Source organism: Chiloscyllium plagiosum, unplaced genomic scaffold (genome assembly GCF_037043375.1).
Source record: "Chiloscyllium plagiosum isolate Xiang-an unplaced genomic scaffold, Cpla_swu_hap1 HiC_scaffold_15, whole genome shotgun sequence".
In the NCBI taxonomy this organism is placed as follows: domain Eukaryota; kingdom Metazoa; phylum Chordata; class Chondrichthyes; order Orectolobiformes; family Hemiscylliidae; genus Chiloscyllium; species Chiloscyllium plagiosum.
The window spans coordinates 33105167-33369156 of NW_028270153.1; the positions used below are offsets into that span (position 1 = coordinate 33105167).

The window sequence follows — 263990 nt, forward strand, 5'->3', positions numbered from 1 at the left end:
CATCAGTTATGGGAGCTGATAGGTTCCCCTACGGCACCATATGATGTCAATGTCACACCTGCAGCATGTGCCAGCAGCTTACACAGCAGGCACATAGATAGTTGTGTTTCAAACTCTGGGGCGATTTTTGTTGCATTTCAACACTGTAGGGCTATTCATGGCTGGCAGCATTTGACCTGGTGAATGACTAAGATTTAAATATGATGCTGGTGGTGCAAATCCTGGACGATCCTGGCAGTAGTGAATACTTCCACAGTTGGTGAGCGCATGTAGGAGCATGGTACAGAAGACAGCAGCACAAAATTGCATGAAATAATTCACTAGAGTAGAAAGAGAGATACCCTCCATGGAACTCCTTGAAATTGACACCTTTACATTTTTTGATTAATTTCAAACCCATTATCATCATAAAAACAGGGTCCCAAAACTCTGTAATTGTGTAATTGCTTATTTTTCTTCTAGAGAGGATCTATGCTGGGCAGTAATGTGTATAAGACAATACAAGCAAATAAAACCTCACAACTGAAAGGTTATATTTACTTGTATTGCCTTATACATAACTGAAAGAAAGCCACATTTTAAAAAAAAATCAATGATGCCATATGACAATTATTATTCTTAAATTTTCTTCCTAAATAACAAATAGCGTCTTTAATCCTGGTCGTACGCCAAGTTATTATGGTTTGTGGAACTAAAAGTAGATTGTGAACAATGCCAGTGTCAGATAGCCAAATAACTACCAAATCTTGCTTCATATTTGTTTTGAAATAGCAACAGTTTCACTGCAATTGATATAAAACGTTTGATTGAATTAAATGTTCCTAAATTATGAAATATGCAATATGGAAAAATACCAACTGCTAAAGCTCATTCTTTGGAAACCAGGATTTATGCAATATTTTTAGATTAATATCTGGTGATTTCAGAATTCCAGCACATTAATGATTGACTAGCTGATCAGACCTGAAAGTGGAGTATTATCCCAATGAGTACTGATATGAAAGCTATATTGGATAAGCAATGACTCTAGCAGCGCAAGTTATTCATTAGTTTGGTTTTCAAACTCTTGCATGTTGAAAGCTATTATCATTTTTGTCAGCCACCAGTTCACCGAGTTAACTTGAGATCACTTTCCCAGCAGTCTTCTAGTTCTGGCCTGCAGTATTTTCAATTCTCCACCAGCCATGGCTGTGCTTTCAACTTCCTGGGTCTTATGATCTGGAATTTCCTTTCTAATGCCCTGACTGCTTTTAAGATTCTCTTTAAAATGTGTTTCTTTGACAATGCATTTGGTTACCTATGCTAATGTGGCCTTATGTCATTTTGTACCATTTTGTTTGACAATGTTCCTGCAAAGTGCCTTGAGGCATTTTACTACATTAAAGGTATGATCTAAATATATGTTTCTGGTTGTCTGGAGACACAACTCCAGTTTCCTCCTTAAAGCAATAGAAGGAATCTGCTAAGTTTCATATAGAGAAAAAGTGGATTTCCTTAGTCTGCAAAAAATTGTTCAAAATTCTAATTTTGATTGACAATTAAGGTTGTTTTGCTATTATGCGTCAGGCAGTATGGTCTGGGTGCAGTTTCTCAGTGCTGGACTTGATATAGTTTGTTGCAGTTGGGGCAGCACCGTGGCTCAGTGGTTAGCACTGCTGCCTCACAGCACCAGGGACCCAGGTTCAATTCCCGCTTCAGATGACTGTGTGGAGTTTGCACATTCTCCCCATATTTGCGTGGGTTTCCTTCGGGTGCTCTGGTTTCCTCCCACAATCCAAAGATGTGCAGGTTAGGTGAACTGGCCATGCTAAATTGCCCATAGTCAGGGATAAATATAGGGTAGGGGAATGGGTCTGGGTGCGTTACTCTTCAGGCAGTTGGTATGGACTTGTTGGGCTGAAGAGCCTGTTTTTCCAGACTGTAGAGAATCGAATCTAATCTAAAGATTCTTATTAGCTACAGTGATCTGGCCAGCTACTAAAAGCATTCACACAGTTCCAGTCATCAGGAAATACATGTAAGTATGTATGTAGATCACCAAATAAGCCCCAAGACTTAAGTATCAGCCTATGAAAGTGGACCATCATTCAGGGATGAGCTGATCATTAGCATAATGAGTTGCTAGACGAGTGAATTAAGTGACAAGACATAGAACAGACAGCTTCTGCTGTCCCTCACCTTCCTGTCTACCTGCTAGCTCCTTTGTTGTCCTTCTCCTTCTGTGGGACTGTGTCTCTGTAACTTGTTTCCAGTTCCAATCTTCTCAGTTATCTGCAATTGCAGGAACACAAGTCACAAAGCCAGAATTTGCGATAGATCATGGATTTATTTGTACAAAACATTTGCAGCCATTCTGAAGAATCCCTGATTTTAAAAGCAGATTTTTCTCTTTGCAGCCCACATTTTTTAAGGACTCAAACACAAAAAACACACAGTTTCTCACACTTAATGATCATCATTTCAAGTCATATAAAAAGAAAACTGATTCATTAATGTTCTTCATTAAATATTTGCCACTTCTTCTACAATACCTCAATACACATTGTGTGCCAAGCAAGTGACACATTATTGAATAATTGCCATTAAATTCATTAATTGGTCTGGCTCAGATGTAACTCTAGATCCATGACTGTCCTCTGAAATGGTCAGCAAGACACCTTGTTGTAGTGAACTGCTACAAAAAATAGCAACAAAAATAAAGGAAGTCATTTAGCATTATCCTAGGCATAGAACTGAACAACAAAGGCACACCCAGTAAAACCTGTAAAGCCCTTCTAGCTAACATGGTCCAAAATTGGTATTGGCTTCCCATAGGTTAGTCAAGCCTGGTACAGTTATACTCCCAGGCTCATATCTTTTAGCCAACATCACTGGTCAGCATTGCTGCATATGTCATTTTCCATGACGTTTCATAGTATTTGGTCATTATAAACAAGACAACCAGCTACAGTCCCCCTCATCCTTTCTCCCACGCACAGTATGCCCTATCAGTGCTACACGATATCACTATGTTAAATATTAAGTCTTTAGGAATAGACGGAGACCACATTACTGTACAAGCAAACATACAGAATGTTGGATAAGCTCAGTAGGTGTGGCAGCATCTCTGGAGAGAAAGTTAATGTTTCAAGTTCAATATGGCTTCTTCAGAACATTGCTCCTCAAGCCTGATTCATCACTCAATGCAATCACTTTTTCCCTCACCTTCCTGTCTACCTGCCAGCTCTTTTGATTTCCTGAGAGATCAAATCTCTGAATATATTCAAGGTTGGAATAGATAAGTGTTGAAGTATTCACGACCATTTGGGGAAAGAAATCCTAAGATTCACAACTCTTTGAAGAAATCTCTCCTCACCTCAATCCTAAACGATCAACTCCTTATTCAGAGGGTTTAGCCATCGCAACTTTCATTTTAAGAATGCACCAATAAAAGTCATGGAACACGACCATTGCTAAGGCACAGACTTCGCCATTTTCTACAACAAATGAATTATATTGGAACAACATTGTTGAGTTGGTACTTTCAGGCAAAAGGTTAAAAGGTTTTACATTGGTGCAATGCTTTTCATTACCACAGGATGTCTCAAAGTGCTTTACAGCCAATGAAGTACTTTTGAATATCGTCATTATTGCAATGCAATTTAATGCACAGCAAGGTCCCACAAACAGCAATGTGATAATGACCAGATAATCTGGAAATATCAGAGATAATTCTTTGCCATGTGATTTTTTACAGAGAGACAAAAAAACTGCAGAAGCTGGAATCCAAAGTCAACAAACAGGAGGCTGGAAGAACACAGCAAGCCAAGCAGTATAAGAGGTGGAGAAGTCAATGTTTTGGGTATAACCCATCTTTACAACTCTTCAGTCCTGTGGAAGGGTTATACCAGAAGTGTTAACTTCTCCACCTCCTGATGCTGCCTGGCTTTCTGTGTTCTTCCAGCCTCTTGTTTGTCAACATGAGATCTTTTACATCCACCAAAGTAGGCAGATGGCACCTTGCTTTAATATCTTATCATAAAGACAGCACCCCTGAGGGTGCAGCATCCCCTCAGTACTGTGCTGGAGTAGCAGCAGAACTGGCCCTCTGGTCAGAGGAATCAGGGCAACTGCCCAGGACCCTGCACTTTGGGGGAGTCTGCACCAAGATTATAGGTATCTGGGAGGAACAGGAAGCTGGACTGACAGATGAGAGTGATACTGTGCAGTCTTTCCTTTCATTTCCAGTTTGGTTAGAAGGAAGTATGGCTTCTTTAATGTAAAGATGCTTCAAGTGATTCTAAGCCTATAATTCCATGAGGATGGCAATATGATTGTCAAATCACTCAGCAGTCTGGAATGTCTTTTGCTGTAAACACAAAATTCTTGGCATTGATCACGACTGGTGAGTTTAGTTTTTAAAAGAAATGACCAGAAGAAATAAAAGGGGGGCAAGCAACTGATACTAGTGAATGGTAATCACAGCAAAGTGAAACTTGCAAACTCTGAGACTTGTGTTTAGAGAATCACGGGGGATGGAGTGGGACATAGTGTGGTCAGCCCCATTCCCTACAAATCCTTTCCCACACCACCACTCCCCACCAAATAAAAGCCTTGACTTTGTTTTTAATGAATCCGTTTGGATATGATATGACACACCTCCATGCTATCACATCCAGAGGGGAGAGTCGCCCCCCAGACCTTCAAGCCCAGAGATAGGGATGCTACCACTACACCATAAAAACTTGATCAGGTAGTGATTGTGTAGGTACTGCAGTGGGACTTAACTCTTTAACCTCGCGATTTAGCGGTGAAGCACAGCTGAGTGGAAGCTGCGATGGGGCGTAGACAGGAGCTCTGCTGTTAAACAGTGATGTGGGATTAGCTGCCACTTGTTGGGAGCTGGGAAGATTTGATAACGGGGTCAGAGTGTTGTCCTTCTGCTGTGCCAACGGATTAACCCAGTGAATGGGCACAGGGATACTAACAGTTTTGCCAACATCTACAACTCACCTTCTTTATTCCATCCGGTCTTCAGGCTCATAAAATAAGCAGAGCTCAATCCTGCCCACACCAGAATTCCAAATATTTCATTTGAAATTTGGTGTTAGCATCAGCTTTCGGCTGCTCCACATGGCCTTGCAAGCTCCCAACCGGTAAAATATTTTCGACGTTTTTTGCCCCGAACAAGGTACGGACACAGCCCAAGGCGTGGTTTAAATGTCTTCTTTTAAAACACACTCTGATTACATCAATGTAGGCAACGAGGAAGTGAGCTGGAAAAAGGTCTGAAGTTTACATTTTCGAGAATGTAACAAGTGGAACATCACCAATCGTCCCTGGAGGTGGGGAGGAGGGGAGAGCAGTGAGAGAGTTTGGACAGCGATAACTTCCATGGCCGAAACCTTGCAAAGGATCTGCCCCTGTTTAAATTCCGTGTGGAATGTAATCTTCGCCTCGAGGGCGACGAGCTCTGAGGATGACGGAGGGAAACATTTGCCGGAGCCTGGAGATTCTCCTGTGTCTGAGCCGGAGGAGAGCTGGAGCAGCGTTTACACGGCGCTGTACGACTTTGGCGCCAGGACAAGTGAGGAACTGTCCTTTCAAGCTGGGGATGAGCTTGAAATCCTGGAGGGGGATGACCGTTCATCGGGAGCTTGGTTGTTTGCAAGAAAAAGAACTCGTTCCAAAGGCCGTAACTGCACGGGATATATTCCTTTTAATTATGTTGCTAAGAAAGAAAGTGTGGCCACTGAGCCGTAAGTGATTTCAAATAGTTGTCGCTGCATGTACCTGTGTAAAGCTATCTATTGTGGGTTGTATTACCCACACTGATAGTGCTGGTTGCTGTTCAATTCAGAATTTTCTAATTGCTGAAATTGTTTGAGAGGGGCTGTTTAATTAGGGGTTATGATCTCCAAGTTGTAGGTGAGATTGACAGTGTGACGAACGGAGAGGCGGAAAGCTGGAGATTGCAGCTGTCAGTGTAGTGGTCGGACTCCGAGAAGCGCCAGATAGAATTTAATTGGGAGAAGCGAGGATTTGGAAAGGAAAACTAAGGTATGGAATTACACAACAACTGGGCACTGAAGTGTAGATGAACATCGGGACCACTGTATCCACAAATCACTGCATAGAGTAGGCGAAGATGTGGTGTGGTGGGAATCTCCCCATTTGCCTGGAGAATTGCAGCTCCAAGAATACGCGAGGAGGTAGACTCCAAAAAGCAGCTCAATTAACTGTATCTCATCCACTACATTAATCATTCATTATCTCCGTCACTGACGCACACTAGTAGCAGGGTGTACCATATGTAGGATGTATTGCAACAAATTACCAAGACTCCAATGACCGTACTTGCTAAACCTGTAACCTCCACGCTTAGAAGGGCTAAGGCAACAGAAACATGGTACCACCTGCAAGTTCCCCTCCACAACATTCTACCTGGGAACTATATGGTCATTCCTGTCACTGGATCCTATTCCTGGAACTCTCTTCCTAACAGCACTGTGGGTGTACCTGTGCAACAGTTTATGAAGGTGGCTTACCACAATTGGCTCCAAGGCAATTAGAAATGGTAAACAAGTGCTGGCCTCGTCAGCCACATGAAAAAAATTAAAAAGGTGATTGAAATGAATGCAAGGTACTTTCACTCACTCGCTGAGGCCAAGAGTATAATAGCAGACAGGTTATGCTAGGTCTGTCTAAAACATTAGCTAGGCCATCACTAGATGAATAGTAGACTTTGATCACAGCCTTGCATTACGGAGAGTCCAGAGAAGAATTATAATTTTAGCTGTGAGGAAAGACTGAAGAGACTAGGGTTGCATTCTTTGGAACAAAACAGCAGAGGGCTGATTTAATTGACATGTTTACTATGAGTGATTAGGAAGTGACCATTCCTCTTAGCAGAGATGTCAGTAACCATGGACACAGATTTAAAATAATTGATAGAATCAGAAGGGATGTACCATACCTTACTGGCTCTGGACTAAGTACCGAAGGTGGGATTTGGCTAGATAATTCTCCTTCTGATGATACAGACATGATGGACTGAATGGCTTTCTGAGGAACATAAGAAATAGGAGTAGGAATTGGATCTAGTGGCTCATTTTCAGTGCCATAAATATCTATGGTTTTGAAATTTCGTCACATCATGCAGTTTATTATTTCTTTGTCTATAGACAAATGTGACCACTGGTGATGGTACAAGCAAAAGACAAGTGTGTACTGTGCAGTTTCACTGTCCATTATTTTGATAAGTATGTTGGATCTATTTTAAAAGTAATATTATAAAACAAAACAGAATAGGAAGGAGGCATAAAATAAGCAGAGCTCAATCCTGCCAACAACAGGATTCTAAATATTTCATTTGAAATTTGGTGTTAGCTTCAGCTTTCGATCACTACACATGACCTTGGAAGTTCAAATTGGTACTGGCAGTTTGGCCAAAGAGGAAAATAATAGTCAACACAAAATAAACTTTCCAAACAAAATTTACAAATCAAAAGCATTCCATATTGTTTGCAAACACCAAAACCTGTGCATTCTGTAGTGCCTGCCTGTTGTGTGCTTTTGCCTGTCTAAGTTGCCCTACCCAGAGCTATCCCAGCAGTAATGCTGCTAAATTTCAATGGAGGCCTTGGAGGACAACCTTGAACAGCTCTGGGTTCCAAAAACCCAAGCTTCAGATTTCACCATCTCAGTATGGATGGTAGCAGTTTGGATCTGGCTGGCTGCTAGACCACAGCAAGGTCATACAGGTGTGGAAAAATCTGTCCTTTCCCCCAGGACAATCCCTTAGTAATCTGTATAATCTGTTGAAATCCAGATTGTTGAACTGTTGTGTGACTCTGAATGCATCTTTGAGCATTTGTATTTGCTCAGTGATGATGGCTGCCATTGTAGCTTTTGTGCTTACTTGTTGAACATGCCTGAGAGCAGTCTATATTCAAGGTTTGCGTAAATATTTGTAGCTTGGGTGCCTGTTGCCGTAGTGCGATATGTTCACCAAACTGGAAAGTTGATATGCAGACATTTAGCCCCCTGTCAAGGTGATATCTTCAGTGCTTTGGAGCCTCCTGTGAAGCGCTGCTATACTGTGTCTTCTGGAATTTATTTGGTTCCGTTCCTGTTGCTTCCAGTTGCTGGTTCCGGTTGTTCATTGCAGTGGTCGGTATATTGAGTCGAGGTCAACGTGGATGAGTGCTGTCTGTACTTGCATGATTGTGTGCTGATCTTGATTAATAAGAGTCTGAGCTTTATTTGAGCACATAGAAATTCATTGTCTGCTGTTTGTGTTGCAGTGGAAGTTGACACATCATTCATCGAATGTTATGTCATCATTAGGTACACAAACATTCTAATAGATTTGGTCAGTATCGTACTTGAGAGAATGAGCTCCAAGCTCAGAAAAAAGCTTGTGCAGCATTGATTCTAGACTACTTCATCCTTTCCAGCTTTTCCTAGCTTCCTGTCCTTTCCGTATGAACTGTACTCTTCAACCTTTAGGTCCCATTTCTTGACATCTTTTAGCCATGTCTCTCCAATACTTACCAATCTGTTTGCACACTATTTTCATCTGTTTTGTTTAAAAAAATGTGTATTCCGTTGCAGAGTCTTTAATTTTATCCTAATATTGTTTTTTGTAGCTTCTAGTCTTCTCTTTGTTTGTTCTTAGATTGGCACTCTATCCCTTCCTGTTTTGGTCTGTTTATCATATCACATATTAATACCTTTTTCTTATATATTAGGCAAAAATGAAACTATGCGTGTTATGTATGAGTCATAGAGTCATCTAGCATAGAAACGAACCCTTTGGTCTAACTCATCCAAGCTAACCAAGTTCCCAAACGAAAATAGTCTCACTTGCCTGTGTTTGTACCTATAAACCTTTCCTATTCATCTCCCTCCCCAATGTCTTTTAAATGTCTCATCTTCACAGATGCCCACTCTCACACTGTCTCACCTTCACTGTTGTAAAATGAACCTGCAGTGACAATGAATCCATCCTCTTAAACTAGTGCAGGCTACCTTTAACTGCTGCCAGCTTCTCTTAGTTTTGGATCTTCTGATGTGCACAGCAATTCAACAGCTGGTTCCACACTGCAATCATGTAAAAAAAGTTGGTGTGCTGTCTGCATCAGAAACAATATGTGCAGGTTAATCCCTCATTGCAATTCCTGTAGCTGTTTTCAGGGGTTGTCAACTTTCACCCCGTACATTTTCAACATGAACCACTGGAAAACAAAAGACTTGAGAACATCTGTTTATTTATCTTGTTGCAGTAAAGGAAATAATTTCTGGGCATTGCAAAGACTTTGTGGCTAATTAATACCTTTGAAAGCTAGCCACTGTTATCATGAATACCTCATAGGGTCCTTATTGTCAAAGCTAAGTCACTAAGGCTACCAATTCTGGGAGAAAGTGAGGACTGCAGATGCTGGAGACCAGAGTTGAAACATGTGGTGCTGGAAAAACACAGCAGGCCAGGCGGCATCCGAAGAGCAGGGGAATCGACGTTTCGGGCATAAGCCCTTCTTCAGGAATGAGGCTGGTGTGCCAGGCGGGTTGAGATAAAAGGTAGGGGGGAGGGAATTTGGGGGACGGGCGCTGGGAATACGAAAGGTGGAAGGAGGTGAGGGTGAGGGTGATAGGCCGGAGAGGGGGGTGCGGCGGAGAGGTTGGGAAGAAGATTGCAGGTCAAGAGAGCGGTGCTGAATCCGGGGGTTGGGACTGAGATAAAATGGGAGGAGGGGAAATGAGGAAGCTGGAGAAATCTACATTCATCCTGTGTGATTGGAGGGTTCCTAGGCGGAAGATGAGGCACTCTTCCTCCAGGCGTCGTGTGGTCAGGGTCTGGCGATGGAGGAGGTCAAGGACCTGCATGTCCTTGGCTGAGTGGGAGGGGGAGTTAAAGTGTTCAGCCACGGGATGGTTGAGTTGATTGGTGCGGGTGTCCCAGAGGTATTCCCTGAAACGTTCCGCGAGTAGGCGGCCTGTCTCCCCAATATAGAGGAGGCCACATCGGGTGCAGCAGATACAGTAAATGATGTGTGTGGAGATGCAGGTGAATTTGCGACAGATATAGAAGGATCCATTGGGGCCTTGGAGGGAGGTGAGGGGGGAGGTGTGGGTGCAAGTTTTGCACTTCTTGCGTTTGCAGAGGAAGGTGCCGGGAATGGAGTTTCGGTTGGTGGGAGGTGTGGACCTGACGAGGGAGTCGCGGAGGGAGTGGTCTCTCCTGAAATCTGATAGGGGAGGGGAGGGAAATATATCCCTGGTGGTGGGGTCTGCTTGGAGGTGGCGGAAATGACGAAGGATGATACGATGTATCCGGAGGTTGGTGGGGTGGTAGATGAGGACCAGTGGGGTTCTGTCCTGGTGGCGATTGGAGAGGCGGGGTTCAAGGGTGGAGATGCGGGAAGTGGAGGAGATGCAGTGGAGAGCATCGACAACCACGTTGGAGGGGAAATTGCGGTCTTTGAAGAAGGAAACCATTTGGGTTGTTCGGTATTGGAATTGGTCCTCCTGGGTGCAGATGTGGCAGAGGCGAAGGAACTGGAAATATGGGATGGCGTTTTTACAGGGGGCAGGGTGGAGGAGGTGTAATCTAGGTAGCTGTGGGAGTCGGTCGGTTTGTAGTAAATGTCTGTGTTGAGTCGGTCGCCCGAAATAGAAATGGAGAGGTCTAGGAAGGGGAGGGAGGAGTCTGAGACGGTCCAGGTAAATTTGAGGTCGGTGTGGAAGCTGTTAGTAAAGTGGATGAACTGTTCAACCTTCTCATGGGAGCACGAGGTAGTGCCAATACAATCATCGATGTAGTAGAGGAAAAGGTGGGGGTTGGTGCCAGTGTAGCTGCGGAAGACGGATTGTTCCACATATCCGACAAAGTTTTTTCTTTGATGTTCGATATGGCTAGGAAAAAGCATTTGTTCAGTGTACCAATTCTGGACCTATTCTTAGAGGCCTCATCACAAGATCATTCACCTTCAATGGCACTGCCCCACTCCAACAGCCTGATTTCAGTATTTCTCTATCAAACAAAACTAATCAACGAACATCTTTAAATGGAGATTCTTTTGCCCTTGTGACTTTCCTCTTAGGTTACTCACAGCAATGTTTAGGAGATAAATCTTCAATTTCTGGGTACTGCAGAACAATCTTGGAGGGTGGCAAAGATTGAACTTGGGATTTTTCTGGTTTCATATGGATCAATTACTTACTTAGCTAGTCATTAGGCAACCAGTGAGATGAATGAAGTGGCACAAATGGATACAGATTATTTTGATTTTTAAGTAGATTTTAACAAGATGGAATTCAATCAATTATCACACAAAGTTAAGCCTTATGGGATTGGAGTAATATGTTCATGTGGATTGGGATGGATTCATAGATGGAAAACAGTGCGGAAATAAACAGGACAATTTCAGGCTGGCATACTGTAATTAGTTACGTATCATTAGCGATTTTGATGAAGCGGCTGAATGTAACACATTCAGGTTTACTGATGATACCAAAGTTAGATGGAAAGAAAGCGGTGAAAAAACTGCAAAGAGGCTGTGGAGGAATATGGTCAGGTTGGATGAGTGCAACAGCACCGAATACAATATGGAAAAGTACAAAGTTGTCCAATTTAGTTTCAAAAATAATAGCTTATTTTTTAAACATTGAATGAATACTGGAAAACTGGAAATGTTTGCATTCTGAGGGGCATGGGTGTCCCTTAGATATTAATTGTTGAAAAATAACAAACAGGTTCAACAAGCAATTTGAGGTAGAACAGCCATGATCCTGTTGAATGGAGCAAGCTTGAGAAGTCATATAAGCTACTTCTTATATTCTTAAGTAATTAATTATTAAGAGGTGGCATCAGATTGACAGGATATTTCCAATTACATAAATTAGCGTTCTTGTTTGTGTAATGTGCTTTCAGTCTTAGGATGTATACCCCATTAAGTCAGTCTGTGCAATATCATACAAATATCAGAAATTGGAACTTTTCATAGTTTGGATTTCACAAAAATAATTTAAAACGCTGCAGTCCTCAACCCAAATAAAATTGGAAATTCAAAGTTTTATCTCAGGAATGATAAACTACAAAGTCCCAATATTACAAAGAGCACAATGCAGGTGGTGTATGTAAGTTGATGGCTTGATTTTCACTGCACTCTATTTACCTCTTCCCTTGATAGTTGGTATGCTGGGAAACTAAGCCGGTCAGAAGCAAAAATGATTCTTCTCTCTAGCAAGACCATAACTGGGTCTTTTCTTATCCGTGAAAGTGAGAATCAAGAAAACGTATATGCATTATCTGGTAAGCAATTTATACAAATAGGCAGCATCTTCTTTGAACCCATTAGGTTTAACTATCATCTAATCTATTGTATTATATATTGAGAAAAATGTAGCTGCAGCTGCATGTGTTATTTTTAAGTTTTACTGTGGAGTAATGGTTTGAGTTTCATAACTGATCATTTGCAACATGACAAGTGAAACCGCACATCCAGTCAGTTTGTGGTTAAACCTGAACCAGATTTCCTGTACAGGAATACTCTACAATCAACAGCTTCATTTCCTCCCTCAATAGAATGAGAACGTTTTTCTTTATTTTTAAAAGTCTACTGCAGGCATTCAACCTATAGCTCTGGGCCACTGCTGCTGCCAAGTCCTATTCTAGCCCTCAAAGCCGAGGTGCTTCATTCCTATTTGTCTTATTTGCTGTTTATGTAAAGGGCTGTTGCCTAACTGGGCAGGAGGTCCTAAGGCAGATTACCAAAAACTATTCCTATAATCAACTAATATGTGCTTTAGCTACTAGACAGAAGATCCAAACTAGTTTCTGATGGTGAATTTGGCTAGCTATGTTGAGCAAAGCTTGCTCTAAACTGAGCAACCACCCAATCACAACACCCAAGGTTCCTCACATGCTGGTTGGTGTGCTTACCCACTGATTACCAGTTTCAGAAGTCAATACAAAGCACAGAACTCTGAGGTTCAATCACCATTACAAGCAACTAGATGAAACTTTGATATTGGATTGCCTGAGTTGCTTCCTCCAGCACCCCTTGCGAGGGAGCAAATGTTTGAGCAAATGTATGAAAATGAGCTCATAATCAAGCAGGGCAATATGATTCAGCACTGTTAAACATAATCTGAGTCAAAGGCAGACAAGGTTGAATTGATGAAAATGTTCAATATTTGAACAATGGTCTTGCTCTTTTTAATGTAAAACAACAGGACATCTGATCGTCCACGACCTAATGTTGAGGAAGCAGTTAGACAGGATAACAGCACTATAGAATTGATTATACTATTGATTTTTGTAAATCAAAGTTACAATGGCTGCTTTTGTCAGTTATAGCTTGAACATGAAAATCTAGGCTGACCCTCCAGTACAAGGCTGAGGAATTTCTGTACTTCTAGAGATGCTGTTTTTCCAGATGAGGCATCCGCTCCCACAAGGGCATCTGAAAGATCCTATAGCACTATTTCAAAGAAGGACAGGAAATTTCACCAATAGCCTGCCAAATATTTATTTCTCAATTAACATCACTAAAGAAGTGTTAACTGGTCTACTCCAGTTTCTCTTTCTATTGTTTAACAAATAGAAATAGAAATAAACCTATATTCTAGAGAAAGCCAGTGAGATTAGGAAGTGACAACAAATCCGTTAAAAACTCTCCTCTACGTGCCTCCAGTCATCTCAATGCATATGTTTTGCACCACTTCCTGACCAAGTCCTTCCAAGTTCCTACAAGTTGTTACAGATGCCTTCAAAGTCCCCAGTACCTTTGTGACTTCTGTGGAAGCCTAATATTCCTTCTAAACATTTTCAGTCTTTGCTTTATCTTCAACCTGTTGCCCATAATATTGCATCTCGTCTCTGCTACATCTGTGTAACATTCCACATTTCCATTCCTACTTGACTCAACTAAATCAAGTCATCTCCGGGAATGATTTCTCCTTCTAGATCTTCATTTTTAATGCAGCTAAAGGTCCATCATGAGAAGTCTTCTAATCCTGACCATTCTGCCCTCAGCAACAGCAGTAAGCATGGGATCAGTTCCATTTGAATATTGACGATATTCAACTTGACAAGTGCACTGACCATTCCATCATCCACCTGATTCTTTGGTGTTGTTATCCTATCTAATGCTTACTCAATGTTAAGTTAAGGATGACTAGAATGTCCTGTTGCTTAACATTACAAACAACAAAACCATTGTTGTTTAATTGCTAAAAATACTGAACGTTTTCATCAATTCAACCTCCCCTGCCTTTCACTCAGATTATACTTAACAATGCTCAGTCATATTGCCCTGTTTGGTTATGAGCTTATTTTCATTTATTTGCTAAGAAATCATCTGGTTTCCAATTATTACTCATCTCTATCCATCCATATTTTGGTCCCATTAAAATCTCTGCCAAAGGTGCCCCTAAAGTTCTCCTTATTGAGCTTCATTCTACATAAACTGTAACTAATACAAACCCTATCTAAGCATTCAGTCTGATTTTCACATCCATACTAACATTCATCAGCCGCTGTGCGCCAGAAGTTATTTCTAAATGCTTCCAAGGCCACAGTAAATCCAAACCCTATCTCTACTCCTTGCTTCTGCAATCTCTTCTAACCCTATATTCATTTTTCACCATTTCTGCAATCCAATTTGTGTCAAGATCTACAGATGCTCACTTAAAACTTCACCAATCTGTTTTCTAACACATATAAAATGGCCTTATTTGATTACCTTCCAAAAACTGTCACATGCCAGGTTCAATAGAAACTTTTTTGCTGGAAAAGCGCAGCAGGTCAGGCAGCATCCAAGGAGCAGGAGAATCGACGTTTCGGGCATAAGCCCTTCTTCAGGAATGAGGAAAGTGTGTCCAGCAGGCTAAGATAAAAGGTAGGGAGGAGGGACTTGGGGGAGGGGCGTTGGAAATGCGACAGGTGGAAGGAGGTCAAGGTGAGGGTGATAGGCCGGAGTGGGGAGGGGGGGGAAAAAGGGCAGGAAGAAGATTGCAGGTTAGGAAGGCGGTGCTGAGTTCGAGGGTTGGGACTGAGACAAGGTAGGGGATGGGGAAATGAGGAAACTGGAGAAATCTGAGTTCATCCCTTGTGGTTGGAGGGTTCCTAGGCGGAAGATGAGGCGCTCTTCCTCCAGCCGTCGTGTTGCTATGGTCTGGCGATGGAGGAGTCCAAGGACCTGCACGTCCTTGGTGGAGTGGGAGGGGGAGTTGAAGTGTTGAGCCACGGGGTGGTTGGGTTGGTTGGTCCGGGTGTCCCAGAGGTGTTCTCTGAAATGTTCCGCAAGTAGGCAGCCTGTCTCCCCAATATAGAGGAGGCCACAGCGGATGCAGCGGATGCAGTAAATTATGTGTATGGAGGTGCAGGTGAATTTGTGGTGGATATGGAAGGATCCCTTGGGGCCTTGAAGGGAAGTAGGGGGGGAGGTGTGGGTGCAAGTTTTGCATTTCTTGCAGTTGCAGGGGAAGGTGCCGGGAGTGGAGGTTGGGTTGGTGGGGGGTGTGGACCTGCCGAGGGAGTCACGGAGGGAGTGGTCTTTTTGAAACGCTGATAGGGGAGGGGAGTTCTATCTCGGATGACCGAATCAACACAGACATTTACTATAAACCGACCGACTCCCACAGCTACCTAGACTACACCTCCTCCAACCCTGCCCCCTTGTAAAAGTGCCATCCCATATTCCCAATTCCTTCGTCTCCGCCGCATCTGCTCCCAGGAGGACCAGTTCCACTACCGTACAACCCAGATGGCCTCCTTCTTCAATGACCGCAATTTCCCCCTAGACGTGATCGATGATGCCCTCCACCGCATCTCCTCCACTTCCTGCTCCTCCGCCCTTAAGCCCCGCCCCTCCAATCACCACCAGGACAGAACCCCACTGGTCCTCACCTACCACCCCACCAACCTCCATATACATCGTATCATCCGTCGTCATTTCCGCCACCTCCAAACGGACCCCACCACCAGGGATATATTTCCCTCCCCTCCCCTATCAACGTTCCGAAAAGACCACTCCCTCCGTGACTCCCTCGGCAGGTCCACACCCCCCACCAACTCAACCTCCACTCCCGTCACCTTCCCCTGCGACCGCAAGAAATGCAAAACTTGCGCCCACACCTCCCACCTTACTTCCCTCCAAGGCCCCAAGGGATCCTTCCATATCCGCCACAAATTCACTTGCATCTCCACACACATCATTTACTGCATCCGCTGAATCCGATGTGGCCTCCTCTATATTGGGGACTCAGGCCGCCTACTTCCGGAACGTTTCAGAGAACACCTCTGGGACACCCGGACCAACCAACCCAACCACCCCATGGCTCAACACTTCAACTCCCCCTCCCACTCCACCAAGGACATGCAGGTCCTTGGACTCCTCCATCGCCAGACCATAGCAACACGACAGCTGGAGGAAGAGCGCCTCATCTTCCGCCTGGGAACCCTCCAACCACAAGGATTGAACTCAGATTTCTCCAGCTTCCTCATTTGCCCTCCCCCCACCTTGTCTCAGTCCCAACCTTCGAACTCAGCACCGCCTTCCTAACCTGCAATCTTCTTCCTGCCCTCTCTGCCCCCACCCCCTCTCCGGCCTATCACCCTCACCTTGACCTCCTTCCACCTATCGCATTTCCAACGCCCCTCCCCCAAGTCCCTCCTCCCTACCTTTTATCTTAGCCTGCTGGACACACATTCCTCATTCCTGAAGAAGGGCTCATGCCCGAAACATCGATTCTCCTGCTCCTTGGATGCTGCCTGACCTGCTGCGCTTTTCCAGCAACACATTTTCCACTCTGATCTCCAGCATTTGCAGTCCTCACTTTCTCCTCAATAGAAACTTTGCAAATTTGTTTCACTTGTTGATTGAAATGCAAACAACTTTTCAACTTTGTTTCCTAACACTATTCTTTTGTTTTATCCACTGGTTCAGTTATTTTGTCTCAATCCATGGAGTAAGAAAAAGGGAGGGCTTATTTAGAATTTGTATCTAGAACTCTGCATGCCTGTAACCAAAGAAATGTTTTCATTTATTTTGGTTTTTGGAATTCTGATGAGTTACGTTAAACTACCTGAACAAGTTCTCATAATCCTCTTTGACTTACTATGTCATACAGCATTCCCATTTTATCCTTTCTTCCTCAGTACGAGATGGTGACATTATAAGACACTATCGAATCATGCAAAATAAAGCTGGGACGTTTTGCCTGAATACAAACAAGCAATTTTCCAGTCTTAAAGAACTTGTGGAATACTACAAATTAAGTTATCTTCGATCAAACCTCCTACTAACTACACCTTTTCAGAAAGTAAGTTAATTTTAAGTGAAACCTATCAAGATATATCTTCTTTAATCTTCAAGCTTTTTGTTTCAAGTCGGAGAACAGCATACGGCTTTAGTTGTAAGAAAAAAAGTGGGAAAATCACTTTGCTGTGGATAAAAGCAAGTTAACCTTTTCTTCATATAAAACATTTGAGCCACCTGATATTGTGGGTAAAAATTTCTGATTGCATCAGGAAATTGCACATGTGTTGCCCCTGATTTTGCTCTAGACAGACTGGGCTCCATCTCATTGCATCACACTCGATTCATTTCCATTTCACATTTTTCAAGTTCTATTTTGTTAGATCCATGCAATCCTACATATAAGCAAGCACAGCTAATATCCAGTGCACTGGATAAAAAGTAGGCCACTTCATTTCAGTTCTGAGAAGATTAGAAAGGAATACCTGTGCAAAATTTCTTGCATAATCCAAACCCTGGTTGTTGCTAAGATTGTTTTGTGAGTAAAACTTTCTTGTTGTGAAGTGCCAGCAAATTTTTAATATTCAATTTAGCAGACACTTCGGTTTAGTTTCTCAACTGAAAGAAATCACCTTCAAGAATGTAGAATTATTTTGTGATGCTGAATTAGTCACCAAAATAAGTCAACAGACTGGGAAGACACCTGAATCCACATCCTATTAACCTAAAGTTGAAGCTGTTATCACCAGATCTGAGATTCCAGTAAAATTGCAAATGAGCAGCATGAAGCTGAAAGTCAGTTTATTCTCCTTGCTCCTGGTATCTATGACGATGATGAGGGTAGTTGTCTGCAAAAAAACCATTGCATAGACTGTTAACACATTGATTAAATAAAGTATTTGTCATTATTTTGCAAATAAAAGTATTCCTTCATAAATGTTGAATTTCAATGTGCATTTTTTTCATGCCCAGCCATTGCTTCTGACCAATTTAAATGGACAGATTTTGCAATGAAATAGAGAGGGACCTAGAATGTTCATATATGTGCTCTTTCAGGAACTGTTGCAAGCAGAAATATATCCCAATTAGCTCATGAAAATGTTAACCAAATGATTGCTGAGGAATTAAATATCTATTTTTATTTTGACAATCAATACGTTTCAACACTTGAAGGAAACATTTACTCCAATCTTACATGTGCTTTATATTTGAAGAAACATCGACCAAATATAAGAGATTTGTCCTATTTGACTATGGATGACTGGGAGCGACCAAGGAAAGAATTCACACTCACAAAGAAATTGGGATCTGGACATTTTGGAGAAGTATATGCTGGATATTGGAATAAAACCATTCAAGTCGCTATCAAAATGGTCCATGTTGGTAAGAATGTCCCTGAAGCAAGTTTGAACATGAAATTGATTTGTTCAGTTAGGACAGGTGTCTTTAGGTTAGACTCCCTACAGTATGGAAATAGACTATTTGGCCCAACAAGTCCACACCAACCCTCCGAAGAGTAACCCATCAGACCCATTCCTCTACCCTATATTTAACCCTGTCTAATGCACCTAACACTATGGGCAATTTAGCATGACCAATTCACCTGACCTGCACATCTTTGGATTGTGGGAGGAAACCAACACAGACACCAGGGGAATATGCAAACTCCACACAGACAGTCACCCAAGGTGGGAATCAAACCCAGGTCCCTGGCGATGTGAGGCAGCAGTGCTAACCACTGAGCCACCCAAGAGTCTCTCTGAGGCCATCAGTTCATATCTTATAGTTTAGGCAACATTGCCTTATTTGTGCTAATGTAGGTATTTTTGTGTTACTCTTATTTGAATTTTGTAGACCTGGGTTTTGTTTCCTCATTAGTACATAGATCCTGATCATTACTATCGATTGGGCACTCCTAGCTGCCTTGGGAGAGTTGCTTAAAACTCTAATATCAATTGATTTGTACACTGGAATGATATTTAACAATGTTATTGGTTTTTAGCTAAGTTTATTCTTTGTCTTGAACAATTATACTGATTTTGAAGGCTGTGAGATCTTTCATTTTTCTGGCCTCCTGCGCTCTGTGTTACCTGAAAGATATTCGTCTAATATTTCAAATTAATTTAAAGTAAAATAGTCACTAAACGCTTGTCCATTGGATATTTTAATAAATTAAAATTTCATTGCTTCAAAAAGGAAAAACTCATATATCTATTTGCATGTTTTTGCTGAAAAAATGTATGATCTAATTTTATTAGTAAGTGCCAACAGATTACTTATGTATGATTAGACCTGCACAAACCATTCTTGCCCCTCCAAAAATGATTAACAATCACCAAAGGAAATATTTCGAAAAGCTGATTTAATTTGTCAATGCCTTGTTTAAATAATTAATGAGAAGCCCCAGCAGATATGATAAGAGACTCTTAATTGACCGTTTACATAACTTAATTAGGCTCCAAACAAGATGGCGTGTTTACCCAGCTTTCCCCTCACTGGCAAAGTGGCATGGCAGCACGATGATGTCAGATTGGTCTCCCATGCCCATCAAAGGTAAAATTCTCCCTGTGAGATCAGTTAGGACAGTTTTGGAACTTCTTCTCTGATCAATGAGCAAAGTGAATAATGCAGAGCATTTGTGCAACTGCCAATGAAATAAACCAGATGGAGAAGGTATTCTAGGAATGAGGCCATAGAAGCCACAATAACTACCTCTAGCACAGGAAACTGAGAACTCAGCTACAAGGATATGATAAGGAAGAAATTAGTAAAATTATCTTGGTTAACCTGAAATATTAGAATTCAGAAATAGCACTTGATCTTCAGTCATTAATTTGTAAATCACCATGAGTAACAGTTGTTATAGAGAAATCCAGGTACGCAAGGAACCATAGAGTAGAATCCCTACAGTTTGGAATAGGGCCATACAGCACTTCGAATCCACACCCCTAACCCTCTGAAGACCAATCCACCTGGACCCAGCCCTCTACCCTATCACTGTATCCTTGCATTTCCCATAACTAATCCACTTACTCTGTAAATCCCTGGACACTATGGGGCAATATAGCATGAAAAATGTGTTGCTGGAAAAGCGCAGCAGGTCAGGCAGCATCCAAGGAGCAGGAGAATCGACATTTCGGGCATAAGCTCTTCTTCAGGAATGAGGAAGGTGTGCCAAGCAGGCTAAGATAAAAGGTAGGGAGGAGGGACTTGGGGGAGGGGCATTGGGAATGCGATAGGTGGAAGGAGGTTAAGGTGAGGGTGATAGGCCGGAGAGGGGGTGGGGGCGGAGAGGTCAGGAAGAAGATTGCAGGTCAAGAAGGCGGTGCTGAGTCCGAGGGTTGGGACTGAGATAAGGTGGGGGAGGGGAAATGAGGAAGCTGGAGAAATCTACATTCATCCCTTGTGGTTGGAGGGTTCCTAGGCGGAAGATGAGGCACTCTTCCTCCAGGTGTCGTGTTGCCATGGTCTGGCGATGGAGGAGGCCAAGGACTGCATGTCCTTGGTGGAGTGGGAGGGGGAGTTAAAGTGTTCAGCCACGGGGCGGTTGGGTTGGTTGGTCCAGGTGTCCCAGAGGTGATCTCTGAAACGTTCCGCAAGTAGGTGGCCTGTCTCCCCAATGTACAGGTCCTTGGCCTCCTCCATCGCCAGACCATGGCAACACGACGCCTGGAGGAAGAGCGCCTCATCTTCCGCCTAGGAACCCTCCAACCACAAGGGATGAATGTAGATTTCTCCAGCTGCCTCATCTCCCCTCCCCCCCCTTATCGCAGTCCCAACCCTCGGACTCAGCACCACCTTCTTGACCTGCAATCTTCTTCCCGACCTCTCCGCCCCCACCCCCTCTCCGGCCTATCACCCTCACCTTAACCTCCTTCCACCTATCGCATTTCCACCGCCCCTCCCCAAGTCCCTCCTCCCTACCTTTTATCTTGGCCTGCTTGGCACACCTTCCTCATTCCTGAAGAAGGGCTTATGCCCAAAACGTCGATTCTCCTGCTCCTTGGATGCTGCCTGACCTGCTGCGCTTTTCCAGCAACACATTTTTCAGTTCTGATCTCCAGCATCTGCAGTCCTCACTTTCTCCTTGGCAATTTAGCATGGCCAATTCACCTAACCTGCATATCTTTGGACTGTGGGAGGAAACCAGAGCACCCAGAGGAAACTCACACAGTCACTCAAGGGTGGAATCGAACCCAGGTCCCTTATGCTGTGAGGCAGCAGTGCTAACCAATATGGCACGGTGCTGCCCAGAAATATCTCAGAGGTCACTTTTGGCTTTTGAACACCTACCACTGTTTTTCTATTCCATAGAGAGGCACGGTGGCTCAGTGGTGCCACACAGTGCCAGGGACCCAGGTTCAATTCCAGTCTTCAGCAACTGTCTGTGTGGAGTTTGCACGTTCTCCCATTGTCTGTGCGGGTTTTCCCCAATGCTCCAGTTTCTTCCCACAATCCAAAGACGTGCATGTTTGGTGAATTAACCATGCTAAATTGCCCATAGTGTTCATGGATATGTAGGTTAGGTGCATTAGCCAGGGGTAAATATAGGAGAATGGTTCTGGGTAGGTTACTCTTTGGAAGGTCAGTGGGACTTGTTGGGTCGAAGGGCCTATTTCCACACTGTAAGGATTCTATGAATGGTGAACCCGATTTTGTTCAGTTGTGGAATAATATTTGCATGTGTTCAATATGCTTACCTATTTCTCATTAAGTTTTATGTGTTACTTGTCGATTAGCTTCGCTAGAAGGTTTTTTTTTCAGTGGAGGTTAAAAATATACAGTGAGTTCACAAACAAGCTTCTACAAGAAATACTAAATAGTCATTTCATGGTCCTGAAACTATCCCTAACGCATAACTGCCAGTGTTATAAATCTTCTTTATCCAGCAAGTCTCCACACACTGAGTTCAAAGAACCTGCTATCTCTTGATGACACACAACTGTTGCTTTCTAGCTATTCCACAAATATTTACAGCAGATACTCACTAAATTATTTTAGCCACAGATGGTGTCTGAGTATAAGGTCGAGAGTCCATTTCTAATTTTTGCCTATAACCATTTCCATTGGACCCAGTAGCAATGGAAGTGAATTACTGAGGGCCAGTTTATTGTGTTTCTGTAACTAATATTTTCATTGTGAATGCCACTGATGTTGCCATGCACTCAATAAAGAAATTCAGAATAAACCAATGTGTAAATTTCAAAAAAGACTCAGTATCCAAGAGGGTTATTCTCGGCAACTTCAATCAGTGGCAAAACATTTACTAATCAGAGAGTTTGAATGTGGTGCAACATGATCAAGAATGCCATTTCTGATGGGAACAATTTAAATGTATTTCCACCTGACCTTTTTGACCTAAAAAAGCACTGTTTTAACTTAATCATCATATAGATCAGGAGGCAAATGTCCAATGTGCATCTTAATTGTTAATGTTTCCCAATGTAAAACTTAGGCCGCTGTTGGAATATTGCGTGCAATTCTGGTCTCCTTCCTATCGGAAAGATGTTGTGAAACTTGAAAGGGTTCAGAAAAGATTTACAAGGATATTGCCAGGGTTGGAGGATCTGAGCTGTAGGGAGAGGCTGAACAGGCTGGGGCTGTTTTCCCTGGAGCGTCAGAGGCTGAGGAGTGACCTTTTAGAGGTTTACAAAATTATGAGGGGCATGGATAGGATAAATAGACAAAGTCTTTTCCCTGGGGTCAGGGAGTCCAGAACTAGAGGGCATAGGTTTAGGGTGAGAGGGGAAAGATATAAAAGAGACCTAAGGGGCAACGTTTTCACGCAGAGGGTGGTATGTGTATGGAATGAGCTGCCAGGGGAAGTGGTGGAGGCTGGTACAATTGCAACATTTAAGAGGCATTTGGATGAATATATGAGTTGGAAGGGTTTGGAGGGATATGGGCCGGGTGCTGGCAGGTGGGACTAGATTGGGTTGGGGTATCTGGTCGGCATGGACGGGTTGGACCGGAGGGCCTGTTTCCATGCTGTACATCTCTATGACTCTATGTCTCTATGACCAATTCAGATCTGGAGGTAACTCAAGAGGACATTCAGCTATCTTCTCTCATTTCAATAGCAACTTAAATTTATTCCTCCGTTAATTCATATGCCCTGCTTCCATATTTTTTAATATGTTCTGGTGTTTGCTTCCACATTTACTTCTCAAGTTAAATTATGCCCGCCAGATCAATCAATATCATAGAAGATGGCATATACTTACATATCCCTTTGGGTATTTTGAATCCTGTCCAATCTCCACACTCCAGGCACTTCATTCTGACAAACTTTTTCATAATGGAATATACTGGTTAATTTGCATAACACTGACATTTTTTCACTTGCAAAATGTTACTTGCTATATCCTTAATAATACTTCAGTTATGAAGATGTGGGTGTACCTCTATGAGAGTTAAAAGCAGCAGAACTACCAGTCACAGCACCAAGTGTTCTCAATAAGGTAACAATGTAACACTCGGTCCAACAACTCGATTAGCTCATTGCCTGGAGACAGAAACAAATTCGAATTCGGCCAATCAGTTTAAATTATACCCAGAAAAATATCAAACTCCAATCCAGTTTGAATTGAGTATATTGACAATCCAATGCTCTGGCGTGTAGGACCAGGGGGATATCTAACAATTAAGAGGAGAACTGCTAAGTCCTAGAATGTAATAGACTGCTTGAAAAAATATCTTTTTTAAAAGTACCTTTTTGATCAGTAACCCATGGTGCAGGAATTTCTAACAAGGAGAATAGAAAACACAGGAAGATCCGAAGACAAGAACCTTCGGCTGCCTGGTTTTGAGATAAGAAGTGTTGTTTTGTAAATATTAATTTGGGGTTTTATCAGACTAGTATTATAGAAAGGAAGGTAAAAGATAGGTTAGAGAAAGAAATTGTAAATAGTGGTTAGTTAATTATTCTCTGTTATACTTTAAGAAATAAAGTTGTTTGTTCTACTTCACATGGTTCTTGGCCACTCAAATTTTTACAGATTACTGCACGGGATAAATCTTATCTGTGTGGTTAGTTTTAAATTAAGCAGGAGAGATTACCCTGAGTCGTACCACTTCATTGTCAGTGCAGCATTTCTGCATAATTTAGCAACTACAAATTTTCCGAATGCCTTTATAGTGTGCAAACATTTGTAGAATGTGTACAAATAAGGAGAGTGGGGGGCAGAATTGAGTATGATAGGCATTACACAAGAGAAAGTACTAGTAAAGCTAGAAGGTCTAAAAATTTATAAATCTCCTGGCCCCGATGGGCTACGTCATAGAGTTCTGAGAAAGGTGGCTGAGGAAATAGCTGAGGCATTGGTTGTGATGTTTAAAAAGTCACTGGAGTCAAGGAAAGTCCCAGATGATTGGAAAATTGCTGTTATAACCCCTTTGTTCAAGAAAGGATCAAGACAAAATATTGAAAATTATAGGCCGATTAGCTGAACCTCAGTTGTTGGTAAAATTCCAGAATCCATCGTTAAGGATGAAATTTCTAAATTCTTGGAAGGGCCGGGCCGGATTAGAACAAGTCAGCATGGATTTAGTAAGGGAAGGTTGCGCCTGACAAACCTGTTAGAATTCTTTGAAGAGGTAACAAGTGGGTTAGACCAGGGAAACCCAGTGAATGTTATCTATATAGACTTCCAAAAGGCCTTTGATAAGGTGCCTCATGGGAGGCTGCTGTGTAAGGTGAGGGCCCATGGTGCTCGAGGTGAGCTATTGGCATGGATTGGGTATTGGCTGTCTGACAGAAGGCAGAGAATTGGAATAAAAGGTTCTTTTTTGGAATGGCAGCCAGTGACAAGTGGTGTCCCACAGGGTTTAGTGTTGGGGCCGCAGCTGTTCACTTTATATATTAATGATCTGGATGAAGGGACTGGGGCATTCTGGCAAAGTTCACTGATGATACAAAGATGGGCAGACAGGCAGATAGTACTGAGAAGATGGGGAGGCTGCAGAAAGGTTTAGACAGTTCAGGAGACTGGTCCAGGAAATGGCTGATGAAATTCAACGTGCACAAATGCGGGGTCTTGCAATTTGGAAAAAAGAATACTGGCATGGACTATTTTCTAAACGGTGAGAAAATTCATAAAGCCAAAGTACAAAGGGATCTCAGAGTGCTAGTCCAGGATTCTCTCAAGGTTAACTTGCAGGTTGAGTCTGTGATTAAGAATGCAAATGTAGTGTTGTCATTTATCTCAGGAGGGTTGGAATATCAAAGCAGCGATATGCTTCTGAGACTTTATAAAGCTCTAGTTAGGCCCCATTTAGAATACTGTGTCCAATTTTGGGCCCCACACCTCAGAAAGGACATACTGGCACTGGAGTGTGTCCAGTGGAGATTCACAGATGATCCCTGGAATGGTAGGCCTGACGTACAATGAATGGCTGAGGATCCTGGGATTGTATTCATTACAGTTTAGAAGTTGGGGGGAGATCTAATAGAAACTTACAAGATAATGCATGGCTTAGAAGTTGTTTCCATTAGGCGAGGAAACCAGGACCCGTGGGCACCACCTTAAAATTAGAGGGGTCAATTTAGAATGGAAATTAGGAGACATTTCTTCAGTCAGAGAGTGGTGGGCCTGTAGAATTCATTGCCACAGAGCGCAGTGGAGGCTGGGACATTCAGTGTCTTCAAGACAGAGATTGAGAAATTCTTGATCTCGCAAGGAATTAAGGGCTATGGGGAAACTGCGGGTAAGTGGAGTTGAAATGCCCATCAGCCATGACTTAAATGGCACAGTGGACTCGATGGACTGAATGGCCTTACTTCCATTCCTATGTCTTATGGTCTTATGGTCTTATTTGACTTGAATGAACTTTAATACATGAATTAGTTCAAACTTTGTCAATATTAACATTACCTATTGCCTACAAAGATGCATGTAACCAACACAGAGTGTAATAACTTCTTGCAAAAATAACTTTGGAAAGGAAATCAATCAGTTCTGATCTCTCTCTTATAGGAAGGATGTTGTGAAACTTGAAAGGGTTCATAAAAGATTTACAAGGATGTTGCAGGATTAGAAGGTTTGAGCTACAGGGAGAGGCTGAATAGGTTGTGGCTGTTTTCCTTAGAGCATCGGAGGCTCCAAAGGTGACCTTGTAGAAGCTTATAAAATCATGAGGGCATGGATAGGTCTTTTCCCTGAGGTGGTGTAGTCCAGAACTAGAAGACATAGATTTAGGGTGAGAGGGGAAAGATATAAAAGGGATGTAATGGGCATTTTTTTCACACAGAGGGTGGTGCGTGTATGGAATGAACTGTCAGAGGAAGTGGTGGAGACTGATACAATTACAACATTTAAAAGACATCTGGATGGTACTGTATATGAATAGGAAGGGTTTAGAGGGATATGGTCCAAATGCTGGCAAATGGAACTAGATTAATTTATGACATCTGGTGGGCATGAACAAGATGGACTGAAGGGTCTGTTTCAATGCTGTAGATCTCAATGACTCTATAAATCATGAAATAACATTCCCTTATTAGAAAAACAGTGTTTGAATATCCAACATTAAGAGTATGTGATACATTCATGAATGCTGTATATTAATAACCTGACAGAATTAAACATGAGGCGACAAAGGAAACAATGCACTTCAGCTTTGCTCTTCTTATTGTAAATTGATATTTTGTTCAAATAGCAAAGTCAATGGAAAGTATTCAGCATTAGTTTAGACTAAACTCTATGTCTAGGTCACAGGTTAACCAGTTAGCACAATAAGGCTATCACATGTTTAATAATATCCCATTCTGTTGATGGGTTAGCACACTGGAGGCAGTCTTCCAAATTAGATAATGATGCTCCTTGCAACAGTTTTCCAGTTCCAGAAAAGATAGAGAAAGAACAAAAGAGTTGTTTCATGCTTTCCCAAGTTTTAGTTACCACACAGCAATAACAAGAGAGATTTCCCTCAATACCTTTTATAACACCATTATCATATTTACAAAGATTATATTAGAAATTAAAGACAGATGGTATCTTCCCTAGCAGTGCTTTCAGTCCATATTGTTCTAAATTTTACTTCTGCATTACACTAATGGAGGGTCTTTGTTTCCTTTCTCAAAAAGATGGTGTTACAGCTCTCATAGGCTAAAATAAAATCTATTTAAGCTTCTCAAAAGAAATCATTGCATTTAACTATTTGACCAAAAACTGGTGGAAAGTTTTATGAACATAACATACGACCAGTAAAAATGTAGTAAACAAAAATGCTAATGTGTCATCAAATCTATTTTTATATTTTCCTCCAGATGTAATGAATCAGAAAGACTTCCAGGCAGAGACGCAGGTTATGAAGAGGTTGCATCATCCATATATAATGTCTCTTTATGCAGTATGCACAACAACAGATCCTTATTACATTGTAACTGAGCTAATGAAAAATGGCAGTTTGCTAAACTATTTACGAAGTTGAGTAGACATCTTTGATATTATTACCTGTTCGGTATTTTGGATTTATTTTGAGTGTGCTGTTGAATGTTGAGCAATGAGAGTCCTTCTTCAAATTCAGCCATCGAGGTTGGAGCTGCAAATGAAATTGTGCTCTGGGAATTTTGAATTACAATTACAATCATGGTGCAGCTTTTTCATTTTTATGTTGGGATATTAAAATATTCTCTTGTCATTGGTCATTCTTTTGTTGAAGACCTTTTTTGATTTGATATTGATACCTCCAAAAGGGCTGAAGCAAACCAGACAACATTGTCATCAAGGAGAATGACACAAACTACTTGAAAGATGGCAACATACAACTTTCAAGATAACAATAAACACTTTTGCTGAAATGACCACTGCAGAAGTATAAAAGCACTATCACTAACGTAAAGAATGCTGTTAAAGGATACTATTATCAGGAGAACAAAGTTCTCAGAAAGCACCTTATTTACAAAGATCAACCCGTGAAATTTCAGATTATAGCTACAGCTTGGAAAATTAGGGATTTTTTTCACGTCTGACATGGTCTTTAAAATTCTGACAGCTTACAAGAAGATAAATTGTGGAAGGTTGTTTGTGTTGCTCATTACTTCATTACAAGAGACCATATTGAAGATTATTACTCAAAGGACAAAAAGGGAAGGCTTTAATTTTTGTAGTTCTGTGAGCCCTGAAGCAGTTTATACTATCTCTTGCCAACCAGAAAAGTGACATTGGGTAGAATTTCTGCCTCCTTAGTGCTGCAAGTATAATGCCGAGAAAGGTAGCAAAATTGAGTGCGAATAACAAAATCAAATTCTTGATGGTTGATAAAATTAATCTGATTTACCCCTCAGAGCTTAAATAACAAGTTCAGAATCTATCCCAAGAGTATTGACTACCTTTTTGTTCCCATCAAATGCACCCGACTTTGGTCTTGCTTCCAATATTCCTCTCCTCCACTGAGAAACATGATGGCTCAAAAGCTTGATGTATTGGTTAGAATGGTTACCTGATATCTGAAACCTGTTGAATTCTTGTCCCAGTCATCATTCAACTGCTTCATCAGGTAACCCTGCATGTTCCTGTGTGGTGACAATCCTTCTTAATCTTTCAACCACACAAACTGGCATCAGCAAACAGTTATCCTCGTTGAATCATCTTGACTGTTCTTGAAGCAAGTCAGACACCTTCAACACTTCACATTGGAGCTAATGGACACCTATGATTTGCATGCTTCTGCCATGTCACTTAGTATGCAGGGGCAAATATGCTTCTCCTGCACCAAAATAGGATGCCTTTGAGCTGATATAGATACATGCATCTTATGGCTCTTAGCTTGATTTCTGAGTGCTTGGAGGCTGTCAACTTCTGTCCACTTAACATTGCATGCTAACTTCAATACTATCTTACGGGCTGCCAACCTCTGTGTGAGTCACATTGCTTTCTTAGTGCACAGGTCTTTAGTCCTTACAGGTTGCCAGCTACAGTGCTTTTTCGTGTAGACAGAGGAGAGGAAAATGGGAAAATTCAGCACTCTGTAACAGAAGCAAAATGGGACACACTCTGAAAATCTGAAATAAAAACAAAAATTGTTGGAAACTTTCAGATTAGCATCTGTGGGTAGAGGAGTAGAGTTATTTTTTAGGTCTGATGAATGATCATTAATCTAAAACATTAACTTTGCTTTTCTATGTCCACAGATGCTATCTGACCTTCTAGCATTTTCTGTTTTTAACTTCAAAATTTGACTAAATGCTTTTGAGTGTCCACAAACCGTCTTATAGCAAAACAGCCACAAGGCTGCCTAATATAATTTGAAAGTGTGCCTGCAAAATCAAATAATTCATCTCCAGGTTCACCCCTAAACATTGTGCATTAAAATCTTAAAATTATTTCTCAACCTGTCTTTGAAATATTTTCACTTGCAGCATCATGTCTGCAGCTAATTTACTTCCAATTCCTATAAGGGCATTAGTAAGTATTTCAAACAGCAAGAATGCCTTTGGCCACCCAGCTAATCTTCTTGTTATCTACCTTTGATCCAATTTTGACTTTGATTGTTGGAACTCTTGAACTTTGCTTTTGTTAGATCTCCTCTGAGGGGTCATAATGTACTCCTTCCTTAACTCCGATACTTACTGAAAGTAATTCAGTCTCACTAAAACAACTTATACTCACAGTACTAATTGGGTAACTCATTCAAAGAGCCTGTATAGGCACAATCACTTGAATGACTTCTTTCTGTGCTGATATCATTCCATATTTATAAATTTAATTGCCATTTGTAGCTTTGATTTTACACAGTTGAGAAAGGTCAAATGGATGAAAGTTCTCTTGGGAGACTCTCAACTGATATATTTAATTTTGAATTATTTTAATTCCAAAGCCAACCAGTCTCTAAAATTTGGTAAATTATAACAGTGTCTGCTTTAATTACATTTTTCAATATTATGTATAAATGCTTAATGTGTGCAGAAATGTAGTACAAGGTCATTATTGTCACACACATCCATGAAATAATAAGAGATATGTTGCTTGAATAAGTAGCATATTCAGATGTAAACTTTACTGATGGAGAGAATTATACAAAATGTGAATCAATAAAGTTATATTTTTTGTCAAACTCAATTTTTATTTTCTCTTCAACCTTATTGCTGTTCATTTTAATGAACATTAGGCAAAGAAGGATCATATTTAAATATGGACCAACTACTTGACATGACTGTCCAAGTAGCAGAGGGAATGTCATATTTGGAATCCCAAAACTATATCCATCGAGATTTGGCTGCAAGGAATGTACTTGTTGGAGAAAACTGCATTTGCAAAATTGCTGACTTTGGATTAGCCCGTTTGGTAAAGGTAATACTATTTTCCTTTCGGATCTTTTGTGCATAATGCTAAATTTAATCATGTTAGAAAAAGGATATCTGACTTGTTGATCTCCTCTAGAGTTTAGACTATAATGAGCATGAGTAGACCATTAAAACAGAAATGGCTATAAAACTAATTACATTCAATTCAAAAGCATGCAACAGAGTTGATCTTTGATCTGTTTCACATCGTGAATTCTTAGTACCTTCTGGAATTTTCTGCTTCATCACAAGATGCTTAAGGATCAGCAAGATCAGTAATACCCTGCATCATACTATGTTCACCTAAATTTGTTTCTTAAGTGATTTCAAAGCTTAGGACCAGAAATTGATTCTAAGAATTATTCATTTTCATATGATAAATATCTACCTAATATTGGTATTAAAATTATCTTTTAAGATTTGTGAATGCTTGTCCCTTTGCATCATTCATGAAGATAATTTAAAGAAATATGACATTCCCTTAAATATTTAACATGCTTTCATAAAACCATCTTTCTTAATCCTCGCTTCTAAGGATTGAAAGCCAAAGTTTCTGCAGCCTTTGAAGTGTGAGATCCCCAGATATTATTACCTTGATTCTTCTGAGCACTTGTATAGCCCATTGCTTCTTTGCAGTCAGAACTGGACACAGTACCTGATGTGTCATTTGATCAGTGAATTGTAAAGTTTGATTCCATATAACACTTGTCCTGCTTGGACATGTTGATCATTGTTTCTATTAAGTCTCCTTGTTGACCAGTTCAAGTTAATAATCTGTCATTTGTATATTTCCATTAATAGCACACTCGTATCACCAATATTTTTCATGTACAATACTTCACAGTTTTCATCTTAAATTTTCATTTGTCAGTGTTCTGCTCGCTCAAATATTTTGTTGAAGTCATTCTATAAATATTTGGCTGTCTCTTTCAATTTCAGTACCCTTCCCAGCTTTGTGCAGCTTTTATCAACTTCCATTGAATTTTTAGATCCAAGTTATCAATGTAAATAAACATTAAGTAGTAACTGTATGCATCTTTATAAAGTTCATTTGGATGTCAGCTTTGTGGCATTTACCATGTTCTTGCATCCCATTTATACCAGGGACATGAATTTTGTCTTGGTTCTCCTATTTTGAAAGAGACAAAATTCATAATATTTTAGCTATCATTAAATATTTTATGCACTTCCTCAGTCTCAAGTCCAATTGATATGTTACTGATGATAGACTTTTTCTATTGTGGTACTAAAATAACAGGTTCTGAATCTGCGTTCATGGTTATAAGTTCAGTGTCTCTGCTCCTCTGTTAACACTGTGTGTGCCTGTGTGTGTGTGTGTGTGTGTGTCCGTCCATCCGTCCTTCCTTATGTGTCTTTTTGCTAGATTTGTAGAGATGCTTCTTGCTCTTTATTTCATTGTTCTTTGATAGTTGATGTAAGTGACATTTGTTCAGTCAAGGCTCTCTGTCTTTGTACATGTAACCATCCTTGTACTTGGCACTTATTGAAAAGTTGGTAGAAGTTGTTAACAAAATGGGAACAGCTTGGGAGCAGCGAGCTTCTTTGGATCAGAAAACAGACTCAACTGGAAGCTGTTGAATGCTACTGCCATCTAACAACTCCATATAATTATCAATTCAGAAATATCCGTGTCAATCAATCGTTCATTATTCATATAACTGGTTTAGAAACTAAATAGTCAGAAAATAAACTTTATAAGTGTCTTCAAAAGTGATTGATTGGCTATAAAGTGTTATGGTATATATTGAGAATGCATATTTGTTTGTTAACTTATTCTTTCTTTCACATTTCATTTTTTTTCTGGAGATCATGAACTTATATTATAAAACTAGAATTTGACATTGTTAGACTTTTTTGCACAGATTCAACAATTAGGCAAGTTTTAATTACTCATAATGTAGAAAAGTGGAATTGCAAATAACCTTACTTCCTTGATGTACACAACATGCACTGGCTACTAATGTTACAGATAATTAGATGCTAACTTTACTGTAAACAGCCATAAAATGATGGTAAAACATTAACAGAGGCAGAAAATACTTCAAAGCAAATTTTTTTGAATTGTTGTAATAGAAACTTTGGAGTGTGTTATTGATGACTTACTTGCTAATTTGAGCCAAAGAGCAGTGTTTCAGATGGGAAATCAGATCAGCAACTAAACATGGAAAATACAAGTTTTCAAAATTGTTTACTGGAATTTATTTCACTTAACAGACACTGAAATATTAACATTTAGAGTGTGATACTATATATTTGTTACAAGATTCCATGTCCCTTGAGCAATGTTTGCACTTAAATGATGCAACATCCATGTGTGAGAAGTTTTATATCACTGATTTAATGTTTAAATTATACTGCTTGGCATCAATGGAATCCAATTATAATAAAGTTATGTACTTTCAGTGGCTAGAATTCAATTATGGATTAGAGCTAGGCTGAATGGTCTGTTCTTGTTCATATGTAACATTCTACTGTTTTATTTAAATCTAGGAGGATGTATATGTGTCTCAATCAACTACAATTCCATATAAATGGACCGCCCCTGAAGCTGTAGAATTTGGTCATTTCTCTGTGAAATCTGATGTGTGGTCCTTTGGTGTTCTTCTTTATGAAACAGTCACTCGTGGTAAAACACCTTACCCAGGTAGGCTTTCAGTTTTGTTGTACAAAATCTGCACATCTGAAAATTATTAGGAAAATATACTTTTAATTTTAATCTATTTAATAATAATCACTTTGCTGCAGGTATGAACAACCAAGAAGTAGTGAGCATGGTTTCTAAAGATTACCGAATGCCTTGTCCTGAGGAATGTCCAAGAAAATTGTATGAAATAATGCTTCAGTGCTGGAACAGAAAAGCACAAAATCGCCCGTCATTCAAGGCATTAGTACAAATGTTGGTGTCCTTCAACAATTATGAAGGTAATATTTATTTTTCCACCAACATTAAACATTTCTGTTGAAATTAGAAATAAGAATATTCTTTAAAATATCATATTGTTGAATGACTGCCTTTGGATTGCCCATGAACTTTAAGTATTCTTAATTCCTAGCCCAAAATTAAGCTAATAAACTAATAAACTAATCCAGGGACAATAAACTGATGGGTTAAATTTTTATGGCATCACTGTCATTTTAGAAAATAACTGCTGTAATATTTTGTTGCTCTTATCAAAATTCACATGGTTCATATTTATAAAGCTATAGAAAATAAAACGATCTTTATTAAATCATTGTTACTAAGTAGTCACTGTGACATTTGGGAGAAATTAAAGAAGTTTGCTTCTTGAAGGAATTGTCTTATCAAAACATTTATGGAGAGGCACACTTTCCTCTTTGAGTAAAGTTAAACAAAACACATCATAAATGATCATTAGTTATAATTAAAATTTAATCAACTGGTATATAATATTCTTAAATTCCATAGTACAACTGAAGTACTAAATTTGGTTGCTTTTGATCAACTTTTGCATAAAGCTTTTTATTTTCATAAGGTAGAGACTGAAAATGTTAAGTATTCCAACCATAACAAAACACTTTATTTGTTTGCATCAAAGGCAACAGGCTACTCCTGATTCTAGCACCAGCCATAATTTTCATACTTCCACTGAGGTGGTTTTCCCAATGTAACTGGGAATAGCACTACGTAACTGCTTTTGAAATGGGTCTAAAATTTTGAAATTGGCTGGAATTAAGGGAGTGGGCATGGAGACAATTATAGCCTGTATCTTACCAACTTGGCATCAGCAAAGAAACCAGTAGAATGACCAGCCCCAGTGTGCTACTTTGCTGTTTCACCACAATGTACAGAATATGTCTATGTTGGTAAACATATTTACATGAGTGTAAGTCAATGTTCATACAGGAGTTTATGTGTAATTGTGTGCATTCCAAATGTGTTAACACAATTGTGTGTCCTCAATCTGACACATTTTCCTCCTTTGAGCATCTCACCTTCTTTTATCTCTCTTACTGCTCATTTAAAAGACTCATTCTCTCCGAACTACCCAAACCCCAAAATATTTTTTCACCAAACTACTTTCACTGTTTTCTTGCCTCAGCCTCTGAACCAAATGACTGCTCATCCTCACTAATTTCAACCCCCATCTCAATTCATTATCCTGTCTCTCTCCCTACACAGGAGACTAACATCTTGGTTGCTTGACTATATGTCCTTGAAACTGCTAATTGTACAGCTCTCCTCCTGACTCCCAGGTTAGCTGGTGTTGTTAATGGTTCTCTCTAGCCATAGTACTGTCCTACAGTTCCGTCAAATCTGCTTTCGTCACTCCACTCTCCATGAGTCATATTTTGACACCTGCATTCTTATAAATTACTACCCATCAACAACTTTCCTATTCAAAGTCCTTGAATTTGTTGTCAGCCCTCAAATCCATGCTCATCTTTTGCAGAGCTTTATGTTTGGGAACGTACAATGAGGTTTCTTCACTGTCACTGTACCTAAACAGCTCTCAGCTATGTGACTGTGACAGTTCTAAACCGTCCATCCCTGCTCATCCTCCTCGACTTGTTTTCAGCCTTTGTCACAGTCAGACACACCACGTTCCTCCAATACCGCTCCACTTTTGTCCAGCTGTGTGAAACAGTATTCACATGGCTCCATTCTTCTTTATTCAGTCATAGCCAAAGAATTGCATGCAGTACTTTCTCCTCCTGCTCCGACACATTGCATCATGTCTCTTAAGGATCTGTAAGTAAGAACAAGGACTGCAGATGCTGGAAACCAGTGTCTAGATTAGAATGGTGCTGGAAAAGCACAGCAGGTTAGGCAGCTCCGAGGAGCAGGAAACTCGATGCTTTGGGCAAAAGCCCTTCATCAGGAATAGAGGCACCCTGCCTCTTAAGGATCTGTCTCAGGCCTCTGCTATTTCTCATCAACATCCTGTCCCAAAGTAACACTATCACAAAGCACATTATTAGTTTTTGCATACATGCTGTCAACACCCCAACGCACCATATTCTCTTTCAACACCACCAGTGTTTGACAATCTGTACTAGATGAGCAGAAATTTGTTCCAACTAAGCCATGGGAGGTGAAAGCAGTTATCTTCAGTCCCTGTGACAAAGTGATTCCCTAACTGCCTTCTTCATTCCCCTCCTTAACAACTGCCTCTGAGAATGCACACAACTATGGTATTATATTTAACTTGACATGAGTTTTCAAATACAGATTTGCACCATCACCATTTGCACCACTTCACCAATATTACTCAACTCCATCACTGCCTCATACAATGTGCCGTACAATCCTTACAGTGCAGAAATAGGCCATGCAGCCCATTGAGTCTCACCGACCCTCTGAAGAGCACTCCCCAGAACCAGATCCTCACTATACCCGCTGACCCCACATTTTACCGTGGCAAATCCACCTAGCTGGCAAACCGCTGGACACTATGGGCGATTCATCATGACCAATCCACCCAACCTGCACACCTTTGGACTGTGGGAGGAAATTGGAGCATCCAGGGGAACCTACGCAGATACAGAGAGAATGTGCAATATCAACACAGCCACACAAAGCTGGAATGAAACCCAGATCCCTGGCGCTGTGAGGCAGTAATGCTAACCACTGAGCCACTGTGCAGCCCATGGTGAAACCCCACACTTGTGCCTTTATTACCAACAAACAATCACTATTCTAATCATCTCTATGCTAAATTGCATCAGGTCCAGTTTTCTCTCGCTGACTCACATTGACTCTCACACTGAGCAACTCATCAATTTTAAAAATTTCATCCCGATTTTCAAATACATGCATGCCATTGCCCTTTCTTATCTCCATTATCTCCTCTAGTCCTACACACTTCCAAAATATCTGCATGCCTCCAATTCTGGCCCCTTTGATCTTCTGTGGCATCACTGGCTGCAGCACTGCTGTATGTGCCACCAGCTGCCTCAGCTGTAAACTCTGTAATTTACTGCCTAAACACTTCCACCTCTCTGCCTCTCCTGTTTTAAAATGCTGTTTGAAATGCACCTGCTTTTATCAAGCTTTAGATCATCTACCCTACTAAATCCTTAGGTGATTCCATTTCAAATTTTATTTGGCAAAATTGCTATGCAGTGCCTTGGGTTATTTTGCTCTGTTAAAGGTGCTATATAAAACGGTTATAAAATATACTTTTGTTATCACAAATAATTTTGCAATGCTACAGACAACAAATTCCGAATGCACTACAATCAGGGATCTACATAAGAGTGGGAGCAATGTCCTAACCATCTGGTTCACAAGTAATGTTAAATACTGTGATGTCATTCTTAGTTCACCAATGGCTTTACTCGTGTGTTATTCAGAGTAGTTTTGCATTTTTCAAAAATCTCTCATGTTAAAATGTTCTATCTATTCAAATTGCATAACGTTTCATCAAAATCTTAGAATATAAACACCATGTCAAATCGTCAGCTTGGTCCAAAAGTATTTACAAAAAACGTTATGCATACATTGTTCTCTTAAAATATGTTGGTACCTTAAATGTTCTATCCAACAGCATTAATTTTATCTATATTTAAAACAAGATCAAATGTTATTTTTCTGTCTCTTTCCACAGATGCTGTTTGAACTGCTGAACATTTAGAGTATTTTCTGCCTGTATCTCAGATTTCCACTGGCAACAATATTCTACTTTTATTTTATTTTAATTTATACTTTTTTTTGTCCTCAAAACAAGTCAAGTGTGATATTCCAGTTATTGGATAAACAATTCTAATTCACATAGAAGCTGTTTCTAATACACGACAACTTCTTCAATCTGGAGAGCATGTGACCAAGGCATTTCTGAATTTTGGAATTTTCTGGATTGTAGAATAAATTAGAATGTCGAACAACAAGTGTGTGAACTGGATTCAAGTCTGAACCCAAAACATAAAACATACTAAAACTATGTTAAGACATAACGGTGCATGGTTTCAGATCCATATTTTGAACATATGGGCCGATGCTGCAACACACATAGATGTGGAATAATGTTGAGCATCATCAGCAGTTAAGCAACACATTCCATTATGAACATCATTTAAAGTTTGTAAATCACAATGTATTAATATATTTGAAAGCATTTAAATTTTACCTTAAGTTTTACCTAATGAATACACACAGAATAATCAATCCCCGTCTGCCAATTTTGATGTCAGTGCCTGTAAAACAGAGTCACCAGAATAGGATAATTGGCAATGCAGCAGGTGGAAGGGACAGTAGAAACACAGCCAGATTTGAAGCTGCCACTCAGCTACATGACCTACCACAGAAAGGAAGCAGGCCATTCAGCCCATCAAGACAACACTGACCCTCTGAAGAGCATCCCAGACCCACCCCCTTCCACAAACCTGCATTTCCCCATGGCTAATCCACCTAGCCTGCATAGTAGAGGCAATTTAGTCTGGCCAATACCCCTAACCTGCATATCTTTGTGGGCGGCACGGTGGCACAGTGGTTAGCACTGCTGCCTCGCAGCGCCAGAGACCCGGGTTCAATTCCCGCCTCAGGCGACTGACTGTGTGGAGTTTGCACGTTCTCCCCGTGTCTGCGTGGGTTTCCTCCGGGGGCTCCGGTTTCCTCCCACAGTCCAAAGATGTGCAAGTCAGGTGAATTGGCCATGCTAAATTGCCCGTAGTGTTAGGTAAAGGGGTAAATGTGGGGGTATGGGTGGGTTACGCTTCGGCGGGTCGGTGTGGACTTGTTGGGCCGAAGGGCCTGTTTCCACACTGTAAGTAATCTAATCTAATCTAATCTAATCTAATCTTTGGACTGTGGGAGGAAATTGGAGCACCCAGACTAAATCCACACATATACAGTCACCCAAGGATGGAATCAAACGCAGGTACCTGGTGCTGTGAGGCAGCAGTGCTAACTAAAATGCCACTCTGTCAGTTCTTTCCACACTCCAGACTCACCAGTAAATCAGAGACTGAGATACATTTACCTCCTGCCTCCTCACAAACATCCCAGGCCCACTAGACACTTGCTGCTTGAAGTATTTTGATTTAATATTTGATTTGATTTATTGTAGTCATATGTGCCTAAGTACAGTGAAGAGCTTTGTTTGTGAGCAGTACAGGCAGATCATAGTAAGGAAGGACATACAGACTGACCTGAACTTAAAGAGCATTTTGGGCTCATTGTCCGCACATTGCTGTTTGACAGCATTAACCCAGTGGGTCATGGGCTTGTGCAGTTCTGGGAGCAGAGGGTCTGTGAGTTGAAGGACTTGCAGAAAAAAGTTCCAGATAACTGGTGCTTCTATATTTCCTTGTCTCAGACTGGAGAAGTTACAATACTGTATATTGGTTATTAGTGCATTTCTTGCAGTCTGCACCCAGATAATTTACATCCATTCACTAATAATATTTACAATAACCCATTGACAGATGTACAAATGTGACTGACCAACTTTGGTGATTTTCTTTTAAGTTCTCCTGTGTTCTTCCTACCCGGTGAGAAATTCTCGCCCTTCGAGTGTCTACAATGTTAGTTGGTCCTACACTGTGCCATTAGCTGCTTTGACCCTAACTCTGGAATCTCCTCCTCAATCCCCCTTTAACTTTCCTTCCTCCTTTTAACCATGTTCCTTCGGACATACCCACCAAAGTTTTGATAATTCACCCTAATGTGGCTTGCTATCAGTTTTGCTTATAAATGAATGTCTCTCATGAGGAATGTGCCATGTAGTGATTTTACTCCTTCATGGATGAGTGTCAAGGCCAGCAGTTGGTGCCTATCCCTAATTGCACTTGAGAAGGTTCTGGTGAATCCTCTTCCATCTTAGTGATTTTCTAGGCCATTCCAGGGGCTGGTTCAAGGCCAACCATATTCCTGTTGGTGTGGAGTTACATGTAGAATATTAATTTACACCAGTTGCACTTGATTTGAACTGATATCACCAGAGAATTAATCTAGGGCTCTAGATTGCTAACAGTAATATGGTGCTGTCATTGCCTTGGGAATGATCTTCTCACACAGCATTAACTATATACGGCCAACCATGTCCTTTATGTTAACTTTTTAAAGTAAATAGAACATTGAGAATCTGTAAAATATTTATTCATTTTCAGCGTGATAATAGTTCTAGATATTGTATCCAAATGCTTTTCTTTAATGCAGTATAATTCACGTTTATTGTTGTATACCTCATAAAGTTTTATCTTCAGTATTTGGTAGAGGTATTGTACATAAAGCCACAGCTCAGTGAATGCCTTAATATTGTATAGTTTTTACTATTTTTGGGAATTCCCATAATAAAGTTATGTTTAAGTTCCACACAATGAGTGATCAAAATAGTTTGAAACATTGTGGTTGCTTATTTGATAGCTTAAATCGGAAATCAATCTTTTTTGAGAGATTATTTAATAAATGATTTTATCTTCTTTTTAAGGCTTATATGCAGCATCTTAATCATTGCCTTCTGAAAGTTAAATTAAATTAATTCAGTAATGATGCACAGAAGTTTGATTTCAGTGTTATAATTCCTGGCTCTCATTCCTCAAACTTCCTTTCAACACCTGCATAGCTTTGTCAAAGCTTTTTGTCTTGCACACATCAGAACATTTTATAAGATTACCAATTCAAGGGGTAAAAGCAACATTTATACACGCATGCCACAGGTGTGCCAATTGGTTGGCAGATGGACTTTAGTAGCAGCATTAACTATTCAACTAACCCACAACTGACCTCCCTCACCCCAATTACACTCATCTCCCCCACCCAAACCCCTTGTAATGTCACTGCTCTCCACCCGGCACCCAACATCCCCTACCACTGGACCAACACCCCACTATGCCTGGGATTTGATACATCCCATCCCTGGACCAGGCATCCCCTCCGCCAATCACCTATTCACTGCTCCCCCCACTTCCAAAGACCCTGATCTTCCTCCACTCTGCACTTTTCTGCTTACTGACCCCAACCCTCATTACACTGCTCACCGACCTGAGACCCCTCCTCACCCACCATCAGTCTCATCATCCCCTTCCTCACCTCCGCATCCAAACCTAACTTATCTGGTACCCTACCTCTACCCACTGGCACTTTACCTATATGGCGCTCAACCCTTTCCTACATGGTATAATATAAAATATATAAAATTGAGAATTGAGGGACTCCTGTGTGCTTTGCTTTACAGTCATATGGCTTTTTTCTGCTGCACCAGACTGTGCTTTATAACCTGCTCACTGAATCAATACTCAGTTCACTGAGTTGACTGCTCAGTGTCCATAAGCAAGGCAAGAGGTGGTGAGGTCTGTCTCCACTTCAACACCTCCTGGTGATGTTCAGACATGGTGACCCTGGTAAGTCACTGTTGCCGCGACCTAGAATATTTAGCAGTGAAATGCCATCCGTATTACCTGCCATGCAAGTTCACCTCCACTATCCTGACAGTGGTCTACATTCCAGCCCATATGGAAGTGAAGTGCACATTATATGATGAAGTATACAATGGTACAAACAGACTTGAGATGAAATACCCCAAAGCCTTGTTCATTGTAAACAGTGATTTCAACCTGGCCAATGTCAAGAATGTGCTTCCAAAATACCATCAATTCTCCTGTCTCACCAGAGATCTGCACATCCCTGACCATTGCTACACAACCATTAAAGATAACTACCATTCCATCCCCCACCCACATTTTGGAGAATCAGACCACAACACTGCTTTCCTCCTCCTGGCTTACAAGCAAATATCGAAGCATGAAGACCCAGGGCAGAATGTAGTGCAGGTTGGTCTGAGGAGACTGAAGAGCTTCTATGGAACTGCTCAAGAGTTGATAGATGAGTATGCCACTACCATTACTGACTTCATTAGTAAGTGTGTAAATGACTGCATACTGAAGAAGTTAATCTGACTGTTCCCCAATTAGAAACCATGGATGAACCAGAAGTTCCACTCCATGCTGAAGTCCAGGTTTGAGGTTTTCAAGTCAGACAGCCCTGACTTACTCAGGTATGACCCTCATAAGGCCATCAGGGACACCAAGAGGCGATACCAAAGTAAGCTTGAGAACAGACTAACCACATGGACACCTGTCATTTGTGACAAAACTTACATGACATAATGGGCTGTAAAGTGAAGTTGAACAGAATCATGGGAAACAGCACATCCTTACCTGATGAGCTCAATGCATTTTACACTCACTTTGAACAGAAGAGAAGTGAAACAATATCACCTGTCCACCTGCCTCAGATGTGCCTGTACCCTTGGTCACTGCCGTAGATGGTAGTTTGGCCTTCTTGAGAATGGGTTTACTGAAAGCAACTGACCCAAATAGAGTCCAAGCCATGCATTCTGACCCTATGTGGAGAGATTGGCGGGAGTATTTGCAGACATCTTTAACTGCTCCTTACTTCGATCTGAAGTCCTCACCTGCTTTAAGAAGACCAATATCATCATCCCAGTGTCAAAGAAAAATCATGCAGCATGCCTCAGTAACTACTGCCCGGATGTCAGACTCCTACTTATTGACTACAGCTCTGCCTTCAACACCATAATTCCAAACAAACTATTCTCCAACCTCCAGGAAATAGGTCTCTGCTCTCCCCACTGTAACTGGATTCACGACTTCCTGACCAACAGACCACAGTCAATAAGGATAGGTATAAACACCTCCTCCATAATAATCCTCAACACCAGTGTCCTGCAAGGCTCTGTGTACTCAGACCCCTACTGTACTCCTTTTTTACATATGACGGTGTGGCCAAATTCTGCACCAACTCTAGTTACAAGTTTGTTGGCAAAATTACTGTCGTAGTCGGATCTGAAACAGTGATGAGACAGAGTACAGAAAAGAGAGTGTTGTCTTTACATCCTGCCATTAAGCAATCTCTCCATCAGCATCAGCAAAACGAAGGAGTTGGTCACTGACTTCTGGAAGCAGAATGGAGGACACGCCCGTGTCTGTATCAATGGTACAGAGTTGGGGATAGTCGAGAACATGAAATTCCTGGGAGTGTCGATCGCCACTGACCTGGTCCACCCATGTTGACATAAGTCAAGAAAGAACAGCAATGTCTCGACTTCCTCAGGAGACTTAAGGTAATTCAGCCTGTCAGTAAAGGCTATTACCATTTTTTATAGATGCACCATAGAAAGCGTCCTAGCTTGGTATGGCACCAGCTCTTCCCAAAGCCAACAAAAACTACAGAGAGTTGAGAATACAGCCCAGTCCATCATGCAAACCAGCCTTCCATCCATTGGCTCCATCTATACTTCCTGCTGCCTCAGGGAAGCAACCAACATAATCAAAGACCCCTCCCACCCCAGTTATACTCTCTTCTACCCTCTTCCATGGGGTAGAAGATATAAAAAATTGTATACAAGCATGAACAAATTCAAGAACAGCTTCTTCCCCACTATTATCAAACTTTAATATTAATGTTGATCTTTCTCTGCACCTTCTCGGCAGATTTAACATTATATCGCTCACTCTGTTGTTACTCAGATGCACTTGTATAGTACGATCTGCCTGTAAAGAATGTACGACAACAGTTTTCACTATGCCTCAGTACACATTACAGTAATAAATCAAATTAAATATTGTGTTAAAATACTCGAGGGCTTATGAAGTTAGACACTAAGAAGCTGGTTCCCTTGTTGCAGAGTCTAACGTTAATGTCATAGCGACACAGAGATTTTGGACTGAAATGCAAATTCCTTTTGCCTTGAGGGTTGGTGAAATTTTAAAATAATGTCACCCATAGAGCTGACAGTGCTCAGTCATTGAGTACATCCAAAGCTGTGGTCAGTACATTTTTGGCCAGTAAGGACATCAACAGATGTACCGTGAGCGTGATGAAGGGGAGTTGATGTTGTGGAAGATCAGCTGTGGTCTTCCTGAATAGCTGCAGCAGGCTCAAGCTTCGGCTCAGCTGTGCTGAACTACACAAGGCTGCCGCCAGGTGGCATTCCTAAGTAGCGTCTATTTTGCCAGAAAATTGAGGTAAGTCTGGAATGGGGACGGGAAATTGGACACTGGGTCTTCATTTTCTCTCATTCGGCAAAACAATAAATGTACAGCTCCTCACACCATTCTTCAAATGTGGTGCTTTTAGCACTGAAAGATACCCTGAACAAAAGTAACAAAATGAGAAAAAAATTCTCAGCATTAATTGGAACAAAATAATAAGTTTACAAGTATATTTTATTGGCTAGGAATTGACAGCTTATAATACTCGCAAGTAAATACTTGCATATACTTATGCTCACTCTTGTAGCACACAGTAAGATAGTGAGGATTCATTATTTTATTGCATTGAAGGTATTTGATATGGTTAGAGATAACATCATGTACATTGAAATAAAGTGACAGATTACAGCAAATTCCATTTTGTGAAATATATTCTGAGATTTTATTGACATTTTGAGGGTTGAGCTTCACGTCTGTCTACACAAGCACTTCCTCATTTCATTGCCACCAGTTCTACTGGTAAACTTATCTAGGCAGCGCCACCAGCAACAAAGCAATGCAACCGTGGAGTGTCAAATGTACAAAGGAATTTTCCTTTATAAATACGAATACAGGGATTCACAGCAAAAAATTAAAAATAAACGAAAATGAATGATTTTAAAATGAAGACTTCTGTGCCACGACACTGAAGGTTACAATTGTTTTTCACTCCGTGTACAAGGTCATGGGAAATCAAACAGTGTATTCAGTTTTTAATTCCCAAATATCTTAAAAACAAGCAGTATCGGAGATGCACCAACTGGATGTAGGTAACTGCATTTGTTTTTGTACATTGTACTTGTCAGCCGTTTCAGTGCAACAGAACCGCGACAGCTTCACTTGATCACGATTTAAATACATTAACAAAGTCCTTGCCTGTCTAACTGAAGGTCTGCCTGACCTTACTGAGGTACTGCTGAAAATTAGCGTGTCCTACCATCCCGCCCCATTTTCAGGTAGAAAGACCAAGTCCCTCTCAGACCTTGATGAATTTTCCAAACTGCCCTTATCTTCACATTTGCACTCATGTAACCACGTTTTTTTTAAAAACAGAAGTCCTATTCTATTCATTTAAAACATACTCAGTGTTAAATGCCCCTCCCCCAAAAAAAAACAAAGATCATCTGAAGTTTATTTTTCAGCAAATAATTTTGAAAAAGGTTTTAACTAGAAACTGGTGGAGTAGGCTGGCCTCAAGGAGGCATGCTGAAAGGAGCCTGTAGGTTGTCACACAGGCCAGCAAACTGCGCTGGAGTCGTGTATAATGATTGCTAAGCAAAACTGGCAGTGATCCTGTGATTCATCCACTTGCTGTCCTCTCTCAAAAGGAAACATTCATACTTTCACCACTGCCAGTGCACTCGCTGTTGCCTGCCAGCTGCCCATACTGCAGTCATCATGCCAAGGTGATGCTGTCCAAAATTAGACATTCAAGGTCCAAAGCTGTACAAGGTCATCTTGCAAGCCAAAGATAGCAGTTTGTTTTTATAAGTTAGCAAATAATATGCAAAATAGGAGCAGGAATAGGCCTTCAAGCCTGTCCCTCATTTGTGGCTGATCTGCCCCATACTTCAACTCCTCTTTCATGCCTGCTCCTAGTCCTCAACTCCTCAATATTTCAAAAATAAACCTACCTCCTCTTTAAATACTTGCAATACCTTTCTCAGGTAGAGAATTCCAGGTACTTACTGTCCTCTGGGAGAAGAAATTCCTTTGCATCTCAGTTTCAAATGCATGTTTATTTATTCTGTAACTATGTTCCCAATTTGAGATTTCCCATTAGTGGAAACATCTTCTTGACATCTACCATGTCAAGCCCCTTCAGAATCCTGTATGTTTCTACTGCACATGTTAGGAGCACGAAACCACCCTAAATGACAGAAACTAAAAAAAGTGCAAATGATTCATTCTTATGTATATTATTGGAAGTGTTATTGGAATGCTTTTTTATCTCTCACCTTGCATTTGCTTCTTTTGCAAATCACTTTAAATCTGTCTTCCCACCTCCAGTGATCTGAGAACATTTACACCCACATCTCCCCAGTCCTGCATCCCGTTTAAGATTGTACTCCCTATTTTATATTGTCTTTAAATTTACTCTGACCAAAATACATCACCTCACACTCTTCGCATTAAACCCCATCTGACCTATCTGCCAGCTCCATCAACATTGATTGGCATTCTACACTGTCCTCATCACAGGTTACAATGCTTCCAAGTTCTGTGGCATCTGCAAACTTTCAAAGTGTCTCCTGCACACCAAGAACTAGATCATAATATATAAGGAAAAGTCACAACAAACCTGTCTCTAGTGCAAAAACATCTACTGACCATAGAATCCCTACAGTGTGGAAGCAGACCATTAAGCCTCTGAAGAGCATCCCACCCAGACACAGCCCCTACCCTATCCCTGTAACCTTGAATTTCCCATGGTTAACCCACCTAACCTGCACATCCTGGACCCTTTGGGTAATTCAGCTTGGCCAATCCACCTAACCTGCACATCTTTGGACTGTGGGAGGAAACTGGAGCACCTAGAGGAACCCCACGCAGACACAGAAAGAACGTGCAAACTCCACACAGTCACCTGAGGGCGGAACTTAGCCCAGTCCCTGGTGCTGTGAGGCAACAGTGCTCACCAATGAGCCACCGCGCCACCTCAGAGGACTTTTTCCCCTCTGTTTTCTGTCACTCAGTCAATCAGAAGTCTGTGTCAAATGCTTTCTGAAAGTCCACATATACTACAACAACAGTGTTACCCTCATCAAGCCTTTATGTTTACTGTTCAAAAAGCTCCAGCAAGTGAGCTAAACAGAATTTCTCCTTTAGAAATCCAATGCTGACTCTTTCTAATCAACCCACCATTTTTCATATGACTACTAACTAACATGAATAATTGTTTCTGGAAGCTTCCACATGACTGAAGTGGAGGTGCCAGTGTTGGACTGGAGTGGACAAAGTCAGAAATTACACAACACCAGGTTATAGTCTAACAGGTTTATTTGAAACCACAACCTTTCAAAGGGGCTACACTCCAAAATAAGACCATAAGACATAGGAATGAAAGCAAGGCTATTCGGCCCATTGTGTCCACTCTGCCATTTAAGTCATGGCTGATGGGCATTTCAATTCCACTTACCCGCACTCTCCCCGTAGCCCTTAATTCCTTGCGAGATCACGAATTTATCAATCTCTGCCTTGAAGACACCCAACGTCCTGGCCTCCACTGCACTCCGTGGCAATGAATTCCACAGGCCACCACTCTCTGGCTGAAGAAATGTCTCCTCATTTTCATTCTAAATTGACCCCCTCTAATTTTAAGGCTGCGCCCATGGGTCCTAGTATCCTCGCCTAACGGAAACAACTTCCTAGCGTCCACCCTTTCTAAGCCATGCATTATCTTGTAAGTTTCTATTAGATCTCCCCTCAACCTTCTAAGCTCTAATGAATACAATCCCAGAATCCTTAGCTAATCATCGTATGTTAGGCCTACCATTCCAGGGATCATCCGTGTGAATCTCCACTGGACACGCTCCAGTGCCAGTATGTCCTTCCTGAGGTCTGGGGCCCAAAATTGGACACAGTATTCTAAATGGGGCCTAACTAGAGCTTTATAAAGTCTCAGAAGCACAACGCTGCTTTTATATTCCAACCCCCTTTGCTTTCTTAATCACGAACTCAACCTGCAAATCAACCTTTAGAGAATCGTGGACTAACATTCCCAGATCCCTTTGTACTATGGATGTATGAATTTTTTCACTGTTTAAAAAATAGTCCATGCCTGTCTTCTTTTTTCCAGAGTGCAAGATCTCCCTCACACTTGCTCACGTTGAATTTCATCAGCCATTTCCTGGACCAGTCTCCTAAACTGTTTAAATTTTTCTGCAGCCTCTCCACCTCCTCAGAAGCACCTTCCTGTCCGCCTAATTTTGTAACATTGGCGAACTTCACCAGAATGCCCCCGTCCCTTCATCCAGATCATTAATATATAAAGTGAACAGCTGCGGCCCCAGCACTGAACCCTGCAGGATCCCGCCTGTCACCAGCTGCCATTCTGAAAAAGAAGCTTTTATCACAACTCTCTGCCTTCTGTCAGACAGCCAATCCCCAATCCATGCCAGTAGCTCACCTCAAACACCATTGGCCCTCACCTTACTCAGCAGTCTCCTGTGAGGCACCTTATCAAAGGTCTTTTGGAAGTCTATATAGATAACATCCACCAGGCTTCCCTGGTCTAACCTGCTTGTTACCTCTTTAAAGAAGTCTAACAGGTTTGTCAGACATGACCTTCCCTTACTAAATCCATGATGACTTATTCTAATCCAACCATGCACTTCCAAGAATTTAGAAATCTCATCCTTAACGATGGATTGTTGTGACGATTGAAATCTTGGGATTTCAAATAGACCTGTTGGACTGTAACCTGGTGTTGTGTGACTTTGTACACCATTGAAGTTAAATTGACTGGTCTGTAATGTCTGTGCTCATCCTTGCAGCCTTTCTTGAACAAGACTATAATGTTTGCACTTTTCCAGTGTTCTGTTACAAAAGTGTTGTATAGTGTTGCCACTGTCCAGCAGCATCATAAAACATAGAAAATAAACCAAAACATAGAATATAAAGACAGAAAAATAAAGAAACAAAGAAAAGAAAAAGAACTTTAAGAGCCAACAGTCTACCCACCCATTCTTGATTATCAATTTTGAAATCTTCTCATGACAGAGATTCCTCCTGCATCTCCTGCATCTACATGTGACAATAAATAAATCAAATCCAATCTATTTGAAGTTCATAAGCTGCCAAGACTGAGGTACCAGAATTCTGCAAAAGGGAGATGCAGGAGGAATCCCTGTCATGGTAAAGATTGATGGCAAAGATTGATGCAAAACATTTGTTTCACATCTCAGCCTTGCACCTGCCTCCAGATATAAATTCTCTTTTTAATCTTTAATCAATCATGCCCCTCCTTTTATACCCTTTTACTATTGATGTGTCTTTAGGAGATTTTGTGATTTGCTTTATTTTGGTGGCCAATCATTTTTCATAGTCCCTCTTTGTTTGTATAATATGCCTTCTCACTTCATCTCTTAACCTTCTATATTCCTCTAGGTTTTCAACTGTACTTTCTACCTCAGCCTGTCGCGTGCAGAATTTTTCTTCATTTTAATTTCTATCTCCTTAATCATCAGGGAGTTCTGGATTTGTTTGTCTGGATTTGTCAAAAATCAGAATGATGAACTTCGAGCATGGATCAGTACTGAGACTATAATGTTGTGGCCATAACAGAGACATGGGTTTCACAGGGCCAGGAACAGTTGCTAGATATTCCAGGGTTTAGAACGTTTAAAAAGAACAGGGAGGATGAAAAAAGAGGAGGCGTATATCATAGCTAATTAGAGAGTGCATCACAGCTACAAAAACAAAAGTTGTCGAGGAGGGTTCATCTACTGAGTCAGTATGGGTGGAATTTAGGAACAGCAAAGGAGCAGCCACCTCATTGAGGGTTTTCTACAGAACTCTCAGTAACAGTAGGGAGATTGAAGAACTGATAGACCGGCAGATTTTGGAGAAATGCAGATGTAGCAGGGTTGTTGTTATGGGTGACTTCAATTTTCCCAATATCGACTGGGATCTCCTTAGTGCAGATGGTTTGGATGAAGCTGTTCTTGTCAGGTGTGCTTAGGAGGGTTTTCTTACTCAGTATGTAGACAGGCCAACAAGGGGAGAGGCCATTTTGGATTTGGTGCTTGGCAATGAGTCAGGACAGGTGTCAGATCTCACGGTGGGAGAATACTTTGGTGACTATAGCTGCCTCACATTTACCATAGCCATGGAAAGGGAAAGGAGCAGTTACCATGGGAAGATATTAAATCGGGGAAAAGGAAACTATGACACTATCAGACAAGAGTTGGGAAGTACAGATTGGGAGCAATTGTTCCACAGAAGGGGCACAACAGACATGTGGAGACTGTTTAAGGAGCAGTTGTTGCGAGTGATGCATAAATTTGTTCCTCTGAAGTAGGCAAGAAGAGGTAAGATTAAGGAGCCTTGGATGACGAGGACAGAGGTGCTTCTCATCAAAAGGAAGTAGGCAGTTTACGTAAGGTGGAGGAAGCAAGGCTTTAGTGCAGCTTTAGAGGATTACAGGCTTGTTAGAAAGGAACTCAGAAATGGACTGAGGAATGCCAGGAGAAGGCATGAGAAAGACTTGGCGGGAAGGACTAGGGAGAACCCAAAGACATTTTACTTATACGTGAGGAATAAGAGAATTTTCAGGGAGAAGATAGGGCCGGTCAGGGATAATGCAGGGATCTTATGCGTGGAGTCTGAGCAGATAAGGGAAGCTATAAATAAGGTTTTGCTTCGGTTTTCACTAAGGAAAGGGACCTTGTTGTGAATGAGAACTTTGAGGAGCTGGGAAATAGGCTTGAAAAGATCAAGATTGATGAAGTTGATGTGCTGGAATTTCTGGCAAACATTAAGATTAATAAGTCCCCAAGGCCAGACCAAATTTATCCTAGCTTGCTCTAGGAAGCGAGAAAGGAGGTTGCTGAACTGCTGGCAAAGATCTTTGCTTCCTCACTCTCCACGGGAGTCGTACTGGAGGATTGGAGGGAAGTGAATGTTATTCCTCTTTTCAAGAAGGGGAATACGGACATTTCAGTCAGTCTTACGTCTGTGGTCAGCAAGGTTTGGAGAGAATTCTGAGGGATAGGATTTATGACTATTTGGAAATGCATTAAAGGCAGTCATCATGGCTTTGTGAGGGGCAGGTCATGCCTCACAAATAGACAATAAACAATAGACAATACACAATAGGTGCAGGAGTAGGCCATTCAGCCCTTCGAGCCAGCACCACCATTCATTACGATCATGGCTGATCATCTACAATCAGTATCCTGTTCCTGCCTTATCCCCATAACCCTTGATTCCACTATCTCTAAGAGCTCTATCCATCTCTTTCTTGAAAGTATCCAGAGACTTGGCCTCCACTACCTTCTGAGGCAGAGCATTCCATGTATCCACTATTCTCTGGTTGAAGAAGTTTCTCCTCAACTCTGTTCTAAATGGCCTACCCCATATTTTTAAACAGTGTCCTCTGGTTCTGGACTCACCCATCAGCAGAAACATGCTTCCTGCCTCCAGGGTGTCCAATCCATTAATAATTGTATATGTCTCAATCAGATCCCCCTCTCATCCTTCTAAACTCAAGTGTATACAAGCCCAGTCGCTCCAATCTTTCAACATATGATAGTCCCGCCATTCCGGGAATTAACCTCATGAACCTATGCTGCACTCCCTCAAAAGCCAGAATGTCCTTCCTCAAATTTGGAGACCAAATCTTATTGAGTCATTTGAGGAGGTGACAAGACAGGTTGATGAAGGTCAAGCAGTGGATGTGGTATGGGATAAAGGGAGATTTGGCTGTTTGGATTCAGAATTGGTTGGCTGACAGAAGGCAGAGAGTGGTTATAGATGGAAAGTATTCTACCTGGAGGTCAGTGGTGAGTGGTGTCCCACACAACTCTGTTCTTGGGCTTCTGCTCTTTGTAGTTTTTATAAATGACTTGGATGAGGAGGTTGAGGAGTGGGTTAGTAAATTTGCCGATGACACAAAGGTTGAAGGTACCGTTGATAGTATCGAGGGTTATTGCAGGCTTCAGCGCAACATGGACAGAATGCAGAGCTGGGCTGAGAAATGGCAAATGGAGTTCAACCTGGATAAATGCAAAGTGAAACATTTTAGCATGTTGAATATAGGATTAAAGACAGGATTCTTGGCAGAGTGAAGGAATGGCGGGGTCTTGGTATTCAACTGCACAGATCCCTCAAAGTTGCCACCCAAGTGGATAAGGTTGTTAAGAAAGCATATGGTGTTTTGGCTTTTATTAAGAGCCTAAAGGTTTTGCTGCAGCTCTCCAAGTCCCTGGTGAGACCACACTTGGAATATTTGTGTCCAGTTCTGGTGGCCCTATTACAGGAATGATACAAAGGCTTTGGAGAGGGTGCAAAGAAAGTTTACAGGATGCTGCCTGGACTGGAAGGCTTGTCTTATGAAGAGAGATTGAATAAGCTCAGACCTTTCTCTCTGGAGAGAAGGAGAAAGAGAGGTGACCTGATCGAGATACACAAGGTTATAAGAGGCACGGATGGAGTCGATAGCCAGAGACTTTTCCCCAGGGCAGGATTGACTGGTACAAGGGGTCATAGTTTTATAGTGTTAGGAAGAAGGTAGAAAGGAGACATCAGAGGTAGGTTCTTTATTCAGAGAGTTGTGAATGCATGGAATGTGTTACCAGTGCTGGTAGTAGAAGCAGAGTCATTAGGGACATTTAAGTGACTGCTGGACATGCACATGGACAGCAATGAATTGAGGGGTGCATAGGTTAGGTTATTTTCTTTTAGATTAGGAATAATCCTCGGCACAACATTGTGGGCTGAAGGGCTGGTTCTCTGCTGTACTTTTCTATGTTCTATGTTTGTCCTCAATTTTCCTTCTAATGGAATATAACTTGACACTACCAGAGCAATCTCCACTTTAAATGTAGCCCATTGTTCAGTCGTAGTTTATCTTGTCAACCTCTCGTTCCAGTCTATCCTGCTAGCTCTGTTCTTGCCCCATTGGAGTTCGCTCTCCAACAATTGATTTTTCTTAATTTGAATTAATGCATTGTCATTCTACACTATTATCCTGAACTTTACAATACAATGATCACTATCTCCTAAATGCTCCCTGTTGACACTTGAATCATTTCGCCCACATTTGTGACAATACTGTGGATTTAAGAAATGCATTTTGTTCTTTATTTTATAAATAAAGGTTGAGGCAGAGATGATGAGTAGTCTGTTCAAAGCCAGTTGAGTAAACAGCTTGTGGGGCCTTGGATTTTTTTTAAAACGTTGGAATAATAGAAGCAGCCTGAATGGATCGGGTCAACCTCCCACAGAAACAGGATTTTTTTCACTTTTTGCACTTGCTGGGATCTTGAACTGGATGTGGAAGCTCCTCTTCCTCTCTCTGTTTCAGCTAAAAGCTGGGATTCTCTTCATGAGAGACAATCTATTTTACCGAATTTGCCTTTAGCAAGGGCATATTTATGGGTTGTTACTATATTGGAACAGTTAATTAGTAGTAATTAATATTCGATTACTTAAGGTTCTATTCCAGCCTCAGGCGACTGTCTGTGTGGAGTTTGCACATTCTTCCCGTGTCTGCGTGGGTTTCCTCCGGGTGCTCCGCTTTCCTCCCACAGTCCAAAGATGTGCAGGCCAGGTGAATTGGCTGAGCTAAATTGCCCATAGTGTTATTAAGGGAAATGGGTCTGGGTGGGTTACTCTTTGCAGGGTCGGTGTGGACTTGTTGGGCCAAAGGGCCTGTTTCCACACTGTAGGGAATGTAATCTAATCTAATCTATTATTTTGTTAAGCATTTTGATTGAGCTACAGTTAAGCCAATTCTCTGCCTTAATTATTATTTTGTCTGTATCTTAACTGTGGTGTAAAAATAAAGTGCATTTTGCTTAACGGTGAGTTGTTTGACCAATCAAATCTCATCCCAAATATAATGCCTTACACTTGCCTTTAAAATAAGAAAAGATTAGGGAGTAGGCAAACTTAATATTTTATGAGGAGTTTGTTCTGGTCTATAACACCTTATTACCAGCAACAGTATATCCTTTACTGTTGAAAAGGACACAAACTGTAGTAGGAAGCTCTTCTACACATATCCAGGGACACACCCGTCACTGCTCCTTACACAGTGAGTATCCCAGTCTATATTTGAGTATTAAGTACCCATTATATATCGACTCTATAATGTTGGCATTTCTCCATCGTGTCCCTGCAGATTTGTCATTCCCATTAGTTGACAGCCTATAGGTAATATCCAACAATGCAATTATATCCTTTTTGTTTGTTAGCTCCAGGCAAAGTGTTTCTATCTTGAATCTCCAAAACATCCTCTTTCTCCAAGACTGCAGCACACTCCTTAACCAATAATGCCACCTCTCCTCCCTTCCTTCTTTTTTCATCTTTTCTGAACACCTAGTACCCAGGAAGTTTAATACCCAGTCCTACCCTTCCTTGAGCTAGGTCTCCATTATTGCCAATAACATCATAGTTCCACTAAACAATCTGTGCCTGTACTCCCCAATCTGATTTACTGTACTTTGTGTATTCACATAATTGCACATTAACTCTGACGAAGATCTTATCATTACTCTCTTACTCCTACTTCATCTATTGACGTTATGATCTTTAAATTAGTGCTAATTGCCTCTCCAAGTATTCCTCACATTTTGGTATTCCTCTCTAATAGGATCTGATTGTGCCCACTCTTGTCATACTCCCACATTTATTCCTTTCCTTCCACCAGGCCCTTAAGCTGTGGCATGACCACCTTTTTGAATATTCCATCAATGTGTCTCTCAGTGTTACAGAAATGCCACATTGGCTTCAGCTGCTGCTTATGCTCTGAAACTCCCAAGCTCACGATTCTGCAACTGTACTCACTTCCTGGACTTGTGGCCATTGAGGACACTGGGAGAGTCCACAACCTCTTCCTGATTTTACAGATCATACCTTCCACTCGATCAAACTGTGCTGCCATGTCTTAAACTGGAACTTATTTCATCTTACTTACTTTTTCACTTAGTTTTAAACTTACTTTCTTTATGTTAACTTTATTCCACTTCCCTTGTTCCATTTTGCTTACTGGTATCGCTTTATTGGCCCTGACTTTCACTATCCCTGCTCTTTCTCAATTAATCCCTTTTTCCAAAAATAATCCTTTTCAAAACATGAACCAATTAACCCAGCACTTCACTGCAATGGCAGTGCTTTTCCCCAGGAAGGTGCTCTCCTGAAGCTGCAATTACTAATCCAGCCCCCCTGACCTGCTGCTGTGTTGAAACTGAAATGCTGGCACCCATTCCTGGATCTCAGAGGTCAGACAGCTCAGTTTGCAATGCACTGCATGGGTTTAATTCCTAAACAGGCTGAGGCCACTCAAGGTCCTGTGTTCTCAACCTTATTCTTTGCCTGAGGCTTGGTGATGTTCAGGTTAAACTCACTACCAATTAGTTATCTCTCTCTAATATAGATCAGCCTGTGCTCCTTGGGGAACGATGGTAACTTCCCTGTACACTAAAGTTTTAGTATTCCCAATGTAAGGACAAATCCTCTTGCCCAGGTACAGATAGCTTGGCTGCAGTTGACAAAAACCAAGACTTACATACCATCAAGAGCAGGGATACTGCTGTTGTCTAAATAAAAGTAAGGAATAACATTGGCAACTTCCAAACAGCATAATCTTCCCTACCTATTATGCTGCCAGTGGATGGGATAATCTGGAGTCAAGTAGGATGAATCCTAGCTTCTAACAGTAGATTTCTTCTCCCTTCTCAGTTCCATTGGTGACCCACAGAGCTGGTGAATGTGTCTTGGAGTACTGCAGACTGGTCTGGATCAGGTAAGAGTGAGTAATTGATCAATGGGGACTTGCATTCCTCAAGCTTTATTTGTGCTGTGACAACCCATGTGATTTCAGGAACAAAAAGAAAAAAATCAGCTGGAGCTGGGATGAGGACTAAGAGGATGGTGGGTGTTCCCCATGACATATGCATGATGCTTAGCCAGGATAGTAGGAATTTCACTTTTTTTTTCAGTTTTAAGAGTGTTAATGAGGAAATCAATAATTGAGGCAGAGCCCATGATGAATAGATTTAACTGGATGTGAATAAAGTTAACTGGGCAATTTTTTTTCATAATTTGTATTTACATCTGGATGTTTATTTATTTTTTGCACAAGAAACAACTCAATGGTAATCTTAGGCTCATGAAAATATTTCTCTGTGCCAATAAGCTCTCTGTTCCCCATTATAGTCACTGTATAATGAGATGAGCAATTTCTGTGCAAATTGATGCTGCAGACCATTGATACCTAAGGCCTGGATTAAACCCACAGCAAATTAATTTTACGGAGGACTGTGCAAATAAGGGAATATAAGATAAAAGGAATTATATTATTTGGTAGAATTGAGGTAAATGTCTGGTTATAATCTCCCAAATTAGCAGCTGACCATGTGTAGTGATTGTAACGGAGTCAGCCAGGTCAAGTATGAGTTCCCTGATTGGAGCTGTGAACCAGGTTCAATCAGGGAGTCCTGGCTGACAGATATAATCAGGTATGTCAGGGATTCTGTTCACTCTAGGAGCCAGCTTTGAGCTAGCTGTGTCAATGTCATATACCATGCACTTGTAAATAAAGGGTGACTTGGTGACTGGATACTGGCCTTCATGGAGTTATTTCACAGGACTTCAGCCTAAAACAGGCATTCAATCCCCTATGTAATCCTAATCAAAGACCAGTAGCCTGTTTCAACAATATCCTCCAATGACAATCTTGAAAAGAAAAGGGCAGAGCATGCCTTCTATATGCTCCAGTACTCAATGGGGCGTTTACAGAAATCGATGGGGATTACCGAGGAAGTAATAAATTCTTTTATCATTTAGCTTAACGTGGAGCTAAGAAGATGAGAACAATTCCCTTTGGATTACAGCCATACTCTGAGCCACTACTGGCCTGTTCTTGTCATCTCCACTTTGCAATCCATGCTCTAACCTTACTTAAGGCTGGCTTAGAGTTAGAACCTTTAAGAAGATGCCATTTGGTGAATGATCTGATGGCTGCAGCATGCCATTATTCGGAACATAAGGCCTGAGGCCCAATTTGGATTCATTCTCTGGTTTCTGTTTTTGGGTATATGCTGTATAATTATTTATATTTATTACACATATTCACTGTTTCTCAAACAACATTTATGCTTGATGGTTTCCATGCTTTTCTTAGTATACTTTACTTTACATACATACAGTGCAAAATATGAATAAGAAGAGGGACTTACAGAGAATATAATAGAATATTTGAAAGGCCTGACCTTTAAGCACCAGAAAAACATTCACAGTATTTCAACTGCTGATGCTGTCATTAGAATTCATTCTTCCAGGCATCAAGCCAGTCAGGCAGCTGGGCTGCAAGGATAATGAGCAGTCTGTATCTGAAACAAACTATTGTCACCGTCACCGATCCAATCAACAAAGGAACAAAGTCGCCTTTTAAACTTCTACCTTATGTTAGCAGTCCACACTGCCTTGAGGAGTTATTTTTTTTGCTACATGAAGGCAAGAAGGAGGAGGCTCCTGTTAAATCATTGACGCATTGGGCTGACAGGTCTACACTTTACATTCTGTGACCTTCTTCAGCTGAAATTTTAATAATTCTCCATTGAAATAGTTTAAAAAGACCTTGCTATTATTACAACTATCCACTTTGCCAATGTGCATTGACTGTTCTGAGACTTTTAAATAGGAATCCTAAGAGTGTGGAAGCAGGCCATTTGGTCCATTAAGTCCACACTGTCCCTCAGAAAAGCATCCCACGCAGAACCACCCTATCCCCATAACCCTGCATTTCCCATGGCTAATCCAGCTAACCTGCACATCCCCGGATACTACAGGCAATTTTAGCACAGCCAATCCACCCTAACCTGCACATTGGGAACATTTAATCCCCACACATTTACCCATGGCTGGAATCAAACCTAATCTCTAGCACTGTGAGGCATCAATGCTAACCATTGAGTCACCATGCTGCATTTTAGCTGTCTTTAGTTTGAGACCACTATCTGTCCTTATAAACTTGAGAACTATTTTCTTTATGCTCTTCAGATATTTCTGCTTAATTCTAATTTGCATTTAAGCATGAGCCAAAGTGGCATTGTTTTAGCATGTGCCTTCTTTCAACGTGCATATGGCTTTCTTTAAATTAAGAATAGTTTTGAAATATTTCATGTTCCTTCTTTGCCACTCTTACCACAGCCTAGTTCCAATCATTGCAAACCTAATCCTCTAGAAATGTGGTACTTTAGTTAGTTTTTCATCTGCTTTGAATTGATTGATCAACTTAAATCTCATAATGTTGGAATCAATGCTGCCCAGATACTACCGGCATGGTGAGATCTGATACCAGCTTATTACTAGGGCTCTTGTGCTACACTGGTAGTGTCCCTATTATTGGCCCAGGTTCAAGTCATACCTGCTCCAAAGGTGTGTAATAACATCTTTGAATAGGGTGATTAGAAAATATCTACAGCTTATTACTAAGGTTCTTGTGGTGCAGTGGTAGCATCCCTATCTCTGGACCAGGGGCCTGGCATCAAGTCCCCGACTCCAGAGTTGTGTTATAACATCTCTGAGCAGGTTGGTTAGAAAACACCTATTTTAGGGTCATTAATTTAAAAAAACCAGGCCATGTACCTGATTGCCCCTGGTTTTCTTGTTAATAGCTGTATTTTTATATTAGATCTGTTATATCTACAAACTTTTCACTGTCTTTCCCCTCAACACTAGATGGATTGCCCATTGAATAACTAGCAAATTAAAATAGCCCATTTCAAAGTCACAATTAACCTGCTCCTATGTAGTCAGGTGACCTAGACACACGAGCATGTCTGTTTCACTGGGTTCTTCGAAGCTTTTCAGGATAGTTGATATTGCTGAACAATATCCATTACCAAATGAAAAATTGATCATGATCTAATAATTTATAGTCCAGGAGGGCTGCTTCTATTATTAGTGATGTTCTGTTTAGGATCACATTTGTTGTGGCATTTTGTCCTGCTGCCCAATTACACCCAGTTGACCCAGACATAAATTGTTCTCAGCTACTCTTGTAATTCCAAAATATATGATCACGATGGACACCTTGACCCTGGAGGACTGTAACAGGTGCCAGTGAAGAATTGAAAATGAGCCTGATTAGAAAATAAACCGATAGAAAAAGACAGAGGGCAACAGAAAAGGAAACAGATGAGACGGCAAAGTGCATTGGAGAATGAGCCAAGAAAGAGGATAGTGTGAACCCTCAGAAAGGGTCAGCTGACCCCATCAGTTCTTCCACATATTTCCACCCGACTCTGCCATTTAAGTCTTCATCTCCCAACATTACCCCTGAGAGAAAAGTGTCAACCAGAAATAACAAAAAAAAAATCAGAAAAAAGATTGAAAGATCAATCCAGTGAGATAGAAAGTGAACCAAACATCAGAGAACAGTCCAGAAGAAGAGGTGAGAGTAAGGCAGGAACACATACAAAAAACACACAAAAAAGATGTAGAAAGAATGGAAGAGAGATAAGGGAAGGAAATAAAAAGGACAGACAGGAGGGATGGAGCATATCAACATAGAGAGAAAAGACAAAGAGAGAGAATGAAAGAGAGAAACATAAATTTGAAGGATAAAGCAGAAGGAACATGAAAGCGGGAAATACAGAGGAACTGAAGAATGAAGATTCAAAGGTAATGAGATACAAAAGGACAAATAGAGCCACAGAAGGGAAGAGAAATGCAGACAGAGAGGAATGTGAAAGGGTTGTAGAGAAGTGAAGGTGAGGAAGATAAGAATACTGAAGTAAAGGATAAAAAACGTTTCTGTGGAAGTCAATTATGGGATTGGAGGAAGCATGATGGGGTGCAGAGGGAATTATAATCATGACAGGGAAACTCAACATGTAAGGGTTGGAAATGAAAGCTCATTGGAGAACATGGATTACGAGGGGAAAGGTGTCTAAAATGGGTTACCACCACTTTAGCTTTGACAGGAAGTCAGAGCATCATGATAGTTGGCATAGCTGAGCTGTAGGCCCAGGGCTCAGGGTGTGCTGCTGGAAAGGCGCAGCATGTCAGACAGCATCCAAGGAGCAGGAGAATCGACGTTTTGGGCATGAGCCCTTCTTCAGGAGAAGGGCTCATGCCCGAAACGTCAATTCTCCTGCTCCTTGGATGCTGCCTGACCTGCTGCACCTTTCCAGCAACACATTTTCAGCTCTGATCTCCAGCATCTGCAGACCTCACTTTTTCCAGGGCTCAGGGTAATGTTGGGAGATGAAGACTTAAATGGCAGAGTTGGGTGGAATTATGTGGAAGAACTGATGGGGTCAGACAGAAGTGCAAAGAAAAGAACATGAGGGTTTCACAGCAGTCATCTAGGTTCCGAGCTGAATTTGTGACTTTCTCTGCAAAGCGCAAACTGCGTTGCCTTCCAGCCTTATCAAAATCGCAAATTCACAATGGAAATGAAAGATGCTGTCATCACACCCAGAATGGGTGGAGTAAATAATTCTTTCTGTCTCAGGACACAGTCTGTGCCTGTGAGTGATGTGTGGTCCTTCAAGGGGTGAATGCATTAACCAGGCACTTCCACAATACAGGTTAAAGATATTTGTAATCATAGAATCCTGCATGTGAAACACATGCAGTCATCCACTAACTTGGCTACAAATCCTGGACACAAACAATCTTGACCATGTCATAAAAACTGAAAGAACTGTGGATGAATTCATAGGTCACGACAAACATATCATTGTCATCTTTGTGATGTATATATAATCACAGGTGACCTTAAAAATGTCATGTTATGGGCCACAATTGACAGACAATTCAAAGTCTCATAGGTTGCTCAAGGACATGGAGCTGATTTCCTCTCGTCTTGAACTGTTTGTATTTGCCAAGATACTCTTATAAGAAATTCTGCCTTTCTTGGATGATGTGACATGGAGTGGGGTCAGTTGGAGGATAGAATGAGATTTCATAATTCTACACTTGCTTCCAAGATCCTACAGTATTTACACAACATTGCTTCTGCTGCATACATCAGAATAAGGTCCTTATATCAAAGCTTCATGTAAAGGCATTCCATGCCTCCCCCCACCCCCACCCCAACACAGACACACACACACACACACATTGTTGGAGCTCCCCATGGCCCACTGTAAGGAAGATTATGCTGAACTGTCATTTGTTTGTGATGTACATGTTGGCTGTTCACATTGCTAAGGCCCTGTTCCATTTCTGATTTTCCCCATATTGGTGCATTGAACCATGATGAATGAATCAGCAGGGGTCAAAGTCCCTGCAACTGCAATGAAACAAAGATGGAGATAAATTGAGGAGGATCAGATGTGCCAGCAAGCCCTGGACCGACTGCAACCTCCAGCAGCTGCTAACCAGCTTCAATATGAAGAAGTCATAACAGAAGGTGCCCACAGGAAGTGGAGGAGATAAAAAGGCCCAGAGTCTATCATCCTCAATGCCATGTCCTCCAGATAAGCAAGCCACCTTGTCACCGCCCACTGAGCACTGATGATCCACGACACTGTCACAGAATCTTCAGAATCCCTACAGGATTCTAAGGATTCTATGACAATGTCTTGGAACATAGTTACAGAACTATGGCAACTGCTGGAGTGGAGCCTGTGACCTGAAGGGGTAGATGTTCTGTCCTGTCAGCCATCAAGGTGACAACTGTGCTTGACCATTTCTGCAACTGGCTGTCTCCAAGGATCCTCTAGGAACCTGTGTGGCATCTCACAGTCTACAAACTGTATCAGGCTGTTCCTGATGTAATTTGTCCAGATCATAGAGTTTCATCTTGTTTCTCTGTGACAAGGTCAGTGCTCTAGCCCGGGCAGTAGGTTTTGCCAACATAGCTGGCTTCTCCCAGCAGAGCACATGCTGCATTAACAATGCCAGATCATAACACACCCGAATTCATCAACAGAAAAAGATTTCATTCCATCAATGTACCTACAGTACATGGGTCAAGAAGTCAACTGACCACCACTTTCTCAAGGGCAACTAGGAATGGGCAATAAATGCCACCCTGTACCCTGGAAGCTATCATGATGCCTGTATCCTTGAATTCTCAGGTTCCTGTTTCATTTGTAGGGCCAGATGCCCTGCAGAGATGGTGACTGGAAGACAGGGGTTACCCTCTGTAACCATGCCTGATAACTCTGTTTCACAACACCCTGCGTAATAAAAATACAGCCCATTCTTCCATCAGAGTCCTCATAGAGTAGAGTATAGGCCTCCTGGAGAAGAGGTTCCTCGGCTTGTGTCGATCTGGGGAAGGCCTTATTGTACAGCACAAACAAAATGTACTGAATTGCTGTTTCATGCTATGTTTTGAACAACTTGAGCAGGAGGGGATATGATGGGTCCTGAAAAACTGAGATAGCAGCAGCAGCAGCCTCCAAGGAGAAAGATAAGAATAGTGAGTAGGAGGGTCATCACCTTCAGCATGACAGAGCAATGTATTATCAAGCTGAACTCAGACCAGACAATTGATACCTGCTTCGAATAGATCTGAGCTGGATGAAGTCATCATTCATTGACAGTAAATGTGTGGTTTGTTGAAAGTCAAGCAGTCCCCTGCTTAGTCTCCAAAAGAAAAAGCAATTTTTTTTTGTTCCTTCGCTTTTCCTGCTGTTTAATAAAAGTTAATTTTATCAACCGTTGTAAGACTTGACAACACGAGAGACTTCCACATTCAACAATGGCAAGATGTTATTGCTGTGCTGGGCAGTAGGGAAGGAGCAGCACTCCTGTTCAACATTTTAACATGGTGTGGCACTACTGTGTAGGCTTTGTCACTTCATGTAGCTATAGCCACGATGATAGTCAATCAGACAGATAATGATGTGAAATGACAAGATATTCATAAATGAGAACTTTTATTTCCAATAATGTATCACCCATGCCACCTATGTGCCCTCAGATATTTTTCATCTTTACTTCCTTCCCATTATTGTTGAAGGTTGTTTGTGGATGTCAGCAACTGACCTGATGTACAGCTGGACTTTAAACATTGTTCCAGCAGTGGATATTGCAAAAGGGCCTGGCAGTGTTATGTGCACTGAACGCACAATAGAATGAGTACGATGCTAAAGAAGCATGGCACATCAATAATGTGGACAATTACATGAGATAACTCTCTGGAGATCATGGAGAGAAACCAATGTTTGCTTCATTCTTGCATGAAACTCAAATTCAACTAGTACATTTTCTGGGAAGTTGCCACATTACTGCCCACAATTAGATCAAGATTACAATAGTAGCCTTGCTGTTACATGTGTAATCCAGGTTTCTACGACATTTCTGCAAAGTTAGTGAGAGGAAGGGAGCTCATTTGAGAAAATTCCCAACAATTAAGCAATTTTTTTTGTTAATATAGCAACCTTCTTTTTGTGTTGAAAATGAAAAAAAGAAATAAGATTTTTTTTGACTTTAAAAAGCTTAAACTGCGAGGGCAGTAAGTACAGCACACTTCTATTCTGTTTCCATTGTGTAAGCTGTTATTCTGTCTAAACCCAGTGAGCACACACAACAGGAATGTAACTTGACCATGTTTTAGTTTATAGAAGTTTATTTCTTAACTTGTTGAAGCAATACTGTCCCTACGCAATTTAAAAGTATATTGGCACATTTACAAGAGGTATTTATTTGTAAATTTCTTAATGCTCACTAAAAGTCAGCACATGGAATTGATTCATCAGAAAAAAGCTACACAATAAAGTTATGAGATTATTTGTCATGGACTATTTCAAAGAAAGGATTTTGGTAAATGACTCTGGAGGTGCATAAAGACTTGCTTATGTATAGAAGCACTGTACAAAAATAGTACAATATTTTTCTAAGCACTTGTCAGAAATATTTGTTTCATATGGCAGAAGCATTTGGAATTATGCTTGCCCTTTAAATCTTTTTGCGATGTTTGTTAGCTGCAATGTGAAAGTTAAGTTTTATATGTTATTATATGTTTATATATTATCATATATAATTATAATATTATATATTATACAATTATATGTTATAGTAAAATTCTGGAAACTTCACATTTAAAATATGTGAAAGCAATTAAACTTTGCTATCCAGTATACTGGTAACATATTTTATTGCATTGCAATTTTATATGAGAGGTATTTACAGAGTTAATTTAGTCATCATGCTGTCAGCCAACAATGATCCACTGTATCCATCCTACACATGACTTTCTGCTAGAACATGAATTACAGACATGCCAACACAAAGAGGAGATAGTTTATTCCAGAATAGTTCTGCTGCATATAGTGAATCAGAACATGTGACTGACAGCAAGGTACAGAGAATATAGAGGCAGGAATAAATAACTGTAGAAACTGTTCCTAACGTATAGGATTCCCCCACCAGAAAGGGATATGGAAGAAGACTGAGTGTAGGACATTAACCAGTACATCAGACAAGACACCATAACGCAAGGTGCAGTCATAGTCATAGAGTCATAGAGATGTACAGCATGGAAACAGACCCTTCGGTCCAACCTGTCCATGCCGACCAGATATCCCAACCAAATCTAGTCTCACCTGCCAGCACCCGGCCCATATCCCTCTGTCCTTCACTGTCACTTGATCAACATCCCTGAAATCATTCTCTAAGGCCATTATAAGCCTACCTACAGCATATAGTGTGCAAGAGCAATGTCTCAAGAGCAACTAAGGACAGGCAATAAATCCCCACAACCCACGAGTGGATAAAAAAATCCAGAAGGGTAGTGTGGGGTTGTAAGGGGAGAGCAGGATTTTGTGAGTAAAGTAATAACAGATTTGGTAATAAGGAGGATAATATGGACTGCAGTCTAGTTCAAGAGTGACCCAGTTACAAAGTTGGAAATATCCCAAAGTGATGAGAAAGGTATGTAGAAAGGGAGGGGGAAGAACCAGTTTTGGTGGTTCATGTCATAGAAACAACAGGAAGGAAGGCCAGCATTGGAAATATCAGGACAAAGGTACTAAACAAAGAAGCAGGTCCTCGGCAGTGATTACCAGCTGAACCGCGGGCTAATTGGCACAGGAAAAAAATAGAACAAGAAAGTGAACATCTGGCTGAAAGTGTGAAGTGGAGGAAGTCAGTGAGACACTAATATCAGAACTGAGACAAGAAGGAGCTCTACTGTTGGTACAGGTTCAAGGACAGGAACTAAGGATAAGCAAAGTGTAGTGTCAATGCAGATTGAGGATGCTCCCGGACACTGTCACAGAAATCCGCTAACTACTGGAGTGGGACCTGTAAACTGAATGTGGGTGGTCATCCTATTGTAGTGGATGTCAAGGTGACAGCAGCACTAAACTTTTATACAACTGTTTGCTTCCAAGGATGCACTGGAGATTTGTATAGTATCTCAGTCTTTGACCTAGAAATGTATCAAGGCTGTTGCTGACATAATCTATGACAAATCACACCAATTCATCTCATTTCCCTTTAACATGGTCAGTGCTGCTGCTCAGACTGCAGGATTTGCAGGATATTTTAAAAAGCAATTGTTCCTATCTTCAACAAACCAATCAATATGGATGGAAGATGAGATGTACAGTGAATATAGAGGTAGGTTTTATAAATTAAGATTCCCAACATAGAAAGATACTCACTTGGAATTGAAATTGAATGGTAGCACATCCATTAAATTAATAAATGTAGAATCAAGCAATTTGCAAAAGGCAAACACTTATTTCCAAGCCACATGCTGCCAGACCTGCTGAGTTTCTCCAACATTCTGTATCTGTTTAAGATATCCATCATCTGCAGTATTTTGCTTTAATTAGCTAACTTAGCACAGCGATGAGGAATTTGCAACAGCAACAGTATGTGATGGATGGCAGTTATAGGAAGGTGGAAAAGTCTCAGATACAGTTACACAGATGGGTTAACTCCAGGAAAGGTAAGAGAGGTAGGCACCTAGGGCAGGAGTCTTTTGTGGATATACCCATTTCAAACAGATATGCTGTTTTGGAAAATGTAGGGGGTAATGGATTCTCAGGGGAATGTAGCACGAACAGCAAAGTTTCTGGTATTGGGACTGGCTCTAATGCAACGAGGGGTACGTCGGCTTCCAAGAGATCAATTGTGTTAGGGGATTCTGTAGTCCGAGGTACAGACAGACGTTTCTGTGGCCAGCAGAGAAAAAGCAGAATGGTGTGTTGCTTCCCTGGTGCCAGGATCAAGGATGTCTCAGAGAGGGTGCAGAATGTTCTCACGGGGGAGGGGGGCCAGCAGAGATCATTGTCCACTTTGGAACCAACATTATAGGAAGGGAAAAGGTTGAGATTCTGAAGGGAGCTTGCAGAGAGTTAGGCAGAAATTTAAAAAGGAGGTCCTCAAGGGTAGTAATATCTGGATTACTCCCAGTGCTACAAGCTAGTGAGGGCAGGAATAGGGGAATAGAGCAGATAAATGCATGGTTGAGGAGCTGTCGTATGGGAGAAGGATTCACATTTTTGGATCATTGGAATCTCTTCTGGGGTAGAAGTGACCTGTACAAGAAGGACGGATTGCACCTAAATTGGAAGGGGACTAATACACTGGCAGGGAAATTTGCGAGAACTGCTCAGGAAGATTTAAACTAGTAAGGTGGGGGGATGAGACCTAGGGCGATAGTGAGGCTGGTTCAGTTGAGATCAGAAGTGAGTCAAACAGTCAGGGCAGGCAGGGACAAGGTAGGACTAATAAATTAAACTGCATTTATTTCAATGCAAGGGGCCTAACAGGGAAGGAAGCTGGAAATGTGTTGCTGGAAAAGCGCAGCAGGTCAGGCAGCATCCAGGGAACAGGAGAATCGACGTTTCGGGCATAAGCCCTTCTTCAGGAATGGGGAAAGTTTGTCCAGCGGGCTAAGATAAAAGGTAGGGAGGAGGGACTTGGGAGAGGGGCGTCGGAAATGTGATAGGTGGAAAGAGGTCAAGGTGAGGGTGATAGGTCAGACTGGGGTGGGGGCGGAGAGGTTAGGAAGGCGGTGCTGAATTTGATGGATTTGACTGAGACAGGGTGGGGGGAGGGGAAATGAGGAAACTGGTGAAATCCGAGTTCATCCCTTGTGGTTGGAGGGTTCCTAGCCGGAAGATGAGGCGTTCTTCCTCCAACCGTCGTTTTGTTGTGGTCTGACGATGGAGGAGTCCAAAGACCTGCATATCCTTGGTGGAGTGGGAGGGGGAATTGAAATGTTGAGCTACAGGGTGGTTGGGTTGGTTGGTCCGGGTGTCCCAGAGGTGTTCTCTGAAACGCTCCGCAAGTAGCCGGCCTGTCTCCCCAATATAGAGGAGGCCACATCGGGTGCAGAGGATGCAATAGATGATATGTGTGGAGGTGCAGGTGAATCTGTGGCGGATATGGAAGTTTCCTTTGGGGCCTTGGAGGGAGGTGAGGGGGGAGGTGTGGGCGCAAGTCTTGCACCTCCTGCGGTTGCAGGGGAAGGTGCCGGGAGTGGAGGTTGGGTTGGTGGGGGGTGTGGATCTGACGAGGGAGTCACGGAGGGAGTGGTCTTTACGGAATGCTGATAGGGGAGGGGAGGGAAATATATCCTTGGTGGTGGGGTCCGTTTGGAGGTAGCGGAAATGACAGCGGATGATGCGCTGTACATGGAAATTGGTGGGGTGGTAGGTGAGGACCAGTGGGGTTCTGTCCTGGTGGCAGTTGGAGGGGCGGGGTTCAAGGGCGGAGGAGCGGGAAGTGGAAGACATGCGGTGGAGGGCATCGTCGACCACGTCGGGGGGGAAATTGCGGTCCTTGAAGAAGGAGGCCATCTGGGTTGTGCGTTTTTGGAACTGGTCCTCCTGGGAGCAGATGCGGCGGAGTCGAAGGAATTGGGAGAATGGGATGGCGTTTTTACAGGGGGCAGGATGGGAGGAGGTGTAGTCCAGGTAGCTGTGGGAGTCGGTCGGTTTGTAGTAGATGTCCGTGTTGATTCGGTCGCCTGAGATGGAAATAGAAAGGTCGAGGAAGGGGAGGGAGGAATCTGAGACTGTCCAGGTGAATTTGAGGTCGGGGTGGAAGGTGTTGGTGAAGTGGATGAACTGTTCAACTTCCTCGTGGGAGCACGAGGCGGCGCCGATACAGTCATCGATGTAGCGGAGGAAAAGATGGGGGGTGGGGCCAGTGTAGTTGCGGAAGATGGATTGTTCCACATATCCTACGAAGAGGCAGGCATAGCTGGGGCCCATGCGGGTGCCCATGGCTACTCCTTTCGTTTGGAGGAAGTGGGAGGATTGGAAGGAGAAGTTGTTCAGGGTGAGGACCAGTTCAGTCAGCCTAACAGGGAAGGCAGATGAACTCAGGGCATGGTTAGGAACATTGGACTGGGATATCATAGCAATTACAGAAACTTGGCTCAGGGATGAGCAGGACTGGCAGCTTAATGTTCCAGGATACAAATGCTACAGAAAGGATAGAAAGGGAGGCAAGAGAAGAGGGGGAGTGGCATTTTTGTTAAGGGATAGCATTACAGCTGTGCTGAGGGAGGATATTCCTAGAAATACATCCAGGGAAGTTATTTGAGTGAAACTGAGAAATAAGAAAAGATGATCACCTTATTGGGATTGTATTATAGACCCCCTAATAGTGAGAGGGAAATTGAGAAACAACCTTGTAAGGATATAGAGTCGTAGAGTCATAGAGATGTACAGCATGGAAACAGACCCTTCAGTCCAACCTGTCCATGCCGACCAGATATCCCAACCCAATCTAGTCCCACCTACCAGCACCCGGCCCATATCCCTCCAAACCCTTCCTATTCATATACCCATCCAAATGTCGCTTAAATGTTACAATTGTACCAGCCTCCACCACAGCCTCTGGCAGCTGATTCCATACACGTACCACCCTCTGTGTGAAAAAGTTGCCCCTTAGGTCTCTTTTATATCTTTCCCCTCTCACCCTAAACTTAGGCCCTCTAGTTCTGGACTCCCCGGCCACAGGGAAAAGACTTTGTCTATTTATCCTATCCATGCCCCTCATAATTTTGTAAACCTCTATAAGGTCACCCCTCAGCCTCTGACGCTCCAGGCTGAACAGCCCCAGTCTGTTCAGCCTGTTCAGCCTCTCCCTATAGCTCAAATCCTCCAACCCTGGCAACATCCTTGTCAATCTTTTCTGAACCACTTCAAGTTTCACAACATCCTTCCGATCGGAAGGAGACCAGAACTGCACACAATATTCCAACAGTGGCCTAACCAGTGGCCTGTACAGCTGCAACATGACCTCACAACTCCTGTACACAATACTCTGACCAATAAAGGAAAGCATACCAAACGCCTTCTTCACTATCCTATCTACCTATGACTCCACTTTCAAGGAGCTATGAACCTGCACTCCAAGGTTTCTTTGTTCAGCAAAACTCCCTAGGACCTTACCATTAAGTGTATAAATCCTTCTAAAATTTGCTTTCCCAAAATGCAGCGCCGCCCATTTATCTGAATTAAACTCCATCTGCAATTCTCAGCCCATTGGCCCATCTGGCCCAGATCCTGTTGTAATCTGAGGGAACCCTCTTCGTTGTCCGCTACACCTCCAATTTTGGTGCCACCTGCAAACTTACTAACTATACCTCTTATGCTCGCATCCAAATCATTTAAGTAAATGACAAAAAGTAGAGGACCCAGCACCGATCCTTGTGACACTCCACTGGTCACAGGCCTCCAATCTGAAAAACAACCCTCCACCACCACCCTTTGTCTTCTACCTTTGAGCCAGTTCTGTATCCAAACGGCTAGTTCTCCCTGTATTCCATGAGATTTAACCTTGCTAATCAGTCTCCTTGCTAATTGTCGAACACCTTACTGAAGTCCATATAGACCACATCTACTGCTCTGCCCTCATCAATCTTCTTTGTTACTTCTTCAAAAAACTCAATCAAGTTTGTGAAACATGATTTCCCACGCACAAAGCCATGTTGACTATCCCTCTTCAGTCCTTGCGTAACCTGTAACTGGAGTGGCGTGGTGGTAGGGGGAATGGGTGTGGAGTCATGAACAGGGGTGATGTTCCTGCTCATGACTCCAGTTACAGGCTCCACCCCCACTGCCAGCTCCACACCCACACCAGGTCCTAGCTCCTAGCCCTGCCAGGTTTTCACCATCTCCCCAGACCTCCCCCTTACAGAGGACGAACGATCAGTCCTCAGCAAAGGCCTTACCTTTATTCCCCCTCAACCCATGCATCAATGAATTTAATACACGCCGTGACATCGAACACTTATTCCACCGCCTCCGCCCCCGAGCTTACTTTCACAATCAGGACTCCCGCCCACCTTCCGAGGACCCCTTTGCCCGCCTCCAACACACTCCATCCACCTGGACACCCCGTGCAGGCCTATTACCTGCCCTCAACCTCTTCATTTCCAACTGCCGCCAGGACATCAACCTGTCTACCCCCCTCCCCCACTCCAACCTCTCACCCTCACAGCGTGCAGTCCTCCACTCCCTCTCCTCCAATCCCAACCTCACCATCAAGCCAGCCGGATAAAAGGGGTGCAGTGGTAGTTTGGTGCACTGACCTCTACACCGCTGAAGCCAGACGCCAACTTGAAGACACCTCCTCCTTCCGTCCCCTCAACCATGACGCCACCCCCCAGCACCAAACCATTATCTCCCAGACCATACAGAATCTCATCACCACAGGAGATCTCCCACCCACAGCCTCCAACCTCATAGTCTGGGAATCCCACTTTCTCCCCACCCCCTCTCATTTATCTCTCCACCCTGGAGGCTTCCTGCCTCTATTCCTGATGAAGGGCTGTTGCCCGAAACTTCAATTTTTCTGCTCCTTGGATGCTGCCTGACCTGCTGTGTTTATCCAGCACCACTCTAATTCAGACTCGGATTTCCAGCATCTGCAGTCCTTGTTTTTACCCTGTCCTATGGATAAAGATAAAGAAAGTTTAGGGGAGATGATAGCCTGCTAATCCAGAGACCCAGGTAATGTTCAGCGGATCTGGGTTCAAAACCTGCCAAGGCAGATGGTGGAATTTAAATTCAATAAAAATCTGGAATTAAGATTCTAATGATAACCACGAAACACTGTCGATTGTCGAAAAAACCCATCCGGTTCACTAATGTCCTTCAGGGAAGGAAATTTGCCATTCTTACCTGGTCTGGCCTTCATGTGACTCCAGAGTAAAAGCAATGTGTGTGACTCTTAACCCCTCTGGGCAATTAGGGATGGGCAATAACTGCTGGCCTCTCCAGTGATGCCCTCATCTTGTGACTGAATTTTTTAAAATTCCCTGCTATTTTACAGGATGAGTGGTGCTCACATTAACCATGCATGATTCTGAAAAAGTTTAACCCAGAAGACACTGAGAGATTTGCCCAGATCGTCCTATTGAAGTAGCAGCGAACTTTGAGATTTTTGCTAAAGTTGCATATTAGAATCCAAAGGTAGTTGAAAATTTGCACATGCACAGTACTTATACATGACATTTAAACTTCCAATGGCCAGAGATAAGCTGCCTGAAACCCTGTGTACATGCCTTCAACATTGACACATTGTTGTAGGCTTGAACTCAATACCGTGACCTTGTATAGAACTTACGTAAGTATACTAACACCTTTGAACCCGGCACAAATCCAGGGCTGAAAGTGATTAATAGCAGAGGACTTATCAGCGAGACAACAAACTTACTTAAAGGTAAACTTTCTGAACAGTTCAGTCCCTAAGGCTCTACTGAAAGAACGTGAACATGCAATTTATTTCTCACAGTCAGCAACAGGCAACAACAGTTTGGTATATTAGGGAACTGAGGGAACTGCCAGGAAGTGCTGTAGAGGCAGAAGGTCAGCAAGATCAGTATTGAATGGCAGAGCTGGCTCGAGCAGCAACATGATCTAGTTCTGCTGTTATTTACTAATTTCTTATCTAGTTTATTGAGATTTCTGACAAGTTTTCAAAAGTCCTCATGCAGGGATTCTTGGGATTTTATGACAAATTTTCTGAAAGGATTAGAAAACTGGAGGTAACACTCTGCAACTAAAAAGCCAGTAATATACCACAGAGACTTCTTCTGCAATGCTAGATTTGTCAATACTATGGAACAGCTGTTGGGATTACTAAGCGGTAAGGTTGAATTTACTAATATAACCATTTTGTCAAATAAAAAATAAAAGACTATGGGCAGAATCTTCCCATTTGCAGCGTATTATCAAAGGAGATTCACAATGTCTGGTCCATTAAAATATGCAGTGACTTTTCTCATGCAGTTTGCTGCTCTTCAATTCGTTAGTTACATAACTAGGTTCTTCAGTCCCCTTCATGTGCACTTGTGTGGCCAGAAGTGTTCAGGACTTTCTCGCATTCACACTGCACAACCATATTTAAAACCCAGCTGCACACCACTTCAAACACTGCAAGACAAGAACCTGCCTTCACACTGTGATCCTACGCTGTTATACCTGAGGACCTAACTCGGAAATGCAAATTAGCTCCCTGCTTAATGGACTGATTCACTGAGTGGTGGAGAGGAGAGATGTCCTTTATTCCTGCAGTCAGCCAAAGGAGGCACAGCAGCAGTCAGAGCTAGTCAGTGGCCTAGTTTCATGCTGTGCTCCTGTGTAAATGGAATACTCAGCAGTATAGATGGAAGTCAATGATCTGTACTCCAGAAGAGTAAATGCCACCATTTTCACTCTGTTCCCTCACACTCCCAGAACCATCACTCACACTAACTCTGTAAGTGCACACAACACTCACTAAGGCTCATGATTGCATGCATCATGACCACTCAACAACTTTCACCTACCCCTTTCTCCAAAATTACTGACTCTTCCCACCCTCAATCAGTTGGGACACCTTACCACCTCTTCTGCTCCTGCATCAGAGTATGCACTGGCAAGGCTTTCACCTGCACCCTCCTCCAGCTCAGACACTTTCACATTGGTGGGTTCTGTCGGAAGATTAAACTCATGAGTACAATCTAGACAGCATGTTACTGACATGTTGTCTGCAACTGGTGAAGGAAGAGATGGCCCAGGTCACCGGCACACAGAGAACCGACAGACCAGGTACCTGTTCAGCTCCAGGCAGACGATGCTTCCATGCTCTCATCCATTAGTGACTTCATCAAAATCCATAGTTAGGCACAGGAACAGCAGGCAGGTTTGTTAGAACAACTGATAAACTCAAATGAATATGCAGAAAGCCACCAACATTATCAGAACCATGCCATCTCTGGTATGCACATATCCAGCTGTCTTCATGGACAAGACGTTGACTGCAATGGAGACATAAGCAGCATTCCTACTTTTTATACAAATTGCACAGGCCTCAGAGGACTGTTTCATCAGCAAATTCCAGAACTGGAAGATAATGCCATGATCAGCTTGCCAATGCCTATCACCATGCAAAAAACATTGGAGTGGATGTGTATCAAGCACAGAGGGCACCTCGGTCTGAACTGAACTGTAAACTCCCGACCTTCGATTGTGAACATGATGGAGGAAATGACTAAGTCTGGGCAAGAGATGTTTATATTTTTCCATTTCAATAATGCCCAATAACAAAGCTCCAAATCCAATTTCAACTTGGTGTGGGTGGTTTGTTTGTGGAATGAATTGCCTGAGGAAATGGTCGATGCAGGTACAGTTACAACATTTAAAAGGCATTTGGACAGGTAAATGAATAGGAAGGTTTAGAGGCATATGGGCCAAATGCAGGAAAATGGGATTGGTTTAGTTAGGAAAAATTGGTCAGCATGGGCGTGGACGAGTTGGACGAAAGGGTCTGTTTCCATCCTGTAAGACTCTGTGACTCAATTGTAAGGAGCAACTGAACTTGAAACTCTACGATGTGCGGGTGTCAGTGTTGGACTGATGTGGACATAGTCATAAGTCACAGACAATAGGTTATGTCATGTGTCGAAGGAGCAGCACTCGACTAAAGCTTGTGATTTTAAATAAACCTGTTGGACTATAACCAGCTATATATTCCACACACTGCTCCTTTGTCACTTAGCATCACATAGTCAGGGGGCTGTAGGGCATGGAAACAGACGCTTCGCTCTAACTCATCCATACCGACCAGATATCCTAAATTAATCAAGCCCCATTTGCCAGCACTTGGATCACATCCCTCTGAACCCTTCCTATTCATATACCCATCCAGATGCCTTTTAAATGTTGTAATTGTACCAGTCTCCACAACTTCCTCTGGCAGCTCATTCCATACAAGCACCATCCTGTGTGTTAAAACGTTACTCCTCAGATCCCTTTTAAATCTTTCCCCTCTCACTCTAAACCTATGCTGTCTAGTTCTGGACACTCATACCCCAGGGAAAACACCTTGTCTATTTACCCAATCCATGCCCCTCATGATTTTATAAACCTCTATAAGGTCACCCCTCAGCCTTCGATGCTCCAAAGAAAACAGCTCCAGTCTATTCAGCCTCTCCCCATAAGTCAAACCCTTCAAACCTGGCAATATCCTTGTAAATCTTTTCTGAACCCTTTCAAGTTTAACAACATACTTTCTACAGGACATAACCTATTGACTTCTGACTTTGAAAATCTACAACAGCATAGCCCCCTAACTCAAGGACGAGTTATCATGTGCATATGAATATGCCTTTTACAGACACTTATGATTATGTTATTTCGTTACTAAATGTATAAAATCGGGTTACGATTTGTGATTAAACCTGAACGTTTCCACACAATTATTTTCCCCCAGTATTCCAGAAATATCTCACCCACATGAAAAAAAGGTTGTTTTTGTTTTCCAATTTGCCGTTTCTTTATTACTTGCAAAATAACTTTTTTTCCTCCCTGAATGTTTTTGCTTACTTTTCAGTCTAAGAATGTCGCTGAGTTTGCATTAAATCCGTCTTTTGCGAGTGGGTTAAAATATAGAGCCTGCTTCGACCAGCCAATAGTGATTGGAAGCTGGCCCAGCAACAATCTACTGTTGCTTGTTGGACTGTTCCCTAAAGTGCTCAGCCTACCTCTGTCAACTCCACTTCATTCCCACATTCAGCAGCTTTAAAGAACAGAATGTGACGGCGCCATGCATGCGCACAACCAGCTGTTTACAAAATTACTGAATCTAGAACAAAGGTTAGTAAGCGCAAAGGGAAATTCTTGTCGGTCTGAAGGACACACTAGAATAACAAGCACATGAAAGTACTTATTTCACTACTATATTTTACTCTCAGCTGCCTTTAACTTTTATATCTTGCCTTGTGACTCTAACCCTCTGCATTTTCATTAAAATGACTATTCTCCACAGTCCTTCTTCCTAAACCTTTTCTTGCCCTGACTGCATTTCCTTCAATTTCGGTGTGGTCCTGCAGTGAAGGGTTACCACCGCTGTTGAATGGGAAGTGGAGGTTTCAGCTGTTGTGCAGTGAATTCTGTGGTTGTTGATTAGAGATGAGAAACGGGTTGAGCATGGAAAGAGTTGATCAATACGCAGAAAAGCAAAATTAAGCATTTCGATCCTCATTGGCAGTCATGCAGTATTATCAATCATACAACCACTTTGCAAAAATCCCACTAATTACCAGCTAAATAAAACAAAGTTCTTCAATTAGCATCCCATGTCACTAGATTCTCCAAGGAAATTTTCAGAGGTTTGACTGCTACCTTTAAGAAGGTGGGACGAGCTTTCACAGTGCTTCATAAAGCAGTGCACAAATGGAAACGTATTGTCATTTAGAAGCACATTAAAGGGGAGGCACACTAAAGGGAAGAGGAATAGAGAGGGGAACAAACAGAGAATTGTTTTTCTTGTTTCATTGAGCAAGTGATCCTTCAGTTTCCAGGACACCAGTTACTTGACAACTGAATTGTATTTTGGTAAACATAGTCACAATCTGACCAGCACATGACCACTGTCTGAAATCAACCTTTTATGATGTTTCCTTGCACAGAGACAGAAGACAAATAGCAGTGGTGGGTTTGATTATAATCACTAGATATACTTACCAGACTGCTATTTTAAAGCAACTCAATACTGCATGGCTCTAAAAAGAAACTTTGTGGCCAATTTGCCATATGTGATGAGTGACGAATGTATTGGACAGCACAACTGTGCGCATGATCTTTCCTGATTAGTATAGACTAATCAACCATGGCAGGCATCACATTCAAGTTTTGTCCTCTGTTGACCAAACTTTCCCACAAATGTAATTATATAACAATCAGGATAATGGTCACAATATCACGTTATGAACTTCCTAGAAAAAATAAATTTGCAAGTCCTTCACCATTGAGCCATTCATGTGAAGCACCCATGTTACCAAAGAAAAAGACTAAGAGAATTCAAGCAAATTCTACAGCCTCAGAGCTGTAGAACTGGGCCATTTAGGTATTCTAGCAAAATGCAAAAAGATTCTGTTTCCAGCATTTCCTGTATTTCCAATCATTGTGAGATAATCTTAGTTATAATTGGTAAACAATCAAAAGTTTTTATGTAACTGTATTAACAGAAGATTTTGAGCTATCCAAAAAATATGTTTGGTTCAGATACTTCAGATTTCCATACCCTGTATATAAAAAGCAGCAATGTAGTATTTCAGCTGTTACACAATCATGTGTATACATAGACATGTATGTCAGAATATGGATCCTTGACAACATTCAAATAAAAACATGTTACTATTGTGTTTTCTTTAAACCACTAATCAATGAATTTAAGCTGGCAAGAGGTAAGAATTTATAAAGAAGCTTGTAATGTTCTCAGAACTTTTTAAAAGACTTCTGAAGGAATAAAACTCTGTACCTTTGTCATGTGGGTAAAGACAGAAGCAATTTTGTGTACAGCAAGGTATAACCACAGCAACCAGTTAACTGGTTAATTCTGTGTTGTTTGAAGTGGCAATGTTTGGCAGGAGACTAGGACTGCATGTTCTCCCTTAAATATTGCCATGGAATCTTTAACATTTGTTTACTTGGGCTGCAGTTTAATGTCACGTTCAGAAGGTTTCAAATAATTGAGTACTATTACGAATTGACTTAACTCTTTGATGCCTGCATTTCACTCACATTCAGAATAAAGAGGCTGAGCATTGTGCTCGTGAGGTGCATGAGCACACATCAGATATCTTCATGTCAACCATTTGATTGACAATGCTGTGGTTGCTAGCTAAGTGGGTTGAGAAAGTGCAGATTTGGTGGGGGTGGGTTGAGAGAGAGAGAGAGAGAGAGAGAGAGGTCAGTCCCAGGATAGTAGGCTCTTTACAAAACTAATTTTCAACTTACCTTGGTATCTTCAGCTCTGTTGCCTATTGAATTGATGAGAACCTGCAGTGTATATTCCAACTCATTTCAGTTGAAAGTGGCAATATGGGCTCTTATTTACTTCAAAAGGTCTTTGATTCTCACCTTAAAAAGAGCCTATGGCCTGAAAAGGCACTTTGGACAGCATGTGGGAGATTCATCATACATTGGAGGCAACTTCATAGTTAACAAAGCATCAAGAATATTGATCATATTTTGAGGGTACTATCATCCTGCTAACACTACAGGGAGCATGCCAAAATCAACCTATTTGTGTTACACTGGCCTAGGAACTACAGGAGTATTTGGGAATGATTACAAAGACTTCATATTTAAACATTTTTGTGGACTTGGGTTTGAAAGATTGTGAATAACTGTTGTTCCTTTGCAAGAAGTCAATGAAATGGCATTGCAACTTTTTTTTTTTTTAAAAAGCAAGGCATGCTTTCCCAGAGGAAGAAAGGGCTGTTGAACTGACCAGTGACCTATAATTGGGCAAAGTGAGGACTGCAGATCAGGGTGGTGCCAGAAAAGCACAGGTCAGGCAGCATCCAGGGAGCAGGAAAATTGACATTTCAGGCAAAAGGGCTCTTGCTGGAAACTTCAATTTTCCTGCTCCTCGGATGCTGCCTGACCTACTATGCTTTTCCAGCACCACTCTAACCCAAGTGACCTATACTGGTCAGGCCAGTCTTGTATACTTCAAAATATGAAGAAACAGTATACTAATTTTAAAGTTTTTTTTTAATAAAAAGGATTTTTCCTCTTCTAGTAACTCACAAAAGTCAATATTGTTAAATGAGACATACTGGGACATTGTACCTGGATCCCTGGTCCAGGCTACTTTCATAGGAGAAAGATTTAAAGTGTTCATTATGCTTCCTGAACAACTGTGTATGCAAACATCCTAGCAACAAAACATCAGGTCATCAGCCAATTGAACATCTTAAAACCTTATCCTTTTTGGCTTCAAGGAGGAAGACTTATTGGCCAAAAACATCTTCTTTCCTCCAAAGTAAACCTTGAACTTGATTGATCTCCTGACCTCGACCTCCACCTCCACCGACTGACCCCTCCCTTCCATGTGCATTAACCAATTCTGCATTTTCAGTTCAATATGAAACAAATAGATAACAATGATATTTTATTTACTTGACAGCTGATTGACAGGTTTTTTGTTGCAAGCTCATGGAAAGCATATTAGTAACCATATCAGGAATCAGGTAATATAATTACATTTACATTGTAACTCATGGAGTATTGGGATAAGAGGAAGACCGTGAACTCCATCCATTTTAGTCACACTACTACAGATTTCTGGTTCGGATGTTTCTTTCCATGAGAAAGTGAGGACCGCAGATGCTGAAGCTCAAAGTCGAGTGTAGTGCTGGAAAAGTGCAGCAGATCAGGCAACATCTGAGGAGCAGGAGAATCGATGTTTCTGGCATAAGCCCTGACAAAGGGCTTATGCCAGAAACGATGCTACTGCTCCTCTGATGCTGCCTGACCTAATGTTTCTTTCCAGTCAGCACTGTCAACCAACCATTCTTAATCTCATCTTTGTTTACCAAAAAAAATCCCCTTGAAAAGCAGTTTGCATATTCCTTAACTACAGGTTGAAAACATTAGTCTTTGCAATATGACTTGCAATCATTAGACAAATTAGATGAAGGAATTTTCATACTTCATGAGATCTGAGTGATTTCATTATCCATAGGTAAAAATGTTATTTTCAGCTCAGATTATCATTGGTCTAAGCTATGTTAGCCACGTATCAAAACTAACTTCTGTGTGGCAGATAATCCCTGTAGCCATTTAAGTGGTTTAATTTTTAAAAAAAAAACAGATTTCAGGCTATGAAAGTTCCGTGTATCAAGTTGACCATGGAAGTGAAATATCAGTATTTTATATCATTGTAACACTGGCAGGGCATCATGCTCAAAGATGAAGAACAATCAAAAGCACAGCAGGCCTTAATACATCATGAATTGAAAGCCACATGATAAAAATTAAATCACCCATTCTGGAAACTATTTATGTAGTGGTACCCAATATATCCTGGAGGCTGCACAGCATACAATACACTTTAAAAGTTGTGCATCAGTAAAGAGAAGCTATGCACACAGGTCCCTTTAAGGTGAAAATATACACTGCTGCAAGTTAAGGTACGCAAGTTCTCATTTAAGGTAGATAACTAGCTATCTTGTACCACTCAACTTCAAGCTTCCCCAACAGCACTGGATAAGAAACCAAATATCCAAGGCTCTTTTGACTTCACCATTTGTGCTAAGTGATCAGGGATTATATTGTCTCAAGTTCACAACTGAGGGATGATGTTAGACATGTAGTATTGTCAGCATACACATTTTTGCATTAGCATACTTGTTCAACAACCAGATGTCACATGCATTTACATCATATTGTTTTAAAGATAAAGGAAATTAAATTTGGATAAATAATCCATACCATTGGTTAGCAATTGAGATTTTAAGAGTTGCTGAAATCAGAATACCTAATATGGAAACAGGCCATTCAGCCCAACAAGTTCACACCAACCCTCTGAAGAGCAACTCACCCAAACTCATCCCCACACCCTGTTACTTTACATTTACCCCTGACTAATGCACCTAACCTACACATCCCTGAACGTGACAGGGAATTTAATATAGCCAATTCACCTAACCTGCACATCTTTGTATTGTGGAAGGAAACCCACATAGGTAACCAGCAGGATGCGCGAACTCCACACAGATAGATAGTCACCAGAGGCTGGAATTGAACCCAGGTCCCTGGCACTCAGTGGCAGCAGTTGCTAACCTGAGCCACTTGCTACCTGAAAGTGTGGAGAAACCTACTGACCAGATAACAGCATGTCTATGATTTGGTAATATGACAAGCCAAAGACATCTAGCAAAAAGAAAAAAGTAAATGGAAAACTAGACAGATGGGCTGCTAAAGTTTTTTTATTATTAGATGTTCAATTAAACAAACAATCCTCAATAAAAATGGAAAAAATGAGGACTGGATTTTATTTAAAATATATAGTTAGAAACTCAAGCAGCCTTTATTTTTAAAAATTTAAGGTTTGGGAACGCCTGAAATTCCTAGCATCTTCTTCAAAAGTTGAAACCAGATTAAGATGAAGGTTTGCTGGGCTCACTGGCATGTCGTTTCCTCGCCATTTCTTGAGACAGTATACAGTTGATCTTGCCACTAGAAAGAAAAGAAAATTATTGCACTATTTGTCATTATATACCAACATCCTTTAAAAAAATGCTTACAAGTTGATCAGAGGACTTTAGTGTTTGTTATACAATGAGTTTATCTTGATTACTTGGAATTATCTTCCATTGACATTTTCCATTACATTGTACAGTGCTCACCCCTCAGAGGATTCAGAAAGAGTTGTCATTACTGGATGGTTCTGTGTTTTTCCAAAGAAAAAACTGATCCACCACTGGCCCGCTGTAGACTTTGGTAATCCTGCAAATACAAAATTAGCAAACGGTTGCTATAAAACTGTTTTTATAAAGTCATAGAGCATGGAAACAAACCCTTTGGTCCAACCTGTCCATGCTGAACAGATATTCCAACCCAATCTAGTCCCACCTACCAGCACCCAGCCCAGATCCCTCCAAACCCTTCCTCTTTATATACCCATCCAAATGCTGCTTAAAATGTTGCAATTGTACCAGCCTCCACCATTTCCTCTGGCAGCCCATTCCATACACTTACCACCCTCTAAAAAGGTGCCCCTTAGGTCTCTTTGATATATTTCCCTTCTCACCCTAAACCTGTGCCTTCTAGTTCTGGACTCCCCCACTCCAGGGAAGAGACAGTCTATTTATCCTTTCCATGCCCCTCACTTTTATAAGCCTCTAGAAGGTCACCCCTCAGCCTCAGACACTCCAGGGGAAAACAGTCCCAGCCTATTCAATCTCTCCCTTTAGCTCAATCCTCCAACCCTGACAACATCCTTGTAAATCTTTTTCTGAAACCTTTCAAATTTCACAACATTTTTCTGATAGAAAGGAGACCAGAATTGCATGCAATATTCCAACAGTGGCCTAACCAATGTCCTGTCCAGCCGCAACATGACCTCCCAACTCCTGTTGGACCTTACCATTTAGTGCATAAGTACTGCTAAGATTTGCTTTCCCAAAATGCAGCACCTTGCATTTATCAGAATTAAAGTCCATCTGCCACTTTACAGGCCATTGGCCCATCTGATCAAGATCCTGTTGTAACCTTCTTCACTGTCCATTACATCTCCAATTTTGGGGTCATCTGCAAACTTACTAACCATACCTCTTATGCTTACATCCAAATCATTTATGTAAATGACAAAAAGTAGAGGACACAGCACCGATCCTTGTGGCACTCCACTGGTCACAGGCCTCCAATCTGAAAAACAACCCACCACCATCACCACCAGTCTTCTACCCGTGAGCCAGTTCTGTATTCCATGAGATCTAACCTTACTAACCAGTATCCCATGGGGAACCTTGTCGAATGCCTTAACTGAAGTCCACATAGATCACATCTACTGCTCTGCCCTCAATCCTGTCACTTCTTGAAGAGAAAGAACGTGTCTTAAAATAATGTTTAATACTCAAAGCTTGTGTATAAAGATAAACAGTTTAATGACAAAAAAGTGTACAATGCAATTAAACAACTAAACAAGTTTCAAACTTAAGGTTTGCTTCGACAGGAACAATCTTGTGTTCACTATGCATTTTCTCAGTTGTCCAGAATTTCAGCTTGCTCTATGCAAGAAGCGGTAATAGGTTTAAAAATATTTTCTTTCTTGCCAGATGTTGCCAATCTGGCATTTTTCTAATACTATTTTTATTTAATTTGCTGAACAATGCCCCTGGTTCCAAATACTTAATTTCAATTTTTAAAATGGCCAAAATAATTACTAGTCAAAGATAATAATTCAAAATATGACAAAGGTAGCAATAAAAAAAATCAAATTACATAGTTTAATTGTTTCTTGATACATAAAGTCAACTTCAATGAAATCGGATTAACAGCACAAGAGATTAGTTAGTTGGGTAAAAGCAGTTTGGTAGCATAATTAAACTTAACTGTTGTTATATGGAGTTCAAAATATTTCCAAAGAGATTTGTTACAAACACAAGATGAGCTGCATTTCTAAAACATAAGTGGAAGTTCTTTTACCTGGATGGTGTGGAATCACTTCTCCCATGTGCTCTGAGCTACCACAGGAACTATTGCTGGAAGCAGAACCAAGGCGTCCTGAAATTAGAAGTTTCGACTTAAAGTTATTTATCATACATCAGTATTTCTACAAACTCTATTTAGAACATGGAAAACTTGAACAACAACATGTGCTCATCCCCTTCCCTGAATGCTGAAAGGCAGCATCAACCTGCTCTAAACAAAACATTTCTGATGAATGATCACTACAGCTATGCCAAGAAAAAAAAAACAAAGTATGGAACGGTACAGATTACTCTGGAAAAGCACAGGTCCCTCAGTATTTCCAGAGACCTCATCCTCTGCAAACAGAGGACACTCAAATTTAAGTAATGGCTTTGAAGTACAGCTTTCAATCTTAAATAAAGTTACTGTGCTTGTTTGTTAACAGAACTGTCCCTTGCTGATTATAATTAGCAAGCTAAAATTGGCTTGCAAAATTACTTATGAAATTATTAACCCATTTAGCATCCCAATTTGCAAAGGAACTGAAAGATTTAATCTAAGAAACACCATAATATTAAAAAACCACTAAACAAACAGTTTTCAAAACCTTGTGCTGTCTACCTCTGCAGAACAAAGAAAATTCTTTCAGGACCCCATCCCCAAAAGGGTTGATCAGTTATTTAAATAAAAAGGAATTGTAGAATATAGCATGATAAGTAAAAGATCAAAAATATATAAATCTTACTGTATCATTGGCCCCAATCAGAATTAAAATTTGATGGGCATCTCCATATACATGAAGCAAAAAATCTAATTATAAACTCAATCCTGCTGTATACCAAAATAAAAAAAGTCTTTCATTGTTTATAGATAAAATACTGCAAAAAGTATTCACAAATTTAGTAAGCATGCTAAGAGAAAAAAAATCATTACTGTGAATTTTACTGAAAGTTGTTACTCATCAGGTTTGCAGCTGTTTCTGTTGGAAAACACCCACAAAGAGCACATCAACCAATCAGCTATCTGTAACTCAATTGATCCTCCTACTGCAAACACCCCAAAAGGATTGTTATTCAGAATTACTTACTCCTGTAATAGTCATGGGTTGCTGTAAGAGAGCCAGTTGACGGAATGGATGCCATTGCAATCTTTCAAACTAGTATCTGATGGTTACCCTTGAAGTAGCAAAAGGAAATTAAAAACTATATTTAGATTTGCAGCATAGCAAAACATCACAACTGGTAGTTCAACAAGTTCTTGAAAATTACAGTGCAATTCTAGTACAGAGAAATGCCTGACCTTAATGACCACATACTAGCAAATAGGATAGGTCACCTTTATTAAAGAAAGCCTTTCACATCAAAAGGTAATCAAATTTTAAGAAAATCTCATCACAAAACCAGGCACAAGGTTTAAAGCCTTACATAAAGAGACAAAGTTTGAGAATAGCTTTGACAATATGTAGCACACAAAGACATGATCATATGAGAGCGTTTTAACAAAATACATTGGGAAGTTTGTAGATTAGGTTTGGATTTCATTCCAGTTCAATCAAAACAGTACACAGAATTTAGTTATGTTTAGACTATTTCTACCCCTCTCCGTTATATCTGAACTGTTGCCTTAAAAATAACAGACTTGCTCAAAAGCAAAACATCACAAGTGCTACAGACATGAAATTATTCTCAATTTATAGAATAGGAATTAAAAACCAAGGTTGAATGGTTTAAGAATTAATTGCTGCTGCTTTAGCATTTCTTTGACACATCTTACTGAATAAAAGCTGTAGTATACAGAGATATGAAAAATAAAAAAGGCAATTTATAATTTTAGTAGATACAAAATTATCTATGGTTTAGCTGCCAATTTGAAGCAGCTTTGCACAGCCCCAGTAACACCCTGCAAGTTATAAACAGATTCTTGGCCCAAATAGCATTCTATGAACCTGACAGACTGCCAAGCATCATTCAGGGGATTAAATTACTAAAGTGTCACCTATTTTAGGTAAGTCACTGCCAAATTAACAGCACTCATACGTTCAAAAATGACTGCCAAACTATCACAAATGAGTTGTCAACATCAAAAAAAAAGGACAGTCTAACAACTGTAGCTTTTTAAAGGAAAATGTAAAGTTGAAACAAAAAAAACCCAGAAATTCTGAAGGAATTAAATCCACGGGTGATTTTCCAGCAGTTTGTTTCAGATTTCCAGTATCCTCAGTATTGTTGTAATAATATGAGGTTGCAAACAACATTACTCAGAGGGGGGCACAAATGGGGAGAAACAGCTGAGTTAACATCATGACAGCCAGCTCCGCCACCCCCACCACCCCCCGGTGGGGAAAGAGTAACTCACTCAGTGAAAACAGTGCAATGGGAACCGCACCCTGTGGACACTCCAGCGGCTTAAAGGCCTCACGGGCTGAGGGGAGGGATACATACCGCGGCCACCAACAGCCCAGGCTCCGGCTGATGGTCGATGGAGAAGGGGGCAACAGGATTGAAGTCAGCGGCCCCAGGATGTCCTCTCCCCAACAACACAACATAATACAACACAACCACCCTCCTCCGCCCCTATCTATTACCTTCGACACCAAACAGGACTCCAAGTGTAATAACTGAAGAAAGCAAACGCTAGGCAACAGGGCCCATTTGAAATCGTAAACCGGCACGAAGCACTACCACCTCACGTACTCCACTCAAAAGTCAATGTTAGGGACCGCGGGCTCTACGCGCCTGATATAGAACCTCGGCCCGCAACGCCCCGCCCGAAAACCGTTGATCAACGTCAATCATCGGTGCCGTCCAATAGGCACACACTGCCCATAGTGGAGTCCTGCCTTGCGTCCAATCAGCGCCTGGAAAATCACCTTCGTGTCCACACAAAAACAATTGACAACATCGGCGCAATCAGCCTCCAGTATATAGACTGAAAACATATCATCAACTTCCCTGGTGGTCTAGTGGTTAGGATTCGGCGCTCTCACCGCCGCGGCCCGGGTTCGATTCCCGGTCAGGGAAAAAGTGTTTTATTTTATTTGAATGGGCGGTTACACCTTCGAATAGAGGATATTAAAGTTCATTTAAATTTGCTACCACTATTTTGAAGACATTTTAATGAAGATATTTCAATATAAACAAGAAAGGATAAAATTACTATAGATTACAGCATCTTAAAATTATTAAAACCATGCCAATCGGAATATGTGAAGCAAACATATTTTTCACAATCAGATTAACGGCCCGTATTAATACTTTCTAAATAATTTTAAAATGCAAAACATTGCAAGAAAAAAAAACATGCATTCCCTGACCGGGAATCGAACCCGGGCCGCGGCGGTGAGAGCGCCGAATCCTAACCACTAGACCACCAGGGAGCTCTGTCAAATATTGAGACAAACTCATCTTTGATTATTGCATAATTATGTAATAGACAAAGGATTGTTTCTTCTTTTGATGTGTGATATTTTCAAATATGATCAAATTTAATTAGAACAATGTAATCTTATATCCAACATTGAATGCTTGTCTCCTACTATGATCAATCGCTAACAAAAATAGGGATAAGAGCATGTAAGTTCCATATTGGGCAAAGTATGATATCGACAGCATTGACTGGAATACTGCTGAGGGGAAACAATATTACCTTCGTGCACTCGTCAGAACTATCACAAGAATACCAATTTTTAAACTATGACAACAATTCACCCTGCAGGAGAGAGAGTGCTGATTGGTCGGCAATTTGACTATGGCAGAGATGGAGGCCACCCTTCCCAACACAAGATTTTATCAATGGGAGTCTCTTTCAGCGATATTATAATCACTATCCTTCCTCAGTTTTAAGCTATAGAAAACAAAGTAACCATTGAAGACATTAACATTATTATCAACATTTTGAAATAAAACAATAAATTCTTGGTAGGTCTGGTTGCATCTCCAGAAAGAAATGGAGGCATCTTTTTGGTTTATGTTTTTTTAAAAAAAAATTCTGTTGTACCACATTTATTCAATTGCACAGTAAAAAAATCAATAACTTCACCAATATCAAAAAGCGAAGACAAATCAGAAGGACTGGAGAAGGTGAAACTTGATAATTGAAAATATATATGGGAAAATTAGTTACAATGCAAAAGGGAGAAAAAATAGAAATAAATGCTGATGGGACATTCTGAAGTTAACAGAATCATGGAATGGTTATAGAATAGAAAGAGCCCATTTAGCCTGTTCTGTCACCACCAATGCTCTTTTTGGGCAACTCAGTTCGTCTCACCCAAACCTCTGCCTTTTCCTGTAGCTATAATGTTTTTCTATTTTGGTTAATAACTAATTCCCTGTAAATCTACTTTCACCACCCATCAAATGCATGCATTCTGATGTTGTTTATATAAACGTTTTTTTTCATACAGCTTTTGGATCTTTTGCCAAAATCTTATCCTCTGATTCACAACCCTTCTGCTGTTGGGTATGGTTTCCTTTTGTCAGCTCTGTCTAGACATCTCATGATTTTGAACACCTCCAGCACATCTCCTTTCAGCGTTTTCTAGGGAGAAGGTTCATAGTTTTTCTAATCTTTCCATGCAACTAAAATAGCTCATTCCTCAATCATATCTTGTGCATCTTGACTGTAACTTCTCAAATGCTTAAATATGCTTTTTAAACCAGTGAGAGAAGTTTTGAATGCTACCATGGTGGACAAGTTGAGATCTAAGGAGGACAAACTTTAAAAGTTACAGCTATATTAGAGTTATTGCCACAAAAGGGCAACATCACAATCAGGAGGTCAAGATTCCTAATGATTTTGAATATCTTCATCTATACACAACACAAGGAGTCCTCAAATATCATTGCCCTGTTTAATATTGTTTTGCATTAATTTCAAGGTATTGGGACCTAAAGTCTTGTTCAGCATCTTGAAATTCATTTTAATATTTACTTTTGTTCCTGACCAATTGGCACCATTTTGGCAGGATTCTTACTTCTCTCACATTTGAGGCTGATTCTCAATTGTCTGACGTGCAGCCTCTCCATTAGGCACATTGCTTCCCAAGGACTGCACAGGGAATCCTCACCTACCAGACCCTGCTGGAGCTGCACCTCCAGCCATGCTACAGCCACTGCCAGTCAGATTCTACCCAAGAGGATGCCATATGAATGGACAGAACAAAGTCCCCCCTCAGCCAGGATGTGACCCTGGCCTGGCCTCCACCACCTTATCAGTTGGCAGGGTTCTGTATATGACTCTTTGACCTCCCCCCAATCAGAGGCAGCAACTGAAATAGAGGGATCCCAAATAGACTGTGGGCCAGAGCCACATAACAACACAGGTGAGCCGCTGAACAAAGCAGAGTGGACGTCACCCTCCATCTTCTACCATCCTCATCTGTGGCTGCCTGTGCCAGCTGTGATCTACGATTCAACCCAGGAATCTCTCAGTCCTGGTCTCCATCCCAGAGAGAGAGAGGAGGAAATGTCACTGAAGGCCAGCATGAGCAATGACCACCAGCCAGGAGGAAGGGAAGGTAGGGGAGAAAGTCTAAGGCCAGGTAAGAGAAGCAGCCTGATCAAGTAGTGACCCAAGCAGACCCTGTAGGCGGTGGCAAGAGCATTACTTCATCTTCAACTGGAATACTGCATCCAGTCTAGGTGCCATACTTATGGATGGTATGAAGACATTAGAGAAGGTGTGGAAAAAACTTTTGCTATTTTTCCTGGAAAAAAAGATGATGGCTAACTTGAAAGAGGTAATCAATATCATAAAGGGTCTAGACAGAGCAGATAGGAAGAAAGTGTTTCCATCAAGGATCAAAAATCAAAGTACACAAATTTCAGGATCAGACAAAAAAAAAGCAAAAGTGACATGAAGAAAACTTTTTTGTGCAGTGAGTGATTAAGATCAGGAATGCACTGCCTGAGAATGTGGTAGAAATAGGTATTCAAGAGAAAACTTGGTTTTCCATGATACTATTTTATGTCTCATAACTTTTGGTTCCCACTTTTGCCTTGCACTTTCATATTTTCTTGTCATTTAATCTCTCCGATCCTTTCTTTCATTTTTGTGCCCCCCCCCCCCCCACTTACCCTGCTTTAAAATATTTGCATCTATAAATGGTTCCATTTCTAACAAAGGATCACAAAGCTGAAACATTAAATGTTTTCTTTTCATGCAGATGCAGCCAGAGCAATACAATATTTGCAGCACATTTTGTTTTTACTTCAGATTACCAGCATTTGCAATATTTTGGTTCTGTATATAAATATAATTATTTTTTGAATTATTAACGGTTAACTTTTAAGGATACCTTGTCTTGCTGATGATTATACGTCTTGAAATAAAGTCTTCGACCTTGTGCTGTCTTTGAGAAACTTGATACTTGCACCATAAGTGTGTTAGTCAAAATTGATAGACCTGATTTAAAAACTCGTGATGTCATAAAGTGATACTGTTGCAGCATCAAAGTGTTAGATTGACAGCCAATAGCAGCCGAGTTCTTTCATGAAAATAGCCTAAAATTATTCCGTGTCTGGAAGTAAACTTTATAATACTACGTACCGAGAACCAGTTTGTACTTCTAAAATTATTTTCCTTTTATAGTAATTTTATCTTAAATTTCTGAAAAGTATAGGCCAGATGCAGTAGTGATGTCACTACACTACTTGAAAACATAATCAGTTATGCCAATTTAAAGTGCCAAAATATGTTTATGAGATTTGAGATTTTGTGTCAGTATCATCTGTTAATTCAACTTTTCCTGCTGTGGGGTGTAACTTTTCCAAACCACCTATCGCAATGACATTTTTTTTTGTTAAAGCACTCTGACAGATTTGCAGAAATAAGAGGAAAGTAACGCCTAAATTAATCATCTAATTTCATTTAATTGCTTCATAAACTGAGTACTGATGGTAATAATTATTCATTTCCAAAGCATTTCCAAAGATATTGAGCAATGATTAGCACCATTGCAGGATTTCTGCGAAGCATACACAAAATAGTCGATCATTTTTTTCTGGGAGAAAGTGAGGACTGCAGATGCTGGAGATCAGAGCTGAAAATGTGTTGCTGGAAAAGCGCAGCATCCAAGGAACAGGAGAATCGACGTTTCAGGCATAAGCCCTTCTTCAGGAATGAGGAAAGTGTGTCCAGCAGGCTAAGTTAAAAGGTAGGGAGGAGGGACTTGGGGGAGGGGCATTGGAATTGCAATAGGTGGAGGGAGGTCAAGGTGAGGGTGATAGGCCGGAGTGGGGTGGGGGCGGAGAGGTCAGGAAGAAGACTGCAGGTTAGGAAGGCAGTGCTGAGTTCGAGGGATTTGACTGAGACAAGGTGGGGGGAGGGGAAATGAGGAAACTGGAGAAATCTGAGTTCATCCCTTGTGGTTGGAGGGTTCCCAGGCAGAAGATGAGGCGCTCTTCCTCCAACCATCGTGTTGCCATGGTCTGGCGATGGAGGAGTCCAAGGACCTGCATGTCCTTGGTGGAGTGGGAGGGGGAGTTAAAATGTTGGGCTACGGGTTGGTTGGGTTGATTGGTCCGGGTGTCCCAGAGGTGTTCTCTGAAACGTTCCGCAAGTAGGCGGCCTGTCTCCCCAATATAGAGGAGGCCACATCGGGTGAAGCGGATGCAGTAAATGATGTGTGCAGAGGTGCGGTGAATTTGTGGCGGATATGGAAGGATCCCTTGGGGCCTTGGAGGGAAGTAAGGGGGGAGGTGTGGGCGCAAGTTTTGCATTTCTTGCGGTTGCAGGGGAAGATGCCGGGAGTGGAGGTTGGGTTGGTGGGGGGTGTGGACCTGACGAGGGAGTCACGGAGGGAGTGGTCTTTTCAGAACGCTGATAGGGGAGGGCAGGGAAATATATCCCTGGTGGTGGGGTCCGTTTGGAGGTGGCGGAAATGACGGCGGATGATATGTTGTACATGGAGGTTGGTGGGGTGGTCGGTGAGGACCAGTGGGGTTCTGTCCTGGTGGCGGTTGGCGGGGCGGGGCTCAAGGGCGGAGGAGCGGGAAGTGGAAGAGATGCGGTGGAGGGCATCGTCGACTACGTCTGGCAGGAAATTGTGGTCCTTGAAGAAGGAGACCATCTGGGTTGTACGGTTTTGGAACTGGTCCTCCTGGGAGCAGATGCGGCAGAGACGAAAGAATTGGGAATATGGGATGGCGTTTTTACAGGGGGCAGGGTGGGAGGAGGTGTAGTCTAGGTAGCTGTGGGAGTCGGTCGGTTTATAGTAGATGTCCGTGTCGATTCGGTCACCCGAGATAGAAATGGAAAGGTCTAGGAAGGGGAGGGAGGAGTCTGAGACGGTCCAGGTGAATTTGAGGTCGGGGTGGAAGGTGTTGGTAAAGTGGATGAACTGTTCAACCTCCTCGTGGGAGCACGAGGCAGCGCCGATACAGTCATCGATGTAGCGGAGGAAAAGGTGGGGGGTGGTGCCAGTGTAGCTGCGGAAGATGGACTGTTCCACATATCCTACGAAGAGGCAGGCATAGCTGGGGCCCATGTGGGTGCCCATGGCTACTCCTTTGGTTTGGATCATTTTTTTCTACCATGTTTGGTTATTCAGTTAGTTCCTTTAGAGTTGCTCATTGCTGATTCTTTGTCATATTTAGTTACAGGGAATCGGAGATGGTGCACATTAGATTTGCCTGTACTTTCACACTGTTTTCTATTGGTAATCTAATGGTGATCTATTGAAACAATGATAAGGAGTCTCACTTGATGGCAGCATTTGTCAGAGATAAAATAGCAATATTGCCCTAATTCTCTGACCCATGTTCCATAGTCAGGATGACAGAAAAAATCTACAATGCTGTCACTATTAGAAGACAATAGCAAATAAATGACAATTTCGCAAGACTCCATTGACAGTTTGAAACCTTGTACAAGTGACTGCAGATCTATGAGGAATATAACTCTAGGGTTTCATCACGTTTCATCACCAGTAAAGCCTTACAAGAATAACCTCTTACTCATCAAACTTGGAAGCATTTTCGGAGCAGAATTGTATTTAGATTGCTCGAGGCTTGAGGTTTAAAACATCAAGAATATTTCAATTGCAAAATTTTTCCCACAATTAGTGATTCAAGTATGACAGCTATATGCACGGTCTCTTCAAAATAACTTAATCTGCCTCTCAGACATGCACTTTCGATCTGATCTCCGATCTGCTAATAGCATTGCATGAAGATGGTTGCAATAAGGTTGGTACGAAACATTAACATTCTCATAGAATAGTTAGGCCAGATGGCTGATTTACGTCCGATACATGCTAACTAATGTTATGTTCTTCAACTTGCTAATTTAATAGGCAAATGTTTTATGGAGGAAGAAATGACTGAAAATAAATGTGAAATATTTATTCAATGTTAAATGGAACCCAGCAGGAGACTGAAAATTGCGTAATTGCTTGAGCATTAAATTATTATATATTTAAAAGGCATCTGGAAGGGTACATGAATAGGACGGGTTTGGAGGGATATTGGCCAGGTGCTGGCAGGTGTGACTAGATTGGATTGGGATATCTGGTCAGCATGGACGAGTTGGACCGAAGGGTCTGTTTCTATGCTGTACATCTCTATGACTCTATGCTAAAATAGTGTTCCCATTATAGTGTAATTATGTAGTCCAGTAATTTAAAGCAAATTGTGATATATAGAGAAATAATTGTGTCAATTAGAGATGTATTTTGCAATGGTGATCCTGATTTTCTGTGTGCATTTAAATGCACTGTTTCTTTCTTCATATAATGTTTTGTGTATTTCTGATGGAACATTGACATACCTGCACTCTTAAGCAGCTGAAACTGCAGCCTTCCTTCCCCTGCTATCTGCAATTATGTCTATTGCCCAGCCCTCCTTTTTTCCACCCTTTGTGATGCAGCAACAATCTCACCATGTGCGTTGTTACATCAGCAAGAGAGTGGAAAGGAGCAGAGACTGAAACAAAACTCAAGGCAAGTGGAAGGGAAATACCTGGACAGAGGAAAGAGAATTGAAGGTAAGAGTAGAATAAATAAGAGCCTGCTCCCCCATTCTATAAGATGATAGCTGATTTTGCACAGGCCTCAGCTCCTCTTTTGTGCCAGCTCCTTAGAGCTCTCACATTTACAACGTTTAAAAGAAATCTGGTTGGGTACATCAATAGGAAGGGTTTAGAGGGATATGGGGCAAGCGCTGACAAATGGGACTTGATTAATTTAGGTTTTCTGGTTGGCATGGATGAGTTGTTTATGCTGTACATCTCTATGACTCTATAACTCTATTACTCCCTGATATTTCAAAAATCTATTTACCTCCCCCTTAAATACTTCCAGTGATCTTGCCTCCACAATTCTCGGGGGCTGAGAATTCCTAACATTTGCTGAAGCAGGGAGAAAGGGAGAGAAACAGAAAGACAACGTACCTGATCTCATTCACATCCAGCAAGGCTCCATGCTGGTCAAATACCCTCTCATGGATTAAATCACTGGTGTCTTGCCCTATAACAGTCCTGCTTTATTTGGCTCATGACTGGCAAAAAAGATGGAATAGTTCTCAAAATTGAGGCAGAGCAAATAAAATACAAAAATTTAAAAGCAAAGTTCTTGAACATATGCCAGAAAAGTTTTTTTTTATTTGTGAACTGTCAGTTTGAGAACTTTAATCTAAAAATGTGTTTACTGGTGGCAAGGACGCACAATATAATTGCATAACAATGTACCATGGTTTGAGTGAGAATACATGAATTGAAAGATTTCAGATTTTAGTCTGAGAGTGAAGTTGATGCAGGTGTCAACTAGCAGCAAGCATTCAACATCAGTTCAATTTCTGCTTCATTATGCTTGTCCCCATGATTGGTTGTGATATGAAGTTGTTTTGAAATTTACAGAGCTCTATCAGCAAATATTTGATAATTTTACACATTTTCTCAGCCAGACAATACTGCATAATGTGTGGGAACTATCTAAGTTCTGTTGCATTCCATCTGGGAATATGTGATATTAATATTGACTACAAAACCTGATCCAGTCCACAGAACCTGTATATCTCATTATAATGAATATGAATTGCACTTTCTCCCACACCCAAAAATAATTAAATCATCTAACTTTAATATCGCTGGGATATTCATTATATCATATAAAAGGCACAAAGTTAACAAATATTGCTTTTGGACATCAATCAAATGCATTATGAAAGGCAACTTCATAAACTAGGAAATCAAAGCAAAGGCTTGAGGGAAGTTTTAATCCAGAGGACTGCCATCTAGAGGTAGTTAAAAACAGCCAAAAGGTGAGCTCCAAATTCTTGACTTTCACAATTAATCCAACATTTATTAAGCTGCTTGCACACCTCCGTGTGAGAGATGGGTTGTCTGATAATGTGTTCAGTTAGAGGGATATTTCAATGCAGTTTTTATCTTAACATAATATCCATGGATTTCTCTGAAACTTGTAGTGAAAGCAATGTGAGAACGCAGAGAAAATTCAGGGAGCTAATTAAGGCTTATGAAAATACTGCAACAAAATATGCCATACTCTTGTTTACTTTTTACTTTCTTGTGAGAAGGGGTTTATTCACAGTGTTTGCTGTTGACAATTTATATTCTCATTTCAAAGGTTTTCTGAATTACATAGGATGGGTGGCACCTCGATCCTTTGGGTTAGACTTCAGCAACAGCAGCACCAGTAGCTGTCATGGCATCAGCCCCAACAATAGGGCAGTAACAATGAGCTGCTGAGGGTCCTGCAGCTGCATAACAAAAAGTGGAGCAGCAGAGTGGAATGAAACTTATAGGAGTCACCACTTGCCACATACCCTTGACATGTTGAACAGCAATGATTCAGGAGGCTCAGATTATTGCCGCAGGTAATGGCAGAAGTCTGAAATAATTAGAGGAAGACCCATGGCATGCTGATCCTGATGGTCATACATTATCAGTAGCTGCCAACTTACAGCGTCCTGGATAGATCTGTGGCAAGAGGTATATCCATGTTAGTAGTCCATAAGTGCATAATACATGTTACAATCTTCATAAAACTGATATGTTTTTAAAAGAGATTTCAATTTCTAATGGTTAACTCAAAGGATCATACTACTAAATGTCACAGTTAAGATCTTCGCCATCCTCCCTCCTCTGGGGCTAAACACAATTCACTTCTGAGGTGCACTTTGCAGCATATTCATTGTATGAAAGGTCCATGGACTCTTGCTGCAAATATGAAGGTTCTGATTGAAAGAAAATACATAAATTAATACCGGCACATTGAACAGGTCACAATTTCTGAAGGTAGTTGTACTTCACTCACTGTTGAAATAAGGCCAGCATCATTGATTGTTCTGTGGCATGTTGACTGTGTTCTGAAGATGTGTCATTACTAAAATTTGAATTTCACCAACTGGGCACACATTTCAGATCTCTTTTAAAAAGGCAGTTGCGAGCTGAAAAAGAAAATTTCACTGAAACAGAGGAACACTGACAGGTGAACTGCTTTCTTGAACTGTTGCAAATTGACACATAATGTCGTTAGTGAGGGTGTTCCAGGATTTGACCCAGCGACAGATAATGAATGGTGATATACTTTCAAGTCAGGCTGGTAAGTGGCTTGGAGAGGAACTTGCAATGATGTTCTCATGTTCCCAATACAATCAAACAAGCCTATTCAACCCCTCTTCACCTGGTTTATAGCATCTATAAACCAAATCCAACTTGCAGATAGTGTGATTACAGATGAGTGGCATACTCATTAGTTGAATAAATAATGTCAGATCAGTTAATTGTCCAAAATTTGATGTTAGCAGTGAAGGAACAGCACTCACTCTTGACTTTGAGGAAAGCTGCTGACACGGTTTTGATGGGGTAAATCAGACTGAAGAGTTCTCAATGGCAAAGCAAGTAAATATAAATTACATTTAAATCATTACATATTATAAGATTGGGGCATAACATAGGATTAAGGAAGAAACTTAAATATCAGATCAAAAATGTTTTTTTTTAATTGCAGTTTTAAATGTTCCTCTGAGGAAATAAGACCCCGCATATTTAAAATTAGTTTTTTGGGTCTAGAGAGTTTTTTTAAAAATAATTGTGACAGAGTATATAAGTTAATACTCAGTTCCCTCTGACTGAACAAGTCTCACTCTTTAATTAGTTCTTGCAATAAGAATAGTGTACAGATAGTTTAAATTCACAACCATGAGGGACTTCTCTTCTGATTCAATGTATAAAGACCTACATCAGCATTCCCTGCAGAGAGCAGGATATTACTGACAGCTACTTCTAGTTCCTTTGATTAGCTGCATTCTTGTAGATGCCAGAAGTTGCTGTTACTTTTACCCATTACCTCGTCTTTTGATCGGGCCTCACATCGAACCCAACGCCCTGCCGACCATTCCATGCTCATAGGCGCACCACCTCTCCCCAGGGGGGTGTTCATACATGCACCTACCTGGGGGTGGCAACAATGGCAGTCAGGCTTGGGTTGAAGTGGGATGTGCAGAGTCAAGGGCAGTTGCTCTGCATGTGCTTGGGGGAGTTGTGGAGAGAGAGAGAGATACAGGCACATAGGTAGGAGGTCTTCCAACATTCTTTCTTACCGCACCACCTCGGCACGCTTGTGCCTGACCATTTTCCATGCTGCTCTTGTTGATTCAGGTCTAATGCTGGTTGGAGGAGGCAGAGGATGAACTCCAGAGCTGTCTGGAATCGGTTGATTGGGCCATGTTCAAACAGACCGCAGGGACCTTGGATAAGTACACCACCACCGTCACCAACTTTACCAGCAAGGGTGTGGAGGACTGCATACCGAGGAAGTCAATCCTGGTGTTCCCCAACAGGAAACCCTGGATGAATCAGGACATACATGCTAAAAACCAGGGTGAGGCCTTCACATCAGGAGAACAACTCAAATATAAAGAATTCAAGTATGACCTTTCCAGAGCAATTCAGACAGCCAAGTACCAATACTGATTCAAACTAGAGACCCAGACAGACGCCCGGCGACTGAATGATATCACAGGTTCTAAAAAGAGACTGTGCAAGATAGCAGACGATGACATATCCCTCCCAGGTCATCTCAATGCCTTCTATGCTCGCTTTGAGCAAAATTTTGGCAGAGAGTTAACACCTATTCCAATAAGTCCTGATGAACCCATCCCAACTGTCACTGCATCAGAGGTCAGATCAGTTTTCCTTCGTGTGAATCCACAGAAAGCGATGGGACCAGATGGAGTACCAGGCTGTGCACTCAGAGTATGTGCAGACCAATTGGCCGAGGTCTTCTCAGACAACTTCAACCTTCCCCTGCAGCAGGCCACTGACCCTGCCTGTTTCAAGAGGGCCAACATTATCCCTGTGCCTAAGAAGGCTCATGCAGCATGTCTCAATGACTACTGCCCTGTGGCTCTAACTTCGGTGGCCATGAAGTGCTTTGAAAGGCTGGTCATGGCATTAGTCAACTCCAACCTCCCCATTACTCTTGACCCACTCCAATTTTCTTATCAGATCAACAGATCCATGTCAGATGCCATATCACTTGCCCTTCACTCCTCCCTAGAACATTTTGACACCTACGTAAGAATCCTACTCATTGACTATAGTTCAGCCTTCAATACTATTATCCCCTTGAGACTGATTACTAAACTGAGCCCGATCTCGGACTAAGCCCCAATCTTTGCAACTGCATCCTCAGTTTCCTGACCTACTGGCCACAATCTGTGAAGATTGGGGACAATATTTCATCCTCACTAACACTCAACACTGGAGCTTCCCAGGGGTGCATACTCTGCCCCTTACTGTACTCACTGTATACCCATGACTGCGTTGCCAAATACCAGAATAATGCCATTTACAAGTTCACTGATGATAGTCGGTTGAATCTCAGATGGTGACGAAACAGACTAAGACGTGAGGTGGTAGACCTGGTAAAATGGTGCACTGAGAACAACCTAGCTCTCAATGCTGGCAAAACCAAGGAACTCATTATTGACTTTCGACAGGATGTCACATTAACAGCGCAGAGGTGGAATGAGTGGAGAGTGTCAAGCTCCTGGGAATGTTCATCACAATAAGCTTTTTTGGACTTTTCAAGTGAACGCACTGGTTACAAAAGCCCAACAGCATCTCTTCTTCCTCAGGCAGCTGAAGAAATTTGGCATTATGGCAAATACCCTTGCCAACTTTTATAAGTGCACCATCAAGAGCATTCTGTCTGGATTTATCACTAGCTGGTATGGCAACTGTAACATTCAAGATCAGAGACGGTTACAGAGAGTGGGGAACTCTGCCCGGACAATCACAAAGGACAACCTCCCATCTATAGAATCCATCTAACCAGGTCCACTGTCAAGCAAAGGCCGCCAGCATTCTCAAAGATCCATCCCACCCTAGCAATGTTTTTCTACAACCTCTACCATTGGGGAGAAGGTACAGAAGCCTGAACACACGTACCAGCCGGTTTTGTAACACTTTCTACCCTACTGTTCTTAGAATACTGAATGGACTCACAAACTCTTGACATTTGCCTGTACCTGTGTTTTTGTTTTTGCCGCTGTTTATCTATTATTTACTTATCTATGCTACTCGACTGTGATCTGCCTGCATTGCTCGCAAGACAAAGCTTTTCATTATGCCTTGGTACACGTAACAATAAACTCAATTCAATTCAATTCACAGCAAAATCAATGAGTGTTGACATCGTCAACAACATTACTTCTATAATTCCAGCAATAAGGTTTATGTGGATACAAACACCTTCTGAACATGCTAAGACAGAATTGTATATGTCAAAATGCCCTGACTGGAATCTAAAAATGTAAAAATACTTTAATGACAAAAAATATGAATTAAAATCAACAAGACATAATCATCAAAATCAACAAGACAATACCATCGACAATATTTTTACTTGGAAGAAAATGTTTTATAAGCATTTAAAGACAAATAGTCAAATTAAACATGATTTACATAGGCCACTTCCACAAATGTACCAAGCATTTATAAAATGTACCCTACAAGATGAATATGTGTATTTGTAAAAGAACACAAGGTTTACTCTTCTATAAGTGGAACTTTGATCCATTCATCAGTAGGTTATTCTTGAACAACCAGCTTTAAATTGTACATTTTGAACTGCAATTTCTAGACTGACATGGTTTTGTGGGTATTGTAAACATATATCTCAAGTGGTTATACTGATTTATCTTAAAGTCATTCAGAAATAATCCACAAAGACAACAACGGACCATTTTAAGCCTCCATTTACACAGAATTTGAACAATGTTCTCCTCATCAAAATAAGAAAGATCATCAAAAGTATCCACAGAACTAAACTCAAATTAACACTTATGGGATTGTGAGGGAATGTAGAATCTGAGGTCATCAGGTTTCAACATTTAGAGTTTCCAATCATAGCAATCATAGCAATTACGGAAACATGGCTCAGGGATGGGCAGGACTGGCAGCTTAACGTTCCAGGATACAAATGCTACAGGAAGGATAGAAAAGGAGGCAAGAGAGGAGGGGGAGTGGCATTTTTGATAAGGGATAGCAGTACAGCTGTGCTGAGGGAGGATATTTCTGGAAATACATCCAGGGAAGTTATTTGGGTGAAACTGAGAAATAAGAAAGGGATGATCACCTTATTGGGATTCAGTCCAACCTGTCCATGCCGACCAGATATCCCAACCCAATCTCGTCCCACCTGCCAGCACCTGGCCCATATTCCTCCAAACCATTCCTATTCATATACACATCCAAATGCCTCTTAAATATTGCAATTGTACCAGCCTCCACCATATTCTCTGGCAGCTCATTCTATACGCATACGACCTCTGTGTGAAAAAGTTGCCCCTTAGGTCTCTTTTATATCTTTCCCCTCTCATTCTAAACCTATGCCCTCCATTTCTGGACTCCCCGACCCCAGGGAAAAGACTTTGTCTATTTATCCTATCCATGCCCCTCATAATTTTGTAAACCTCTATAAGGTCACTCCTCAGCCTTTGACGCTCCAGGGAAAACAGCCCCAGCCTGTTCAGCCTCTCCCTGTAGCTCAGATCCTCCAACCCTGGTAACATCCTTATAAATCTTTTCTGAAACATTTCAAGTTTCACAACATCTTTCCAATAGGAAGGAGACCAGAATTGCACGCAATATTCCAACAGTGGCCTAACCAATGTCCTGTACAGCTGCAACATGACCTCCCAACTCCTGTATTCAATACTCTGACAAATAAAGGAAAGCATACCAAATGCCTTCTTCACTATCCTATCTACCTGTGACTCCACTTTCAAGAAGCTATGAACCTGCACTCCAAGGTCTCTTTGTTCAGCAACACTCCCTAAGACCTTACCATTAAGTGTATAAGTCCTGCTAAGATTTGCTTTCCCAAAATGCAGCACCTCACATTTATCTGAATTAAACTCCATCTGCCACTTCTCAGCCCATTGGCCCATCTGGTCCAAATCCTGTTGTAATCTGAGGTAACTCTCTTCGCTGTCCGCTACGCCTCCAATTTTGGTGTCATCTGCAAACTTACTAACTGTACCTCTTATGCTCGCATCCAAATCATTGATGTAAATGACAAAAAGTAGAGGGCCCAGCACCGATCCCTGCAGCACCCCACTGGTCACAGGCCTCCAGTCTGAAAAACAACCCTCCTCCACCACCAGCCTCTGTCTTCTACCTTTGAGCTAGTTCTGTATCCAAATGGCTAGTTCTCCCTGTATTCCATGAGATCTAACCTTGCTAATCAGTCTTCCATGGGGAACCTTGTCGAACGCCTTACTGAAGTCCATATAGATCACATCTACTGCTCTGTCCTCATCAATCTTCTTTGTTACTTCTTCAAAAAACTCAATCAAGTTTGAGAGACATGATTTCCCACGCACAAAGCCATGTTGACTATCCCTAATCAGTCCTTGCCCTTCCAAATACATGTACATCATGTCCCTCAGGATTCCCTCCAACAACTTGCCCACCACTGAGGTCAGGATCACTGGTCTATAGTTCCCTGGCTTGTCTTTACCGCCCTTCTTAAACAGTGGCACCACGTTTGCCAACCTCCAGTCTTCCAGCACCTCACCTGTGACTATCGATGATACAAATATCTCAGCAAGAGGCCCAGCAATCACTTCTCTAGCTTCCCACAGAGTTCTCGGGTACACCTGATCAGGTCCTGGGGATTTATCCACCTTTAACCTTTTCAAGACATTCAGCACTTCCTCCTTTGTAATCTGGACATTTTGCAAGATCTATCACAATCTATTTCCCTACAGTCTATATCTTCCATATCCTTTTCCACAGTAAATACTGTTGCAAAATATTCATTTAGTATCTCCCCCATTTTCTGCGACTCCACATAAAGGCCGCTTTGCTGATCTTTGAGGGGTAAAAAGGTAAAAGGCCCTATTCTCTCCCTAGTTACCCTTTTGTATTTAATATATTTGTAAAAACCCTTTGGATTCTCCTTAATTCTATTTGCCAAAGTTGTCTCATGTCCCTGTTTTGCCCTCCTGATTTCCCTCTTAAGTAGATTAGATTAGATTACTTAGATTAGATTACTTACAGTGTGGAAACAGGCCCTTCGGCCCAACAAGTCCACACCGACCCGCCGAAGCGTATACCACCCAGACCCATACTCCTACATTTACCTCTTCACCTAACACTACGGACAATTTAGCATGGTCAATTCACCTAAACTGCACATTTTTTTTTTGGATTGTGGGAGGAAACCGGAGCACCCGGAGGAAACCCACGCAGACACGGGGAGAATGTGCAAACTCCACACAGAGAGTCGCCTGAGGCGGGAATTGAACCCAGGTCTCTGGCGCTGTGAGGCAGCAGTGCTAGCCACTGTGCCACCGTGCCGCCCAAGTATACTCCTACTTTCTTTATACTCTTTTAAGGATTCACTCGATCTATCCTGTCTATACCTGACATATGCTTCCTTCTTTTTCTTAACCAAACCCTCAATTTCTTTAGTCATCCAGCATTCCCTATACCTACCAGCCTTCCCTTTCACCCTGACAGGAATATACTTTCTCTGGATTCTCGTTATCTCATTTCTGAAGGCTTCCCATTTTCCAGCCGTCCCTTTACCTGCGAACATCTGCCTCCAATCAGCTTTTGAAAGTTCTTGCCTAATACCATCAAAATTGGCCTATCTCCAATTTAGAACTTCAACTTTTAGATCTGGTCTATCCTTTTCCATCACTATTTTAAAACGAATAGAATTATGGTCGCTGGCCCCAAAGTGCTCCCCAACTGACACCTCAGTCACCTGCCCTTCCTTATTTCCCAAGAGTAGGTCAAGCTTTGCACCTTCTCTAGTAGGTACATCCACATCTTGAATCAGAAAATTGTCTTGTACACACTCTCCATCTAAACCTTTAACACTATGGCAGTCCCAGTCTATGTTTGGAAAGTTAAAATCCCTTACCGTAACTACCCTATTATTCTTACAGACAGCTGAGATCTCCTTGCAAGTTTGTTTCTCAATTTCCCTCTGACTATTGGGGGGTCTATAATACAATCCCAATAAGGTGATCATCCCTTTCTTATTTCTCAGTTTCACCCAAATAACTTCCCTGGATGTATTTCCAGGAATATCCTTCCTCAGCACAGCTGTAATGCTATCCCTTATCAAAAATGCCACTCCCCCTCCTCTCTTGCCTCCCTTTCTCTCCTTCCTGTAGCATTTGTATCCTGGAACATTAAGCTGCCAGTCCTGCCCATCCCTTAGCCATGTTTCCGTAATTGCTATGATTGCTGTCAACATAGCAGTGATATTGTTCCTGCACAAAAATGAAAAAAATTAAATGCAATATTTTTCTTTGAGCAACAAACACTGAACTGAATGTTATTAAAAATCAACAGACTCAATTTTGTTGAGTGTCATGGAGGCTTTCTCTCCATGACGCCAATTAGGTTTTCTTGCTCTATCCTCCCAAACTCGCCTCATTGTCTGTGCACCATGCCTCTCTATTGCCCAACTTGTAACATTCTCTCACATGCCATAGGTGGAAGTACTTACTACTGCTAGGAACACCCAGGATTCCAGGTGCCAGAGCCATGTTCAAGCTCAACTGTGCACCTGCTCAGTCTGGAACTATCCTTCACCATGCACATAGTGTGAGGGCAAATAAAAACAAATTCTTCTCAGGATACAAAGGTGGTACAGCTGACACTTCACTGTAAATATAATTGCATATTCTTACATCTATCGCTTGTTAAGAACCAAATCAAACAGCTTTCCTGTCCTTAGCCTCATCCAATCTCAGTAGCTTGTCTAAGGGAGTGCTACTCTTTCTCCAAAGCCCAGAGCAACCCAACATTCTCTTGTTGATCAGTGTGAGACCATCACATTTTGGAAAGCCTTCAAAATATTTTCTTTTATTTTGAAGGCTTTCCTTTGATCGCCCTTTGATCGCCCTCACTTTATCTTCCAACGTGAGTGACCCAGTCTTGTTGACTCTGTAGCCCAATTTGGTCACTTGGCATGCCTTCAACACACATTTCTCCCTTCTAAGGCATATGCCTGCCTTGGAACAATGTCTAAAGACTATGTCCAAGTGCTCTACCTGCTCTTTATTGGCCTTTCCAGTTATCGGCACTGCCTCCAGATAAATGATGATCTGGAGTAGACCTTACAAAATGTTCTCCATCGTCTGCTGAAAAATGGTACAGGCTGATGCTGCCCCAAAATGCAGTTTTATATGTGGAGAATTATCTGAAGGACACTGGTGCGGAGTATTTCATTCAGTTAATCGAATTCCGGATAACATAGTTTAGCTGAGCATCGGGACCATGTGATCACGGCAGATAGTCAAATACTGGATAATTGAGGTTCCTCTGTATTGGTACAAACTCTTACGTGTATCAATTGTAGCATACTTCTGGGACTCCTCATCTAATCGCAATTGCAGGTATGTATGGCTCATGTCCAGCTTTGTGAAAGACAGCTCTGCCCCCCCCCACCAGCTTTGCGTATAAATCCTCGATGTGAGGGATTGGGTATTTATCCAGCTGCAAGAAGTGGTTTATCATTTGTTTAAAATCCCCACAAAGGTGAACCAACCTGTCAGGCTTCACAATCAGTCTGACCAGTGCTGTCCATTCTGCAAACTGGACTGGTTTGATGATTCCTTCACTTTCCAGCCTGCTGATTTCTGCCTCTATATTTGCCCATAAGGCAAATGGCACTGGCAAACATTGCAGAATCATGGAATCGCTTCCTGGTCAACATGTAAGGTGGCCTTCAATAGCCTCTAGGCCTTTCTGAAAATCTTCTGGATATTTAATTAGGACTTCACTCAGGCAACCATTTTCTAATCAAAAACTGCTGAGACCATCAAGGTGAATCTTTCTCAACCAATGTCGTCCTATCAGGCTTGGGCCCAGGCCTTTTACTACAATCAGTTGAAACTAAACCAGCTGCTTCTTATATGAAACTGGAACAGAAGTTATAGTCGTAAGGTCATAGTCACAGAGTTAAAGAAGCTATACTCTTAATCTGTAAAGGTTCTCAGTCTAGCTGAGGTTTTACACAAACTTAAGGGTTGGAGTCCAATTTTATTAAAGACTGGTTCTGCAATCACTGAAAGAGTCACGCTAGTATCAATCACCATTAGAACTGGGTGACCATTTAACCAGAAGTTTATTTTGATGGATTCTGATTCGGATGTTGCTAAGCAATTTAACTGTTCCAAACCAGATGTAGGTGAACTTTTCAGGGTGTGCACTCTCCTGGTACCAGCCAGTGAGCTCTCTTACATAATTTAGGTTGAGTGGGACTCTTTTGCTATCTCTCAAGTCCACATATTGGCAGCAATTACAATGGCTTGCAGGCCCAGATCCTGAAGAAAGTTTTAACAATTTGGCTGAGGCTTGGCTTTGTTTTGGAGGTTTTGCTGTAGGCTGACCTTGAGTCCCTCTGATTAGGATATGTCCTGAGTAAGGTTATACAATTGCCTTCACGCAGGTGATGTTTTCCAAGCTCAATCAGCCTGGCAAGGGTCTGCATCTCCAATGACATATCATGCAACTCACACACTCCCCTTGCTGCACTATCTAACGGCAAAGCCAGTCATAGTGCCTGTTTGAAGTCCAATTGGCCTTCAACTACTATGCACTTTTGCATGGTTACATCATTAATCCCATACCAAGTGGTCACTCAGCATCTCATTAAAGGTTAAACCAAAGTCACATGCATCTGCCAGTCATCTTAATCTCGTCAAAAATCCTGACACGAATTCCCCAATTCTCAAACTGTTGAGTAAAACCAATAGCATGTCAGAATTAAAGGAGGCTTGGAATCATAATATTCATAAACTAAATCTACCAACTCTTGAAATGTTTTAATATCTGGTGCCTTGGGAAACATTAGACTCCTAATAATTGAAAAAGCTGTTGGTCTACCAGTTGTCAGGAGAATTATGTTGCTTTTCATCTGCCCCAATGTCATTTGCCCAGAAAAAATAATGCTTTCTTTCCACATACTGGGTCCAGTCTTTGATGGCAAGATTGAACGAGTAGAGCTTCCTAAATAACTGCATATTGCCAGAAATGCTTACCCAACCCAAAGACAGCTGTTGTGTGCACATTTCTTTTTTCTTTCATCACCACTGAAATGACTCCACGGAGGCGTGTATCCCTTCACCAAGTCACCCTTTATTCACATGTGCATAGTACTTGACACTGGTCCAACATCCTCAGAGCCAGCTCTCAGAGTGAACAGAACCTCTGATATTCTGTTTATATCTGTCAGCCAGGGGTCCCTGAATGGACCAGTTTAACAATCCCAATCAGGAAACTCATTCTGTTATGTCCACCTGGATGACCTTGTTACATTCACTATAGACACCATGGGTTTGAAATTAGTTATTATGTACTTTGAAGTTAATCTTTCCCAGAAAGGAATGACAATTCTAACAATCACATAGCAAGCTCTCAGAAAATAAATTCATTACAATATTGAGCTTTAGTCTCAAAATAGGAAAAGGCATATTGAGAAACTTGCAGGAAGAGATTAGAACACTAGAGGGTATCCTTGATTCAAAATTCATACAATAGCCAAGGGCTCTACAAGTAGATTTGCACAGCATTTGTTTATCCACAATAGTAGAGCCCTGTTAATGTCATGTGCGATGTACACTCCGGTCTCTTAATACAATAATTATACCAGCCCAAACAATTGGTTTAACATGTTGCATTTTTTAAAAGTTGGTTCCGCACAACAAGGTGGTCTCATAGGAACCAGTAGCCCAGGTACCTTATCCCTATGGCTGCCCTTCCCAGTTTGAAAACTTCTTTGCTAGCTCAAGGAACATAACGCCTACTCTAACTCAACACAGGCAGGAATCAAACCAGGACACTTGCTGCTTTGTAGTGGATAGTAATAAATTGCAAAGCTATTTAACACTTCTAAATGTATATCTTTTATCAAACTCTAATAGCTCAAGAGCCATAATTTCATGCAATAAGAAAATTAAGCATATCCCAGACATATATAATAAATTATGTACAATTGGAATTCATTATTGCAAATTTTCATTATAATTAATGCCTCCTTGCTGTCCGCCAAGGTACAATTATAAATCCATTAAGTACAGCAAAGGCAACTGTTTTCCATTGCACTGAGTTTATAATAATGAGGTTTGACTTTACTCATAGCTGTAGTTACCTCTATGATGTAATGTACGTGGAATTGTGAGCACAATGCAAACTTTAATGTGATACCTGAAGAATTTTTTCCCTAGACCATCAAAAATAATAAACCAATATTCAAACTAAAAAGTCCCCACTTCTGTAGTCCAGAAGTGTTTTCCACTTTTTACAGTTTGTACTGGAGATTGGACTAAAGCAGCTGGCAGTAGAGGATCAATGGAAAATGGGAATTGTGTAGCTGACAGAGAAGTAATTGGCAAAACTGAAGATGTTACATGTGCAGCATTTGTCAGAATAGGGACCACAAAACCTGGAGAAGACAATTTATTTAAATGTTCAAGATGAATACCGCTGAGCATCGACTCCTTGTGATGATTATGTTCTAAAGGTGGAAAGCTGCGTGCAAAAGCATCAGGACTGAAATGAGATAGAGAGGTCAGCACAAACTGGTGAGGATATCCTGTACACAAGAGGTGATGGCCTTTCTCAGCAGTTACAACCTCTCTCTGTGATACACATGTATTTAAGTGTGTCACCAGGCGAGCCTTCAAAGGATCAGAATGGTCTAATCCCTCGATCACACTGAGATATCTAGCCACTTCAGATAAGCATTCCCGAAATCCCAGAATCCCGTAATCTGTGGTTAATATCGGAGTCTCAAAATGACCTATTAATACAAAAGAGTAAATTTAGAAACTGTGCAAAACATCTTTCTGCAATGAAAGCAAGTATCGACAATATTTTAACCCTGAAACATATAGAAAGGCAGGATGATTTAAAACTACAACTGTCAGTGACAAATTGCTGAACTACACTCTACCACTGATTTTCCAGATTTATCCAGGGGACAGTAAAGATCAGGCATTTTAAGAGTACAGTCTCAATTTACATAGTGATGAAATAAGCCATCAATTACATCACCAGGTTTTGGGTATATCAATTGAGGAGAAGTCCCAGTTTGATTGTTACGATCAATAGCAATTAACTAGCCTGTCAAAATTCACATATAGTAAAAACAATAATTGAAGTACTGGAGGGAGACTGACATTTATGAAATTGAAGCTTATAATGAATATCCACCTCAGGGATAATTTTGTGATTTCTCAGCAAAGAACCACACACAAGTTTACAGTTTATTTTCCCAACAGTTAAAGTAAAAAGACAGCAAACTGCACTACTATAACCAACATTGGAAAACAATAGGCCACATTCACAGCCAGTGTTTCTGACCTTTATGAACAAGAGATAGTTGTTGTCGTGATATGTCTCACAATCAGTTTAGCTGTATACATTTATGAGATATGATCTGATAACATCATTCTGTTGTGGCATATGGCCTGAAGCTATAAAGACATCATACTATCATACCTCAGATCACCTGAAGCATGACACTCTGCTAGAACCATACTCCTCTGCTGGACTCAATGGGCTGAATAGCCTACTTCCACACTGTAGGGATCCTATGATTCTATCATTCTTCTATTTTGTAAACTAATATTTTAATATTAGTCCAGAAACTTTCATGCCTGAGGATTTGAATGTTTGTACATAATAGTTGTAACATGTCTGTTGGATTCTTTAATACCACAATACACACACATCCATAAGACCATAAGACATAGGAGCAGAAATTAGGCCATGCACCCCATCAGGTCTGCTCAACCATTCAATCATGACTGATAGGTTTTTAATCGTATTTTCCTGCTTTTTCCCTGTAATCTTTGATCCCCTTGGCAATCAAGAACTAATCTATCTCTGTTTTAAATATACTCAAAGACCTGGCCTCCACAGCCTTCTGTGGTAATGAATTCTACAGAATCACCACTCTCCGGTTGATTAAATTTCTCCTTATCTCCGTTCTAAAGGGTGTTCCCTTTCATCTTAAGGCTGAGCCTGCAGGTCCTCATCTCTCCTGCCAGTGGAAACATCTTCCCAACATCCACGTTGTCCAAGCCATTGAGTATTCTGTAAGTTTCAGTTAGATTCCTCCTCAACCTTCTGAAGTCCATCAAGTATAGTCCCAGAATCTTCAAATGTTCCTCATAATGTTAAGCCTTTCATTCCTGGGATCATTCTCGTGAACCTCCTCTGGACGCACTCCAGGGCTAGTGCAATTTTCCTGAGATATGGGGCCCAGAATTGTTCACAATACTCTAAATGTGGTCTAACTGGAACTTTATGTATCCCTGGTTTTATATTCTAGTCCTCTCAAAATGAATGACACCATCGCCTTTGCCTTCCTAACTACTGACTCAACCTGCAAGTTTACCTTAAGAGGAACCTGGATTAGCACTCCCAAGTCTCTTTGTACTTCAGATTGCTGAATTTTCACCCCATTTAGAAAATAATGCCTCCGTTCTTCCTACCAAAGCGCATGACCTCACATATTCCCAAACTGTATTTCATTTGCCACCCACTGTTGTTTGTTACAAGAGATAACATAAACATTGTCACATCAAATAAAACATCCTGTTGGTAGCAAACCCACACCAGAGACCAAATCATACACTTAAGCCAAGAAGGATTTGAGCGTGTTGCTGGAGTGAGAAATGCGCATAGCCTAAGGTGGTTAGAGAGAGTATCACAAGATTTATAACTGAACTGAAGAAAACGAATATTGTGGAGGAAGAGGTAGCAGGAAAGGAACAAAAAGTTCAAGGGAGGGAGAAGAAAGGTATGGCATAGAAGCCGGAACAAGGAGGGACACAGTACTGAATGCAGGAAGGATTAACCACCTAACATAGCATGAGTAATATTTGCAAGGTGAAAATAGTATAGAAGTATGAGAACTGAGAAGGAATCAAGGGTGGATGTCAAGAAAATTGTAACGACAACTAGATCTTATATAATTGTTTTTTTGTTGGAATCTGATTGATAGTTTTCTGTCTAGTCATGAGTTGAATAGAGACAGGTGCACATATTTGTCCATTGAAAATCAATAGATATATGCCAAATAACAAATCACAGACATATAACCTTCTAATTTTTAAAATTTTGTTATCTTTGCTTGACAATAACCTTCAGCAAAAATATGAAAGTTTTATTTCATGTTCTTAAACCCAACCATAAATTTGGCTGCTACTTTCATGAATATTATGTGCATCCCATTGATATCAAAGCACACAAGAAGACTACTCAGTCATTTATGCCTTTGTCATTGTCACTCTTCAACTGATCTAACCCCAATCTCTTTGCCCCTCTGCCTTATTCCTTTCTATTTTTCCTCTTTAAAAATGTTATGGATTCCCTTTTAAATGACATTACTTCTGCATCAATTACCACTTCTGGTTAAGCATTCCATTTGCTAGTATCATTCTGTGTGAAACTATTTCTTCTAACCTTACCTTTCATTCGCTAAAGATAATGCTAAGTCTAAAACTTACTACTAATTATTTAACAACCAACAGAAATAATCTTGCACTGTTCACTTTTTAAAATCCTGAAGGGCCCTATTTGGTCCTCCACTAAAGTTAATGATTGTGTGAATAACTAGGGAGACCTCAGCAATTCTTCATAACTATACTCTCCAACTCTTGAGAACATTCTTGCAAGTTTTTGGTGTGTCGTTGCATAGTTAACAATGGAATGCTGCATTCTGGTCATGTGCTGTGTCATGCTTGACAAGCTGAAATTCATACTTTTAAAGAATTTAAAGAAGAAAATCTAATTTCTCAGTACTTCAACTGTACATAACATCTGGTCACATGAGTAGCAAGCAATTTCACTCCATCCTATGCCCACATACCACTATGCTAAAAAAAACTGAATTGGAAATAACATTACCATGCCGGAAAAGTTCTTCACACTCAATTTACATTTTAAACTTACACTGGCCACTGTGAACAAGCAAAAACCCACAAACAATTGAGCTGAATGACCAGTAAATTTTTGTTTGGTGATACTGATTCAGGGAAAATGTTGGCTTGCAGCCTGGAAGCACTTTTTGTTCTTCTACGCATTGTGCTGTGGGATCTTTAAACAGCAGAGTGATAGACATTGCCTGCCTGGTCTTTAGCAAGGAGAAAGTGAGGTCTGCAGATGCTGGAGATCAAAGTTAGAAACTTTATTGCTGGAACAGCACAGCAGGTCAGGCAGCATCCAGGGAACAGGAGATTCGACGTTTCGGGCACAGGCCCTTCTTCAGGATTCCTGAAGAAGGGCCTGTGCCCAAAACGTCGAATCTCCTGTTCCCTGGTCTTTAGATTAGATTAGATTAGATTACTTACAGTGTGGAAACAGGCCCTTCGGCCCAACAAGTCCACACCGACCCGCCGAAGCGCAACCCACCCATACCCCTACATTTACCCCTTTAACCTAACACTACGGGCAATTTAGCATGACCAATTCACCTGACCCGCACATCTTTGGACTGTGGGAGGAAACCGGAGCACCCGGAGGAAACCCACGCAGACACGGGGAGAATGTGCAAACTCCACACAGTCAGTCGCCTGAGTCGGGAATTGAACCCGGGTCTACAGGCGCTGTGAGGCAGCAGTGCTAACCACTGGGCCACCGTGCCGCCCACAAGGCCTTTGGCAAGGTTCCACATCACAGTTTAGTTAGTATAGTTGATCACGTGGGATCCAGGGAGAGCTAGCTAATTGGATACAAAATTGGCTTGAAGCTGGGTGGCAGTGGGTGGTGATCGAGGGTTGTTTGAATCAGAGGCCATGACCAGTCATGTGCAGCAAGAATCAGTGCTGGATCCACTGCTGATTGTCATTTTTATAAACAATTTGGATGAAAATATAGGAGGCATGGTTAACACATTTGTAGATGACACCAAAACTTGTGGTATAGTGGACAGTGAAGAAGGTATCTCAGAGAACAACAAGTCCGTGAATAGCCAGGCAAATGGGCTGAGAAGTGGCAGATTGAGTTTAATTTTGAGAAATGCAAAATGTTGATCATGAGAGGCATAGGTAAGGTGAATAGCCAAAATCTTTTCCCCTGGGGAGGCGAGTTCAAAAGTAGGGTGTATAGATTTAAGGTGAGAGAGGAAAGATTTAAAAGGGACCTGAAGGGCAACTTTTTCATACAGAGGGTGGTGCGTACATGGAATGAACTGCCAGAGGAAGTGGTAGAGATTGGTACAAATACAACACTTAAAAGACATTTGGGTAGGTGTGTGAATCGGAAATGTTTAGAGGGATATGGTCCAAATGCAGGCACATGGGACTAGTTCAGTTTCCGAAACCTAGACAGGATGGATGAGATGGACCAAATGGTTTCTGAGATATATAATGCCATGACTTTATCTACCAGTGTCAACAAATCAGCCAGATAGGACCTCAGTTAATTGTGTACTGCAATCATGATTATAACAGGAAAGACAGAGAGCTGAATGTAATTATTTTTACTATTCTCCTCTCCTGTCCATTACAAGGGTTGATTTTTAATGTTCTTTTGTTTGTTTTACCTTTTTAAAATAGGCAGTGGTGCTTTCCTAAGCTATATTTGTGAACTCCAATTTAAAACTGACAAAATCAAATTATTTCAGGTTTAAGTAAAGTAGGGTCTAATACTGCATTCAAAACCAGGAGGAATGGTATGTGACATACATTCACATGCACACAAACACACATGCGTTCAAGAATGAGGGAAGTTACAAATTACAAATCACTTAAAATCAAAGATCTCAGAATTAGTTCACATCAATTAGAGAGTCCAATAAGTAAAAGTGCAATTGAGGTTCTTTCAGTTAGCTGTACAAAGATGCCACATGCTGGCAAATGGGAATGCATCAGATTATGCCACCTGATTGGCGCAGATAAGTCAGACCAAAGGTCTGTTTCCGTGCTGTATGACTCTATGACTCTAAGTCAAATTCATAGAAGTTCAGGCACAGCTGAAATTGCTGATGAAAGCTGGGAACTGGTTCACTCCACAGGCAAAAAATAGATTCCTTTTCATGAATCAGACTTTCGAGAGAGAGTGAGATCAGAGGCATGTGTTCAGCTAAACCTGGACCTGCTTACTCTTCAGGTGTTACAAGCAGACTGATGAAAGAAGTCAAAAACTACATAACTAACAGTGATTTCCAGTTCTTTTAGTCAGGTGACTAGATTTGGCATTTAGTCATCCAGCTAACAGGGTGGGACTTGATGTCATGACAAAAACCTAACAGGGAACTGTGGAGTTATTTTGGTCAGGTCAAATCAGTGTTCAGAACTGACTGAGGCAGGTATCTCATCAAGTAGCCTTTTGGGCTGCCTTGGCTGAAAAGTTCAAGCAGCACATGCAACGTCACATTTCAAGAGATGATGAGTTCACCTTTGCAGAGGACACTAAGAGCCTGCAGAGGGATATAGATAGATTAAGTGAGTGGGCAAGGGTTTGGCAGATGGTGTACAATGTTGGTAAATGTGAAGTCATCCATTTTCGTAGGAATAATAGTAAAGTAGACTATAATTTAAATGGTAAAAAACTCCAGAAGTCTGCTGTGCAGAGGGAGCTGGATGTCCAGGTGCATGAATCACAAAACATTGGTTTGCAGTTTCAGCAAGTAATTAAAATGGCAAATGGAATATTGTCCTTCATTGCTAGAGTTTAAAAATAGCAAGGTTATGTAGCAGCTGTACAGGCTGCTGGTGAGGCCACACCTGTAGACAATTTTGGTCTCCTTACTTGAGAAAGGATGTACTGGCATTGGAGAGGAGGCTCACTAGTTTGATTCTGGAGTTGAGAGAAATTGCTTATGAGGAGAGATTGAGTTGACTGGTGCTATATTCATTGGAATTTAGAAAGGTGAAAGGGGATCTTATAGAAACATATAAAATTATGAAGGGAATAAATAAGATCAAAGCAGGGAGGTTGTTTCCACTGTGGTTGAAACCAGGACTAGGGAGCATAACCTCAAAATAAGAGAGAGCAGATTTAGTACCAAGCTGAGGAGGAATCCCTTCACCAAAAGGGTTGTGAATGTGTGGAATTCCCTGCCCAGTGAAGCAGAAGTTACCTCGTTGAATGTTTTTAAGGCAAAGATAGATAAATTTTTTAACAGTAAAGGAATTATGGGTTATGGTGAGCAAGCAGGTAAATGGAGCTGAGTCCATGAAAAGATCAGCCATGATCTTATTGAATGGTGGAGCAGACTGGAGGGGCCAGATAGCCTAATCCTGCTCCTAGTTCTTGTTTCTTATATCTTAGTAATCACTGGAAATATCTAGAAAGAGTCAACTTGCCCATTGAGTACTTGATAACAACCATTCTAAAAGCTAACAAGAATCCATTAAAAAAAACTGAACCTGGGTCTCCTGGCCTAGAGGTGGGGAGACACTACCTCTGTGCCATAAGTGCCCCTAAGTTAAGGTTAAGACAATTTAACATTCAAATCAGCTAAAGTCAGTTCAGGTCAGTCTGAATTCTAGTCAGAAGGTAAGGCTTGATTTTTAGGTAGCGACATATAGAATATGTCAGAGTCTGAAACGATATATGATAAATATCTCAATTAGTGAGTAAAGACAAACCATTATGTACTACCCACAAGTCACTAGATAACAATTCGGGGTTTTCTGCTTCACAGTCCATGGGTGCTGAAATCAATTGTAACAATGATCAAATAACTCAGCTCAGAACAGGAAATGAGCCTATGATAACTTGTATTATAACATTTCATTGTTTTATTTTCATTGACAATGTCGACTGCATTTGTCCTTTCAGTTGGCAGCAATCATGGGTTTGGAAGGTATTACTAAAACAACCTTGCTGAATTGTTACAATGCAATTACTATCATACATCGAGTCTACCTACTCCTATATTGTGCACCAGTTTGGATTGGTGGATGGTCTGATCAAACAAACTTCTTTGCCTTAGATAGTATCAAGCTTGATTTGCTGGGATGCACTTATCCAGTCAAGTGGAGCGTATTCAATCGTACTTCTGACTTCTGCTTTATTGAGAGAAAGTGAGGGCTGCAGGTGCTGGAGATCAGAGCTGAAAATGTGTTGCTGGAAAAGCGCAGCAGGTCAGGCAGCATCCAAGGAACAGGAGAATCGACGTTTCGGGCATAAGCCCTTCTTCAGGAATGAGGAAAGTGTGTCCAGCAGGCTAAGATAAAAGGTAGGGAGGAGGGACTTGGGGGAGACTCCTCCCCAGACCTGGACCATCTCAGACTCCTCCCTCCCCCTTCCTAGACCTTTCCATTTCTATCTCGGGTGACCGAATCGACACGGACATCTACTATAAACCGACCGACTCCCACAGCTACCTGGACTACACCTCCTCCCACCCTGCCCCCTGTAAAAACGCCATCCCATATTCCCAATTCCTTCGTCTCCACCGCATCTGCTCCCAGGAGGACCAGTTCCAAAACCATACAACCCAGATGGCCTCCTTCTTCAAGGACAATTTCCCACCAGACGTAGTCGACGATGCCCTCCACCGCATCTCTTCCACTTCCCGCTCCTCCGCCCTTGAGCCCCGCCCCGCCAACCGCCACCAGGACAGAACCCCACTGGACATCACCTACCACCCCACCAACCTCCATGTACAACGTATCATCCGCCGTCATTTCCGCCACCTCCAAACGGACCCCAACACGAGGGATATATTTCCCTCCCCTCCCCTATCGGCGTTCCGAAAAGACCACTCCCTCTGTGACTCCCTCGTCAGGTCCACACCCCCCACCAACCCAACCTCCACTTCCGGCACCTTCCCCTGCAACCGCAAGAAATGCAAAACTTGCGCCCACACCTTCCCCCTTACTTCCCTCCAAGGCCCCAAGGGATCCTTCCATATCCGCCACAAATTGACCTGCACCTCCACACACATCATCTATTGCATCCGCTGCACCCGATGTGGCCTCCTCTATATTGGGGAGACAGGCCGCCTACTTGCGGAACGTTTCAGAGAACACCTCTGGGACACCCGGACCAACCAACCCAACCAACCCGTAACCCAACACTTTAACTCCCCTCCCACTCCACCAAGGACATGCAGGTCCTTGGACTCCTCCATCGCCAAACCATGGCAACACGACGGTTGGAAGAAGAGCGCCTCATCTTCTGCCTGGGAACCCTCCAACCACAAGGAATGAACACAGATTTCTCCAGTTTCCTCATTTCTCCTCCCCCCACCTTGTCTCAATCAAATCCCTCGAACTCAGCACCGCCTTCCTAACCTGCAATCATCTTCCTGACCTCTCTGCCCCCACCCCACTCCGGCCTATCACCCTCACCTTGACCTCCCTCCACCTATCGCATTTCCAAAGCCCCTCCCCCAAGTCCCTCCTCCCTATCTTTTATCTTAGCTTGCTGGACACACTTTCCTCATTCCTTGAGAAGGGCTTATGCCTGAAACGTCGATTCTCCTGTTCCTTGGATGCTGCCTGACCTTCTGCTTTATTGATAATGGACAAGCTTTGGGAGTCAGGAGGTGAGTAACTCACCACAGATTTCCCAGCCTCTAACCTGTAATATAGCACAGTATTTATGTAGATGGTCCAATTCAGCCTGCAGTCTCAGACTAAACTGGTAACTGCAACATGAGTTACAACCGGCAGTGCCCTGTTTATGCTGCTTCCATCACATTACTGATGACCAAGAATGAACTGTTGTGCTGGCAGTTAGCTGGTTTGAATTTTTCCTGCTTTCTGTGGACAGAACACACCTGGTAAGTTTTCACATCGTCTGTCACAAAAATGTTGCCAACTCTAATTAATGGGCTTATCAATAGTCTGCTATTTGGCAGTTAATACACATTTTAGTGAGTAAGACTTGAAATCTGAGATACAAGATAGATATACCTACAGGTAGTATTATTATTGTTTCACTTGTTTTGTACATGCGTGGGGATTCCATGCAAGCTGCACAATTAACTGCCAAATCTTAACACAGAAATGATAATCAAATAACTGTGTGTGATATGGATTTTGTCTCTTATTCTGGATTTTGTCTCTTATTCTGAAAACTTACTCAGCTAAAAGTCCAAGACTAAACTGTTAACTGCAACATTACTTACAACCTGGCAGTGCCCTGCTTATGCTGCTTGGTTCTGAAAGTATTTTCTGTTTGTAGGAATATGTACAGAACCCTCATCCAGTAATTCGTATTCAAAGCCTGGAAACCTACCACAAATGAAGCATAATCTGTCATCTTTGTGGAAAGATTTCTACTTTTTCTGTTCCTGGGATGTGGTTGTCACTGCCTAGACTAGCATTTTTTGTCCATCCCTAAGTGCTCTTGAGAAAGCTGTGAGAAACTGTTAGGAAGGGAGGTGTAGGATTTTCATCCAGCGACAATGAAGGAATGACATTATAGTTTTAAGTCAGAATGGTGTGTGGCTCAGAGGGCAATCTACATGAAGTTACATTCCCATACATCCACACCCTTTAACCCTTTAGGTGGTAGTGACCAAGAGTTTGAAAGGCAGTTTGCAGGAATCTTGCTGCAGTCTATCTTGTAGATAGTACACATTGCGTCAGTGGTGAGTAGAGTCAATGTTGAAGGAGGTGGATGTTGTGCCAATCAAGCAGACCACTTTGTCCTGGATGGCATCCAAATTCTTCAGTATAGTTCATCCTGGAAAGAGGGGAGCATTCCAACACTTTGTGCCTTGCAGACAGTCAACAGATTTTGGGAATGAAGGAGTTGAGTTACTCATCACCAATTCCCAGTCTCTGACCTGGTTGTGTAGCAACATTATGTGGTAGGATTGGTTATATTTCTGGTCAACAGTAGCCCATTAATACTGGGGATTTGAAGGATAATATGCTTATGAATAAAATTAGACCTTTGCATGCTTAAATGATTGTGAGATTCTGGACAGTGAGTGACTTACACATGTAGCTGCAATACACATACATCTCCTTGATCTTTTATGCCCATTCATTAAACACTACACCCAAATGATGGTCCACCATAATTTGGAACTCTGATTGTCCTCCAATTCACAGAATCACAGAATTCTTATGGTACAAAAGGAGGCCATTGTGTCTGGTTGTGGTGCCTATTTCATTCCTTTTCCCCATATCTCTGCAATGTATTTCTATTGAAATAACCATCTAATGGCCTCTTGAATTCCTCGATGGAACCACTTTCACAGAGAGTGCATTCCATACCCTAACCATATGCCAAGGGAAAAAGTCTTTCTTACATCTCCCTTGCTTCATAGGGACATCACTTTAAATCCATCTCTTCTCTTTTTTTTTTCTTTTACAAACAGACTGTGCTTCTTTAAAGGGAGACAGAGGGTTCTCAACATTAGGATGAGGGAAATCCAGTAGATGTAGTGTACCTGGACTTTCCGAAAGCTTTTGATAAAGTCCCACACGGGAGGTTAGTGAGTAAAATTAGGGTGCATGGTATTGGGGGCAAAGTACTAGATTGGATTGAAAATTGGTTGGCTAATAGGAAACAAAGGGTAGTGATAAACGGCTCCATTTCGGAATGGCAGGCAGTGACCAGTGGGGTACCGCAGGGATCCGTGCTGGGACCGCAGCTTTTTACAATATATGTTAATGATATAGAAGATGGTATCAGCAATAACATTAGCAAATTTGCTAATGATACAAAGCTGGGTGGCAGGGTGAAATGTGATGAGGATGTTAGGAGATTACAGGGTGACCTGGACAAGTTAAGTGAGTGGGCAGATGCATGGCAGATGCAGTTTAATGTGGATAAATGTATGGTTATCCACTTTGGTGGCAAGAACAGGAAGGCAGACTACTACCTCAATGGAATCAATTTATGTAAAGGGGCAGTACAGAGAGATCTGGATGTTCTTGTACACCAGTCAATGAAGGCAAGCATGCAGGTACAGCAGGTAGTGAAGAAGGCTAATAGCATGCTGGCCTTCATAACAAGAGGAATTGAGTATAGAAGCAAAGAGGTGCTTCTGCAGCTGTACAGGGCCTTGGTGAGACCACACCTGGAGTACTGTGCGCAGTTCTGGTCTCCAAATTTGAGAAAAGACATTCTGGCTATTGAGGGAGTGCAGCATAGATTCACAAGGTCAATTCCTGGAATGGCAGGATTACCTTACACTGAAAGACTGAAGCGACTGGGCTTGTATACCCTTGAGTTTCGAAGACTGAGAGGGGATCTGATTGAGACGTATAAGGCGGCACGGTGGCACAGTGGTTAGCACTGCTGCCTCACAGCGCTGGAGACCCGGGTTCATTTCCCACCTCAGGCGACTGACTGTGTGGAGTTTGCACATTCTCCCCGTGTCTGCGTGGGTTTCCTCCGGGTACTCCGGTTTCCTCCCACAATCCAAAGATGTGCAGGTCAGGGGAATTGGCCATGCTAAATTGCCCATCGTGTTAGTTAGGGGTATGGGTGGGTTGCGCTTCGGCGGGTCGGTGTGGACTTATTGGGCCGAAGGGCCTGTTTCCACACTGTAATCTAATCTAATCTAATCTAATCTAATCTAATCTAATTATGAAAGGATTGGACACTCTGGCAGTAGGAAACATATTTTCACTGATGGGTGAGTGCCGAACCAGAGGACACAGCTTAAAAATACGGGGTAGACCATTTAGGACAGAGCTCAGGAGAAACTTCTTCACCCAGAGAGTGGTGGCTGTGGGGAATGCTCTGCCCCAGAGGGCAGTGGAGGCCCACTCTCTGGATTCATTTAAGAAAGAGTTGGATAGAGCTTTCAAAGATAGTGGAATCAAGGGTTCTGGAGATAAGGCAGGAACAGGATACTGATTAGGAATGATCAGCCATGATTATATTGAATGGTGGTGCAGGCTCGAAGGGCTGAATGGCCTACTCCTGCACCTATTGTCTATTGTCCATTGTCTAGGACCATTGTATTGGGTCTAAGAAGAAACAAAGCTATTTTGCTTATTATTTCATTGCAATTTTTTTAGTTCATAAAATATTTTTACCCTCAGGTCTTTGCATTTTCTGTTTTCATTAATGTATTTTAATGTATCAGGATAAGTCACTTTAAAAAAGAAGTTCCAACATCACAAACATGCTGTGCTTTTTGTGCATAAAAGAAAGCGAAAAGAGATGAAAATTCAGCTTCGAAATTCAAAGAAAAAATATTAAGTGTTTCCTGGGGCAGAACTGTTTATGTTGATTGAAGGCATATTTGAATAAGATTGGAATACTTCAATGTAATGCGAAATCAGCAAAAGGGTTGCAACATTAGACATATTTTGTCTTGTGTTGAAGTTCTTTCATTGTGAAAACTAAGCTTTTGGATATTGTGGACTGAATACTTACAATCTCTGAAACTTTCATTCAATTCCAGATGAATTTTAAAAAAGCACCACATTAATCCAGGTTTACCACTGTAAAGGGTTTCTGTGAAACTCAGGCAGAATTTTGCTTTCTGCCCAATACTCACACTGCTGGGCCTGGAGTCCACTTGGGTCGTAACTCCAGGGTATAATTTTGCATGGCAACGAGCCAGACATTAAGGTCAGCAGGAAGGCACCAGTGGTCATCTATTGCTTCTAAGAAAGTTGCCCAAGAATCTCTGTGGCATGGCTTTCAGTTTCAATTTGGTGTCAAGTCAAGGGGAGCTCTATGCAACTTGCAACGCTGATGTCATCAAGCTACATTAAAATATTCTCACTGGCACCAAACAGGACTTCAAATGCACTGATTTTTTTTTTCTCCCCATTTACATTTTACAAAGAGAAAAATACCTTTATGCTTAAATTTGGTGCTGGAATATCAAATGTAATTCTTAAAAAGTATTTTAAAAATATGAATTTTAACATAATGGAAATACTGGCTTTTCACAAATAGAAAAAAATAGTATTCAAGGGCTAACTGTTGAAATTGTTTAGCAATAGTTATGGATTTTGCATTCAAATTAAAAGTATAGTTGTGCTGCATTCGATGAGGTGTTAATTTTCCAAGCCTTTTTTCAGAGATTAAAAGTATGAAAGCAAATTCTGTCCAGTGAAATGATTTCTAAGTGGTTGCTATATCTTCTTGAACCACAAAAGCACTGAAAACCTCTGGAGACCTGGAGAATTTGCTGTCAGTTTTAACCCAGCAAAGAAAGGCGGGCAATGGCTTAGTGATACTATCACTGGAGTATTAATCCAGAGATCCAGTTAATGTCCCGGTGACCCTGTTCAAAAAATTGAATAATAATCTGAGAAATAAGAGTCTAGTAACCACCATTAAAACCGTTGTTGATTGTCACACGAAAACCCCACTGGCTCATTAATTCCTTTCGGGAAGGTAATCTGCCATCTTTATCTGGTCTAGACTACATGTGACTGTAGATACTGGGCAATTAGGATGAAAATAAATATTCACGAACGAATAAATGACCAAATGAATGGTTTCGCCAGCAAGGGGGAAAAAACTCCACAACACTGCAATTTGACTGCAGATTAAAATAAGGACTGAAGGTTTGTACATCTTTTTGCACTAAATGCACTTGTTGCCTCGCCGATTTAACTCATGTCTGGAGCAAAACCTCACAAAATGCCTATAGGAAAACGCCATAATTTTAGAGACTATGAGGATTAATGAAATTCTCACTGCAGTACAAATATCGCATATCTTTAAGGAACAAATTTCATTGTTCAAAAATACTGAACGTTACGCTCACCCTTTCCGCCACTTGTGTGCAGCACTTTCAGATGATCAACTGTCATCTGCAGAATTTCAGCCTTTTCCAGTTTTGTTGATCCCTGAAAAATGAGCGAGGTATATTTTGGACGTTAGACGAACCAATGCACACACATTATCTTGTGCAGTCAGATTTTTACTGCTCAGAAAATGTTAAAATTGTCCTGCTCCCCCACCCCGCAACACTCAGTAACAGGATCTGCATTGAATGGTGAACTCTCAGTGTACAATCAGGTTAGATCCTCCTACTTGTTTCTCCCAGGCACTGGGAACTAGTCGGCGAAGTTCAGACAGACTGTTGTTAATCCGATCTCTGCGCCGTTTCTCAACAATCTACAAATAAAGGAAAGATCAACTTTAGGCTATATGACAATAGAGTTATAATTCTCGACAATGCAGCCAGAATGCGAAAAACAAAAGTTTTACAAGAAGATTGGAAACGTACTCCGCGTCTTTTCTTTCTGGCCTGGCTCTGGGACAAAGTCGATGGTAACACGGGTTCTTTCATATTCCTATTTAAAATAAGATTGCCATTAATATTTCTCTTCAGCCTGATTGTTCAATCATTTTAATCTCGAGGCATTTCATTAACTGTTAAGAAAACGAAATTATAAATCAGGTTAATGAAGAATTCATTAACTTATGCTCTTCAACGTCCAGTTCGCTGTCCGAGGGGCTCAATAGCAAAGATCTCTTCATAGTTTAACAGCTCGCTTTCTTATACAAAGCCCTTCTGCTCTGAGAACTGTCTCGGCGAAAAACGCGGTTACAAATCCAGGCAGCTTTCCCACGGTATCAGTTTATCAGCCAGACAGCAGGTCTCAACCCTCCTGAGAACCTCTTTGATTGACAGCACAGCCAGCCCGGGTTTTGTTTCCTCATCCCTGGTTGGCAGAACTGAGCTCCCTTCTTCTGATGGGTTTTGCAGTTGGTCTTTGGGGATCACTGATGACTTGCAACAACCACTTTCCACATCGAGACAGTACTGTGGTCCCTCAGTAAGGTCCTCTTAATCTCAAAACACTTGAGGTCAACTGTGCCTTTCTCCAGCTGCCAGCAGCAACGTCAACACAGAATCCCTTTGTGATCAAATAACAGGCATTGGGAGAGCACATTTGGAATCTTCAATAACTTGTGGATGAGCCCCGATAGCTCCTTCCACTTCCACATTCAATGGAGTGGCCCTCCATTCACAATTTGATTCTCAGAATAACTATTCCTACTGTTACAATGAAATCACAATCAGTCAAAATTGGATAAACTGAACTTCTCATTGTGTGGAAAGGTCAGCCATTCCTGGTAGCAGAATGGGAAGTCAGACAGACAGATGCCAATAAAAAATATTGACTGGTAACTCCAGATTAACTGAACCCACCTATCATGTCACCATGCCACCAATCAGATTAGAGTTAGAACGACTATAGATAAAATCATGGCAAGCCACCATTCAACATGGAGACCAAAAAAGAAAATGCAGGAAAATCTCAGCAGGTCTGGCAGCATCTGTAAGGAGAGAAAAGAGCTGACGTTTCGAGTCTAACTGACCCTTTGTCAAAGAATAAATTTGCTTTTATTCAACATGGAGATCTCTCTGTGAATCCTTGCAAGTATGGCTATATTGGTGGGAAAACTAATAAGACTCCTGTCAGTTGGAGACAAATAGAAATGGATATTTCGAATGGAAAAACATAGAATGAAGCAAAATGATACAGTCAGGCCATTGTCCAATGAGAATTAATTGATGAACAATGATATTTGTATATATTTACTCTGTCACTCTGTTTTTATTTTCTTTTTTATACAGAACATAATTGCAGAGAAACCAAGTAGCATAGGCATCACCTTGGTTATCTTGAAGCAACGCTCAACACATATTTGTGTGCAGGCCTCGTGTGATGCAACTTAGTGCGATTTTACTGTACATGTATATATTAAGGTGCATGTAGCAATACCAACAGCGTGTTAAACATCAAATCAAGCAGAAATAATCCTAAAGATCGAATTAACATCTTAAAATCTTATTCAGCAATCTGACATGCAATACAAACAGGCCCAACAGCCCAAATCAATGCAAGAGGTAAAAATATAGTATTTAAATTTGTATTTAGAATTTTGCTCCTTATCTGATTTGCCTTGATATAACATTGCATAATAAATGTAATAGGAATTGTAAAACACCTATGCATTTTGCAGTTTCCCATCAAATCCATTCTGTGGTGGTCGACAAGAACCTACATATCTGACTCTGTAGAGATTTTGAACTTGTCTTTGTTAATTTCAGTTTTGTGCTGAAAGTGAAGGTTCCATGGGACTGAATAAATGTGAAGGTTTCTTAGCCTAGACCAAAGATTATAAATAAGAGTGAGCATTCCTCTGGAAAGTTTCGGCATAGGCACAATTTCTGGAACAATCAAAACTACATCCTGACACAGTATGTCGAAGGACCGACAAGAGGGGAGGCCACACTGGATCTGGTGCTTGGTAATGAACCAGACCAGACGTTTGATTTAGTGGTGGGTGAGCACTTTGGACAGTGTGACCATAATTCAGTTACGTTTAGTTTAGCAATGGAAAGCGATAGGTACATGCCACAGGTCAAGAGTTATCAATGGGGCAAGGGCAATTATAATGCAATTAGGCAAGAATTAGGATGAATAGAATGGGGTAGCAAAATGCAGGTGATGCAGACAATGGAAATATGGAGCAAATAGAATAAAGGAGAACCCCAAAGCTTTCATAGGTATGTGAGGAATAAAAGGATGACTAGGGTAGGAATAAGGCCAGTAAAAAACAGAAGTGGGAAGTTGATTGTGGACCCTGTGGAGATTGGAGAGGTGCTAAATGCACATTTCTCATTGGTTTTCACTCAGGAAAAGGAGAATATTGTGGAGGAGAAGAATGAGATACGAGATATTAGACTAGAAAGGATCGAGGTTAGTTACGAAGAGGTGTATTAATTCTAGAACAAGTGAAAGTAGACAAGTCCCTTGGGCTGGATGGGATTTATCCGAGGATTCTCTGGGAAGCTAGGGAGGAGGCAACAGAGCCTTTGACTTTGATATTTGAGTCATCATTGTCTACAGGTTTAGTACCAGAGGACTGGAGGATTGCAAATGCTGTGCCCTTGTTCAAGAAGGGCAGCAGAGATGACCCAGGTAACTATAGACCAGTGAGCCTTACTTCTGGTGTAGGAAAGGTTTTGGAAAGGATTATAAGAGGGAAGATTTATAATCATCTAGCAAGCAACAATTTGATTTCAGATAGTCAACATGGTTTTGTCAAGAGCAGGTCGTGTCTCACAAACCTCATTGAGTTTTTTGAGAAGGTGACCAAGCATGTAGCTGAGGGTAGTTGACATGGTATACATGGACTTCAGTAAAGCCTTTGATAAGGTTCCACATGGTAGGCTGTTGGAGAAAATGCGGAGGCATGGGATTGAGGGTGATTTAGCAGTTTTGATTAGAAACTGGCTTTCTGAAAGAAGGCAGTGAGTGGTGGTTGATGGAAAATATTCAGCCTGGAGTCTGCTTATTAGTGGTGTGCCACAAGGATCAGTTTTGGGACCACTGCTGTTTGTCATTTTTATAAATGACTTAGATGCGGGCTTAGGTGGATGGATTGGTAAATTTGCAGATGACACTAAAGTCGGTGGAGAAGTGGACAGTGTGGAAGAATGTTACAGGTTGAAGGGGGACTTGGTTAAACTGCAGAATTGGGCTGAGAGGTGGCAAATGGAGTTCAATGCAGCTAAATGTGAAGTGATGTACTTTGGGAAGAATAACAGGAAGGCAGAGTACTGGGTCAATGGAAAGATTCTTGGTAGTGTGGATGTGCAGAGGGATCTTGGAGTCCATGTGCATAGATCCCTGAAAGTTGCCACCTAGGTTGATAGTGCTGTTAAGATGGCATACGGTGTGTTAAGTTTCATTGGTAGAGGGATTGAGTTCCGGAGCTGCAATATCATGCTGCAATTATACAAAACGCTGGTGCGGCCGCACTTGGAATATTGTGTACAGTTCTGGTCGCCATATTTCGGGAAGGTTGTGGAAGCATTGGAAAAGATACAGAGGAGATTTACCAGGATGTTACCTGGTCTGAAGGTCTTATGAGGAAAGGCTGAGAGACTAGGGTCTGTTCTCATTGGAAAGAAGCAGGCTAAGAGGGGATTTGCTAGAGACATACAAGAGGATCAGAGGATTAGATAGAGTAGACAGTGAAAGTCTTTTTCCTGGAATGATGACGTCAGCTTGTACGAGCGGGTATAACTACAAATTATGGGGTGATAGATTTAAGACAGATGTCAAAGGCAGGTTCTTTACTCAGAGAGTGGCAAGGGCGTGGAATGCCCTACCTGCCAATGTAGTTAACTCAGCCACATTAGGGAGACTTAAACAATCCTTGGATAAGCACGTGGATGATGATGGGATAGTATACGGGGACGAGCTGAGAATAGTACACAGGTCGGCGCAACATTGAGGGCCGAAGGGCCTGGTCTGTGCTGTATTGTTCTATGTTCTAAGACAACTGCAATGGAGTTTCTAAACTGGCCATTGGAGAAGTTAATCAAATCCACATTTACAAAATTTGATATACATCTGAACTGAAAGAATGCCACAAACATATTTTGAACTTCTTCACCTACACAGCACATATGCATATTATTTGTTCACAGTGGACATTGATAGTAAGGTAAGCATTTCTAATTGTATTTGGGAAGATGGCAGTGAGTTGTTGTCCATATGTTGTAGGTCTATCCATAATCATGTCAGGAAGGAGTGTCAGTTCACTAGCTTGGTTATGTGGGCCCAATTGTTTAGGGAAAAACAGAGGTGTTTAATAGCTTTGTTATATTTCAGGTTTAAGATAGGAATTCAATTTAAGCAAAGTGAGCTACCAGATCAGATTGTTGCCTCCATGCTGCCTTGTGGACATTGAAAATGAAAACGGACTTTTTAAAAAATAATGGGAGAGTTGTTGAGCAAGCCCTGTGCCAATAGCAAAAGTGTTTTAAAAGCTCCAGGGGATAAGGTTCCTAAGCTTTACTTCACACCAGTGCAATACCAAAAGCTGTGCAAAGCTACCACCTTAATGTGGAGGTTGAGACTGCTGACATTCACTTGACTGCACAGCTGAATTGTGGTAAATAGTTTGTGTCAACGACAAGTTAAATTTGTTTTCAATAAACAGGCAGCAGGTTTGAGGCAAAGGCTGAGTTTTTGCACTATTTGCAATGTACTGTGAATTCTTTATCACCCAGTAATCCTGAATGGTCACAGCAAGTTCATTTGATAATTCTTTATTTCATATTTTAAGTTTTATGCAAACTCAGTTATTTGTGATTTTAAAACTTGCAATTTTTACAACAATATTGCCAGCATCAATTTCTAAACTCTAGGGCAGAAACATTGTAAGTCAGATCTCTGTGCCTGAAAGTCTTGGGTTCAAGCCTCACTTGGCCCTAAGGTGAGTCATAGTGTTGGACAGTCAGACAGCACAAAAACAGACCCTTCGGTCCAACCAGTCCATGCCGACCATAATCCCAATCTATACTCGTTCCATCTGCCTGCTCTCGCCCCAAATCCCTCCAAACCTTTCCTATTAATGAATTTATCCAATTGTCTTTTAAATATTGTAAACTGTATCTGTACTCCACCCTTTCCTCTGGAAGTTCCTTCCACACTCAATCCACTCTCTACGTAAAAAGAATGCCCATCGTGGCCTTTGAAAATCTTTCTCCTCTCATCTTAAACATATGCCTCCACCGTAGGCAAAATAAAAATATTATTTTTAATTCCAAAACTCCTTTGTCGCCTGTTAGCCTGTTTGTAGATTTTAAATTAGGCAGCAGCAGAACAGAGATGGAGAGTTCAAAGGGCAGATTTCCTGCCACTGATGGGGAGAAACCTGAGACACAAGAGGCGCCGGCTAGCGACGCTGTATGCTCCACACGTGTGACACAGAGCAGCGTGGGAAGGTCGAGCAGCCGCAGCGATTCCACTGTTAACTTGGACTCCTGTTTAACAGGCGCCTGTTGAAGGATTATGTCAGCGGCGGCGACTGGACGCCTGTACCATAGCGTGATCTGAAGTTTAAGAGGGTCTCAAGTTTAAATCAGTGAATTTGTTTGACCAGTGCATCAAGTCATCGTTAAACTCCATCATCAGGTTCATTGCAATTTTCCTTAGTTGTCCAATTCTCTATTAACGTTCACCGATGATATAAACCTGATACTAGAGTTCACCTTCTCGATAACTGATGTTTCTGCAGCTTTACAGTTTTTTCTCCTCCCCCCCCCCCCCCCCCCCCCATGCCATTTGCGGTCACCGCTGCTAACATTCCCTAAAATGTTCATGCAATTGAATAAGTCAACCTAATATGAACAATTCTACCTTGGGTAAAATACAAGTCGTTTTACGTACCCATCCAATTCGATTAGCACCCCGAGAGTAAAAGTAGAATTGTAGCATGACCAATTTAAATATGCAGCATCCATTATAAACGTGGACCTGGAATTTTGTAATCAAAAATTAACAATAAAGAATTGAAATCCTGCAGAAGTGCGTCAAAACTTCCAGATAGGGATCCACAGTACAGTAAAGACTCTTGCACGTAGCATGTACTCCCTGTCGCCACAATTGCTTCCTCCAACATTGACTCCATGTTCTTCTTCATAACACCGCTGCGGTTTTCAGCGAGTGCATCCTTTAATTGGGGGCTCTTGCCTGACTTTCACAATTAGTAGGCTTTAAAAAAAGGCATGCGTTTGCAATATTAATTATGGCAAAACTAATAACTCTGATAGCTACATAAACATTTTTGAGTCCACACTTTTTAAATGAAAATCCAGAGTTGTTTTCAGTGACTCTAACTTTCCCTATAGGATGTACCGTGAAGTGTTCGCCATGAGTACAGTCAAACAGAAACTGACTTGATGAAAACTTACCTTTTTACACTTTTTTGTTGCTGTGAAAACCTTTGGAAAAGTTTTACCTTGTTGTAATGTGTTGTACCTAGGTTTTCAATAATGTACGAAGGCATCATTGTTTTTGAACAGCGTCAGCTTTTACTGTAGAGAAAGAATTGGAGGCTGGAGAACACTGAAAAATAAATTTTTATGTTTTAAAAACAGTTCACATTACAGAAGGTGAAGTTTGGAATGTCTTAGAAAATATAAAGGTAGATAAACCTCCAGGCCCTAATCCAGTATATCCCAGAACATTGGGGGAAATAAAGGAGGAAACTGCGAGACCCCTTGCAGAAATATTTGCATCATCTATCACTTTGAGTGAGGTGCCTGATGACTGGAGGGTGGTTAATATTGTACCTTTGTTTAAGAAATGGTGTAAGGAGAAACAGGGGGATTATAGACCTGTGAGTCTGACTTCGGGTGTGGGTAAATTGTTGGGGAAAGTGAGGACTGCAGATGCTGGAGATCAAAGTCCAGATCGTGGTGCCGGAAAAGCGCAGTAGATCAGGCAGCATCTGAGGAGCAGGAGAATGGACGTTTCAGGCAAAAGCCCTTCAAAGGGCTTTTGCCTGAAACGTCGATTTTACTGCCCCTCGGATGCTGCCTAAACTGCTGTGCTCTTCCAGCACCACTAATCTAGAATTCATCAGGAATGGGGCCTGTGAGCCAAGGGGGTGGAGAGATAAATGGGAGGGGGTGGAGCTGGGGAAAGGTATCTGAGAGTGTGATAGGTAGATGAAGGTGGGGGCAATGGTGATAGGTCAGAGAGAAGGGTGGAGCGGATAGGTGGGAAGGAAGGTGGACAGGTAGGGCAGGTCATGAGGGCTGGAAGGTTGGATCTGGGATAATGTGGGGAGGGGAAATGAGGAAACTGGTGAAATCCACATTAATCCCATGTGGTTGGAGGGTCCCAAGTTGGAGGATGAGGCATTCTTCCTCCAGGCGCCGGGGTGGTTAGGGTTTGGTGAAGGAGGAGGCCCAGGACCTGCATGTCCTGGGCAGAGTGGGAGGGGGAGTTGAAATGTTTGGCCATGGGGTGGTGGGGTTTGATCGCTGTACAGAGATTCTCCTGGTCCTCGGATGTTGCCTGACCTGTGGTAAATTGTTGGAGGTGATTTTAATAGATAGGATTTAGGGAGGCAAAAGTTGTTTAGGGATAGTCAGCATGGTTTTGTGCAAGGAAAATCATGTCTCACAAATTTGATTGAAGTTGCTACCAAAAAGATTGATGAGGGCAGAGCAGCAGACATAGTTTTCTTGGACTTTAGTAAAGCCTTCAACAAGGTTTCACATGGTAGTCCAAATAGTAAATTTCAGGTCATATGGGATTCAGGATGAGCTTGCTAATTGGATACATAATTGGCTTAATGGCAGAAGACGGCGAGTGATGATGGAGGGTTGCTTTTCGGAATGGAGGACTGTGACCAGCGGTGTTCCATGAGGATCGGTTCTGAGTCCTGTTTTGTTTGTCATTTATATAAATGATTTGGATGAGAATGTAGAAGGCATGGTTAGTAAGTTTGTGGACAACAACAAAATTGGTGCCATAGTAGACAGTGAAGAAGGTTTTATAAGATTACAAAGGGATCTTGATCAAAAGGGGCAATGGGCTGAATAATGGCAGATGGAGTTCAATTAGTTTGAATGTGAGGTATTGCATTATGGTATATGGTAGGGCTTAAACAATTAATGGTAGGGCCTTGGGTAGCATTGTAGAACGGAGGGGTCTCAGGATTCAGGTACATAATTGTTTGAAGTTTGTGTCACATATAGACAAGGTGGTTTAAAAAGGCATTTAATCAGCTTGCGTTCATTACTCAGTCCTTTGAGTGTAGATGTTGGGAAGTCATGTTGAGGTTGTATAGGATATTGGTGAAGCCTCTTCTGGAGTTCTGTTACCAGTTCTGGTCACCCAGTCATAAAAAGGATATTATTAAGCTGGAGATGGTTCAGAAGAGATTTATCAGGATGTTGCCAGGTATGGAAGGTTTGAGTTATAAACAAAGACTGGATAGGCTGGGGCTTTTTTCACTGGAGAGTAGGAGGTTGAGAGGTGACCTTATAGAAGTTTACGAAGTAATGAGAGGTACAGATTAAGTTAATGGTAGTTGCCTGTTCCGGAGGGAGCATATTTTTAAGATCGAGGAGAGAGATTTAAAAATGACATGAGGGGCAAATTGTTTACGCAGAGGGTGGTTCGTATGTGGAATGAACTTCCAGAGGAAGTGGTAGATGCGTGTACAATTACAATGTTTAAAAGACATTTGGATAAATATATGAATAGGAAAGGTTTGGAGGGTATGGGCCAAATGCAGGCAAGTGGGACTAGTTTAGTTTGGGATTATGTTCGGCATGGACTGGATGGATTGATGGGTCTGTTTCCGTGCTGTATGATTCTACGCAACTAAAATATTCTGTATTTCTAATTTCTTTGTTATAATAAAAATATGTTTTTCTAAATTTGATGATGTTTCAATTTATGTGAAAATTCCACATGTGTGTGGTCCAATCAATTATTTCGTGCTTTGTAATATTTTAATTTAAAATGAAAATATCAGAGCATCAGTATTCCAAGGAAGGATCACTCAACCCAAAACCTTAATTCTGATTTCTCTCCACAGTTGCTGCCGGCCTGCTGAGTTTTTCCAGCTATTTCTGTTTTTGTTTGTGGCTGCTCACCCTGCTTGATATCATCACAATTGCTGGAAAGCCCTTATGCTGGATGTTCTAAATTCTGGTAATTATGGAAGTAAGGGAATCCTAGCCCTCCAATGACACAGTGGTAGTGTTCCTGCCACTGGGAGGCCTGAGTTTAAATTCTGGATCAGTGGTGCTGGAAGAGCACAGCAAATCAGGCAGCATCCGACAAGCAGCAAAATCGACGTTTCGAGCAAAAGCCCTTCATCCTGACACGTCGATTTTGCTGCTCGTCGGATGCTGCCTGAATTGCTGTGCTCTTCCAGCACCACTGATCCAGAATCTGGTTTCCAGCATCTGCAGTCATTGTTTTTACCGGCCTGAGTTTAAGCCCCACCTGCTCCAGAGGTGTGTAATAACATTCTGAATCAGGTTGATTAGAAAGAATAGGTTACTTTTATCAAAAAGTAAGGACGTGTTCATCTCTTTTTAATAATCTATTGTATGTTTATATTTAACATTTAATTGAAATCTACTGTCTCAAATCAAAATTACTCAGCCCTTTGCTGGGTTTTGCAAGGTTTCCATTGGATGGGCAGTTGAAGTTAAATGATTAAGAAAAGCAGCTAAAAACAATTTTCTTTTCACAGGGGTCATTTACCTATTTTTCTTCAAGCATGTGAAACCAGACATCCCAGTGTGATTTTACACAGAATTGAACAGAGTGCTTGAGAATTTGATGATTACAGAAATTGGATGGGGAGGGAATAAACTTGACAATTTGCTTTAGCCTTTTTTTAACCTTTTCATCCTCCTCTGAATTGGTTCTTACACCACTACAGGGGAAGCTCCTGGCTGTTTTGTAAATGACCGTAAGTGATTAAGATATATTCTATCCCTGAGATTTAGATATAGATTTTATTGTCACATGTACTCAAGTACAGGAGTACAGTGAAAAGTGTATAATGTTGCCACACACAGTGCTATCTTAGGTTCAAAGGTACTTAGGTACAAAAGAAAACTAGATACAAAGTAGTAAGAGAAATAAAGTTAACATTATCCTCATAGAATAAGTAGAAAGATAACAATATAAGATAATAGTTAACATTAAAGTCTTTATTATTTAAACTAGAAAATAGAATAGAATTGAATTGAATTTTTGTAACGTGTATCAAGGCACAGTGAAAAGCTTTGTCTTGCGAGCAATACAGGCTGATCACAGAATTAAGTGGCATAGATAGCAAATAATAGGCAAACAGCGGCAAAAATAAAAATACAGGTACAGGCAAATGTTAAGAGTTTTTAAGTCCATTCAGTATTCTAACAACAGTAGGGTAGAAATTGTTGCAAAACCAGCTGGTGCATCTGTTCAGGCTTCTATACCTTCTCCCTGATGGTAGAGGTTGTAGAAAAACATTGCCAGGGTGGGATGGATCTTTTACAATGCTGGCGGCCTTTCCTTAACAGCGGGCCTGGTAAATGGATTCTATAGATGGGAGGTTGGCCTTTGTGATTGTATGGGCTGAGTTCACCACTGTCTGTAACCATCTCTGATCTTGAATGGTACAGTTGCCATACCAGGTAGTGATACATCTAGACAAAATGCTCTCGATGGCACATCTATAAAAGTTGACAAGGGTATTCACTGTCATCCCAATAGAGTAATTAAGTTAAATGCTCAACAGTCTTGATGAGTCCTCTGCTTATCGTGCTCTCTGGTTGACCTCAGCTGCCTGTTCTTGAAGTCACCAGAGACCAGGGACCTCCCTCACCGTTTGATATCCCCAAATTGGGCTGCATCACTGCTGCTGAAGCTGCTGCCTCCCCAAACACCCCCAGTGCTTCCAGAACAGGCCTGGGCAAGATCCACTTGCACACCGAGCTGAGACACCACAATAAGCCACCGAGGGACTAGGTCAAGACACCGCAACAAACTGCCAAGAGACCAGGCTGAGCCCCGCCACAAGCTGTCGAGTGACCAAGGCAGGTACCACCACGAGCTGTCAAGAGACTGGGCCGTGATATTGTTGGACCAAGATACTGTCATGTACTGCCAAGAGACCAGGCCGAGACACTGCCATGGATGCCTGACTGGGTCCATGCTGAGGCCAGGAAGAAACACCAAGAGAAAAAGGTAAAAATAAAGAGAATGAAAGAGAAGGAAATGAGAAATAAATGGATGGAGTGGATGAGCTCTGGCTGGCGCTTCTTACTCTGCTGCCATCTGGGATTGTTTCAAATAGTATAGGAACTAGGGTAAAATTCATAAGATACATAAAAATGAAAATTTAAAAAATGAATAAAGTAACTAACTATTTAATTTAAACACATTAAAGGTAGAAGGAGAGGTAATGTTTCCCTTTTGTGAGATTCAGGAGATCCTGAATGGCAGTGTGAGCTAAGGCAAACACATCTGGAGTAAGCATTTGGTAAGTGTTTTTGCAGATGTTTAAAAAGGAAAAACGTTGAAAAGTGAATGTTGGTCCTTTTAGAAAATTAATCTAGAATATTAAAATGGAAAATAAGGAGATGGCAGATAAACAGAACAGGTATTTTGCATCAGTATTCACTGTAAAGGATATAAGTAGCATCCCAGATGTAGCTGTAATTTCAGAGTTGAATGGAGAGAACAACTAAAGGAAAATTATAAGCACTAGGGAAGTGGTACTGATTAAATTGCTGGAGCTGTGCACTGACAAATGTTTGGGTTCTAATGATTTTAAGTGTTTAAAAGAAATGGGATTGTTGGTGAATTGATTCTAATTTCAAAATTTCCTGGATCCAGGGAAGGTTTCATTAGATTGGAAGATAGTGAACTCCTTTACTAACTCCTTTACTCAGTAAAGATAGGAAGACAGAAAGCAGAAGATGACAGACCAGTTAGTTTAACATCTGTCATAGGAAAAATGTTAGTGAATCTATTATTAAAGACATTATAACAGAGCACTTAGAAAAGTTCAAAGCAATCAGACAAAGTCAATGTGATTTTGTGAAGAATTAATCATATTTAACTAATTCATTCTGGACTGTTGGAGAAGGAATGTGTACTGCAGATAAAGGGGAACCACTGAATGTACTGCACTTGGATTTCCAGAAGGTATTTGATAAGGCGCTGCACCAAAGATTATAAATGGCAGAAAATAAATGTTCACAGTGTAGGGGGAGTAACTTATTGGCAGAGATTGAAGATGGATAGAAGATTAGCTAACTATCAGGAGACTGAGAGTTTTTTTCTGGTTGGCAAGATGTAACAGTGGTTACAAAGGGATCAGAGGTAGGACCTCAACTTTATATAGTTTATATAAATAACTTGGACGAAGGGACCAAAAGTATGATTGACAAATTTGCTAATGACAGAAAGAAAAATAGAAATGTAGGTTCTAAAGAGGGCATAAGGAGGTTACAAAGGGTTATAGATCCATAAGTGAATGGCCAAAGATCTGGCATATGGAATAAAACATGGGAAGTTTTTAACAAATTGTTCATACGATGCAAACTAACACTAGGAAAGGGAAAACAAGTGCCTTAGAGAACATTTGAATATTAGTCATTAATTTGAGATTAGTGGCAAAAGCTGATCGTTTGCTGCTGATGGTGAAATCTAGACCAAAATGTTGGGAAGATTAACAGTGGAGACACAACTGCATTACTTAAATTGAGGGAGGACTACATATTTAAATATAATGCAAAATATGCAATATACAGTCTTTATATATAAATGAGTTATACAGGTTCGTATCCATGATTAAAATAAAATTACAATGAAAATTAAATAAAAATGAAAAATTGTGATCAAATCAATGTCAGGAGAAAGTGAGGACTGCAGATGCTGGAGATCAGAGCTGAAAAATGTGTTGCTGGAAAAGCGCAGCATCCAAGAAGCAGGAGATTCCTGAAGAAGGGCTTATGCCCGAAACGTCGATTCTCCTGCTCCTTGGGTGCTGCCTGACCTGCTGCGCTTTTCCAGCAACACATTTTTCAGATCAAATCAATGTCACCAACAATGTGTTAAAATATAACAAAAATAGAAATTGCTGGAGAAACTCAGCAGGTCTGGCAGCAACTGTAGAGAGAAAAAGACAGTTAATATTTCAAGTCCACTGACCCTTCATGAGAACCTTTGTTCTGATGAAGTACTGGACATGAAACATTAACTTTGTTTTTTACCATGTACAGATGCTGCCAGACCTGCTGAAGATCTCTAGTGTCCACAGTTCTTTGTTTTATTTTATTTCAATGTATATACATATTTTCTTTTAAGGGATGTGTTAGGAGCCAAACAGCACAACCATATTCCATTCTGTGCAGATAACCTCTGAACAAAGCACAAGAGATTTTGCCAGTGGGTATTGACTGGTCATTCTTCAAACGTCATATGTCCACCCATATGCAAATATCTATATTATCCTTAGAGCATTAGAAAATGGAAAGAAATATAGTCATTTTCTGATAGCTTCTTCTAATCCTTAAAATTATGCCAAAGAATTACATGGTCAACCTTTGGAAAAATGTCTCGGGAGCATAAATTGTCCTTTAATTGCTACCTGAATCCACTAAAGAGTAGTTGGCTTGTAATTGATTTCAGTTGTAAATAGCAGTAAATCTCACAGCCTTAAATAGCTACACTGGTTACTCACAGCAAAACAATATATTCTACATGACACAGTACTACTGATTTTTGTGGGAGAAAGTGAGTGACTTAAAGTGAGCTACACCAATAAGATGAATCACTCTGGTATTTGGCATATCTCCAGTGTGATTGCTGTCTTACCCAAATTGTTGGTAATGGGATTTGAGCTTGGAGTGATTGCTTCTACTTGTTTTTCTTTGAATCTGTATGTGTTTTTAAAAATTATGTTAACACTATCAAACAACTGCAAAGATTATATGAAATAGGGTGGATCTAGTTATCTAAAGCAGCAGAAATATTATTTGTAGATCATGTTGAGAGTTCAGTTCCTAGCAGTCATATGCAAAAGGCTTGATCAAGGCAGTATGAGTAACTGCTTGATCACTATCATAATTGCAATCTATTTAGCAATGTCTTCCAAGCTTTAGTTGTTAGAGATCACTCTTGCTGTACAAATGCCGGGAGGAAGAGGAAATATTTTCCCACATAAATGGAGAAACTACTGAAATTCAATCGCCGTGTGACTGCTGGCCTCTGCTGAAAACAGCACTGCTGTTCTGCCTTTCATTACACACGCTTTGTGCACAGATTCGCTGTATAAATACAGCTGTAGGTTTGTCTTGTTCAGACGAGTAACAGCACATTCTCTTTGCTATCCATAACATGAAATGCATTTGTCTGCAGAGGGTTTTGATTTCCGTGTTTCAGTCTCTGGAGCTGTCCATAATCTGTTGTTAACACAATACAGACACCAAACATGTTTTCTCTTGTTAACTAAGGCTTGAAAGGACAACAGCCTATTTATATTTTGCTAAAGCCCTTAAAATGTTCCTGATACACATAGCAAATTTGCTTCTCATATCTGAGATGTTTTAACTTTGAGCCCAGAACTAAAACTTCTGTTAAAGAGAATAACTTGTTATTTGGATCCAGTCAACCACAGAGGTTGGAAAAAAGTGAGGATTGGAAAGAGTGATAAACATGGCCCATTGGAGGTAATGGTATTGGAAACTGGGGCAAAGAGTTGTTTTGGTGGTCGGGAGCTTGGAGGTTATGGAAAGCACAGTAACAGTGACGGGAGTGGAGTAATAATGATGGGGTGCAAGGGAGGGAATGTAATAATGGAGGTTGGGGAGATAAAGTTGGACGCCTTGTCATTTTTTTAAAAATACAGACTGACAAAAAGCACTCCTTGAATTTGTGGGAGGAAGTGAAAAGCATTTTTGGTGGTGAAATCACTGTCTGGAACGGCTGAGGATGAAGCAATCAGGTCAGAAATTTCCTTAGTCCTTGCCTGAGTTACACTGGATAACTGTCACTCCAGGAGAGAGATGTGTTCCAATCCACTCTGTAGTGCAAGATGGGCCATATAGCTGCTGTCCGGCCTACACCCTTAAAGCTGAGTCTGTTGTCAGAGCTTGGTTCCCTTTACAAGACTGTGATAAATTCTTCACAATTTGTCTTGGCATGAGGCTGCTGCAAATAAAACAAGAATCTGCTCAGCATCAGATCACCTGTTCCCTGCACACACACAGACACACACACACGCACAGAACAGGCTTATACTAGTGTGGAACTTACCCTGAAACCGGATATTTTAATGAAGTTTCCTTGAGGACATATTCCAAAACATATGACGGAAGCAAAGAAATGCAGACGCTCGAGTCAAACATCTGCAGATGGCCCATAGCACATCTCTGAGACTGTTGAAGCTTATGTAATATATATTTTTAAAATGACCATTGTCCAAACATGTTTGCAAGTATTAATCAAAGGCTTATAAATGATCATTATAAGTGTGAGTGCACTGTCAAAAGGTGACCACCATCTTGTAGTCTTTGACATGAAGTAATCTCCACTAAATTAAAGTTAATGTTATTTGAATCACAAAATCTTCCATACAAATATTTTGTGTTTACTTCTTTCACAAATGGACAGGCTTTAAAAAAAGGTTTAAAGTTGACATGAATCCTTTGACTCAATGCTTATTCATTATAATGCAAGCCATTATGCAAAATGGGTGAGAATGTGTGACTTTATACAATTGCCTTGCAGACTTTGTTGTAGGCAGAGTCAATAATAAGCAATTTGTTGGTTGTATTATAAAAGTGACTGTGCAAACTGCTGAATTAGCGTAAAAATCCAAAAACCGCACTTGTGTCCAACAGGGAAGTAAATCTTCCATCAGACCTGGCCCATTGGTGAGGTACAAACCTACAGTTTGCATTTTTTTAAATTAAAGTTTGATATTTGCTCTCCTTCTCAATGTGTTGTCTTATATTAAAACCCACACTTGCCTCTCCTGTTACAACTATACCAATATTACAGCGGAATGTATGCCAATTTGACCCCATGGAACATTTCAAAGTCAATTTAAATATATATTTTTAAGGGGTTCTGCTGCATGGTTTCTGCTTCACCAGGAGCCCATGGGGCCTGAAGGTGGAGAATACGTGCCATATATGACCCTTATGCATTCAGCATGCAAAAGGGCTGCTCACCTCATAATGAGAAACCTTCTAAGGGTTTGACTGCCACCAGTAGTCTGTAATAAATGTAATCCCTGTGGCACCTTTTTAACTTTTAAAAGACCTCCAAAAGCTTCAGTGCCAATGAACAATTGTAGCCATTCCATTGTCCCAGTGTTGTTAGATTGTGACAGAAAATATGATGTGACATGCTAGTCTGTCATTAGGCCGTCCTTGGTGAAGACATACCCTTTACAGCAGATACATTGAAATGTCCAGTGAAAGTGATGTTGGAACAATAATAAAAACAAAATTAATTTATGTTGGAAAACCAACATGACTTGAGGAAAATTCAAGTTAGCATTTCTTAGCTAAAAGTACAATAGATATCTTTGCTGACATCAATGATTATTTTCATAAGTGCTTTGAGATGGCTTGCGGATGTGTAAAATGCTGTTTAAATGCAAATTGTTCCAAATAGCTTTGAGAAAGGACTTCTACAGAAAAGGCTGAAGTGCTTGAAATCCCCACCATCAATAGTGGGCATGAGAGCAAAATAGGTCTGACAAATGTGGGAGAGAAAGTAAGGCTGGAAGTGGTATCTGAAGTAGGATGACATAACAGTATTGAAGATGAGCATTAAACATTGGACAGGTAGCCAGTATAGGTTCACAGGATAGAGTTGATGGGTGAGCTATATTTTGGACAACTCAGCAAGCAGAACATTGAAGTAATCTAGTTTGAAAGTGTCTTTCCAAAAGTGGATTCCCCAGAATGCCATTCAATTCTCCAACTTGTCCTTTGTAAATCCAATCACGTTCCTTTGCTTTATATTTGAAGTGTTTTCAGGACAATTTTTCGAACAGTATGTCCTAGAGCCAACCACGGGGCAGGGTATCCTAGACCTAATGTGCAATGAGACAGAACTATTTCATAACCTCATGGTAAAGGAGTCTCCAAGTGACATTGATCGCAACATAATAAAATTTCATGTTCAGTTTGAAAGGGAGAGGTGTGAGTCCATGACTAGTGTTTTGAAACTAAATAAAGGTAGTTATGACGGTATGAGGTAGAATTGGCTAATGTGATCTGAGAAATTAGGTATAAGGTAAGACTGTAGAGTTGCAGTGGCAGACCTTTAAAGATATGTTTAATTATTCTCAGCAAAGGATTTGTTCCAATGAGGTAGAAAGGCTATATGAGAAGGGTATATCACCTGTGGCTAACTAAGGGAACCAGAGGTCGTATTAAATTGAGAGAAACACTGCACAAATCTGCAAAGTTTAGTGGTAGGTCAGAGGATTAGACAGATCTTAAGAATCAGCAAGAATGACTATAAAGATAATCAAGAAGCAAACATAAAAGGATGAGAAAGCTACCTAGCAATATAAAACACATAGTAAGGATTTCAACAATTATTGGAAAATAATAACTAAATCTAGGGATCATCCTCCAGAGAGTGTGTTCAAGGAATTGATATTGGAAAACAAAGAAAGAGACTTTGAATAGGTATCTTGAGCCTGTCTTCACAGTAGAAGACTTTGAAAACTTCACAAAGAATAATCGAAAATCAATACGTGTTGGGGGGTGATGAATATAAAATACTCATTATCACTAGGGAAAGGTGCTGTGAGATATTGTGTAATGAGATATTGTGTTGTAGGCTCACCAGCTTGCTATATTCATTAATACCAGGTTCCAGTTCATTCATTCATAACCCTTTGCTAACCCAGTATTTACTATAAGATGGTTTCATCCTTTCATTCATAAAACCCTGGTTCTGCAGTATCCAAATTTAAAAACAATCCGTTCAAAACTATTACTGCATTTCCACACCATCTCAGCATACAAAACAGTACCATCCCCATCAAGTTGCCATGAAACATTATAATATTAATCAGCCCTTATCAACCAACTCCTGGACCTGAACAGATTAAGTATCTGTTAAATACATTTTAACTGGGTCACTTTCCCTAGAAGAAACTAACTTACAAGACAGCGCATGCATGAACTTGCATGAATGAATGAAGCTCGTACTGACAAATAGTAAATAAATCTCACCACACAGCTACAGTAATCAGTTTAATATCCTTTAATGTTTTATTACGATTTCTAACTTATTTAGTTAAAAATCCACAACACTAGATTAGTACAAGCTTTCGGAGTGCTGCTCCTTCGTCAGGTAGCTAGTGGTGCTTCAAAAACTTGTACTTCCAAATAAACCTGTTGGACTATAACCTGGTGTTGTGTGTTTTTTTTTAAACTTTGTCCACCCCAGTCTAACACCTGTACCTCCACGGCATAACTTATGTAGAGCATATAGGCCCAGTATTTTTCCTAACATTTACTAATTTAAAAGAAACAAAGAGCTAACACTTCCTAATCATACAAGTGGACTGGACAGACATCTTATCAGAAGTAACAGCCAGCATTTAACACGTTTTAACCCATCTCCAGTCTCCCAGGACAGTAAGGCCTTTAAACCTTTGTGTACTATAGATAAACAATGTAACACTATAGTAATGAGATTTTAATATATGTAAGAGCTGTGTATAAAGGAACTCTTGTAAAGAACTGTATTTCGGGTTTCTATTGCCGCCTCGAACTTGTGTTGTCATTGCTGAATAAAGAGGCTATTTTTGCCACTCATCCATTTCAGTCATTACTTGAACATGATCCCATAGAGCTTAGCAAAGTATTGGTCCGAAAGTTTAAGTACTTATGACCAAGTAACATACATCCTAGGGAAGTAAAATAATGTGATGGCATAGATAGCAGATATATTCTAGTTTAGAACTTTATAACTCCCAAAGTACCTTGGATTTTGCAAAAGTTCCAGCAGATTGAAACTTAACTAATGTATTACCTTTATTCAAGAAAGGAGGGAGGCAAAAAAGTAGAAATGGTAAGCCAGTTAGTCTAACATCAACCATAGGGAAGGTGCTGAAATCCATTATCATGTGAGTTATTACAGAATGTAATCAGGCAGAGCCAACATCGTTTTGTTAAAGTAAAATTGTGTTTAACTAATCTATTAGAGTTGTTGATCATTTATAGGGGATAGAAGAGAGCTAGTGGAAATGGTGTATTTAGATTTCCACAGGGGTTTTGTGCTGGGTCTTCAATGTTTACAACTTATAACAATGACTGGGATGAGAAGTCCAAATGTATGGTTGCTAGATTTGTTAAAATACCCAGATAGCTCAGAAGGGTAAAAGAAAGCATAGGGATATAGCTAGGCTAAATGTAAGGATAAGAGAATGGAGGTTGGCAAAGGTAAATATGAGCTTGTTCATTTTGGCAGGAAGAATAGAAAAACAGTGATCTAATTAAATGAAAAAAGATTGCAGGATGTGATGGGTACAGAGGGTTTTGGGTTTTTGTTACATGAATTACATAAAGTTAGTCTGCAGATACAGCAAGTGGTTGGGAAGGCAAATGGAATATTGTGTATTGCAAATAGAATGGGATATAAAGGTGCAGACATTTTACTGCAGCTGCACAGGGCGCTGTTGAGACCACACTTGTAGTACTATGTAGACTTTTGGTCTCCTTATTTGAAAAAAATATTTGCTTTAGAAGCAGTTCAGAGAGGATTTACTCAATTTATTCCTAAGAATAAGTTCTTATGAAGAAAAATTAAACATGTGGAACTTACTCCCAATGGTGTTTAGAAGAAGGATAAATAATCTTATTGAAACTATAGGGGGGAGGTGGAAATGGGTTTGGGTGGATTGCTGGTCAGAGGGTCGGTGTGGACTTGTTGGGCTGAACGGCCTGTTTCCATACTATAGGGAATCTAATCTAAAAAAAGACCCTGAGAGAACTGGATCGGGTGGATTCTGAGACAATGATTTCTCTTATAGAGGGGCACTAGAATTTGGGTGGTCACTATTTAAGGATACAAAGAATATACAGAGAAATACTTCCCTCTTTGGGTCCCTCTTCACCAAAAGACAGTGGACGCTGGGTGTACTGAGTTAGATAGATTTTTGATAGATAGAAGAATCAAAGATATAGATAGGAAAGTGAAATTGAGATTCCAATTTTTTTAATTTCAAAAATATACTTTATTCATAAAATAATTTGATGGTCTGTACAGTTGGTCATGCCATACATATGTAAACATGTACATACAGAGATCAGAATTTATCATTTTTTTATACAGGTTTGTACATTTTTCAATCATATGCCCATATAATTAGCTGAGGCGTCAGCAGAGCCCAAATGACTGCATGGGCCCCCTGTTCTTCGTTAGGCAGGCAGACTTTACACAGTGGTCTTTCCCCACCGCGCCTTGGCGGCAGCTGCCCCAAGCTTCAGCGCATCCCTCAGCACGTAGTCCTGAACCTTGGAATGTGCCAGTCTGCAGCACTCAGTCGGGGTCAACTCCTTCAGCTGGAGGATCAGCAGGTTTCGGACCACCCAGAGAGCGTCCTTCACCGAGTTGATGATCCTCCAGGCACAGTTGATGTTCGTCTCGGTGTGCGTCCCGGGGAACAGGCCGTAGAGCACGGAGTCCCGCGTCACGGCGCTGCTCGGGACGAACCTCGACAAACACCACTGCATTCCTCTCCAGACTTCCTCTGCATAGGCACATTCCAGAAGGAGGTGTGTGACAGTCTCGTCCCCACCCGCAGCCGCTTCGAGGGCAGCGTGCGGTGCGACTAAGAGTCCGGGTGTGCATAAAGGATCTCACAGGCAGAGCCCTTCTCACCAACAGCCAAGCCATGTCTTGGTGCTTGTTGGAAAGTTCTGGCGATGAGGCATTCTGCCAAATGGCTTTGACAGTCTGCTCAGGGAACCGCTCAATAGGATCCGCCCTCTCCTTTTCCCGAAGGGTCTCAAGGACACTACGTGCTGACCACTTCCTGATGGACTTGTGGTCAAAGGTATTTTTCTTCATAAACTTCTCCACGAAGGACAGGTGATATGGAACGGTCCAACTACTCGGAGCGTTCCGCGGCAGCGAGGCCAGGCCCATTCTTCGCAACACCGGGGACAGGTAGAACCTCAGTACGTAGTGACACTTGGTGTTTGCGTACCGGGGATCCACGCACAGCTTGATGCAGCCAGACACAAAGGTGGCCATCAGGGTGAGGGTGGCATTGAGTGTATTTTTTCCCCTGTTGCCCAGATCTTTGTACAGCGAGTCCCTTCGGACCCGGGTCCATCTTTGACCTCCATATAAACTGGAAGATGGCCCGGGTGACTGCAGCGGCACAGGTTCTGGGAATAGGCCAGACCTGTGCCACATATAATAGCAATGACAGTGCCTCACACCTGATGACCAGGTTTTTTCCCGCGATGGAGAGCAACCGTAGCGTCCATCTGCCCAGTTTCTGCCTCACTTTGCTGATACGCTCCTCCCAAGACTTGGCGCATGCCCCAGCCCCTCCGAACCAGATACCCAGCACCTTCAGGTGGTCGGTCCTGACGGTGAAGGGGATCGAGGATTGGTCGGCCCAGTTCCCGAAGAGCATGGCCTCGCTCTTCCCTCGGTTTACCTTGGCCCCCGAGGCCCGTTCGAACTGGTCACATATGCACATGAGTCGGCGCACGGACAGCGGATCCGAGCAGAAAACGGCGACGTCATCCATGTAGAGAGAGGCCTTAATCTGCAGGCCCCCGCTGCCAGGAATAGTCACCCCTCTCAGGCTCGCATCCTTCCTGATGGACTCGGCAAATGGCTCTATGCAGCACATAAACAAGGCAGGAGAGAGAGGGCAGCCCTGCCTGACTCCAGATCTGACTGGGAAGCTATCTGATTCCCACCCATTGATTGAGACTGCACTGACAATGTTGGTGTAGAGCAGTCTGATCCAATTGCAGATTCCCTCCCCAAAGCCCATTTTGGAGAGAACATCTCTCATATACCTGTGTGATATCCTGTCAAAGGCTTTCTCCTGGTCCAGGCTGATCAGGCAGGTGTCCAACCCGCTGTCCTGCACGTAGGCGATCGTATCCCTGAGGAGTGCAAGACTCTCAGCGATCTTACTGCCCGGCACAGCACAGGTTTGGTCAGGGTGAATCACCGACCCCAGAGCAGATCAGCCATGATGTGATAGAGTGGTAAAGCACACTCAAAAGGTGAAATGCCTTGCTCCTGGGTCCTATGTTCCTTCCACTATCAAGGTTCATGTAATGTTATTGATTTCAGACCAGTTTGGTTCAGTCACTCAGCACTGAGAATTCACTTAGGTTAATGGTTTTGAAAGCTGTCTTATAAGTAGTCATTATATGGGAAAAACATTACAAAACAACAAAGTAGTAGCTGAAATGGTTTAACCTTCAAGGGTCCAGCATTCTTCACCTGAGTAGCTGTTCAAGCTGGAAAGAAATGCTGGCACATCTTGACTTGTCAACTTGTGCCTTTTAGGCTAAGATTGCAGAGACAAAGCTTTTTGTTTTCTTAACATTATTTTCTACTTGCATGTTGCTCACTCATTCTATTTTAGTATTGATGCTTGTAGGGCGTAGATTCCTCTCCCCCCCCCCCCGCCCCACACCCTTTAAATGGAAGGAAATAAAATGTACTAATTATCATCTAGATTGGAGTTAATGGTTTGGCTCAATGTTTACCACAAATGATGATCTCACTCAATTCTCAAAATATTCATCTGATTCTTCAGTTACATTTACATATAGTTCCTAGAAATGATCATTTTGTGCTGCCCTCTATCTTACAGGTTTTCAAGTACAATGGTGCTTAATCTTAAGAAGAGATGGTTCACAGAAAAAGTTATTTAAGTATTCAAGATTCTTAAAGCAAATAGATAAGCTGAATGCCAATAAGGTTATGTCCAAGTTTTCCCCTTCTAAAATCATGCTTCAAGTCAGAAGAGGAAAGAGACAAAGACACCTTAGACCTAACTACCTCACAAAAGAAGTTCCTAAATCTACAAAATTGAAATGGTTGAAGTAGCTGCAATGGAAGTATTAAGAGACGATCCAAGACCCATCTGATGATATCAGTTTTTGGAACTGATCAGGAAATGACCTTATAGTCTTCTAATGTCATTTTCCATCCTAGAATGTATGTGTTTTTGGGAAACACCAGCAAGAAATTGGACCTAAAGGAGCAGGTCTAGACTATATAGAGGAGATCTAAATCCACTGGTCCTTTGGTTTATTTGCTTGATATTGCTGTATATACCTTCATATCTAAACTGGGAGCTATCAAATTTCTAGCCCATCTTGCTGGTGAAAGATATAAGCATGTACCAAAAAAGTACTTACAAGATCATATTTCTAGTTCTGTTGAAGCTTTGTGATTCATTTCATTACCAGTTAAATTTGTTTTACTCTATTACAGCACTTACCACATGACGTGAGCTTGTAATCTAATAAGCAAATGGTCCATTCACTTTTTCAAATATACACAGAAGAAAAGAAGCTGCTGCACATTTGGTCAAACTGAAAGTAATTAATGTAGATAGCTGCATTTAAGTTGCATTGTGAGGAAAATCTATGTGCATTGTCTGTTTTGCAAAACGCTCTTCCCAAATGTTATTTCATCTTAAAGACCAGTCTTAGATTTTGAAACAATGAAATTGCAGCAAACAATATTCACGTACAATGAATTTATTTGACATTTCTTTGACAGTGTACTGGGGTCTGGGTTCAGAACCTAGACCATCAATTTAATTCATAAATGACAGTTAAATTGACAGTCTATTTGCAACCAAGGTGCATGTTTTGAAGAGGAGCAGAAAATGCTCAAAATACCCAGCAGGTGGCATGAGAAATATAAACAGAAAAAGACGGTCGAGTCTGATTCATTCAGTATACCGTAGCTGATCTTGAGCTCAATTCCACTTTCCTGCCTGGTCTCCCTCTTTTTTGATTCCATGAGAAGTCAAAAAATATGCCTTTCTTAGCCTTAAATGTCTAATAATGGTGCGTCCTCTGTACTGTTCTAACGCAGAGGGTTGAGGATTCACAACTTTTGGAGTGAAATTATTTCTTATCACCTTAATCCTAAAATGTAGGCACCTTGGCCTACAGCAGCGCCCCTTGTTTTAGATTTCCCAACCAGGAGAACAATGATTATCCATCCTGTCAAGCTCCTTCATACTCCTGTTTCAAACAAAACAGCTCTCATTCTTCTAAACTCCCAGTTTATTCTCCCTCTCATCATTAGGCAATCCTCTCATCCCATGAATCAATCAGTTACTTTTTTAAAATTGTTATACTGCCTTCAACACAAATACATTCTTCCTTAAAATGGGAGACCAAAATCGTACACAGTATTCTTGGTGTGGTTTCACCAGAGCCCTGGACATATAGGAAAAAGAATTATCCCTGTATTTCACTCTTCTTGCAATAGCAGTCAATATGCTCCAGTGTTCTTGCAATAAAAGTCAACATGCAATTTGCTTTTCTAGTTGATTATATTTGCATACTAACATTGTGTGTTGTTTGCATGAATACACCCAACTCTCTCTAAATATCAACATTTACAAGTTTTATGCCCTTTAAAAATATCCTTCTTTATTTTTATAACCAAAAGGGAGTAACTTCACACTTCTGAACACCATCTTCCATTTTTCACTTTGTTGCCTGTTCACGTAACCTATCCATAAATTTTAGCATCCTCATTGTGTTATCCTAATTTTCCTATTCCCTCAACAGAACCACTTTCGGAGTCCTCGCTTTTTCACTGGTTCCCAAGTGGATCCTTCCCCACACACATCAAAGGGCTCTCTAGCCAGAAGGAGATGCACTGGGCAGGCAACATAGCCATTATGACTCATGCTTTTACTTGCAGAGAACAGTATCGGTTCTTCTAACTATCCTGTGCCCTATTACAAACTACATTCATTTTGGCTGCTCCCATTGAATTGCTTCCTGCACCACAGAACCATAGTTCATTCAGCCATTTTGACTTTTTATCACAACCTGAATCATTGGCTCTTATTTCTCTCCCTACAGATGGTGCCGGACCTGAAAATTATTACCAGTGTTTTCTGTTTTTTTCTGTCTGATTTCTAGCATCTGCAAAGTTTTGCTTTCGAGGGGAAATATCAACATTCATCTTCCAACCAATGCCACCAAAGTAAATTAAATTATTATTTATCTCAATTTTTTTTTGCTGGATTTGCCAAGCACAAATTTTAAATAGAATATTAAAAAATGCCATAAAAATGCAAGTTCTTTCTTTCACTTCAAATATTCAGTATTTCCAACTTTATTTTCTTAACTTTAATTAAATTCATTTACTCAACATTCTGTTTCTGTAAACTTGTCCAATATAGTTTATCTTTTCAGCATCTTAATTATGTATAGCTTCTGTTGTTCATTCACCATTTTCCATTGCCTTACTGAAATTATGTTTGTATCATCTAACAGTTTGCCATTAAACAGTTTGCTCATCATTTGCCCACATTCTTCACTTTATGATGGAGCATCTATTATTTCTACCATCCCACAGTCTCTCCAACGTCTGGAGTATAATGAGATGCATGCTAATCTTCAATTTCTCAGCAGCAAAAGTAGTGTAAAGAATAAGGAAGATTTACCAAAACAAAATCTTGTCTTTGGACTTTATAGCTACTATGTATTTTTTGTTTTAGTTTACATAAATCCAATCGTTGTGAAATGTCATTTTACAGTGAAAATACAAGGGCTCTATCCAAAGAAAAATTACTAGTTGAGTGGCTATAAATTTAATTCCTTATCTTAACACTGACAGATTTGACCCCACAAGAAAAGAAACATGATTTGGAACACAAGCTTCATTGTTACATGATATATCATCCCCACAGGACTAACTGAATTCTACCCAGTTCATTTTCAATGTGAGAACATGCTGTTCGATACATGTTGGTTTCACGTTTCATGCGAACCATTCTTTGTTTTCTTACATCACAGCTTTAGTCCTCACATCTACGCAACAACTTTATTGTCAGAAACTGGAAAACACCAGTCAACCAAACATTTTATCCCACTCGTACAGTGGAGAGAGATTCTTTTTGTTTCAATAGATTTGAAATATCTTGACTGGAAATTCCTTTTGACTGAAACTATTCTCTTCGCTCTCCCTCCATATGCCTCAGGCCAAAGCTGCTTATTAGAAATTCTGAAAGATCTGCATTATTGTAGTTTATGGTTAGACTTTGTGAAAAATTACTGAATTGAATGTCCACAAAATTACAAACCGTAGCATCTAAACATATGGTGAAAGATAAGTTTTTCAGAGCTGATATGATGAGAATCATAGAAGCTGAATGTATGAGCCTTCCCAGACTATGATTGGCTAACAAAAGGGGCACTGAATTTTATTGTATTTCTGGTAAGTAAATACTGAGAAATTCCTACATTCCAAACTAGATGTGGCAAATTTCAGACCTCAGTCTGTGACTGAGGCTAGTTCACAACCAACATTTGTTTGCAAGGTTTGTGAACAACCAAAATAACATCACAAGGGCAGTTATGTTATGGACACATCCTACCTAAAATGAATAGCAAATGTCTGACCATACACACACACTTACAGATTTAAACTGCAAAATAATACTAAGCTGCTCTTTTTCCCCTTCCATGTTAAATTTTCACAATGATGAATTTACACACTGTTTAAATGTAATCAACAATGTTCATCCTCCATGATTTAAACTGGCAGTAGATAACTTTAAGGATAAAATCAAAACCAACATTGTACACATACGCCACAAAATCATGAGACTGTAGTTAAACAATTTCCAGCAGTTCAAAGAAACGAACTAATTTTGCAATTCCTCTAGCTTCTTTTAAACAGAAAGTTAAATGCTGATCTCTAATGGCTAGGACAACTTATCTATTTTGGTGTTAGTCATAAGCAAAACTAAAAGTTAAGATTTGTGTTATTATTGTGGTGGAGTTGGGCAAGAGATTTTATGATATTGGGCTCTTTATCTCTAAAGTTCAGACAAGCGAGGAAATCAACAACTTCCGTTTGAAGAGGATACGCAGATACAATTTCAGAAACAGCTGGTTTCCTCACTGCTGAGCATACTGTTTCCCCTAATATATTTTACTTTCCTATTCTGGCCCTGCCAGTCCTCAAATGCAGCATATGCCATTCATTGCCTTTCCAATATAGTTGTTGATTACATGGCAAGGAACCATCTTGTTGTATTTTCAGACTTTATTGAGCAAATCATCAAGGCGTTGGAAATGTTTTACAAAGAGGTAATGGAGGGAGGTCAAAGTCTGCTTTCAAAATAAACTTTAAGGGCTTGTCTGACTACAAGGATGGTACACTATCTAACCTCTTCTTCACTGATCAATTCTCAGGCAAGACACTGATGAATAATGATATAGACAGGGTGGTGAAGAAGTCATTTAGAATGCTTACCTTCTCTGGTCAGAGCATTGAGTATAGGAGTTGGGATGTCATGTTGTGGCTGTTGTACAGGATGTTTGTGAGGCCACTTGTTAAAGTACTGTGTACAGTTCTGGTTGCCCTGCTATAAGAAGGATATTATTAAATTGGAAAGTGTGCAGAAAAAATTTACAAAAATGTTACCAGGACTGAAGGATTTGAATTGCATGGAAAGGCTGGATAGGCTTGGACTTCTTTCTCTGGGTCATAGGAGGTTGCCAGGTGACCATATAGAGGTTTATAAAATCATGAATTGCACAGATGAGGTGAATAGCAAAAGTCTTTTCCCTTTGGTAGGTGAGTTCAAAACTGGAGGGCCTATTTTAAGGTGTGAGGAGAAAGATTTAAAAGGGACCTGAGGGACAACCTTTTCACACAGAGGGTGGTTCATATGTGGAATGGAGTGGTCAAGGAAGTGCTAGATGCAGGTACAATTATGATGTTTAAAACATATTTGGGCAGGTACATGAATAGAAAAGGTAGAGAAGGATTTAGGCCAAATGCAGGGACTGGTTTAGTTTGGGAAACCTGGTCAGCATGGACAAGTTGGACCTAAGGGTCTGTTTCCTTGTTATACGACTCTATGACTCATTCCATCTCGGGTTACGCTTAAAGACTATGGGAGCAGTGATATAAATCGTATACATTACCCGTGCCATGTCATATGAACGAGTCTCTGGCTGAACATGGAAGTAAGAGCATCATCCCTTACCAGCAGGGGCAGTGTGTCTGGTAGCTAGCAACCACCAAAATAACAAACACAATCTAACAGAGAATACAATTAGCCTGGTGATGATAATATCTACTGTGGGCAGTTTTACATTCTGCTGCATAAGTTACTAGTGCTGATTCAGATTATTTCTTTCTAGAATTAACTGTACAGTGAGAGCTGATCTAAAGTCACAGTGCAGGTACTATGGTTCACCACTTCTTTTAAAAATTAGTGAATGAATTTCTTATCTGTTCTTACACACAGTGAAAAAGGAATCAAAATGATTCTGCTTACAGGCTGTTGCATATTGCATGCAGCTATTGCCTGAAAGTGAGTTTTTCCTTTGAATAGACAGCTCTAGGGAATAAAAATGTCAGAAAGTATGAACACTCTCTGTATCACATTATGTAATCTCTTTCGCAGTGCTTTGAGCTGGAAGCCTGCAAAGCATCACTTTCAAAAGGGAGGCTCATAAAGGATTGCTCCAATTAGCTTAATGGATCTGTAAAGCAATGCTGCACATCTGAAAATTCTTTATCTGCCCATGACATTTCAATTATTAATATTTGATAAATAAATTGACACATTATGTCATTAAAATGTCTACAAAGGTCGGTATGAATATTGCAAATATTTGCACAAATGTGTAACAATAGAAATTATTATTGGCGAAGAGATTGAATGTTCACACTATCAGAAAATGGAGAGCATATTATCGCCTCCATAGATCTTCAGCCTTCTGAGCTGTACATCCTATGGGTGGAATTTCCCTCTCGTAGGTGTGATGACAGCAATGGTGGGTAATGTTAAAATAAATTTTCCTGATTTCTCCTCAAGCCTTAAATGGCAACTTCTGAATCTTACTCCTGGGGGTTAACTGTGATTTTCACAAAATTGCTTCTCATTAAAGCCACAACTCACTCTATTTACACCTCTCATCTCCTCCACAGAGAAACAAAATGGCAAAAGATTCTTGCCAAGTAATATAGAGTTGTACCAGCTCATTGAATGTACACTGGGCTTTCATGCCACTGCTCCTTCTGAATAATGACACTGTATGGTTCAGGGCAACCATCCTTCTCAACCCTTCACCCATGCAGTTCCACATTAACAAACCATGAGCTTCATCATGCCATCATGCCTGCTGTCAGACCAACTCAGACCCACTTTAGGTCATCAATACTTTATTTTGAAGCTGACAAACACTTAGAGCCTGCATGCTTCTATTGAGTTGCTATGCAAGCCGGGACAACCGTGCACCTTGTGTATACTAATATGATTCTTCTGCACTGACACAAACACACACATCTAATGATACCTGATAAGTGAGTGCTCTCTCACTTTAGCACTTACATGTAATCTGACAGCCTCTGTTTTTTCACACTGCTTTCTTATCATCACTGGCTTTAGCAGGTTGTTACAGGCTGCCAGTCTCTGAGGTTTAGGAATGTAGGAACAAGAGCAGGCCAAACAGCCCATCAAGGCTGCTCCATCATGGCTGATCAAACACGTCCAAGCCTTTTACCCACACTATCCCTTTAACCAATTGTATCATTGACAATTTAGAATGTATCACTCTATTTTAAACTTGCTCAAAGACTGAACTTCTGCAATCCTCTGGGATACAGCATTCCAAAGTATCACCATCCTCTGAGTAAAAACATTTCATTCCAAATGGCATCCTCCATGTTTTTAAATTGTGTGCCCTGGTCCTAAACTTCCCAAACAGGGGAAATATCTTCCCTGCATCTACCCTGCCTATCCTTTTATGTATGTAATTTGTAAGTTTCATTGAAATCACCTCTCATTCTTTGATTATCAGCAGCATATAACCAAAACACTGTTCATAGGTTAGTTTCACCGTCCCAGGAACAAGCCTGGTGAACCTTTTATTGCACTATCTCTGTGGTAATAATACCTTTTCTGAAATAAGGAGACCAATTCTATTAGTCTTGGATGTAGGTTTGCTCACTGAGCTGGAGGGTTTGTTTTCAGATGTTTCATCACCATACTAGACAACATCTTCAGTGAGCCTCCGAATTATGCACTGATGGTGTAGCCCACTTTCTATTTATATGTTTGAGTTTCCTAGGGTTGGTGATGTCATTTCCTGTGGTGACATCATTTCCTATGGTGATGTCATTTCCTGTTCTTTTTCTCAGGGGGGTTGGTAAAGGAGATCCAAGTTAATGTGTTTGTTGATTGAGTTCCGGTTGGACTGCCATGCTTCTAGGAATTTTGTGCATGTTTCTGTTTGGCTTGTCCGTGGATGGATGGATGTGTTGTCCCAGTCGAAGTGATGTCCTCCCCCATCCGTATATAAGGATACTAGTTTTGTATACAGACAAGTAAAACTAATGTCATTTACAGAATACTTTGCAACAACTGTAACAAACACTACATTGGACAAACGGGCAGAAAACTAGCCACCTGGATACATGAACATCAACTAGACACAAAACAACATGACCCACTCTCACTAGCACCCCTACATATGGATGAGGAAGAACACCACTTCGACTAGGACAACATATCCATCCTAGGACTAGCCAAACAGAAACATGCATGGGAATTTCTAGAAGCATGGCACTCCAACCAGAACTCTATCAACAAAATCATTGACTTGGATCCCATTTACCACCCCCTGAGAAAAAGAACCAGAAATGACATCATCATAGGAAATGATGTAACCACTGGAAATGACATCACTGACCCTAGGAAACTCAAATATGTAAATAGTGGGCTGCACCACCATTGCTTCATTCAGAAGTTCACTGAAGATGTTGCCTAATATGGTGACGAAACACCTGAAAACAAATCTTCCAGCTCATCAAGCAAACCTACATCCTGAACTTCAACCTGAGCTACAAACTTCTCAAAACTCCATTAGTCTTTCTAATAATTGCTGCACTTGCATGGAAGGCCTCATTGACCTCTTGTCAAGTCCCTTTGCATGTTTACACTTTTCAACCTCTTGCCATTTAAGAAATACTCTGCACATTTGTTCTTCTAAACATGTATAATAATCTCGCATTTTTCCATATTATACTCCATCTTCTGTGTTGTTCTCCAATCACTAAGTCTGCCCAAATCCTCCTGAAAACCTTTTACATCTTCCTCACAATGCACATTTCTGCCTCGCTTTGTGTCAGCTGCAAATTTGGAAATACTACATTTGGTGCACACATCCGAATAATTGATATATTATATCCAAGTATTGATCCTTGCCATACCCTACTCATCACAGCCTGCCAATGTGAGAGCAACTCATTTATTCCTACTCTTTGTTTGTTGTCTGTTAGTCAATCTTTAATGCATGCCAGTCCATTACCTCCCAAATCATATGCTTTAATTTTGCTAAACAACCTCCTCTGGAGGATCCAAATTAAAAACCTTCTGAAAATCCAAATATGTGATAACCATCAACTCTGCTTTATCAATTTTGCTAGTAATTTTCCCAAAAACGTCCAACAAGATTGTGAAATATAATTTTCCATTCGCAAACTGAAGTTGACTCTGCCCATTCAGATCACTTTTGTCCATGTATCCATTTAGCATTTTCCTTCTGATAGATTCTAACATTTCCCTAGTACCAATGTAAGATTGATGGGTCTATAGTTCCCTTTTTTACCCTTTGCTCTTTTTAAATATTGGGGTGATATTTTCTGCCTTTCAATTTGTAGGAATTATGCCAGAATCAATTAAACTTTAGAAGATGATTACATTCCACACTATCTCTATAACTACCTCCTTTAACAATCTGTGATGTAAACCATCAAGGACATTAATTTTCAACCCTATTAATTTCTCCAGACACAATCTTCATAATTGTCCTAATTTCCTTCAAATCTTCATTCTCCCTTGACACCTGAATTTGAAATTTTGGAAGATTTCTTATATCTCCCTGAGTGAAGACAGACACAAAATAATCATTTAGCTCCTTACCATTTTTTTATTCCCTATTATAAATCCTTCTAACTTTTCTTTTAATGGGCCCCCATTCATCATAACCAAATGTTTCCTAATTAGATACATGTAGAAGATTATAGTCCATTTTTGTGTTCTTTTGCTAGATTGTAATTATATTCCATTCTTTCTTTATCTATCAGTTTTTTTGGTCCTCCTTTGTATTCTGAGCATTCCGCTATACTCAGATTTATTACTATTTCTGGACACTTTATAAGACTTTTTTGTCTTATGCACTTCTTACCTTTCATTGTCAGCCATGGTTGACTGACTTTGTTGTTGTTTTGCACCTTGAAGGAATATATAGTTGCTGTAAGCTATGTAGCAGTTCTTTAAAGATGTCCACTTCCTATGCACAGTCAGCCTTTCCCAATCCAGCTCCGCCAAGTTGTAACTCATGTTTTTATAATTTCCCTTACTCAATTTTAGCACCCTTGCTTCAAACTGAACTACATTACTTTCAAACATAATGCAAATTTCTTGCATTTTTGTGCTTTCTTTTTACATAGAGGGAGATGCAGTCAGCCTATCACAGTGGAGCACATTGAATCATCAATCTATCAGTCAGACAGATAGTCATGGAACTGTATGGCGCTTTGCTGCATTGAAATCAGAAGTGCAGCATGTGTCAGCAGCTTACGGGGTAAACACACCGCATGTGGCTCAAGCAAATATGCAGCATATGCTCCAGAACCAGAGGTCACAGTCTGAGAATACAAGGCAGGCCAGTTAGGACTGAAATGAGGAGAAATTTCTTCACACAGCGAGTGGTGAGCCTATGGAGTTCTCTATCGCAGAAAATTGTCAAGGCTAAAGCTTTGAATGCTTTCAAGAAGGAGCAAATTCTTAGTCCTAAAGGGGTCAAAGGGAACAGAATTGTAATGTTGTAGAACAGAGACAAAAGCGTTCAGGAACGTAATTCTTTGAAGTTTTTATCACATATTGATAGGGTGGTTAAGATGGTGTTTGGCATGCTTGCCTTCTGACTCTATGGTACTGAGTTGAATGATCAGCCATAATCATACTTAGTGATTGGGTAGGCACAAAAGACCAAATGGCCTACTCCTGCTCCTACTTTCTATGTTTCTATAAATGACCATGTGAGACAGTCAAAGGGAAGAGTCCTTAGTGGGGTGAAGGGGTAGATTATCACAGTCAGTTAAATTACTCATCCAATTACACTACAGGCTGTTGGCCACAATTAGTCCTTCTAGTCAAGTCCAAGTTGGGCGTCTGCATGGATATGGGACACATCACTGAGCCGTCTTCGACCTTCCATTTCGGCCTGCTGGGTCTGTTGGCAGGGTTTCCTTTGGCATTCAGAAGGGAAAAGGACTGCACTCCTCTCCACCAGCCCAGGTGGCAGCACCTCAAGGTAATATAAACTCTGAATAGATTTGCATGCATGCTCCAATTTTATAAGGTGAAAACCTGACCACCATATTGGACAATGGTATTATGGCCATGAACAGCATGCTTACATCATTGTAAGATGTTAAAGTTGAGCCTGGGAGAGATTACTGATCTGTTATTGTTTACATGATTGCTGTTTTTTATTCATGATTGCGTTGTAATGATAGCCAATCTTATTTATAAACTCTGGATAACATAGATCTGCATTAGAAAATACTTCAGAATAGGACATCCAGACCATATGAAAGCTGTGGTGAAAAAGCTTATAACCTTAATCTATATGTAGCTATTGGGAAAATGAGGTGCTCTAGAGTGTACATTATGTGGTAATCAGAAAAATATTGTTTCATATGCCATGGAGTAAGGTTCTGATTTTTTCTGAAGTTATGGTAAGTTTCCTGGTAGTGTGGAAGATCAGATTACTGATTTCCTGTTACAGGGCATCCAATCAGCTAATCCTGTCTTTGAATGCAGTTTCCAGTCAGAGGCTTAGAATAATCAGCCAGCTATAATGCAAAGTTGAGCTGTAGCTAAATTCTGGAACTACCTTTCACCCTGTTTATACTGAATTCAGAACAGAATCCTGAAATAGGTATTGCGTAAATGCAAGGCTTTCTCTTTCATCAATAACAAATTAAAATAATGACATATTTTTATCCACATTCATCTTCATTATTTGCTAAATTATCTACTTGTCAGTCATTATTCATTTTTTGACAAATGTGTCATGACACTTTTGTGCTAATTCACATAACTTAATTCAGTGAAAACAATTGAATGAGTGGCTTATACAGATTATTTTTTACATCAAAACAACCCCTCTTCATTGTTATTAAAATCAATGATGTTGTAACCATAGTTGCTTTTAGATGTTCCCTCCCCATCTTTATTTTAATTTAGACATTGCTGTTGTGCATGAGTCACCTCTCAGTGGAGTTGAACACACTGGTGTATGATCCTCAAAGAAAGATCGACAAAGATGTTTCTGATGTTATAATGAAGTCACATTTGCAAACAGCATGGGGATTGTCAAGACAGTACCATTGCACTTGTTAAAAATCATGAGATGTGGTCATTGCTGGCTGAACAGCATTTATGACCCATCCATAACTGGCCTTGAGGTGGTGGTGGTGAGCTGCCTTCTTGCACCACTGTAGTCCATTTGGTGTAGGTAAGGAATCAGCATCAACTGTTTTTGAAATTTGCATCACAGCTAGACTGGATGGTTAAGAAGGCTTTTAGCATGCTTGCCTTCATTGCTCAGAAGTTTGAGTTTGGGAGTTGGGATGCCATGTTTAGGTTGTACAGGACGTTGGTAAGGCCTCTTCTGGACTATTGTGTGTTGTTCTGGTCGCCCTGTTCTAGGAAGGATATTATTAAATTGGAGAGGGTGCAGAACAAAATTACCAGGATATTGCCGGGAATGGAAGGCTTGAGTTATATGTAGAGGCTGGTTAGGCTGGAACATTTTTCACTGGAGCGAGGGAGGTTGGGGGATGACTTCACTGAGGTTTATAAAATCATGAAGGGTACAGGTAAGGTGAATAGTAAAGTTCTTTCCCCGAAGTTGGGGGAGTTCTAAACTAGGGGGCATATTTTTAAGGTGAAAGGAAAAAGATTTAAAAAGGACATGAGGGGCAACATTTTTACATAGAGAGTGGTTAGTGTTTGGAATGAACTGGCAGAGAAAGTGGTAGATGCAGGTACAGTTCTAACATTTAAAAGACATTTGGAAAAGTTCATGAATAGGAAGGGGTTGGAGGGATATGGGCCAAGCGCAGGCAACTGGGACTAGTTTAGCTTGGTAATATGGTCAGCATGGACTAGTTGGACCGAAGGGTCTGTTTCCATGTTGAATGACTCTGTGTGTCTGATTTTACTGTTTTTAGTTTGTTAGGACTTCTGGCCTTTGATGAATGGCTTCACAATAGCTAGGCTGTGGTTAATTTGCTGGACTCATTAAGGCCAACTGAAGGCAAGAAGGGTAAGTGCCCAGACTTTGGTCTAGCTGACATTGGGATTATTGCCAGCTGGGGGAGCAGACAGGAACCAATGATCCGAATACTGTAATAAACCCAATTTAAAAGTAACTTCAGTCTGATAAAACTGTTTGACATACTTAGTGGAATTACAACTCCACTTCAAAAGAACTTTGCTATCTGCAACGGATTTTGGAACGTCTTGAAGTTGCAAAAGATATCTCTAATCTATTGCGTTTTGTTTAATGGTATGATAAAGCTACAACACTCAATAGTTCTGTATTACAGCTTCAGATATTCACAATTCAACTGTGTACACAATGGTCACACTCTTCTATTTGGGAAACGTCCTCTGAACTTTAGCACATTCCAGAGCACCCTATGCAAATACTGGCATATTACCCAGGGGACCCTCTTTCGATGATTGATACAGTTCCAGTGACCCAGTTAGAAACATCTAATCCAATGACACAAAGATAGAATAGTTATAGCTTGGCATACTGACTAATTTTACCATTTACCTCAGATTAGCAGAGGTAACTAAAGTAGGCAATGCAGAAAATTAGTTGACATATTCTCTACCACCTCCATTTTAATAAAATTAATTAAAGAACAAAGATTGTGGATTTCACTGAAGTAGTTGCAGCTTCACCAACACCATTCCTGTCACCTTGTTATCATCTTTAATCACTTCCAGGCTCCATCTGGCACATTCTACAAATTCCTCTGGGATTATTAGAAACTACAACAAGGGAAAGACTGAGAAAATGTTTATCAGACTTTTCTTGCATAATGAAGTGGCAACATTCAACTATTAGATCACAATTATTGTGCCCAAGGATCATTGCAAAAATACATTTTCCACAAAATTTAAATACAGGTGCAACTATTGAACTTGCCTAAGTGCAATATATAAAACAGTATCACTTAATAACATACCCTTTCTTTATGTTGCTATTTTAATAGAATTGTTGCAGACTGCATTGAGAAAAAAACTAGCATATGCTAAATTGTAAGCAGTCATTATTAAACTAACTTCTTTTCGCCTTCCAATCAGAGAGGGAGGTATAAAAACCAGCTCAGTTCTTATAATATACCCCAGTCACAAAACACTCCAAGCACAGAGACAACACTGATTGGTCAATAGTGATCAAAGGGTTAAAGGCATAAGAACAGAAAGATCAACTAGAAGGCAAAGAGCAGGGAATTTGGGAAAAACATTCCAGAATGTCATGATTGAAAATTCTGCAGTTGACAATGAAGTGGTGAGGAGAGCCCAAAAGAAGCCAAGCCAAAAACAGAACAATGTGCTGAAGTACCCATACTGAAATGTGTATAATCACAGGAATTTTTTTTTAACCAGGAATCAGCTATGTATGAATTTCTGGAAGTTTATATAGGGCTTGTCTCTAGTAACACTAGTGAACGTTCTCATGCAGTTCCCTGCTGCTGACATCTTTATGTATGCAACATGCCTCTATCATACCCTTCTCATGCAATCTGGCATTCACCAGCAACGGAAGTGCTCGACACTGCCAGGATTCATTTCACTGGCATCATATTTAAATCACAACATTACACCAAATCACATGCTGCAAACTAGGAACTAACGTTCACAATGTGTTGTTGCACAATTTGAAAGGACAGATCTAACAAAAGTTAGCATCTGACTTCTCCGTTAGACACCTGATGGTAGAGAGAACAACCATTCTCATTCCTCAGAAATGCCAGAGAAGAATGTCCCCCGAAGGTGCCAGCTTGGTGTGAAGTTGCTACCAGTGTCAATATGAAATCTACGGTCCAGAGAAATGCTTAGCAATGCAGGAAGAAGGTTAATGACCTTCTGCACTCTGTAAGGGTAAGTGCCAATATCTTCTTTCTGCTACCTCACACTTACTATACCTCAGTTACTGCACCCACTGCCATCAGGGTTCATGGTCTACCTCTCTCACAATTACAAGCAGCATCTTCGCTTATTCACTCTCACCCACCCCAACCACCAGACTGATGACCTTTTAGGCCCACTGCATGTCTTACTCATTCACTTGAGGCATCTCAACACATTTCCCCCACCTGCACCCCAGATGTGATTGCAGCACACAAAATAATATGTAAACATCCTCCTCAAAACATTGTGACATGGAAACCTCTGACAAGGAAGACAATGAAATACCTCCACGTGGACCTTGCACTTCCTTAACATGATTCAGATGTATGCTGCTAAAGCCATGTGGCACACACACAGGAAGACATTGTATGTGTGGTTGCAAATATGAGAACTTCCCTCCCACCTCCAACCCCTACATTACTCAAGGAAAGCAGCATTACATAGGTTAATTGTGTGGGCACTTATAATCAAGTGTGTGACGTGAACAGCTTGTGGACTTGTGCAGGGTATTGAACCTTTGACGGTGATTATGAATTTTGGAACTAGGATTATTTGCAGCTCACCTGACATTACTTGTGCCTCAATGCCATTACTAAATCTTTGTAGTGTTGGTTGATGTGGTCAAGATTACTTGCGACCAGGGTTTTTAGTCAAAAAAATTGGTCAATACATGAGGGTTCACAATCAGAATGACATAATAATAGATGTCTTCACTGGTACTGTGAGAATGGTTATTTGATACTACTGCTCCTTGAAGACCATCACATCACTCACAACTTGATCCTGCTTCTTCAGAGAAAAATAAAATTTATACTTTGCCTACTCCAGGTATAGTGGGGACCATTTTTCAATTTGTGTGCTTGCGATTTGAGATGAGGAGAGGGCAACACAGGGAGCTCTTCATAGAGTGAGTCACAGGTTCAGCCTCCCAGACTAGCTGACACCCCCAACCATTTAAGTTCCTTGTCAACCTCATTGGTTTTGACCATCTCCACTTCCCTATCCAATGCTTTTATTTAACTCTTAAGAAAAGTTATATCAAACTTGAAATGTTAACTCTGTTTCTCTCTCCCAGATACTGCCAGACCTATGGATTTGCTCCAGCTTTCTCTCTGTTTTTCCCAGTCCCTGCAGTGTTTTATCGTTATTTGAATCTTTTACATAACTGCTCATCTCCCCATTTTACACAGTAATCTCAAGGAATACACCTTAGTCATGCCTAACATGTAGCGTCTCCCTATGAAGACAGGGTACTAGTGATCGTCAATGATTCCCCCTCTTGCACTACCCAAGGCTCTCCCATACTCAATTATTTCCCAGCCTCATGTGTTGAGTTGTTCTCCCCTCATAATTATTCTGTCCCCTGCATCCCAGCATGCTGTCTCCAATTACCACAGTTGACTTCCCCAGCATTTTTACAATATTGACGCCAAACAACTCCCCCATTTCAATAAACAGATTCCAGGAATGGCTGTGGCCTTTTGGCTGACTTGGAAAGACAGCCCTAGCAGATGAGTGACATCTGTGCAGCTCCCGACTGACTTACCACTAATCCATGGATAGGTTCCACTGAACCCATTCCCCCCAAATTGTAATACTATGAACCTCCTGACAGTATTCAGCCCAACTGCCCAACTGGCTATGTCCAAACTCCTGGACAAAGATCAGACGATGTCCTTGACTCATTATGGTAGAACACCCAACTGAATATGGTCCACCTTCATTTGACTGAGGACTACTCTAGTAAACTTTGGAACACAGCCATATGGTTGAAGCACATGCTGTGTATTTACTGAGTAATGCTGCATGTGTGATATTTCCAAAGCAGTGCTGTACAACAACTTGTCTTCCTCTTGAATGATCATTGCTGACAAGTATTACAAGCTGCCTGATTTTGTGACTGCGCTAAAAGGCAATAAAAGGCAGACATCCTGTGAGGTTGTAAGCTCTGGTTTATGTGGAAATTTCAATAAAGACAAGGCAATGATGCTCTGAGCATCGAAGTAGGTGCAAATTGATTATACACTAAGAAAGAAAACAAGGAGCTCGAAGTCACACCTTGCTCTGATGCATGAGGTGGGTACCTGACCCTTTGAGCAAATGGGAGAAAGTGAGGACTGCAGATGCTGAAGACCAGAGTTGAAAGATGTGGTGCTGGAAAAACACAACAGGCCAGGCAGCATCCGAGGAGAAGGAGAATCAACGTTTCGGGCATAAGCCCTTCTTCAGGAATCTTCGAACAAAATGTACTGGCAGCAGCATTGCAGGGGTGGTGTTGGTGTGCTGAAAAGTACAGTATTGAAGAGACGAATTGTATTATAAATGAACTGGAGATGAGTCGAGATGATGTGTGGTAAGGCTGGTGTGTGTCTGATGCCAACCTCAGTAGATGAAGGATGTAGGTACATAGAGTGTCTCCTGGAGTAGTGGGGTCTGCTGGCAAAGCTGGAGGCCCACAGGAACAAGAAATGAGGTGAAGCCACCAGTCCCTGTTCTGACTCTCTTGTTGGGAATTGTCACTGTCCAGATTTTCTCAACGATTTGGGAGAATATGAAATTGTACAGACTGTGGTGGGGTAAAGTAAGTATGAGATGCTAATGCACGTAATAGTCCTCTTACCGCTCACTAGTGAGATCCTCTCCTCACTGTTCAAACCTTGGGTGGAGAATTGGACTTTTCTTCCTTGTCATTGCAAATCTCATTCTTCCAGTCTTTCCCAGATTGGTCAGGGGCTGGGTAAATTCCACCAATCGATTTCTATTGTCATTGCCGCTGTATTTACTCAAGAAACTGTAAAATTCATCAAATGAAAAATATTCACCATCATTTTAAACTAATAATGTGATGTAAAAATGTGATGTTGAATAAACGAACAATTGAAGTCCATCACTTAATCTATTCAAGATTGCAAATGAGCTTTTAATGACTTTACAAATACAAATTTAGTAAACTGTAAGTTTGGCTCCATTTTTTATGGATATATTTTGTATTTTCACTACAGAACCAGCCATCAACTAAGAGGTTGTGCATAAGTAAAATACTGCAGACACTGGAATTCTGAAATAGAAACAGAAAATTCTGGAAGGAGTTTTGGTAGCATCTACGGAAGGAAAGAGCATTAACATTTCAAGTTGACCTTTTCTCACTTCTGATTAAGGTTAGTCATTGATCTGAAAGGCTAAATCTGTTTTCCTCCAAAGATACTGTCTTGCCTGCTCTGAAATTGAGCATGTCTGCTTACATGTCTCTGCCAATTTTGCTCCATGTGCAACTCATACCAGATTCCTAAGCATGCACCTGGATAATTCTCTGATTGTCCTAAACTTCTTGTGCAGACAGACTTGATCTCTCTTTGATGGATCTCATTCACTGATAAAACCAAATATGCTATTACTCAAGTATAGTTTGGATTTGGGGAGATCAACATTGATAAGCAAATTCCCAGGATTTGCAATAAAAAAATTCTCTTTTACCCCAGCAACACAACAGTAAATATATGAAAAGTTGGCAAAGTGAAGCCTCAGGTTAGCAATGTGCTAGCACAGCACACCATTACCAGTCTTCAAAACAAGACCAAAATAGAAGTGTTTTTGATATTGATCTGAGTATTCCAGACTTAGTCCTTTATTCATATTTCAGGAAAAGTTATATTTTCAAACTTATATATTTCACAATTGCTACAAATAACTGTGGTTGACTGGCTGTTTCTTAATATTCAATCATTCTTGCCCCTGATGTACTTTATTTCTTTTTCTATCATGAAGGAAACCAAACGATTCAGAATGAAAGACTAGTGCAAATCTTGTTAACGATGAGAGAAATGCAACAAAGTGATTCAAGAAATTTCTTTGAAACTCCACTTATTGAGCATTGGAATTCTCAATTTTGAGGATATATCTGATCTTTCAGGATATAACAGATCCTACCTCTCAAGAAGATCAGAATGCTTCCATTCCCTCAGAAAACATTTAGCTCTTAACAAACACCACCTAAGACAAATTTGTTTGTTATTAATTGCATTGTTGCCTGTGGGACATTGCTGTGTACAATCTGTCTGCTGTATTTGCCAATCCTACATCAATAAGTGTTTCATTAGCTATGAAGCAGTTTGTGAATTTTCCAAACGGGCATTGTAGTAACATAGATTCTCTTTTCTTGTTCATTCTTTATCAGGAAGAATGCTATTCAGACAGCAAGTGAAAGCTCTATGCCTATTTTGTCAATAACAATATTTTGTGATGTTCTTATGGTTAGCAATCAAGCCCAAAAGATAGGGATATCATATATTATAAATGATTAATTTTAAAGTTAAATTATTTAAAAAGTTTAATGTGTTTCCAATGTTTTTATGTGGATACACATTTATTTGAACTAAAATGCAGCACCTCACAGTACTGAGGATCCGGGTTCAATTCCAGCCTCGGGCAACTGTCAGTGTGGAGATTGCATATTCTCCTTGTGTTTGCTTAAGTTTCCTCTGGGTGCTCCAGTTTCCTCCCACAGTCCAATGATATGCAGGTTAGATAGATTTGCCATGCTAAATTGCCCCTTGGTGGCCAGGGATGTGTAGACTAGGTGGATAAGCCAGAGTAAATAAACAGTTAGGGCGATAGGGTGGGGGGGTTCTGGGTCTGGGTGGGATGCTCTTCAAAGGGTTGCTGCAGACTCAATGGGCCGAATGGCCTAACTCTGTACTGTGGAAATTCGATGTAAATCCTTAACTTGTTGAGGAAATATAAGCCTCACCTATGCAAGCTCACCTATGTTCATCACCTTTGAAATCAAATTTGCCTCTGAAACTTTGAGAGTTCATGAATTAAATCGCAGCTTTTCCAATTGCTACATTTCTTCCTGAAATGTGTTTACTAGTTTTCTGAGCTCTTTCTCCTGCAGGCTTATTTCCATCCCTTAAGTGGTCTGTTTCTCTTACTCAGCCTTCTCATTATTCATTCTTCTGACTTTCTCATTTGAGTCACTCCTTCCTCGTCTGCAATAATGGGATAAATCCGTCTCTTCACAATTTCAACATCATAAAGCAAAAACCTCAATTATTTCATCAAAACTGGAATACGTTTTTGTCACCCAAAGTAGAACCATCTTTTAAACCAATACAGTATGTTTACAGTTACGTGTTTCAGTTCTGAACTTTTTGCTCTATTTTCTCTGTAATTTCAAACTCCAATAAATCTGGCAACTATTTTGCAGAAGTGATTCGTTACCTCTTATCCTTACAAATTCCTGCTTTGTCAAGAAGCCCGCAATCAGGAGAGATCAAATGATTATTAATGCTTTAGTTGCTCCCATGTTTGACAACTTTTGTGCACCTGGCAATATCCCTGATGTTAAGATACTTCAGTCATATGTTTATCTGATATAGTTTTTCCTTCAGGATCTTTGCCTTCAGGAGCTAATAAAACCTGTAGTATATTTCCCCTGTCATAAGAAATAAGAGAGAAAGCTTTTAAATAATCAGATTGGGACTCCATTGCTTACCAAACCATCAGTGCTCTTTCAATAAATGAAGCAGTTCTACCTTCTCAAGATTCCCACTACCAAACAAAATGGGATTTAACCCTGTCCTAAGACTAAACTATCCTTTCAGCTGTGTGGAATTGAAAAATGATTTAGAGTCATAGAGATGTACAGCACGGAAACAGACCCTTTGGTCCAACTCGTCCATGCTGACCAGATATCCCAACCCAATCTAGTCACCTGGCCCATATCTCTCCAAGCCCTTCCTATTCAAATACCCATCCAAATGCCTTTTAAATGTTGCAATTGTACTAGCCTCCACCACTTCCTCTGGCTCCATCCATACACATACCACCCTCTAAGTGAAAAAGTTGCCCCTTAGGTCTTTTTTATATCTTTCCCCTCTCACCCTAAACCTATGCCCTCTAGTTCTGGATTCCCCCACCCCAGGGAAAAGACTTTGTCTATATATCATATCCATGCGCCTCAATTTCCATCAGAAATTTAAAAGTTGTTGTCAATTTCATGCTTCCATGATATGTAGCTGTCTCCATCAAGGCCAGTATTTCTTGCCTATTTATAATTGATCTTGAACTGTGCGAATTGCTAGGCCATTTCAGGGGACAGTTAAGGATCAAGATTTAGAGTTTGACCAGACCTGATGGTAGCTTCTCTTCCCTAAAGGACAGTAGTGAACCAGATGGGCATTAATGTTAATCAATGAATATTTCCATGATTACCATTATTGGGACAATGTTTCAGTTGAGAACTATTAATTGAATTCAAATTCCTCCAGCTGTACAGTTGAATTTTGAACCTATGTCCAGAGCTCTGGAATGCTAGACAGTGACATTAGCACGACACCACCTTTCCAAAACATTTGCATTTGAGGGACAGCATTTGAAAATGAGCGAAGGGGAAGAGAAACAAAGAAAAACAGAAAGTGCTGAAGAAACTCAGCAGGTCCGGCAGCAACTGTGAAGAGAAAAGCACATTTCGAGTTCAGTGACCCTCCATCAGAACTGAAAGCAACTAGGAAATTGTGATATTTATGTTGATAATGGAGGTTTGATTGCGAGGGGTTTGGATTGAGACAGCTAGATAGAAGACAGTGTCTCGACATAGAGAAAAAAAGAGAAGCAGACAAAGGGATTGTTGAAAGGATCCCAGGGAAGAAGTGATATTGGAGACTGAGAGTACTTGAAAATGGGCTGGCTGTGCTGTCAGCAACCCATACCAGACAGGACCCGGGGCAGAGGGGTGATTAACAGGCATGGAGGTAGCTGGTCAAGCTCTGAAATTGTTAAACTCAATGCCAAGGCTGTAAGGCATCAAAGGGACCCTGTTCAAAATATCAAAAACTGGAAGATCATAAATTATAGAACTGAGGAAGCTATTTGGTCCATTATATTTGTGAAAGTGCTGGAACTTCAACTAGACCTGATTGTTTGAAGATAATAAAGAAATTGGAAAATAATTTTTTGGTAGTACACGATTCAAGTTTTGATGAATGCACATTCAAGGGGAACAGTGCTGATTAGTAGAAGCATTACCAAGGACGCACCCATTAATATTGATTGAAAGTTAACAGCTAGGTTTTGTTTAAATTACAATTCAGGCATGATACCTCTTGAGTGGTCAAGGCATTGCCCTGAGAAAAGAACCAGCTGTTACTTATTTTCAGAATTGAAACAGGTGAAGTGTGTGTACATGTTGTTTCTGTCTGCAGAAAACAGGATGCTGTCTGTTAATATTTCTAGCTTATAGAACAACATAAACTCAACTGACAATCCTAAATTGCCTGACAGCATAAATCCTCACACATCCAGGATTATCCAGCAAATATTGTCCAATAGAGAATCACATCTAATGTTTGAAACTATATTACAGGTTTTACAAGAGTGGTTGGTTGGGTATGAGCAGTATCTTTGTCATTGCAAACAGCAAAAGGGACATGCTGTTTGATATGATCCACCAGTCTTTTGGACATATGCCTACAGACCTGGAATCATACCAGTATTGAAATTAAAATACCACATGACTCATTTGCTTTGTTTTGAAGGCAGCCTCCCCTTACTACTGCCAGCTTCACCTGTTGTTCAATTTTTTTTCCTGTTATCTTACCTCTCAAGGGTACTCAGAGGTAGACAAGGCTTGGGTCATATCTATGATCACCAATTTTGGGACTAGGTTACAGTAGCAGAACTATTAATTGGATTCAAGTTCCTCCAGCTGTCGTATTGGACTGTGAACCCATGTCCAGACCTCAGGAATGCTACACCAGAGCCATTACCACGACACCACCTTTCCACAACAATTGCATTGAGGGACAGCATTTGAAAATAATCGAATGGGAAGAGAATCAAAGAAAAACAGAATATGCTGGAGAAGCTCAGCAGGTCTGGCAGCAACTGTGGAGAGAAAAACGCAGCTAACATTTTGAGTTCAGTAACTCTTTATCAAAACTGAAAGCAGCTGGGAAATTGTGATATTTATGTTGGTTGGGAGGGGTTTGGATTGAGACAGCTTGATCGAAGACAGTGCCTAGAGAGTGCGAATAAAAGTGAAGCAGAAAAAGGGATTATTGATAGGAGCCCAGGGAAGAAGTCATATTGGAGACTGTGAGTACTTGAAAATGGGCTGGCTGTGCTGTCAGCAACCCATACCAGATAGGACCTGGGGCAGAGGGGTGATTAACAGGAATGGAGGCAGATGGGCAAGCTCTGAAATTCTTAAACTCAATACGAAGGCTGTAAGGCATCAAAGGGACCCTGTTCAAAGTATCAAAAACTGGAAGATCATAAATTATAGAACTGAGGAAGCAAATCAGCCTCATCTTATATTAAGTGGAAGAGTTCTTTTGGTAGCATCCCTCCCTCTGAGCCATTAGCTCATGCTCAAGTCCCACTTGTTCCAGAGATGTGTAGTATCTATAGTGAGTGGAACTGTAAGAATTCCCAATACGTATTCTGACCAGTGAAGGTAGGTTTGCGGTAAACAGTAACAGAGGATCCCTGGGCAATTTCTCAACTTGGACAGTTTGGAAAGAGAGTTCATCTGACTGGTCCATGTCAAACATGAATTTTACATAATGATAGAGCCCATTAAACACGTAAAGAAATTCTTACATGCAGCTGCAAATTGAAATGTAGCAAGCAGACATATCAGAAAAATGTAAAGGGTAGACGATTAGGTGTCCTTAAAGGCAGGTTTCTCTTGGAATTCAAAAAAGAAAATTATGATTTCGGTCAACTAAGCATCCCAAGGCCATACCATATATTTGGGCATGGTACTGTTGAAACTGAACTCAACAGCTGAGCTTCTGAGTTTAGTGCATACGGATTCACACAATGGTAACGGGACTAGATTACCATCATACAGGTGCTGCAGTGCAAGTGGCTACAGTTTCTTTGACTGGTACACTGGTAAGCTGGGTAGCAATGTCAAATGAGCACAAGGACATTGCATTGTTGTTGATCTCAAAGTCCTCCAACATCTTTGCAAATATGAAAGAATCCTTCATCATGTAGCTGGACACCTTGCTCAAAATTAGTTGTAGCAAGTCATTTGACCACTTGGCCGGTTCATGGTGTGTAGAGCCGGTCAGTTTCTAACAATACATGTGAACAACATTTGCTGGTTAATCCTGAATATGAGACCAATTATGCTGACAGCCAAATTAGGATTGTCACCTGGCTGATAGTGTGACACATTTTTGTGCTGTATTTGTATTCTAACATTATATCCCCGCTTCAACAAAAAATGTTTAAAAACCATTATGTTTCAGTTCTAAGTATACCATAACTTTACAAAAAGGCTGAAAAGCAATATATCAGTAAAAGATAAATTCAGGATTGCTAATCAAGAAGAACTTCATGTAATAATTGAACAATAGTAGATATGATCTTGTTTTGAGGATTACAAAGATAAATTTTTTGCTATCATTCAGAATTATGAGTGCCGTGATGGGATAAGATCGGAAAGATGAGCCAGATCAAGTAAACCGATTTCCTAATCCTTGCTGCCTTTAATCTTTTAAACTAACAATAGGATTTTTTTGGTCTGGGAGGAATTTACTGCCCTTTCCTGAAGCAAAGTTGGAGGCAAAGACAATTAATTCAGCAGGAAGATGCCAAAGTGAGACACTGCTTCCTTTCCCCCACTGCCCGATTAATCTGGAATAGGAAGGCTCATGAATTTCTGCCAATTGAGGCCCTAAGAAAGTTATGCCCACTTAAGAGCCTCAAACCAGTGTGGCTGGTATTCAAAAGTAATTAAAGAGGCAGTCGTCATGCATATTGCCAAAAAAAAAGAGAGAACCCTGGATCAATCTCTTCTAGGTTCTAAAAACTGCTCGATTGTTCAAAGGCACGTGGTGTGTGATTGACTTGATGTCAATGCTCTGACCCACCACACTCACATCTGTGGCCTGGGTCTCTTGTCAATTTCCAATCTCTGGAAGGTGCATACCACCAGGTGAAAACCTTTCCAGTGGCATTACCTGCAATGGATAGCTACCAGCTTCAGCAGATGCTAGTGAAAGTGGGATTGCCACTAGCAAGGTGTTGGCTGTCAAGTCAACCTGCTATTGTCCATTTAAGGCAGGTAAGAGTGGCAGTCTTCCCCTAAACAAACATTGTCGAGCTCTTGATGGCTGTCCAGCTGCTGGGAAAGATAGCAATTGCTAGCAGTAAATACCACTCTGAGTTGTTGGACTACATTGAGATAACTTCACTAAGGTGAAGAAAGCATTGTGTACCTAAAATGGAGCAATTACTCTTAAGAAATGTAGTAATAAATAAAAAGGTGATAAACATGCTAAATCTAATGGGTCACACTGGTCCAAATTGAGTGATGCAAACTGTGCACATTTAATGAGTGCAGAACATAAAGAGTACATTTGCTGGAAATGGATTGGCTATGACAAAATAGATATTCAATTTATTGTTTATTCTGGGCTGTTAGGGACATTCTAAACCAGAATATTTCTAGCCTTAGGACTTACTTTTGTTATAATTTAGACATTTCAAATATCATTTTAGAATTTCCCAGGTATTCATCTTCTGTTGATTAGAATAATGTGAATAATAAGCCTTTTCACTTGCTTCCTCTGGCACAGTTCAATCTCTGGTATTTATTTGAGGAGAACGGCCCACCTCCTTGTCAGGAAATATAATTCAACTCCCACTGGTCTGTGTTTTTTGATAATCAAGGCTGAGAACATTTCCTTAGCAACTGACAGCATAGTTACTAGAGCCATTTTAATACAATGATAATAATGGAGAACTACACCATATTAGGTACATTTCTTTGCATTTTTTAAGCAGAAGATTCTTAGATGGATTTTCTATGTTGTAGCATTTTGTAAAATCTGAGCGCTGTTGGAGGAATTAGCATGTGTTTCCCAGTCATACATAGACAACATTGTTGGCATGGCAACAACATATAGTAATTGAGGAAATGAGCTGATGCTGCACAAGAGAATAATTGAACATTTGGCATGTAATCTTTTACTTAATGTCAATTTTGGCTATTTTAATTACACATATACATTTAGCTTTAAACCGTACCTTCAAAATGTAAGGTAAATTGATAGATAAAATCCATTTGTGACAAATAATACAGGAACCAGAAATTTTAAAAACCAGGATAAAGGGCAACTGTAGCAGCCACTCATAAGAATACTCAACAAGTATTGCTACCTTCTTAAAAGGGAGTACCTGAATCACGCTTTCTTACTCAGTATCATCCAAAGGCACTAATGAGAAATGTCAAATTACTTGAATTCTCAATTTTAGCAGCTAACATAAAAGGGAATTCAAATGTTGTTTTATAGACATAAAAACGTGGTAAGAGGAGAGATTGGACGAAAAAGGCTATCTATGCACAAAGTCAGAGGGAAAGATTGAGAATATTTTAAGAAAGAAGATGCTGCCAAAATTTACAGTGAAAGTGGAAGGATTGAGGCTACAAATTGATTGAGGTAGTAATATAAAGGCTACCTGCACTTAAAATTTTGAGGTACTAGGACTAGACAGGATGTATCCAAGAATGCAGACGGAATTAAAGAGGTACTGGTACCTTCCATCTGGAGAACTGCAAACGGTGCAATGTCTTACACAATAAGTCAGTTCAACCGTGACGAAAGGGAAAAACGCAGAAACAATAATCCAAGGCAAAGTTATCTGTCAAACAAACGCCAGGCGAAACAGCACAGGTTTGTTAACAATTAGTGTTTAAGTAATCTGAGAAGATCAGTGGATTAATGAGGATAATGTTGTTGTCATGTACATGAACTTTTAAAAGATGTTGATAAAGTACTCCACAATGCACGTGCAAATGATGCTGTCACTCAGAATAAAAGGGATAGTGGCAGCATAGATACTAGGTTGGCAGAGTGACAGGAAAGTGGTGGATGGATCTTTTCAGACTATAGGAAGGTAGACTATGGGACTCCCTAAAGCTTGATACTAGGACCACTGATTAGATTAGATTAGATCATTTACAGTGTGGAAACAGGCCCTTCAGCCCAACAAGTCCACACCGACCCTCCGAAAAGTAACCCACCCAGACCCATTCCCCTGACTAATGCACCTAACACTATGGACAATTTAGCATTGCCAATTCACCTGATCGCTTTTCTTGTACTATATATGTATAAGCTAGACTTGGATATACAGAGCACAACTTCAAAGTTTGCACCAGAGCCAAACCTGGAAGTATTGTGAATTGCAGGAAAGATATTGGTAGATTTCAAAAGGCTATAGATCAGCTAATGCAACAACACCAAGCAGATGAATTTCAATGCAGAAAGATGCAGGTAAAAATTTTAGGGAGGAAGCATTGGGAAAGGCAATATAAAGAATACAAGTTCAAAATGGTTGCAGGAAGAGATGGCATATGTGCACAATCTTTAAAGATGGCAGGGCATGTTGAGAAAGTGTTTGAAAAGACTGGACTAACACTGGCTTGATCTTCAAAGTATTTTGTCCAATTCTGGGCACTGCCACTTGATCAGGGCTCTGTAGGCTTGAGAGCGAGCGAGCAAGCAAGCAAGCACAGAAAACATGTATGAAAATGGTTTCAGGTGTGATTTTTCAGTTGTGACATTAAGTTCAAGAAGCAAGAGTGTTCTCTTTATTGACAGATGAGATTTGATAGAAATGTTCAAGATCATAAAGGATCGAGACAGGTTAGCTAAAACTACTGCTTCCAGTAGCAGAAGGGTTAATGGAGAACCAGAGGACTAATTTAAGGTGGTTGGCAATTAAAAATGAGTGGCACGAGGAAGTACTTATTCAATTAGCGAGTGGTTGGGATCTGGGATGCACAACCTTAAAAGTGTGACGGAGGCAGATTCATTGTGGTTTTCAAAAGATAGTTGCTTAAGTATCTGAAGAGAAACACATGCTAGGCTATGCAGAAAGGACAAGATAATTATTATTGCAGAGAGTTGGCAAGGACATGACAGGACAAGTGGCCTTGATCTGTGCTGGAGCCATTCAATGATTCTAAAAACAGTTCTTCTCCAACTTGCAAGCCCATAAAGTTCAAAGAAATTCACACATTAAGAAAAATTACAACAATTTTAAGAGGCTTAAGTTATGTAGGCCAAATCGGTCAGATGTAAAATTACTGATACAAACAACATAAAACCAAGCAATTTGATGCATCAAGTCTGCATTTTGCTTATTTCAACAACAATTACCGAATCACATTTCCAAAAATAAAATCAAGTCGATCATGCACAATCTCCATTAACAAAGTCATGCTGAATCTTCTTGATTAATTCTAGTCTCAGATTCATCCTGTCCTTCAGAATTGCTTCCAATAATTGCCCCACAATGAAATTAGTCCATCAGCACTCCCTTACTACCAGATGCCTAGAGGAAGAACACCTCATCTTCCGCCTCAGGACCTTCCAATCCCATGGCATCAATGTGGACTTCACCAGTTTCCTCATTTCCACCCTTTTTCCAGTTCCAACCTTCCAACTCAGCACCACCTTAATGATCTATCCACTCCATCCTCCCCTCCAACCTATCACCATTACCCCACCTCCATCCACCTATTATACTCTTAGCTAACTACCCCCAGCCCCACCCCTTCCCTTCCATTTCTCTCTCCACCCCAGAGGTTGCCAGCCTCATTCCTGATGAAGGATTTTTGCCCGAAATATTGATTTTCCTGCTCCTTGGATGCTGCCTGACCTGCTGTGCTTTTCCAGCACCACTCTCTCAATTCTAATCTCCAGTATCTGCAGTCCTCACTTTCACCCTCTAATTTCTTGGTCTATACTTTCCTGTCTTCTTGAATAATAGTACCATATTGGCTGTCCTCTGGCACCTCTCCTGTGGCCAGCGAGGAATTAAAAATTTTCAGCATCCTTGTTATTTCCTCCCTTGTCTCATTCAACAGCCTGATAGACGAGAGATTTTGGGTGATCTAACTATATCAGTCCTTCTCCTTGATTTCTATATCTATATGGTCCTTCTCACGTGTACACTAACCTTCCTTTTTGCTCCTCTCTCTATCCAACCCTATATATCGCCATATCCAGGGTTCACTGGATTTATTTGTCTCACACTATCTTGATTGGAACACGCTCACCCTTGTAGTCTCCCTATTTCCTTCCTGAATGTATCCCATTGCTTTGAGACACATCTACCTAAAAGTATCTGGTCCCAGTCCACTCTGGCCAAATCATATCCAATTTTATGGTGAGCTCCCAATTTAGAACTTTTATTTCAGGCCCATCCTTATCCTTTTCTGTAACAATTTTAATCTAACAAAGCAATTGCTGCTCTCTCGCTAATACCTCAACCATATGCTCAGCTTCATTATGTAAAATTAAATCCAAACTACCCCCTTTTTTTGTAGGGCCTTCTATGCCCTGCCTTACAAAGTTATTCTGGAGGCATTTTGAGAATTCCATTTTCTCTAAACCTGGGAAAGTTGAAATCCCCTATCACCATCCTATTTCTCTTACGCTTTTGAAATTTGCCTACATATTTTCCCTTGGATTTCTTGTCGGCCATTAGCGAGCACATGGTGGACTCCTTACAGTGAGATTTTGTGTTCTTGGATTTTAAGTTCTACGTATATGGCTTCATTTGAAGAACCTTCTAAAATGCCATTTCTCCTAACGGCTGTAATTGATTCCAACAGTCAATATTGTGACACCCCCTCCTCCCTATATACTTTTCCATGTCTTGCCTGAAGACCCTACTTCCCAGAATACTGAGCCACCAATCCTGCCCCTCACTCAACTATGTCTCAGTGATAGCAATTATAAGGCCATGTTTTAATTTATGCTGACCATTCACCTTCCTTGTTTGTCAAGACTCCTGGAATTAAAATAATTATCATCTTGCCTTGCCAAACTGTGTTATGCCTTAACTGGCGTACAATTTCTGTCTTCTTGACTCTTTGCTATCTCTCAGTGTTGGCTGTTCATTTCTCTGTACTGAATCTTCTCTCTGGATTCCAATGGCTTGCAAATTAGTTTAAACCCTCCCCAACAGCAATAGCAAATGTCCCTGCAAAGATGCTGGTCCCATCATCCTTCAGATGCAAACTGTCTGCCTTTTAAATGCCTCATCTTTAAAAAAGTCAGTGTCCCAGAAATCTAAAGCTCTCTGTCCTGCACCATCTCTTCAGAAACATTTATTCAGACTAAACTCCCACTTATATACTCAGCAGTATGGAAGTGCTCGTGATCCAGAGATTACTACCTTTTGGGGTCTTTGAGGAATGCAAGGTACAGAGGTGTAAGGGTTAAGGAAGGAGTATCTTGAGTATAGGGCCAGGTGACTGAAGGAACAACCAGTAATGGTGACATGGTTAATAAGGATTCTCAACAGGCCAGAATTTGATGAGCACATATCTTCAAGGGTTGTGGAAAGCTTGTGACATAGCGGTAATATGTGGGCCAGATGTTCTAGGTTCAGCACCCACATGTATCTGAACAAGTTGGTTTAAAATATCTACAGTTGTGGGCTTGGGAGACTATTGAACGGGAGAGATTTTCTGTTGACCAGAAACAGACTGATGCTATGAGTAGCCAGTCACAGGCTTGACAGGGGACTTAAGTCACTGAACAGTGGTGCAAATGTGCAATTCAAAGTTAGCTTAAAGATTGCAAAAGAGACAAAATTGCATTTTACACCATGCAGCATAGTCGAGTGCAGAAGAATATTCTTTATATCCAGTATTACGAAGTCAGTTTTGAGATGAGATCTAAACATTTTCCAGATCTTTTCTGAAGCTCAGATCAAAGAGAAGCAGAGCAAGTGTGGCCAGTACAGAAATTTGGTCTTGAGAAGTCCATAAATTCAAAGTCCAATGGAAGAAAAAAAATCCAGGTACAGGTCTTTTCCAAATCTTGACCAGATTTTTCCAAATTAGAGGATGACGTTTTAATTTAGATACTATTTAAGGAGCAATTAACTTGAAGTTTGGGCTAAAAGACATCCAACTATTAGATAAGGAGAAATAGAATTTGTGGAAGAAAGTTCAAGCGATAACAGTAGATAGCCATGGATAGACATGCACAGTGTGGAGCCATTTAGGCAGCTGACGACACATCAGCCATGTTGGATCAAGTTTTGGTCAAGGTTAGGCAGGGCTAGGTTAGGGAAAGTTTCCCAAGTGGGCCTATTTTTATATTCCCTTTGCTTGGTCTTTTCTAAAGTAGCAGTAACTCAGAACATAATGAACACAATTTTACTGTTAAAAGATAATTACATTGATGACTAACAGCTTAGTTGAACTGTTACGCAACCTTATGGTTTAGTAGCATTGAATTAATTTTCTTTTGTAAATGACAGTAAAAACAAATATAAATTACAAAATGGAAGCATAACTGTTCAGTTATACAGCACAAATATGTTCAGAAACTAAGTAATAGACCGAATTATTCCAGTTTCCACTTTCAGTCATTACATCATAGAAACAGACCATTCAGTTCATGAAATTCATGCTAGCAACTTCCTACCAAGGATGCACACCCTATACTGAAAGCAAAAAAAAAAATTTGGTAGAGGCTGTTGGTGAAATCTCCAAGAGAAAAATCTGAATTTTGTACTGTCCACTCAAAATTACATTGTAAGAGGGAAGAATGAGAAGGGCAGGTGAAGGGGCATCAGACGATCAGGAAAAAAAAACACATGAAATTCAGAAAGCTTTAATAACCAATATTTAATTGTGAGCATTCTAGTGATAGAAAGGGAAATGTACAATTATATCCTTGCATACATGGAACAGCAGAACAACCCCCACACCATTTGCTTGAAACTAGAAATGGCCAGATAATTACTCAAATGCATCAAAACACTCTACACTAAAACCTACACTGTCATTCCATTAAAACTCAAAATTTCACATTTATATCCCTTATCGCCCACTGGATATTAACTCTAACCTGTAATCAGAATTTTGGTTTTAATATTTTAAAAATTCAGCTTGCTTCAGTCACTAACAAATGTACTAAATATACATGTTTAAAGCAGCTGGACGTACAACAGAAGCAGAAGTCATCCCTGTCCAAATAAGCTCTCCTGAAATAACGTCTGTTGTGGTAAATAGTCATTCTATACAAGCTTAAATAGTACTGGAAATTCTATCCACTTGCATCCCAGAGTTGGCCCATACATATAAAAGTGGCATTAAAGCAAAGTAAGGCTAGTATGATATGAATCTGAGTTAATAGTAGTGTGCCAAGTGTTGAAATGGAGGTTTTAAAAGGTAGTCAGAACTAGTTTTCAAATGGCGACAATCGCTTTATAAAGAGAATTTGATGCGGTTTCAAATTTGCTAGAGAATTCTGACAGCCACATTTGTGTTCAAGTTTTACATATTACAAAATGGTTATCAGACTTCTAGATCAGTTGTAATGCACTTTTCATTAAATGGGTTTCAAATAATGATATGCACATTAACATGATGACTGCAGTTGCATTAAATTCAATTTGTGTAGATTTGGGATTCAGTGAGTCAGGTATGAAGAGAACAGCTCTTGTTCAGAAAGGTGCATTGTCCTGTGAAAGTTTTTCCTCTGTAGTTGGGCTTGAAGCAGTAGGAGTATGATAGCCATCTTTGCTGTTATTTTCATTGCCAATGACTTTAGCCTGAAAAAAAGAGTCAGAAAACAATGTTGTGTCAATATCAGATGCAACTTTGACAAAACGTTTTGAAACAAGTGTGCTAGAAGTTGCCAATAAATTTCAAACTTTTATTCACATAGGGCTCATAACGTCTCCAAAGTGGTTCACAACCAATTATCCCTTGATATAGAAGATGGCAATGAGGATCAAAGCCACTAGGTTCCACAAACTGCAATAATGAAAGGCAAGTAAATCTGTCCTCAAGGAGAAGTGATATAATTCTGAATACGTAAGACATTCTGAACATGTAAGATAAATACATTTTGAATACCTACAAGCTCAGGTGTAAAATATTATACTCAATAAACTTGAAGTAAATAAAAGAAAAGCAATTTCTACAAGTCCTGTAGGGAAAGTTTACTAGGGTAAATACAAAAAGAAAAGTTATTTTCTCCAATTAATCAAAAAAAGGTAGTCAGCAACTTGCCCCCTCTGCAAGCTGAGAAATTCAACAACTTTCATCTCAAAATGTTCAAAAAAATATGAATGGCATTATAAAGCTCAAAATGTGCACTGACATTAGTAATCCCAAACTGATGAAAGAGTTATATCAAACGCAAAATGTCAAATGTTTCTCTTTCCACAGATGCTACCATACACACAGAGCTTCTCCAGCATTTAATGACTATACTGGAAAAGTGGGAGAACAGTCGAGGAGCTCCATCAATTGGTTCCATATAAAATAATCAGTACATAAACTAACAAGCAGCATGGATTTAGAAGGACAAAAGATTCTCCCCAACAATCGCCTGGTATCAATCTAAAGCAGACTGTGAAAATCACTACAATATTGTTCAGGCAAAATTAAAGTCTCATTAAAAAAATAGCTAAACTAGTCATTTTTCATAATTTTGACTTCACCTTAGCAATGGAAATTGAGGTAAACCAGAGACTATGTCCAATCAATGCTGAACAACAGTCAAAGTCAACTGAATGTCGAACTACATAGTAAGACAAAAATAAAAGTCACAGAAAGTTTGATTAGATGACATGGAATATTACATACAAGGTTTGGCTGCCAAGTTAAGACAGATATTAGAGTCGGACATGTAGCACTGATTTTAAATAAACCATGAAGCTAATCCTAACTATTAAAATGTCTTGAATCAAAGAAAAATTGTTAAAATACTGGCAAATTTGGCATATTACTTTAAATGATGCAACAGGAGGATAAGCAAATGTAGTTCAAACTGGCAACACATGTTTAGGGTCGATGACAAACTTTTCCACACAGAGGAGTCAATAGATCAAAGATTTGTAGAAAGTGTAATGAATGTGAAAACAGTTTGGTGCTGAAATAAGTGGATAAATTCTCTAAGTCTGTATTCTCTAGAGTTTCAAAGAATAATGGGTTATTTAATTGAAACTTACAAAATTCTGACATGACACGGTGATGTAGATATTTTTGCTGGCTAATTAATCTAAATCAAGGGACATGATCACAAGATAAAGGATGGGCCATTTAAGACTGAGATAAAGAGGAATTTCTTCATTTTGAGGGTGGTGAATCTTTGCATTTTTACAGCTCTCTGGAGGTAGACAGCATCAGTCACTTTGCATGCTCAAGACAGAAATCGACATTTTGGGAGACTAATGACATCAGTAGAATAATACAGGAAAATGGCATTGAAATAGATGATCAGGCATGATCTAAATTGAATGCAGCAGACTCGATGGGCTGAGTGGCCTACACATGTTCCCATGTTTCTACTGTGACGATGCTGCTCCTTTAACAAGGTTATGCTTTTTGTCTCCCCACCCCACAAAAGAGGTCGCAAAAGCATCCATTTAGAAAAGTCTGACTTATGGGTTTTAGGGTCAGTTTAATAATGTAGCTGTTAGATAGCCTTAGGCAAAAGCCTTAAGTTTTTAGAAAGAGCACTTGTGCAGTGAAAGGAGTGGCCAGTTCTCCAGCTACACTTTTCTCTGGTTTGATTTGATTTGTGGCAGTTTGGCTATTCACTGCAAGCAGTCAGGGAGTTGTAAAAGTTGCAAGTCCATGCTAATCCTCCTTTTTGACATCTCTCCTGTTAAGGCCCTGTGTTTGATTTTTCCTCTTGTGCCAAGGGGTATTTCTGGGGACTGTTGCAAGTATTGAGAATAGCATCATTACATTGGGATGATCTAGAGTCAGAGCCATAGAGATGTACAGCATGGAAACAAACCCTTCAGACCAACCTGTCCATGCCGACCAGATATCCCAACCCAATCTAGTCCCACCTGCAAGTACCCGGCCCATATCCCTCCAAACCTTCCTATTCATACACCCATCCAAATGCCTCTTAAATGTTGCAATTGTACCAGCCTCCACCACTTCCTCTGGCAGTTCATTCCATACACGTACCACCCTCTGCATGAAAAAGTTGCCCCCACAGGTCTCTTTTATATTTTTCCCCTCTTCTCCTAAGCCTCTGCCCTCTAGTTCTGGACTCCCCGATACCAAGGAAAATACTTTGTCTATTTATCCTATCAATGCCCCTCAATTTTGTAAACCTCTAAGGTCACCCCTCAGCCTCCAACACTCCAGGGAAAACAGCCCCAGCCTGTTCAACTTCTCCTTATAGCTCAAATCCTCCAAGCCTGGCAACATCCTAGTCAATCTTTTCTGAACCCTTTCAAGTTTCACAACATCTTTCCGATAGGAAGGAGACCAGAATTGCACGCAATATTCCAACAGTGGCGTAACCAATGTCCTGTACAGCCGCAACATGACCTCACAATTCCTGTATTCAATACTCTGACCGATAAAGGAAAGCATACCAAATACCTTCTTCACTATCCTATCTACTTGCGACTCCACTTTCAAGGAGCTATGAACCTGCAGTCCAAGGTTTCTTTGCAGTCCTAGGACCTTACAATTAAGTGTATAAGTCCTGCTAAGATTTGCTTTCCCAAAATGCAGCACCTCGCATTTATCTGAATTAAACTCCATCTGTTGGGTTTTCAGATAGGTTATGATTAGATTAGATTCCCTACAGTGTGGAAACAGGCCATTTGACCCAAGTCCACACCAATCATCTGAAGAGTATCTCATCCAGACCCATTCCCCTACATTTTACCCCTGACTAATGCACCCAACACAATTTAGCATTGCCAATCTGATCTGCACATCTTTGGATTGTGGGAGGAAACCCACATAGACACGGAAGAATGTGCAAACTCCACACAGACAGTGGCCCGAGGCTGGAATCGAACCCGGGTCCCCGGTGCTGAGGCAGCACTGCTAACCACTGAGCCAACATGCTGCCCATTCAGTATTCTGTTCTCTTTTGTTTGTGTTTCATTCAGCAATCTTGTTAATAAAATCTGTTTGGTTTATAACTAAGTGGTTTGACCAGCTGCATCCCTTCTAAAATATCCATGTTACACCTGCGTAAAACAAGTAGAAAAGTTAGGGTAATGGGCTCTGGCTACTTTCTTGAAACATTCTGAAGGGGTCTGTCCTGGTCCATAACATTATGGAGAGGTGGTAAGTGGTTTTCTTCATTCCCAACAATCTTGCTGAAAGTTAAATATTAGAACAATGGAAGATTGCCTCACTTTTCCAACAGATATTTCATTTTCATCTAAATAAGCAGATGACAATTATGATATTGCAATCTCAAAATAACACTATGCGACATTCAAGATTATATGTCCCAAGTCCTGAACTGGGTTTTGAACACTTATCTTTGTCTCATGGATAAATGCTATCAATAACACCAAGGTAAACAATTAGTCAGAGCTGGGCTTTTAACACATTTGAAACTAGACAGTTAGAAAATAAACTTTAATCCTATACAACTGACTCCTTTCTTAGAATGCAGAAATGGTTTTAAGCCTTTGTATTTTTGTGAAATGTCCTGAGTGCAAGTGTCTTTTTCAGTAATATTTTAATTCTATACCACCAAACAGTGATAAAGAATAAAACAATTACTCAAAAATATATAAAGTATATTACAAAACAAAAAAGATTGCAAAAAAGAGTTCTTTAGACATTCCAGCCACCAGAAAATGATCCAAATTCACACTGTTCCTTTTGTCCCAACAATATTTTTTACAATACCTATGTAAATCTCAAAGAAGTAGTAACAGTCTCTACATAGCAGTTCTTTGTTCAGACAGGTGCAGTTGGTTTTCTTTTCAAAAATTTCTGTGCAGGTATTGATGCTATTTTCCTTTAGCTGGCTTATTTCCCAGAGACACTCAAAACAAACTGCAAACTCATTATGACTTTTAGCTTCAAAGCAAACATAGGAGTTTGCCATACTCCGTGTCCAGTAGCTTTGTCTCCACTTTGGTACCCACAGACGCATACTGACTGACTTACTAGGATTGTTCTGTTTGCATCATTGGATACAATGTACACTGATGACACCATGCTTTCCCCATCATAAAATCTATCTACTCTTCCATTGCCTCTATGCCATCAGATTGTTTGTTTAATATACACAATCTTCAGTAGCCTTAATGTCATCAACTTTGAACCTTAAACTTGCAAAGAACTATCAGGCCTCTCCAGAGAACAACTTGTTGGTTCAGCATTGTCCAATTGCTAGTTTCAGTTAGCCACATTCCCATCCTATATTCTCTCTTGGACCAATTACATAGCAAAAATGGTAGGTGGGTCTCAAATTCATCGAAGTGATGCTATAAAACATGAACATTACATGATGAGGTAATGAGCTCCACATAACACTACCAGAGTCCAAACAGTATTTGATCCACCAAAGGTTGAATGAAAAAAAACTTACAACTGTGACTACATACGTTTGCCAGCAAGTGTCACTGTGGATTTGTTTAATTTTTGAAACAGCATTTTTGTTGTTATAGATTAGTAAAGGAGGACAAGGATTTAATTGTTTTTACATAAATATAATTTTACCATCAAAAGAACAAACACTTTTATAAAATACCCAGACTGAATTTTGCCAACTTAATGCCTTTATTAAAAAACATCTGTGGCTGGTTGAAATAGATTTTAATAGATTTATGTTCACTCAAAACCTTGCAAATCTGAAACTATAAATTAATAAAAACAAAAGCATTAACCGACATCATACTAAAACTATAACTATGCTCCTATCCCATAGGTGGTCAAAAACAGTCATAATAGGCAGAAGAAAAAGTAGGCTAAACAGGGTTTATACTCTGGTAATGCAAACACATCATTTTTCCTAGTGGGCCAAGATGTCTAAAACTAAATAATTGACAGACAATAACTGCTCCCACACTCAGAGGGAGAATATTACCAACTCAACATCTGAACCATTGTTTGCACTTTTCCACCCACCAGAGAAGCAATCTAATGGTTAGCAAATCTTCCCTGCTCCCACTTGCATAGGTAAACATCAAACTCCAGTGTTTAAAGTGTAAAATTAAAATCAAATGATGGAGGGTTCAATAAGTGTACGAAATCCAAAGACCCATTTCTCCAGTACATTTTACACAGGAGAGTCAAGATGATAAAATCAAGTGTTTGGCAGCCCTTTTTGTATTAAGTGAGATAATAAATCAGAAGCATATGTAATATGCCCAGATGGTTCGAGACTATCTCATTCCATTTGGCTTCAATTCTCTACTTTATTTTTATTTAATAACAGCTCTAATCTATATTAATCTAAATTTTTTTCAACAAAATGTTTTACCTCATATCTCCTGACCCAGTTTCATTTCCAACTTGGGTTAATTTTGATTATTCTCAGCCACAAACTTAGTTCCTTTCCTGTTTGTGGTTTTTAACAACTAGTTTTATGAGGCTACAATAGTCAAGATCAACAGCATCCCAGTGGCTAGACAGGAAAAGATTCTGCTCGACCCCGTTACATGTAACGTTAGATAAAAGTATTTGTAGGTCACACCTGCGAGGGAATCACACTAAAATGATCCTAACTTCACACTGCGACTACACGATATATGGGAGATGGCAGTAGATAACACTCAATCCTGGCAACAAACTTGTTGCAATTAATTCAGCTATAAAATTCAGCAGTTTACAGTTTCAACGTTTGGACTAGTTTGTGGTGGTGATTGAGAGGGATGGGCAGAATCAAAATAGAGTGAAAACTCCTACATGCTGCTCGTGCAAGTACAACATTTTCCTCAGGTTTAACGGAGTGTTAAAAATTTAGAATAATCTCAAGGTATTTATGCTAAAGTCTAGAGTGTTCATAGAAACACAAAACCTTTTACAGAATCTGGAACACAAATCAACCAGCAGGTGGCAACATATATGCAAATAACCACTATCTTTTAGATTTGTGCAGAAAGCTGGTGGCCATTTTGTATGTTACAGCAGACCTTCAGGATCCTGCTGAAAGTGGGAATTATTTATTGGAGGCCATTTCGTATATTTCAATTTTGCTTGAGCAATGGAACGCTGATAAATTGACCAAGAGTACATAATTAAGAATTTTTTTCTCTAACAGTTATAACAATAACCAATTCAACAAGAGGTTCAAAAGTAATTCCAGAAATCCTGAAAACATTCATACAAGAAGAATGAATATGACCACAATTAATAATTTTGTAGTCAAGTCTGAATATGATTTCATTATCCTGTTTTTGGTGTTGCCCATTGAAATAAACCCAAATCTAAAAATGAATTTGAGCTGGGTTTTTAAATAAAAGATTGCATTGGTGACACAGTACAGGGTTAGAAATTTCATGAAGGAGACTAAAATTCTCTTAGCCGGTTTCTAGTTTTCATTTAACGAAACATTATAAAAATAGTCGGTTCATTATCATTTCTTGAAAATGCAGAGCAGCATCCAATCTGCTATTAAGTTGCACTGCTGGAGTTTGAAAACAGATCTGCAGTGGGTCTCTGGCTAAGAAGATTTCAGAAAATATTGGAAGGGAAGAACAAAAAGACCACAAAAGACTACAAAGCAAATATAATAAACTTAATCCAAGACTCTAAATTTGGAATTGGATCAAAACAGTTTCAATGCTAACCCCAGAGATTTCTGAAGCTTTAAGGTTTAAAGTACCACTTTTGATGACCAATTCAACAACATCTTACAGACTCAGATGGTTTGCAAAAATACACAATTTGCTCCACTGTATTTCCAGGAACAGCTAATGAAACTGTCTATCCCTGACTTGATAAATTAGTGCCAAAAATGAATGAATTCTAGTTCTAACTTCTTCCTACATCTTGGCTTAGAATGTGTTGCCTGGCAGAAGATATTGGAGTATCAGGTCCTAACACTGTCTCAGCTATTAGTAACCTAGGAAATATGAACATGTGCACCTTTGGTTAACTCACCCTCTGATCTTGCTGTTTTCCTTCAAAGAAATACTGGCTAAGTTTTGCCGCTAAACAACTGCAAACACAGAAAAACTCGACTGTTACTAATTCATGAAACAAATATTCACATCTTGAATACGGAGTAGTCATCAAATAAAATTATTCAGAAAGTAACTTAAAAGACACGTTGGAAAGTAAAGTCTTGTGCTTTAACGAAAATGTAATTCTCTATCAAGGAACATTCAGTGCAAATTACAATCAATGATGTTCTCATACTATCATTTACCCTACAAGGAAATTCACTTCACGCTTCAATCATAATGTTACTTGTACAAATCAAACATCTCACTTGAGTCGGGGCTACCAAATAATGTATTCGTGCTCAGCTGAGAACTTCATGTCTTTATTGTCCTCTTGTTGTTTACCAGCTGGTATGTGGGAGAAGCATTCCATTTAACATAGTGTTTGAAGTATATTTAAAATAAAGTCAAAACAGCTATTCAATGTATTTGAAAATTCTATTTGTTTCGCTTTTACAACTTTTTCAAGTTTATTCGAAACAGTGGTAGTAAGTATGCAGAATTCACTAGCCTGTTTCAAGCTTCAGATACAGCTACGATCTCCAGCCTACATCGCAGCTCATCTAACAGAAGCAGCTCAGTAACTTCAGCACTTTGGATAAATGCCTTCCTAAGCTCATGGAAGACAGATTTGAGATTCTTTTTCTAACTGGTACCCAGAGATTTCCTTGTTTTTTTTTGTAACTAGTAATGCTATGCAAACAATTTGGACACAACAAATTTCTCTCAAACCACGAGTGACTTTGGATACAAGAATTGCATCTAAAAGTATGTAACTGCAGGCACAACCACACTTATAAAAGAAAGACATCTGAGAGATGCATTTAACAAAATGGTAACATCCAAATACTCAGTGTGTAAAGCACACTGATTATGAGCATTTTAAGTCCAAAATGTTTCTATAATATTATGCATATCAAGGCAAATAAGTCTCTAACAGGTTATTTTCAGGGCCTTGAGTGGATATAAAATCATTACTTGTGAAGCTACGTTTATGTAAACTGATGAGCAGATTTCACTGAAAAATTGGCCTAAATAGATCCCCAATCTGGTAAAATCCTGAAAAGTAAAAACAGAAATTTTAAGTAGTATTTTATCACAAATTAGTAAATATAAACCAAAGGAATGTGAACATTTTTAAAACGCCCACAATTCCAATGCGATGAAAATTTAATTTGACTTATACAGTCAGTGAAAATCCTTTTATATCTGGCATCATGTTAGGAGGATATTTCTGAAGGATATTGATGCCCACTGTTCCATGCACACTCAACACTTGACAATGATCAGTTTGCAAAAGGCACAGACCTTGAAAATGGAGGTAGTAGTTAACATTTTATCCCATAGAAATGTGCTCTTTGTCACAGTTGAAAGCTTGCTGAAGGTCACAGGTCACATGCTTAATTAGAATATACAAATGGGATAACTATAAATATGTAATGAAGGACAAGTATTTTTTGGACAAATTTGTTTTGTTTTAATGAGAAAAATAATGGAGATTGTGGCTTACAAGAACTTATTTTCCTCAAACTGAATTTGTCCTACATTAGAAGGAAAGGTTAAAAATGATGCTGGCAGATTCACTTTATTTCATACCTTTAGATTTCCAACACTTTCTTCAAATGACTTGAAGGTAGGTGATTCCCTGAAAGCAAAAAAAAAGTGAGTGGACAACTAATCCAAATTAGTTTGGTTCAGAACTGTTGACAATTCAACAAAACCATGCTATCTAATGAATTAACTAAATGACATTTGATATGAAATCATAAAACAATACAACTGTGGTAAAACACAACCAATAATAATGCTAAACCTGAAAGTAATATGAAGAAACAACAAAACTTGTAACAAAACAAAATACTATCACTGTGGGTAATTAAAAAGGACAGGTATTGCCAGCAATGCAGCCAAAGGAAGAGAGAAAAACTTTTGATGTCAAATTAATACAGTAATACATTACCTCATAGCTGGCATGCTTATTGAATGGCGTATGGAGTAGCTGCTACTTGGAAGCATTAAGAAATGAACAAATACCCCAAGTTATAAGAAAGAAAATGTTTGCCCAATGGGCAAGTTATTAAATAATGAATTAGTAGAGTATGCATCACTGTCTTATTACAGTAACATTAACAACCATAATTTTTACTAAGGCAATATGTAGCTCTGACAAAAACAGTTCATGTGTTGAAGCTTTTGAAACTAAATCCTAAATTTTTAAATAAAAAAGAGAAATATAAATACTTTTATGACAGATAAACAAAAATGCCACATTTTGTCCCTCCATTATATTCCTCATTACTGTACATTGTGCCTTCAGTGTAAAATATTTTTGTTTGGGAGGGGGCGAGGGGGGGGGGGGGGGGGGGGCGGTGGGAAAGAGGTGAGGAGAGATCAGTGACTTATTTCTTCTGATGGGTAAAAGCAGATGTACTGACGTACTCTCTGTACAGCCAACACTTAAGTGAAACCAGGAAGCAGTGGGGTGGAAACCTGCAAATCTCTTCCTCCCATCTCCAGCCAAAAGGGGTTCAAGGAATATGATTCAAAGATAGAAACATGCAGCTGAGGCAGAGATCATGATCTGACTGAATGACAGAATAGGTTCAAAACCGTGAATAACCTATTCTTTTTCCAAATTCTGATATTGGGTCAGACTTTAAAATCAAACTCTGACTGAATTTATATTGAACTGCAGTACAGAACAATCCTTCATACTAATGATATGGTCATTGTGTGAATGCACCCTTAAACACAAGTTAATTTAGAAATCCAAAAGTCAATGATGAAGGAAAAGTTAACCAATTTGAATAAAAAGGCTCATGTCAGACTTAAGTCTGTGCCTCAGAACAGGCTACATATTCACCTTACCTACCTAAAGGACTGAGAAAAAGGGTGAGACCTGAAACAAGTCAATAACAAAGGAAAGATTGGTCAGCCACATCAGATAGAATGCAAGGTAATAACATTACCAATTTGCGAGACAGAAGTTACAAAGCCTCAGATCACACAGGATTAAGTAGTATCAGGACTATACCTCAATCAGTGAAAGAGCTTTTGGCTGTTATAGTGAAACAGTGAAAATGAGTTAAAAAGTTCTCAGTCTGTGACAACTCTAATATTAAGATAGCATTTTGCAGATGATTTGTGGGGCTTACAAACCAGAAAAGATCAGCTACATTCAGTAAAATAGCTCTAGTTTGATGTAAAAATACACACTAAAACAAAAACTTAAATGAAAAGCAATACCTGCACTACGTGTTCATATTCTGCTCTGAAATGTGGACACATCAAGCAATGCTAACATCACATCAACCTTGAGCAGTGAATAATTCTGTGATGACATGCATATTTCTACAGAGCTGTGGTATCAAACCCAAACTGAGCTTTTATGATCACTGTTACCAACTTCAAAGGAGGCAATTAGGCATTATGGTGAATGGGTAGGTAAGTGCAGCTTAGTCCATGAAAAGATCAGCCACAACCTTACTGAATGGTGCAGCAGGATCAGGCCGACCCTAGCTCCTATTTCCTATACTCTTAGAAAAGAAGTGAACAAAAAAATAAGTGTTACGCAATGAACATGTGGAAATAGGTGAGGGAGTAACAGAAGAAAACCCATAAAAGTTTTGTATACACACAAACAGTAAAAAAAGTGTAGCCAAAACGAAGGATGGGGCTCATCAGGAATCTTGACAAAGATAACCGCTTTGGAGGCAGAAAGAATGATCAGTATTTTGTATCTCACATAAGAGAACGACATCACAGGGCATAAGGATATGGTTGTAAAATTAGGTAGGACAAAAATAAACAAAGGTGCGGACCGGCTCAAAACAGAAAAATAACTCTATCCAGGTGAGATGCCTAAGGAAGACAGTGGAAATTGCAGAAAATCTGGCCACAACTGTTGAAACTTCTTTAGAGGTGGGAACGATGGAGGATTGCGAACATTACCACTCCTATCAAAAATGGGGACAAGAATAAATCTTGAAACCGCAGGCCAAACAAAGTAAAGCCAGTGCTAAGAGAAATTTCTGGAGATCATTCTAAACAAAATGAATTGATTTCTGGAAAGAATATGGTTTAATAAATGAAAGTTAGAGCAAACTTGTTAACTACAAATCATGTATTTGTAACTTAGTTGAGTTATTTGAAGTATTGAAGAAGATTAAGGGTAGTAACACAAGAGGCCATTTCATGAAGTAATATGTAAGTGATTTAATAATAAATTAAATCCAAGGAGTTAAAGGCACAAGTTTTGTATAGAAACAAAATTTGGTAGGAACACAAGATAAGAGAACAGCATCAAATATTTGTTGATCTCTGTATTTGGTGTTAAGGCACAGAAAAGGATAAATGACATAAAAAACAAAGTTATACTAAAACATTTAGTTCAGGCCATGGAGTAGAGAGATCAATTCTGGACATCATACTTTCGGAAAGGTGTAAACATCTTAGACGGGATGCAAACAAAACTAACTAGAATGGGCACTCGTGTTAAAAAATTTCAAGTATATAGAGGTAACAGTGCGGAAATTTCATGGTGATATTTTAAATCATGAACTACTTTGAAAAAGTAGAGTTGGTTTCCTGGCAAGTTGGTACCTGAAGAATATAGATATAAAGGCAAGTGTCAAAAAAGCCAAAAGCAAGAGGAGTTGGAAAAAAATGGTGCAAGTTGCTGTGATCTGGACTACTTTTGTCTGTAGGGTGACAGAACAGAATAAATAATAGGGGGAAGGATCAGGACAATAGGGTTCATTGGATATTGCTTTCAAAGAGCCAGCATAATAGGCTGGATGGGCTTTTTCCCTGCAGTATTATTCTATAATTCCAACCATGCCATTGCTTCCACAGAATTTTGCAGCCATCCTGGGGTCCTAAATGATTCTATCAAAACACAAGTTTTTCGATCAATCTTTTCATCAGTCTACCATCTTCTACTCTTTGTAAGTTGATGTTTTTATAGCCTATCAATAATTGTTGATGATCACTGCTTGAGAAATACATTTCCGATACTAACTTTTATATAGAATATAATAGAGACTTTTTAAAAAAGAAAAAATGTTACATATGGGAAAATTATCAATTTTTTGCAGAATTACATATACTGTGTGTTTGAAATGGAAACATTCATCCACAAAAACAAATCAAAGAGGATCAGAATGTCCTGAAAACACACAAAATGCATGCAGCTATTAAGTTTCAAACCAAGATCAGAAAAAAATCCAAATATGATTTATTTTAACATGCAAAGCAGCACACTAAAAATTAACCACACAGAGCAGCTTAAAAAAAAACACAAAAGTATGTGCACTATCCATTAGAGTGGATTTTTTTCTTTTTAAAAAAGGTTTTCTTAAAATCTGTACCTGAGTGGATGCAGACAAAATATATAATCAGATTAACCTATTAAAAACTTTGAGTGTTTCAACATTAGTACTGTTTCAGTGTTATTTTAGTTGAAGTGCAATTTTGGAAATTGGGGAGGAAATAGTTTTTCTTAATTCTAAAGTTGTATTGTATTAAAATATCACGGAGGGTAATCTCTGGAGTGCCAGCAGGAAAACACAAATTCATAGCTGTAGAACAGAATTTTGTATCCAACACCCTCCAAGCATTAGCTCTTAAATTTCAACAGTGTCCACAATGTGAAGATGCCCAAAGGTATCACAGTTACTTCACCACTGAAAAAAAAAAGCACAGGGAAACAAGGAGCAAGACAAATAAAATTAATAAGATTGCAAACCTAATCAAAAGTAAGGAAAAACATGAAATTGATATTTTCTTCCTAATACTGTACCATCTTTTCATTATCACTATATTAATGGTTGCCTAAACACCTTTGTATACATTTTCTGGTAACGTAAAAGTAACAGTCACGTGGACAGATTATCTGTTGAGTTCAGAGATGATCAAAAAGAACGGTCTTCGAAGCAGTCTTGGTCAAATTAAACTCATTATGAATACTCTCAAATCAAAAAATTGCTTTTTTTCTCTGCATACAAATAAAACCAGTTTTAGTATGGTAAGCTACTTGTTAGCTAGGCTAGTTCACACAAAGTGAGTTTGACGTCACAGTCAGAATTGAGGAATTTTAACACAAGACAATGCAAAACTGTGTTAGACGCATGATACATTTAGTGGCCATAACCATCACATAATTTCTAAAGGAATAATACAAAACTTTAAACAAAAAAAAATCACAGATCAATGTTAACAACGAAAAGAAACAAAGTCTCAATCATGGGCCCCTCCCAATAGCTCTATCCCCATGGCTGAAACATTATTGAACTATTTGTATCTTTGACATTTAACCCAACAGTATGGGGAGAATAAACTAAGATCCAACATCTTGATTAAAATGGCTTTCTAGCTAGTCAATAGAGAGCCACATCTTCCACACAATTTAAATTCGAGAATAGATAGTGGGATGATGGAACCACGGAATGAGGGGCAAGACTATGCTTTACTGATTCACTAACTTTTTTCAGAGAAGGGAATGTCTCATGCAGAATCATGATGGTCAAAATTTAACTTCAGACCCACATCAATATGGTTGACTCTTAAAAGTCCTCCAAAATGGCCCAAAAGCCACTCAGTGGTATTAAAATTTGACAGAAAAGTCAAAAGAACAGAACCAATGCATCACCCATTCTATTAATCTCGGTACCAGAACAGTGATCTCGAGATATGGCAAAATTGGAAGAGCAATAATTTGAAAGTCATACTTAGTGAATGATGCCTCATAGGTCATGTTCCAGACTCTTCCATCAACTCTCCCACTGATAGGACAGATGCAAAGGCAGAGACACAGTGGTATATAATCAAAAGGGTGTGATGCTGAGCACGTTGAAAGTGACTCAATTTTTTTGAAGCTGCATTGTATCAAGTCAAATGCAAGAAACCCCCTTCAAGTTACCACCTTTGCCTGATGAGTCAAAACTCCATGTCGAAAGCCACAGAAGCACTATTAAGAGCAGAGAATCTTGGTGGGGTCTCAGTGTCCAATGGTGGTTGAGTACTTTGCAGCTAGTTGCTGAGCCCTGAAGGACTCATCTAAATATTTGCCACAGTGGGCACTGTCTTCAGGCAGAGGTTGATAATCCATCCCAGTCTCTTCCTGAGATCCTCAGCTCAGATCCTGGTCTTCAGCCAACTGGTTTTACTGTACGAGTGAATGCTGAATGCAGTTCATACAGAAAGTACTGTCACTAACATCTGGCAGCAGTACCGAAGAGTGCTGCTCTAACTCACAAATTGCCCTTGAGAAGGTGTCAGTGAGCCACCTTTTTCAGTTAGTTAGAGAAGAAGGATGCCAGATTGTGTCTTAGAGGAAATGCCAATGGTGGTGGTACTCCTATACAGCTGCTTCCTTTGTGTTCCTAGGTGGTAGAAATTATGGGTTTGAATGTGTAATGCAAAGAGCCAATGTAAGTTGCAGCAATGCATCTTGAACATGGTACCCAATGCTCTCGTGGCCTACCACTCGAGGGGTTTTGTGCCTGGGAAGGAGTCTAGTGTCTCAAGTGCACTCATCTCAACCAGCGTGGAGTACTCAATTCCCTCCTCATTTGTGCCATTTGGATAGCCCGGAAGTATATGCCACAGATTTCATAAGACTCTGACCTGCTCTTTTACCCACAAGTGTTTCTACGTCTTGTCCAGTTCAGTTTCTGGTGTTTGGTAGCTTCAGAATGTTAACGGGGGATGCAGCAATGATATTGCTATTGAACATCAGGGAGAAATGATTAGATTCTTAGTTAGGGCCAAGGCTAGCAATGATTTGATAACAAGTTAAGATGAATTTTGAATGTATTTCACCAGGCTTCAGCTAATTTAAAAATTTTGGATTTCACATTAATGGTGGAGAGAAGACACAAGCCGAACATAAACCTGCAACTGAAGATGATTCAAGTTTCACGGCTGATGGGTACAAGATTTAAAATTGAGGAGTACATAAACCATTATTAATACCCTCACTTGAAAGGATTGAAAATACACTTTCAAATCACTGTTACAAAAAGACAATTTCATGACTGGGTGTAGTTTATTATAACTGACTCCTTAAAAGAAAAATGTTAAGACTAACAGACTACCTAAAACAAACTTACTTAATTTCCCCCAGCGTCTTACTAAGGGCTGAGCCAACACTGGAAATGGCACTAGAGGTCTTTGATCCAGCAGTGGAAAGTGTTGCTTGTGTCTTCTTGTACCTGCAATTAAAAAAAGTTTGGATATTATGCATAACATTAGATTTACTTACAAAAATTCAAGTAAAGCTGTTCATTTCAGCAGAATACATACAGGCTACAAACTGGAATCTTACAATATGATATCTTATTCTGTCAGTAACTGGTGATAGAAGGGGTAAAAAGCCTATTAGTAGTATTGCAGGTAGTTTTCTCGATATAGTACCTATAAAGGAGAGAAATCACATATGGAGCAAAGCTCAAGACAAACATGAATAAAATTTCTGTACAAGTGAACGGTTATATAAAGCAGATTGGAGAAGGCAAAAAATAGATTATTGTCAAAGTGTAGAGAAGTATAAAGTAAAATAAAAAGACAAAATGGCTATAAATATGGATGGCTGTGCATTACATTAGTTTACTATTCAACAATTTATTGTGACAAACCATAGGATGTGTCACTCAGCAAAAGAAAGATTAAATTAGTACTAGCACCATGCCTTGATCCACTTTATTTCCTTGTTTTGCTTCTGCAACTCTAAGTTCCTTCGTTTCTTTGTGGAACTTACTGCGGCTGAAAAGGTCTGGAGGCCTAGTCAGTGATTGTATTTAAGACAAATAGGCTCTTGATTAACAAGAGCTAAAAAATGTGTTGCTGGAAAAGCACAGCAGGTCAGGCAGCATCCAAGGAGCAGGAGAATCGACGTTTCGGGCATAAGCCCTTCTTCAGGAAGCCCTTCCTGAAGAAGGGCTTATGCTCGAAATGTCGATTCTCCTGCTCCTTGGATGCTGCCTGACCTGCTGCGCTTTTCCAGCAACACATTTTTTAGCTCTGATCTCCAGCATCTGCAGTCCTCACTTTCTCCTCTTGATTAACAAGGGGAACAGGGGTTCCAGGGAGAAAATAAGAAAATGGGGTTGAGAAACATATCAGCCACAATCAAGTGGTGGACCAGATTTGATAGGCCAAATGACATAATTCTGGTCCAATACCTTGTCGTTTTATGGTTCCACAACCTAAGCAGGTGCTTTGCTCCTATGCTTTATATTTTCCATCAATTGATGGGGCACAAAGACAAATCTTCCTTGATCAAAAACAAATTACTCTTCTTGGCAAACCACTAATGCAAAACTTTGTCCCACAAATGCCATTAATATTGGTGGAAAACCAAATGTAAATCTCTTATAAACAGAGCAATATTTCATTTCTTGTTTTGTTCCTTTGCTTTTTGAAAAAAGATTACATTTATAATGGTATGGGATGACAATCCTCAATAAGATCACCCCTCAGCTCCAGGGAAAAAGCTCCAGCCTGTTCAGCCTCTCCCTATAGCTCAAATCCTCCAACCCTGGCAACATCCTTGTAAATCTTTTCTGAACCCTTTCAAGTTTCACAACATCTTTCCGATAGGAAGGAGACCAGAATTGCATGCAATATTCCATCCGATTTGTACAGAATTCGGAACACAATGCAGGACAATATGAAATATCAGTTTGTAAGTACAAGGAAACTTCAGTACGTCAGATCTTTAAACTGATACAAACACAACTCCATTACAGAACTAAGTACAAATGTTTGGAAGTCAGACCTAAATTGGGGATTCACTCTATACTTGGGCTGTTGTTAGCTTGCATAAGTCATGGTTGTCAAATATACACTGTTGAAGCTTGTACAAGGCGAAACTCACTCAGCAGGTCCAGTGTTGGATCTCATCAAGTGTCATATTTTTAACAAAACTGGTTGGCAAGTCTCAATGACTCTGAGCCTGATGGATCCAAGATGGAGATGCTTACTGTTCCCATGCTTCACCCACATAGTGACTGCTCCCTATTTAGGCAATCCCTTACAGTTGATTGGTACTTCATACAAACTGCCACCAGTGAATGCTAATTAGCTTGCAGGTTCTTGTAAATGATTTTAAAAACTGTCAGTAATATCCAAAATGTGAAACTAAGTATGGATTCGAGATCTCCAATAATCTAGGCTCAATTTTAACCAAAGATACAAAAGGTAAAACAAATGAAAAATTATTAAATAATTGCTACACAGACTACCAAGTTGAACCAAAAATCTTCATCCAATTGATTCCTTTCCCAATCACCTTCAGACTGTAGATGAAGGTGATAATGTAATATACAGTATAAATAAAAATGAAACAACAGTTCCTCGACAAGCCTTATACCTGGAGTCTGTTAGGCTACAATATTGAACAGTCAAAAAGTGTGGTGCTGGAGAAGCACAGCAGGTCAGGCAGCATCCGAGGAGCAAGAGAATCAATGTTTCGGGCACAAGCTCATCAGGTTGTAGGCGAAGGGGGCGGAGAGATAAATAGGAGGATTGGGGGGGGGGGGGGGGGGGGGGGGGGGGGGGAGAGGTGTCAGACAGGCAAGATAGCTGGGAAGGCGATAGGTAGATGCAGGTTGGGGGGGTGGGGGGGGAAGAGGACAGGAGAGAAGAGAAGATGATGGTAATAGATCGGCGGGAAGAGTGGAGCATAGGTGGGAAGGAAGATGGTCAGGTGGGACAATTCCAAGCTGGACGGGTGGATCTGGGATGAGATTTTGGGGGTGGGGGGAAAAACGAGGAACCTGGTGAAATCGATGTTGATGCCATGTGGTTGGAGAGGCCCAAGGTGCAAAACGAGGCCTTCTTTCTCCAGGTGTTGGAGGGCTTGGATTTGGCAGGGGAGGTGGCCCAGGATTTGCATGTCCTTGGCAGAGTGGGAGGAGGAGTTGAAGTTGTCAGCCACAATATAGTGGTGTGGTGTGTTCAGCTGCTTCCTCAATGGCCTTCACTCCATTGCACATACACAGTCAGAAGTATGTATTTTTGCCAATTACTGCACATTGTTCAGCATCATTCACAATTTCTCAGATACTGAAGTAGTCTGTTCACATGCAACAAGACCTGGGACACGATCCATGCTTATGGTGACGGGTGATAATGTTTGTGCAACAGGAATGTTACTCTCTCCAGTAACAGAATCGAACCACCATCCTCGACATTTAAATGGTATTACAATCACCAAATTCCCCACTACCAACATCCTTGATGTTGCCATTGACCAGAAGCTCAACCGAACTCACCACTCTAAACAAAGTGTTACGTGGCTATGAAACCAGGTCAGAGGCTATGAATAGTGTGACAAGGAATTCACCTCGTGACTCCCAAGTGCCTGTACATCAACAAGGGACAAGTTAGAAACAGGACAAAATACTTCCCACTTGCATTCCAACAACACGAAGTTTGATATCATCCAGGACAAAGCACCTGTTTGAGTGCCATATCCACAAGCATCTACTCCCCCAACTAGTGATGCCCAGCTGTAGCATGTACTATCTGCAAGTTCACTGGATAAATTCAAAGATCCTTAGACAGCACCTTCCAAACCCATGACCACTTCCATCTAGTGAACAAGGGCAGCAGATATATGAGAACACCACTACCTGCAACTTCCTCTCCGAGACACTTACCATTGAGAGTTGGAAATATATCACTATTCCTTCACTGTCGTTGAGTCAAATCATGGAATTCCCTCCATGAGGACATTGTGAGGTAACCTACAGCACGTGGACGCAATAGTTCATGGCGGCAGCTCATCACCACATTCTCAAGGGCAAGTAGCAACGGGCAATAAATGCTGACCTGGCAGCAACAACCATGTCCTGTAAGTGATTTAAAAAGACCCACAGTAATGTGGATGGCTCTTCATTGCCCTCTGAAAGAGCATAGTAAGCCATTTAGTTCAAGGGTAAAAGTGGATGGGCAATAAATGCTAGTATTACCAGGCATGGTGCTTACATCCTATTAATGAAAATGCTTTAATTCAAATTTATCCAAATAGAAGTTCATTTTGATCCATAATAAGCTAAAAGCTTAACTTTTATAGTCAGAGAGATGTACAGCACAGAAACAGACCCTTCGGTCCAACTCGTCCATGCCGACCAGATATCCCAACCCAATCTAGTCCCACCTGCTAGCACCCGGCCCATATCCCTCCAAACGCTTCCTATTCATATACCCATCCAGATGCCTTTGAAATGTTGCCATTGTACTAGGCTCCAACGCTTTCTCTGGCAGCTCATTCCATAAATGTACCACCCTCTGCATGAAAATGTTGCCCCTTAGATCTCTTTCAGATCTTTCCTGTCTAATCCTAAACCTATACCCTTTAGTTCTGGACTCTCCCACCCCAGGGAAAAGACTATTTATCCTATCCATGCCCCTCATGATTTTATAAACCACTAAGGCCTTGATGGTGGAAAAAACAAACTGGCCTGCAAAGAGCTTACCCCGCACAGTTTCTGAACAAGTGTAACATTTGCAATGTTCCAGCGCCTCTGGCGCCACCTCTACTTGAATGAGTATTGTAAGATTACAGCCAGTACCTCCATAGTTTCCACCCTTCATTCATTGTACTGGAATGGATCTCATCTAGTTCTGATAACTAATCAACTTCAGTAATGCCTGTGTAATTAGCTCCTCGATCATATCTTATCTCAAGGACATCCCTTCCTATGACTTATGCAGCATCTTCTTCCTTGAAGAGAGATGCAAAGTGCTCAAGACGGCCATCCATTCTCCCATTCCATCAAAACCTTCATTTTAAAAGACCTCTCTCAGGTTATGCACATTCTCCTTTCCTCAATAAAGAATATCTACATCCTCACATGTCTACTATTATCCTGCAAATCTTTTCTGTACTTGCTGCAGAGCTTAATCACCCTTCCTTTGAAATGACCAGAACTAAACATACTACTGAATATGGTCTAACCATGGTCCAATGGAATTTCTCTACTTTTCAATTTTACCCCTTTGGAAATAAACCTCAAATGCTTTGTTTGCTAATTCATGAAGTCTATGACTCTATTCTTAGCTTAACCCTTGCAGCTTCCAAGTAATAAATCATTTTTATGATTCAGTCACATGAAGATGGGAGAGGGGAGGCTGAAGTGGAGCAGAAACACCAAAGACCATTTGGGCTAAAAGCCTAGTTTCTTTGTCATAGACACAATGAACAAACCACAAAGCTCCAACTGAGTAATCCCCTTCTGAAACACATGAACAAACAGTGTATTTGTTATCAGAAATTAGAGGATTTGTCATCTATTCAAATTAAGGCAATTTGATATATACTGAAACCTGAAAATGCTCAAAATCATGCCACCCTCAGTTTCAAATAAATGACATCCTAGCTGGGCTACTTCAGTCTCCATTTGTTTAATCTTTTAGAAAGTGCATTCCAAATTGTGCTGAAAATACATTTATCAGAAATGCCAACTGCAAAGACGGCTGTTGGAAGTGCACCCATTACATAGAGTCACAGAATCCTACTGCACATAGACAGGTCCTTTGGCCCAAACTGGTCCATACCAACCAAATGTTCCATCTACGCAAACCCCATTTCCCTGCACTTGGCCCACATCCATATAATCCTCTCTTATCCATGCATTTGTAACAATGTTTTAAAAGGCATTTGGAATGTACCCACCTCAACCACTTCCACTGACAGCTCATTCCATATGCATATCACCCTCTGTGCAAAAGTGTTGCTCTTCAGGTTCCTTTTAATCTTTCCCCTCTAACCTTAAAACTGATGCTCTCCAGTCCTCAATTCCCCAACTCTGGAAAAAAGACAGAGTGCATTCAGCCTATTCATAATCTCTCATGATCTTATGACTGCATAAAAGGATTCCCCCCCCCCACCCCCCTCAGTCTCCGATGCTCTAAAGAAAAAAGTCCTGTCTTATCCAACCTCTCCCTATAAGTCAGACCATTGAGGCCATGCAACATCCTTGTAAATTTGTTCTGCACTCTTTCCAGTTTAGTAACATCCTTCCAATAACAAGGTGACCAAAACCAAACACAATCTTCCAAGCGCGCCTCACCAACGTCCTGTATAACTGCAACATAACTTCCCAATTTCTATACTCAAATGCCCTGACCTATGAAGGTCAGTATGCCAAAAGCCTTTTTCACTGCCCTATCTACCTAAGACTCCATTTTCAGAGAACGATGAACCTCAACTCCAAGAACTCTGTTCCACTACATTCCTTAGTGACAATGTTAATAAATAGGGAAAGAGTCAAGTCCTGAGTTTTGTGAAACAAGAGCATGACTCAGATCAGCTAAGTAGTTCTTAGGATATGGGTACTGGAGGAAAGGGTAATGGTTAACAAGGTGGAAAAGCATTCATTATGTGAAGTCAGTTAAGGTTAAAAACATTGATTGTGTAACAGCAGATGGCTTAATCTTTACTACTGACACTCGCTGATTCTAACAGGTCTAATAATCAATATGTATATTGCCTTATCTGGATGCTCCTCCCTGTAAAATGTTCTAAATAACTCATTAAGAAGCTGCTATTCCAGAGAAGACCAATAACACATGTCCCCATACACATGGTCAATCGTTCTCTCTCCCCAGGGCCCAGAATAAAGATGAAGGAGGTAAAACTATACAGTGTCTGAGTATTTTGCTTCAACTGAAAGGGCAGTGAGTGGGGAAACAGGATGACATTAAAGCCGTACCCTTCAACATGCAACACCTATCTTTATTTGACTTTCCAAAATGTAAAACCTCACACTTAACTATATTAAACCCCACTTGCCATTTCTCAGTCCACTTCCCCAGCTGATCAAAGTCCTGCTGCAATGTCAGTATTCACTTCTAATCATCACAGTATTTAGAACACAAATTTTTGATTTCAGAAAGAATAGAAAATTGAGAACCTCGGCAGGTTAGGCAACATTTGTGGACAGAGAAACATTATTCCAGGTAAATGACCTTTCACCAGAACTGGGAAAGCTAGAAGTGTCAGAGTCATACAGCACAGAAACAAAACCTTCAGTCCAACTCATCTATGCAGACTAGATATCCTACATAAATCTAGTAGAGTGCGCCAGTATTTGGCCCAAATCACTCTAAACTGTTGCTATTCATCTAGCCATTCAGATGCCTTTTCAATGTCGTAAGTGTACTAGCCTCCTGTACTAGTACCGTACTACCACTTATTTTGACAGCTCATTGCATACACACACTCCTTTTAATCTTTCCCTTCTCACCCTAAACCTATGCTGTCTAGTTTTGGACTTCCCCAACCGAGGGAAAAGATTTTGTCTATTTACCCTACCCATGCCTCTCATGATTTTGTACACTTCTATAAAGTCACTCTCTCAGCTCTGACACTGGGAAAATAACCTCAGCCTATCCCTATAGATCAAACCCTCCATCCCTGACAACATCCCTTCTAAACTCTTTCAAGTTTCACAACATCCTCCTGATAGCAGGGAGACCAGAATTGTACATAGTATTCCAAAACTGGCCTAATCCATGTCCTGTACAGCCACATGACCTCCTAACTCCTGTACTCAATGCTCTGACCAATTAAGATACACATATCAAATACCTTGACTATCCTATCTAACTGTGACTATACTTTCAAGGAACGATGAATCTGCACTCCAAGGTCTCTTTGTTCAGCAGCACTCCCCAGGACCTTACCATTAAGTCCTGCTCTTTTCAAAAATGCAGCACCTCACGTTCATCTAAATTAAACTCCATCTGCCACTCCTCAGCCCATTGCCCCATCTGATTATCAGTACCTATTGTAATCGGAGGTAACCTTCTTTGCTGTCCACGACAAACTTACTAACCATACCTCCAATGTTGACATCTAAAATCATATACGTACATTACAAAAAGCAGTGGACCCAGCACTGATCCTTGTGGCACACTGCTAGTCAAAGGCCTTCAGTCTGAAAATCAACCCTCCACCACTACCTCTGACTTGCCTCTTCGAGCCGGTTCTGCATTGAAATAGTTAGTCCTCCCTCTATTACATATGATCTAACCTTGCTAACCAGTTTACCATGAGGAACCTTGTCAAATGCTTACTAAGTCCATTTAGATCATATCCACCTGCTCTGCCCTCAATCCTCTTTGTTGCTTCTCAGAAAACCTCATTCAAGATTGTGAGGTATGATTTCTCATGCAGTCATGTTGGCTATCCCCAATCCATCCTTGCCTATACAAATACCTGTAAATTCTGTCTATCAGGATTTCCTCAAACAACTTCTCCATCACCGATGTCATGCTCACTGGTCTATAATACCCTGGTTTTTACTTACCAGCAGGTTTTACGCAGTGAATTGGGAAGGTTGTAAAAGAACAAGGAGGAACTTTTATGATGAGATGGAAGGCAGGATACATTTAAGAAGAGCTGATTATGCAAAGCCAAAGAGTTCTAGTGGGATAAGTTTGGTGAGTTATTTTTAAATCTTTAATTTGCCCCATTACCACTCCCTTTAACTCTGCACAACCAATTGCTTTGTCATAAAATGTCTCCTGTCTTGCTTCCAAATCAGAGAACTTCCTTATTTTTCTACCATACCCCATTTCATCTAGTTAATATCTAACAATTTATACCACTTAACTGTTCAGTTGTGAGGAAGGTCAACTTGAAACAAGCACTGTTTCTGTATTCCTTGATACTTCCTGACCTGCCGCATATTTTCTACGTTTTGTTTTTATTTCTAATGTCAGTATTTTGTTTAAAGAAGTAGAGAATAACACTGAGAACAGTCAAATAACTGAGCAGATTTGGCTAAAGAAATCTCAAACAACAGCAAAAACTGCAAAGCTATCAAGTCAAAAGTTAGTTAATTTCTGATCAGAACACAATTCCACGGAGGGTTAAGTCTTAAGGGCAAAGTTGATCCTCCAGACAGAAAGAAAACCTCGGTGGGATTGTAAATGAACCTTTTTTTTAAGAATTTTGATAGAGGTAAAGCACATTCCCACCAAAATTAAGCTCCTTTTCACATGTTTTCAACTGAAACTGATAACATATACAACCAAGCGAAATAGAAGGCATCAATAATTTCTCTCCTGGAAAATGGCGAGATTTGTGAAATACATAAATTCTGATGCAAGCTAGAAATGAACGGAGTGCGACTGCCTTTTATACTTGTTAATTTAGCCTCAGTGTCCAGAAAATCTTGAAGTATCTGAAGCTGAGCCAACACATAAGATTTCCCATTTGCAGGAATGATTAATTGCTCTATTAGATTCAATTTTATGAAATTGGGGGGGGAAGCCCAGTGTACAGCAGCAATTCCCAGTTCAACCATAGCCATCAGCCTGAAAAGATGACAAATGATCTCACAAAGCTTCCCAAAAGAATGCAGACAATACACAAATAATTTGAGATTAATTACTATTGATTCCATCATAAATTATTCCAAATTCTGGCAAGATTATTCAGTGGCCCAGATAGGACACATACATAACGTACCTTCTGATGAAGGGAATGCTCAGAGCAAGTGCAATTAGTCTGAGCACACTAATTTTAAGTAGATAGCTTGGAAAGCTACCTGGGTGCTTTGAAACATGACTATTCCAAAAGCACTCAAGATACGAATGGATCTAATCATGGAACCTGATGGGAGTCATGATCACTTCCATTCTCTCTTTCTCTCCCCATTCCCTTCACCAATCATGAGGAATTAAGAATGAGACCCAAACTGAAGAGTCAACGTGATAGTCTTCCAGATCTAGAACCTAAATTAGGGATCAGCAAAGCTAGAAAAGCATCCCTCTGATTAGGGAGTGGACATCAATGTCAACTTTTTAGTCCTATTTATAGATCCATTTGAAACATGCAAAACAATATCTACATACCAGAGGGTAGACACTAATCTACATGTTGAGATGGAACAAAAGTGTCTCTAACAATAAATAAAGACTATTTGTCTAACATTTTAATAAAGAAAATGTTCCAATACACAATCTAAGATAAAGAGAAGGAATGAAAGCAATGGCTGTGGTCTTCAAGAACCTAAAGTGGAGAAAATGTGGATTTATTTGACTATATTAAACAGGCAGACACCCAAAGTATTGAGATAAAACTCCACACAAGATAACAAAACGTACTATTACACCGAGCAGGAATGTATACATTGTACAATAATTTGTGTGGATCACAAATTTGAGTGCCTGAGAAATCAGCAGGAAACATGAGAAAATCAATAATATTTCCAGTTCGCACTCCCTTCATTCAGAGGATTTCCAGGTACCTTTCAATTTTCATCATTCAACAGGTTTTAACAGTTGTTTACATCTTAAACAATGCAAGTTACCTTAAACTGAAATTTCAAATGATACTGCACCAATTGCTCCTCTATTCTATGGTTTAACATTTAGAAGATTACTTTAACTACTTGCATTCAGCATGTGAATTAGTATAGGTTTGATTTGTGCCTCTCAGGTGGTGCAACAGCCAGGTGCTGTTGAAAGAAACAATAAGAAAAATTTTTATATTATGCAGGCATCACTAGTTCCTTACGTGCAATTCTGATTCAATGAACAGCACCACTGAAATTAATCACAAAAGATTCTCCAAGTCTTCCAACAGCAGAGAAGAGAAAGCCATTTTAAAAGCTAAGTCAGAACGCAAGCTGCAGCTAAGTAGCTCTACCTTCAGGTGTTGACATCCTAACATGAACAAGTGTCACGACATCAGCACTTGGATGCACAGGGCAAGCACAACATAGCAAATTGTACTGGCTTAGGCGATTGGGTCTCATCCTAGCCTAAAGAGATTCTTGTCCACCCCATTTACAGTCTGGCTCTCGGCAAACTATGTAACCATTCTCATGTTACAGCAAGCCTCAACTTTGTGATTGCACTCTTCTACTGCTGCAATGACAGCAACTGAAGACAAGTGTTGCAGCACTGGATTGATGACCACATAGGTCGTCCATGGATAATGGATACAGGCTCCCGTAGGTGTATGTAACGACACAAGAGCTTCATATTCAAATAATTTTACCTTAGTATCAAATGTTTTAAATCTTAAAACCAGATATCTTAAATTACCAAGAGCTTGCACAATGCAAATCTAGATCTTAATATTTTGTACTACAGCGTCAATAGGGAACAGAATTTCATTTGCCCAATTGAATTGCATCATCCAGTTATACATTTAACTTAAGGTAAACTGAGCCAACATGAATCACATTTCCCACTTCACCCTGAAATTTCCTTTAATATTAATTGCCAGTTTAACACAATAGATACACACCTTACCAAGCAAGAAGGAAACTTGCATTTCAGAGAAACTTATTTATTACAGAAGTTGCCAATTAGCCATCCTAGTTTGAAAGTAATCAAAAGCATCTTACACATCTCTAAAAACTTCCCAAATGCCTCAAGGGGTCAGTTAAAAATCAAGCAGTTCATTTACATAAGTAAACGATGTAACCATTTTATTCAGTGTGATCCTTAAATCAGAGGCAGATGAAAATCACCAGTTAATCTGCTCAGATGAAGGTGGCTGAAGGAATAATGATGACGAGAACAATTCTTCCATCTCTTTGTGGGCAGTATCAAAAGATGTCAAGCATCTACCAAAAAATGTCAGTGCTAATGGTCTGACTTAACATCTTAATTAAAGGGTGAGCCAGGCCCCTCCTGATGTTTCAACATTTGCTCAATGTGAAAAAGTGCTCAAGTCTTGGCTTGGGGCTTGACCTTCCGAGCTCAAAAAGGGAGAATTGCCATCAAGTAAGCCAAATTGGCAGAAAACACGATGTGCTGGCAAGGTTAATAACCTACAATTACAAGATATTTCAGAAATGGAAATCACTATTTTCAGTATGGATGGTCTGAAGGACATGTGATTACTATTAGCACAGCTAATTTTTTCTCAGTGGGTATGTCAAAGGAGAAATTTGTTAATCTAAAAACAATTTGAACACATGATTATTTGTATGCTTTTATTTTGCCTCAACATGTGTACAAAAGTCAAGTGAAGCCTTACATGGTGATGCTGTCACAAGACAGCAAACGCAGTTTCAGTATGTATTGCTTACAACTTATGTCGACTTACACAGCAATAGTCACTACACGACAAAAGCAATTTTGTTTTAAAATGCAACACTTTGGAATGCTCTGAGAGAAGTTGTAAGATGCTTCTTGAATTATAATTTTTGTGTAGAGTACAGCTTGACCCTCAATTTGCATGACTTCTTTTAGTGATACAGTGAAAAAGTCAATTTTTCGATGCACTAATTATGTGATATTTTGCCCAGAAGTTATCAAGTCACAAACCAGGATTTTAGGAATTAATGATGAATTTTAGCCATATTAAAAAGGTGACAAGCCTCAGAAGTTTAGTTCTCCTCCTTGTCATTTTCTTTTAGTCTTCTTCAGCACAGCATGTCCAGATGCGCAGGAGTGGGATTCTCTTGGCATACTCTGACAAATTGGGATTGATTCAGGGCAGATGGGACCTGTACAAACTGCAAAATCTACACCTTAGTAGAAATGGAACTGATTTCCTCACAATGGGATTTGCAAGTAATGTTTGAGTGGATTTAAATGAGATGGTCAGGTGGATTGGAACCTGCTCGACATCCCAAACTGGAAGGAAGTTGAAAAAAAAACTTGGAAAACTAGAAAACAGCAGAAACAAAGACAAGCAACAGGTAGTTTTCAAAAGCAGAATGACATTCTGAATAAAATTGAAAAAAGGAGACCCAGATTTTCAGAAATCTTTTGAGACAGAGGATGTGGTTAGAAAAAGTAAAGCACGTTGGATAGGAGGTAATGTATGAGCACAGATTAATAACTGGCTAAAAGATTAGCCAGAAAACAGTAGGGATAAATGGGCCACTCTCATTAACAAGCTGAGACTAGTTTAGTTCTGCAAGTATTAGTAGTTGGACCCTAGCTGTTCACAATATATCTTGATAATTTGGACGTGGGCAAAGTAATATTTATAAATTAGTATATGACACAAAGCAAAGTGGGAATGCTTGTCATGAGGAAGATGTAAAACAGCTTCAAGAGGACTTGGACAGGCTTAGCCAATGTGCAAGAACATGACAGATGGAATATAGTGTGCAAAACTAAGCTCGTCCATTTTGGTAGGAATAACATATGCAGAGTATTTAATAGGAGAAAGTGAGGACTGCAGATGCTGGAGATCGGAGTTTAAAAACGTGATGCTGGAAAAGCGCAGCAGGTCAGGCAGCATCAAAGTAGGAGAATCGATGTTTCGGGCATAAGCCCTTCTTCAGGAATGAGGAAGGTGTGCCAAGCAGACTAAGATAAAAGGTAGGGAGGAGGGACTTGGGGGAGGGGCGTTAGGAATGCGATAGGTGGAAGGAGGCTAAGGTAAGGGTGATAGGCTAGAGAGGGGGCGGGGCGGAGAGGTCGGGAAGAAGATTGCAGGTCAAGAAGGCGGTGCTGAGTCCGAGGGCTGGGACTGACAAAAGGTAGGGGGAGGGGAAATGAGGAAGCTGGAGAAATCTGCATTCATCCCCTGTGGCTGGAGGGTTCCTAGGCGGAAGATGAGTCGCTCTTCTTCCAGGCATCGTGTTGCCATGGTCTGGCAATGGAGGAGGCCAAGGACCTGCATGTCCTTGGCGGAGTGGGAGGGGGAGTTAAAGTGTTCATCCCACTCCGCCAAGGACATGCAGGTCCTTGGCCGCCTCCATCGCCAGACCATGGCAACACGACGCCTGGAGGAAAGGCGACTCATCTTCCACCTAGGAACCCTCCAGCCACAGGGGATGAATGCGGATTTCTCCAGCTTCCTCATTTCCCCTCCCCCCACCTTTTCTCAGTCCCAGCACTCGGACTCAGCACCGCCTTCTTAACCTGCAATCTTCTTCCCGATCTCTCCGCCCTGTCCCCTTTCCAGCTTATCACCCTCACCTTAGCCTCCTTCCACCTATCGCATTCCCAACGCCCCTCCTCCCTACCTTTTATCTTAGCCTGCTTGGCACACCCTCTTCATTCCTGAAGAAGGGCTTATGCCCAAAACATCAATTCTCCTTTTCCTTTGATGCTGCCTGACCTGCTGCACTTTTCCAGCATCACATTTTTAAGCAGAGTATTTAATAAATGGTACAGAGTGCAGATATACAAAGAGACTTCAATCTTGTCTTTAAGTTGAAGGCTAACATGCCAGTGCAGCATTCACTGAACGGTGAATACCTGCTGAATGGATAAGATGTGTTTTTTTTAAACAACTTATTTAAATGTTAATTTCAGGCAGTAGTTTGCAGTGATTAGTAAACAAGGTTCTCTGAACACAAACACCAACAATTCTATCCCAGTTCACTTGCACCCATTTCTTAACTATTGAAAGATCACTCACACTTCAGACTGAGTGATTGTCTTATTCAAATCTTCAACTTTTTCAGATGCTCCTTTATAGCTATAAAGATAAAGAGAATTTATTCAGCAGATCATATAATTATTTTGAAAGTGGGAAAAAGGAAAACTTTATAATAAAGCTGTAACGCTGAAGAGTATTATTATTTCAAAGATTTGAGTTTGACAGTCCCAGTTGACAACTTACATCTGAATCTTGGCCTCCAAGTGGGAACTAGTTTAAGCCACCACACTTGCAGTTCTTCCCTTGTGTCACGTAATACTCAAGATTTGGAGAAGTTGATAAAACTCAAGATTTTAACTTTTAAAAATTTACTTACTGGAAACTACTATTTCAAACTTTTAAAAATATCAATGCCACTTTCCAGTGACTTGAAATCACAAAAGATGGCTATACATTTGCATCACTGTACCTTCTACATTCTATTTTAGTCAAATAGAAACAATCTGTCTGCATTGTTTTACCAGAAACAATGATCTTGGATGAGTATAGATAGGGACCATCTACTACCTAATTAGCAAGGAATCCTGACATTAACCTGGATACTTGACAATTGGTTTGTCCCCACACACTTAACATTAGGATAATGGAGCTCTACCAGAAGAATGCATCCAGATGTAATTCGATCATCTAAGCTTGACGAAACAAAATTCACAAGCCACTGCAATACTGAGTCACTGAGCAGTTGAAGTGAGAGGGTCACGTCAGAATCTAGCTAACCCTCTGTGTTTAAGCACCTGTTTTCTCTGCATACCAGTGAACAAGAAAGTGAGATGCTGAAGTTGACTATGAGCAAGATTCCCCTTTATCCATCTAGTTTACAAGATTTTGAATCCAGTCTGCTGTTTTGACTATGCATGTCACAGAGATTTTGAAGAACTCAACTCAGCAGTTGCAATTTCCAGAATGATAAATCAGAATACAAATTTAAAGTGCATCATCACCAAACCCTGAAGAACCAGAGTTTAGCCTAAAGCTAGACAAATCACTAGCCTTAAAGATCCTATACCAGTCCAAATTTTACTGGACTTAAAATACTTAATCTACCCTCACACTGTACTGCATTTGCACATGTGTGAAGTATATAAAAGTTAATGTCATTTATTTTATGGCTATTTTATTGTATACAATAAATATTATCTTTTAAGAAGCACAAGCAAATTGCCTGTATCTTTGGTGGTTACATCACAAAAACATTTAGACACTCACTAAATTGATGGGCCTATAATCTTCATTTGATGGAAATGTGTTGCTGGAAAAGCGCAGCAGGTCAGGCAGCATCGAGGGAACAGGAGAATCGACGTTTCGGGCATTAGCCCTTCTTCAGGAATGAATGAAGAAGGGCTAATGCCCGAAACGTCGATTCTCCTGTTCCCTAGATGCTGCCTGACCTGCTGCGCTTTTCCAGCAACACATTTCCATCTCTGATCTCCAGCATCTGCAGACCTCACTTTCTCCTATAATCTTCATTTTACAACCTGAGTGTTGTGATCAAAGGAGGAGTTGGTAAAGCAAGAAATTTTGCTACCTTTGTTTACCTGGTCATAATACAGGACTTGAGTGCGGTGCTGAAAAAGCACAGCTGGTCAGGCAGCATCCAAGGAGCAGGAGGATCGATGTTTCGGGCAGAAACCGATCCTCAGGCTTTTGCCCAAAACGTCGATTTTCCTGCTCCTCGGATGCTGCCTAACTTGCTGTGCTTTTCCAGCACCACACTCGACTCTGATCTCCAGCATCCGCAGTCCTCAATTTCTAATACAGGATTTAAGATACTGTGCGCCCATTAAAAATAGTTTTCTGATATAAAACACATTTTGGCCTAAGTCAAAAATATCCATTAAACTCAATATTTTTGCTCAAGTCCCATGTTCAAAGGAATAGGGAGCTTAGTGATCCATGTTTAAATGAGTTTACCAGGTATTTTTGAACAGTTGTGCTGAATAGTTTAGAATAAAAGACGAGGAACTGACTTTTCAAACTTTCTTTCAGCCTCTGTACAATGCTTGACATGCTGGAATATATCACATATCTGTAGCATCCATTACAAACAGCATATGGTGGCTCAGTGGTTAGCATTGCTGCCTCACAGCACCAGGGATCCACGTTCAATTCCAGCTTTGGAGTGTGGTGCTTGCACATTCTCCCATGTCTGCATGAGTTTTCTACAGGTGCTCCGGCTTCCTCCCACAGTCCAAAGATGTGCAGTTAAGTGAATTGGCCATGCTAAATTGTCCATAGTGTTAGGTGCATTAGTCAGAGGGAAATGGGTCTGGGTGGGTTACTCTTTGAAGGGTCAGTGTGGACTTGCTGGGCAAAGGCCCTGTTTCCACACTATATGGAAACTAACCTAACATCACTGTACCTTGTGAAACCTCCAGTCAAGCCATGTGCCACTTCAAATTCCTCAAAGAGAGCATGGCTTTCTCAGTCAATAATTCGAGAGCTAGGAGCATCCCACCCTTACTATTCACAGTGAAGTCTTTTCAATGTACTGCTGAGAGTTACTACCCTTTCAATAGGTGAAAGTAGAGAAGAGAAGGGAGATTAGACAAGTTAAAAATAAAATACATTCAACAAAAGCAGAGCACTTCAAAAACAGATTTGGTTTCTCTCAATATTTCACTGAAAAAAAAAAAACACGACATCCCAATCTACAGATTACATTATTTAAACAATTATAGCTAAGGTGGCCAAAAGGTCTGGCGGCGAAACAAATCCCACTCAAGTAAACCTTTCCAACCTCAGACTCAACTGCTCTGTTATAATTAACACTGGGGCTCAGTGACTTGATGTAATTTTATATTTCAATACACACAAATACCATTTTAAGCACAATAATGGAAGATTGAACAGAAAAGCCCCTCTCTTTACATGCAAGCCTTTTAAACTTTTAGGTCTCTTAACATTTCATTCCTCTCAATTCAATTTATACATCCTTCCTTAATATTATTTTCAAACCTTCACACACATCCAATCTGAGTTTTAACAATGAACTGAAGTCATTCAGTAAATGTCATTGACCATCATGCTGCTTAGCAGTTTTAGCAATTTAATAAACAACTACACAAATATTTTGCCTTTCATTTTGATACTATTTACTCAAACTCAATAACAGGGTACCAATTGTGTTTCATGCTGCTTAGTTTTCCTTTTAAACTGTCACGCTGTATCTACTCAATATTCTCTCTCCACCATCCCCTCCAAACCACACCCCCCCGCCAGTCCCATAACCTAACAACACTACCTAAACATATTTTCTAGTCACCTATCCTTGTGGTGTTTGCAATAGCTTGCCACGCAAAAATCTTCTGCTTTTCTTTCACCTAAAAAGATGAAAGGAGTAACAAAAGCAAATTATTTCCTTTTTTCTATTAATTTTCTTCCATACAATTCAGTCATATTTTTTCACAGAACAGGCTTTACCACAGGTTACCCCTTGAACAGTCTGAATGTATTTCAAAATTTCAATACAATGACCAGCAGACTGTCTGTTTCAGGAGATTCATCTAAAGTAATTGCGTAGTCAAGAACGGAAATAAGAGCACTCTGAAACAGTCTCAGTATTTTTGTTAGTTTATTCCCTTACTGGATGGTGGGCATTGCTGGCTAGGTCAGCATTCGTTGCTCACCCCAAAATGCCATCTGAAACCACTGCAGGCCAGGTGGTGGAGGAAGGGAATCACAGGATTTTGAGTCAACAAGTGAAGGAATAGTGACCTAGTTCCAAGTACTATCTAATAGAGAACAAATAAATGGTGGTGGTGGTGGTTCCATCTCTCTGCTGCCCTTGCCCTTGTCGGTGGCAGAGTATGCAGGTTTGGAAGCTGTTGTTTAAGAAATCTCAATGAGGTATTGCAGTGAATCTTATAGTTCGGACACAATGCAGGAGGGAGTAAATGTGAAAAGCTCTAAGAGGTGCCAATCCAAGTGGGCTGTCCAATCCAAGATGATATCAAGCTTCTGGAATACCGTAGGAAGTGATTCATCCAATCAAGTGGGAAATATTCCACTACACTCCTGATGCATCCTGTAAATAGCAGTCAGGTATCGGAAGACAGCAGTCGAGTTACCCATCTATTTACCCCATACATATCAGATCAAAGTAGCCTTAGCAAAAACATGCACATTTCACACCATGCTGCTGTTAAGTAGCAACTTTCCAGCAGAAAAGGCAAATAGTGAAGGCTAGGGTAATTCCCGTCAACTCTTGGCTAGAGAGCCACATCTAGATCAATACTGACAGAGGCTTCTAGCAATCTGGTCATCCATAAACCTTTTAAAAAATTAATGACTCATTCATTTTTACTCATTAAACTCAAGTTACAGCAAAGTCAACTTTCCTTGTTCTTGCTTTTCCGAAAAGACAGAATTGAAGAGGTCAGTTCAAACACTAGATCTCCTCATATAACGAAATTTATTATGTCCAGTTATCAACAAGCTCTAAATAACTGAAATACAGCACTTTGAACAATGAAACAGCATTAAAACAAGCTAATCATGATCAACGTAAACGTTAGAATTTGTTGTTTATAGGAGCTGTATCTTTTCTCCGCCACTTTTACCATGCAGTTCAGAGATCCTGTTGCCTTGAAAAGGCATTAAGTAAATGATCAAAATCCTGATGAAAATGTACACTCTCAAACAATTCTATATATGTAACTAATCAAACATTATCAAGTTCAGTGTTTCTAGCTAGATCCTGATATAACATTTCAATATTGACAGGATCTTGAGGGATACTGTGCTCCAAATGTTGCAGCACACTGACCATATTTCAAGTCTGCATTACCACTTGGGGTCACTGCACAGCTGCCTCAGACAGACTGCCCAAATATTTCAACCCTTAAATTAAATTTTTAAGTATTGTAGTATGTCAAATTTCCAACATAAAGATCAAATATTAGCATCATAAAGGAGCACAGGTATTGGCATTGAACCAATTAAATCACGTTGTATACTATACACTAAAAATTGGGTCCAGCTCAAATTGTCATATGGCTTTCTTAAAAACTTGAATGATAATCTATAGTTCAGTAAAATTTTAACTCCCAACCAAAACAGTTGAGACATTATGAACTCTCATGACAAATGCCAGGTGAATCTCACTCTCTATCACAACAGCAGCAATTGTTAATAGTTTGAAGTTGATACATCATGTTCGTCTTATTTCTTAACTAACCAAATATAAAAACATAATTAGCGCTACCCTTTGAATCCATTATTTTGAGGGAAAAAGACTATTGATTTGTTAGACCTGAGTTCAATGTTCAGTACGTGAACAGAAGAAAGGGCAGGAAGAGAGAGTCAGAATCCCGAAGTCAAATCTGAAATGTTGGCCTAAGCATAATCAGCTAACTGGTCCACTTCCATGCTGTAATGTGGATTTGCTCGTTGAGCTGGAAGGTTCATTTTCAGACGTTTCATCACCATACTAGGTAACATCAGTGAGCTTGTAGATGAGGCACTGGTGGCATGGTCCATTTTCTGTTTATAATGTTTAGGTTTCCTTGGGTTGATGTCATCATTTCCTGTGATGCCATTTCCTGTTCTTTTTCTCAGGGCGGTGGTAAATAGGATGCAAGGTCAATATGTTTGTCAATACAGTTCGAGTTGGACTGCCATGCTTCTCTGAATTCTTGAGCGTGTCTGTTTGGCTTGTCCAAGGATGGATGTGTCGTCCCAGTCGAAGTACTGTTCTTCCTCAGTGTGTCAATGCTTCATTCAGAGACTCTGATATTATCTAGGATGGTGACGAAACGTTTGAAAGTGAACCCTCCAGCTCACCAAGCAAACCTACATCCAGAACCTCAACCTGAGCAACAAATCTTCTCAAAACTCACTTTCAAATGTCTTAAGATTGAAAAGAAACTGTCAACAGATCCTACTATTTCTGATTCCTCCAGCATAGATACATAGTTCATCAGTTCAGTGCTTGTCTGGATACTAGTACTGGACAGTGAGTCAATCAAATCTTCAGGACACACTGAATGAAACTTAGTTGCGAGCATTTCATTGAATCACCAAGTTACCGCACAGTTAAGAGTAGAAAAGCCTCACGAATAATTTCAAGGTTATGCTAATAGAATACACTTTGTGCTCAGAACATAAAAATGTACTCTTTAAAAAAAAGACAACAGCAAACTCAATGCAATCAAAAATAGCTACAAATGAAACTGAAATAATTTGCATTTGAAACAAATAAAAGCAAATGATTAAGCCATAAAAGTTTATGAAAGGATTTATTCAGACCGAGTAGGGGAAGACTGCAACTGCCTACCCAAAAGATTTTGTTTAGGCTCTTTACAGAACACAGACAACAAAGCAGAAAATGTCTGAGCAGATTTGGTGTTTCTAAGAATCCGACATTACATTGGAAATTCGTTGAATCTACTGGGAATGTAGCACATTTTCAAGTACATTTCCAGAGCAGGTGTTACTCTGATCATTTGCAAATCAAGTGAGCTAAATTAGAACAGCCACAGAAACTACTCCTTGTGAGCTAGTGTTTGCTCCATGAAAAGGACATGGAAAACCTTCACAAATCAAGATGAAAAAAGAAAAGCAAAAACAAACATTCAAGTATTATTCAAGTTTCAAGTAGCTACAGCAAAATGGTGGTTTCACAATGCTAACTAACCAAGCACCGTTCATACTAATGCCCCCAACACAAAACAAGTGGCCCCAGCTTGTTAGCAGGAGAAAGTGAGGTCTGCAGATGCTGGAGATCAGAGCTGAAAATGTGTTGCTGGAAAAGCGCAGCAGGTCAGGCAGCATCCAGGGAACAGGAGAATCGACGTTTCGGGCATAAGCCCTTGAAGAAGGGCTTATGCCCGAAACGTCGATTCTCCTGTTCCCTGGATGCTGCCTGACCTGCTGCGCTTTTCCAGCAACACATTTTCAGCCCAGCTTGTTAGCACCCTAAAGATGGGGCAGAGGCATCTAATCTTTACTTTAAGAGTTTTATTCATAATTCTAAATCTTCAAGACACTGTGATCCTTTCCCCATGTGATTATTTAAACTGCAGATATTTTTGGACCAGTCTGTTTAGACATGCTATATATACCTCAGAGGCACATGGGACATAAACTCCAATTCTCTGGCTCAGAGTTAGGGACACAGCCACTGCACTACAACAGTCTAGAACTTAACCTTACAGGTGTCTTTTTTTCTAAAAATCAAACCGACTCAGAAGTGTCATGACATACCGCTGGAGTAGGTGGGACTTGAACAAAAGCCTCTTGGCACAAAGATAGGGATATCATAATGGTGCCATACTTTTCTTCATATACTCAATTATTTAGGTCTGATTGATGCACATAATTTAAACTACCAAGCTACGATACTACACAATCTAACAATATAGGTTTGTTGTAAACAACCAAGGAAAGGAAGGTGACGCAATGTACTTCATGAAAAGCACAAATCATTAATAGATCCTTTGTCAACTGGAAATTAATTGTTTTCAAATTGCCCACATAACTATACAAAGGATGAGTTTTGATGAAATAATCCAAAGGTGTATTCATAAAAGCTCATCTTCTTTCTTATTCAGCAAATTAAACAGTTCAAAGAGAAAATGAGACAAGTTAATAAGAATTTCACAATATACAGCACAGAATGCACTCAACAGGTTACTTGTACATGCTATTCTTCCTAGTTAGTTATCAAAGTGAAAAACAATTTGAAGAACAGTTAATCTACTTATAGATAGCAGTATTTCTGAAACATGACTGATATGTTCCTGCATTTATTAAATAACATGACAAAACAATTTTGGCCATAGGGTCCAACATTTGTGTCTTTAGGTATGTACATCAATCATGCTGCTGGACTTACTATACCAAAACTGGAGAAAAATAATTTAGCAGCTTAAAACTCAAAATCGTACAAACTCTTGGGAAGGGGTATTGTTAAATAATTTGAACTGAATTATTTAATGCCAGTAGCAAACAAAAACACCTTTGTTACGTGGAAACAAACATAATGGACAGACAAAAATAAAGAAAGGGAAGCGGAATTTCATTCATCATTCACATTCATTCCTTCACATTACAAGAAACGTATGCACATTACACATTAGCCATTTATATGTGACAAACAGAAAGACAGCTAACGATCCGCATCCATGAACACCAATTAGCCACGAAACGACACGACACGACCAGCTATCCTTAGTAGCCACACACGCAGATGACAAGCAACATGAATTCGACTGGGACAACACTACTATTATAGGACAAGCCAAACAGAGAACAGCCAGGGAATTCCTAGAGGCATGGCACTCATTCACAGATTCAATCAATAAGCACATCGACCTGGACCCAATATACCGACCACTGCAACGGACAGCTGGAACTGACAATCGGAAGCGGCAGATTCAAACCACTATAAATGCCGGAGGAAACGTCACAGAAGTGCTTCACAGGAGACTCCCAAGCACTGAGGATGTCACCTAGACAGGGGACGAAACGTCTGCAACACAAATTCCCAGCTCGGCGAACAGAACCACAACAACGAGCACCCGAGCTACATATCTTCTCACAATCTTCCTGTATTCCATGAGATCTAACCTTGCTAACCAATCTCCATGGGGAACCTTGTTGAATGCCTTACTGAAGTCCATATAGATCACATCTACCGCTCTGCCCTCATTAATCCTCTTTGTTACTTGAACAAAAACCTCAAATCAAGTTTGAGACACATGATCTCCAAAGCACTAAGCCATGCAGCCTATCCTAAATCAGTCCTTGCCTTTCCAAATAGCATGTACATCCTGTCACTCAGGATTCCCTCCAATAACTTGCCACCCCTGACATCAGGCTCACCACTCAGTTTCCTGGCTTTTCCTTACTACCTTTCGTAAATACTGGTACCATGTTAGCCAACCTCCAGTCTTCCAGCACCTCACCTGTGATGATCAATGATACAAATATTTCAACAAGGGGCCCAGCAATCACTTCCCACAGGGTTGTAGGGTGCACCTGTATTAGTCCTGGGGATTTACCCACTTAAGCATTTCAACACATGCAGCACCACCTCATCTGTAATATAGACATTTTTCAAGATGTCACCATCTATTCCCCTACATTCTATATCTTCCATGACCTTTTCCACAGTAAACACTGATGCAAAATACTCATTTAGTATCTCCCCCATATTCTGCAACTCCACACATAGGCTGCCTAGCTGATCTTTGAAGGGCCCTATTCTCTCCCAAGGTACCTTTTTGCCCTTAAGGTATCAAAACCCTATGGATTCTCCTTAACCCTATTTTCCAAAGCTATCTCATGCCCCCTTTTTGCCCTCCTCATTTCCCTCTTACTCCTACTGCCTTTATACTCTATCTCTCTGGCTTATACCTGACATAGGCTTCTTTCTTCTTTTAACCAAAACAATTTTGTCATCCAGCATTCCCTACACTAAGCAATCTTTCCTTTCATTCAAACAGGAATATACTGTCTCTGGAGACTCAGCGTTTCAAAGTTCTTGCCTAATACGGTCAAAATTGGCCTTCGTCCAATTTAGAACTTCAACTTTTCGATCTGGTCTATCCCTTCCCATCACTATTTTAAATCTAATGGAATTATGGTCACTGGCCCCAAAGTGCTCCCCCACTGACATCTCAGTCACCTGTCTTGCCTTATTTTTCAAGAGTCAAGTTTTGCACCTTCTCTAGTAGGTACATGCACATACTGAATCAGAAAGGTTTCTTGCACACACTTACCAAATTCCTCCCCTCTAAGCCCTTAAGACTATGGCAGTCCCAGTCTATGTTTGGAAATTTAAAATCCCGTACCTAACCACCGTAGTATTCTTACAGTTAATATAAATCTTTTTACAAAGTTGTTTCTCAATTCCCTGCTGACTATTAGGGGGTCTATAATACAATCCCAATAAAGGGGATCATCCCTTTCTTATTTCTCGATTCCACCCAAATAACCTCACTGGAGGTATTCCCAGGAACATGGGCAGCTCAGTGATTAGCACTGCTGCCTCACAGCTCCAAAGACCAAGGGTCGATTCTACCCATGGGTGACCATGTGTGGAGCTTGTGCATTCTCCCCGTATTGGTGTGGGTTTCCTCTGGATGCTCCAGCTTCTGCCCACAATCCAAAGAAGATGTGCACGTTAGGTCAACTGGCCATGCAACATTACTCTGATCATTCAAGAATGTGCATGTTAGGTGCATTAGTCAGGTAAATATAGGATAATAGAGATAGGGGAATGGTTTTGGGTGGGTTACTTGTCAGAGGATCGGTATGGACTTGTTGGGCCGAAGGGCCTGTTTCCACACACTCTGGATTCTACACAAAAAGAATATCCTCCCCAAGTACAAGTGTAATGCTATCCCTTATCAAACACCACTCCCTCTTTCTACTTTTTCTATAGCATTTGTCTCCTGGAACATTAAGGTGACAATTCTGTCCACCACTGAGCCATGTTTCTGTAATTGCTAGGATATCCCAGTCTCTAACCATGACCTGAGTTCATCTGCCTTCCGTTAGGCCTCTTGCATTGAAGTAAATGCAGTTTGATTTATCAGTCGTACCTTGTTCTCTGCTTTGTCCCTGCCTATCCGACTCAATCGTTTTCCCAACTGTACTAGTCTCAGGATGATCTCTTTCCTTACTATCTCCCTGGGTACCCTACCCCCCACCTTCCCCCATCGGTCTGTGCCTCTGACTGGGAGAGTCCTCTATCACAATCGATCGCTTGGAACCTAATGTACTCCTCGTTACATTAGGGCCAGTTTCAATACCAGAAACTTGGTTGCTTGTGCTACATTACCTTGAGTATCCATCACCCCCTACACTTTCCAAACCAACATACTTGTTTGAAACGGGAATAGCCGCAGAATACTCCTGCACTACCTGCCTACCTCTCCTGGAGCTAACCCATCTATTTGACTTTATCTGTTGCTTTTCTCCCTTCCTTTAACTGCCATCCATCACAACCCTTGGCTCTTGTAAATTCCTCATTGCCTCTAACTATTGCTCCAACCAATCCATTCCATATGATAGGATTCACAACCAAAGACATTTCCTGCAGACATAATCCTCAGTAACACCTAAACTCTCAAATTCCTGGTGCAGCAATTACTGTTTTGTACGCTTATGCATTATTTTGGAACTTTGGAGAAAAAAGTCAAAACAATGGCACTTTTAGAAGGGATGACAGACAAAAGACAGCACATGGTCAGTGAAACAGAGAAAAAAACCTACACTGCAAACTGGCAGCAGTGAATCTGCTCGGTTACTGCATTTGCTAAATTCATGTATCGCTGGACATCGGAGTGAGTCTAGCGAAATTCGCAACTGATCTTGGAGGATTGTGTGGGAGAGCTCACAGCAAAGGAACAGATATGTGCATAGTTTTGAACTGTAGCCTTGTTGTAAATCTACAGTAGTGAGTAGAGCGTGTTCTTTCTTGATTATGTTTTAATGAGATTTGCCTCGATTAAATTTTCAAAATATAAACCGTAAGTGTTAAGTTAGTTTGGAGTAGTGTGCTTTTTTAGAGCAATAAGACAGTGCTATTTTCTGGATCTGTAGATTGTGAAGGAGCAAAAATGGCCTTTTGTAGAGTGATATGCTCTTCTTCTCGGATGAAGAAGTTCAAGGAGACCATGTTACTGAGGATTATACTTTACAATAATTGTTAGGAGAAACAGGAAAGAAAATAAATGACATCCAAAACTATACACAGCCTATTCACTGTCTGAAAGAAATTGCGAATAATTGTCTTCATGAGCAGATTCTAAAGTGAAACTGCACAACACGTTAACCTTGTTCATTACCCTTAAAGATGGAATCCACAATTGACTTCAAGAATTTTAATCTTGCGAATAAAGGATAGAAACTTAAATTTCCAAAAATAGCATCACTCCAGCAACCTCATTTTGGAAAGCTGAAATAGATAGTCAAGGTCATAAAAATCAGCACTGATGAAGTGGATGCTCCACTGGAAGTTAGGGGTTTAAGCATATTGAGGAAGCAGAATAAAAAGTTCTTCACTGTACAGACAAGATGAAATAGCTTGATGTACAACTGTAATTAAATATGTTTCAATGTTCCAATTGTTAGAAATACTATAGTTTACTTATCCTTTGTACGCCATGAAATTCACATATGTAAGTCTCAAAAGGGGAAGAAAGAGCAGGGCACCAATCAGTTACCAGCAAGCAATCTCCACATATCTTCTACATTGACTATGCTCAGAGTAAGATATCATGATACTATTCATAAATAATGGTAAACAAATGAGAAAATTGCAGTTCTATCTTCCAAGTACTCACGCATTTGATGCTTGTACATCTTGCCAACTCTTGCTTAAGTTTTGCTTGAGCTCAGTGAATGGTGTCAATCCCAACTTTCTTTTGATATCAGAAGCATGTTTTTCTTTGGCAACTAGCACCTGTCGAAGTGTTGCTATTTCATCCTCAACCTAAAGAGAAAAAGCCCACGAGATTCAACTCTCAAATCACCAGCTGCTTTTTCAGTGCACACATTTTTGTAAGCAGGCTTTCCTACTAAAAAGATAGCGAAGTCCATTTTTTTTTGTATAAACTTGAAACATACGGCTTAAACGTACTCTCCACAAACCTGACAAAGTGCTTATTACCAATCCTTATATTAGGCTGTACACAGATTCCGACCACAGATAAGGAAGCAACATTTTCAACAAATCCTTGTAATGAAGAGTATGTGCAGAGGTGGTTTTGGAAATTGCTCAAAGTAGTCCCAAAGCTACAAAATGAACAGTGTATGTTGAATATTTGTGAATTTCTGGTAAACAGAACGTTCACTACAAAAATTAACTTTGAAGCATACAAATATCAGCTGTACAGATCATTCTACAGAGATATTCAGTCAGCACAGGCCTTTCCCTAAATGGATTGGTTCAGAGGGAAGACTTTGACAGATACAATCAACATCCAGTGATAAAAATAAAACAGTATCTTCAATGCAATACTAACTTACAACATTCTTCAAAATCAATTTCTTACAACAAACCCCCACACAAAAACACACATGCTCTCTCATATCTACATCAAATTCCATTTAACTCCCCCTCTTAAAAACAGCAACGGACCAATTTTAAAGCCACCCATTGAGATGGATACATTAGTTGGAGGGGGAAAAAAAAGTTACTTCCACGTAATAAAACTGAAAGTCTCTCAGATCTCCAAGAGCAGTAAGGCTCCCCACAGTGAGCTAATTAATGACTCAGGGAGCCAAAACGGAAAGGGAAAAAAAAGTACTGCTGCAGGTCCATCCTGTTACAAGCCAAGGGAACAGTTGCTGTGTCTATGTTCCTTCCTGTCTCCACCCTAAGAAAGTGCTTCATACTGGAATAAAGTTGAGAAAGTACTAGCAACCAGGCATTTTCTCATTCAGCTAATCATTTATCACGTATGAAGCAGACTGAGTTTTAAATGATGGAGGATCAATTCCAATTGACCGGGTCTTCAGGTCTCACCTGATGTGTGCACACAAACAGTTCAGTAGGAATTCAGTATGGAGCAATCAGGCACAAAATCTGAACTGAACCTGCTGTTCCCCTGGTCTCAAGCCTGCCACAGCTTAAGAGGCGCACTATCAGCATAATGATAGAAAACAGAAATTTACTCTATGTAATATCACCACATAGGTTGCTGTAATTACCACTACATCTATTGCAGAAAAAATAGAAACTTTTCAAATTAAGAGCGCTTCAAAAGGTTAAAAATAAAGCATCACTGTGGGAACAAATGGAAGGTTCGGGCAGAGGGGGGGGGATTTAGATTTGACTTAAGGAGTCCTTCATCATAGTTAGCAGTTTCAGCACCAGAAATCGCCTTCCACTTCACAGGAGGAATAAAGTCTGGATTCACTAAAGAATAAGTTGATTGCTGCAATGGTAAGAAAACACAGTTATGCAGTCATTCAGCAGAGAAACAGACCCTTCGGTCCAACTGGTCCACACCGACAATGTTGCCAAAATAAACTAGTTCCACCTGCCTGCATTTGGTCCATAGCCCTCCAAACCTTGCATATTCATGTACTTATTCAAGTTGTCTTTGAAATGTTGTAACTGTACCTGATTTCACCACTTCCTCTGGCAGTTCATTCCTTACACTAACCACTCAGTGTAAAAACATGTTGCCCTTCACATCCTCTCACCTTAAAAATATGACCACAAGTTTTCAACTGCCCAGCCATAGGGAAAAGACCTTGGCTATTCACCTTATCCATGTCCCTCTCAACCTCCTACACTCCATTGAAATAAAGTCCCACCCTCTCCAGCATATTTTTGTAATCCAAACCCTCCATTCTGATAATGTAATGTCAAAAGATTAAATTGGAAACTCTCGCTGGACATGAATGTAATATTAAAAAGGTTTAAACTGCACTGACTGAACCTTCTGGAAGTGGGTGGGGACAACATTCATGCAGAAATACATTGACTCCCACTTCACTTGAACAGTCATTTGTTACTACTCTCCTACTATTATCAAATTAAACTATCAATCATTCAGTCCCTTTCATGCAGAAATCCTTTCATAGCCATCCGCTGAAGCTAGAACATATCACACCTACATTGTATTGGGGAATCACTGAGTCAGGAAATAGTTTGCATAACGATTCCCCAGGATTTGGGCATTTACATTTCCATTGTCTTAGAGAATGACCCCATCCTACTATTGTACCTGGGGTAGGTAACGTGACTGCAAGGGAGTGGCTGGGGGTTGTCTTGAATGGCATGTGACTGTGAGGGAGTGACCAGAGTATCTATGAGCATTACGAACTGGCTCGGATAAAGATGTGTTTCCTGTTTGGGGCCTCTTCAAACTTGACTTAGCAGGCCTGCTAAGTCGATCATAAAGGTCACCTAGCTTGTACAAGCTTTAACAAACTTTAACTGTTTGCAGAAGTTGGTGTGTGTCAATTGCATCTCGTGAGAGAAACCTTAGGAAAAGAACCTAACATCATCATCCTGTAAATCTTTTCTGAACCCTCTCAAATTTACGAATATCCTTTTTATAACATGACAATCAGAATTAAGTAGGTTAAACACTGTCTTCAATCATTTTTGAATTATTTGAAGTTTGAAAATGTATTTCAATCTATTAAGTAGATTAAGCAATCTATGGAATCAAGAATGTTCTTCCACAAGATGTTATTGCAAAGGTTATCCTGGTTACTAATCTGTGGCAATGTTCTATAACTCATTTTCCAAATCCTCGTAGGCAGCTAGAATGACAAGACACACGCTAGCAATTATTTAAATTATGACCGAGGAACTTGAACATATAGCCAATAATTCCTTTTAATTTTTGGTTCCACACATTATACTTGGAAATTGGAAAAGTAATCAAACAGATAAGATCAGAGTTGCTGCTGATTAAAACAATATTTTTGTGAATCCTGATGAAGAATTTTTATTTTGACTGTCCAACTGAAGAACAGCCTATCGGAAACTGGAAACTGCACACAACACTACACGGAATTCAAAAACTGCATGCAATTTCAAAAAGAACACTTTTTCTTGTGCACATGCCAATCTGCACTGAGAGTGCAATAAAAGAAAATCCTAGAAATGCACATTCTTCCACGAATATCGGTAATATTTTTGCCATCATTGGATTCTCTACATTTTAGAAACAGCCCAAGCAGCAATTGTGCACAAAGGTTATCAAGAGATCCAGCAATGATTGTTAAAATACATTCAAACATACATTGACATTTTAACTTTAACTATCATTATGATATGGAGGTGGTAATTATGTGTTTCTGTCCTTCCATAGTAAGGAAAAGGTATTAGGTGGGGTTGTACCACACCCAACTTAAACATAACCAACTCGAACTTGCAAGCTGTCAAATGCAAACAACTATCTTGCACAACCCAAAGTCAGCAAGAGGAGGTACTCAATTTTCTGGTAAATTGTTATGCTGATATTTGATTATCACTTAAAAATTGGATGCATAGCAAAAAAAAAAAACCCAATTAGTAAATCAATAAAGGGCAATGAACCAAACAACGAAGGGATGATTCCATTGGAGAGAATCTCAAGTAAATATTTCTAAAGGCTTTTTGTGGTGTTCACATATCGAACTTTATTTTAATTTATTCAAAACCAGAGAGAGAGTTACCTCAGGCACATTACTTTACCTCTCAGTTAAAATGGTAGTAAAATCCACCGAATATCTTGAAACACAGAATTATTCATGTTCAGAAGCAGGCCATATGGCCCATCATGCCTGCACCAGCTCTATTATCTACTGCCAATCTCCTGCCATTCTCCCATATCCCTGTACATAATTATTATCCAAACAAACTAATGCCCTCTCCACCTGTCTCCACATTTCCAGGCAAGGAGCAACAAGGCACAACAAATGTCAAATTAATATTTTATACAGCATTACATCTTCACCCTTAGTTACCTGTTTAATAAACTGCTAGTCTAATGACAAAACATTTCCTTGACCCATTGGTCCTATTCATCAAATTAAAAAACACACCACAGGAAAAAAAATTCTGAAAGAAAATTACATTGTGACATGACACCTCCACTTAGACACCAGAATTGTGTTCATTTCATATTGTAAACTGTACCTTGGCAAGTTCACTCCTGAGCTCCTCTGTTTCAGCTTCAGATAGTACACCAATTCCATCCCCACTTGCAGGAGTATTTACAGGCACATCAGTCATGTTTCCAGGCAGACCTTTGTTGGGAGAGTTAAGGTTGATATCTGTCACAGGTAATCAAAAACAAACGAGTAAACAGCTAGCAACAGGACTCGAGCTGTAATAATGAACCCAAGTACAATTGCTGCAAAACAAAAAACTGGACAGCATTCCACAACACTGAACCAGGTACAAAAACGTGTAGCAATTATTCTGCTCTTTAGACATTCATGCACAGGTGGTGACCAAGTAGAAAACTTACATTTGGGAGTGGAAGGGAAGAAGACACAGTATAATGTTATCGAATTAATATTTTACTACAAGTGTCAAAAGAAACAGATCCACTGACAAAATAAAGTTCCAGAAAATTGTATACAAAAAGACTGAAGGCGAAAGTTATTTATCCATTAATGACAATCAAATAAGTTGGACTATTTTTAATTTTTTTTTTTTTTTTTACACACACAAAGCATAATACACAAAAATGGACTAGAATGTGCAACAGTGTACCTCCCACAAATAATGTGTCTATATAAATACAAAAGGGGTCTATTTTAGTGCAGTGGTAGTGCCTCTACCTCTAGGCCAGAAGGCCTGGGGTCTAGTCCCACTTGCTCAAGAGGTGTGTTATAATGTCTGAGCAGGTTGATAAAACCGATCTAATTTAAAGAAATAAAACTGCACATTTTCCTTCAAATGATTGAGTGTGTAAAAGGTCAAAATATGAATTGTAATCTTCCATGGTACACAATTTTATAGACATCTCACTATACAATTTAAGCATCACACTTTACAGCTTTACTTTTTGTGGCTAAGCATCCAAATGAGTAAAGGTGCCACCTATACCACAACAAGCCATTCAGACAAACAGATCCAAGTCAGTTTCACAATTTCGTGACTGAAACTTGTCACAACAAATCTGAATTCAGAATGGCAGTCAGTCAAGAAATTCTATTTCATATTGCAATATTGTGACCCACGCTGGAAACAATGCATACTTACTTGTATGAGAGGATGAAGCAATTAGACTGAGCTTTGAAACCATACATGGTGGCTCTTTTTTCCTAATTGTTGGCTAGCCTCACACCTGAATGATTTAACACTGACAGGAGGGCAAGGCATAAATTGTAAAAAAAGTCAAATTAGAAAGGATAAATTCCTGATATTCTACAAAATCTGATAACTTACATTCACTGATTTCAATTCGAAAGGCATTGTGTGTAATACTAGGAAACTAAGTCACATTGCCAGTTTGGGAATTTCCTTTTCACAGCTTAAGAAAATGTTGTATATATTATTCAGTGTTGTCACAGCTTTTCCACAAAATGCAATCTCTGCAGTTTGAATGTTACAACTGCCACCATACTAAACTGTGGCAAAATAATAGTGCTATTTTAAAGCCCTCAAGGCTTTTTTGTAACAATTGCATTTAAACTTTCTCAAGGACGCTTTGAAAACTAAACTCAGTTGTCAGATTTTTTTTTTGAAAACTCCTTTTCAACAACGCCTGTTGAAATGAGAGCTCAAGAAACAGTTGCCTTTTCAAGAATAGTGTTCAATCAATCCATTGTCAGTTTTAATAAATTAAAGACAGCATCCGAGCTTGTTGTTGTCTGATATTGATGCCTGCTTTACTGTGCTAGGAAGAAATCATCAAGCATGGGCCCAACTGCACCATCTCAGGTATTCTAAATGAGCACAACTGCTAACTTAACTTCATAATGCACCTGACACCAATGGGAACATTTACTTATCATCAGCAGGCTAGTTATGTTCCATGTGAAGCTTCACTAACTGGAATAAAGTCTCCAACAAGAATAACTACAATTATTTCCCACTTCTAATGCAAACTCACAAAGGAACCAACTTTCAGAATTCCATTGTTATCAAAGAAGCAGATTTCTGTTGATCTTGCATGGTCATAAGATGAGTCACAGCTTGTTATGACTTGCTGACAACAGACTTTTCAATGTGAGGGTATGTTTGCATTTAGATTGGAATGAACTGATCATGAATCAATGCAGAGCAAATGCAATAGCAATAATACCTGTCTTACATTAATGGGTTTACAAACTTTAATATTTAATATACTTTGAGAATTCTGTATATTACAAAAAAATTTAAATCACATATGCAGATGGAACTTCTTTTACCACAAGCTGAACAGCATTGTGCAAGAGGGACAATGCCACAATTGCAAGACTCAACACATTGCAAAAATGACTCCATGCAAAGTATGGGTTTAGAACAGCAAATATTTTAGTATAGCATTAAATAGCAGCACCTCTAAGTTTATTTCCTTACAAGTTAAAATGTTATAATTAAAACAAGCTACATTTTATGTTTGTTTCAATTGGATAGGCAGACCAATCATACTAACCTCAATCATCTAAGTATTTCATCACATGGTTCAGGCAGTTAACTGATAAGTCACTCGATGGATTGTAACCAATTTATTTGCATTTATTTTCCTAAAAATGAAAGAATGTGCAAAAAGGTATTCCCAAATCGTGGTGTGTTCAAAGAAATGCTTGTAGATTGTTTGCCTGTCTAGTCACACAATTATCCGTTTTAAGAGCTTGACTTTGCTGCATTGCTATCAACAACGTTGTCAAGCCAAAGCCCTGTATCAAAACAAGATCACTAAAATCGATCATTTAAAAAAGGCTCAACTTTTACAAGAATGGGTCTGTGGCAGGAATAAGATGTTCCTGTCTGCCTATAAAAAAAATCTCCATTTTACACAATGGACAAATAAAACACAGGACCAGAGCAAGGAAAGATGAATTCAAACACGATCGAAACTGCGTCGGGGAACAAAATAAACTTAGATCTTCCAACAACCTGCACCTTGTTTTAGTTTCTTCACTAAACTTCGAAAGGAGAGCTACTGAAAGGGGGGGGGGGGGGGGGAGAGAAATGGAGAGTTTACTGATCAGTTGCCGCTGCCAGCGAACACCTCCAGCTATCCCGAGTGCAATTAATGCGGCAGGTTGTTGTTGTGAGTTGAGTCTTGGCCTAACCCTCTTCCTGTGTCTGATGCCTGAATCGGTGATTTCCGGCTGGGGCAGCAGCCGACACGAAAGCGCGCGAGCAAAGAGCAAAACAATATTAATAAATACGTAAACAAACAGGCACTAAGGCCATCTGCGCGTCTGGACGGCGAGGGTTTTGTACCTTGGTTGGGGGCGTCCATGGAGAGAGGGAAGGTCGCGCTGCAGTTCCGGTGAAATGAGAAAGTCCGGAGGAAAGCAGCCAAACAGCCAGCCCGGCGCCCTCTGCACACGTCAGCCGTGCACACGTCAGCAGCCCAGGGCACGTGATATACCCCGCCCACTCCCCCAGCACAGGGACAAGTCGCAAAGTCAACAGCAACGTCTCTCAGCTTGAACACCCAGGGAAGGCATCCCTCAGCCAGCCCCACCTCTAACCCTCGTCAGAGAAGGAAAACAAATTTCTCACCCCCGATTGCGCTTAAAGCAACCCACCTGCAAACGTGAAACACAAGCAGAAATAGTCAATATCTGTGTCATGAGGCAGGGTGAATCTTACAGGTTTGTTTTGTTTTCCCCCTCTTCTAATAATAAAACAACCAATTGCAAGTGTGAAACACAAGCATAATTATACAATGACTAGGGAGACAGGGTAAACCTTTCAGGTTTTTTATCCCCCCACATAATACACCACCCAACTACAAATGCCAAACACAAACAAAAACATTCTATATTTGTTGAGAGTGAGGCAGCATAAATCATTCATTTTTTTTATTCCCTCCTCCCCACCACTAAAGCAACCGACTGCAAATGGGAAACACAAATAAATGTACTCTATATCTTCTCACTTTTTGTGTCCCTCAGTGAGAAACTGATTTTTTTATCTAAACTATTGAGCTTCAGGTTCAATGGGAAAAATGTTGGGCATTCACACAATGCATCTGACTCCCACGAGAAAATCCTTGAAAGCTAAATAAAAATAACAAATGAGAGTTTCATAAAATAGGGAATAGCTAGCTTGGAGAATCAGTCAGGTAATTAATAGATTGATATTCCAACATTCTTACTTCAACAGTACATGTACCCTAGTACACACATAAATAGCAAACCTTCCTTTTGTTTCTTCCAGCTGCTTTTCACAGATGACGCTTTACAAGGGTAGGTCTCAGGAGGGCACACACCTATCCCCAATCTCTCACATACTTTTGAGAATAAGGATATGGAGGCAAATGAGGCTAGCCCTGTTTTTCCAGTTAGAAATGGCAAGATCAGAAACTGGTGCTAGATCGATAACAGAACTTATACTTTCACCCCAGCATTCTTTGTAGACGTTAACTTAGAAACAACTTCCCACCCTCCCACACCATTCTCCTGCTTTTAACCCAAAAGAAATAACGTTCATTTTTTGTTAACAGTTAGCCTCAATTCCTGCCAATCAATCAATCACAGCAAAGAAGTGAGTACAAGGTAATGAAGGAGAGGAAAATTATGAAGAACAGCAGGGAAGACATTTCTTCCTTTTTAGTTGTAACTGCAATGAAGATAAGAAAGAGGATGGTGAAAAACAGATTACATAACACTCTCTGAAACATGATTCTCCACACTCTTTATTTTCTCTTCAAAATTACCTCCCTGTGGTACTTGCTTCCTCATTTCCAAGCATTTGTGCAGAGGGATTGCATGGTACTAATAACGATGTGGCACCAGATGATAGATTGAAGATAAAGGACATCAAAATGAACCTGTGAATTGCACCTTCTAGCTGAGACTGAGGAGAAATCCAATGGATTCAGAATTGTGGGAACTTGAATTATTGTTACCTGCCTGAGAAACATTGCACTTGCAGGATTTTAAACCAACCTAGAACAACTTGGGCATCTCATTAATGTTGTTTTTGAGTCTGTAGCTCATGTTATCTTTAATTCTTTATCTTTACTGCTCATAAAGGAGTGGCATCTTCACTAGAATCTGTAGCATGTCCCCAAATTGAAACAGAGCTTGGGCTAATCAGTGAAAGAGACCAATCAGCAGGAGGGAAAATAGTATCAGATCCTAGAATACCTGAAGAAGTGTACCCAACATAATGAGGAGAATAGAACATTAGAATACACTTTGGGAATAGGAATGCTTACAAGTCTATAAATAAGCAATTTGCAATTGTATAATAATTTAGTATATAAACTGTCCAACCCTAAAAACCCGAAATATCAGTCGATACATTTGTTCTTGTCAGCAATTTTGAGTGTTGATGATATTTTACCTTCTTCCTGTCCTGTAGCTGAGCATTAGGCTCCTAATCTCTTACCACAAAGCTGAGAATTGAGAGATCAAAGCTTTTATGAATCTTTGCATCAAACGAATGTTGTCAGCACTTTCGTAAGACTCCAAAACTTTGGCACAACATTAAAGTAGTTAGTTCTGTAGAAGGCCACTCTCCCTCCAATTAAAAAACATGCACTTCAATCTTTCCATCAGCAAAACTGGAAATGATGGATCAAGAATTAGCTGTTTAACTGTAATACTTAAGAACTGCAGATAATTAACTTTTTGTGACCTAAGTCCAGGAGAAATCTCAAAAAATTGACTAAATAGATCAAAAGCAAAATACTGTGGATGTTGGAAATATGAGATAAAAATAGGAATTGCTGGAGAAACTCAGCAGGTCTAGCAGCACCTGTGGAGAAAATATCAAAGTTAATGTTTCCAGAGTCGTGTTGGACTTGAAACGTTAATTCGCTTTCCATTTCTACCGATGCTGCCAAACCTGCTAAATTTCTCCACCAATTTCCATCGATTAATTTGCTATCACAAAGTAGTAAGAATCACTATAGGTGTGCAAACCCCATCTCTTTTTTTAAGTGCAAGTGAAATGATTCCAACTTGTTTCTGTCATCAGAGTGACAGAGCTTTTGAAATCAGAAGAGGAATCCACAAATAGAATTTCCCATTAAATGAAATATTCATCTTTTGCTGTGAAAAAAATAAGCCCAGGTTACGACACATAACCCCATCATGTTCTCAATCTTAATTAAGTTGCTCAATCATTCTAAGGTTTCAGCAGACAATCAAGAGACTACTGAAAAAGTGCTACACTGATAGAGATCCGAGGTATTAGATGAAACATTGCAGTAAAGTAGTGTTTGTTGCTGTTTTAGAAAAGCTATTACACAATCCAAGGACAGGAATTTCTCTTGATGTGCTGGGTAATATCACTCCATCACATACCATTATTGATAACTGTCATTAATTATTCTTCAACTGTTGTTTGTGGAATAGCTCTGTATATAAATTAGCTGCAATGGTAGCCTATACAACATCACTTCAGATAAATGTATTGTATGCAAAGAGCTTTCAATGTCTCTGAAAAATTTAACATGATATGGAGAAAGTTGCTTTTCTTCTTTTTCCTGATTTCCCCACCCAGAACAATTTTCATATGGATGAATCTAGAGGTGCAATAGTATAGCCCTATCTAAACACATTTGCCTTTTTCTACAAGAAGGAGTGCAACAAAGTTCATGCTGGCACAGTGGCTCAGTAGTTAGCACTGCTGCCTCACAGCACCAGGGTCCTAGGTTCAATTCCAGCCTCAGGTGACTGTCTGTATGGAGTTTGCACATTCTCCCTGTGTCTGTGTGGGTTTTCTCCCAAAGTCTAAAGAGGTGCGGGTCAGGTGAATTGGCCATGCTAAATTACCCATAGTGTTAGTTGCATTAGTCAGAGGGAAATAGGTCTGGGTAGTTTGCTCTTCGGTGGGTCAGTGTGGACTTGTTGGGCTGAAGAGCCTGTTTCCACACTGTAGGAAATCTAATCGAAACCATTTCCTGGGTTGGACTTTAGAAAAGTGAAATGTGATCTCATTTAAACAAACAAAATTCTTGGAGGGCTCCACTGAGATGATGCAGGAAGAATATTTCCCCTAACTGGCAACTCTAGGATGCAGTCTCAGAATAAGAGCAGATCTATTGCAAAGAAGTGAGGAGGATTTTTTTTTCACTTGGAGAATAATGAATCATTGCAATTCTCTGCCCTAGAGGGCTGCGAAGTCTCTCTCCTTGAGTATATTCAAAATTGAGATTGGTAGAGTCATAGAGTCATAGAGATGTGCAGCATAGAAACAGACCCTTCAGTTCAACCCGTCCATGCTAACCAGATATCCCAACCCAATCTAATCCCACCTGCCAGCATCTGGCCCATATCCCTCCAAATCCTTCCTATTCATATACCCATCCAGATGCCTTTTAAATGTTGCAATTGTACCAGCCTCCATGACTTCCTGTGGCAGCTCATTCCATACATGTACCACTCTCTGCGTAAAAAGGTTGTCCCTTAGGTCCCTTTTATATCTTTCCCCTCTCACCCTCAACCTATGCCGTCTAGTTCTGGACCCCCAACCCCCATGCCAGTGAAGATAGATTTTTATATATTTAAAACATCAATGGTAGTACAGGAAAATGATGTTGAAGAAGATCAGCCACAATCTCATTGAATGGTGAAGTGGGCACAAACGGCTGAATAATCTATTCCTGCTCCATTTTTCATGTTCTTATGTTCACTCTTTAACCCTGTCCATCCAACCCCGTGAGTATTTGGCTATATTTACACAAAAAAGGAGTATTTTCTTAATTTTTTAATGAAGTTTCGTGCAATTTTTTTATAAAACTGTTCGAATGCAATTTTTACAAAAATAAACACTTTGACATAATATGATTTTCTGTCTGATTATTTCCAAGTTGCATAAATTCTTCCCACAAATTTGAATGATGGTAAGGTAAGGGAGGAAAGAAAAGATGTCAGCCTATGATGGTGGTGAATGGAAGAAAAGTTGTGGTATGTGTGAGTGGTTAAAATTAAGTAATGGAAAATGCATAGGACTTCTTACCATTTCAAATGGGGCTAGCCAGAATGCTGCAGTGTATGGAGTGAGGGCAAAACTGGGAGCTCAGTATCAGCAATTAGGAGTTGGATCTGAATAGACATTCAAATATCGGAGTAATGCCAGCAGTGAGTACTTAGCTGGTGTGGCACTAGGTTAGTCAAGCAAATGGTTAGAGTCATAGAGAAGTACAGCATGGAAATAGACCCTTCGGTGCAACTTGTCCATACCAACCAGATATCCTAAATTAATCTCATCCCATTTGCCAGCATTTGCCTAAGCCCATCCTATTCATATACCTATCCAGATGCCTTTTAAACATAGTAATTGTACCAGCCTCACCACTTCCTTTGCAACTCACTCCATTCACACACAACCTTCTGCGTGAAAAAAGTTGCACCTTAGGTCTCTGTTCAATCTTTTCCCTCTCACCTTAAACCTATGCCCTCTAGTTTTGGAGTCCTCTACCTTGGGAAAAAGACATTGGCTATTTACTTTATCCATGCCCCTCCTGGTTTTATTAACCTCAAAAGGTCACCCCACAGGGGAAAAAAAGCCCCAGATTCAGCCTCTCCCTATAACGCAAACCCTCCAATCCTGAAAACATCATTATAAATCTCTTCTGAACCCCTTCAAGTTTCACAACATGTTTCTTATCCTTGGAAAAGATTAAGAGGAGATCTGATAGAGAGTGGCATTCAAAACCAGGAAGAGTATGGACAAAATAAATAGGGAAAAGCTATTTCCACCTGTGGAAGGATCAAGAATCAGAGAACACTGATTTAAGCTAATTTAAGAAGCAACAGCTATCTAAGGAAATGCAGCACTGAATGCTACTGGAAATGTTGTCTTTCATTTAGATGTTAAACCAATCCTAGGCTTGATTTGGAAATGCCATTGTTGGACTGGGGTGTACAAAGTTAAAAATCACACAACACCAGGTTATAGTCCAACAGGTTTAATTGGAAGCACTAGCTTTCGGAGTGCTGCTCCTTCATCAGGTGGTTGTGACAATCCTAGGCTGCCCTGTTAGGTGGATACACGAGATTCCATAGCTCAACTTCAAAGAAAATCAGGGGAATTAAACATACCATCCTGTCAAATTTGATAATGATCATGAACTCACTGCTGTTTATGGAAGCTTGCAATATGTAAATTGGAGGATGAATGAATTTGAAATGCATTTTAAGTGGCTTATTTCTCCCGAATCCTAATGTACCAAAATCATCTTACACCCAAAATGAGAAAAAAAATCAAGTTAATCAAACTGGTTGACAGGAAGTGAAGGAATAAAGACAAATAAAAGGAAATTAAAGTACCAACTGAACAAAGAGAAAGCCACAAGGATCAATGCAGGGGCCATTGCTTTTTGTCATTTATATAGATGATTTGGATGTTAACATAGTAGGTATAGTTAGTAAGTTTGCAGATGACACAAAAATTGGAGGTGTAGTGGACAGCAAAGAAGATTACCTCAGAGTATAACAGGATCTTGATCAGATGGACCAATGGGCTGAGGAGTGGCAGATGGAGTTTAATTTAGATAACTGTGAGGTGTTGCATTTTGAAAGGCAAATTAGGGCAGGACTTATACACTTAATAGTAAGGTCCTGGGGAGTGTTGCTGAACAAAGAGATCTTCAAGTGGAGGTTTACAGTTCCTTGGAAGTGGAGTTGCAAGTAGATAGGATAGTGAAGAAGGCTTTGGTATACTTGCCTTTATTGGTCAGAGTGTTGAGTATAGAAGTTGGGAGGTCATATAGCAGCTGGACAGAATATTGGTTAGGCCACTTTTTGGAATACTGCTTGCAGTTCTGGTCTCCCTGCTATAAGAAGGACATTGTGAAACTTGAAAGGGTTCAGATAAGATTCACAAGAATATTGCCAAGGTTTGAAGGTTTGTGCTGTAGGGAGAGGCTGAATAGGATGGGGCTACTTCCCCTGGAGTGTTGGAGGCTGAGGAGTGAACTTAAAGTGATTTATAAAATCATGAGGGGCATGGATAGAGTAAATAGCCAAGGTCTTTTCCCCAGGGTGGGGGAGTCCAAAACTAGAGGACATAGGCTTTTCACACAGTGGGTGGTGCTTATATGAAATAAGCTGAAGAGATGGGCCAAATGCTAGCAAATAAGAATGATCAATTTAGGATATCTGTCAGTGCAGACAAATTGGGCAGGGTCTGTTTTTGTGTTGTGTAACTCTTCAACTCTATATTCTGTCCTGTATCCCATTACATTTTCAATTCTGATTCCTTTTCTTTTTGCACCCACCACCCTTTCTATTCATTCAGATTTGCCATCACTCTTTTGCCTTACCCTTCTGAGTTCCCACCATCCGTACAGCATAAAAATAGATTTTACTATTTTATACTGAGATGGTATGTATGTAAGTAAGTGTAGTAATTTAAACAAAAATACTAATTTTGTATAAATACCTTTTAAAATGGACAGCAGAATTGTGTAGAATTTTGTCATTGATTGAAGGAAATAATGTGCACAAATTATTAAAGTCAAAGCTGTACAAGGTGTCTATTTCCTATACCATTTGAGGCAATCCTGAATCACATTCACCAAACTGCTATTAAGCTGATTAACCTCAAACCTAATGTGGTAGACCAGAAATACATGATTTCCAACATTATGCTAACTATGATAGTGCATACGTACATATCTGAAGTCTTGGGAGAAGCAGGACTGTGTTTATTGGCCATATTCTTAAATTCACTTCTTATTTATTATTCATGGCTTCAAGTAAATAAAAATTGCAATAGACAAGTAGTCAACTCACTATCACCCATTTACACTGCAGCACAAAGTCAAGATACAAAACTTAGAAGTATTGTGAATGATGACAAAAATAGTGGTCAACTGCAAGGGGGTATCAACTGATTCATGGCAGATGCAATTTAATGCAGAAAAGTGTACATTTTAGTGGGAAGAGCAAAACAGTTACAATATAAAATATAGGGTTATTTCTCAAGGGAGTGCAAAGTTACAAAGACCTGTGGGTATATGAGCACCAATCTTTCAAGTTTACAGAGTAGGGTAAGAAAGTGGTTAAAAAGACATGAAGATCCTTAGCTTAATTAAAAGGTATAGAGTACAAAATCAAAGAAGTTATGATTTACCTTTACAAAATACTATGTTGCCTTCAAATAGAGTATTGTGTACAATTATAGGAACCATACTCTAGTCAGTATGTGAAGACTTTAGAAGAGATACAGAAAAGATTTACACCTCCAGGGATAAGGAACTTCAATTATGTAAATTTTTTGGACAATTTAAGTTTCTTCTCCTGTGGAAGAGAAGTCAAGAAAAGATTTGAGATTTCATAAAATGTCTAGAATAGGCACAGAGAATCTGTCCAGTATGCAAAAGGATCAAGAGCCAGATACTCATTTAAGCTGTTGGTCAAAAGAACTTTCTGAGACATGAGAAGAACCCTTTTTATACAGTGAGTGATTAGGATCTGGAATGCCGTCTGAGAATGTGAGTGAGGTCAATCCGATTATTGCTTTCAAAATTGAACTAGATATGCACCCTGAACAGAAAGAATTTGCAGGGCTACTAGGGAAAGACAAAGCATGGAACTAGCTGGACTGTTGTTGCAGACAGCCACTGCAGATTCAGTAGACTAATTGGCCTCCTGCTTCGTTACGATTCTGTGATTCTATGGTAAACTTCATTGCAATTTCATTGTCATTCTGAATTAACTATGTAGTTCAAATGCAGCCAATCTCTGTTTTTACCTTTATCTGTAATGATGAATGTTGACCGTCTAATCAAATACTTCAGTGTTATGAAACTATATTATTTGCAAATATATCACTGTGTTAAGAATGTATCCATCAAGAAAAATATAAATTCTAAAGTGTGCTTTATTGTAGCTGGATGAGGAGCAGCATCTTAAATCTAAAATTATGATCATGGTTTATGAGGCAGTCAAAATTCCCACACTATGATATGCTTCCTAACCTTCAACAGCCTATAGCTGGCATGTCAAAGTTCAGGAAAAGTATTAAAGCAGTGCCTTTCCAAAATCCTCCAATTCTAATGGCAAGAAACATTGTCAAACAATAGCAATCTCTCCCAAGCCAACTCGCCCAGTATTGAGGCATTTAATCACTCAAAACTGGCTGGACATGTTGGTCACATGTATTTACTAACTTTAAGACTAACGTTTGTTAAACGGGTGCTGGCCACACCCTTTCAAATCTTTCAAATTAGCATGAAAAAGTTTTAAATGTGAGATGTACAGACAATGCCCAATTCTCGTTTGAAAAAGACTTGAATTGATTAATCACTTTATTACTTCAGGATGTCTCAAAGTGCTTTACATCTAATTAAGTTTTATTAAACCTTGTCACTGTTGCAGTGCAGGAAATGAGGCATCAATTTGTGCAGAGCAAGTTCTCACAAATAGCAATGTGATAACAAATTAATCTATTTGAACATAATGTTGGCTGTGCTATAAATATTTGCCAGGCTCCAAGAGAACTCCCCAGTTCTTTGTTGAAATAGTTCGATGGGATCATTCCAAGAGGGAGAACTTAGTTTAAAAAAATAATAATTGGAAATGAATGGACTGGTCATACTGGAATACCATTTTGAAATATACAAGATGAATCAACTTTTACAGGATTTTCCTTCTAGGTTTACATTCATTTGAGAAGGTAGTCAAGACTTCTGCTTAACACCTCATCCAAAAAAATGGTACTTCTTCATCTTGCATGGTAGTGCCAGCCAAGATTTTGAGTTCAATTTTGTCAAGTGTGATTTGAATCTACAACTTTCTGACTAAGGCCAATGAGCTATGACTGCCAGTGTGGTCATGAAATTTTGAAAAGAAAAATTTTAATGTTCACTGAATATTTCCTCTTAAATTTTATTTCAACTGTAAACTGCTCTTAAGCTTATTGAAACAGTAAGAGAAGTAATACTTTAATCCATTTGATTTGCCTCACTCCATTATGTTCCTGCATCACTTGCAACGGTACATATGATAGGACAAGCGTTCTCAAACAGGGTGGGAGGCAAGGGAAACACAGGAAGAATTCAAAGGATTTGCCAAAGATTGTGACTGATACTACCCTCCACTCACTCCTTCCTCACTTATTATCACTTACAGGCAACATATACTGTATAATGGGACAATGCGGCTTTGGAGAGAAAGCCTAATGGACCCAATAAGACTGAGGGATATGGAGCATATTAGAAGTTGTGATTACCTTAGTCAGTTGCTGTTTAACTCATGTATCAGCTCCCACAGCCTGGGATTGTTGCTAGTGCAGCATAACATCTCTATGGCCTTTCAAGAGAAGTCAAGAGGTCTTGCCCTCTCTGAGTAAGCTGTAAAACAGGCATAGCCATTCAAAGCTAGATAATGACAATGAGGATGTAAATGTGCTGGGCATTGTAATTGACCTAAATACTGATGCAGCTGAGAACTGCACAGACTTGGGAGTGTACAAAGGAGGCAAAAAAAAATAATTTGTACATAAAGTTTCCAATTATACATGTGGGATTCAAGGCAGCTGCTGAAAATTAATATACATGGGATTCAATCCACTGATGAAAATTAATAATACTAATGTGGGTGGAGAGACCACTGTCAAGCTGACCTTAACATCATGCATCATATTGTGTGCAGCTGTATTTCTAATGGCTCTGTCATTTCCAAAGAGGATTTCAATTTAATAATTCTTTAAAAACAAACTGAAGAAATAGGGGAATATTTCTTGTAGTGGCTGCTGAGAAAATAATGCAGCTCTGTAGGAAATGGCATCAAAGAGCCCTGGCTAAATTGCAGTCAGTGGAAATCAGGGAGAAAATGCTGCACTGGTTGAAGTCATACCTTGCTCAAAGGACGATGAATATGGCTGTTGGAAATCATCTCAGCCCAGGATATCACTGCAAGGTTTCCTCAAGGTAATGTCCAAGGCCCAATCATCTTCAGCTGCTTTATCAATGGTCTTTCTTCCAGGATTAGGACTGGTGGTAATGTCACTGGATTAATTATCCAGAACACACAGGCTAACATTCTAGACGTGGATTTGAATCCAGCCAAGGCAGATGGTGAAATTTAAATTCAATAAAATCTAGAATTAAAGCTACTCTATTGTTGGTCTAATCACGTTACTAAAAACCTCATCTGGGTTCATTAACTTAATTTTGGGAAGCAAATCAGTCATCCTACTTGCCCTGGACAACATGTGATTCCAGGCGCACAGCAATATGGCTGATTCTTAATTGCCTTCTGAACTGGCAAGTCACTCATTGTATCAAATTGCTACAAAGTCTAAACAAAGAAATGAAATCAGACATACCACCTGGCATCAATCTAGGCAAAGAAACTACAATGGCAAACACAGCCCTATTGACACTGCCAAGTCCTCCTTGAGAACATTTGGCAGCTTGTGCTAAAATTTGGAGATTAGCACCATAAACTAGTCCATCAACAGTCTGACATCGTCATACTCACAAAGTCATACCTTATAGAAAATGTCCCATACACCAGCATCATCATTCCACCAACAGAACAGACCCATCAGAGGTAGTAGAACAGTGGAATACAGTTGACAAGGCGTATTCAACATTGGTTCTGGTCTCCATGGAATCTCATGCTATCAGGTCAAATATGGGCAAGGAATCTTCCTGCTGGCCATGAACAACTGAAACCACCCATCCAGCCAACCAACTTAAGCTGATGAAGCAAGGTGACAAAGGCACAGAATCAATGGTTGGTCAAGAACTTCAATGTTCATCACTAGAACGTACCATTGACCAGAAACAGAATTTAACTGCACATATAAAAGCCATAGTTACAAGAGCAGGTCAGAGAGTTGAAATTTGAAGTAAGTAATCAACTTGTCTCCCCAGTGCCCATCACCATCTACAAGGCACAAGTCAGAAATGTGACAGAGTACTGTCCATTTGCTTAAATGGGTACAACTCCAATAAAACTCCAATAAAACTCAAGAAGCTCAACACCATTCAGGACAAAGAAGTCTGTTTGATCGCCACCCATTTAATACCTTCAACATTCATTCAACCCACCATTGATGCACTGTGGCAGAAGTGAATACCATTGACAAGATGCACTGCTATATCTCACCATGTCTTCATTGACAGCACCTTCCACATTACTTCTACCACATTAAAGGACAAGGCGCATAGGAACTTCACCACCTGCAAGATCCCCTCCAAGTTACATATCCTGGCATAGAAATGTATCACTGTTTCTTCTTTGTTGCTAGATCGAAATCCTGGAACTCCATTTTAGTTGCTGCCTTTGCTGGTTTGAATTCATGTATCGCTGGACATCGGAGTGCATCTGGGAAAATTAACAATAGTGAAATTCACAACTGAACTTGGAGGAACCTTTTTTGGGTGAAGTTCACCGCACAGAATCAGATAAGTTAATCGTTGTTTTAAGTGTGTCTAGCAGAAAGGCTGCAGTAGTGAGTAGAGTGGGTTCTTAAAATATAAGCCAAAACTAATAATTTAACCTGGGGCAGTGTTTTGTAGAGGAATAAGACGGTGTTATTTTCTGGGTCTGTAAATTGTGAAGGAGCAAAAATGGCCTTTTGTACAATGATATGTACTTCTTGTCAGATGTGGGAGTTTAAAGCCAGTTTAAGGGTTACGACGAATTACATCTGCCATAAATGCTGTTGGATGCAAATCTTATCAGATTGATTGGATTGGTTGGAGAGACAGATAGAAGCAATGAGGAATTTGCAACAGCAACAGTATGTGATGGATGGCAGTTATAGGAAGGGGGAAAGTCTCAGATACAGTCACATAGATGGGTTAACTCCAGCAAAGATAAGAGAGGTAGGCAGCTAGTGCAGGAGTCTTTTATGGATATATCCATTTCAAATAGGTATGCTGTTTTGGAAAATGTAGGGGGTGATGGATTCTCAGGGGAATATAGCATGAACAGCCAAGTTTCTGGTATTGAGACTGGCTCGAATGCAATGAGGGGTACGTCGGCTTCCAAGAGATCAATTGTGTTAGAGGATTCTGTAGTCTGAGGTACAGATAGACGTTTCTGTGGCCAGTAGCGAAAAATCAGAATGGTGTGTTGTTTCCCTGGTGCCAGGATCAAGGATGTCTCAGAGAGGGTGCAGAATGTTCTCATGTGGGATAGGGGCCAGCAGGAAGTCATTGTCCACATTGGAACCAACATTATAGGAAGGGAAAAGGTTGAGATTCTGAGGGGACACTACAGAGACTACTGAAATTTTAAAAAGAGGTTCTCAAGAGTAGTAATGTTTGGATTACTCTCAGTGCTACGAGCTAGTGAGGGCAAGAATAGGAGGATAGAGCAGATGAATGTATGGCTGAGGAATTGGTGTATGGGACAAGGGTTCACATTTTTGGATCATTGGAATCTCTTTTGGGGTAGAAGTGACCTATACAAGAAGGATGGATTGCACCTAAATTGGAAGGAGACTAATGTACTGGCAGGGAAATTTGCTAGAGCTGCTTGGGAGGATTTAAACTAATAAGGTGGGGGAGTGGGACCCAGAAAGATAGTGAGTAAAGAGATAAATCTGAGACTGGTACAGTTGAGAACAGAAGCAAGTCAAACAGTCAGGGCAAGCGGGGACAAGGTAGGACTAATAAATTAAACTGCATTTATTTCAATGCAAGGGGCCTAACAGGTGCAGATGAACTCAGGGCATGGTTAGGATCATGTGACTGGGATATCATAGCAATTACAGAAACACAGCTCAGGGATAGGCAGGACTGGCAACTTAATGTTCCAGGATACAAATGCTACAGGAAGGATAGAAAGGGAGGCAAGAAAGGAGGGGGAGTGACATTTTTGATAAGGGATAGCATTACAGCTGTGCTGAGGGAGGATATTCCCGGAAATACATCCAGGGAAGTTATTTGGGTGGAACTGAGAAATAAGAAAGGGATGATCACCGTATTGGGATTGTATTATAGACCCCCTAACAGTCAGAGGGAAATTGAGAAACAGTTGTAAGGAGAACTCAGCTATCTGTAAGAATAATAGAGTGGTTATGGGAGGGGATTTTAACTTTCCAAACATAGACTGGGACTGCCATAGTGTTAAGGGTTTAGATGGAGAGGAATTTAGTAAGTGCGTACAAGACAATTTTCTGATTCAGTATGTGGTTGTACCTACTGGAGAAGGTGCAAAACTTAATCTACTCTTGGGAAATAAGGCAGGGCAGGTGACTGAGGTGTCAGTGGGGGAGCACATTGGGGCCAGCATCCATAATTCATTTAAATTTAAAATAGTGATGGAAAAGGATAGACCAGATCTAAAAGTTGAAGTTCTTAATTGGAGAAAGGCCAATTTTGATGGTATTAGGCAAGAACTTTCGAAAGCTGATTGGGTCCAGATGTTTGCAGGTAAAGGGACGGCTGGAAAATGGGAAGCCTTCAGAAATGAGATAATGAGAATCCAGAGAAAGTATATTCCTGTCAGGGTGAAAGGAAAGGCTGGTAGGTATAGGGAATGCTGGATGACAAAAGAAATTGAGGGTTTAGTTAAGAAAAAGAAGGAAGCATATGTAAGGTATAGACAGGATAGACCAAGTAAATCTTCAGAAGAGTGTAAAGGAAGTAGGAGTATACTTAAGAGGGAAATCAGGAGGGCAATAAGGGGACATGAGATAGCTTTGGCAAATAGAATTAAAGATTTTTACAAATACAAATACAAATACAAGGACAAAAGGGTAACTAGGGAGAGAATAGGTCCCCTCAAAGATCAGCAAGGCAGCCTTTGCGTGGAGCTGCAGAAAATGGGGGAGATATTAAATGAGTATTTTGCATCAGTATTTACTGTGGAAAAGGATATGGAAGATATAGACTGTAGGGAAATGAATGGTGACATCTTTAAAAATGTCCAGATTACAGAGGAGGAAGTGGTGTATGTCTTGAAACGGGTAAAGGTGAGTAAATCCCCAGGACTGATCAGCTGTACCTGAGAACTCTGTGGGAATCTAGACAAGTGATTGCTGGGCCTCTTGCTGAGATATTTGTATTATCGATCATCACAGGTGAGGTGCCGGAAGACTGGAGGTTGGAAAACATGGTGCCACTGTTTAAGAAGGGTGGTAAGGACAAGCCAGGGAACTATGGACCAGTGAGCCTGGCCTCGGTGGTGGGTAAGTTGTTGGAGGGAATCCTGAGGGACAGGATGTGCATTTATTTGGAAAGGCAAGGACTGATTAGGGATAGTCAACATGGCTTTGTGCATGGGAAATCATGTCTCACAAACTTGATTGGGTTTTTGAAGAAGTAACAAAGACGATTGATGAGGGCAGAGCAGTAGATGTGATCTATATGGACTTCAGTAAGGCGTTCGATAAGGTTCCCCATGGGAGACTGATTAGCAAGATGAGATCTCATGGAAGACAGATCAAAGACAGAGGGTGGTGGTGGAGGGTTGTTCTTCAGACTGGAGGCCTGTGACCAGTGGAGTGCCACAAGGATCAGTGCTGTGTCCACTACCTTTTGTCATTTACATAAATTATTTGGATGCTAACATAAGTTTGCAAATGACACCAAAATTGGAGGTGTAGTGGACAGCGAAGAGGGTTACCTCAGATTACAACAGGATCTTGACCAGATGGGCTAATGGGCTGTGAAGTGGCAGATGGAATTTAATTCAGATAAATGCGAGGTGCTGCAATTTGGGAAAGCAAATCTTAGCAGGACTTATGCACTTAATGGTAAGGTCCCAGGGAGTGTTGCTGAACAAAGAGACTTTGGAGTGCATGTTCATAGCTCCTTGAAAGTGGAGTCGCAGTTAGATAGGATAGTGAAGAAGGCGTTTGGTATGCTTTCTTTCATTGGTCAGAGGATTGAGTACTGGAGTTGGGAGGTCATGTTGCGGCTGTACAGGACATTGGTTAGGCCACTGTTGGAATATTGCATGCAAATCTAGTCTCCTTCCTATCGGAAAGATCTTGTGAAACTTGAAAGAGTTCAGAAATGATTTACAAAGATGTTGCCAGGGTTGGAGGATTTGAGCTATAGGGTGAGGCTGAACAGGCTGGGGCTGTTTTCCCTGGAGTGTCGGAGGCTGAGGGGGTGACCTTATAGAGGTTTACAAAATTATGAGGGGCATGGATAGGGTAAATAGGCAAAGTCTTTTCCCTGGGGTTGGGGAGTCCAGAACTAGAGGGCATAAGTTTAGGGTGAGAGGGGAAAGATATAAAAGAGACCTAAGGTGCAACTTTTTCACACAGAGGGCGGTATGTGTATGGAATGAGATGCCAGAGGAAGTGGTGGAGGCTGGTACAATTGCAACATTTAAAGGCATCTGGATGGGCATATGAATAGGAAGAGTTTGGAGGGATATGGGCCGGGTGCTGGCAGGTGGGACTAGATTGGGTTGGGACATCTGGTCGGCATGGACAGGTTGGACTGAAGGGTCTGTTTCCATGCTATACATCTCAATGACTCTGTAACAGTTGAAGTCCACTGTCTGTCATTCACAAATACATCGAACTTTGGAGAGATCCCGTCATACTGTCAAGGTTAGGGTTAGGACAAAGGATAGAATTTTTTTGTTATTTACTACCAGAGACTCTCAGAGTGAATCTATTGGATTTAATCCATTCAAACTGAATGCTGCTTGTGATATAAGAGGTCCAACAACTTTGAGCAAGGAAATGTGTTTGGAAACAGAAAGATAACAATGCTCGGTTACATGCCATGTTTCTAGAGATACTCACAGGAGCATTTGAAAACTTCATTGGCAAACATGTAGCAGACCAACATGCTATAACAAGAACATTTCAAACAGGACATGGAGTGTTAGCATTATAATCTTTATAACGTGAACATCTGAAAGTGAGATTCAGTGGTCCGTAGATTAAAAGGGTGAATAACGTGACTTACCTGGCAGATATCCATGATCATAGGAAGAAGGACTGACTATGTGCCATAAACATATTAAAGCAATATCATTGTCGACAGGAAGATGAGAAGGATCTAGTATTTCAGGTCGCAAGAATGGTGGAGCTTGATAGAATCAGTAAGAGGGAGGTAGAATGAAATGTAGACTGTTCACAGCGTGAACTTCATAAAATCTGATTAACCAACACTGAAATACTGGCACAGTTAGGCTCCATAATCTTGCACATAGAGGAAGGACAATGGAAAGATTTTGTAAAGTTACTGAGGAAATTTTTAAATATGTAGACGTATATTAGAATGTACACAGTCTGACATTATGTCAATCTGAGGGAATAAATTCACAAAGGGATATTAATAGACTATGTGAATGGGCAAAACTATGGCAGATGGAGTGCAATGTAATCAAGTTTGAGGTTATCATATTGGACTGAGAAAGGGTACATCTGAATACTTTCAAAATGGTATGAAGTCAAATATAATGGATGTCTAAAGAGACTTGGGAGTTCAGGTGCATTGATCCTTAAACTGTCACAATCAGGTGCAGATTTAGATTTAGATTTAAAACGTTAGAGGATGATCTAATTGAAGTCTCCAAGATATTAACATGAAAAGACAAGATAGATAAAGATAAATTATTTCCACTGTTTGTGGATTCCAGAACCAGGGAGGATAGTCTGAGAATTTGGGTTAGACCATTCAGGAGAGATGTTAGGAACAACTGCAAACACAGAAGGTGGCTGACATTTGGAACTCTCTTCACAAATGGCATTTTCGAATGAGACAGATAAATTTTTGTTCAGCAAGGGTGTTAAGGGATATGGGCCAAACACAGGTGTATGGAGTGAGGTCACATATCAGCTGTGATCTCATTGAATGGTGGGACAGGCTCAAGGTTCTCAATGGCCAGCTCCTATTCCTGAATCATGACCAATAAAACAACATCATTTAAGCCTGGAGAAGCAAGATCAGGTGTAAACAGAGATTCAATATGTGCAAGAAAATCATTGAACCTAGTCAAAGCAGTTAGAGTTCACACAGATTAGTTCCTAAGTTAAATTAGATCACATAGGTTCTGCATAGATTACAGATAAGTAAATGCATTAATGAAAACAGATTCATGTCCATTTCCTTAGTTGGAAGATTATATCCCTAGTGCCTCATTCCCAGCTAAGACTGATCTGTTGATGGGGTACTGCAAAGTACCATTAACATGAAAAGCTTAAGCGGTATCAACTTCTATTACACCATATGGATTAGATCAATGTTCAGTCTTCCCATTTGGTTTTAAAATACCCAGTTATGTTCCAAAGGATTAAGAATAAAATTTTCATTTGTATGCCTTAGTCAGTTATTTATTTAGTTGAAATCATAGCATATCGCAAAATCAAGGAAGAATATGTAATGCAATTAGACAACTTATTTGAGCAGTTACAGTTAGCTGGCTTTGTGATAAATCTTGCCATGATTAGATTCATGAAAGCAAGGGCGACAAGGTGGCTCAGTGGTTAGCATTGCTGCCTCACAGTGCTCGGGACCCAGGTTTTATTACAAGTGACTATGTGGAGTTTGCATATTCTCCCTGTGTCTGCCCGGGTTTTCTCCAGGTGTGCTGGTTTCCTCCCATTGTCCAAGAATGTGCAGATTAGGTAGTTTGGCCATGCTAAATTGCACCTAGTGTGCAAAGATGTGTAGGTTCGGTGGATTAGCCATGGGACAGGTTGGTCTGGGTAGGACACTGTTCAGATTGGTGTGAACTTGATGGGTTACATGGCCTGTTTCCACATTGTAGGGATTCTATAATTCTATTCCCCTCCACATTGTAGGGCAAGAGTAACATGCCATAAAAAAGGAAATGAAAACTCTGATCAAATTCCCTATTTCAAAATCTAAATGGTAAACCATAAGATTTCTGGGGATATGTGATTTGTATGAGAAATTTGTGCCTAAAGTCAGCACCTTAGTTGCACCCATAGCTGCACCTCTAAAATATTTATAGTGAAACAGGCAAAAGTAGTGTGTCCAAAAGAAAGCCAAACTGCTTTTGAGAAGCTAAAGACAATTCTAATGGTTGAATTGGATTTAGCTGCCCCTGACTTTACGAAATTGATGTTAATGACATGGGTGTGGATGCAGTCTTACAGAGTCATTGAGTTATACAAGACAGAAACAAGTCCTTCAGTCCAAATTGGCCATGCCAACCAGATATCTGAAATTAATCTCCTACCATTTGCCACCATTTGGTCCATATTCTTCTAAGGGGAGAAAGTGAGGTCTGCAGACGCTGGAGATCAAAGCTGAAACTTTATTGCTGGAACAGCACAGCAGGTCAGGCAGCATCTAGGGAACAGAAGATTCGACGTTTCGGGCACATGCCCTTCTTCAGGAATGAGCAGAGAGTGTTCAGCAGGAGAAGATAAAAGGTAGGGAGGAGGGACTTGGAGGAGGGGCGTTGGAAATGTGATAGGTGGAAAGAGGTCAAGGTGAGGGTGATAGGTCGGAGTAGGGTGGAGGCGGAGAGGTCAAGAAGAAGACTGCAGGTCAGGAAGGCGGTGCTGGGCTGGAGGGATCCGGCTGAGACAAGGTGGGGGGAGGGGGGATGAAGAAACTGGTGAAGTCCAAGTTCATCCCCTGTGGTTGGAGGGTTCCCAGTCGGAAGATAAGACGCTCCTCCTCCGACCGTCGCGTTGTTGTGGTTTGGCGGTGGATGAGTCCAATGACCTGCATATCCTCGGTGGAGTGGGAGGGGGAGTTGAAATGCTGTGCTACAGGGTGATTGGGTTGGTTCGTCCGGGTGGCCCAGAGGTGCTCTCTGAATCGCTCCGCAAGTAGGCGGCCTGTCTCCCCAATATAGAGGAGGCCACACCATATTCTTCTAAACCCTTTGTGTTCATCTACCCATCCAGATGCTGTAATTGTACCAGCCTCCACCACCTCCTTTGGCAGCTCATTCCATATACACCCTACTCTGCAAAAAAGAGTCTCTTTTAAATCTTTCCCCTCTCACCTTAAACCTATGGTCTCTAGTTTTGGATTCCCCTATCTAGAAAAATACCTCGGCTATTCACCCTATCCATGCCCCTCTTGATTTTATAAACCTCAACAGAGCACCCTTTCCTCGAAGCAAAAATTTAAAAAGAATTGAGACATAAGCTCTCCTCCGATGGAAGAGCTGAAAAGATGCAGCAGATACGATTTCTGTAATTTGGTCGCAAATGTTATGCTTGTCAATGCTTGAATATTGAACATTCAAAATCACGCTGCTATAGCTGTAGCAAGGAGCTTCAGATTATTGCAAGATGATGAGTTAGGAATTGAAAAGCCAGTGTGGTACTTTTCTAAGAAATTGAACCAATTTCAGGAGAAGCACACGACCATGAAAATTGAAACCCTGAGATGGTTTCTGGCTCTTAAGCATTTTGAAGTTTATGTCTGCGGCAGCCACAAAGACACACTAATATACATTGACCATAATCCCTTGGCATTCGTGAAGAAATTTAAAACTTGAAAGGCAAGATTACGTCAAGAAAGCTTGTTAATTCAACCTTATAAGAATTGTACATATTACTGAAAAATATGATGTAATTATAGATGTATTATGAAGAATGTAATAATGCTGAAATAGTTCAAAAATTTGAGAATTTAATAAGAAATTGTGAAGTTCCTGCACAAAAAGTGAGTGAAAGTGAGTGGATGTAATTTTCCTGCATTTCCTTGTTTATATGCCATGTTTACTTTGTGATGAAATACCATTCCAAAATGGCATTTCATCTCTTCAAAGGAGGAGGCATGGAAAGACTACATATATCTTTTGGAACATAAATTGAGAAAAATGAAAATTTGATCACTGCTATATTGCAGAGAATATTCAAAGTTATTTTTATTTGGAATTCAAAATTCAGAAGTTAAACTGTGTGGTGTTTATTTATTGGTTGCACAAGGTCATGTTACTTTTGGAGAAGCTGGCTTTGATGCACCTGACAAACTGACATCAGGCACTCTTGATATGAAAAGATGTCTAGAAACAGCCCTTGGATATTTAAGATGCAGTTTGTCATAGGCCTGTGAAAGGGCAGTTAAAACAGACTGCCTAAAAGCAAAGACAAATCGTTGCCCTTTCTCACTCTCATGATTGAAAAAAAGTCAACATTGAATGACTCTGAAAAGGGGAACTAATAGCTCACAAAAACATTGAGATCCAACAATCTGGCTATTGAATTATAGTTCATCTGTAGCTCTACAGTTAACAACAACTGGATATCATCACCAAAAACCAAAAAAAATCACGTCATTTGATCTTTGTGGTTTAGATGCTTAATTCACAGAATTTGTTCCTTTTTGCCAATTTTTCCCATCCATAATATTTCTGCAGTGCTGTCTGTCTCATCTGTCTTTCTATATGTGAATGAATGTGTCCATTTTGAGGTTAAAATAGATTTTGTAGCAAATGTAATGTGGTCAGCCATGTGGACCTCATAAAATATGAGTTGCCTGATTGGGGCTGTTAATCTAGTCCAGTCGGGGAGGCCTGGCTGACATAAGATCAGGAGTGTCAGAAGTTCTGTTCACTCTGAGAGCTGGCTCTGAGGAAACTGGATCAGTGTCACGGATTTTCCATGTGGAAATAAAAGGTGACTTTGCGACAGGACACTGGCCTCTGTGGAGAAAGTTCAATAGTGATGAGAGTGAGATGCAAGAATGATTGTCTCGAGCAAGGGTTCTGCCAGATATTGGCTGAACTCCACCAGAGTCTCCAGGGGTTTCGAAAATCTTGGCGAGATGTTAAGTCTGGTGGCTAGGATTGGATGCCGACATAGCTGCATTGGTGGTGCAGTGCCCAGAGTGCCAACAAGGACAGAACTTACTGCCAGCAGCTCCCCCACGTTCTTAGGAATGGTCGGATAAACCCTGGACTTCGTTACATGCTGACTACGCAGATCCTTTCATGTGTTCAATGTTCTTAGTCATTGTGGATGCCCACTCAAAATGGTTGGATGTGCATATAGTTCATGCGTCAAACACGGGCATGACGATAGAAAAACTGTGTGCATCTTTTGCAATACATGGACTCCCAGAAGTATTGGTCACAGATAACGGGCACAGATATCGTTTACCAGCAGACAATTTGATTATTTCCTAAAGGTAGATGGTATTCATCATATAAAGGCAATTCCATACCTTCCATCGTCCAATGGTCTGGCAGAAAGAACAGTCCAACCTCTGAAGGCAGGCTTAGTGAGACAGCCTACCAATATGTCCCAGTTCCTATTCATTATAGCATCATCCTTCATGCAACTAAAGGGATAGCTCCAGTGGAGTTGTTAATGGGGAGAATATTCTGCAACAGATAAAACCTGATCTTCCTGGACCTGGGATAAGGGTGGAATAGCATCAGGAACACCAATGCCAGACATAAGACTCTGCTAAGCAAGAGAGATAGTTTACTTCAGGGGATGAAGTTTGGTGTAGGAAACATGGGAACGGTCCTGCATGGGTAACAGGTGTGGTTGATGTGAGCTCAGGTCCAGTGACGTATAAAGTTCAAGTAGGTCTGATGGTCCTGAACAAGCATATGGATCATGTGAAAGCTGCAAACCCGCAAAACCATGTGGGAGCAAAACATGCCCGGCTTCTCAACAGCATTTCCAACTGTTCCAGAACCTGTCGGTTCTCCCTTTCTGTCAAGTGTTGAAAATACCTCGGAATCTGAGATGGACATGGTGGATGTCGTTGTCTTGATGCCTTTGTCGCCTGAACAGGAGAATGAATTTCTTCCAAGATGCTCCTGGTGTGAGAGATGAGCCAATGCACATTATACACCACCTGTGTCCGAGAGAGAATTGGGGTAACTTGACCCGATGCTAAAACACCCCAGGAGGAGCTACAAATAAAAAGAACCAGTTTATGTCTTCAGACTCAGAGAGGGAGAATGTAGTGATTGTAATGAGGTCAATCAGATAGAATTCATAGTATACGAGCTCCCTGATTGGGCCTGATAATCTGCTCCAATCAGGGAGCCCTGGCTGACAGGTATAAACAGAGGACCATAATTCTATTAGATTTAAAATAGTGATGAAACAGGATAGACCAAATCTAAAAGTTAAAGTTCTAAATTGGAGAAAGAACAATTTTGGCAAGAACTTTCAAAAGCTAATTGGGGGCGGATGTTCGTAGGTAAAGGGACGGCTGGAAAATGGGAAGCCTTCAGAAATGAGATAATGAGAATCCAGAGAAAGTATATTCCTGTTAGGGTATAAGGAAAGGCTGGTAGGTATAGGGAATGCTGGATGACTAAAGAAATTGAGGGTTTGGTTGAGAAAAAGGAAGCATATGTCAGGTATAGACAGGATAGATCAAGTGAATACTTAGAAGAGTATAAAGGCAGGAGGAGTATACTTAAGAGGGAAATCAGGAGGGAAAAAAGGGGACATGAGATAGCTTTGGCAAATATAATTAAGGAGAATCTATAGGGTTTTTACAAATACATTAAGGACAAAAGAGTAACTAGGGAGAGAATAGGGCCCCTCAAAGATCAGCAAGGCGGCCTTTGTGTGGAGCTGCAGAAAATGGGGGAGATAATAAACGAGTATTTTGCATCAGTATTTACTGTGGAAAAGGATATGGAAATAGATGGTGACACCTTGCAAAATGTCCATGTTACAGAGGAGGAAGTGAGGGATGTCTTGAAATGCACAAAGGTTGAAAAATCCCCAGGACCTGATCAGGTGTCTAGAACTCTGTGGGAAGCTAGAGAAGTGATTGCTGGACCTCTTGCTGAGATATTTGTATTATCAATAGTCATAGGTGAGGTGCCGGAAGACTGGAGGATGGCTAACGTGGTGCCACTGTTTAACAAAGGTGGTAAGGACAAGCCAGGGAACTATAAACCAGTGAACCTGATGTTGGTGGTGGGCAAGTTGTTGGAGGGAATCCGGAGGGACAGGATGTACATGTATTTGGAAAGGCAAGGACTGATTAGAGATAGTCAACATGGCTTTGTGCACGGGAAATCACGTCTCACAAACTTGATTGAGTGTTTTGAAGAAGTAACAAAGAGGATTGATGAGGGCAGAGCGGTAGATGTGATCTATATGGACTTCAGTAAGGCATTCGACAAGGTTCTCCATGCAGAATGATTAGCAAAGTAAGATCTCCCTGGAATACAGGGAGAACTAGCCATTTGGATACAGAACTGGCTCAAAGGTAGAAGACAGAGGGTGGTGTTTTTTTTCAGACTGGAGGCCTGTGACCAGTGGAGTGCCACAAGGATCGGTGCTGGATCCTCTACTTTTTGTCATTTACATAAATTATTTGGATGTGAGCGTAAGAGGTACATTTAGTAAGTTTGCAGCTAACACCAAAAAAGACCTAAGGGGCAACCTTTTCACGCAGAGGGTGGTATGTGTATGGAATGAGCTGACAGAGGAAGTGGTGGAGGCTGGTACAATTGCAACATTGAAAAGGCATTTGGATGGGTATAGGAATAGGAAGGGTTTGGAGGGATATGAGCCGGGTGCTGGCAGGTGGGACGAGATTGGGTTGGGATATCTGGTCGGCATGGACGGGTTGGACTAAAGGGTCTGTCTCCATGCTGTACATCTCTATGACTCTATGAGTTCAGAAGAATCTGGAATCAGTGTCAAGAGTTTACCACATGTAAATATAGAATGACGTAGTGATGGAATACCACCCTCTGTGGAGTTATTTCAGATATGTTTAAGGTTATGTCGTGGAGAAAATGTCGAGAATCACCAGGGGACGCAGAGTTCTTCAATAGCAGGTCTTTTATTTGCAAACAAAAAACCGTGACACTGAGAAAGCAAATTCTTGAATGCCCACAAACCGCAGGGTCCATGGCTTTTTATATTTTTTTTATCATGTTTCTGTTATCTTATCAGCATGTCCAACTGTATTAATCAAAGTGCCTTATTCTAGCTACACAATAAACCAGTGATGTTAGTTCCCATTATCTCTTTAGTTGTACATTCTACTAAATGTTATTCTAATGTCACAGTTAGATATTTAGTGTCAACTTTTTGCAACAATGGTCTTTCATTCCAGACACTACTTAATATTTTCGTAATGTCATGATTTGATATTTATTATCACCCCTGCTACAGTGATCTTCCATTCCAAATTAACCTGTCATGATTAGATATTTAGCTATTCCATCTATTACAATAGTCTCCTGACTCAAGCTGACTCTAATAACTATTAATTAGATATTTATTGTCATGTCCCAAATGTTTATGGTCCCAATCTTGTCATAATGACATTTAATATGGAGACTACCTTTACTGTTATTTCATCTCGTTATAGTGACCTTCCATCCTCAACCTTACTCTGCTATTCAGTGTCAGCGCATTCCACTATTCTTAACCCATCCTGCCTTCCACACACCACAGATTGCCAGTGGTTTTCATGCTTTAACCCTTCCCATGCTTTCATGCTCTTCATTTTCCATGGTTGCAGCATAGTGGTATTTGTAGCTAATAATTTCTTTTGTCCCTCGTTAAAGGAGAAGCTTGTTTACAATAAGTTTGGTTTTGTACATTGATGAAACCAGGTGGAAATTTCCTTTGTCTTAGATATCAAAGTTAGGCAAATTTGATCATCTTCATGATTCAGATGTGAGAATGAGATTGTAATGAAGAGATCGCGTAATGATAATATCACTGAACTACTAATCCAGAACTCCTAGGTAAATGCTCCATAGATATAAGTTGAAATCCCTCCATGACAGATGATGAAAGTAGAATTAAAATAAAATCTGCAAATGAAAAGGCAGCCCAATAGTGACCATATAACCACTGTTAGTTATTATTTAAAAACCCATCTGGTTTGCTAATATCCTTGAGGGAAGGAAATCTATCATTCTTACTGTTCTGGTTTCCATGGGATAATGATGTGGTTGACTCTGAAGTGCCCTCTGGTCATTTAGGAATGGGCAATTAAAGCGGGCCTAATCAGTGACATCCCATGTCCCATGATTGAATTTCGAAGAGGGTTAAATCTCACATTCCACAAATGGAGTTTAAAAATACGTTGTCATAACTTTGTGTGTGTGAGACTGAGTTGATGAAGGCAGGGATTTTTAAACACAAGCATCATTTTTTTTATGGTTTTGATTTCAAAATACTGGTATATGGGGCTGGTTACTTTTGTGAGTGGTTTAAGTAAAAACTAGGTCAGACTAACCTCCCAGAACAGTGATCTAATCCAGTATATGTCTGAGGGCAAGGTGATGTCTGGAAAGTTGATGAAAGATTGATTTTACTGTCCTGAATTATGACCAGCGTGGTAAACATTGAATGCCATTAGCTTGATTTTGTTCAAAATAATCAAGTTGACTTTCACTTTGAGAACAGACATTAAATATTTTGGGGAGTTTGCAGGAGAATTTTATTGAGATTTAGACAAGATAAGTGAATGGGCAAATGCACAGCAGATGCAGTTTAATGTGGACAAATGTGAATTCATTCATTTTGGTAGCAGAAACAGGAAGGCAGATTATTATCTGATTGACTATAAATTGAGAGAGGAGAATGAGGTATGAGACCTGGGTGTCTTAGTGCACCAGTTGCTGAATGTAAGTATTCCTATGCAACAGGCAGTAAAGAAAGCAAATGATATGATGGCCTTTGTAGCAGATGGATTTGAGTACAGGAGGAGCAATATCATGCAGCAGTTATACAGGTTCTCAATGTGATTACACCTGGAATATTGCGGAAAAAGAACAAAAATTGCTGGAGATACTCTATAAGTCTGAGAAAACCTGTGGACAAAAAGCAGAGTTAACATTTTGAGTCTAGTGACCTTCTTTGAAATTCCCATACCCTTTGATCCATTTAGTCTAAGTGCTATATCCAACTCCAATTCTGAAGAAGGGTCATTGGACTCAAAATGGTATCTCTACTTTTTCTCCATAAATGCTATCAAATCTGCAAAGTTTCTCCAGCAATTTCTGTTTTTGTTTCAGATCCTCAGCATCTGCAGTTCTTTTGCTTTATCCTGGAATACTGTATACCGTCTTGGTCTCCTTTATCTGAGGGAGGATGTTCTTGCTATAGAGGGAGCGCAGCATAGGTTTACCAATGCAACTTTGGGATAACAGGTTTGACATTTGAGAAGAGGTTGCATTTAGCAGAATTCAGAAGAATCGGGGTTTACCGCAAAGGAACCTATAAAATCCTAATAGGATAAGACGGGGATGTGCAGGAATGATATTCCTGACAGCAAGGGAGTGCAGAACCAGGGCTCATAGTCTAAGGATATTGGGTAAACCATTGAGATGAGGAGAAATTTCTTCACTCAGAGAGTGCTGAGCCTGTAGAATTTGTTACCACAGAAGGCAGTTGAGGCCAAAACATGGTATGATTTTTGAAATCACTCCACAGAGGCCGGTCTCTTGTCATCAAGTCATCCTTTATTTATGCGTGGAAAGTCATTGACACTGATTCTGCTCCTTCAGAGCCAGCTCTCAGATCTCTCTGACTCTCCTGTTTTCATCTGTCAGCAACAGCTCCTCAATTGGACCAGGTTAACAGGTCCAATCAGGGAACTCATATTCTATGAGGTCCACCTGGCTGACCTCATTACAATCACTAAAATTTTAAGAATGAATTTGATATAGCACTTGGAATGAAAGGGATCAAAGGATAGGGGAAAAGTGGGAACAGGCCACTGAGTTGGACGATCACCCATAGAGTCATAGAGTCATCAGCATGGAAACAGACCCTTCAGTCCAATTTGTCCATGCCAAGCAAGTTTCCCAAACTAAATTAGTCCCACTTGCCTGCTTTTGGCCCATATCCCTCCAAACTTTTCTGATTCATGGACCTATCCAAATGTCCTTTAAAATGTTATAACTGTAGCTGCATCTACCACTTCCTCTGGCAGTTCATTCCCTCCACACATGAACCACTTCCAGTTGAAAACGTTGCCCCTCATGTCCCTATTAAAATCTCTCTCCTCTCACCTTGAAAATATACCCTCTATTTTTGAACTCACCCATCCTAGGGAAAAGACCTTTGCTATTCACGTTATCTATGCTCCTCATGGTTTTATAAACCATTTTAAGGTCACCCCACAACCTCCTACCCTCCTGTGAAATTAATTCATTTTGTTTCATTTTGTTTATCTGAAATAAACTAATTCATTTTGTTAATTCAAGAAAGCAAGGTTAAATTATCTCCTTTTAAAATATAAATTTGTTTGAGCTTGGGAGAAAAGTATTCATAACGAAAAGGATCTGTTTTTAAATTAAACTTGTGACCAAAAGAAGGATAGCCAGTTTATCCTTCTTCACTGGGAAGCTTAATGATTTGATGTATCCAAACCGGATCTGCTGCAAATTGAGGAACCTCAACTGGCATCTTTGGATGGCAAGATTTGGGCTTGTCCATGATTTGATGGTTAAGAAATTGGGGACTCTTGTTGTGAGTTGAACCAACAGATAAGGCAAAAGAATTTGTGTGTAAACTGTTGCTGTGAAACGAACATTAAAGGAAAGAAATTGCAAAAGGCTTGAGATTGCGTTGCTAAATTTCAGAAACATGTACATTTGATTCCAGAGAATACCAAACAAAATTAGAAGTTAATTCTGAGGATGTAAATTTTAAAAGAAGTGGGCAATGGTTATGGACGGAAATTGAGGGAAGGTGCGAGTACTGCAGAGTAGTGGTACAGAAACTAAAATTGAAATAACAGAAATTAGAAGTTCAAAAAGAGAAATGGGAAAGAGATAGGAAAGGGCAAGGAGAGGAGAGAATTTCAGCAATAACTACTGGAAAAGGAGAACAAATCTGAAAAGCTCAAGCTGAGAAAAAGGAACCCTACTATATCTCATGGAGGCACACTTGACTCAATTTTGAGGGCCGAGGCAATTTGGTTCGCTCATTTAATCCCTCATTTTGAGGATGCAGGGATAGCATCTTTATCATTTTGCATGTGGGTGATAGAGCAGTTCAAGTGGTACTTCCAACATTACTCCCGCAGAGTAAGCTTTCAGTAAAAAGGCACAATATTTACTTGCTCTTGGCTGAGGAAAGTGCCACTGACTTACAGGTAATAAAAAGGGCTATTTTAAAGTACGTAGAAGTTAATGTCAGGGGTACACCAGCAAAAATTCCATACCTTCAGACAATGGACTGATTAGATGTATCTGGGACTTGAAAGGCTGAGACAGCTTGCTGTTGACCAGTGGATATGAGCACTAGAAACAGAGGCTATTTCCAAAATGAAATCTGAAATAATCTGCTTAGGAATTTAATTATGTCAACGGCTTCTCGATAAGTATATACCTCAGAACAGAGAGATTGAATCAAAGCAAGCCGATACAATGGCTGATGAATATGAGCTAATCCACAAACCCCTGTTCCAGAAGAAACCTTTCCTAATCACCCCAATCAACTGGAAAAGATTGAGGTCAAGTGGGGAATAGGAAACTGGCTACTCATGAGATGGGAGGGGGAAGTGCTGGAGTCTCTTCCTGGGACAGAAAAGGGGATGCCGAGATGAGAGTTGATGCCAAGAAGCTTGTCTATTTTAACTGCTGTTAGGTTGAGCATATTGGTCCAACTGGAAAAAACAATGGGATTTATCAGGGCACATAATCCCAATACAGATAATAGGAGAAAGTCAGAAACCAGAGCGGATTCTTGTAAAGACACTCTAGATAAGGTTAAACAAATCCCTAAGTTACATGGATTTTGCATCTAACAGGGTGACCACATTTCCCAGAGTGAGGCAAATAAAACATGGAGTGACTTTGGGGTCTGCCAAACTCTACAGCTCAGAAGAGGCATGACCCTCTCACCAGATGGTGCCATTGTGCTCATCAAAGCAATTAAGGAGGGTATATGTTATCTTCCCTTTACTTAAATAATCTAAGATTGTTTATTGTATAACATCTCCATGACTCTGGACTCCTTTGGCTATACATTCTGTGAGCATGATCTTAACCTCCACAACCGCCTGATGAAGAAGTAGCACTCCAAAAGCTAGTGCTTCCAAATAAACCTGCCAGACTTCAACCTGGTGTTGTGTGATTTTTAACTTTGTCCACCCCAGTCCAACACCAGTACCTCCAAGTCCCTTGACTGGGTGTTCCTGGAGTGTGATCTTTTGTTAGTACTAGTGACCATGGGAATTATAGTGAATTTACTTGTGGATGGGATCAACCTGCTCATTGGAAATGACCTGGAATGATTAAAGGTAATAGCATCTCCAATAGTTGCAATATTTCTTATTTGCTCACCTAGGTGCAGAACAGCAAATAGATTTAATGAGGCTGCTCAATATATTTAAGGTGGTATGCAGATTCAAGCCAAATTGCATTACCCTTGCTCAACATGATGTATGATGTAGAGGTGTCTGTGTTGGACTGGGGTGGACAAAGTCAGAAATCACAGAACACCAGGTTCTAGTCCAACTGGTTGATCTGAAATCACAAACTTTCAGAACGTACTCCCTTCATCAGATGAAATGAGAGATGTATATGTAAATATAGATGTGGGAGAGGCCACATTCCACTTAGCTATGCCTAGAAAAGCTGGCCTGGGTTTGAGATGGGATTAACTTCTTGCAAGAGCACCAATAAATGGAGACTAGTAGCAGGAGCTGGAGCTCCTCAGTGGTATTCATGCTCAAGCTGTACAGTTACACATGCGCTGCATTGACTCTGCATTGACTCTGCATTGACATTGAGAAGTTAATGTTCTTAACTGGAGCTAGAAAGTGGCAATGTTGGGAGTAAAAGCCACCTTACATTAACAAGATAGAGTTACTCAAGTGTTTTGGGCACTTTCCCCTGACTGCCCACATGAAGGAAATATCTACCTTCCAGTGCCAAGTCATGCCACTTGGAGTCTGAAATGTCCAGCCAGCTTTCAAAGGTTGATGAACCAGATAGTGGCAGATTTATCTAATTGAAGAAGTACCTAGGTGACATCTCAGCATAGGAAATATGCCTGGGTCAACAGCAAGCTCTCTTCCAGAAAATACAGTAGCTAACCTGGCAGTGGTCAATCTCAGAAAGAATGAGTTTACTAGGGCCCTATTGACCAACCAAGTCATGTTGTGGAATAAAGACAAGTACTGCCCAGGACAAAAAATGTAAAAGCTGTAAAATAATTACCCATTCCCACAATAAAATGGGAAATTATGAGATTCTTGGGAATGTGTGAGTCCGAGTGAAAGTTGGTCCCAAACTTCAGTATAATGGCAGTACCACTGACAGACCTGCTTTAGCAAAAGCAATGTGTTAGGGTCTGAGAAATGCCAAGCTACTCTTGAAAAGCTGAAGGCTACTTTAACATTTGAGTCTGTATTTGCAGTTCCAAAGTTCAAGCAAGTAGTTAAAATAGCCATTGATGCAGATAACACCAAGGTCGGGGTTATACACTTTCAGGCAGACTAACTTAGAATTGATAGACCAATTGGGTACATCTTCGAAAACTGAACAAACATTCAACACAGTATTCTACAGCAGAGAAGGAAACCCTTGGTTTATTACTGGCTCCCGTACAGTTTGAGATATATGTCTGAAATTGGGTGCAGAGAGACCACAGTCTATACTGACCACAACTTGTTAGTTTTTGCAGAAAGTTTTAAGACAGAGAATACCAGGTTATTCCATTGAATTTCATTCCTTGAAACACCTCAATATCAACCAAATTGTTGCAAAATCAAATGTGATTGCAGACAGCCTGTCTGGAATTTAGACAGATGCAGTTAGAGCCGAAAAAAAGATGTTGACCGAAGCTAAAAGAATAAGTGTGTGTGTGTTCATTTCATATATTTAATTCTTTTTCACCCTTTGTGATGAAATGTGAATAAATCCAGTTGAATTTTTTTCAACGCAAGGTAAGTATCACAACCATAAATCAGAATTCTGAAATTCTATGGATATTTTTAACTTGCAATTCTGTGTTTTTTTTTGAGAAGGTTAATTCAGCCAAAATAGCTGCAAAGTTGAATTAAGTTACTGTCTAGAGAGACAAACCCACAGAATTTCACATATATGGATAAAAAGGGACAGTCACATAGTCCTTCAATGGAGGGAAGAGACAAATCAAAAAGATGGTGTTCTCTTCAGACAGTAAGGGGTTGCTGACCTGCAGACTATGTCACAAACTGCAGAAAGATTTTTACCTTTTTCTTTTGAGGAATACACATTGACTGAGGTTAAAAAGACAGTTTCAAATTTACTAGTGCGTTCTGGTGGCAGTGAACATTCTCATGTGAACGAGCGTGACTTTAGGCATCACTATTCTGTGACAGAATCAAATTATTATACTTTAGTTCCTGCTTGTATTTCAGGTAACGATGTCTCTCACTCCGAGAGGTGCAAACCAGTTCAAAAGCTAACAAGACAACAGGTGGCTGAGTGATTAGTACTGCTGCCTGACAGCACCGGGGATCAGGGTTTGACTATGACTCAATGACTGTCTGTGTGGAGTTTGCACATTTTCCCAGTGTTTGCGTGGGTTTCCTCCAGGTGCTCTGGTTTTGCACCCACAATCCCAAAATGTGCAGTTTCGGTAGATTAGCCATGCTAGATTGCCCCATAATGTTCAGGGATGCCCAGGCTAGGTGGGCTAGCCATAAGAAATGCAGAGTGACATTGAAAGGTTAGGGGAATGGGTCTGGGAGAGATGCTTCTTGGAGAGTCAAATGGACTCAAATGGCCTGTTTCCATATTGCAGGAATTCTATTCTATTCTAACAAAGACTCCTCTTATTCTATAACTGGGATTCAATTGTGATTGAAAAAATCAGAACGACAGAATATCAATCAACCTACAAAACTAAGGAACTTGAAACTGGTTGTTGCAACTAACCTTATGGAATTGTCTATTGTAACAAATAACGGATCATCATTTTAGGTCTGGCATAAAAGAGTGTATAACTGAGATAAAGAAGAAAAGGACTCTTATCATTACGTGAATGTGTGTGCATGTGAGTTGAAGAAGGTAGAAATTATTTTATCTGTGTGTCTGTGATTGAGTTGAGTAGACAGGGACTGTTGTATTTGTGTGTGGGTGATTGAGTTGAGGGAGGCTGGGACAGTTGTATTTGCTTGTGTGTGTGATGAAGTTGAAGGAGACAGAGGTGTTGGTGTTGGACTGGGGTGGACAAAGTTAAAAATCACATAACACCAGGTTATAGTCCAACAGGTTTATTTGAAAGTACAAGCTTTCAGGGTGCAGATAATGTAGGGCAGGATAATAGGACATAGAATGTTGAAGGAAGCAGGGATCATTGTATTTGTGTGTGTGATGGAGTTGAAGGAACAAGGGACTGTTGTATTTGTGTGTATGATTGAGTTGAAGGATACAGAGTCTGTTATATTTCTGTGTGTGGTTAAGTTGAAGGAGGCAGAGACTGTTGTACTTGTGTGTGATTGAGCTGAAGGAAGCAGAGACTATTGTATTTGTGTGTGTGTGACTGAGTTGAAGGAGGCAGGGACAGTTGTATTTGTGTGTGTGACTGAGTTGAAGGAGGAAGGGACTGTTGTATTTGTGTGTGTGTGACTGACTGAGGTGAAGGAAGAAGGGACTGTTGTATTTGTGTGTGTGATTGAGGTGAAGGAAGCAGGGACTGTTACATTTGTGTGTGATTGAGTTGATGGAAACAGGGACTATTGTGTTTGTGTGTGTGTGATTGAGTTGATGGAGGCAGGGACTGTTGTGTTTGTGTGTGTGTGATTGAGTTGATGGAAGCAGGGACTGTTGTGTTTGTGTGTGACTGAGTTGAAGGAGGCAGGAACTGTTGTGTTTGTGTCTGTGATTGAGTTGATGGAGGCAGAGACTGTTGTGTTTATGTGTTTGTGTGATTGAGTTGAAGGAAGCAGGGACTGTTGTATTTGTGAGTGTGATTGAGCTGAGGGAGGCAGGGACTGTTGCATTTGTGTGTGATTGAGTTGACAGAGGCAGGGACTGTTTATTTGTGTGTGTGATTGATTTGAAAGTGGCAGGGACTGTTGTACTTTTGTGTCTGACTGAGACGAAGGAGTTGAAGGTGAGAAGTGGGGCGTGGAGAAGATCTTGGTGAGATGCTCATCCTCATTAATAATGTGTTGCAGGCTGCAAAGAACGTGGCGTAGTTTTTTGGCTCCTTGGAAGTACTGGACAACAGAATGTTCCATTTCGGTTACAGCTCATGTCTGTCTCCTGAGGAGGTCATTACAGTTTCTCGCTGTGGCATGAGGGAACTGGTGGTCGATGAGTTGAGCATCATACCCCGTTCTTCTGAGGGCAAGGACCCCTTGCAACAGACACAGGTGAATTCATCAGACGAATGAGACTCCGGGAATTCTTCCAAGATGCCAGCAATGATCCCAATCAGCCCACCAAGGAACTGGAACAGTCATCACAGGGATCCGTAGAGGAGCGACCAAAATAGGAGTCAACTTAGACCCCTGCGGAGGGCCGCTGTCCTGGACTTGACATGTATGCTAAAATCATCAAGAAATATATAAATGCCAGATTCATCAGCTGCACTCACAAGGGAGAGCAAAACATCACCCAATCACAATGCAATGCCACCCATGCTCTCAAAACCAATCACAACATTGTCATCAAACCAGCAGATAAAGGAGGAGCCATCATCATTCAGAATAGAACAGACTACTGCCTGCCCCTCTTCCACAGGTATGTCAGAGCACGGGTGTCCCTGGAGAAGGAGCATGCGTTGTCCACCAAAACCCTTGAGATGTTCAGGGAAAGGTGGGCACCGCTGGAATGGAGTATATTATTTCCCCCTTCAACTCTATTTTGGTTTGATCTCTGCCCTGCCCTGCCCTGCCCTCACGATTGATCATGCAACAGTACCCTCTGAGAAGAGCACTGCTTGTCACTGACCACTTGGGTGTTTCCTGTCTTTGTGGTGGTGGAAATTGAATAAAGATTTATAAACCTGTTGTCTTTCACTGTGTCTCACACCGAAAGAGAGGAGAAGAAAAATGAAAAAGAAAAAAAAGAAAAAATAGAACTGACTACTGCAAGGAAGTGAACTGACAACTGAACAACTAGGAACACTATAGACAATAGTTAATCCGACCAAAGAGCACACCCGTCAACTAAACACATTGATCAGGACTTTGGATCCAGTCCTTCAGAGTTCCCTACATGCCCTCATCCCACATACTTCTCGCCTTAGGTGACTTCTACCGCTTTCCAAAATACACAAGCTGACATACCAGGACGTCCCATCGTATCAGGCAATGGGACCCTGCGTGAGAACCTCTCTAATGCGCTCACACACACACTCCCACACTCACATGCATCCTCTCATACTTATACACCTTTACATTCACACTCACATACATACACACACTCTCTCACAGACATTCATCCCCCCCCCACACACACCCACCCACATGCACAAAGGTGGCCTTTGTGTAGCTGCAAGAGATGGGGAGAAACTAAATGAGTATTTTGCATCAGTGTTTACTGTGGAAAAGGACATGGAAGATATAGAATGTAGGGAAATAGATGCTGACATCTTGAAAAATGTCCATATTACAGAGGAGGAAGTGCAGGATGTCTTGAAATGCATAAAAGTGGATATATCCCCAGGACCTGATCAGGTATACCCAAGAACTCTGTGGGAAGCTAGTGAAGTGATTACTGGGCCTCATACTGAGATATTTGTATCATCGATAGTCACACGTGAGGTGCCGGAAGACGAGAGCTTGGTTAACGTGGTGCAACTGTTTAAGAAAGGAGGTAAGGATAAGCCACCGGTGAGGCTGACATCGGTGGTGGCCAAGTTGTTGGAGGGAATCCGGAGGGACAGGATGTACATATATTTGGAAAGGCAAGGACTGATTAGGGATAGTCAACATAGCTTTGTGCATGGCAAATCATGTCTCACAAACTTGATTGAGGTTTTTGAAGAAATAACAAAGAGAATTGGTGAGGGCAGAGCGGTGGATGTGATCTATATGGATTTCAGTAAGACATTCGACAAGGTTCCCCATGGGAGACTGGTTCGCAAGGTTAGATTTCATGGAATACAGGGAGAACTAGTCATTTGCTACAGAACTGGCTCAAAGGTAGAACACAGAGGGTACTGGAGGGTAGGGTTGTTTTTCAGACTGGAGACCTGTGACCAGTGGAGTGCCACAAGGATCAGTGCTGGGTCCACTACTTTTCATCATTTATATAAATGATTTGGATGTGAGCATAAGAGGTGTAGTTCGTAAGTTTGCAGATGACACCAAAATTGGAGGTGTAGTGGACAGTGAAGAAGGTTACCTCAGATTACAACGGGATCTTGATCAGATGGGCCAATAGGCTGAGAAGTGGCAGATGGAGTGTAATTTAGATAAATGCAAGGTGCTGCATTTCAGGAAAGCAAATCTTAGCAGGACTTATACACTTAATGGATCAGTGGTGCTGGAAGAGCACAGCAATTCAGGCAGCATCCGAGGACAGGCAAAATCGACGTTTCGGGCAAAAGCCCTTCATCAGGAATAAAGGCAGAGAGACTGAAGCGTGGAGAGATAAGCTAGAGGAGGGTGGGGGTGGGGATAGAGTAGCATAGAGTACAATAGGTCAGTGGGGAAGGAGATGAAGGTGATAGGTCAGGGAGGAGAGGGTGGAGTGGATAGGTGGAAAAGGAGCTAGGCAGGTCGGACAAGTCCGGACACGTCAGGGGACCATGTTGCTGGAGGTTAGAAACTAGGATGAGGTGGGGGAAGGGGAAATGAGGAAACTGTTGAAGTAAGAGCTTCAGGGCTGAGGAAATGACCTGGGAGTTGCAGTGGGAGAGAGACTCCCTGAGATTCTTGTAGAGAGAGGAGGAAAACTTCTTCAAGGCAGGCATCCTTGCAAGAGGATTCGCAGTAGGGTTAAAATCAATGAGGTAAAAACAATGACTGCAGATGCTGGAAACCAGATTCTGGATCAGTGGTGCTGGAAGAGCACAGCAATTCAGGCAGAATCCGAGGACAGGCAAAATCGACGTTTCGGGCAAAAGCCCTTCATCAGGAATAAAGGCAGAGAGACTGAAGCGTGGAGTTTTTACCTTATACACTTAATGGTATGGTCTGAGGGAGTGTTGCTGAAGAAAGAGACATTGGAGTGCAGGTTCATAGCTCCTTGAAAGTGGAGTCGCAGGTAGATAGGATAGTGAAAAAGGTGTTTGGTATGCTTGCCCTTATTGGTCAGAGTATTGAGTACAGGAGTTGGGAGGTCATGTTGCGGCTGTACAGGTCATTGGTTAGGCCACTGTTGGAATATTGCATGCAATTCTGGTCTCCTTCCTATCGGAAAGATGTTGTGAAGTTTGAAAGGGTTCAGAAAAGATTTACAAGGGTGTTGCCAGGTTTGGAGGATATGAGCTATAGGGAGAGGTTGAATAAGCTAGGGCTGTTTTCCCTGGAGCATTGGAGGCTGAGGGGTGACCTTATAGAGATTTATAAAATCATGAGGGGCACGGATAGGATAAATAGACAAAGTCATTTCCCTGGGATGGGGAGTCCAGAACTAGAGGGCATAGGTTTAGGGTGAGAGGGGAAAGATATCAAAGAGACCTAAGGGGCAACCTTTTCGAGCAGAGGGTGGTACGTAAATGGAATGAGCTGCCAGAGAAAGTGGTGGAGGCTAGTACAATTGCAGCATTTAAAAGGCATCTGGATGGGTATATGAATAGGAAGGGTTTGGAGGGATATGGGCCAGGTATTGGCAGGTGGGACGAGATTGGGTTGGGATATCTGGTTGGCATGGACAAGTTGAACCGAAGGGTCAGTTTCCCTGCTCCACATCTCTATAACTCCATGACATATAAGTTTGTGGGTTAAATTTGTACTTGCAGAATTACATATTATTTTCCCCAAAAACTGTATGAATCCATGTAAGATTCTGTCAATCCCTTTTTTAGATTAGAATCAGTCCGAACATTGGGGCACAGGCAGTCTCACACAGGCCACCTCACACCTTCAATACATTATCTCGCCCAACATGGCACCTATTGTTAAAGTTCACTTGAGAATGTAACATAAAAAAATTCTGAGATTTACATATGAAAGAATTGAAACCAAAATGGTCACTCTAAAAGATGAGAGACTTAACAAACAATCCAAGTCTTTTTCAAATTATAACTTTAATTACATCAGACTGTAAACTTTTGCTATCAATTTTGTGTCTTACGATCTTATACTCCACAACCAGTTGACGAAGGAGCAGTTCTCCAAAAGCTAGTGCTTCCAAATAAACCTGTTGGACTATAACCTGGTGTTGTGTGTGATTTTTGACTGAATTGAAAGAGGCAGAGACCATTGTATTTGCATGTGTGTGTGTGTGAGAGAGTGATTGAAGTGAAAGAGGCAGGGACTGTTGTATTTGTGCATGTGTGATTGAGTTGATGGAGGCAGAAACTGTTATATTTTTGTGTGTGAAGGAGGCAGGGAATCTTGTATTTGTTTTTCTGTGACTGAATTGAAGGAGGCAGGGACTGTAATATTTGTGTGTGATTGGGTTGAAGGAGTCAGGGACTGTTGCATTTGTGTGTATGATTGAGCTGAAGGAGGCAGGGACAGTTATATTTGTGTGTGTGATTGAGTTGTAAGCGGTAGGGACTGTTGTATTTTTGTGTGATTGATTTGAAAGAGTCAGAGACTGTTGTATTTGTATGTGTGTGAGATTTAGATGAAACAAGAAGGGACTGTTGTATTTGTGCGTGTGATTGAATTGAAGGAGTCAAGGACTGTGGTATTTGTGTGCATGTGAGTGAGCTGAAGGAAGAAAGGACTGTTGTATTTGTGTGTGTGATTGATTTGAAGGAGGCAGGGACTGTTGTATATGTATGTGTGTGAGATTGAGATGAAACAAGAAGGGACTGTTGTATTTATGTGTGTGATTGAATTGAAGGAGTCAAGGACTGTTGTAGTGTGTGTGTGAGCTGAAGGAAGAAGGGACTGTTGTATTTGTGTGTGATTGAGTTGAAGGAGTCAGGGATGGTTATCCTTTGTGTGTGGAAATGTGTTGCTGGAGAAGCGCAGAAGGTCAGGCAGCATCTAGGGAACAGGAGAATCGACGTTTCGGGCATTAGCCCTTCTTCAGGAATGAAGAAGGGCTAATGCCCGAAACGTCGATTCTCCTGTTCCCTAGATGCTGCCTGACCTGCTGCGCTTCTCCAGCAACACATTTCCATCTCTGATCTCCAGCATCTGCAGACCTCATTTTCTCTATCCTTTGTGTGTGGCTCAGTTGAAAGAGGCAGTGACTATTGTATATGTGTGTGTGTGTGATTGAGTTGATGGAGGCAGGGATTTTTGTATTGTTTGTGAGTTTGAGTTGAAGGAGGCAGGAACTGTTGTATTTGTGTGTGACTGAGTTGAAGGAGGAAGGATCTGTTGTATTTCTGTGCGAGTGTGACTGAGTTGAAGAAGGCAGGGACTTTGTATTGTGCATGTGTGATTGAGTTGAAGGAGTCA

General features: G+C 40.5%; 4 protein-coding genes, 1 long non-coding RNA gene and 2 other non-coding genes across 18 annotated transcripts; 3 read left to right on the plus strand and 4 right to left on the minus strand.

Moving 5' to 3' along the window:
* Positions 1-4900: 4900 nt before the first annotated feature.
* LOC122560147 (protein-tyrosine kinase 6-like) lies at positions 4901-38033 on the plus strand. 2 transcript variants are annotated; one of them, XM_043710456.2, is made up of 9 exons: positions 4901-5738; positions 12174-12295; positions 17147-17310; positions 18461-18629; positions 27514-27672; positions 30357-30538; positions 33043-33196; positions 33298-33474; positions 37122-38033. In XM_043710456.2, exons 1-9 carry the CDS (start codon positions 5374-5376, stop codon positions 37130-37132), a joined length of 1503 nt encoding a protein of 500 aa, XP_043566391.2. In that variant the 5' UTR covers positions 4901-5373; the 3' UTR covers positions 37133-38033. The 2 variants fall into 2 exon arrangements, with proteins under 2 accessions (XP_043566391.2, XP_087850989.1); XM_087994863.1 differs by lacking the exon at positions 12174-12295 and having other exon boundaries at positions 37122-38032.
* A 41326-nt stretch (positions 38034-79359) lies between these two features.
* LOC122547540 (pancreatic progenitor cell differentiation and proliferation factor) lies at positions 79360-84320 on the minus strand. The gene is made up of 5 exons (XM_043686159.2): positions 84166-84320; positions 82669-82756; positions 81597-81674; positions 79796-79895; positions 79360-79625 (listed from the first exon to the last, which is right to left on the minus strand). Exons 2-5 carry the CDS (start codon positions 82721-82723, stop codon positions 79547-79549), a joined length of 312 nt encoding a protein of 103 aa, XP_043542094.1. The 5' UTR covers positions 82724-82756; positions 84166-84320; the 3' UTR covers positions 79360-79546.
* A 209-nt stretch (positions 84321-84529) lies between these two features.
* trnae-cuc (transfer RNA glutamic acid (anticodon CUC)) lies at positions 84530-84601 on the plus strand. Its single transcript has one exon. It is a non-coding gene; the product is annotated as a tRNA-Glu (tRNA).
* A 284-nt stretch (positions 84602-84885) lies between these two features.
* On the minus strand, positions 84886-84957 carry trnae-cuc (transfer RNA glutamic acid (anticodon CUC)). The gene has a single exon. It is a non-coding gene; the product is annotated as a tRNA-Glu (tRNA).
* A 19236-nt stretch (positions 84958-104193) lies between these two features.
* Positions 104194-121537, minus strand: LOC122559914 (hairy/enhancer-of-split related with YRPW motif protein 1-like). Its single transcript, XM_087994864.1, has 5 exons — positions 120400-121537; positions 120205-120271; positions 120009-120092; positions 119740-119821; positions 104194-105876 (listed from the first exon to the last, which is right to left on the minus strand). The coding sequence occupies exons 1-5, from the start codon at positions 120456-120458 to the stop codon at positions 105332-105334; spliced, it is 837 nt and encodes a 278-aa protein (XP_087850990.1). The 5' UTR covers positions 120459-121537; the 3' UTR covers positions 104194-105331.
* LOC148147639 (uncharacterized) lies at positions 120148-176141 on the plus strand. The gene is made up of 4 exons (XR_015759563.1): positions 120148-120248; positions 160787-160942; positions 175502-175605; positions 176008-176141. It is a non-coding gene; the product is annotated as an uncharacterized LOC148147639 (long non-coding RNA).
* On the minus strand, positions 174438-225110 carry tpd52l2b (tpd52 like 2b). Of its 11 annotated transcripts, none has more exons than XM_043710440.2 (10): positions 224954-225110; positions 221705-221841; positions 217404-217552; positions 205090-205149; positions 190844-190945; positions 185605-185631; positions 184693-184734; positions 184329-184377; positions 182671-182728; positions 174438-175385 (listed from the first exon to the last, which is right to left on the minus strand). In XM_043710440.2, the coding sequence occupies exons 1-9, from the start codon at positions 224970-224972 to the stop codon at positions 182708-182710; spliced, it is 606 nt and encodes a 201-aa protein (XP_043566375.1). In that variant the 5' UTR covers positions 224973-225110; the 3' UTR covers positions 174438-175385; positions 182671-182707. The 11 variants fall into 11 exon arrangements, with proteins under 11 accessions (XP_043566375.1, XP_043566373.1, XP_043566372.1 ...); XM_043710438.2 differs by lacking the exon at positions 182671-182728 and adding an exon at positions 224157-224247 and having other exon boundaries at positions 221705-221814; positions 224954-225055; XM_043710437.2 differs by lacking the exon at positions 182671-182728 and adding an exon at positions 224157-224247 and having other exon boundaries at positions 224954-225051.
* Positions 225111-263990: the final 38880 nt, after the last annotated feature.

Coding starts and splice junctions, on each gene's coding strand:
- LOC122560147 (XM_043710456.2), top strand. CDS start 5,374: ATGGCCGAAACCTTGCAAAGGATCTGCCCCTGTTTAAATTCCGTGTGG. Junction 5,739..12,173: donor GAAAGTGTGGCCACTGAGCC/GTAAGTGATTTC, acceptor TTCCCTTGATAG/TTGGTATGCTGGGAAACTAA. Junction 17,311..18,460: donor TAACTACACCTTTTCAGAAA/GTAAGTTAATTT, acceptor TTATATTTGAAG/AAACATCGACCAAATATAAG.
- LOC122547540 (XM_043686159.2), bottom strand. CDS start 82,723: ATGGCATCCATTCCGTCAACTGGCTCTCTTACAGCAACCCATGACTAT. Junction 81,675..82,668: donor AACCCATGACTATTACAGGA/GTAAGTAATTCT, acceptor TTCTAATTTCAG/GACGCCTTGGTTCTGCTTCC. Junction 79,896..81,596: donor AGTGATTCCACACCATCCAG/GTAAAAGAACTT, acceptor TTGTATTTGCAG/GATTACCAAAGTCTACAGCG.
- LOC122559914 (XM_087994864.1), bottom strand. CDS start 120,458: ATGAAGAGATCTTTGCTATTGAGCCCCTCGGACAGCGAACTGGACGTT. Junction 120,272..120,399: donor CTGGACGTTGAAGAGCATAA/GTTAATGAATTC, acceptor TATTTTAAATAG/GAATATGAAAGAACCCGTGT. Junction 120,093..120,204: donor CCAGAAAGAAAAGACGCGGA/GTACGTTTCCAA, acceptor CTTTATTTGTAG/ATTGTTGAGAAACGGCGCAG.
- tpd52l2b (XM_043710434.2), bottom strand. Junction 205,150..217,403: donor GATGTACAAGCATCAAATGC/GTGAGTACTTGG, acceptor TTATCTTTATAG/CTATAAAGGAGCATCTGAAA. Junction 184,378..184,692: donor ATAAGCATGCCAGCTATGAG/GTAATGTATTAC, acceptor TTTTGCTTTCAG/GGAATCACCTACCTTCAAGT.